The 285,889-nt window shown below is 43.0% G+C and overlaps 12 protein-coding genes and 3 long non-coding RNA genes across 34 annotated transcripts; 9 read left to right on the plus strand and 6 right to left on the minus strand.

Moving 5' to 3' along the window:
- Nucleotides 1–22,318: 22,318 nt before the first annotated feature.
- On the minus strand, nt 22,319–102,019 carry LOC125965703 (protocadherin-1). Of its 3 annotated transcripts, none has more exons than XM_049733955.2 (5): nt 101,460–102,019; nt 96,676–97,489; nt 90,328–92,511; nt 59,394–59,613; nt 22,319–27,196 (listed from the first exon to the last, which is right to left on the minus strand). In XM_049733955.2, exons 2-5 carry the CDS (start codon nt 97,483–97,485, stop codon nt 26,763–26,765), a joined length of 3,648 nt encoding a protein of 1,215 aa, XP_049589912.1. In that variant the 5' UTR covers nt 97,486–97,489; nt 101,460–102,019; the 3' UTR covers nt 22,319–26,762. The 3 variants fall into 3 exon arrangements, with proteins under 3 accessions (XP_049589912.1, XP_049597536.1, XP_049613073.1); XM_049741579.2 differs by lacking the exon at nt 22,319–27,196 and adding an exon at nt 43,130–45,497 and having other exon boundaries at nt 101,460–102,018; XM_049757116.2 differs by lacking the exons at nt 22,319–27,196; nt 59,394–59,613 and adding an exon at nt 70,709–70,920 and having other exon boundaries at nt 101,460–102,016.
- A 1,994-nt stretch (nt 102,020–104,013) lies between these two features.
- Nucleotides 104,014–162,888, minus strand: LOC125986893 (uncharacterized). The gene is made up of 3 exons (XR_007487802.2): nt 162,725–162,888; nt 135,124–135,178; nt 104,014–104,899 (listed from the first exon to the last, which is right to left on the minus strand). It is a non-coding gene; the product is annotated as an uncharacterized lncRNA (long non-coding RNA).
- Nucleotides 162,889–187,987: 25,099 nt separating this feature from the next.
- pcdh12 (protocadherin 12) lies at nt 187,988–200,640 on the minus strand. Of its 3 annotated transcripts, XM_049739311.2 has the most exons (7): nt 200,537–200,556; nt 196,432–199,970; nt 194,484–194,578; nt 193,940–194,091; nt 192,553–192,708; nt 191,837–192,090; nt 187,988–189,124 (listed from the first exon to the last, which is right to left on the minus strand). In XM_049739311.2, exons 2-6 carry the CDS (start codon nt 199,258–199,260, stop codon nt 191,864–191,866), a joined length of 3,459 nt encoding a protein of 1,152 aa, XP_049595268.1. In that variant the 5' UTR covers nt 199,261–199,970; nt 200,537–200,556; the 3' UTR covers nt 187,988–189,124; nt 191,837–191,863. The 3 variants fall into 3 exon arrangements, with proteins under 3 accessions (XP_049595268.1, XP_068507352.1, XP_068507351.1); XM_068651251.1 differs by lacking the exon at nt 187,988–189,124 and having other exon boundaries at nt 190,775–192,090; nt 192,553–192,705; nt 200,537–200,640; XM_068651250.1 differs by lacking the exon at nt 187,988–189,124 and having other exon boundaries at nt 190,775–192,090; nt 194,484–194,575; nt 200,537–200,557.
- Nucleotides 188,228–190,497, plus strand: LOC137840423 (uncharacterized). The gene is made up of 2 exons (XR_011087064.1): nt 188,228–188,649; nt 189,016–190,497. It is a non-coding gene; the product is annotated as an uncharacterized lncRNA (long non-coding RNA).
- A 1,060-nt stretch (nt 200,641–201,700) lies between the features above and the next one.
- On the minus strand, nt 201,701–203,907 carry gm2a (ganglioside GM2 activator). Its single transcript, XM_049739353.1, has 4 exons — nt 203,686–203,907; nt 203,245–203,397; nt 202,536–202,718; nt 201,701–202,086 (listed from the first exon to the last, which is right to left on the minus strand). The coding sequence occupies exons 1-4, from the start codon at nt 203,890–203,892 to the stop codon at nt 201,931–201,933; spliced, it is 699 nt and encodes a 232-aa protein (XP_049595310.1). The 5' UTR covers nt 203,893–203,907; the 3' UTR covers nt 201,701–201,930.
- A 1,373-nt stretch (nt 203,908–205,280) lies between these two features.
- On the minus strand, nt 205,281–214,623 carry shtn3 (shootin 3). 5 transcript variants are annotated; one of them, XM_049751986.2, is made up of 18 exons: nt 214,112–214,623; nt 213,931–213,995; nt 212,253–212,313; nt 210,828–210,922; nt 210,501–210,681; nt 210,271–210,368; nt 210,100–210,181; nt 209,835–209,929; nt 209,114–209,260; nt 208,629–208,782; nt 208,308–208,494; nt 207,951–208,021; nt 207,653–207,750; nt 207,506–207,520; nt 207,374–207,436; nt 207,176–207,302; nt 206,278–206,560; nt 205,281–205,625 (listed from the first exon to the last, which is right to left on the minus strand). In XM_049751986.2, exons 1-18 carry the CDS (start codon nt 214,224–214,226, stop codon nt 205,496–205,498), a joined length of 2,067 nt encoding a protein of 688 aa, XP_049607943.1. In that variant the 5' UTR covers nt 214,227–214,623; the 3' UTR covers nt 205,281–205,495. The 5 variants fall into 5 exon arrangements, with proteins under 5 accessions (XP_049607943.1, XP_049607942.1, XP_049607944.1 ...); XM_049751985.2 differs by having other exon boundaries at nt 207,506–207,523; XM_049751987.2 differs by lacking the exon at nt 207,506–207,520.
- A 134-nt stretch (nt 214,624–214,757) lies between these two features.
- thoc3 (THO complex 3) lies at nt 214,758–218,981 on the plus strand. Its single transcript, XM_049752155.2, has 6 exons — nt 214,758–214,977; nt 215,969–216,125; nt 216,507–216,711; nt 216,785–216,946; nt 217,362–217,462; nt 217,810–218,981. The coding sequence occupies exons 1-6, from the start codon at nt 214,798–214,800 to the stop codon at nt 217,968–217,970; spliced, it is 966 nt and encodes a 321-aa protein (XP_049608112.1). The 5' UTR covers nt 214,758–214,797; the 3' UTR covers nt 217,971–218,981.
- On the minus strand, nt 218,028–219,573 carry LOC125987761 (uncharacterized). Of its 2 annotated transcripts, XR_007488153.1 has the most exons (3): nt 219,431–219,573; nt 219,254–219,307; nt 218,028–219,136 (listed from the first exon to the last, which is right to left on the minus strand). It is a non-coding gene; the product is annotated as an uncharacterized lncRNA (long non-coding RNA). The 2 variants fall into 2 exon arrangements; XR_007488152.1 differs by lacking the exon at nt 218,028–219,136 and having other exon boundaries at nt 219,156–219,307.
- Nucleotides 219,306–228,867, plus strand: LOC125987576 (diacylglycerol kinase theta). 6 transcript variants are annotated; one of them, XM_049751978.1, is made up of 23 exons: nt 219,306–220,043; nt 221,510–221,589; nt 221,670–221,769; nt 222,373–222,458; nt 222,564–222,692; nt 222,798–222,957; nt 223,138–223,200; nt 223,286–223,386; nt 223,503–223,702; nt 223,788–223,878; nt 223,962–224,016; nt 224,090–224,151; nt 224,689–224,839; nt 224,909–224,947; nt 225,036–225,151; nt 225,840–225,991; nt 226,076–226,224; nt 226,371–226,546; nt 226,620–226,720; nt 226,846–226,992; nt 227,054–227,175; nt 227,250–227,402; nt 227,609–228,867. In XM_049751978.1, exons 1-23 carry the CDS (start codon nt 219,845–219,847, stop codon nt 227,860–227,862), a joined length of 2,886 nt encoding a protein of 961 aa, XP_049607935.1. In that variant the 5' UTR covers nt 219,306–219,844; the 3' UTR covers nt 227,863–228,867. The 6 variants fall into 6 exon arrangements, with proteins under 6 accessions (XP_049607935.1, XP_049607937.1, XP_049607936.1 ...); XM_049751980.1 differs by having other exon boundaries at nt 227,054–227,165; XM_049751979.1 differs by having other exon boundaries at nt 222,567–222,692.
- Nucleotides 228,868–230,871: 2,004 nt separating this feature from the next.
- On the plus strand, nt 230,872–243,930 carry mgat4b (alpha-1,3-mannosyl-glycoprotein 4-beta-N-acetylglucosaminyltransferase B). 2 transcript variants are annotated; one of them, XM_049752013.2, is made up of 15 exons: nt 230,872–231,157; nt 236,618–236,797; nt 236,910–237,053; nt 237,263–237,396; nt 238,400–238,446; nt 238,746–238,859; nt 239,544–239,619; nt 239,693–239,807; nt 239,890–240,020; nt 240,126–240,233; nt 240,297–240,490; nt 241,328–241,406; nt 241,473–241,560; nt 242,848–242,960; nt 243,211–243,930. In XM_049752013.2, exons 1-15 carry the CDS (start codon nt 231,061–231,063, stop codon nt 243,232–243,234), a joined length of 1,644 nt encoding a protein of 547 aa, XP_049607970.1. In that variant the 5' UTR covers nt 230,872–231,060; the 3' UTR covers nt 243,235–243,930. The 2 variants fall into 2 exon arrangements, with proteins under 2 accessions (XP_049607970.1, XP_049607979.1); XM_049752022.1 differs by lacking the exon at nt 230,872–231,157 and adding an exon at nt 233,026–236,066.
- Nucleotides 243,931–244,306: 376 nt separating this feature from the next.
- canx (calnexin) lies at nt 244,307–252,929 on the plus strand. Of its 2 annotated transcripts, none has more exons than XM_049751976.1 (15): nt 244,307–244,473; nt 246,772–247,004; nt 247,086–247,159; nt 247,423–247,481; nt 247,539–247,680; nt 247,764–247,845; nt 248,340–248,532; nt 248,601–248,790; nt 248,874–248,987; nt 249,072–249,228; nt 249,746–249,961; nt 250,367–250,486; nt 250,581–250,692; nt 250,773–250,894; nt 251,388–252,929. In XM_049751976.1, the coding sequence occupies exons 2-15, from the start codon at nt 246,789–246,791 to the stop codon at nt 251,445–251,447; spliced, it is 1,857 nt and encodes a 618-aa protein (XP_049607933.1). In that variant the 5' UTR covers nt 244,307–244,473; nt 246,772–246,788; the 3' UTR covers nt 251,448–252,929. The 2 variants fall into 2 exon arrangements, with proteins under 2 accessions (XP_049607933.1, XP_049607934.1); XM_049751977.1 differs by having other exon boundaries at nt 251,391–252,929.
- A 545-nt stretch (nt 252,930–253,474) lies between these two features.
- On the plus strand, nt 253,475–262,676 carry maml1 (mastermind-like transcriptional coactivator 1). Of its 2 annotated transcripts, XM_068651281.1 has the most exons (6): nt 253,475–253,873; nt 254,555–254,876; nt 256,713–258,041; nt 258,985–259,224; nt 259,541–259,670; nt 260,927–262,676. In XM_068651281.1, exons 2-6 carry the CDS (start codon nt 254,562–254,564, stop codon nt 261,817–261,819), a joined length of 2,907 nt encoding a protein of 968 aa, XP_068507382.1. In that variant the 5' UTR covers nt 253,475–253,873; nt 254,555–254,561; the 3' UTR covers nt 261,820–262,676. The 2 variants fall into 2 exon arrangements, with proteins under 2 accessions (XP_068507382.1, XP_068507373.1); XM_068651272.1 differs by having other exon boundaries at nt 253,475–254,876.
- A 126-nt stretch (nt 262,677–262,802) lies between these two features.
- Nucleotides 262,803–263,863, plus strand: ltc4s (leukotriene C4 synthase). 2 transcript variants are annotated; one of them, XM_049752189.2, is made up of 5 exons: nt 262,803–262,929; nt 263,027–263,126; nt 263,187–263,257; nt 263,327–263,408; nt 263,489–263,863. In XM_049752189.2, exons 1-5 carry the CDS (start codon nt 262,860–262,862, stop codon nt 263,607–263,609), a joined length of 444 nt encoding a protein of 147 aa, XP_049608146.1. In that variant the 5' UTR covers nt 262,803–262,859; the 3' UTR covers nt 263,610–263,863. The 2 variants fall into 2 exon arrangements, with proteins under 2 accessions (XP_049608146.1, XP_049608136.1); XM_049752179.2 differs by having other exon boundaries at nt 263,187–263,408.
- Nucleotides 263,864–265,106: 1,243 nt separating this feature from the next.
- Nucleotides 265,107–270,021, plus strand: ccdc69 (coiled-coil domain containing 69). Of its 2 annotated transcripts, XM_049752143.2 has the most exons (9): nt 265,108–265,329; nt 266,998–267,043; nt 267,196–267,404; nt 267,483–267,570; nt 267,856–267,929; nt 268,007–268,108; nt 268,175–268,294; nt 268,449–268,546; nt 268,756–270,021. In XM_049752143.2, the coding sequence occupies exons 1-9, from the start codon at nt 265,309–265,311 to the stop codon at nt 268,916–268,918; spliced, it is 921 nt and encodes a 306-aa protein (XP_049608100.1). In that variant the 5' UTR covers nt 265,108–265,308; the 3' UTR covers nt 268,919–270,021. The 2 variants fall into 2 exon arrangements, with proteins under 2 accessions (XP_049608090.1, XP_049608100.1); XM_049752133.2 differs by having other exon boundaries at nt 265,107–265,329; nt 268,007–268,294.
- A 1,393-nt stretch (nt 270,022–271,414) lies between these two features.
- Nucleotides 271,415–276,919, plus strand: emx3 (empty spiracles homeobox 3). Its single transcript, XM_068652336.1, has 4 exons — nt 271,415–271,572; nt 271,652–272,128; nt 275,079–275,263; nt 275,722–276,919. Exons 2-4 carry the CDS (start codon nt 271,777–271,779, stop codon nt 275,890–275,892), a joined length of 708 nt encoding a protein of 235 aa, XP_068508437.1. The 5' UTR covers nt 271,415–271,572; nt 271,652–271,776; the 3' UTR covers nt 275,893–276,919.
- The last annotated feature ends 8,970 nt before the right edge of the window (nt 276,920–285,889 follow it).

Genomic DNA, 285,889 nt, shown 5'->3' on the forward strand with positions numbered 1-285,889 from the left:
GATAAGCAAGCGGGAATTCCACGGTTGAAGCGATAGTGGCGAGGGAAGTGATGGTGTGTTAACCCTTGCGTCCTCTTTAGAATTAATTTGACCTGTTTTGACATTTGAGAGGAGGTTCATTGTTTCATTGATACTTCTGGCTGTTAAATTTGGGTCAATTTTTGCTTTCACGCCTCCATCACAAAAACCTTCAACCCTGACACATTATTCAAACTACAGATTTGTTTTCCTTATATTAAAGAACAATATCGAAAGCAGAAATAAGAAATTGGATGAACACTTAGGCCTACTATGCTACTGTGTTTTTATATTGATCATAATGGCTGTGGTTGGGAGAACTAAGTATTATTTTGGAGTGGTGCCTAGTGTAAAAAATTACGAGCGCCACTGATGTAATAAATAAAATAAAATAAACACACTGCAATTTATCAGACTGCTATGAATACAAAGTGAAAGGATCCCATAATTTGGATATTGACAATCCTGAGGATGTTCTTGGCTGGGAAAATGAGCAGTGTGTAAAGGTTAAGGTACATTGTGCTGTGCGTAGTATCAGGAGGTCAATCAAATGAAGTTGGCTCTCATGAAGAAGGAGGCGTGTCAGGTTTCGGAAGAGTGTCGCCCGCTAATTAGCCTTAGCAAAAGTGTTTAGCGGGAACGAAACCTGATCAAAAAGCCAGCGTTGGTATCATGTTGTTGACTTCCTGTTTGATAAGAGGAGCGGGGCGGCGTCCTTATCGAGCGCCGGCAGACTTGATTTGGACGAGAGAAGAGAGGCTGCAGAGAAGAAAAAAAAAAAAGACAGATTTGTTTTATCGGCAGTTTTGCACGCGCCTGCAGAACGAAGCGGTTACACTTCAGCCTTTAGTGGCCGAAGCAAGTCAAATAATAATAAAAAAAAAATATATTTCAAATATATCATAGCTCACACTGATATCTTTCGAAAACGACAACCTTGGAACATCAATGAAACGTTTTCAAGAGATGTCAGGCAATAAATGTAGACATGTACATTATATGGACTACAGTGGACAGTTAATCCAAATATGCCATTTTTTTTTTGCTTCCATATTCCAAATTCGCGACGTACGTCAGTCACTAAAATGGACTCGTTAGTGCGGCGTGTTCAAAATGACTCCCGGCCAATCTTGCAGGAATCGGCACGCTGGGCTAGTTGAGCAATGAGCTTGTCTGGGCTGTTATTGATTACCCGGTGTCCTTTCGCATAACACCACTTCATTAGTGGGGGGGGGGGGGGGGGTAGCTAATTACACCTCACTTGAAGCGCCAGCTTTATTGCCATCGTCTTATAGTGAGATCGATGCTAAGCGGCGGTTGGAGCGGGACGGCCGTTTCGTTCAACCCGCACATCCTAAAGACGCTATTGTTTACACACTTGTATGGATAGGTAACCCATTTGAAGCGAGCAACTAGTCAATGCCAGGGTCCATGCAGGATATACAAACAAGTATGAACATTTGGGAGTATACAATGACACAAACATGCTAGCATTGGTTGAAAAATTGCAAACCTTGGAAAATACTCGAACCAAGAACTTAGACTGTGAGGCATTTCCGTTGGTCACTAATCCAAGCATGCAGCTAAATGAACAGATCTATTGGCTTTAAAAGCAGAGTGTTCAGCTGGACGAGAAAATAAGTTGTTTTTCTCGTGTGTGTGTGTGTGTCTGTGTGTGTGTGAGAAAGAGAGAGCGAGAGAGAGAGAGAGGTCAAAGCAACCTACAGGAACATCCTCTGCCTGATCGCCATCTTCTCAACTTCTCACGCCAGCAGCAAACATTCCCGGAAGGATGGACGAATGATTTCTTTTTTTCCTAATTCTTTTTCTTCCTCCTCCACAATATCCATCAAGAGGAAAATGGAGCTGCTGTCCGAGGCTGAGGCAGAGGGGATATTTCACCAGAGAGCAAAAAAAGAAGAAGAAGAAAGAAAATTGATGCGAGGGAGGCAGCGAGATCGCCGAGACTGTTTCTGCTTCGTCACAAATGAAAATCCAATTTAACCAAAAAAAAAGTCTATGGGGAAGGAAGGAAGGGATCAAGGAAGGAAGGAAGGAAGTCAAGAAAGAGAAAACCAAGCAGCTGTGTGCGTGTGTTTGTGTGTGTATGTGTGTGTGTGAGAGAAAGAGAGATGAGACTTTCTCAATCCTGCAGGCCCTCGCAGAGACAATGATCTTCAATTACCAAATGTTCTTTGCCGCACTCCAGACGGCGTCTGGAGAAGCGAAGGGGACGGCGAGCAGATATTAGCAGCAAAATGGAGAAATAGATGAAAGATGAACATTTTATTCATCAGTTTCCATTAGGTCCTGCGCCGCCTCGGCTTCCTGGCCGCGTCTCGACAATTTTGCAGATGGTACGCTTTGTAAACTTGCCTTCTACCATCACTCCACTTTCACACTGCTTCTTCCGCCCCCCTTCCTCTTGATTCCCTGGGAAGAAAGGAGCGCGGAGCCACGGGAAACTTGGAAGCTTCTGACAATCTACTCTAAAATAGTGTCAGAAGTAGTATCCTGTCCAATTCACCAAATTTGATGAATACAAGAACAAACAAAATATAGTTTGTAGTTCCGTAGAGAGTCCTGCAAAACTGTATTGGTTTGGAGAAAATCAGCCCTGACAGCCATAGCACCAAAAAAATAAGGCATGGTAGGCGAAAAAAAAGACTCAAGTAGTTACCATATTTTTCATACTATAAGTCACATTTTTTTTCATAGTTTGGCAGGGGGTGCGACTTCTACTCAGAGCGATTTATGTGTGAAATTATTAACACGTTATATAATTTCACGTTATTTTCACACTAAACCACAAGAGGGCGCTCTAGGTCTGTGGAATAATTGGAACTGCAACTGCCGATGAGTCTGACATAAGCCACGTAGAAGAGAAAGTGCCGCATTTTCTACTTCCGGGGTGAGCCGAGTTGTTTATACTGTGAGACAGAAGATGAAAATTTCATTGGATTAAATGAGTTTGTTAAACTTGTTATTTATGTTGTAGTTATTTGAATAACTCTTATTATGTTACGTCAGGTACGTTCTCAGTTTATGTGTTCATGTAACGTTAGCATACCGTACCGTTCAGAATGTTGTTGGCTATTCATGTCTGTTCTTGGTGTTGGATTTTGTCAAATAAATTTCCCCCCAAAATGCGACTTATACTCCACTGCGACTTATATATGTCTTTTTCTTCTTTACTATGCATTTTATGACTGATGCGACTTATACTCCAGAGCGACTTATACTCCAGAAAATACGGTAGTTTGTTTTGACGTGGGTGTTTCAGGCTAAGCTATATAAATAAAAAGAATCAAGCGCCAAAAACCGATTCGACTTACAAACTTTACCAACTTTGCCAATAACGTCACATCAATACAGCCACAAAGAAAGCCAACTACCGTTATGTTTTGATTGTGTCTTTCAGTGTGTTTGTGTGTGTGTGCGCAACAAAAGGCAGGCGGCATGAAAGTATGTTTACCCCCCTGAAAGGCGGGTGGGGTCATCACCGCCATAATTAATCCGCTGAGTATTTTTAGCTTTCCGATCTGCTGTCAGCCGCTCGGCGTGTTTATCCGAGTGGCGGAACAAACGCATTCATCGCCAACTGTCATGTCAGCGCCCCTCCCGTGAACGGCGGTCCTGCCGGGAAGTGTTACATCAAACGCACCCCCTCCACGGCTACTCTCCCATTAGGAGCACCTTTAATTACTCGCTGCTTCGCCGCCTCTCAAGTCCTGTCGGCCATTCTCGCTTTTTTGGCCGTGATTCAAACGGCTTCCTGCCGCAAGTCGTCAGTTTCCTCTCTTACGTGAGCCAAAGTGAGTTCATGCCTCACCTTGATTTCGATTAAGTCTTCTGATTACTAACCATCTTTCAACGCCACTGGTGGGCTGAGTATTATTATTTGTATGCATCGCTGTTACTAAGCATTGCCAAATAATGACAATAAGTAGCGAACAGCGGTAGAACTTCGTTAATAGTATCTGCCCTTTCTCTTTGTAATAAACTTGCAGACCAAATGCGAGATTGCCATGTCAAACTGGCTGCTGGGATGAATTTTTAACAAAAGTTGGCAAAATTGAGTAGATTTAATTTACAATGGCAACTTCATAAGAAAATGACATCCATCTTGAGTCCTTTGAGGTATGGCTACGTCCATGTTGCCAGGTCAAATTAGCTTCAGGAGGACATATTTTAAATAATCATTACTTAAGAAATTATTCACATCTTACGTAAATTCATTTTTTATCATATTAGCAAACTGCAAGTTGCCCAAAAAAAAAATCCAAGTTGAGAATGTATCTTTCAATAATTTGATTCCGATTCTTCATTTCCCAAAATTCAACAGAACATATTTTGCTTTGACTGCTTTTGTTGCAACAGTCATGGTCAGTATTCTTGAGGAAGCAACTCGTTTCGTTTGATGGATGAGAGTCTTTCTGCGATATATTTCCAACTTCAAACTAATTTGTTTGAATTGGTGTTGTATATTTTTTGCTATTATTTTTCATCTTCAAATGTCTGCTGCGTGCCGGCATCTTTCCGCCGCTTCTTTTCCATTAGAGAAGATTTCCCGAGCGGTTGCGTTTTTCAAGCCACGTTTGCCATCATTGACTTTTTATGGACTCAAACCCGCTGGCATCTTTTTTTTTTCACACCGAGCGGCTCCCCGAGCAGTTTTTAGCCGGCCGACTTTTGATTTGCGTGTATTTAAAGCACACCGGCACAATGTTTCCCCCCAGAAGCTCCGTGGCCATTTTTACCAGATGTTTTCACGCCATTTGCCTTTTATTGTTATCATCATTCCCTTTCTGGGAATATTTTCCATTTTTCAACTCTCGCCTGAAATAGTTTTTCTTCCTCATTAAAGTTTCTTTCCCCCTCCTCTTATTAAGCTTTTATTTCTCCCGTTTGGAGATAAATGTTACAGATCACTTGTGCAAAGCAGACACTGCTAATTAAGATTATATTACAAGCATATCAAAGGAAAAAACTTCATAAAAAATGTCAGGAATTATTTCCTAGCAAATGTTTTTTTTTTCTTCTTTTCATTCTTGATACCTTCTCGCTGCAATTCCATGCTGCTCAGTAGACCAGGTGACCCCAGAGACACGGCTGGATTTAATGGATTCTTTTTTATAAGGCTTGAGCATGTAGTGAAATAGTTATCTTTCTTTCTTTTTTGTTACTCTGAAGCCAAATTAATCACCGTTTTTAAAGCTTTCACCGGAATTAAAGACTTTTACAGTTGTGTTTAGCCTGATGAAACCTACAAATCTGCATTTTCGATGTAACCCCAAAAAAGCTAGCTTGGAATATCCTTTTTGTCTATTATGAGCAAACGTGCAAAAAAAAAAGTCTTCAAATATATTAGCCAAAAAGACGCAGGAAGTGTGTCATTTTAATTTGAAGGAACCATTATAGAGTCGATTGAGAAAATTCTGTCAATTTTAAAATTCAAGCCCTGACGTGAAATTTGCGTGTCTAGCAAAAGTAGACCCACTAAAAAACCTCAAGAAGCCACACCTGGAAGTCAGCCATTTTGGTTTGAAGCAGCCTTTTTAGGTTCATTTTGTCCATTTCTAGGCATCTTTCAAAGTCAAGACAGATGTCTGTCGGCTGTGAAATTTGAGCCTTTTCTAGTAAACATATGGCGAGGGCCCATCCAGCATTACTTTCGCTTCACTCTTTCACCTTTTTTCCTCCCATTTCCACATCAAATTGAAACAAATCCCAAAACGCTTAAAAGCTTAAACTGCCACCTGACTACCCAGAGAGGAGCAGAGGAATGACTGGCAGAGTTGAGTTGGTGGTGGGGGAGGGGGGTGCAACAGGAGGAAGGAGCGCAGGGAGGGGCGTCCTCTCACACAATGAAGCGACAGAGTTGGTTTCGTCTCGGGAGGATTTGGTAAATCCGTAACTGTGTCGAGCAGCTTTGGACAGAAAGGAAAGGTCTGTCTGAGCGTGACAACCGGCTTTATTTTATGTTATTGTATTCAAATTTAACACATCCCCAGCACTTATCGCCCCCCAGCACCCCCCCACACACACTTTGAAGACGGCTCACCATGGAGAAGGACACATTTTACCCTTTTTCCAAAGTCGCCTTGTCGTGAATCCAAGCAGAGAAAGTTACTTTTTTTACGCTCGACACGCTGTAAGAAATGCTCACTTAACCCAAAAAGTCAAGAAATCTCGTAGCGCTCGTCCCGTCTTGCCTTTTATACGGAAAAGGTCCGAAAAGGTCTTTCAGGCAACTGAAAGGAACGCTGTTTCATGTCGTGATTCTCACGCACACCTGGAGGACATTTTTATTCCGACAACATGTCAAAGACACTTCCTGTAAAAGCAGACTTGGACGGTAAAAATATAGACGGACTGAGTGTGTGCGTGCGTGTGCGTGTGTGAGTGTGTCAAGGCCCATTTTTACACTTCCTTTTTGGGCTACAAATATTCTACTTTTTCCTGGTTAAAAAAATACGCTGATATGCAATGCTTGTTCATCGATCTGTGTAAAGAGACAGGCATGCAGAACAATTAAATTCTTTGCTTTGACTTGGACATCCACTTTTTCATTGGTTTTCATATTACGTATTATTTGTGCCCTCTCTGCATCCATTGCAGCCTGGTGATCCTGAAAGGGGGATCCTTCCATCTGTGGTCCCTTCTCAAGGTTTCTCATTTTCCCCTGGTAGGGTTTTTTTGAGTTTTTCCTTGCCCTTTTCGGAGCTTAAGATCTTTGAGAATAATTGTCAATTTTTGTCCATGTGAAGCCTTTTGAGACTGCTTGTGATTTAGGGCTATACAAATAAACTTGACTTGATTAAATATTCTGCCACTAGATGGCAGAAAGTATAGTATTTACCCTTTGAAGTCATCTTCCTTGCCGCCATTTTTAAAAATTACCTTTAAGCTAAGCAGGCTAGCATTCCAACAAAAAACAAAATGTATTTGAGCTCTTCTTTGACTTTGTCTCATGTTGAGGAGTTGAAGAATTTCTCAAAATGAGGCTAAAATGTCTGTTTGATTTCGTGTATCCTTTTGAGCAAAGAACATTTTTTGTGCACGTCTGTTCATGAGAGGCATGCCAAGTAAATTTCATGTGGCTAAATCAAACTGCCTTTACTGAATTGCCTTATTTGCATGCATGGCACCTGTTCTTGGAAAGCCAGACTATGAGGGGAACCCGAGCCGCATGCTGCTTCACCGCAGCTTTATCCTGTGATGACACGTAGGGGTAATTCTCGCCGGAGGTGTGAAATTCCTCCTCCCGCTCTCGTTCTTCTTCATTACTCACGAGTCAGCGACTCCGTCAAACTCTCGGCCGTCACGGGATGGGCCAGAGTCTCCGCGGACGCCATTTAAGCACTAAGCGCAGCTTTAATGAAGCCCGTCGGGACCCCCGAGCGAGTGAGCGGGCGGGATGATCCTGCGGCGGGAGGTCGGGGGAATCTAACGTGTGACTGTGCGGCTGCACGCGTGCCGCACGAGTGTGGAGGCGGACGTCCCAGGACGGAGGGCTAGAAACACTGTCGCAGGAACACCTTTACTGTATTAGCAGTGTGTGTGCGTGTGTGTGTGCATGCCAGCAGACGTGAGATGATGCGGAAAAACGATGCCGGAGTGTCAAGGCCCAGACAAACCAATCCATCGAATCCCGACATTCAATTCGTCTTTTCTCGGCCTAGCGTGTGTGTGTGTGCTCATCCTTGTGTGTGTGTTTGTGATATGCTGGGACAACTGTCATATGAACTGTGCAAACAGCATTTTTTTTAATAGTGCGTGTGTGTGCGTGTGCGAAGAGGAAGTGCAGCTGTCTTGTCTTGTGGTCCAAATAAAGCCACCTTAATCTTGCACTGCTGCGTGTTGACTGATGTCTGAATCATGATGAAGCTTCCTAAGCCGCCCTGACAGCACATGAAGGGCGGCTTTTATTCTCCGTTACGTGTGTGTGTGTGTGCCCGAGTGTGTGTGCCCGAGTGTGTGTGTGCGTGTGACATAAAGCCTTGGGTGCGAAGATAGAGTCTACTAATCTCTAGCAGCTTGTTTTCAACCAGTTCAGCAAATAGCAACTGAATGTGACACGCACGCACATTGTGTGCGTATGCCGCCAGACACACACACACACACACAATGCAGCGGAAATCATTTGGTACCTGGACTGCAAACGCGGTGCACTATAGTATAGCATGCCTGCCTCGCAGTTTAGAGGTTCTGGGATCGAGTCGCGGTTGTTAGCTTCAAGTTGAAGTTCGACCTATCTACAAGTGTGATTGTCAGTGGGGCTCCGTGTTTGTCTCTTTATGCCATTCCCTGGCGACCAGTCCCTTGTCCTGCTCAACATGCAACCAATCCAAAGTGACAATTGGACATCTAATCCATTCTGAGATCTTGACGCAAACTGCTTTTGGATTAGCCATCAGTGTGATCAACAAGTGTGACATCACGGCCACTGTAGTAACTGATGCATCATTTGGACACTGAAACAGATGTACCGTAATTTCCCGAATATAAGATGACCCTGAATATAACAAGCCATAGAAGTCATTTAATTTTTTGATACTTGTGTATGCCAACATCAATATTCAGCTGGTTTGCTGTGACCTGTCTGAAAACAGGGAACGTAACATTGTGTGACAACAACTTCTTAAACCCTTGTACAATACTCCCCTTGTATTTTAGATCTGTTTTTTAGAATCGCCTATTATTCATTGGAAATTATGGTATAAAGAAGAATCAAGAAAGCAGCTTTGATTAGCTGCCTGCTGTGGAGGCAGATGACTAAAATGAATTTGAAATAAAAGAAATCTTAGTGTCACACAGGTGTGCTGCCTGCAACACAATGAAAAGTAATACATTGAATAACACAGTGCTCCATCTAAAATGTCTCGGGACAACATCAAGACAATCTTTTTTTTTTTTCAAAGTGTCTGATTGCCAAATGCCCAAAAGCGAACGATGCGGTGGTAAATTGGAAGAAGTGATGAAACAGTGATTAGAGATAACGTTTGTTGTGCCACGTTCCAAACACACACTTGTTTTCCTCCACTTGTCAAATGTGTCAATCATGCAAACGACGTCTTGCCAGCACAAAATGGATGCACAGGGATTTGGATTGATTTTTGTGTGTGTCTGTGGTTTGTTACCAACCAAGAAACAAACACAAATCAGTGAGGGAGATGAGGTAAACATTTCTTGGACTAAAAAGAAGTGACAAGACATTTTGGCTCCTTCTGTGTGGCTCCTCCCAGGTCAGATGGCAGAAAAAAAAAAGGTATTCTTGCTAATGTGATAGAAAAAATTATCTGCAAAGGGGACCTGCAAAAAGTGACACTTATTGAATTCATTTAGTCTGTTTACTTAGTTTTTAATTTGATTTAATTTTTAAAAATTGATTTCATGTATTGTTTTCAGTTTTATCATTTTGTTTTCATCTTTTATCTTATCTTTTAATTGGCTTTAATTTAATTATTTTTCTAAATGATTTAAAGTGATTTGCTTTTTAAATAATTTAATTTATTTTAATTCAACTTATATTTTCCGTTACTTTCATTTTTCATCATCTTGTTTAATTGACTTTAATTAACTAAAATTATTTTATATACAATTATGTTATATTTCGTTTTTTTAATTCCATGTATATTTTTATTTTATTTTACAAATTTTTAATTTGTATATTGTTGGCTTTAATTAAATGTTATCATGTTTACTTTCATTTTAACATCTGATAATGTAATAGAGCAAAGACACCATGGAGAAATGTGTTTTTTTTGCAGTGAGCACACGCACGTTCTAGAGTTTTGCACAAGCGCCCCGACATTGACATTTCGTTAAAACGGCGCTCGCGGTGTAACAAAGCGACACAGGTACTTCAAAGTGCCACCTCGTCGTGGCGGCGGTGGTAAGTTCATGAAGAAAGAACGCGTTCACTTTGGCTGCAGATTAAAACGGCTCGATTAGAAGTACCGCTGGGGACGGGGGGAGGGAGCAGTTCTGCGCTTCTATTAGTTTTTAAATGAAGTGCCGGCTTGATTTATGGAAGCGTCTCGTTTTGTGGGGGCGGCACACAAGTGAAAGGAAGTGCTGGGAGCGGCGCCATGGTTGTAAAATGTGCTAAATCCTCATCAGCGATGATTGATTGTTCCTTATTGGTATCATATTGTTTGTATTGCCTTCATATCCGCCTAACATGGTCAAGCATATTTGGAAAAATATTACTTTTAAAATTGTCTTATATCAATTGCCACAGAATGAACTCTGTCTTGCTCCTGTCATATTTCTCAGATTTGTCAGATTTTCATTCCCTCTTGTTTCACAGTCTGCATGTTGCCATCAGAAGCACTGTCTCTGGCATTGGTGTTAAAGTCCATTTAAATTATTGGAGAGAAACATCTCAAACATTAAACATGAACAAATCTCGTTTTCTCTGCTTTTGGGTCACTAACCACATGTTTTGGTGAAACGAATGCGCTTTCTACTGCTGAATATTAAAGCTCAGTCTAAATGCTTGAAATCAGAGTTTGTTCTTACACAATGTTGAACTCCCTGCCCATCACTGAGTTGATGGCAAAAACTGCCTCGGCTCAGGAACAACCGAGGAACAAATGAAGTTTATTAATTGAGGTTCCACTGTCCGTGTTCAAAACGTAACACCAAGAAACAGAAACATCATCAAAACACTAAGCTCTCACCAACAAACTCAAATCACAAAACGTGCAGCAATGAAAGAATTCCAAAAGGAAGGAGGATTCCAAATGTAACCTCAATGAACCGGTTTGGGATTTACGGTTTTCAAACTTGAGCGTCTGAACGGTGACACCCGTTTAGCCGTGAAAGCTTTACGGCGGCGATGCTCGCTTCGCACTCGATTGTGCCAGCTCGATCTGCTTTCCTACTCAAACAGCAGCCATGGAATTTACTGTTTAATTTGCTTAATATGGAGGGGGGGGGGGGGGGGGGGGGCTCACTAGAAATTTACGGCGGCCCTCAATTAAATGAGACTGCGGGGACCGGTTAGAGCGAGGAGATAGCGGCTAATGCAAATGCGCTAGCGCCCGCTCGATATTGCTGCGTTTGCCTTTCCGCGCAAGGCCTTGTTTACTCTCGTGTGTGTGTGTGTTCAGTCGCTATCTGTGTGTGCGTGCTAATGGCTCGCAGTCGAATTCAAAAGCAAATGTAGAAACACACTGAGTACATTCCAGGCCGGATTGCCGAGGCAATTGAATACAGGAGGCGCGGGTTGTTAGCGAGGCTAAATGAATACAAGAGTGGCCCGGAGTGTTCAGTCAATAGCGGCAACTTTTCCATCTTCCCCTCCTGGTTGGAAATTCACAGAGGAAGGTCAGCTTTTTGTGTATGCGTGCGACGAGATAAAAAGCACTGACTGCGGCGCTTTTGCGCAGCTTAACCCTGAGACGTTCCTCCACTGTGAATATAAATATGATTAAATGAACTGTCAGGGTCGAAGCGGCAGCCTTAAATAAGAAGAGCGAGACCGGGCCGGGCCTTTTAGTGCATCCTCTTGTGGCCCCAAAGGCCCTGCAGTCACTTTGCACGCTCTGATCTTCCCTGGGAAATACTGGATCGGAACCGCGTCGCTGTCGGAAAAGAACGCGGGAGGAATACTGATTGGGAGGATGTCTGCATGAGCGTTTTGTCTACATCCACCCAGTTTAAGCAGACAAAAAAAAAATAAAGATACTGTACAACACTGTCGATAACACCAAGAAAACAGAAAAGCAACACGAAGTTAGCAATATTACCGATTATGAGAGCCAGTCGAAAATGTCTATTTGGAATTCTAAAAAGTAATATGTACTGGAGAAATGTCCCGTCTGGTCCAAAAACGCCTTCAAATTAGAATAAATCTTGATTAGTTTCGAGAATATCTTTCTCAACCGTTTTGTTTCTTTTGCTACTTGGGGTGCTTTTCTCTGATTGGCTGACAAATTACAGTTATGAATATATAATATAATAAATAAAATAATACCCATAAGAAATAAATACAATAATAAATAAGTAAATACAATTAAATATATATGAAGGAATATATAAAAAAATGAAAATAAATGTAAAAAACATAACTAGTTCAGGGTTTTTTTTTTTATTATTTTTTACATTTGTTTTCATTTTTTATATATTCCTTTTGGATTTGAGGATCTTTGGACCTCCTTAAGTAACAACACGTGAGTAAGCAAAGTTAAAAACTTTTGACGGCATGTGAGTGAGCCAGTGACATTCTGATTGATGTTGGAAGTTCAAAATCAAAACGGGAAAAGCTGAGTGAGCGTTTGCAAGCTCCACTTGCACCTTAAATCATCCTGGAGAAGGTTCTCCTTGGAATTTATTCATCCGCATACATGTCGTAAAACTTGGTAGGGGGGAGAAATAAAGTATCGGCAGAGCCGGATTAACATACGCTAATCAAACATGCAATCTGGATGGCAGGAAAAGGAAAAAAACATCCTCAAATCATCAGGAAAAAAAAATCCCTAATCTCTCGTCACCAGAACCCGAAAAGCGCCGAAGCACAGCGCTGACGAATGGCCTCTCTGGCTGAACCCAGACATCATCAATCACACGCCGAACCGCCCGTGCACCACCCGACTGTCCCAACGACTTTATTGGAGACATCCGAGGGGACCGTCGCCTGTCACTTTACATCGGGATTGTCCAGCAATATTAAATATTTATTAAATATTAAATACACTTTTGATTCTTAAGCCGCTTGAACCCCACACAGAACCCCAAACGTAAGGCCTTGATTTAAAAGACACTTTTTCCACAATAAAAAGAAAAAGATGAAGACTCTCTTCTTTGTATTTTGCTCAGCAGTCTGGCTGCACCACACTGCTACTCACAGGTCATTCCAGGGACTACAAAAGACCTCTGCTTCACAATAATCATCCTAATAATATTCATTTATCTTCCAAACCGCTTGTCTTAACGAGGAATTCATATCAAACATGAAGTGAGGCAATTTTTGTGTCGGGTAGAAAGTTGTCTAAAGTTCTTCCGTGACTCACAGTGTATATTTTTGGCTTGAGGGGATTTTCTGTTTCCAGTAGCGAGGTCCAACCGAAGGCGCCCTCCCTTGCTTCCCCCCCCCCCCCCCCCCCCTACTGCAGTAATATCCACAATAATGACTCTGCCAAGCAAACACAATATTGAGAGCTTCTTTTCTCGTCCGCAGAAGTTATTTCCCGGTGGAGGACGGTTGGAATTAAAAATGAAATGTACAGTAATCTTTTTTTTCCTCCTTTCCGTGCAACAACACTTTTATGTATTAAGGTCTTTATTTGGGCATCGAGATCAACTTGGGAGTGATGGTCAAACTCTGGTTAGACAGAGTGATGCTTTCAACATGTACTTTAGTTGATAGTCAGGGTTTCAAATTCAGACTTCGAGTTTGCGTTCAAGTTTCAAAAAAAAATGCCAGAGTTTCAAATTAGGGCTTCAAGACAGAATGAGAGTTCAAAAGTAAGGTTTCAAGACTGAGGGACTTCTCCCTAAATTGTCCACCTCCAACGAAATTCCTGTGTCTGGATTCTTCAGATGTTTTTTGTGGGTTTACTCATGAAGAGTGTCACGTCTCGTCCCCAACTGCTCCACTATGTGTCTGTTGTCTGTGTGCTCGCCCCTCCCCTCCTGTGTGCCCATGATCAGTGTGATTATTCCAACATGCGTCTCGTTACCTGTCGTGTACATAAGTCCTGTCTGCCCCTCACTCCCTGTCGGATCATTGGTTGCGGTTGTTCGGTGTTGGAGTCACGTTGTGTGTTCCTGTCATGAGGTCTTTTTTGGTTCCTGTTGTCGTCCGGTCTTGCTGTCGTCATGTCCTGATGTCGTCTGGTTTCACGTCCCGGTCAGTCATTCATGTTATTGTGGTTACGTCGTGTCAGTTTGCCTTTTTGAGTTCACCAATAAACCCTGGTCCAAGCTGCACTTGGTTGTCCTGCTCCATGATCCACTCGACCGTGACAGAAGAGCATGTCTACCAAATTCTATTGCTGAGTAAAACTGGCTTCCGATCTATTAGTGGTGAATAGAAACGGTTTTCAAAGCTTTTGGCTTTTTTTGGGTGTTCCCTGGATTTGAGTCTCTTGAGGAGTATCCGTCACTCAATCACAGCCAAGCATTTCTCTCCATCACACTCAGCTGATCAATTTTCTGAAGAGTACTTGACACGTGAACATTGCTTCGATCCGAAGAAAAAAAAAAAATCCACGTAGGGGTCTGGCGAACGTTCAAAGGCGGTCCGGGGCCAAACGGTGGGAAGAGGAAGACGTGTATTGTTTACTAAGTGTGTTGATTAAAGGCCGCCTGAGCCGTGGCTGAGCCTGGAAAAGCCTGGCCCGCAACAAGAAATATGGCGAGCACGCAAAACTGCTGAGTCAGCCTCTGCCTCCGACCTGCATTGAGTTGAAGAATGCGTGAATTGTGATTATGAAAGCCGTCCCATCTGCGTGCAGAGGGCTGATACGATGAGCTACCGAGCTAAGGAGCTCTGAAATGTGAAGTTATCAAGTCGGATATGATGACGAGCGCATCCGGCCGCTGATAACGAGCGGGCAGATAAGGCCGCTTTGGCCCAGATACTGCGCCGCCAGCCACCGCCACTTCCAATGTAAATATAAATTATGGCATATTCAGCATTCTTTTCATTAGCCCTGCAGATATTCCATCAGGGTTCTTTTTGGGGTTTTTTAATACGCACAAGTGACCAGTATTTATTCACAGCGACAAGGAAAATGTGCCTTCCACATTTTTAAACATGACGACAATGTATGTATGTACCCGGTTTGAAACTAAAACTGGCTTGAAACCCCAATCCGAGCTTGGAAAGCCTTGACGTTATTTTGAAACCTTATTGCTAACTACAAACTGTAACATGCCTTGAAACCCTACCTTAACCCTTGTTGGAAAGCCTTACACTTATCTTAAATTCCTATCTTGAAACCTTAACCAGGATTTGACACCTTCAGCCTGTTTTGAAAATCCAATTTAAACCCCCAAACTTGCCACGGAAATCTACTTTAAAGCCTTGTCATTGTTTTGAAACCCTTCTCCTACTTTCGGGCTTGCTAATGCTGACATGAAGCCCAAATTTTAATGATGGCGTAAATGTGTCTTGAATCCGATATTTGAAATACCCGAACTTCGGTTCCTAAACTTGCTGAAGACGTGTGTGATAACGATGTACGAAGTGATGTTGGGAGGTCCATTGCACAGTTGGTGTTTTAAAAGAAAAGTATTTGCTCATATTTGTTAAGTTCCTAATGGGGTGAAAAGCTGTTTTGGACTCGCATGCTTCCTCCAACACACAAAAGTGAAATACTTTGAGAAACAAGTCAACAAAACAACAAACTTTTTGCTAACAAATAATTACATTGTCACTCTTTTATCAAGTTCCCTACACTCTATATTTGACAAACTCCTCCTCCGTCCAAAACTTTTGCGTCGGGCAGCCGTGTCGTTTGAGGCCGTGCCCTCCTCGTTTGCGGGGTCGCCGGCGGCCAATCAGTGGGCTTTGAAAAGCGCCATTACGCCGCAGTCGGCTCTGTTTACCATCATAAACCGAGCCGGCGCCTTTGTGTTGACCGAGCGCCACATGCGCCGGCGACTCGCCTGCCGACTTGTAATTACCCCATTAACTGTTTATTTTCTCTCGCTAACCATAACAACATTTGGACTCCAATCATCTGTCCGCCTCGCTGGCGTAATTGCTCGCCGCCATTGTTGGGGTACAAACTGGGATCCACGTTCCTCGCCGGCAATTAGATTGTGATCAAGACCAGCGGCTAACAAGACGGGACTGGACGACGGGCGGTCGGGTGACACTGAGGGTGCCGTGGTAACGAGGCCGTGGTGTGACTCCGAAGCCAGCCGATGATGTGCAAATTTAGCACAGAAAATGGGAATGTGATTCTATTGTTTGTCTGATACGCCCTTTTTACACAGAACTGATGCCAGCAATGTTTGGAAACTAGAGATAATGAACTCTGCTCATTCAGAACCAAGTCAAGAACCAAGTCAAAAATCACATTGTAAAACCAAAACAAACACCACCGAAGGACTCTGTCGAGAACCACATCCAAAACAAAGCCAGAATCCAGTCATGATTGAACCAAATCTAATAGTTAGAATCTATGGTCTAGTTAAAAAAAAAAACTGTGCAGTAACCCCCCCTCCCTTTTCAGTTTATTTTGGGGGGTAATTCCACTTTCAACCACTAGATGATGACACTATTGTTTGACACAAAATTTTGAAAGAAGAAAAACGGAAAATAGTTTTTGCTAAATATTATTGAATGTCCAACTATTTCTATTAACTATTCCTTTTACAGAAAAGCCATGGCTGTAGGTTTATTTATTAATGTAGATTTTGGGTGTGATTATTGATTTTTGTTGTCAGATGGTAAATTTGGATCAATATATTCTATACTTGTATGTGTTTGGATTCTCTTTTTTTTAGTTAATTGTTATAAATGCCAGAAAAACTTGCCATATATCTACGACATACTGTATTACAGATTTCACTTATTTTAGGTGTGGCCTGGTATGTGGAGGTTGGGGTTACTGTACAATGCGTTCCATTTCTGGTCTGTCCAATGTTGCGGACAGCTCATTGTCTTCATGTGAGAGTTTGTGATCTCTTTACACAAGTCGAGCTAAAGTTGTGCCGGAGGGAGCCTCGCGCAGGGTGGATGACAGCGAGAAGGGGGTGTCTTAGTGCAGCAGTGCAGCCATGCGCTAAATGATGTTGCTTTAAGGCTCCGTGCTAGACTGTCTCGTCCTCCGCCTCTTCTTCGTGCGACCAAGCACATCTGCGAATGAATAAATCAAGACAAAATCAAATATGGTCAAAAATGATTTGAAAAAAGCACCAGAGAATCACATCCAGAACCAATTCAAGAATGAAATAATGAAAATCGTCTGTTAAAGCAATAGTAAAGTTGAAGCCCGAAACGTAATCTAGCCTGGCTCAATACTCACGCTGCATCCAGGTGGCGCCGCAGGGCCGGTCAACGCCAAATATTAAAGAATGAAGTCATGAATATAAAATCACAAAACGATTAATATTAAAGCCGAAGTGATGAATATTAAAGGCTGCAAGTTCATTAATGTAATTATCCAATGAGGCTCTGATTACACTTGTGCATTCAGCATGCGCATAAACACAAAATAAAAAGTTGTAATTGTGTGAAATATGACATTAAAAATACATGAAAGCAGCAAAATTAACACATGGAAGGAGCTAGTGTGAAAAAAATAACGTGTGTGCGGTGTCCCAGAATTCCTTTGGTTGATGCTGATATTGAGGGAGGGGGGAGAGCACTGGGGGGACTTCACATTTCCTCTAATAGAATGTAACTAGCATCATTACTTTTTCATCACAGCCCTCCCACTGCTGTCGTGCACATCGAGGAACATCACTTTCAGGCGCACGCCGCCCACCCTCTCGCCCCCACGCTGCCCCTCCCCCTCACTTCATCGGGCCTGCCGCCGCTCAATTACAGTGCCCCACATCAGGATGGGAAAAGAACACAAAAAAAGAAAGAAAAAAGAATTGGGAGAGTGAACGTGGGCCCCAAAGACGAACGGCGGTGGCGGCGGCGGCTTCTTCTGAGGCTGCGAGACACTCGGCTTCCCCGCAGGCTGACATCTTGGATTTGGCTTAGATAAAAGCACCAAAGAAGAAGAAGAAAGGAGGGGAAGAGAAAAAAGGCTCCGCAGGGTTGAAGACTTGAAGACACTCAGGGACACATTAAGAGCTGGACGACTTTAAAAGGCAGCAGAAGCCGAGGGGACGCCACAATGCCGGGAAGTGACACATATCGCTATGGCAACAAACACACACTAAATTATAAACACATACACAGAAGTCAATTGAGGCAAACAAAAAAATCACCAACTGCAGCAATAGAACCATTCCCAGAGATTTATTGAAAAAGGAGGACATGGAAATGTTGGGTCCAGAACCCGAATTGAACCAGCTTGTGTCCTTATGATTAAAGCCTATACAAAATTTGAAACGGACAACACAGAGCCCTTACGGAACAAAGACTCGAGCGACAGAAATACCAGAATTGTTCACATCCAAGGTCCCTTGTGAACATGATAAGACAGGCTGAAAAAATCTAAGTAAAACCAGAGTATGGCCACAGCAGGGGTAAGAAATACCCAGAAGAGCAGAACCACAGCAGTTCCAAAAAAAAAGTTTAGGGTGAGGGGGCGACGCAGTCAGGGGTAGTGTTAGTGGTTGGGGTCAAGGTAAGGGTTAAGGAAAGGCTTAGGGTTAGTGTTAGGGGTTAAAGAGTAGGGGTAGTGTTAGTGGTTGGGGTCAAGGTAAGGTTTAAGGAAAGGCTTAGGGTTAAGGGTTAGGGTCAGGAGTAGTGTTAGTGGTTGGAGTCAAGGTAAGGGTTAAGGAAAGGTTTAGGGTTAGTATCAGGGGTTGGGGTTAAGGGTTAGGGTTAGGATTTTGGTAAGGGTTAATGCTTAGGGTTAGTGTTAGTGGTTGGTGTTAGGGTAAGCCTTAGGGGTTCAGAGTTGTAGAGTTAAGAGTTAGGGGTTAGGGTTACAGATTTGTTGGTAGGGTTAGGGGCTGGGGATAGGTTGGGTTAGGCGGGTTAGGTTTGGGGGTAGGGTTTTGGGATAGGGTTAGAAGGGTTCAGGTTGTAGGGCTATGAGTTAGGGGTTATGGTTACAAGTTTGCTGGTAGGCTTAGGGGATGGGGTTAGGTTTGGCGTTAGGGTACGGGGATAGGGTTATGGGAGTCAGGTCAGTTCCTGTATGTTTCAGTTGGGTTTGGGTACACCCGTTAGTTAGCGGACTGATTTCTATTTTAGTCATAACAGAAGCACATATGATGAAAAGCCAATACAGAAGCTTCGAGTTAGGGTTAGGGTTTAGGAGGTTAGGGTTAATGTTAGGTGGGGTTCAGGTTTATTCCAGTATGTTTCAGTTAGGATTGGATCAGTGCAGCTGTTAGTTAGCAGCCTGAACTCAATTTCGCTCACGTGAACGTGATAGTGTTACTTGCGCGTGCGAAAGCTCTTGTATCAAATAAAAGCGTTTATGTAAGATGTCTTATTTTATTCATGCACATATTTACTTATTCTGGCCCCACATCAGGCCTTAAGTTACATAACGGGAGAAAAGTATAGTTTAACTGTGTTTTCAGCTCGGCATTCATAAATTATTGTCCACCATTTTTTGTGCATGCGCATGTGTATCTGTGTTTAGATGCATAAACGAGGCGCTAATAATGCGACGCTCGGTTGGCCAGCGCTAACTGAAGCTGTTGTTTCGTCAATGTGCTCGTTGCGCTAACGAGACGTGATTAGCGAGCCTAGCAGAGTGCGCGCGTATTAGCGCGCGCATGTGAGCAAGCGAGCTAATAAAGTTAGTGTGCCTCGTCGTCTTCATCTCCTCTTTAACCTACATAAGGAAATTAAAATCCTATAATTATCTTCAATTAACAAAAAGAGGGACATGCAGTGATTAAGGAAATCAAGTTCAGGGACTATTTTCATTATCTTCTTTGCCCTCCCCATCCTTACTCTCCCCCCCCCTCCCCACACACACGCACACACACACACGTACGCTCCCGTACAGCCCGCCCCCGCCACTTCCTTTAACGTTCACCTTTAAGATCACTGCTTTGCTTTTAATTAACTTTTTTCATGACTTGTGACTTTCAGACATTCTGACCCCTTGTTTCAGATTTTAGCAAAAATATACCTTCTTGTAAACTGGATGAAAAATAGCATTTGTCAGCATATGTGAGGATCACACTGGGTTTTGGTTATTGCGTGGTTTGGATGAACTGTTTTATTATTCTTATGGAAAGCATCTGACCGCCTTGTTTCACTCTAACATAAGATTGCAAATGCTCATCAAGCGGACAAAACAAGCAATTGTTACATTTATTTTAGGGGAAGCGTTTGGTTTGAGTTTGAGGTTAGTTTAGGACTTTATGCATTTTTCCCCAATCAAACAATCAATAATTTTGTGTGTGTGTGTGTGTTTGCTTGTTTGTGTGTTGTTGGATGGGCTGGATCGCCCGCAGCAACACCAGGAGGACTTTGCTCGACGAAAGCCAGAATCTCTCACACACATTCACGTACACTGTGAATGGTCCGTGTGTGAAATAGTGGCAGGGATGCAGAGACGGGTCCAATGGGCGCTGGCACTGGAGTCCACGTGTGTGTGTGTGTGGGGGTGGGGGGGAGATTCACAGCACATCTCTCACTTTTTGGGGGGGTTGAGTTTAGGATAGGGGTTTGAGAGCCTCCCCTTTAGTGTGTGAATATTCATGATGTGGTCCGGGCATCTCAGTAGCATATTGATGAGTGTTGAAGTGATTCCTAATGTGTTGAGAAGACATCCCTGCAGGATCTCAACTCTCTTTTTCTATTCAAGCGACGGGACCATTCCTCCGGCTTGAAAAACAGAACACTTCATTATTTCCATGACGACGTCAACACTTAAAAACGCCACGCTCGACCTTCGTCGCGCTCTCAGGGCCATGTAGGCTTTTCTTGGTTTTTTATTTTTTTTTCAGTCAGGCACTTCAAAGTCATTGCATAATATTTCCACAGTCAACTTTGTGAACAATTTTGTTTCGATTTCCTGCGGGTCACGCACGCACATGGATATTAATGTTGACTTGAAATATGATGTTTGCTGGCTTTTTATTGCACCTCACACATTCCTTTGAGGAAATCGGGAGGCGAGGCACCAAGCTCACGCTGTCAATAGACAAATGGTCAAAAGCTGCCAATAATTGACAGCCATTATAACTGCATTAAAAAATATTCTTAATTTTACATTTTGGTATTTTTAGTCTGTTTTCTATTGGTTAAGTGTTCTCAATTTATTTAATTATTTACTTTTTTTAGTTAGTTTATTTGTATTTTAGTTGCATATTATATTATATTATATTATATTATGTTATGTTATGTTATGTTATGTTATGTTATGTTATGGTTTGTTATGTTATGTTATGTTATGTTATGTTATGTTATGTTATGGTTTGTTATGTTATGTTATGTTATGTTATGTTATGTTATGTTATGTTATGTTATGTTATGTTATGTTATGTTATGTTATGTTATGTTATGTTATATTATTAAGGTGTGACTAGTCACTTGGTGTTCAACCAAAGACTCAAGTTGCTCTGCTAAGTGGCAAAAAGAAGACAGAAGATGAGTTTTTGGAGTTTCTGCGCGGTAGTGAGTGCAAACAGGACAAAGGCGGTCTCGCTGATCCACATCTTGTCGCTCACTCGCTGCAACTATTTTTAACGGCAGTCGCTAATTAGCAACACGCTAATTGGCATGGGTGCACGCCGCAGGAGCTTGGACGATGACGTACGAATTCACGCCTTGACGACCGCTTTGTTTCATCAAGTGGCATAATTGTTATCAGCAATCAAATATTTTGTGTGTGTGTGTGTGTGTGTACGTGTGTGTGTGTGTGCGTGCGTGTGTGTGTGTGCGAGTGTTGAGACAATCAATAATTGTATTGATCTTGGCTGAGACGATGTGATGTGTTTCAAGTACATTTTCTTCTTCACTCCATCAAAGAACGAATGTGTGTGTGTTTGTGTGTGTGTTTGTGCGTGCTCACTTGTTAAATGTTCCTCAAAGTAGTCCACAAGAAGAGGATAAAAGTCTGGATTTTTTTATTTTTTGCCAGCAGAAAGTACGATGATTGAATGATAAACATGAAAAGATTCATAAGATGAAAGAATTACAAAAAATGGACACCCAAAAAAGATGATGTGGACAGATGGATTGATTCAAAGATGGACAAAATGGACAGATGAATGAAATGTTTGATTAAAAAAGATGGGCAGATGAAAAAATGCATGATGGAGAAACGAAAAATAGACAGAAAACATGAAGATAAATGTGAAAAAATCAATGGATCGAAGATCAAAAAATACGAACGGGTGAAAAGATGAAACAATAAACAGACTCTAAAGACGAGCAGATGCTAAGGAAAAGATGATCGAGAGACACAAGATGGATGAATGAAGAGAAAGATGTGGAAAGACGGATGACAGAAAGATGAGGGATGGACGGAAGTAAAGATGGAGTGATGGACAGATGAGGATGGAGGTGAAGAAGGAGGGTTGTGATGATACCCGCTTCGTCATTGATTCCCTGTTGTTTCCTCTCTTTGCTTTTGTCATCCATCCATACTTCACCCCTCCAAAAAAAAAGAACATATACTGTACTTCTGTTTAAAAAATACATCGAAACAGTTTCGAAATCAGACACAAGGAGACACCGCAGTTGAACTTAGTGTATTTTATTGTAAAGCTATGAGGAAGAAGTAATTACATGTCATCATTTCTTTGATTTGCTCAGCAAAACCACCCCCCCCAAAAAAAACACTGACATTGATTCCAAAGTCAAACATGCGAATGGACAAAGAAGGAAGAAGGAAACAAAGCAACAACAAATAAAAAAAAAAAACACGTCATCACTCGACATTCCTTTGCTATAACATCATTTTTAAAAAAATCAACAAAAACATCTAAATCAAAAGTGGACGAGCGGCGCGACGAGCCTACGCGAGCCTACGAACAAGGACAAGCTTACGCGCCACGTTTCCTTCACACGCTTCGAGTATAGATACAAGATAATATATATATATATATATATATTTATATATATTCATATTTGTCATCTCATCAGAAAACAAAAAGAAAAGTACAATTGCATGTACATAAAACTGTACAAAAACAAGGCATCACTAGCATTGTTTCTATAGAAATATAACCAACCCACAGCAAGTCTACAAACATGGACAGGCTTCTTCTCAGTAATTCTTAAAAAAAAAAAAAAAAAGTGTCCTGCTTCAAAATTGGTAAAAGTTTCCGCAGGCAATACTTTCCTTTATTTTTTTGTTACCTTTGTTGTGTGCGTCAGAAGGTTACAAAAGTTGTGTTTACAAACTTCTAACGCTAACTTGTTAGCCTAAAAACCTCTGCCACATACGTAACAATTATGGTAAGAAAAAAAATGTCGGCTAGTGTGTTCCATTTGAAAAATATTACCTTTTTTAATTCACAAAATTAGAACTCTACTGAAACAATTAACTGGAGGGATTGTAGCAAATTGATTTGTAACGTTTATTGGCACTTGTCATAGGTTTGACTAAATTTGTTTTTTTACATTACAAGAAGGTTGATTTAGTTTTAGCAGCCTGAATCATTCATAATTAACTGGGCAAGTTAAGAGCTTGTAAGAAAATGACAAGAAACCACGTTTGGGAGTTAGTCGTAAAAAATTGTTGTTTTTTTTAGCATTGATCAGTTTGTCACATTAGAAAAATACTGCAGTTCCTTCACATAAAAAAAAGACATTTTTGTAAATAATAAAAGGTCAACATGAATAACCATTAGATTTCATTTTTTCAATCATTTGCACTACTCTTATGTCTCACTTTATTTATTTATTTTACGTAATGCAAACATGATTTTTCTAGCTTGAATGATTCCCACATCAATAACTTGTGATTTAAGACTTAGAAACAAACATCTCGATGTAACTTGTGATTTGTTAACACCTTTGAAGGTATTGAGATTCCTATTTGTGGCTAAAATGGAGAGCTGGTTACAAATTGGCATTTCATGTCATTGTTTGCACGTCTCATATGTTGGATCAAATCGGCATTCATTTTTCTGGTTTCGATTCATTTAGGTGTCAGAAAGTTGCGATTCTTGTCATTTTTGAAGGACTGACTTTGTTCGTGGCGAGTTGTTGTGATGATGTGCCGATCAGGTGGCAATGGAGTTGGGAGGTATAAAAACACAGTGTGCCCGCTCATTTAAGTTTTGTTAAAAAGGAGAAAAAATTAAATATTATGTAGAGCACATATTGATACAGGAAACCAGTAATTGACTGATCAAATGGGAAAGCTGACAGCCTCAAAACTTTTTTATATTTATAAAGTCTGCTTATTTCATGCTCAGAATTATAATACACAATACAAAAACAAAAAAATGTGAGTTGTGGTAAATGTCCTTTCCAACGCTTATCACTCCATTGGATAAAAACGTTGAAAATTTGAGTCTCAAATTGTACATGATTTGTTTTGAATACAAAATACTTCAAAGAACTTTAACTATGTGTTCTTCTCTTTTTTCTATGTAATGTTTTTAACAACCTGCCTTTCTTCGTCAAACCCGACTTTTCCGTTTTTAAAAACAAAATAATCCGGACACTCGCCACTCGTGCGGTACACGCTACACAAGGCACCCTGTGGCGTTAATGTAAGACGCGCTCAGTGTTAGCGTTAGCATGTAGCGTGTGCGGGAGGGAGGATTTGTCAACAACTTTACTTTTCACTTTGGGTGACAGTTGAAGAAATCAGCTTTGTCTATACGTTGAACAAGACAGTTTGATTTTTGATACAAGAAATGATTCATTGTCAGAGGAATTTTCCAGTCTAAAGATTTGCAAGCAATACAAGGATAGAAAACAAAACACTTTTGAGTTGTAGTAACTTATTAAATGTAGCTGCTGAAAAGTTCTTCAAAAACAAGATCAATTTTGCAAGCATGTTGGCATTTTTTAAATATTTTTGTTTGCCCAATAAATCGTATCACAATTCTTTTTTAAAACCAAAAACATTCAACTCGATAACATGGGCAACTGTGCTATTAGGCTAATGAACTGCTTCGTCCTTAGGAGAGCCAGAAATGTTGCAAATGTTGTTCTGAGACTTTTTTGTGGGTCTACTCATAATAGACATGTCTACCAAATTTCACGTTGCGAAATCAAACACAAATCAGGAATTCGGGGTAATTTTATTGACCAACGATGATTGTGAAATTTTGAAGTGCTGTTTTCTGGCAGGCTAATAAATTAAAGTGGGTTAAAAAAAAAAAAAAATTTCTTTGCAGGGTCAAAAAGTCTCAAATTAAGACGAATAATTTGTGACACTGCCTTTAAACTTTAAAAAATGAACTGCACTCTTTCTCACACGTGCACGCACGCACACACACACACACACTAAAAATCAACAGAGGCAGCAAAAGGCCACAGAGGGTCAGCTGAGGTTAATTGGTGGCAAAGAGTAAATGTAACCTCCGTCCTCCATCTTTACCTCACGCAGCAAAACACACCGGCCGCTTGGGAGGCGCAAAGTGGAAAAAAATGACCTGATTCCTGACGGCCAGGGCGAGGGGAAAGATGAAGAGGAGGAGGAAGGTTGAGGCGTGTGTTGGGCCTTGAAATGGAAATACTTCTTCATAAACTACTTTTTAGATTAACAGATTTGGAAGCAGATCCCTCCAACAAAGTAGGCACCAAAACCAAACTGAAATGTGGCCCTCAATAGGGGAAATCATAATAAATGTTTTGATGTCAACATTCTGGCTCCTCCCAGGATGAACAACAGTTGTTAATTATGATGATTATGTTGGGAACAATTTACATCAACTTGATTATTTGTGCTGATTTTTATTACGTTGATTGACTTCCTCTGTTGATCAATTCTGTGTCAATCAAAATTGAATTGACAACAACAATCACAGAAACATTTTGGATTTACTTGAATATTACTAATTACAACCTTGATGATGACGACGACGATGAAAGTTTCAGTTTTGATCTGGCAGTAAACTTGTGGATAACTTCCCAACGATTTTGTCCCGTCACGAGCGCCCCCCCCCCCAAAAAAAAATTCTGCAGCGTCTGTACATGCAAAACTCATCAGTCCAGCGTGACGTCACATGAGCTTTACAATATTGTATTTACATGTGGAATTAGGGAAAAAAAAAAAAGATTCCCTCCATATGTTAACGAGGCAAATATCCTCGTAAAACAAAGGATAAAAAACAAACATGCCAGATTGTTTGACGTCCAGAAATTCTTCCCCTAAATCCAAAGAAAGAAGTTCAAAGTCAGGCTAGATAGTTTCACACAGAATAGTGAGAAAAGATTTACAACAAAGCCCACTCGAGGGGGAGGCGTTGGGTGGTGGGGTGAGATGGTGGGGGTGAAAAAAGAAGACACAAAGCAGTTTGTTGTTTACATTCCTTCCATTTCCTCATTTACAGCTGATTGGCTGGCACAAAGCCAGGTGGGCGGGGCCTAGAGCAGTGGGCGTAAGGGAATGTGGGGTGTGCTAAAACACAACCAGGCACAGGTGAGGTGTTTAAGGGCAGGAGAGGTGCTCGGTGAAAGGTTTGCTGGAGGTGGTGAGGTATTCAGGAGAACCCATGAGGTGTTTCGGGCATCGGGCGTTTATTTGGGTATGGAAAGGCTTTGGGGTTATGGTGAGGTCATGGAGGGATGGGAAATGTGTTTCATGTGTTAACGATGTGTTGAGGCGCTCACAAGCAATTAGGGAGGTGTTTGGGCTTGTAACAAAGGTGTTTGAGAGCTCAATGAAATGTTTAAAGGGGTGGTGAGTTGGTTGGAGAATATGGTTTCCGTTGGGACAGTAAGGTGGTTTAATAGAGCAGGGATGTCATTTGGGGTGGTGAGGTGTTCAGGGGCTGTAAAGGAGGTGATTGAGGGGTGAGGTGGTTAGGGGTGGGGGTAGTGTTTTTGAGTGGGCATGAAGGTGAATAGTAGGGCGGAATGGTATTCAGGGGACAGTGAAGGTAAGGTTTCAGATCCTGGTACGGTGTTGAGGGGGATAGTGAGGTGGGCTGGGGTGGTGTTTTTGTCAAGGTGTTCAAGTGAGCAGCGTCAAAGGAGAGTGACGCGGCACGGTCCTCCCTCACAGGTAGATCTCCCTCTTGGCGGCGTGGCCTGTGGGGGTGGTGGCTGAGTGGAACTCCACTGCCTGGCTGAGGGGGATCTCCTCCAGGCCGCAGTCTTTGGCAGGGGTCTGGCCGGCGGCCCCCAGGGGGTAGGCACTGCTGTAGGGTGTCATGAAGCGCATGTTAGCAACCCTGCCACCGCCCACACCACGCTCTTCCACGGGGACGGGCTTAGGACTGCCGTTAGCCACGGGTGGAGGCGGGTCGTGGGTGGCGTCCATCTCCTGGTAAGGCACGAAGGTGGACAGCTTCGGAGGAACGGCGGCCCCTTTGGGCACCTTGCGGTTCGGCGATGGCTGGCCGGGCATCCAGCATGAGTCCGAGTGGCCGAACTCGGTGCATTCACGCGTGCAGTTGCCCGTCATGGCCACGTCCGGTAGGGGCCTCAGATCTGCAAAACACAACACACGCTTAATAAGTTGTGTTGCCGTGACAACAATGAAAATAAACTTTAATTAACTTCATACAGTATATAATGACAGCTTCCCCAAGGGATGGGGGACCTCCACGGGCTGTGTTTGATTAAAACTGTTATGAAAAAAGTGGAATTCATGCAACTCTGGTGGGCAATCTCCAGGGCGTGACGAAAATGAAAAAGATGCACCGCTGTAAACATTGATTTCATTCCAGTAAAAACGTTTTTGTTCCAGTGACTAAATGCTGCCAAATCATCCAAAATCAATCAATAGATGCTCCATAGAAGTTATTTTTGAAGGGGGTTGGGGTGCCCTGGAAAGGGGTGTGCTAACTTTGACAGAATTTTAAAAGGGGTGAGTGGTATAATAAGTTTTGTGATGGTGCTTCTGTGATGCAAAATCACTCTGTAGATGTTTAATAAGATTTGTTAGATGCTTTTGAGGAGAATGCGGCGCTGAGATTAGCGGCGCGCCAGCGCTGTCGGCTGTGTTAAATGATGTGCGTGAACAAAGCCAATTAGTAGCCCAACAGGAAGAAGAAGAAAAAAGAGAACGAATGATATTGAAGAAAAGTGGGAGAAGAAAGAATGCTGAAAAGGTCAGCGAGGCAAAAGGCAAATGTGAAGCGCGTGTGCAGAAAGTAACCTTTCTCTCCCCACGCGTGACATTAGATCATTCTCTAATACCCCGGGCTCTGAGGAATAGAGGGTGCAAGGCGAGGAGGGGTGCGCGAGGGTTCTGTCCTGGCCGGTAAAAGCAGCCCCCCTCCTACTTGCCCCCCCAAATGGCGTCCGTCCGCTTGTTGTCAATTGAAATTCATGGCCTCCATTTTGCAGGCAGCGAGCGAGCGAGCGAGCGCCGCTGCTGACTCGCCAACATGCTCACTCACACATTTCTTATTCCTGCTTTCTCTCTCGCCTTTTATTATTCCCGCTGGCTGATGTACGGTTGGTTGGCGCTTGAAGGACTTCCTGAGTAAAAAATGCAGCTAATGCTGCGTCATGAACTTTGCATTTGGTCCTTAAAACGTGATTTCTATTCGATTGTCATACCATTGCGGCCGACTATTTCAAACTTTCTCCCCTAAAGGTGAAACAATTAATCGATGGTGGGGCGAGAGGCTCCGCTGACAACTGGGCGAATGGGGAGCTGTCCAGAGTGCTGAAAACGTTCTGTCTGGCTCCTCGTGTATTTTTGTGGAGAACAAACGTCAACTGAAGACTTGCAAGTCAAGTATGAGCCATTCTTTTATGTGGGTGTCTTAAATTGACAATAATTTGATTAATTTGAATCCTTGGATTGAGGATTTAAGCGTCATTTATTTAAAGAGATTTAAGTGTTGCTTTTGAAAAATTGCTGAATTTAGAATTAATTTCAATAGTAACATTTGTATTGTTAAAAAATTATAGCAACTACCCCCCAACCAATCACTTTTGGGGGTCACATTCAAACTTTGTCTAGTCACTGTTTATTCTCACTTCAACGACTTTTGCAGAAATTCAATTAAACGGCAATTACTTAAAGGACGCAGGGACGATGACGACGAAGGTGAGATGAAGATGGAGGGAAATAAGAGAGGGAGTGAAGGGAATGAGCTCTTTCATGTGTTTGGCAGTAAAGGAAGGAGACGGGAAATTATCAGCAAAAGAAAAATACTTGCGGAATAAGAAATATAACAATAAAAAAAATGGAAAAGTTGCCCACTCTTTCAAAAACACCCTTGTCCCCATTTATGACGTCTGAAGGACAAAAAAAAAACGACAAAAGGCCATTTTTTTTCGCCAATGAGCAATTTTCAAACCTTTTTACACAGTGATTGTGCAAAAAGTCCACGTTGTTATTGGTGCCTTTCACACAGAACATTTTTTTTCTCCTCCTTTTTCACACAACTGCTGGAAAATTTCTCACTTCCGCTTTTCTGCAAATGGTCTGTTATGCAGCCACAACAATCCTCAGAAGTCAGAAATTTGTCTTGGTCCCTCCCATCTACTTTGGTACCTTTCACACACGACAACAACACGTGGAAGAAGAAAAATGAGAAAACGTTGTTGGTTGTAAGCTGTGTGAAAGGAAATTTTGATGGTTAAAAACACAAAAAAAAAAATCCGTTTTTAATGGCAGTGCAATTCATTCCACTTGTACTCCATTCTAAGGTGGAAAATGTTGGTGTCCTTTTCCACAAGGGTTTGAAACTTTTACACAGTCCAGTCTTACATAAGGAAAGAGAAATAATCACTTTTTGATGGTAGAGTGAAAGGTGGCCAGTGTGAAAGTAAGTGTGAAAAATGGATGGTGGTTGTTAAACTTCCCAGCCCCCGTTCCTTCTTTTGGCTAATCCCCTTTCACACACTGACCTGCCTCTGTTATGCCTTTGATACGACCTGAAAAGACAGGAAATTGTCATGGTCTCTCTTTTTGTGCCTTCTACCTTTCGTAGAAAACAGCCACATGGGAGGAATCTGGTTGTAAAGGGCGGCGTGAAATTCAGATTGTCCTGAATGAGGAGATGCATTCCGTGCTTGTGTGTGCCTGCGCATGTTTGATGCTCGAGTTTTGTAGCGTTTTGTATTTTAACATTTGTGAAAGAATCGGACAGAAGGCGCCTGAAGCGACTTCAAGTGCAATAACGCTGCAGCAGCTTCTCCAGCACATAAATATTTGACCACTGCGAGTTGTGCGTATGTGTGCGTGTCAGAGTGTGTGCGTGCGTGTGCGAGGTCTTTAAAGCTGCAAGGTTTACTTTACTTTAAATTCACAAGCTGACCTGAATACAAAAATGGTGCCTTTTGTAGCATCCTTCTATTTTCTTTGTTGCTCGTCCTCATTAGGTTGCGGGTGAGTTGGAGTTGATCACATGGATAAACCTTGGATTGTTAACCAGCCAATTGACAGAAATAGACTACCAATCACTTACGCTTACATTTAGACAATTTCGTTAATAAATGAAAAATATATGCTTCAAATTGGAAAAACTAGCTTTGCAAGACACAAGACAGTATTGTTGAGTTAAAAGAGAAATATAAGTACAGATCAAATATAGACTAGGTGCCACATTTCACAGGTCAAAATAGCAGAATGGTCGTTTCGGATGCAATGGCAATTAATTGGTGGCGAGTAATGGAAACAAGCACGAGTAGTTTTTTGTCGTATCAGATGAGAGCGGAAGCGTTTCAGTTTTCTCTCGTTGTAAATGCAAATGGTGTGGTTATCTTTCGCAAGGCGATTGATGGCGAGGGGTGGCGATTGATGGCGTTTAGTTGAGACATTATTTTTTCTCCTGTTGGGTCGTTCGACAGTAGGAGTTTTTCTGTTGCCGTGAATCCGTGTTGCCTGGTTCAAACATTTTGAGACACAAATGTGTCATGGGAATTTCTTGAATGTCATAACCAGTATGTGACAATTGATGGCACGCATATAGTTTATTTGATTTATTGGTGTGAGAGTGAAATGATTAGGGTTTTTAGAGCAGAAAAAAAAAACACTTCAGAAGATGAAAAAGTGGAATAGTCAACTGATGGTGCATGTGTGGAGACAGCTTTCTGTCAGTGAAATACTTCAGAAGATACACGATTGATGGACATGTGCTCATAGTGTTTTCTGTTGCATCAAAAGAAAACAAACTGGAGAAATTTTAGTTTTCCATTTTTAAATCAACCATTACACATCTGAATAGCGTGCGGCCGATTGATAGCGCATGATTGACGCATGCACACGTTGTTGTTTTCCATCATGTCATATGAGCGCATTGGAGCTGTCATCGCGTTGTAGATTAAAAGCGTTGTTGGCGTTAACCCGCACATCAAAACAGGAAGTGGCCTTCTCGCTGGAAATAAGTGACCCCGCCCCCCTCTCGGCACCCCGTCGCCGTCTGGATGCGTCACGCTCGCACCCGCCAGAACGTAAATAACATCAACAGCAAAGTAAATCAACGCACATCTGAGGCAGTACAGAATTAGCGGCGGTTTGACAACAACGCCGATGATTATTAATAGAAGAAGAAGAAAGAGAAGGAGAAGGAAGAGTGGTTGTCATCCCTGCGGTCTGGCCCTACCATGACAGGAAAATTCAATTATCCAACAAAAGTGAATAAATTTGCAGAGTCGGCGCCCGCGGCGGTAAAATCTCCCAGGATGCACTAAGGAGCAAGTGAAGGTGGGAGGGGCCACGGGGACCAGGGGACTCATTAATGGGACGCCGCCATCTTAGAATTATGCAGAAAGCAAAAAAGACCCCATGCGAGAGTAAGAACTTCCTCACACACGAGTGAAGTCATTGAAAACTTCCCAAGTGACAGTGAATGATATGGTCTCAAGTAATGAAAACATCTACGTAGAAAAGTGAAAAGTTCCATAAGGAAACAGGAAGTGTAAGGAAATAGGAAGTGAAAGTATCCACCATGCAGCAGCAACAACACCAACTAGTGTTGGCTCGTGAGTGAACGATTTGTTCAAAAGAAAGATTTTCTTTTTCAGTGAACGGTTCATATGACTTCAACCAGTAGGTGTCGGTAATGCGCATTGAAGCTGGTGCCACCTCGCCGTAAAGTAAAACGAAGAAGAAAATGACGTCACTTTCCGTTCACGAGCGAGTTGAAATGGCCTGTGATTAGGTACAACTCATGGACACTTCAATAGGTACACTACACAAGGTGAAAAATAAATGAATAAATAAATAAGAAAGTATAGCGAACGATTTGTTGAATGATTCTTTTGAACAAATCTTTTGAGTGAACCGATTCTAAAGATTCAGTTCACTTGAGAACTGGAATGCACATCACTAGTACAAAAGAGTTCAGACGGCCATGGACTTCCAGGTCGAAATAGCCGACTGGTTAGTGATACGCTCCCTTGCTCTGTAAGACCTGGGTTCGATCCCAGGTGGGACCATATACCTTAGTGTGCTTTTAGTGAAAAGTGCCACACCCGCCCTCACCCCCACTTTCTGATTGACACTTCAATAGGTACACTACACGAGGTAACAAATAAATAAGTAAATAAGAAAGTATAGCGAGCTATTCGATGAATGATCCTTTTGAACAAATCTTTTGGGTGAACCGATTCTAAAGATTCACTTCACTAGAACTGGAATGCACATCACTAGTACAAAAGAGTGCAGACGGCCAAGGGCTGCCGGGTCTAAATAGCCAACTGGTTAGTGATATGCTCTCTTGTTCGGTAAGAACTGGGTTCGATCCCAGGTGGGAGCAAATACCTTAATGTGCTTTTATTGAAAAGTGCCACACCCGTCGTCACCCCCACTTTCTGATTGGCTGTTTGATCTGTGACGTTATTCGGACACTCTATTATGTACACCATCATTTTCAGGTTTCAGGTAATGAAGTGGCCTGTTATTAGGTACACTTGAAAATGGCAGTGTACCTATTGGAATGTCCAAGTGACGTTACAGATCAAACAGCAAACCAGGGGTGTCGACCTCCAGTCCTCGAGGGGCCGCGTTCCAATATGTTTTCCAAGTTACAATCGTTAAACACACCTGCGGGAAAAGTTTTAGCTTCTTTCATGGTCAAAAGGAGCTAAAACTTTTCACGCACCTGCACTTAACGAGGGAATCTCACGGACACTCCATTAGGTACACCGCCATTTTCAAGTGTACCTAATAACAGGCCACTTTATTAGGGAAATATCATGGTCAAAGGTCACAGGTGTCAAGCTCTAGTCCTTGGGGCCGCATTCCAACATGTTTTCCAAGATTCCCTCGTTAAGTGCACCTGCGTGAAAAGTTTTAGCTCCTGCAGAACGTGAAAATGACCAAAATCTTTTCACGCAGGTGTGTTTAACGAAGGTAACTTGGAAAACATATTGGAACGCGGCCCCGAGACTAGAGCTTGACACCTGTGACCTTTGACCATGATATTTCCCTAATAAAGTGGCCTGTTATTAGGTACACTTGAAAATGGCGGTGTACCTAATGGAGTGTCCGTGAGATTCCCTCGTTAAGTGCAGGTGCGTGAAAAGTTTTAGCTCCTTTTGACCATGAAAGTAGCTAAAACTTTTCCCGCAGGTGTGTTTAACGAGGGTAACTTGGAAAACATATTGGAACGCGGCCCCGAGACTAGAGCTTGACACCTGTGACCTTTGACCATGATATTTCCCTAATAAAGTGGCCTGTTATTAGGTACACTTGAAAATGGCGGTGTACCTAATGGAGTGTCCGTGAGATTCCCTCGTTAAGTGCAGGTGCGTGAAAAGTTTTAGCTCCTTTTGACCATGAAAGAAGCTAAAACTTTTCCCGCAGGTGTGTTTAACGAGGGTAACTTGGAAAACATATTGGAACGCGGCCCCGAGGACTAGAGCTTGACACCTGTGACCTTTGACCATGATATTTCCCTAATAAAGTGGCTTGTTATTAGGTACACTTGAAAATGGCGGTGTACCTAATGGAGTGCCCGTGTGATTCCCTCGTTAAGTGCACCTGCGTGAAAAGTTTTAGCTCCTGCAGAATGTGAAAATGACCAAAATCTTTTCACGCAGCTGTGTTTAACGAGGGTAACTTGGAAAACATATTGGAACGCGGCCCCTCGACGACTGGAGGTCGACACCCCTGGTTCGCTGTTTGATCTGTGATGTCACTTGGACACTCCATTAGGTACACCGCCATTTTCAAGTGTACCTAATAACAGGCCACTTCATTACCTGAAACCTGAAAATGATGGTGTACCTGATAGAGCGTCCGAATGACGTCACAGATCAAACAGCCAATCAGAAAGTGGGGGTGAAGGCGGTTGTGGCACTTTTCACTAAAAGCATGCTAAGGTATATGGTCCCACCTGGGATCGAACCCAGGTCTTACAGAGCAAGAGAGCGCATCACTAACCAGTCGGCTATTTCGACCTGTAAGTCCATGGCCGTCTGCACTCTTTTGTACTAGTGATGTGAATTCCAGTTCTCAAGTGAACTGAATCTTTATAATCGTTTCACTCAAAAGATTTGTTCATTTGTTTACGAGTCCGAGACGTAATTTCCCGTTCTCAAACGAGACGAGTCAGTGACGCGACCTCCCGTTCAGTGAGAGACTTGCCAACCGATTAGTGTCTAGGTGTTGTATTATAGAAAGAAATGCGTGAATTACCCGAGCCAATTATTATTATTATATATAATAAAAATTCCTTGAATGATTCGTTTGAACGAATCTTTTGAGTGAACTGATTCTAAAGATCCAGTTCACTTAAAAGAACTGGAATGCACATCACTAACACCAACAGAAAAACAACACATTCCCTCCGATACGACATTTGGGTAAAGTGGAACACGGCGAGAAAGAGATTTTGTCATCCTCTTCGGGAGAAAATGAGAAAAGCGTTAAATTATGAGTGAGGTTCTTTCCCACAACTTCGCAGACATCGACATTACACAAAAAAATCATTAACACACACACGCACACACAGGCGGACACACGACAACAATGCGGCAATGCGAAAAGATTAAGAACATAAAAGTTTTTTTTCTTGGAAGCGTTCCAGTAAAATTCAGTCAAAAAAAAAGTTTTCCCGGGAGCAAGTTGACTTGGAGGAAGCTTTAAACTTCCTGGAGATGGAGAAACTTGAGTCTTCATCCACAACAATGAGGCTTTGTTTTTTGTGCGTGGGTGTACGCACTTGTAATATTTTTTTCCCAAATGAAGTAAAGAAACTTCTTGATTTACCACACGGTGTTCACATGAGGACATGCTGGTCATACATGCATGCGCAGGAACAATACGTACACGCGCGCGCCCGCACATACACAATCCAAGGTTGGTTGTTGTATCGCGGCTTTGTGCGGGAGATAAAAGAAGAAGTTGTTATCAGGCGGTGTTCGGCGTGAAATGAACAAATAAAGCGTAGCCGTGCTAAATGTGACGGTTCCCCGGGGCCCACTTTGCCCACAACGCTATGTGGCGCCATATTCCTGCCGCGGGGCGCTCTCAAGCAAAAATGCAGCCAAAAGTTTAGAATCGCGCACACCGTCAGGGTGCGTGGAAGTGTGTTTGTGAGAGCGAATGTGAGTCTTTGTGAGTCAAGTTGTGTGTACTCCTTCTACGTACACTTTTGTGTAAGGAGCGAGCATTATACACCGTTCAAAATGTTTATGCTGGTGCGCCATCATCATCATCATCATCATCATCATCTTCTGGCGCCTGATCTCCCTCGCTCCCTTGCACCCCCGCGCTCATAGTCTCTCCTTTGTAACTGATCCCAGCTCGCCGCGTAACGAGGCGCTGGGCCGCGAGGCGGGGCACCGTCTCATTTGCATACGTAACGAAGCAAACCAGCGGGAGAAAGAAGCAAAATGAAAGGATTTGTTAACGTTGGGATTGGGTTTTTTTTTTTTTTATGTTTTTTCCCCCCCCGCAGCGTTTTTGACGGCCGTCTAGGAAGCCGCTGGGAAATTTCTTTGCCGTATATTTGCATGACGGCGGCGGGGGAAGTGGAAGAGGATGGTTACGGTCCTCCCGTCGCCTTCTTCATCGTTAGATGTTGAAATTAAAAACAACAGAAACGAGTTTTTGACTGTTTTCCGTGTTTTCCCTCAGCAAAATTCCATGGCATAGTTTTTTTCAGTTTTTTTCCTTTGCCTAATCTGTGATGCAAAAGAATTACGGCGTGAAGCCGAGCCGTTATCTCGCTCATGCAGCACGAGAGCGAGCGGGAGAAAAAGCGCGAGGAGGTTGAATAATGAATCAAACACGCTCCCCACTCGTGCCGCGCACATTTCCCGCAGCGTGCGTTAAATATTGAGTGGCCCCCTTTCACGCAAACGGGGAACGGCAGTGATGTGTCAAAACCCACAACAATGACCCCGCGACCCGCCGTCGACTTTTTATCCTGAATTTTTCTTGATATGCTTTTGTGCGGTTTCAACTTTTCCTTTCGCATGTTCGGTGTCGGTACTTTTTAGAACAATGGTGTTAAACACGGTCGTCCCGGTTTTGCATTTTTTATGCATGGCGTAACACAAAACAGTGAAAACAGAGGGCAGATATCAGGAGAAGGGAAAATTTCACCCTGACACTCACTTCGTCGCATTTTGATTGATTGATTGATTGATTGATTGATTGATTGATTGATTGATTGATTGATTGATTGATTGATTGATTGATTGATTGATTGATTGATTGATTGATTGATTGATTGAATTTGACACAGCTCTCATACCGCTCCAAAAGTTGACAAATCGATAGGTTAACTTCAAAACCCTAATTTAGTGATGTGTGTTTCAGACTTAAAAAATCCTGCATCCGATATTTCCTCAGAAGTTGGGATATTTTTTCACACAGCTCAATAAATCTGAGAAATAGGAACGTATGCATTTTTAATAAACAGACAGTCCTGCCTCTGACAGTATTCCAAAATTGAAAAAAAAAACAATTCTCAATCTACCTTTCACGGAAAGCAGCAAATCAGAGGGACAAAAGTTCAACATTGAGGGTCAGTGAGACAGAAGCCCCCTTTTTATGCAGACAGTTCTGCCTCAGATACTTTCTTAGAAGGGCAAAAATGAGATTTTGGATATCAGCCTCCCATTTAGATTTTCATTTTCCAACAGAACAATAATAATAATGACGTCACCAAATTGACAATACTGTCTTCAGCCGCATTTAACGGAGATCTAATACTCAACGGAAGAAGCCCGGTGAAACTCTTACTTTAAGGGGCATTAGGGCGTTGCCCCTGACAGCAAAGTCAACCCTTGTTAGGGTAGAGATGCTAACTAACTGCCAAATAACGCCTGACGATGTGTATTAGTGTATTCACGTCTTGTGCGTAATAGCGCCTCCTGTAACTGAGCAGTGATTAGGGTGAAGTTCAGTAGAAAGACGAGGGAAAATCATCCGAGTGCCACTTTACGCTTCATTACACACGCACACACAGACACGCACACACTCAGACCCCCGGGAAGTCTCAAGTCAACCAGCAGGGGTCAAGGGGCACCAGGAAATGGACAGGAAGTGGACCGTGGAGGACAGGGCTGGTGTCTGAGAGAGCGACACAACTGGAGCAGAACAACATGGAGCCTCTAGACAAGCGCACACACACACACACAAACGCACACACACACACACACACACACACACACCTCGTAATGTCCCCTAAGCCAACAAATGTGAAGGATGTGATGCGACGTCTGACGCGTCCATTTGCAGTCAACGAGCCTGGGAGGCTTTGGCCCCGCCCCCCAGCAGCAGCTCGGCCAATGGGACGCCGGCGGCTATGAGAAGAGTTTACTGTAGTGACTGGAAAGTCAGACGGCAAATCGGAAGGTCGAAGAGAGCTCATTTCTCTTGTTCCCGAAGGAAGTGTGTGTATGTGTGTGTGCGTTTCCGCATATCATGTAAATGTTTTCTCAAGTGTGTGTATTTATGTATGTCTATGTGTGATTGCATGCATTTCAGTTGTTTATGTGTTTGTGTGTGTGTTGGAGTGCATTGTACCTACATTGAACAGTGTTTTTCACTAGTTTATATGTGTGTGTGTGTGTGCATGCGTGCGTGCGTGTGTGTGCGTGCGTGCGCACAAGTGTGAATTATGTGCGTGTATATTTCGATTGTGTGCATGTCTTACTTGCATTTCATCTGTTTCCATGCGTGCGAATGTAAGTGTGTGCGTGGTCACACAAGTGTCTGTTACAGTAAGACTGTGTGTGTGTGTTGTGTATGCATGGCGTGCGTGCACGTGTGCGTGCATTGGTTTACTATAGTCAATGGCACCAGTGACCCATGTTGGCCTTGGTGTGTTTTTATCTGTGCTTATGTGACCCGAATTGTAAATACAGAATCCTGCACCAAGCTGTGTGTGCTAATGCTTCCTTGAGTGAGCGTGTGTGTGTGTGTTTGTGATTGTGTATGTGACTGCATGTGATATGAATTATGAGCATCAGCCTCCCTGTGACCCTGATGCGTGTCCGCGCTGTATGACTTTGTATAGTGCATATCAATGCGCATGTTATCTGTTCAGTGTGCGTGTATTTGTGTGTGTGTGCGTGTGTGAGGTTAATTGGGGGGAGGCGTTTTAAGTGTTGCCCGGGGAGATGCGCACTCGCCATTGCTGCCGTCCCCTTCATTGGCTATTCAGCACCACACTCTGGACCAAACAATCCACCGATGCATAGCTGGAGGAGGTGGAAGGCGGTGGTAGAGGTGATGGAGGGGGATCGCTGCCGCAAGCATAGTCGCCAAGGAGGGCTCGTGGCTGGACTGAGCGGAGCAGGAGCGAGCCCCTATGCTGGAGCTCAGAGGGGAGGCTAATCCTTACACGCAGAGGAGGCGATAATATCCCAGGATTAAGCGGGGGAAGACAGCACTAACTCATCGTGGCGCTACCCCCTCTGTCGAAACACTTTCACAGCACTTGACTTTGCTCCGCCGTGTCGTGCGCCACGTCAAAGGCAGCGTCATAGAACGAGGGCAAGGGCAATTCGCCCTGCTTCTCATGCAGTCTGAGTTTCATGACATACATTATGGTGGAGTCTGCCTTTTTCTCAACTTGGGCTTTTCACACAGAACCCAGCATCATATTGCCACACAAATACAATCTGATTACGTGAAAGGGGCTCCAGAGGCCCACAGACTGAATTGAAGATGTAAATGCAGATATGGCTTTTTTTTTCTTTGCTTCCGAGACAAAAGCTAGCAAAGGAGGGATCCCGTTATGACTGTGTGCATTTAAATCTCTATATTTTCACCATTTCAGTTTTGTTGCTTTTCTATATGATGTTTTTTCTCATATTCTATAATTCCCCTCTCGCCACTAGATTTCTTTCACCCTGGAGATCATCGCTCTCATTGATCTTCCTTCTTCTCAGGATCTCCCATCTTCACCACATCTCCATCTCATCTCTTCAACTCTACTTCTCCCCTCTCATGTCGACTGCTTTCTCACCTCTAGTTCTCACATCTTAACTTTTTCAGATATTTTCTGTTCCCTCCTTAATCTTCTTACCCACTCGAGTTCTCATCTCTTTGCTTCTGTGTCCTCCTCTAGATCTCTACCCCTTTTTTTGTCTTAATGATCAAGTCTTCTACTCTGTAACTCCTCTCTTCGACTCTCCAACTCATATCGCTCCTCCGTTCTTCTACACTAGATTTTCTTCTTCCCTTCTAGATCTGGATCTACTGAAAAACTCATTCCTGTCGTCCACTGCTTTATCTTCTGCAGCGCTACTCTAGATCTCTTCCAACATAAAAAAAATCCTCTACCTCTCCTTTAGTTCTCTTCTCTTCTCCCCTCGAGCATAGCTTTCCTTTTTCCTCTTCGGTCGCACCCCTCCTTTCTCCTTCTCATCTACACAAAACAAGTCAAACATCATATTTACTCTTGTCTCATTCCTCCACCTCCATCACTCTCATCCCTCTCCTCTCTCATCTTCGCCACAGGTGACCGCCAAGGCACTGCGAGTGTGTGTGTCTGTGTGAGTGTGCGTGTGTGTGTGCCTGCGTGCGAGTTTGTGTCCTGGGAAGTGGATTATCACGGTGGTCTGCAGGAGTCAGCCGGCAGCCGAGCAGAAAGCTTTAATGAGAAGTCGCTGTTTACTGGGGACAGACTGGGACACGCACACACGTTACACACACGCACACTTGAAGCACACACTGTAACTATTGCAGTAATAGAGGTTGGAAGGTTCCTTCTACAAACTAGTCGGCTCTGTGTTTCCTCATTAAGGAGGACAGTTGGGACACTCACAAAGGCACACACACATGCACGCACAAAGACATTTCACAGGGTGGTTGCAGGTTTAAAAATATGTTTAAAAGACATTTTTAAGGCCACTTTGGTCAAATTTAACATGTCGCCTTCATTAAATATAACAACAAGGTGTGGGTGATAATGAGATCAAATGATACCAACAATTCTTTCTGCTTGTCTTTGTGGTCATAGACCTTGAGTGTATTTGATGTTCCGGTATCTATCTATGTCAGGTGTTGCCTTCAGGGACATTCTGAAATCACAGCTTTCCTCTCGCATGACAACTGAGTGATGGCTCCAAATACCTCCAACTATCTATCTGCTGTACTTGTATGATGTCTATCCGTTCATCGAGCAAGCTTGTGTTTAGCCTTCAGGGACGCTCTGAAACGTCCTCTCACGTGGCACCTGAAGTATATTCATCCATCTATCAAATCTAGTCCAGTGCCTTGAGGGAAGTTCTGAAATCATGGCTTCAGTCTGAATTTGAAGTGAGATGAAAAATGTATCTGACTCGTTATTTAATTTATCCACCAACACCAAAGTGTATCTATCTCGTCATTTCATTTATCCACTAAAATCTTTTATGAAATAGTTGTCAGACAGTGACAATTGTTTTTAACACAACATCTGTGTTGGGATCACATATAATTGAAGAGCAACATTTTTTTTCGACAAAACAGGGCAGAAGAGGTGTCATCTGTTAAACTTTACACCCCCGTCCCTGCTTTCACACAGCCACCATCCCAACCAGCAAGCCTCGAACACCGCGGCTACTATATTATGCTAATTGCCAGTAGACTAGTCCAACAACTGATCTCCCACTGATAAAGCCACAAATGCCGGATAAACCTCAAACCGCCCGGTCCCTGCTGTACCTTTTCACACAGCCATCATTTCCCCCTATTAAACATTTAATACAACCTCAGAATCCAGAAAATGAATAGCTCTCCTTTGGCTTGAGTTTCTCGTGTTAGCTCATTTCACACAAATGGGTTTTGATGGTGACGTGTGAAAAGGGCTAATGAAATTCTCGGTGGGAGGTTCAATATGATTTATTGTCACCTTTTCTTCCCGTACGGGTATCCGATGTGCGAATACGACCCTTTAGCGCTTGCAGATGCAGACAGTGTGCGGCTCGTAAAAAAAGAAAATTAAATTAGCGCTGAGCTTTTTTAACGTCCATTTCGCGTTGCCACTTTGAGCGGGGCAAGCGCTTAATAAACTCTCATTATTCTCTGATTCACGGCGCCAAAACACGGCTCCACTCCCGACGCTGTTAATTTGTGACGCGCGGCCGCTAAACACTTGGTTAGCTTTATCTGCCATCGTAACGCTTGCGCCGCGGCGCTTTATTAGCACTTACGCCGGCCTTCATTTGGCTGCGGTTAAATCCAACTCTTCTTTTCAAAGGGTTTTTGGCCTCTCAAGGGAATCTGACGCTCTTTAGCCGCTACACTATGTTTAACAGCACAGAAAAATAGCAAGTAGCTGCTAAGTATTTCCTTCTAAAAAAAAAAAAAATCTTTGCCCCCAAAGCAACCTAAAATATTATATTGTGTAATATTTTGAATTGATTTTGAAAATGACTCTATTTCCAGGTATGGTTTTCAGACTTATTTTGTGTTAACTTATGACATGTATAGAATGTAGCTACGTGTAGCTACGTGAAGCTGGCATATGGGATTAAAAACTATGTAAAAAGCACAGTGGACAGGATAGCAACCACCTTGGGGTGTACCCCGCCCAGAGACAGCTGGCTTTAAATAAAAATAAAAAAATGCCCTTGAGTTGGATAACCCTAAGATGGGTATTTCAAACCAAAATGGCCGACTTCCTGTTTCTTTTCAGGCATGGCTTCTTGAAATATTTTTGTGGGTCAACTCATGATGGACATTCCTACCATATGTATGTTGATAAGTCAAACTGGCTATGGGGGCTGATATTTTTTGTGAGACTTAAAAGGAAAAATTCAGTCTGTGTTGCACGCTTGACTTGTGGCACCCCCATACAGTCTTCTAGTGTGGAGTGTGGCAAAATGGATGACTGCATATGCACACACACGCACAGTATCAGTGTTGGTTTGTGTGTGTGGTGTCCAGAGAGTGGGATGGTGATTAGTGTTGGGATTCTGGGACTGTGGCCTCAGTTTTCATTAAGAGCCATAAACTCACATGTGTTACATCACCGCACAGACATCGTGTGTGTGTGTGTGTGTGTTTGTGTGTGTGCACACGCGTGCATTTGACCGAGCTTTGAAGACAGGCAAGTGCGAACGAGAAAGATGTTGTTTATCATGGCAGTAATTAAGCCCGCTGTTCAACTTTAATTAAAATATAACAGCAGCACTAAATATGAACACACACACACACAAAATACATTTTTAGCTGGCTATTTGCCACCAAAGATAACGCAACATAAATTGCGATAAGAAGCGGCATGATCCGATGTTCATGATCCAAAAAAGGCCTGAAACCAAATGAGATTAAAATGTGAGCTGGGGAATGTTAATTATTAGGGAAACCTCAATTAAAATCAAAATGGCTTCCTACATATATAAATGCTTGGCCGTGGGCAAAAGTCTTGGGATGCCACAAGCTTAATACGACACAGTTAGCAGGATTATAACAATGTTGCTGTTTAATGAATTAAATCAATAAACTAAACAAAACACACAAAAACATAAAATAGATTTTGTATTGAGCCAATTTATATTCATATAAGTGCTACTGATAATAGATGGATGAATGAATCACAAGAGTCCGTTCAAATGCCAAATTTTTGTTACATACAAAATGGGACCAATCTAAATGTTTTTCAAACAACAAACATGCGGAATTAGATTTTGAAAAAGCGTCGAGTAGATCACCACCAAAGCCACATTGCTAACAAAAGAATAAAGATCTGTATATGTTCAGAGTCGTTTTGGTGTTTTGTTAAATAACTGACTTTGGTCGTCAAAACAAAGAATGTCACACAACCTGTGTTTTTTCAGGAAGGGCTTATTGAGACTTTTTTGTGGGTCTGCTTATAATAGACATTTCGCATCTGGTGCAAAAAATTTTAAGTTGCGTAATTTGCCAAAATGAGCCTAAAATATCTGTTTCAAACCATAATGGCAGACTTCCAGTGACATTTTGGGCACTGCTTCTTTCTTTCTTTTTGTGGGTCTAGTCATGATTGATAAGCCTACCAAATTTTATGGTGAATTAATCAACACACTACATAAGCTCAGCACGACTTTATTGTCATAAAAACGTGTGAATACAAATCATCATCATAAATACATTCACAGGCACAACCTCCTGCTATAGCCCCCCAAGTAATGACTACATCCCATAATACACACACACACACACGCACACATACACACTCACAAACTACTATTACCGACACGCAATAAATAGTCCATTCAACTATTAGGTATTGATAAGAAGAAAGGCTTGATTGACAGCTTGCGTGGAGGGCGGGACTTAAGAATGTTTTGGTAGGTTACATAGTAACACTTTTCGGTTTGTTAACAAAAGTTAAAGTCGTATGAGCTGTTGTCATGCCAAGTCATGACTTCTTTGCAAACAAGTGCATTTAATTACTCCGATGTGGCATAACAGATTTGAGAAGTTGATGTTAATGGTTTTAGTGATTTTTTTTGTCAGACAATCAATTACTTGGTAGCGCTTTAACCCTAACCTTGACTTACGAATTTAATTTGTGCCTTCCCCAAACTCATAACTTAATTTACACGTATATGAAATTATATTTTCTTATTGAAATGGATTTAAATTCCATTAATCCATCTCCAGTCTTCTGAAAGAACGCTACAATTTTGTTGTTGTTTTTAATAGAGAAAAATTGCGCTTATCTGAAAGAACACTCATCGTCTCCATGCCGTTTGACACTTTGTCATTCACAATAGCCATCTATCCTAGCCTAGCACTCTACCCTAGCCACATTGCCCAGCAAGCTAGCCTGCCCACTTAGCCTAGCAACTAGTACAGAACCCGTTGAAATATCAGAGACTTTAACAAGCAAATAAAGGAAAACTGCTTTTTAGGGAGAAGTTTTTTTTTTTTTTTTACTTCAGCAAAAGCAAATTGCTAATAATGCAATAGAGCTAAACGATAATGTGGTTGTTGTCATTATTTGAACATGTAGTAGTATTATTGTCAATTCTTTGAACTGCTTTCAGGAAGTCACGATGAAGACCTATCATTTGTGAAATATGATTATTGGGAGTAGTTCCTATCTGTAATATAAAATTTGCATTAGATTTTTTTTTACACATTTTCAGTTATTACCAAGCACAAAGAAAATATATCAAAAGTTGTTGTGCCATTGGAATTCTTTTGTTATTTTTTGGATTTGATTTTAGGTATTCGTTTGGAGGTTAGCATTTGAAGAATTTGAGTGTGTAGTTAGGGTTGGTTTAGGACTAGGGTTTGAAGGGACAGTTTTTTTTTTTAATTCAAGATCAGGTTTGTGTTAGTCGGCTAAGGTTAGTCAGGGTGAAAATGTATTAAGTGGACTGGTAATTTGGCAAGTTTATTCACCTCATAATTTTAAATGTATCAGTCTTGCACTTGCATTAATTGATAACCTGGGTAGCTCAGTTTCGAAAAGGTTGGTGACCCCTAGACTCAGTGTTCAAGTTTAGTTAGAGTTAGTTACAATAATTTAGTGGCTATTGCTAGAGTACATTATGGATAGGTTTCAATTAGGATTTGGCTTTAAATGGTTAGGGTTAGTTGGGTTCAAGTTAGTCAATTCATAGTTAGAAGGTTTCATTGGGGTAAATGTTAAAGTTAGGGGACTGTTTTCGATCTTAAGTTGACTAGATTTGCTGGGTGTAGTTTTAGGGTTAGTTTGGTTGATGTTAATTGGTTAAGGGTGTGTTTGGTCAATTTAGGGTAGGTGGTATGGTTTGGAGCTAAGGTTAAAGTTGAGGTTTGAAGTTGGGTAAATTGAGCTTACTGTTAGTAAATTTAAGGTTGGTTCATTTGGGTTAGATTCAAGATGCTTGTTATGGATCTATGGAAACCCTGTTTAAACTGTGATCGTACTTCCTGTTACATCATGTTTAACATACTCAATGAAAAGAAGCTTTATAGGTTTTTTTGGCCAGTGGTTTTAAAGTATTTTAACAATGAAATTTATTCAGACCAATTCAAAAAATAAATAAATAATTCTCACTTTTCTGGCAGGAATTCTGTCCAGTGAGAGCCATTGTAATTTTCACCCTGTCCTCCGAAACAAACACAAATTAAGTTTAAAAAAAAAAAAAAGTAACCCTAATGCTGTGAAAAAATCAAAAAGAGGTTAAAAAGAAAAAGAAAAACTTGATAATCCAGTCAGTCCATGGGCGTCCCAAAAACGTTTTCCTCATTCCAAGAAAGCACAAAAACTCATTCAGGAGCGTGGAAAAAAAAATCAATACAAATGCAACAAAGACTGGGAAAAAAAGCGCAATAGTGTTAAAAATGGACCAGGAAGAATAAAAAGAGAAGACAAAAAAAGTGTCTTTGGGACTTTTTTGTCTTAAGGAAGTCTTTTTAGTCCGGCCGCCCTCTCCGGCTGGCTGCTGGACGACGCTGCACCTACGAGAGGATAGACACGCAACGTCTTACACCTCAGTTCACCTCAGGTCACGCCAGGCACAAGAGCACAGTCCATGCAAAAAAAGAAAACAAAAAGAAAAATTCAAAAAATGGAGGGAGAGATGGGATTTCAAAATAGTAGTGGCTTGAAAAAAATTTACCAGTAAAGCAAAATGGATTCTTGGAAAAAAAAATAGTATGTACATTTCTCATCATTTGACATCAAACACAAGACTAAAAATATAAAACCTTTGAAAAAATGCAAATATGCAAATTGAATGCGTATTTAGGTTCAGTAAACATAAGCAAAGACCATAAACGTCACCTACAAAACACTAAGACGTTTTTTTATATGAAATCAAACAGACATAGTAGCATCATGAGCCACGGTTAGCATCACAACGGCAGTCTACTTACTAATTAAGTTAAGCAAGTTAGCACTTTGTTTTCCTTTCGTGAGAACACATTCTGAAGCGACCATTTTAGTCTTATGTGGCTCAATTGCAGAAAACTGGTTTATAAAAAAAACTAAGCCGTTTTGACTAAGTAGCATGAAATGCGGTAGACATGTCTATCATGATTCATAAAAAAAGTCAATGAAGGCATGCCAAAAAAAAAGAAATCTACCATTTTGACTCAAAGCAGCCATTTTTGGCTCAACTAGATAAAAAAATAAAAGTCAACACTTGAAAGCCAGTTCAGTTAGCAACACGATACTTGCTAAACATGAGTAGACCCACAACAAAATCTCAGAATCCTTGCCTGGAAATACAGAGTAAATCTGCCTGAAGCAGCCATTTTAGGCCCTGGAGAGATTTATGAATACATATACTTAACCGCGCTAATAAAGTGTGATTGAAGTATGAAATAAAAATGATGCGGCTTGGCGTGTTCCTCATTACAAACGGTCTCTTCTGACTGCAGTCATTTACACTCCGCTGAGGAAATACAGCAAATATTTGTTTTATGCTAATGAGAGGCGCGTGTCGCAAGCAGATTGCCTCAAAGCAAACAAACACATCAGCAAAGAAGTCCTGCGTGCCGCCGGACGTTTTCACAAGATGGTCGCAGCTCCTTCAAGACGCTAAAATGCACTAATGGCCGCCACTCACGTTTAATGTGCATGGAAATGAATCTTTAATGGGGGTCTTCACCCGACGCCATGTTGTTAAACATAGGCACGGTTAGCGTACATCGCTGGTAATTACATCATGCTGAAAGACAAACATACATTTTAAGCCAGAAAATAACGGCATCACTAGTCGCTCTTTGAGTTGTTGCCAACAAGAGGTCCCATTTTGCTGTTTGTCGAGTCTATGAGCAATTTTGCTAAAAAGTCAATTAATGGTGCCAAGTTGGTCATTGTTAGTTTGTTTTATTAAGTATTAAATGATCCTAATACATTGTGTAGTAATAAATGTATGCCAAGGTTACTCTGTCCCACAATAGAGAAGACAAGTCGCAGTCAGAGTGAAGGTGAAGATGGCAAGCACGTGTCGCACGGACGTAGCGTGTTGTGTCGCACATGAAAAGGACGCCAGTGACGCACTTCCGACTTGACCGGCTGCAGTCAAGGTATTTTTTTTTTCCAGTCCGTCAAAGGCGAGTGGAAAAAGAAAGTCAGAAAAAGGATTTAAAAAAGAATCACAAAGGAGAGGAAAAAAAGACCACAGAAGAGGAGACGAGATGAGATGAGATGAGATGAGATGAGATGAGATGAGATGAGATGAGATGAGATGAGATGAGATGAGATGAGATGAGATGAGGAGGCATTGAGAGGACATGCGTGGGAGAGAAAAAAAACACTCCAGAGAAAGAATGACACGTGGGTCACACCTTCAACAATAAACCAAAAAAAGTGATGAGTGTGTGCGTGTGCATGCGTGCGTGTCATTTAAATCTTTTAAGAACACTAAATAGAGTCTCGCTGTCGGTCGGCGATGATTGTTGCTCTCCAGCTTCTGTTTTCTCCTCTTCTTCCTCCTTTCTCTTCGTCCTCCTTTCTCTCCCGATACTCATTTTCTCCTCATCTCTCTTTATCAATTTCTTCCTCATCTTCATCTTCCTCCTCATTTATCTCCTCCGCCTCATCATTATTTTAACATTTCCTCCTCTCCTCCCCTTTTGCATTTGTCTCCTTTTCCTCTCTCGTCTTTGTCCTCCATCTCACTATCTCCTTCTTCCTCATTTTCTTCTTCTGTTCTCTCCTCTCTCCACGTCCCTACTTCCTCCTCCCGCTGCTGCTCATTGTTCTTCCTCCTCCTCTTCTTCCTCCCAGTCATCCTCATTCTACTTCTCTTCCCTCTCTTGCCACTCTTGCCTTTCATCCTCCTGTTTGTCCCCTTTTCTTTTCTCTCCTCCTACTCACTTTACTTCATCCTCCTTCAACTACTTTTTTTTTCACCTCTTCCTCTTGTCTTCTTGTTTTCCAACCTATTGGCATTTCTCTCGCTCAGGAATGATGTGATAAGCAGAAATTTGTCGCCTGTTCTTGATCTTCTACTCAAAAAAATGTGCTGATCGTATCCACCGGTGTCTGTCGTTGCGGTGGTTGTGTGGAATTCCAAATATTGGAATGAAAACTGAATTCAACAGGTCAATCGAGGCAGCAGTTTGACTGAATGGACTGGCGTGACAACGCAAACACGTACTAGGTGTGAAGCTTTTCAGACGTTTAAATGAAAGGAAAATGAATCAAATAAGACGTTTTTAATGTTAGCATGTTAGCATGAGCGAGGTCCACTCGAGTCCTTGGCCTCGAACGTTCGTGTAGCTTTAGTAGATAATCCGCCGGGCCTTTTGAATTTCTGCCTTTTCAAGCTGCATTCACACACCCGGCCGCCTTTTCATTTGCTCTTTTGTGCGCCGCACAATGAAGGTGCAAGCAGAAGCGTCGCCGACGCCGACACTCCTCAAGCAGTATGCCTCTCCCGCCCGCTTTAAAAGAAGGTTTTGTTTTTTCATGTCGGCGCTGTCTCCATCTTGACTTCCCAAAAAAAAAAAAAGCCTCGGGCACCCGCATCTCGCTACCGTTAACAAGCGTTCATTTTGTTCCTGACCCTTGAAGTACATGCACCTTGAAAAAAGTGGATTGAAAAGTGATTTGATCAGCAAAAAAAACTAAACTGAAGTTACACGATGTCAGGTATTGAGACGAAATATGAAATGAATGCGGCAACATTAGAAGTGTGTTTAAATCAACAGAATATGACATAGCTATGATAAGTTAGACATAGATGATATAAATATGCGACTTTAAAGGTTTATGGAACACAAAACAGGATCTGAATATCATCATGTCAAGCTATATACACCACAATAAACATGGCACACACGACAGCCAGATCAATAAAAAAATAAAATGCAGCTTCTCCCCAGACTCCATCAGACTCCAGAGCTACTGACATCACAATCTGTCAACCACTGTGCAATATTTGATTTTTTTTTCCCCATCCTGCTCACTTAAAACGTTTACACTCTGCAATACCTCTGCAAACTGAAACACTTGAATACCCCACTGCCTGTATCTTCATCTAAAAACAGATTTTTTTTCTTTTGGCACGAATTAGACTACAGCAAACCCAAATACACTCACCCCATTTTTTGTGTGCTGTGATTTACTTTTTTATATAAGGGGGATCCGATTGGTCGTCAGCAAGACAAATCAACTCCGACTGGACCAATCGTCACCACAACAAACTGCAAATAGGAAATTGACTTCCTGTCACAAGTGTGAGATATGCGCCAGAAAACAACGCACACACGCGTGTACAAGCACACGCACGACAGGTACACACAAGTGGAGGCGGAGATGAAACTCAACGCTTACGTGCTGCCGCACACTGATGGCTATATATTTTTGCACACACGCACAGACGCGGTTGTATTTCTGAGAAGTGACTCATGACTTCCTCTCAGTATACAAACGTGTGAAAATACACACACAAGGGTTACACACCAATTTGGAAGGGTTGTTATGGCAAAAATGTCTTTCTTCAGTTGTTGTATGAGATTTACAATATGAAAAGTCTTTGGGGTTTTTTAATTTAGAAAGTAGTCTGATTACTTTCTTGGAATAATAGAGTGAAGTGATATTTTGGGAAAATACGCATAGTATAACAGGAATTTTAGAATATATATTTTGTAAGTTTTAAGGATATTATTATTTTTTTGTCGTGTTGTCCTGAAGTGATGTTGAGGTGAGTGAGGCGGAACAAGACACCTGCCACCCGGTCGGGAACTTGTCGGATGTTCCCGAAGCATGTGAATCGGCCGGCCAGCCGGCAGACATCTGCCGAGACATCTGGGCTGTGAGCCGGTGTGACGAGGACGAAAATGAAGACGCTGCTGCTCTGTACACTGACGGCCTTGGCTTGCTAGCGAACAGAGCGCCCCGTTAATGGAACAAGAGGACGAGGAGGAAGAAGGTTGTTACGTTCTGACTTTGTCATCCTACGGGAGAAGAAAAATGTTTCTGGGCTGCGGGGGAGGTGACCCCGTCATCCGGGACGCCCTGTATGTGTGTCACCATACATTGTGTGTGTTTTGTGTGTGTGTATGTGTGTGTGCGTGGCCCCCCAGGCTCCGTCCTTGGACCCCCCCCCTCTCCCCCACCGGTGTGAACTCTGATCTGTGGCCCTCAGTGATGCTGCATGACGGATGTTCCTGCTGCTGAACAACATTGACACGCTGTGTTTGTGTGTGTGTGTGTGTGCGTGTGTGTGTGTTTTTGCATGTGTGTGTTGTTTGCATTTTTGTGGAGTTTTAAATATAAAGTTTAAGGTAAGATCTGTCATGACTATCATGAATCATCGTAGAAATCAATTCATTGAATGTATTATCATTGTGAATATATATTGATAGCACACCCCTGACTATTTGTGGGGCTGTGGAGATCTTCCTACGGTTACTTTTAATTGAGCTTGGCTTGCCCGAATCTTACGAATGGACTCCAGCAACTCATTGCGCCAAGTAGACCGTGTGACTCTCATGCACTGAATGTAAAGGCAATGAGGGTAGCAGCTACCATCGGTTGGTTGTGTTCACTCCCACAACGGCGCAAACGCCTCTTTCTACCTGCGCCAAAATACCAAAAGAAAGAAAACTCAAAAGCGCTTGGACTACGCTTTGCGCTAGATTTGTAGGTAGGCAGGAAAAGTGTGATTTTTTTTTTTTTTTTAATGGATGGCATTGTTTCAGTAACCTTACACAATAGTGAATTTTAGTATATGTCACAGGGCACAAATGGCTCCCTGGTTGGAGTTTGGACAGTCCTAAATGTACATTGGGGCTCCATCAGAAGAATTCAGTTGGACAAAGAGGCTTTATCCCACTGGTACCTGCCACACGTCCGCCCCCTCCCTGGCGTCCTGCCGCCCAGTGTTAATGTAAGCCATGTGGCGCGGGCGTAATGACATATAATGCTATTGTCTATCAAATCTGCTTAGGATCAGCCAGGCCGGGATGCGGCCGGGCGAGCCGAGGCAGGATGGGCAGATCGCGCGCCGCGGGTGACGGGATAATCCAATCACGGCTAGCGGATCACTGTTCAGCCCGCTCGGCGTATAGCGGAAGCACCTGGATCTCGTTGGCTTCTGATTGGTTGCGGGTCGGGAACTCGATTGAGACTGGCCAAATGATTTGAAGAATCGGTTTGTGGGGTCTTTTCCTGCCACACGACATCTATCACATTCAAGATGGAGTTTCGGTGCGATGAGTTCACACCCCAAAAAAACTGCGATCGGAACATTAAAGATTTGGCTGAAGGAGTGAAGAGAAGGAATCGCGGCGCTAATGAGGTGGATGACTTCAGGCGATTTTCCTGTGAATGGCAATCATTTACTTTGAAGTAAAAAAACGAAATGGCTTCAGTACGTGATACTTTTTTATGAAAACACTCCAAGGCCGTAAGTAAGTTAAGCGTGACAATCGATAGTCAAAAGCCAATACCCAAACGCATGAAAAACAAGGAGGAGGAGGAGAAGGAAATGGCACAGGAAGAAAGTGAGGAAGAGGCAACTTTTTTTTTGGAATTGGACATTCGAGGCATGTTGCAGTTGTCATTTTTGTGTCAGCTTTCATTCGACTAACCACAAGCGAGGGATTTCCGCTTTGGGTTCAATCATTTTTACTCGGCTTGTTGAGAATCACAATTGTTCAGGGTCTTACTAAATTAATGATTTAATCAGATGAGTCAAAACAACAGCAATATTAAAGAAAGTGCAGGAATTTCTAGCACGTAGAGGCCAAATCCTAAACATGACAACAATCTCCAAGATGTAAAATAGACAAACTTTTTTTACCAAGTAAAACGTCCAAGCTCACCAAAATTTTGCAGAAATAGTAAAAATGACAAAGGACGTGGACTGGACGTGTGTCTAATGCTAAGCTAACAAGCTAGGTAGCAAGTTTGCTCTAGCAATGAAAGTCTCCCAAAAAATGTTGGTTTTGTTCTAAAGACCACAAAATCAATAATAATTTCAAGAAATATCAATCCATCAAACTGTTAACTTGATCTTGTCCCCGAGTAAGCGGCCTGCAGTACAAATCTCATCGTAATTAGTCGCATGTAGGCTAACGAGCTCCCGAACCAGGATTACCTGCCCGTCTATGTCTAATCCTGAGATCATCTGCCTACCATTCTTCGCACTTCTTTCTCATCGCTCGTCCTTCCTCACAAAGTTACACGACCTCAAGAGTTGAAACGTTTTCCTGTCTACATGTTTACAAAATATTTTGACAACTGGATGTGGTTCAAAAGATATTTTTCCTCTATTTGAATCTCTGTGAAATTTAAATCTCTGCGGTATTTCATTTTTCAAGGACTGGCCACAAGCCCGAAAATGTATCCTAACAAACTATCCTTTATATAAATCTTTGTTATCCTCAAATCACATTTAAACCTAAAAAAAAAAGAGAAAAATATATAGCCTGGACTTCTATCACAACCCAAAAACTCGTAACCCAAGAGAAAGATTGGCTTTAGGGTTAGTCCAACTTTCATCCAATACTAACCCAACTCATTCATACAATTCTCTAATCAACGTAACTCGCCCATTAACCCAATAACCCTTTTTACTCGAAGGCCATTCAAGACATCCTGACAATCCAAACCTGGAAATGTTTCCAGAAAGTTATTGTTATGAGCATGCAAGCATACGTAGCTGAGACCATAATAAACTCGGCCCAAATTTGAGCGCAGACATGTTTGTTTGGACGAACACTTACCCCCGCTGTGTCGGAAACCCTTTGGGCGGAAAACCTGATTAACTCGGGAGGGATCGTTGCGCTAATACGTGACAAATAAGTGGATTAGTGGAGGGTCACTGTGGATTAGCTGCCGTCTTTTTTGTTCCATCCCGACGTCTCTCCTCCCCAAAAACCTCCCCTCGTAATCTGCTAAAAATCCTGTGAAGCAGAAGGCTGGTGGCCAAACAGCTATCCCCCATTGCTTCAGACCGGTTCTTTTCATGGCTGGCGCATTTTTCAGGTATAATATCACATGGAACAGTAAAGTTTCAAAAGGTATGATCAAAGACACACACAGTGGGGCAAAAAAAAGTATTTAGTCAGCCACCAATTGTGCAAATTCTCTGTAATTCTCTTCATAGGTACACTATAAGAGACCAAATTTAAAAAACATCCTGAAAATCATATTGTCTGATTTTTAAAGAATTTATTTGCAAATTATGATGAAAAAGAAGTTTTTGGTCAATCATGGCCTCGATCTGGGTCTCCATGCAAGATCTCACCCCGTGGGGTCAAAATGATCACAAGGACGGTGAACAAAAATCCCAGAACCACACTGGGTCCCCCTAGTGAATGACCTGCAGAGAGCTGGGACCAAAGTAACAAAGACTACCATCAGTAACCAGGGACTCAAATCCTGGAGTGCCTGACGTGTCCCCCTGCTTAAGCCAGTACAGTCTGTTGTTTGACATTCCATATGACATTTTCACAATCCTCTTCTGGATCATCCAAGTGCTCTCTAGCAAACTTCAGACGGGCCTATCTATCCACTGTATTTTTTAATTTTGTAATTTAGTGTATGGAACAGTGTTTGTCAACTCAATTCAAGACTTAACATACGATTACCTCCTGGCTTTGGACCGCCGCCCTCTTCCACGCTCTGTCTGTTAGCCCACATAAAATAGCAAGCATCAAAAGCACGTGTTGCCGTGACAACCGCCCTGCATGAACACCCCATCCGCCCCCATCTTTCCATTCACGCCTCAGTCCTAATTGGCCGGCCTGTGCCGACGGGTCAGAGAGGTCGCCCGGCGGATGAATGCCGAGGCGTCCGCTCAAACGTGGCCACTTTCATCGCCGCTTGCTTCGGCTGAAGGGACGCCAGCAGGGCGGATAATTGGCGGGCGGGTGGCTGCTCGGAAGGACCTGGCAAAGCCTTCGCAGCGTGGCCACAAGAAGGCAGCGCAACGAGCTATCATTTGCTCTACTTCACACACAGAAAAGAAAAAAAAACACAAATAAACGCCTGCTGGTTTGAGATGGCGCCAAAGGTGGCAGCTGTTGGTTAGCAACAGGTGCAATGTGGGTGAATATGGTCACTCAATTTTAAGCTGGTCCTGCAAGAGTAACACAATTGGTTTTGAATGATGACTCTTAAAGCGGTTTGAAGTCCATTTTCAGGTACCTATGGCTGTTTGTCTCCTATCATAGGTTAGAATTTGATTCTTGGCCTTGGTAATGAACATTTCTGTGTCATATTTTCAACACTAATGGGTGCATTATGATGATACAAATATTTCTGAAACTTCAAACCAAAAGGACACGAGCCCAAAATGGAGTTTTATTTTGATTCCATACGTCATGATGAACATGCGTGTCGGATTTTGTGCCAATCAGACACATTTCAGAATGGATTACTGAGTTACAGCATTAAAGTCTAATATTTCTTTCCTCTAGCCATATTAGCACTAATGTTTTTTAATCCTGTCATCAGCATCAGAGTGAGTGACAGGAAACGCTCGAGTAGGTTTTTTTTCCCAATATTGGTTTAAGAGTGCACGTTTACCGTGAGCTGCTCATTAATTAGCGAGCGCGACATTTAATTGGCGCTATGAGGCCAGCGTGCACCTTTAAGCCACGGCTAATCCATCAGCCGCCACCCATTTTAATTGCCTCCGACAACATTTTAATTGAAGTGAAGGAGAGGCAGCTAGGGAAAGCTTTTATTTTGACACAGGAAGTGACTGGCAGGAGGTCTACGTGTCCCAGAATGTTCTTAACTAAACTGCCTTGCAACTTGTGTTCACTTGATACCTTTTACTGTCTCACTTAAAGATATTTGGAGACATTAAAATTATTTTTGTTTCTTTTTTCACGAACCAATTGCTAAGCCAGACACTGGATGCAAATTCTTACACATAAGCCTAATGCTAAGCAAAATTGCTAAATTAGCATAACCCTGTAGCCAATGCTAACATGCATTTGATCTCATTTTTTTTCTTAGTTTTGCTGATTTCTCTTGTATAGAGGAAAGTGTTTAACATTCTATGTGTGTGCCACTAAGCGTACTCATTTTCTTTCCGAAATGTAATATGCGTGCGTGCATGTGTTTGTGTGTGCGTGTGTCAGGTAACTTTCCATAGACAATTAACCCCATCATCCACGACAACAACACCAGCAGTGGGTGTCTCCTTGTTTCCATGGCGACTTATCTCTGAGGACAGGGACAGGTCAGCACGAAAACAAAGTTAGACACACCAGGGACACACTCGCACTCATACACACATGCACACACACACACACACACACACCTGTTTACATCCCCCGCCGAGATCACGCACACTGTGCCTTGCGTTCATTAGATCCCATAATGCAGCGCTAACCTAGCGACCAGACCTGTGGCAAACTCCCCCGCTGAGTTTGTGCTCTCATTGGACGGCTTACTGACCCCAGACCTCCCGTCGGTCGCTGGGCCATCTGCATCGTCAGAACTCACCGGGAACAGCTGGCAGGACAGGAGCTGAGCCAAGAGCCAGCGGGTGGCGGCTTTGGGCAACCCGCCTTTAGATCACAACGACACGTGCCGCTAACCTCCATCATGTCACATATGTGGATTGTTTTAGGTTATGCTTATTACTATCTACATTTTCAGTGCCTCTAAATGACGTGTGTTTTACGCAGAAACCAACAAAGGGGGATCATGTGATGGGGTCACAGTATTAAAATCAGTCTTGAAATCTTATTTTTTAATCCTAACCCGGGTTTGACACCTTAATTTCAAACCCTAACGCAACACCCTAAATTGAGACCTCATCCCTGTCTTTTTGAACCCTAACTCTGGCTTGAAACGTTCATTTGAAATCCTAAATTGAGTCCGTTCTTTAAAACCCAAAGCCTGGCTTGTAACCCAAACCCTTTCACCTGGCTCAGACACTTTTGTATTTTGAAAACACTTGCATCCTGACTTGGAAACTGGTATAAGGCCCATCCTTGTTTAAAAGGCTAATTGGAAATTCTGTCTTGTTTAAACCTTGTTCCTGGGTTGATTACTAACAGACAGAACAGCATCGCTGCTGTGTTGCTGTGTGAACACCGACAATGGTGTCAATCTTCTCTTTTGCTGTGTTCCGTATAAAAGGCAAGACGCTTTACTCCCTGTGTGTGTACAAAACGTCCAACACAGATAAGCTGAAATAAACAACAGACCTGGAAATAAATCCACCTCGTATTCTCTCTACATCCATCGGGTGGGGAGACGCAGAGGAGGGGGGGGGGGGGTGCACGGGAAGAGCTCCCCGCAAAGCTCCTCCACATCACAGCAAGCGATCACTCTGCCACACAAATAGCAAAACACAAAAACGGAGAGGAGGAAGATGCGCGTGTGCTTCCATGGGGAGGAATCACCTCTCCTATCAGTGGCGCTTTTATCTGCCGGCTAATGAGCATCACACACACTCACACGCACTCTTCCTCAGGACGGCAGTTTCGTCAGCCCATCTCTCAGTGAGTGTCCCACTTCCAAAAGCGTGGACGTCCGCTTTCATGGTTACGCAACGGTGCTGCCAGCGTGTGCGTTGTTCAGCCTGGAAAGCCTTTGAACACACTCGAACACTGCCGGCTCTAATGACTGCGCGTGTGTGTGTGAGAGCCATTATTAGTTTTTTGCAAAGTAAGCAAGCTGCCAAGAGAGGAAATATATGTTGGCCTGATGCACGTCCTCGTCGTGTAACTCCTCCAGCATTTGTGTGCTTCGTGGAAAACCTTGAACTTACTACACGAGCCAAGACACAAAGATTTACCGTACGCGTAAACAGAAAAACACATCTGCAACATGCTATGACGTCATGGCGTCGCCATCAACCTGCCATATCCTCAATCTTCGATGTCACTCGTGACATCATCAACTTGACACATGGGCACCGACGTGTCGAATAATGTCATTATGTCATCCATTATGTGACATATTCAACCTGCATCAACCAGTAGCCTCAACATGGTATGATGTCATCAACTAGCAACTAAATACAAAAAAATCATGCACAAGTTAGTTGGAAATGACTTTTCGGAATGCCCTGCTGTCAAAATTGTTAGCCGAACACAGAGACCGAACAACCTCATCATGATGAGAGTTGGCGGCGCCGTCCGCAACATTGGCTTGCGTTCCTGCTTCATGAAGATCTGCTCGCTTGCATCTCGCTGCACTCTAAAAGCTCTCGTAATGGACACTAATGCCGGCGGCTCTAGCCTGCTTTGCGCCGCTAATGTGTCCACTTCCTGTCGGTGGCGAGTGTGCGTGGCAGGAGAGAGCATTACGATGATGGCGATGATGAAGATGATGGGGGATTTCAATGAGGTCTGCTGAGAGTTGAGCCAGCGACAGGAGGCACAAAATGGAGTCTGCGTGTGCGTGTGTGTGTGTATGTGAGTGAGTGTGTGTGTTTGCAAATTTATATCTGCCGCCCGCATCAGTCGGTGTGAGATTTTCTATCTGCGCTCTTCATCTTCATCATCCTCACTTTGTTCCTATCCTCCACACTTCAAAGCGCACACGCACACACATAAATTCTCTTTCACATACACACATGGATACAATTGCGCACATGCAGATACACAGTCTCATACATTTTGTCACAAACACACTCGTGCCCACTCTCACGGTCATACACTCTCACACATGGTTTGTCTCACACACGTGCACTCTCGCGAAAACCCCGAAGCATGCAACAAGTGGATGCTTGTAGGTTACTTCTTCAATTTTCTGGCTTTTGACATGAAGGTTCGTGAGTTTTCATGTAAGACACCTGGGATCTCTTCGAAGTGGTCAATAAAGTTTTAATTTTAAGGATGTTATTGCCGCGTAGTTGTTCACATAGCACGTAACACACGAGCAACAACACACCGGCGGGTGCAGCATCTTGGCAGATGGACCAGCTTTTGCCCGTGACACGCGACCCCAGTTGAGCGGCCGTTTGGTACACTTAATGCCCCTTGGTGGATTACGGTGATATGGAGTTGCTAATCTGGATTTCATTCAGAATATAATCTGCAGGCCTCACATGTGAGCAGGCTTCTCAATGCTATCCCACAAAAAAAAAAAACATTATGTGATGCGGTTATCTGTCAATTGCATGTTTTTTTTACTGCATGTAGCTGTTGCTATAGCGACTAATAACGCCAGCATTCAATTAATACGTGCGACACACAAAATGGTGTCACAAATGTTATTTTTGAACACAACTCATTTTAGTTCTCATTCTCTTCAACATACTATACCTGACACAAATGGATGTAAAAAAATTCTACAATTGTTCCATTTAATTGTTAAGCAAAACAGTAGCGCCTATTCTGTCTGAAAGGTGTGAATGTGCGTGTGCGTGCGTGCGTGCATGTGTGTGTGTGTGTGTGTGTGTGTGTGTGTGCGTGTGTGTGTGTGTGTGTGTGTGTGCGCGCATTTGTGAAGGTAGTCAATCAAAGCAAAGCGCATACATCAGCAGCTCATTTGCATACGGGATCCGCACTTAAAATAACATTTAATTGTCCACTGAGGCGATTTATTATTGAGTCCATTTGCATTGATTATTTTGGCTTTAACACACACACACACACACACGCACACACACGTACAATGCTAAACAGTACGATTCAATTATTGAATGTGTCTTACAAGCAATATCTCAACCTAAGTCCATTAGTTAGCTTCATCAACTCTGACCTGTACGAGATGACGACCTTTGAAAGTAGGATGTCCTCTCAAGAGGTATTTCATAATATAACATAATGAAATATGAATATATGATAACATCTTTCATAATTAAGACTGATTGAGTTAACCCTACAGAACTTGTTAACATCACAAAGCTAATCCTAATTAGCTGTTCTTCATTCCACAATTAGAAGCCCTCAAAAATTTGAATTGTATTATATTTTCACTTAAAACATTGGCCATCATACAACAAAAAGATTAAGCAACAAGGGCCACCAAATAAACACAACAATTAACAAAGGAACATGTTTTGGGTTTAAGACACCTTGCCAATTAAACAAGGTAGATTCAAGAACGAGGTAAGAAACGCAACGCTAAAAAAAAGTGTGGCTTTAGCCTGTTCGGGTTCCAAGCCGCCATATTACACAGGGTGCATACACAAAGTGAGCCGACAAAAACGGGCTGACAAAAATGTTACGGAGGGCCAACCCAATTCCACTTTCCCCGACGAGCCTCCCCCTGTGGATTCTTAAGTGGAGCTGATGGAAGGTTGGACTGGCCGTCATTTGCATAATTGTGATGTTAATGCGCTGAGCCGTGGGACTTGATTATGTTGCATATTGATTGCGTTGCGCGGGGAATGGCGGGAATCCGATTAGACGACGGGAATCCCGCCATCTACCATCGTAAACTCGGTCAAACCAGACGGCGAAGAGTAAACTCACCATTCTCGGGGTGTTCCATTTCACCGATGCTGCCGTCGGGGGTGGTGCGCTCGTAGTGGTCCTCGGGCAACGCCAGTGGGCCGATCCGAGGCCCGGATGACGACTTGGAGCTGGGAGTCTCCGACTCATCCAGCCCGCTGTCGTAGTAACTGTGCTGCGACGCATCCTGCAGGTCTTGCGCCTGATTGGCCGTAGAGAAAGTCACCCGACGGTGTGGCAGCTGGGTAAAGACGCAAAATTGTAACGTTATTAACGACATTATTCGCGATGGCCAAGAAAAGGACCAATGACAAAACCCCATCGAGTCACATATCATATCGAAGGCTGCATCGAAGGCTTTCAGGATCTGTGGATATTCTAACTGTATGCCCTTGTAGAGTGATCAAATGGCCTATAAACCTCAAACTACAAAGTGTCCATATTTAATCGCAAGGTACAAATCAACAACGAGTTGTATATCAAATAAAATTTTGATATGAAGGCTTTTGGCTTCTTATCCATGACAAATTTGGCAAAAGATTTCCAATTATTTTAGCAACTATTATAAAGCAATGATCCAATCACATATCGAGGTCAGAAATTAACCAACAAGAAATCAAATTGAGTCATATTTTGGAAATATGTCATATGTAAGCACAATAGCAAAAAACATGCCTTAAACTTAAAACTAACCATAGAGAAAACACAAAGTCACATTTGCAAAAGCAACCTTTGACTCATTATGTATAAAAAAATGTAACTTGAAATGAGAGTCACTAAAATTATTTGGTGACACATCCAGACAACAGTTGTCCATGCAGATGCCTGACGGAAACTAACATGTCCGCTCGGCTATTAATTGCATGCGTGAGAGTCGACTTAAAGTTGCTAAAAATGCAACACAGTCACATGAAGTCTTCCCCGCCACGTTCTAGTTTGCACGGCCGAGTTAATTTGGAGTTGAAATGTCATGTGAAGGCGACGAGTTAGTTTGCATAAAAGCAGCAGGCTGAAAACAGACTTTGACGCTTCATTGACTTTGTGGAGGAGGAGGAGGAGGAAGCCGTCTGACTTGATGCTTTTATAATTAAAATACAATTAGCTGTCCATGTAGCGCTGCAGGACACACACGCACACTGAGCCAAACACACACGCTCACACACACGCACCTGAACGGGGCCAGACAGATGAACAGCACATCCCTGGCTGGCCTGATACTCAGTCACCATGGAAACTGGTGTCACCCTAGTCAGGACCCTGAACCGCTTCAAACGGCATCAAAAAGACTTTTTGTATTTTTTTCATTCAAAATGGCGACCGTCCACAGTCCAGTGTCCCTTTGGGAAGCGTGGTGCGAGGGATCAAACAGACGCGGCATCATCAGCGGTCGCCAATTGCGACAACCCTGAGGATTGGACTGAGAAAGGATTTTTTTTCAAATGGAAAAAAAAAATAGCAGCGAGGTCACAAAATGCCGAGATATAAATTTTGTCGTTTTGATTGTTTTGTTTAAGCTGACAAACAAATGATCACAAACATCCAGTAACAAACCACCACACACACTAATACACACACACACACGGCATGAGCGGTAAATTAGAATGTTGTTATTAATAAACACTTTCTGCTATCTGCCAAAGATAGAAATCGACGCTTGGTTATAAACGGAGGAGGAAAGAAAAGACAAATGATTAAGATTCCTCGCCCACCTATGTAAAAGGTGAATGCCGAAGGGTGAATATGCAGAGCTTCCCCGTAAAGTACAGAGTGAGGGGACTTTTGCAACACGAACACAAACAATGTGACAAATCTTTGTTTTTGTCTACTTGTGCGCTGGCGTGTGTTAGTTTGCCGTAAATAGAAGTCGTCGTCTATCTCAGCGCTGAGCACATCACAGTTGAGAAATAATGGTTAAAAAAAGAAAATCCTCACAGTCACCCCAGGAAATCTTCGGATCCCGCAACAGTACTGTTTGCGGGCCACCCACGACTGTCACGTCGCACGTGTTAGCCACTACAAGCTAACATACAATTGGTAAACTTACGAAGACTGTTGCACTGATTAGCATGTCTGGCTTTAAAGTTCTGTGGTGCAGGATTTAATTTAAAATTGAACACATGGGCCTACTTTGCTACTGTATTTGAAAATGATCAGTATTTTGGTCAAATGAAGGGCCAAGTACTTTTTTAATTGGTGTGAAAATCTTGAAAATCACACCATGCTAAGTGATTAGGAATGATAATATTTATTGCATTAATTTTCACATTTGTATGACTAGAACTTAAAAGGGAAAATAAAATTGAAGCAAATGGTGGTAACGTCCATTTTTGGGAGGAATATGCCAGATTTTAAAAACGCCCACAGGAGAAGCTGAAATGTCCGCTTGAAGACGAGGAGGAAACTGAGGACGGTGAGGAGCATGAGGAGGCCTGCTGATGATTAAAAAGCAACCAGGAGAGGAGAAATGAACAACGCCTCGCCGGCTGTTTGTCAGCTGAGACACAAAGCGGGAGATAACGCACCTTGTGTGTGTGCGTGTGTGTATGTGTGCGAGTGCGTGTTGTGTGTGAGCTCCTCATTACCTCCCTGTGAGAGATAAGAGTATGTGAGGCTGCATTGTGCATGTTTATAAAAGTGTGTGCTTATCAAGTATGCACGTGCACACATCTGCACACACACACACACACACACATAGACGGCCGACGTGGAGAGCTGCGACATCTCATAATTCCACACAGCAGCGCCACATCACTTTGAGTATTTGATGAATGAGGAAACACAAATGAAGAATGTGTGAGTGAGTGAGTGAGTGAGTGAGTGAGTGAGTGAGTGAGTGAGTGAGTGAGTGAGTGAGTGAGTGAGTGAGTGAGTGAGTGAGTGAGTGAGTGAGTGAGTGAGTGAGTGAGTGAGTGAGTGAGTGAGTGAGTGAGTGAGTGAGTTGTGAAAGTGACTGTGTGTGTTTGTGTTTGTGTGTCCGCGGGTGTGTCAAGTCGGCCGTACGAAATCAAACCCAATAGGGAGGCTACAATGTAGGGCAAAGCAGATGCGTCCATGCCACTCGTCCACATTGTTCCAGCAAGTTCTCTGGCTCATGGAAGCACTCGTAGGCTGGCAAACCAAAATGGCCGACTTCGCGGCATGGCTTTTGAAGACCTTTTTGATGAGTCTACTCGTGTCAGATATTTCTACGTAATTGGATTGAATTTTCAGACTTGATTTCAAAAGTAGCTTGTTGGGTCTGAAGAGGTTGCGCCCTCTGCTGGTTGCTGATATGATAGAGAAGTCATGATTATGGGCGCCTTATGCTAACGATGGAAAAGCTCAAGAAAGATGCCGACTTACTAACACCAAACAAGTTGGGCTAGAAGTGCCGGTTTCTGCTAATGATGGAAAAAGTGAGGAATTGACTAATCAATACCTTGCCGACGAACTCCCACACTACCCGTTAAGTCACATGAGCTCATGTGACGGCAGAGAGCGGGCAGAGGTTTAAGCATCAAAGGCAGCTCGTCCGACGGGCACTCGTCATGCGTGAACGTCTTAGAAACGACTCGCGAGAGGTCAAGAGGCCACGAGCGGAGAGGAGAGCGCTTGTCGTCGAGGAATTTCCCGAGGCGGTAGCGTTACTGTTAGCCACTTTCATGTTGGCCCTCCCTCGTGTTCGCCTTCAGTTTCTGCGGACACTACTTTATCGCAAGTCGGGGGAAACCTGAAAACGGGTAGGCTACAAGAAAATCCTGCGAGGTAATCAGGCCAAGACGGAAAAAGATTAAAACCATCCAAGTGGAAGTTTAGCAATTATTTGGATTAGCTGATGAACCGTAATATGTGTCTGGGTTATGAGTGTTGCGCGTGTTAGGAATGTATGTGTGTGTGTGTCTGTATGTGTACGCGTTTGTGTGATTGCGCTTATTGACAGTGACATTACACACAAGCACACACTCGCTCACACAAAACAGGTCAGCTGAGTCCATCATCTGCTTCTAGAGTTCAGTAGAACGCCAACATTTGTCTGCCCTGCAGGTGTGTGCGCCATGCGTGTGCGTGTTGACACTGACACTTGACGTGGCAATCCGATGAGCTCACAAGTGACGCACACACACACACGCACACACAGCACACAAGTGTGAGGAAGGAAAAAAGCTGTAAATCTCTTTTCTCCGCTGCTATTTTTCAATTTGCTGCCTGGCTGCTCTCCGGGCCGACGCTCAAACATCCGGACAGAACCCAAACGCAGCACCGAAGGATGACAGCAGAGCAGAAAAAAAAAAAAAGCTCTGTAAAAGGGACGTACGGCGACTCAACGCTTTTTTTGTCTGAATGTGCGTATTTGAGAGTTGCTGACGCTTCTCCGCTGTCACTCAAACATCACAGGCCTCCTTTTGTGCATCTTCTACACACACACGCACACAAACGCGAAAGCCGCTTAAAGCAACGCTATCAGTGCAAAGCAGCACTGCAGGTACGGCGTTTAATTTAATATATGCAACAGTCATGTTTCTTTGTGGTACTGTTTAATCCACAAGTGAAAGAGAACAGGGTGGTGTGTGTGTGGGGGGGGGGGGGGGCATAGGTCCATGGGATGACGTGCTCTGAGGCTTAGCAAAACACGGTAAAAATGTTTTTCAAATGACACAAACCATCAACATGCTAATACAGTAATCAGTTAGCATCCCAAAACTAAAGTAGCTAGTCCTTAGCAAGATAAACACAGCAGAGCTGTCAAAATTAATCGATTAATCGACAAATAATCAATTGTCTACTTATTCGACAACTATATTAATATTCCAGTAATCGTTCAGCAATTTCTAACCCAATTCAGTCTCAACAGAAACAATTCATTTTCATCCTTGATGAAAACAAACAGATTATCTTGTGTGTTTAGAGTTTTTAAGGTACATTTATTTATATTGCAGCTCAGACAATTTTATGACAGATTTGGGGCCATGTATTGTATCTATCTCTGTTGCATATGAAACCAGTTGCTTTGTGTTGGAGTGGAATATTTCTCAAGGGGAATAAAAGCCACAAATGTGAAAGTCCACTTGAGGAGTTAGCAATTTGGCAGCTCAGCAAGTAAAGCATGCAATTAAGTACTTATTTTGTTTTTGTTTAAAGACATAAAAGTAAAACCAATGCAGCACACATATCATGAATGGCTATACTCTCTGTTTTGATGTATTTAATCCAACCTTAGAAGCAGCAGTATGCTTATTGCACTTGAAATTCTGCAAGTGACTTGTGAATGGTTGTTTTTATGCTAGTTCTAAGATGTTGTCGTTAGTGTTGTTGTGTTTGTGTTGTTAAATGGTGCTTACTGCATCTTACTTTCACATACAACAATAATTCCTTATTTAACAAAACCTAAAAACGAATACAAACACTCATTAAAGATAATAAATGACATTAAAACATTTACAAAAATCCTACCGAAATGACTTTCAAAACTAATTAAAACTAACAGAATTTTAAAATTTTCAAAACAATAGAAAAACAAACTAAAATAAAACAATTTAAAATTATTATAACCCTGGCCCTACAGCACTAAATATCACCCTGATGCTATAGCTAGTTGCTAACAATACGTAAGCAATCACAAGCTAATGTGGCTAGCCCACAGTAACCGGATAGCACCAAAAAAAAAAAAAAAAACAAATAGCTCCAACATGCAAATACAGCTAATCACTCGCAAGACAAAAAGCATTCACAGGTTAATGTAGGTAGCCCCTCAGCTCCCAGTTAGCATCTACGCGTTAATACATGTTGCTAGATGATAGCAATCAGATAGCGTCTACATGCTAATGTACCCAGCTCACAGTAACCACATCATTTTTACATGGTAATGGAGCTCGCTGCTTATAACCAGATAACATTTATATGCTGATGTACTGTACCAGAATGATAGCAAGCAGGCAGCGGGCGAGGTCATGTGACATACTAAGAGGAAATGAAGCTGAGCAGAAAGTGACGTGACGCTTTAGTTTAAGCCACGTCGGGTCAAAGGTGATGGTAACAATGAGAACAAACCCACATGTGTGCGACAGGAGAGAATAACAATGTTGATCTTATTTTAGAGCCTCACAGGCCAAAGGTAAAATTCCCGACGTTGGGGTGGTGGTGTTCTATGTTGCAGACGCTTGTGCGGTGAAAAGTCAAAGTTTAAGCTGCCTTGTGACATAAATTTATTGCCTCACCATGAAGACAAACAAAAGAATGACTTTCAAATGTGCGATATTACGTCACACAAAAAGCAGGTGTTTTGCAACGGGTGCGTGGAGTTATCCGGAACAGATTAATGCCATTTTAATTCATTCTAATGTGGAGAATTTATTTGGCGTCAAGTTCAACTCCCAAGTCAAGGAACGTACGTGTTTTTTCTTAACAGTTATCAGTCTGAGGATAATATTTGCCCTCTGGCCACCAAAAATAATGTTTGTTTTTGTTTTGAATGTGCGTGAGCGGGCGTGTTTATTTGCACCCGGATGATTGGAATGAATCACGTTTGTTGTTTGCAGAGGAGCTTTACCAGGTCGGCACTAATCAAGCGGCCGCTTAATCACCTTGAACGAACACTGGCATTGATCGTTGCCTATTCAAGCCTGCAAATGGGATATATTTATTTTGAGTTGGGAAGAAGAGCGGGTGCACCACCTCAGTGGGCATATGAAAAAAAAAGGTAGTGGGAGAAGCCACTATATGCTCGGTCAATAAATCACGCAGGATGGCTGCACGTGAGCATGCAGGTGTGCGTTAAAACGTTTCCATACGTGCGGATAAAAATAGCAGCGAGGGGGGTTGTGGGCTGCGAGAGGAAAGGGGGGTTGGCGGGATTGCGCTCACAGGAGCTCGGGTCGATTGTGTAGAAACAATAGAGGATGGAAAAGCATGACAGTTTGCGAGTGGTTGCAAATTCAAAGACGGGAAATATGATGAAAACGTGGCCAGAGGACTCCAAATTGGACAGAGGTCCAATCCGTCTTTGTCTAGTTGTGTCTTGTCATTGACTGGTGATTCCTTTTCTTCTTTCTTAAATTCATTTCAGACATGTCAACAACCACAGGAACAAAATAAATGAACACTATTGACACTTCCTTCGTGTCCTTTCTCAACATAGCTGACCTAAAATCAGTCAAATGAACAGTTTTTAATATAATATGGCCACTTTTTGCCTACATTTCATGAGATGTTCCAGGTAGAAGCACCTAAATGCCAGCTTAGCCAGCGGGGTTCATAAAGATGGCGCACGGCGGATGCCAGCCAGCGTTCATTAGCGTCTAGGCAGGATTAGCCGCCTCTTGCCTGCCAAGAATGGCCGCGGCCGGCCAACAAGAGGCTCCGCGGGGAGGCTAATGCTAATACTAAGCCTGATTGTAACATGGCTGCCCGCTACCGAAGGTCCAAAATTTCCTCGTGTGGCTCACAACACACAAACACTAAGGGTGTTTCGATCAGGGTTTTACGCTGGCAATTCTCATGTCAATCGTCCATGAGATTCCGATGTCGATCACTTGGATTAAGTTCACGTCTTTTGTTCACTAACAATTGTTGAAATAATCGATTAATCTGCCAATCATTTTTCACTCGAATCAGACCCGCCCAAAAATTGTTTCATTTCAGTTGCAACAATTACTGATTCAAAAATCAACTAATATTTTGCTAAACGATTAAGTTAAAGTTTTACTCAATTAGAGAACTTTTTATTAGCTTAAAATCGTCCAATTCCTCTCATTTCAACTTCTCACCAGTATGTATATATTTATACAATAAATAAATAATGAATTGATAATAATAAGCAAAAAAATAAACAAGAGATTTAATCGTTTTTTGAAAAACCATGGTGACATTTTTTGACAATTTCCTGACATGCTGCCCAAATTGAAATTGAATGAAAACCAGAATTGATTTGCATTTTTTTCCAGTCAATTTAAAATAAAATGACTCATAGTAGATGAAAGGGATATAGATATAAAAAACATGTTATAAAATCACTTTATTTGAGCAAATTTCAAAAATATTGCACAGAATAATGGATTGCTAAAATAATTGTGACCTCTCACCCTAAAACGTAGTCTTGCTGTCTAGGAAAGATGCTAATGCTGAGACACTAAAGAACATACTGTACACAACAGTGGCATTACAGAATACAATTCGGCGTATGCTATCAAGACTAAGCTATAATTTACAAGTACAGCTAAGAATACTAGCAAACGTTCACTTTTTGTTACCTTGTGGCTTTGCCCTCCAGACAGCCAGCTAATTGTGCACCATTGTGTGGCGCCCCTGTGTACATGTGGCTGTGAGGTAAAGGTGAAGGAGCACTTGAGAAGCTGCTTAAAGGGATGTAACCACGGCAACCTACCTGCATGCGTGTACTTTTTAAAAACGCCATTCAGGAGGCCAGAGTGTTACGGTCGTGACAATTAAAAAAAAAAAAGCATTTGCTCAATTTACGACAAAACAAAGGAAACACTTTTTTTTGTCTGATTCAAGGCTCCATTGTGGAAGTGCTTGTTTTGCCCACATGAGTAACTCATTGAGGAAGGAGCGTTTTTTTTTTTTTTTTTACTTTTCCTATCGGGCTCTTTACTGAACGATATTGTGCCCTCATCAATGCGAGCGCGAGCACTTATTTTAAAAAATAGATAAAAAAGTTATACATATACATATATATATATACGTATATATATACTATATATATATATAATTTATTGATTTATTTTTTTATTTATTTTGCCAATACTGGTTTATGCAACCTCTGGACGAACATATAACAGAGTAAATTCAAGCATGATTTTTTTTTTTAGATCAATTAAAAATAATTAAAATAATTGAAACATTTATTTATTTATTTTGAATCCACTTCAAAGAATTCGTGCCAATACTGGTTTTATGTTATGCACAAACTCTGGACGAACTATAACAGAGTAAATTCAAGCATGATTATTTTCAGATCAATTAAAAATAATTTAAAATATGTATTTATTTATTTATTTATTTTGAATCCACTTGAAAGAATGCTTGCCAATACCGATTTTATGTTATTCAACCGATGGACGAACTATAAGAAACGAAACTCAAGCATGATTTTTTTCAGATCGATGGGAAGACAGGTACTTTATTGTGATCATTTTAAGCCGGCTCCAAAACAACGCGGTTGTTGTTTTATCTACATTGTGTCCTGTTGGGAGGCTGCCGTTTCCGAAGTTCCATGTGACGGTCTCAATGGTGCTGATTGTTATTTTGACGTCGTCGCCTTTGGGGCAGAACTTCACCTCATCCTTCTTGTCTTCGCATTCTGCCGGATCTGGAAAAGCAGAGGTGGCCAGCCAGCAGAGCACACTGGCTTGTACAAGGCCACCGACAGTGGAACCAAAATCGAGAAGTTCACCATCATTGTTGATGCCGGTAAGTTACACGACCATTTGATTTTGTGAGCAAATTGAGATGGAAAAAAGCAAGTCACATCCATCTGCGTGTGTACTTTGTGATTTGGCCGCCTGCGCTTGGAGGTGAATAACTCAACTCTTTTGGGCTTTTTCAGCCCCCTCCACCGGAGGCACCGATGACTGCATCGTCAAGCCAGGTGGCTCCATCAAAATGGACTCCGGAGAGGCAACAGGTGTCACCTGGTTCTTTATGGCACCTTCTGGCACTGAAACCGAAATCACGGACCCTGGCACTGATGATCCACCCAGGTTCACCACCAAGAAGAAAGAGTTGGGCCTCTTCAACATGAAAAAAGCTCAAGGTCGTCAAAGAGTTTCCAGTCGCAGTCCGAGGTAAGTTTGGCGTCGCGGCTCTGGAGCTCCTTTGGCTCCTTTCGCTTGGTGCAAAGGATACCACCACGTGGCCATAAATCTCACAAACTCAAAAGACGGCTATACTACAGTGGTACATCTATAAACGTACTTGGGAATTTTTCGTGATATGAACCAGAGTCCCGGGCTTTTTTGCATCTACTTATAAACAAATTTTTGATTTCTGAACTGACGCACCGGCGCACCCATCGGCTTGTCTCCTTTGCTGGTTCATCTCGGCGCATTAGCGGTGTAAAAACATAGTGTCGTCGAGACTATCAATATAAAACTCAAAATCATATGTGGTTATCATTATTCTTTGATTTTTGATTAACGCATTTGTTTTTTAATCTTTTACAACTTGTTGATAGCTCCGCCCACAAGGAAGCGGACATGGGAAAATGACTTAGAAAACCTCAGCCTCAATTTCCTGTAAGATATGGGAGTGTGATCTCTTATGACGACACGACAACCATCAATAATTCAGATTATGAGTCGAGTGCGAGCATGTGGGAGGAAAGACTGAAGGCAGGAAGGAAAGGAGGCAAGGCAAGGGCACTTGAGTGGGAAGGAACGGCAGCAGCCTTATTGAGTGAAGAATTAGGATTCTACTGCTGACCTCAGCGCAGGCACATAAATCAAATGCGCCTGCTCCGCACAAACACGCTGCTGATGGATAAACACGCGTGTACACATGTTACAACATGCATGACATGGCACATTTACACGTCAATGCACCCCATCTCCTCATGGATGCGCATGCAAGCTTTGTTGAGGCTGCGCATGTTCGGAGGTGCAACAGTTCAGCCATTAATCGATAACTATAGTTTGATGATCACTCAATAATTTAAAAACTTTAGTTGAAATGATCCAAATTGTGACGGCTGCAAAAAAAAAAAAAAGAAAACTCATCTAATTGTGGCTGTTTTTCGTTTTGAGAGAATGCAGACGGTGCAATAGAACATTACACTAATCAAAGTTAAACGCTCCATCAAATGACTCGCCGAAACGTTGTGCGGGGGTTCTCTGTGCCTCTAGGTGGTGCTTTTTTCACGTATTCATTATTTTATTTTATGACACCGCACGCTACCTGCGGCTGCCAGCTGGCGGTGGTCCCGGTGGCTCATCAATAAGACGGATGGACTGGGAGGCAACCAAGGCAGAAGATGTCTGATTTCCTCGGATAGCGACGCACCGGCGCAGCGCAACGCACCGTCAACCAACTCAACAATAAGCAGAATAACTAAAGACATTAAAAAGTTGGCGCGGGAAAGTCTGCCGCAAGCCAAATGTCCCATCAGACTGATTCCGGCCCACGCCAGACCATTCATCTGTGCAGTCGAGAAGCTGAGGTTAGAAGGCTGCGGATGTGCATGGTGCAAAAGGACACGGAGGCCATTGAGCGGATTCAACTCAAGGCCTGCTATAAGGATGACAGGAAGAACTTATTGACTGATGTTTGGATGTGTGCGTGTTTATGTAAAGTCATTGTGACTTCCAGGGATTCCCCCTACAGCGGGAAAGGAGGGTGCACTTGTTTTTTCCTCCTGTCTCGCTTTTGTTGTTCATCTATTGTTGACAAGTTCCTTCCTGCTTTACAATGTGTGTGTGTGTGTGTATGTGTGTGTGTGTGTGTTCCCTGGGGGAGGCCTTTAGCAGTTGCACTGTCCTCCCACTTCACAGCACAGGAAGTGATGACATCACATCCTGCATGTCCTTAGAGGAACAAGACGGGCGCTCCAAGACACTTCCTGCCATTGAAAAAAAACAATCCTCAGGAACAATTGCTAGCTGTCATCTATTTTTTAATTGTGTTTGTCGTCATTCAGGTCAAGGGCAAGATGGAGTCTGTCCCCGGTGACTTGAGATGAGACTACTTGTCCGGTCACCATGTTGACAAACTAGCGTCCTAGCTAGCGACAGCAGCCAGACACTGTTTTGACAACCTCCATTTTTCTACTAACATTGTTTCTTGCAGTTGCTTCATATCTAATGGCAAGCGGTGTGTGTGACATCACGAGACCATCACACCATCAGATCAATGCTCACGTCAAATGATAGAATTATCGGTAAAATTGTGCTCTCATTCCAGATTGTACAATTTCAGGACCTGTTGTTTTGAAGATGTTTTCTATTTTGGATGAATAAAAGTTTGGAAAACATTCATTTGGATGATATCCTCTAAAAGTCTTGGAACAAAAATAACCCAATTTGGGTCAAAAAGACACCGATTCTTTACTTGGGTCAATTTGACCCAACTGTCTTATTTTGTACAAAAATGATGCTAAAAGTTGGGTCATATTGACCCAAATTGGGTAATATTTTTTTTTGTAATAACTGGCCAGTCCTCGCTCACATCCTCTGGGATGAACGCGCAGCGAGGCTTTCGATTGGTCGACACAATCCTGTGTGTGTCTGTGTGTGTGCCTAGCATTCTCTCTCGCCTCGTGTCAATATTAGCCTGTTTGCGCACACTGACCTTTGACTCTACGCATTTACCTGCTGGGAAACAAACATGGCTGCATCACAGAGAAGAGAGAGGATAGTGTGTGCGTGCATGTGTGCATGTGTGCATGTGTGTGTGTGCGTGCGCGCGTGCGTGAGGCAATGTGGATGAAGGTGTCATTCACAGCTCGCTGACAGTCAATTTGTGTGCGTCCTCTTTGAAATTCAGCTCGTCGCTTAGCTGCCTGCCCGACACGCCGCGAAGGACGGCGGGACGGCGTGCAGACACCACGTTAAACGCTTCATGTTCTCACCGCAGCCCGCACATGCCGTCCCCCTCCACTTTTGTGCTCACAACCGCGACCAGTACACATGAAACACACCACTGAAGAAAAAGGCGAGAATATTAGTTGTTTGTAGCCTCTACAATACAAAAAAGTTGCGTTTACACAAGATTATTTCATTTTATTTTATGTGAACACCCAGAAAATTAACTAATTGACTGGCTTCTTTTTTTTTAATACTTTAACCCATTGAATGCAACAATTCATGAATAAAATCTAATATATACGTATGCGCCACTGAGCCGTCTCACTTATAAATATATATTTATATATGTAATAAAAATCGATTAGAAAACGATTCAACTGTTTTGATAATTGACCTGAAATTGTCAAAGTACTCCGAATTTCAGCCATACACTCAGATTTCATTCTTGCTGAAAGCAGTCTTATTGTCTCCACGGTTTTCAAAATAAGACCTTGGCAAACATCTGCTTTGACTTTGGCACAATATAATCCACCATTTTCTTTACACATTGAATATCGCATATAAAACACCTTTTACGTTTCATCATTGCGATCCGATATGTCGTCCACATTTGAACGAGGCCCGCTTCCCATCGGAGCACATGCGATTCCTCACGCCTTTTCTGCTTTTCACAATTGTGCCACTCGAAAACAAAATGATCTGTCATATGGAGCGCGACGTGGAAATCCAGCCGAACTTTGTGAAATCCTGATATAATCCAATCACATCGCAGCTTTCGACTGGGCAACATTCAGTCGCAGTTGAGTCGTACAATTTTTTTTTTTAGCTCTGAGTGAATACACATGCACGCACGTACTTGTGCATGCACACCCGGGAGACATGGCTCACGCTGATTCGCTGACTCGTCACTGCTGTCAAGAATTGTTTCAAGAAGTGTCACGACGCAAAGTGCTAAAATGGCATTTTTATTATGTTCAAGGACACTTTTTGATTCTTTAAACGAATAGTTTTCCATACGCCTACATGCCGAGTTGTCACCTGTGTGTGTGTGTGTGTGTATGTGTGTGTGTGTGCGTGCGTGTGACATGACTGTAACACAAGAGGTGGAAAAGAAAAGCAAGTTGCAAGTGGACGATGCGGTCAATGTGTTCCTCCAGAGGTTACGTTACACGCTGTGATAAATACTCGGGAATGTGTTGGATACTCTTGGGTACTCTTGCAAAAAAAATATATATATGTTTAGTTATTTCTATAAAAGTTATGTTTCTATGAATGAATGAATGAATGAATCTTTATTTCGAGCATGATTTAAAGAATAAAAACAATAAAACAGTGATATATATTGTTTGTTGTTTGTTGTTTGTTTTTTAATGTTTTTATTCTTTAAATCGTGTTCGAAATAAAGATTCATTCATTCATTCATGTTTCTAAAAGTTATGTTTAGAGATTTATGGGTCAGGATGTAGGGTTAGGTATTAGGATCAAAGTAAGGATTAATGTTCAAGAGTTGGGATTAATTCAAATTTTGCATTCTGAATCAGGATTAGGAATTTGGAAATAGTGTTGAAGGCAGGTGTCACCAAAGTTTTTAAAAGTGAGAACTACAGTAGTCTTTGAGATTCAATAAAGAGAAAATGATTGAAAGTGGAATCTCTCATATTAACAGTTTAGCATTTGCAAATGTACAAATTGTTATTATTATTTTTGGAAACTATCACCAATTACTTTTCATTCTTATTTTTGTCTTCATGGCAGTTATAAGAGAGCGCCAACTCAGATGTTTGCCAAGTACTACCATGCAGTTTGACACAAATTTCATAAATAGAAAATTGGTTCAAATTATCTTGAATTATTAATCATTTCTGAAATTCAGCTATGTGAAGACCTACAATATCTAGCAGGAATGACTTTGCTCGAATTTGAGGAATTCACTTTGTTGGTGAGCTATTTTTCAAACAAGTTACCATGTTGCATTCCAATTGAAAAAACATTATATTCCATTATATATATTATATGTGACAGTTCTGGGCTGGGGTAAGGATTTCGATTAGGGCTTGAGCTAAATTCAAGGTTTGGGTTTTGGACCAAGCATCTTTAGCTGCATACATGTGAGATTTAGAAAGGAGACAAGCTAATCAAAACAACACCCCTTCCCTCGTTGACATGACAAAGGCTAAAAACATGAGACAGAAGAATCAATCGCTCAATCAATAAAGCAATGTATGTATGGACGAATGAGTGCAGAGAGGAAGAGAGCTTTCAGAGTAAAAATGTGATCAAGTATCAAGACGCGCTGTGAAACCTGAGAGCGGCGATGAGATTTCAACTGAAACGCCTTTAGCACAGGAAATGCACGCAATACAATCGCATCACCTGGCTGAGCGGGAATCAGATGACCACGTGCACACACAGACTGATGACCGGCGTGAATCAGGGCGAAACTACGAGGTGTCATTCCGGTCCGCTCGCATTCCTCTCGCTCCCTAAAGTGATGAATCAACAGCCCATGCTAAGCTATGTTTTAAGCTAACTACCCGGAATTGATCGGGAACTCTCAAGGCGGTTACAATGTGGACAAACCTGTCAGTCACTTAGCATTTGAGTCTTTCCCATGGCCCATCGAAGCTAAAAGGTTCTCTGCGTGAAAGGTGCTGGTGGTTGTGTTAAAGTCAACGTATTTCTGAGGCACAAAAGAAGCTTTGGCCAAAATTAAAAGTGGATGCATGGTTTTTCTTCCTGCCTATTCCCTTGTTGGTGGACAGAAGTGAGAAAATGCCTGATTGGCAGGATGAAAGGGGATTTTTTTTAGTCCCCCCCTTAAGACAAGTGTGCCATCTTTCTAGCGTCTCCATTAGCACTTTACTGCTTCCGACAAAGCAGTAAATGCTGTTCAGTAGTGTCGAGATTTTCTCCTCCTTCAGCTGAATTTGCTCTCTCAAAAACAACTTTGTCAAAGATGACAAATTTTGACGTTACAAGCGTCTTTTTTTTAAGTCATCACTTCATGGCAAAGAATGGTGTCAATGAAATAGAATTTGCTTTACTCATTAGGTAGTTTATTTAACTCATTAGGTTGTTTAACGAATATAAAACGAATGTTAAATAATCAAATGGTCTGCTTCTTTTTCAAATATTTGTTGTTGTAGGCGTTGAGATCGCAAAATTAGCTATTTTATTCAGAGTTTTAAAAATAGATTATTAGTGTATCAATTACTTATTGGACTTTTTGGCCGCCTATCAAAATCTGCCTCAATAAATGGACATGGGCGTTTTCAAGCGGTAAGCATGGTGAGAAAGCCCTGCTCTCCCACGGCACCTGAACGCAGCAAGGTCAGGAAACAAACTGTCATGTCATACTGGATAAACTGGTTTGGCCATGTGTGTGAAGTCAAATAACACTTTCTACATTTCTTTCAGTTCATTGTTTAGCTCTCTATTGTTTAATTGAATACTTGAGTGCTCCTTTATTCTGACAACTTATACTTCCAAAACAAATGGGGACTCTCTATGATTTAGTTTATCAAATAAACAGTTCCTTGCTTTGTGTTAAAGTTATCGTGTATATGTGTCCATGTTAAGGAAACATCCTTTCTCATGATAACCGTGTTTTCTTTGCGCCGAGGCCATCATTGCATTAATATTCCCTTTGCAGCGTGAATGGCTATAATTCCCCCGCGGGGAGGGCAAAAGAGGTTGGGGGGGTCGGGGGAGGGGGGGGGGGGGGAGTCGAGGGGTAACAGGACAAGACAAGCAGGGATTAAATACATTTGTTTTCTCCCGCGCCAAATTAGTATTGACGGCAGCTCACACGGACATGAGGCAGAAAAAAGCAGCCATGTTGAAAATTAATTTTGTGTGAGAGAGAAGTGATACGGCACGCACACACACACACACACACACAGGCGCGCGCAAATTTAAGCAAGCTGTTCCGCTTCACTACTCACTGACAGATAAAAGGATGTACGTAGCTATATGTCAGTGCGTGGATGTGTGTGTGCGCGCACAAAGTGCAAGAAGACAACGTGCTGTTCCAAGTTTGTGGCAGCAAGACTAGTTGTCTATTTACAGACATTTTTATTGACAAACACACACAAAATGGCTCCCGACTCACAAACTGGAAGAAAATGTTCTATAAAAATATAGTCGTAGGTCACAAAAGAAGAAGCAGACCTATAAGTTGTTCAAAATAGTGATAACTCAAATTCTTGTGGGACAGAGCAGGTATGATGCCCACAATACCGGCCTTTGTTTGGGGAATTGGGTACTCGCGAAGACAGCTGATATCTGCAGCGATACTCGAATAGTACAGTGAATCAGACATGGAGTAAGTCCTCCTTGCCAGTAGAAGGTGCTACACTGTGACAGTTTGACACGTCAGGGAATCATAGGTGTCAGACCAAAAGAAAGGTCTTCAACCAGGTGTCAATTTTGATGCTTGGTAGGAAGAAAAAATTCAGATAACTGTTAATTTATTAACAGAATAATTAACAGAATAATTCCCAAAATTTGGCAAAGTAAACAGTACCAGGCTGCAGTACAAATGATTGACACCATGTCAGTCATGCATTCTGTCTCTGATAGGTTGTTTTTCCACAGACTTGGTGGTTTCAAAAAGAAACCTTTTGATATCCATCCATCTTCTATACCGCTTGTCCCCAAGGGGGTGCTGCATCGGGCAGTTGGTGGAGGACACCCTGAACTGGTTGCCAGCCAATCACAGGGTACACAGACATGAACAACCATTCGTACTCGCATTTAGGGACAAGTTGGAGTGGTCAGTTGGCCTACCAACCATGTTTTGGGGATGTGGGAGGTAACCGGAGTGTCCGAAGAAAACCCACGCGGGCTCGGGGAGAACATGCAAACTCCACACGGGGAGGACCGGAGGTGGAAACGAACCCTCTGAACCGTGAGGCGGACGTGCTAACCAGTGCGCCTTTTGATATCGGAAATTCAATTTTGGTGAAAAAGGTCAAGAAAATGTAAAGTGTGTGTCTTTGAATTCTTAGTCAATAAAATTCGGTTCAATCGACTCGCCCAAGAGAGTGTATCAACAATGAAACAAAACAAAAGTGAAAGCAAACAAAGCGTGAACACAAAAGCAAAAAAATATACTATATCGACCATATAGTAGCAAAGGACCTCGGGCTATTTCTGGGCTATTCCCGTGTAACCTTGCTAAAAGAAACTGGCTGGTATTGAACCTGAGAGCCTTTCTCATCTCCGACACACCCCAGGAACAGGAAGAAGAAGATGCTGATGAAGAGGAAGATGAGGAAGTGGTGTTGTGGCCTGGCGAAGGATGTGGGAATCAAATTCAGACAAGATGTCCAAAGGCTAACGGAGAATTCTATTGACTGCCTCACAAGCTGTGGGGATCGAACGCCAGCTAAAATTAGACGCGGGTGGATGATCTGGCGGGTTTTGTACGTATGTATGGAGTTTTTATACGTGAGTGTGTGTGTTTGTTTGTGTGTGTGTGTGCGCTCAAACATCACACAACATTGTGCACAAATGCTTGACATCAACCACTATCATACTATTCTACTTTACTTACACACAATTCGCTTTTCTGTCGTGTGTTATTCAATACACGTTGATCCAAAGTATTTTATGCACATATTGAAAGTAGAGATATTTGATATCATTTTTTTTCAGACCGATACCAGTGAGTGCCAATGCCAATACAACCTCGAATTATGATGCATAAACTTTTTCCCTATTACATTGGCAGGAATTTTTAAAGAAACACCTAATGTAGTGGAGTTCAGGAAAAATAATAATAATAATAAAAAATGTAAAAAACTAGTCATCAACATGCTTCACTTTGGAAGCTTTCTGTATAAATTGGGAATTGTTTGAAATGTCGACTAACATGGCTAAACTTTCCGTTTGTTGACAAGCATCCATCTGCATTTGTTTATGTTCAAACAAGGAATGTCACACACACATACACACACACACACACATAAACACACGAATGAGCAAGTCCTAAACAACACCAGAAGCATTATCATACATTTACATGCTCAATTTGAACATTTCCACTGTGAAATTGCATCAGTGGCCGCACTGCTTCCATTTCATGCGGACTGTAAATAATTTTATCCAATCAAATTTTAGCTTCTTAATGTTGCCATGTAAAATCTGCCGTTGTGCCTTCAAAATCAAGATTACTGGCCTGTATGTTAACTACTGTTTTTTCCGCGTGTGTGCTTTCAAGTTTAGCTCGATTGTTCACAGTTGGCCTCTTCCTCCCACTGAAAAAAACCCTCATAAAGCTTCTCTGGTTTGCTTGGTCATTTTTTTTGTACCCTGCGTCCCCCCTACTGAGAAGGAAGAGGAGGGTGAAGAGGATGATGAAGATGGGGTCATCAAGTGCTCCCCTGCTGCTTCACCTGTTCACCCTTTCAATAGAAAGCAATACGTATTCAATACATGCATGTACACATTGTTATGTATACATTCTAAATGACTGCTGTTACTATTGAGATGTGGTATTCACAAAGCTTGGGGTGTAAAAGCTGCTATTAGTTTTAAAATGGACAATTGTGGGAGGAGGTAGAGGAACAAAACCTTCTGTTGAAAAACAAATGCCTGAGCACAAAAAGGAGCCATTTGGGTGACTTGGGTGGGGGATGAGAGCAGACATTTCCATGTCTATGGTGGGAAAGTGGACATTTTTTCCCCCTACCATTCATTTTCTGACCTCCCATGGTTGTCCACTTATGTGTTTGGCACCAACATTGTTCATACTGATATTTAGACTTACTTTCAAACTGCAACTGGTTGTCCGGGAATTTAATCCTTCCAGGCAATTTGTAATCCACAATGGGGTTTGGTGTTATTTACGGATATTCGAGTAAGGAAAAAATGGCAAGATTTCATGGCCATGTCATTTAAAAATCAACTTTTGCTGCATTTCACAAGAGCTGCCAAGTTGGTTCTCTCTCTCCGCCAATCATAAGTGTTCTTGGTGGAAGGTGCCAAAAGGGTTAAGCCAATGGAAGCACAGAATGAATTCAGTGGCCTTGACTGCTGGAATTATGAAGTTTGTTTTTAAAGGAAATAAAAGTTTTTGTCAGATATTCCTGAAAAGTATGAAATTGTGTTTCAACTGAATCCGTTTCACCACCTGCCAAAGTGGCAGCTACGTATCTTGACACAAACCTAGTTTGATGAAAAGAAAGTCCGTGAGGAAGTCACTCATGATAATGTAAGCAGCTGATAGGTAAATGAGTGCGGTCATCATTTCCATGAGATTTCCTGTTTGTCTGACCTTGTCGGTCTTGTCGGCGAGCGTTTAAGGGTGGAAGCTGAACGTCATCCTGTCACTTTGTGCTCAAACATCCCTGAAACTCAGAGTTGACGCACCCCAACTTCCCAGCGCATCCACTAAAATGTGTCATGGAAACAATATTTCCAATTATCTGTCTTTAATTTTGACTGGGATGGATCCAGGGGAAGAAGCAAAAAGGCCACTAAAAGAGTCCCGCTCACACAAGTCTGACAAATCTGTCTGTGTCGTCCCAGCTGTGCGCCGCCTGATGACCTTTCACCCCTCGGCTGCAGACAGGAATTCAATGTGAGTGTGACCTTTGCCCCTGCATCCTTCCTGCTGCCTCATTAGAGCCAGCGCCTGTCTGTAGATTGCTGCCACCACTATGTTTAAAGGACAATTTGCAGCAATAATAATGATACTGGTAATAATAATAACAATATTGCCTTATCCAACTTATCCAGAGTCCTGTTTCGGTAATCATTCACACTTAACATTCATAGTGTCTTTAATTTGATCCAATTGTGCTTTTGGCTAATTAGATAATCAGTCAAATGTGACACACACGCACACACTGATGCTAGCAACAATTACGCTGATTTATTTGCACACTTTTAGTTTAGAGTTGAAAGGAGCTAATTAGCCAGCAGTTGAGTTTGCCAATTACCTGAGCTTCATTATTGACAATTGCTCACATTTTCCATTTTATTTATGGTTTCAATTCCACTCTATTGCCTCGTTGGGCGTCATTGCCCAAACTGACAGTTCATCAAGAGACACGTTTCATCGCATTCATAGCGCAAGGTTATTATAGTCCATTCAAACTAAGAAAATATCTCAAACTAAAAAAAAGTACAAAAAGTATTTTAGTTGACAAAATAAAATAAAAATACTTAAAAAAATAGGATGATCTCAACACCCAGAATTTTCCCACTGTTGTTGCATATTGGCACGGTCCTCCGTGGCTACAAATGGAAAATCCATTGAATCGATTAAACCGAATTCTAATTTGGATTCGGCCTATAGAAATGAGGCCAAGTCATCCAATCACGTCGGCTCCCGTCGTATTCAGAAGTTCCCGCCGCTGCCAATCGGAGTCTTTTGTCCTGCGAGATCTCTGCGGTAAGAGCCACAAAAGTGCCGGCAAAAATAATTCCCATCCTGCCTAGTGGGCGAGGGGAAGATGAAAGTGCGAGTGTGTGTGTGCTATTATTCAGCATGGTGCTAGAGTGTGTGTGTGTGTGATTGAGTTCAGAGGTTATGGGTGGTCACTTCCTGTCCATTAGCAGGATAAAAAGCACCTCATCAATCAGCCCCCACTGGTCGTCGCACTAACCAGGGGATAACCAGCACCACGTGCGAGCGGCTCACCTTTGACCCCTAACAGGAAGACTTTGATTCAATTTGCTGCAAGTCTCTAAACTTGCTTTGGACGCACAAGCTGGAAGGCCTTTGAACTTACAAGCATCTCAAATTGCACTTTTAAAGTAAAAGCATCACCTCGAAAACAAATGAAAAATGTCAACATGTACTTTCAAAATTGCAAAGATATTTTTTTAGTGGCTAACCTTTGGACCTCAAACTTGGAGATGAAAAGACAAAGAAAGTTGTGGGAAGAGACCCAAAAAAATGTTAACAGATTTTTTTTCTATTTTTAAATATTACAACATTGTGTGGGCGGCTTGGTGGAGCACTGGTTAGCACGTCCGTCTCATGGACGTGAGGATGGAGATGGGAAAATAAAGATGAAAAAGGACATAATAACATAAAAATAAAATACATTTTACTTATTTATACATAAAAAATATCTATCCATCCATTATCTGTACTTTTATATAAGTGACTCCAGGAAGAGTAGCGCTGGCATTGCCAAAGCTAATGTGCATCCTAAATAAAACAAACAAACTTTGCGTACCTAGAAAAGCACTATATAAATAGAATAGATTATTTTCATTAAAAATTCAACAAATAAAATCAGGGACAACAAATTGATATACTTCAAAGGAACTAAAGTTTTGTGGACTGCGTGGCATGCCAACGGGAACGTAACGATCCTTCGTGGAAAATAGAACAGAATTTTCTGCCAACAAGCTGCGGCCGATCAGTTATCTGTGACAGCATGATTGGTGTGTGTGTCTGGACACGTGTGTGCGTCAGTCCACCCCACAGCCGCTGGCGCCATCGACACTGGCTCAAATACACACACACACTGACCTACACTCTAGGTGTGTACGTGTGTGTTAAACAGAAAAGTGTGTTGTTGGTAGTGTGTGTGCGTGTTAAACAGAAAAGTGTGTTGTTGGTAGCTGATTACACACACACGCACACACGCGCACACACACACATAGCGATCAATACCCCGATTGCCCCCAGAGGCTCCAAACACTCTTCCAGCGAGTGTTCAGACACGTGTGAGCGATGCGTCCAAAGTAACCCAGAAAGCCGAGTCGGCCATGTTTGTCCTTTCAACCCGCTTGTCAACACTGTTGGCCAAGTTACTCCCCGAACTGTAATCGATTAGATTGTACTTGTTCGGCAGAGGTCTCTCCTGCTTGCAAATCTGCATCAAAACACTTAATATTGGTCACGTTGCTTCTTTGCAGTCTGAGCTTTGGACACAGCAAAGAAAAAAGGTATTAGCATAAAGTCAAGTTCGCAGCAACGTCAAACATCTCATCTCGTCCAAAAAAAGCATAATTGGCTTTTTTTTTTTTTTTCCTTAAAGTGCATTTGAGTCTGTATCACCAGCCTGAATCAACACATAAACAATTACACACTTCAACGCATATGCACACACGTGCGGTTCTACATCCTGTCAATTGTCAGTCGTCTGCCTGTCAGTCACTAAGTGATGACACAGTGCATACCACCAAGAGACGACACGCATGAAGGGACACACGCACACGCATGCCAGCAAAAGAGGGTCAAAGCAGGATTTTGAGGTTAGAACCAAGTCAAGCCCTGTAAATGTTTTCTACTTGTTGTTGTTGCCGTGCAGCGTTTGAACCAGCAAATACGAACGGCTCACTGCCTGCACGGAGCAGAATGCAAATAAAAAGTGCTTGTTAGTGACTTTACGTCCAAGTGAAGAAGATGTAGATGAACGTGGGTGGGTGGCCTTGACGCTTCAATATCTCTCTGTAAGCGCAGAGAAGAAGAGGGGGGAAAAAAAGCAATTAAAGCTGCGATCTACAATGAACGGATTCTGCTGTTTCTATTTCGTGGCGAGTCACCAAAGTTGCCACGCGCTTCGCCCACGTGCAATGAAACTCAAACTATTTGCAATTTAGCATCGCCCATCTGTCTCGTAGTATTTGTGGAGCGGCAATCAGACAAAAGCTTCCGGGACTGAATAATACTTAACATATGGTAGGGGACAACTGAGCCAACTGAGAATACTTTGTCAAATTGAAAGCAAAATGGTAAAATTCCAGGACTCTTATTTAGGTCTAATATTTTTGTTTACCAAATTTCATGTTGCCTAGTCAAATTGATTTCACAGGCTGACCCAGCCCCCTGACCCCCAAATATTTTTGGGACTAAATAATATTTTCCAGTGATGATTTGTTCTTGTGGAAAAAAATGTGTACTGAGGTCAAAGTTAGCTTCATGGTGTTAGCGTGACTGACACTGAATGAGCTACAATGAGTTCTTTAAATCACCTGACAGTTAGCTTGGTTGCCGTAGTTAGATCATTAAAGGCAGTCACAAGTCACATAGAATTGTTTCCAGGTGGGACTTTTCTGTGAATTCTCAAAAGACTTTTCAGTCTTGTGCGTTTAACTTTCCAAATACGGAATTGGACGGTGTGTCTCAGCAACATGAAAGACGCTTCGTTAGCATTTAGCTGAGACAAGGACGACGCTTTTGAATAAGTTAGCATTGAGGCAGCTCAAAATGAGGACTAGCGAGCACACGTAAATACGCACAATTGGGTCAGTCAATCAGTCAGTCAAGTGTGAGCTCAGCAAACATGCTCATTGATTGATATGCGTGTGTGTGTGTGTGTGTGCGTGTGTGTGTGTGTGTGTGGTGTGTGTGTATGTGTGTGTGTTTGGGGGGGGCAAGCGGGTGGCAAAGCTCTTCAGTTTTTTTTTTTTGCAAAATATATTACCCTCATTAGTTTTCTAGATAATAATTTAGACTAAATAACCATCCTTAACGCTAGCTGACATGTTTGGTAGTTTAATTGATTAACTTTGCTAGCCAATTAGCTTGTTAATTCTGATAAGGCTTTTACAGTTTTTAGAATTTGAGTTTAAGAATAATTATTTTATTTTTACTACTCTTCTCCTTTCTGTTTGTTTTAATTAGATCATAGAGCAGGTTGGTTAGTTTTCATGAGTTTTTAAATATTTGGAATTTTAGATTAAAGATACATTTAGGCAAATATTCATATTCTTAGGTCTCATCAACCTATTCGAAGTAAGAATGTCAAGACAATCTGTCTTTTATTGCCCTGAAAAGCGTGGAGTAGTTTAGTAATCGCTAATTTTGATAGCCACGGTAGCTAACTTAGATTGTGTCTGTCGATTAGATAGCATTAAGTAATCATCTGACGCTAACTGCCAAGCTACGTAAACATCCACATTCCTCAAACAAAAACATCCCAACAAGTTTACCTTTCCACAACTACCCAGAATGCCTTCCAGCAATCACATTGTCTATCGGAGCAGGGAGGCGTGAAGAAAGCTTTTAAAATGTTGCCATTGCGACATATACCGCCTCAAGCAGTATGCTAACATGGTAACGGCTAGGTCAATACATTTCAGTCGTCACTCTGTCAAAGGCCCATCATCACCTTTTGTACATCGCTAACACTTCAGGTGCAACAGAAAGAAAAATTGTACAAAAGGTGGCAAAAGTGAAAAAGGGAAGTGATAAACTTTCACATGGGAAAAAGGTAACTTGAGTTAAGTATTAAGAATGATCTAATTTTATGTTTCTTTTTTAAATAAACTACACAACATCAGATTATTTTTACTGCCTTGTAAAACGAACGTCCTATATAAAAAACTTCTTTTTGTGCTCACATTTTTTATTTATTTATACAAAACTATATATTTACCATACATGTACATATATACTATATATTTATAGTGTTTTCGTGTTAGATGTAAGTCTAAATCATGTAGTCAAAAAGAGATTTTTTTTTGTTTGAAATGACAATGTATTGAGGAGAGAGAGACACACACTCATGCACATACACACAGACAACACAAGACTTTTGTTGATTCGTGTTTGGCAGCTTGCATGGAGGATTTGGTGTGCCTTTGAACACAAAACCTTCGGGAAATTTACAACAATTAACAAAAGAGGAAGAAACCAAGAAGAAGAACAAGTGACAGGAAGTGATGACCTCAATCCGTCGCTAATTTTTGGGGCAGATTATGCTCAGACACTAATCCCAGACTTCTTTAACGTCTTCTTTTCTTATTTTGATGTGTGGATGCCAGACTCCAAGTCAACATTATGCGACTTTTTTGTTTTTGAAAAATATGACTTGTTTTTCCATGATTATAGGTTGCTTTCTTGATGATACATTTCCTATAGTTTTTTTTTTCATTTCTATTACAAATACAATTTTATTACTGGTAGTTTGCATTTTTATTTCTATTCAAATGAAAAAAAATGCATAACTTTAAGCACAATATAAGATCTTTCTTTCTTGAAAGAATAAAAAAAGAGAAGAAAGGTTAAAAAACAGGAAGAAGGAAGAAACCAAAAAGAAGAACAAATGAAAGGAAGGGATGAACTCAACCTGTCGCTAAATATTTCTCCTTGTGCTAAAACTATAAAAAAAATTGGAGTATGATACTTTAGCAAAAGATTGTGACTTTTCAAAATAGCAGTGACTAACTCTAAATAAAATAAAACAAATAATTGTGAAACATTATTTATTTATGTATTTATTTAATTTATTAATGAAACGTGTTAATTTAAATAAATACTGTTATAATTTCTAGTAAAAATAAAAAATAGTAATAATAGTAGATAATAGAACATATAGTAAAAAAAATCTAACAAAAATACCCCTTTTCCAGGAAATAAGATCTACCATTTCTCTATCAAAATTGACTGTATTTTACCACAAACAGCTCTCTTCCCTAGAAAATAACCGCATAAGATTAAAATTTTGTTTGAAAAATTCAAATCTGTCTTAACTGTGCAAGACATTTGAATGTTAAAGTTATGTAAACGATGGGAATGTGTGAGTTAACAGGCGACCTCAATCCTTCGCTAACATCCTGAAAGATTACGGCCAGATGCTAATCCTGACATTTCCATATATTTTGTTCTCGTCTTTCATTCTCTTGGTAATGTATTTTCCAGATTTCGGATTTTAACAGCTCGGCTTCACTCGACCACGGAAGATTCTCGAAACATTTCTAAATTCAAATCAGGAAAAGAAAAAAAAAAAAGGAAATGAAGATGTGAGGTCAAATGCTGGATTAGCAAAGAGCAGATGTTGGCGCACGCACACGCAAATGTTAAGAGCCAGCTAAAGTGCTCCTTAAATGCTGCTGCTAACTAATCCTGCAAGTTACATGATGGCTTGCTAATGCTTGCCAGTTTTGCGTAATGTCAGCCTGCAAACAGAAAAAAAAAAGTAACCCATTAAAAAAAATGTCTATAATATGCAGAAAAATGCAGGTATTGGAATGTTCATGTATTTCATGTTGCAGAGGTGTTGCACAGCGTAAACATTCTGGTGAATAACATAGCAAAATAAAAGATATGTAAGAGTGGTTTACAGATAATGACATTATTTGTTCAGGAGACACTAGCAAGCAGGTCAATCTGTTTTTTTTAGCCTTAAAATTTGACGAGTGTCCTTGTGTAAGGCACCAGTGCCATTGTGCCATAATGTCAAACAGAGCAAAGCCACCGAAAGATGTCTGCTTTGTACTAACAAACTCATTAAATTGACAAAAACTTTATTGTTTTGTCCACTCAAAAGTCACAGTACAACCACTCATTAAAAACATGAAAATATGAAAATTGAGAATTACCATTATATTGTCTTTTTCATTTAAAAAAAAAAAAAAGAAATATTGTTGTAAGATTTGACTTTTCCTTTACATTTATGACCCTTTTTCTCCTTACTCAGAAATAAGATTAGTTTAGATAAGCTTAGTTTAGCGTGTTATTAGTCTGTTAGCATGTTAGCGTGACTGGAGCTGTTTTGTTTTGTTGTTGGTAGTCACTCGCTTGGGTCAGTCTATTTTTTGTCACCATTAGCTTGCAGCTAAATATCTTTAATCACGGTGGCGTGTCAGGAAAACAAAATGTGACTGTGTTGATGGAAAAAGCGACAAGTTTGTGGATTGCCATGTGAGAGCATCAAAGAGGTCCTTCACTGGTAACCAACAGGAAAACTTGTTTCTAAAAATAGACCGGTCTTCAACAAGATTACTGTTTTTTTTTTATCTGCGTTCTCAGAGAGTGCCTCATTTTTTCCTCCCAAAGGAATTACTAAACCTCATAAAATTACAGTTGTTTTCCCTGAAAAAAAAAAAAAGACAAAGCAAGATTAGAATCAAGATTAGCTCGCGTGACTAACAACTTGTCTCTGGTGCATGTTAGCATCTGACAAACAAAGCACAACTTAAATGCCAATCCTTCATGCGAGTTTTTTTTTCTTGCTGTTTTTCCTTTTGTGTTGTATATTGTTGCTGCTTGTGTGTTCTCCTGCACAAGCACATGGAGCAGCTGGACCGCTTCTGACCTTAAACCCTACCTACAGGTACATCGGTGCACTGACCTCCACCTCCGCAGAAGGCTAACACCTGCTAACACTGATACCGGCGCACGCTAACGTGTTTAGTGCCCTCAAGGGGTCCAGTACTTTTCCTTACTTCTGACATAGACTAACATGCAAGCTTTTTTTTAAGGGGGGGTGCTTCTAGTTTGCACACACACATGGTTCTTTTCAACATTAGTTTGTGACATGTACTGTTTTTGCGTCCAAAGCTAACATTAAGTGGCCGATTGTGTTCTCAGATTGGAAAAACACGCTAGCATGCTGCTGAACAAATTGAATAAAAAACATTGTTTCATTTCGCCTGTGTTGTTTGGAGCAGGTGGCAACACACATGCAAGCACACACACAGGCACGTGTTAATATAACAATGTTTCTTATATTATGGATTTGTCTTAGAATGTGAAGAGATGTTGGTCCTGGGGTGTAAAGAGTTGTAAATTACTATAAGCTCTAGTATGTAAGGGTTAGGGTTAAGTTGTAAGGTTAATTCTAAGGCGTAAGGCATTCTTCGTCATTGTCATGGTCAACATGTTGTTGTCTCTAGGCTCGATAAGAAAACGTATGTTCTTCAGGTAAAAGTTGTTTGTTTGTTAGGTCATTGAGTGTAAGATAAAAGTGAGCCGCATAAAGAAACCATTGTGGATGACAATACACACCATCTGTCAATCAAACATGTTAGGACGTGCAGTCAAACAACAATTGACTAGCGACATGCTAAAAACTTCTCGCTCGTGCTTCTTGACTCCACAATGGCCTGACCGCATGAAACTGGTGATTAAAAAAACACACCACACTGAACGCATCTGTTGCATGGAGACATGTTAAAAAAACACAACTGAAGTACATTGTTTACATTTTATCAAAGAGGAAGCTGTGAGCATAGCACCAAGCTAAGCTAATGTTAGCATGTGTGTTGGTTCTATTGTGTCGTAGGTTCTAAGTTCCAAGGTTGAACTTTTTCCAGAAAGTAAATTTGGTCCAAGTTTCAAGGCAATGGTAAATCTGATTCATTACAATGCCGAACCACGCAGTGGTAAACGTGGGATGATTACACAACGTTTTCGTTTAAAAAGACAGCAAGTTGTAAAAGTGTACAAGACAAAGTAAGGGTTCTTGAGCACATTTTTTCAACCTTGTCTTGAAGTCTTGAAGTGACCTCACGCACCCAAAAAGACACATCACCATGCTAACTATGTCACATGTGTATGTGTGACTGAGTTAATACACACACACACATGCCCGCACATACACACAAGTCATCATGTTGCTGTGGCGACGGTTCAATGTTCAGGCAGGAAGCACCGCGTCCGACTGCTAATGTGACATCCCTGTGTGTGAAATGCAACATGAAAGCGTGACACTTACGGAGATAAAATGTTTTGGGTTTGTAGCTTTAAGTATTTATTACCCCCCTTATTAATATGAATAGAACAAAAAAAAATGCATCTTAGTTTTTGTTGTGCCCACACAAATTCTCTTTTTAATAGTCTACAACCCCCTATTCAAATATTATTTTTTTAAGATTAAGCTTTTCAAAATCTTTTTCACCATTCTGACCTCTATCATGCATATCTTAATTTCAAAAATTCTTTTGAGGGGATGAATAAAAAGAAACACGTAGGGCATGAAACTGTATATTCTAATATATTTCAAATATATTCTATTTATTTTATTGCGAGCAGCCAATTGAATGATTACGTAGATGTCTTACTCAAATAAACATTAATGAGAGCCTTAACTTAAGATGAAAAAAAATCACTAAATCACTACCATGTTTAATGTGACCCCCATATGCAAAACATTTGATCTCCATTTGTGAAAGATGGAAATGTGCACCATTATCATCCTCTTCGTCATCATCCCCACCATCATCGTCCTCGTCATAATCAAGCAATGAGTGAAAGCAAGCACGGAGCGCCACAATCACATTGAAGCATGTTTATTGAAATGAAATATGCTTTTTAACTTGATTTTTAAAAAAAACAACAACAAATAAAGAATGATACAAACATTGTATGTACATGAAGTTTAAGCAGAGAACAAGAAGAGGAAGAACACTGGTGTAAATCATTTAAACTGAGTGCAAAGTGTGTGTATGTTTATGTGTGTTGCGCGTCTTTGGTTTGCCTGTGCATGTGTCGTCAACACCAACAGCAGATGAGGATCATACAGTGAAACACACACGTAATATAGCGTTCTGCATTTACAGGGTGTGTCAGTAAAGAAACGAGACTACGATTTAATGCGAACGGGCTAACTCCGATTTCACAGCCTTGTGGCACATCTGGCAACTAATATACAAAGTTTTGCCAAATTTTGTCACTCTAGATTATTTTTCAGGCTTTCACTTGAAATGCAAATGACCTTGAAAGGTCAGTTTGATTTGATCTTGTGGAAACCAGCCACTGAGCTTTTGGTGTAATTGGCAGCTTTTATCCATGAGACTGGAAGACTCACAGAAAGGCATACAAGTAAAATTAAATAAGGTCAAATAAAGTTCACCTGTAAACGTACTAGTGCATTTTAGGCTCAATCAGAAATCTCACCTGAAAGGGCGCAAATCTTGACCTTTGAAAGAAGATTTTTTTTTTAGTATCTCGACCTGGGATTGTCCGTTACTGTTCTTGTAACACTACTTTTGACAGCCAGTCGTGGACATGAAGCCAAGAACAACGTCTCACTCACACACAGACACACCGAGGACATTAAATAGAACAAGGCACCGTGGGTAATAAAAAAAAAGGCCAACATTACCCACCGAGAGTCTGTGCAAACTTTTTATCTTTTCGGGAGCTTGACTGATTGTGACAACCATCAACTGAAGGACCTTCCTAACTTTTTAAAAATGTCTTCTACCAAAACATGCTGGACGGGTCCAATACCAATAGAAATCTCTCCACGATACAAAAACAAATAAACTGAAAACTCAAAAACAAAAAAAAATTAAAGTGAGGGTTTCACAGTGGTGCTTTGTCAAATAGACGCTGAACCGGGATGTCGTCTGCGTGAGAAGTCGACACTCGTAAGGATATGCTGGCAAAAGCTCCTTCAATGAACGCAAAAGTGAAAATAAACAAGACAGCATAGTAAGGCTAGACCCACGGCAAGTTTCAAATGCCCCTTTTTGTAGTTTAAGCAACAAAATGTCTCAGTAGGGTTCACTTATATGGTCTATTCCGCATCCTTCATGATGTCCATGTGGAGGGTGAAAGAAAAAAATGAAGGGAAACCAAAGCAAACGGAAAAAAAGAAAAAATGAAGATGAACGTGGTGGCAAGGGGACCCTAGGTTCGGTGAGTGCAACTTTGGTCTACGTACTTTCCCGGGGCCAAACTACCACACCCCATCGGTCCAATAGATGTCCCGCTGGTACATGGGCGCATTTGCGTAGTGGCCTACCTGTTTGCTGCTGTATTTGGGCGGGTTGGCCTTGTAGCTGTAATCCGAATATTGGTCGGAGCCTGTGGAGTTGTTGTCACCCGTGCCCACGAAGGTGTTAGTAGCAGGGAGGTCCTGCACCGCCTGGTGCTTCTTGGAGGCAGAGGGCGACTGGGGCTGAAGTTGGATAGATGGCAGCGGCGAGTTAGAGCGATAGTGGCGCCCCAGATCGGGGCTACCCGGCGGGTAGTTGAGGGGCAGATGTATTCGGGGGCTGTCGCTTACGGCTTCGTTGATGAGGTTGAACTTGAGGCCCTTCTGGAGGCTGGCCTCCTCATCATCTTCCAGAGGTTTGGCCGGTTTGGGAGCTTTGCCTTTCTTGCTCTTTTTGCCCTTGGAGTTTTTGGGTCCCTGCTTGGGGGCATACAGGTCTTTGCTCTCTTTCTTTCCCGCTTGGTATCCGCTCTTTGCGTCCTTCTGGAGCCTGTGCCGGATGACCACCACGGCCACAATGACCAGGATAACACCGGCGATTCCGGCCAGGCTTCCATACAGGATGTTACTACGCTGCGCCAGGGCATAGTTGGGGTCCCCTGCGATGTCCCGGTCCAGGGGGGTGTACAAACTGTGCCCCACCAGAGCCTCAATCACTGACACATTCCCCTTGGTGTCATTGACAAAGACATGTACCAGCGCGGTTGTGTGACGGCGTGGCTTGCCTTTGTCCCGAACCTGAACCACCAGCCGATGCAGCCCGTTGTGCTTGCCGGTGAATTTCTGCGCCAGTGTGATCTCCCCCGTGGTAGGCGAAATATGGAAGAGTCCAAAGGGGTTACCCCCAGTGATGGTGTAGTCCAGCTCAGCATTAGGTCCGGAATCAAAGTCCTCAGCATCCACTACCGCCACGAGGGTCTCCAATGGGGTGACAGGGCTCAGGTATGTGTAGGATGAGTTGGCAGGTGTGGTGACATAAGGGGCATTGTCGTTGTCATCCAGTACATTGATGGTGACGCCCACATAGGAGGAGCGAGGGGGGTCACCGGCGTCCACCGCCTTTAATTGGAAGGTGTAGGTGCTTTCCTTCTCTCGATCGAAGGAGATGCTGGACAAAATGTTTCCAGTGCCATTCTGGATGACAAACTTGCCATTGTCGGGCTCAACAAACAGCTTTACTCTGGCATTGTCGCCCTTGTCAATGTCCGTAACGGTGACCACCCCCACGGGGTTGAGTGGTGGCATGTTCTCGATGACGGAGAAGCTATAACCGCTCAGCATGAATTTAGGGTCATTGTCGTTCCGGTCCAGGACGTTAATTACCACTGTTGCTGTGCCAGTTTTGCTCGGGACGCCTTTGTCGGCTGCCGCCACACGAAACTCGTAGCGCTCTTTCTCCTCACGATCCAACAGGTTCTTTACTCGAATCTGGCCGCTACTGCCGTCAATTTCAAAGAGAGCGGTGGATGAGCGCTCCACAATGCTGTAGACCAGCTCAGCATTACTGCCACTGTCAGCATCAGCGGCCAGCACCTGTAGCACCTTGTCACCAGGCTGGTTCCCTTCAGCAAAGTCAACTTCCACAATGGCTGGGGAGAAAATGGGTGTGTTGTCATTCATGTCAGTGACCTGCACTTTTAGGGAGTTGGTGCTAGACAGAGCGGGGTTGCCGGAATCCACTGCCACGATCTCAATCCTATAATCCTTCACTCGCTCGTAATCCAGCAGCGTGGTGGTTTGCAGGAAGTATTTCCTTTTACGGTCATTGCTGGACTCACCCAAAGGCTGTAACTGGAATGGGACATCACCGGCTACCACACACGTCACCACCGCATTCTCCCCCTCGTCACGGTCCGACACTTGGACCAACGCCACAGCAGTGCCCACCGGCATGTCCTCTGAGATGTTAGCGATTCCATCCTGGTGAGTTACTAGGCCAATGCCGCGGATCTCGATAGTGGGAGCATTGTCATTCTGGTCCCGGACCTTGACGGTCACCAGGACTTTGGAGCTCTTAGAGTTTGGCCCGCGGTCTTTGGCCACAACGAAGAACTTGAGAATGCTCTCCTCCTCACGGTCCACCATGCCTTTGACATAGATGATTCCCGTGGAACGGTCGATGCGCAGAAGTCTCTGGACTGCCTCGGACATCTGGTGCAGGCTGTAGTCGATCTCGCCATTGGTGCCCGTGTCAGCATCGTTGGCGCGGACCTGAAAAGACAGACAACATGCGTTTACCCTTTCAAGGCTCACCACTTGAGTCCCAAATGACAGAACCATGAAAACATTTGAAGACATTACCAAATAAGTAGTATAATAACCCCTAACCAATGACTCAACCCATAAACCATGACAGCTAATTAACCTTCGCCATATCCATAACTCCACTCCTAACCCTGCTAATTAGCCTAGCCCACCAACCTTTACTTGAAATTCTAACCCACTAAATTTTACCGTTGACCCTAATCCTAGACTTGACCTCTAACCTAATTTATTAAACCTAACTATACACCTACACAAATATCATCCCTACACCATTAACTCTAAACATAAACCCAAACCCTTTCCTTACTCGTTCTCGCTAATCTCCAGATGTAGCCAATCCCATAATCACTCAGATTTTACCTTAACCTAAACCCTTAACACCTAAACCTCGGTTGAAGCCCTAGCCCACTGACTAACCCAAAGAGTAACCTATTAACTTTAACCCCAATTCTAAATCTGACCCCCAACCTAACCTACTAACCTTACATATAAGCCAATTTTATCCTAATCCACCAAACTCGCACGAATAAATAACCTTAACAAACTCTGACCATAACGATCAAGCAATTTCCAACATAACATTTTACTGGACATGTTAGTTCAACTAAAGAGTCCAACAGACTTTCATGACACCAGACGTATTAGTCAGATTATTTTCCGTCTTACTCCCTCGCAAAAAGTTATAAAGAGAGACAGCGACTAGCTAAGTTACCGCTAAAAATATTTCCCCTCGGTCCAGCTGGAAGCTAGAATCATTGAGACAGGCGGCGGCTCATTGCCCTTTAACGGACACAAATGAATGTTAATGCTCTTCTTCTTAATAGGACGAAAGCACAGCCTCCACTTGGGAACATTAGCAGCGGGAAGGGAGGACCCATCATAGCCGCTTGTGATACGCATTCACTCAGCCAAATAAAGCAAGTTTGATTAGGAAAACAAGAGCTGCTCTGAATGTCCAATTGTCCTGGCACATAACGTTCATTCATCTTTGGAGATCATTAGAAGAATTGTGTTTGTCTTTTTAATACTTCCTTTTCATGGAAAATAATAAGATGGCTACATGAGTGCACGTTAATGTTATTATTTTTAGAACAATACCCTACACCTGTCAGGATAAATAAAAGTCTTAATCAGACTTTTGACATGGGGGAACAAACGCTATTTTTTTTCAACTAAGAGAATTTTTAAACACGGTCAGTATACAAACTCAAGGAAGTGCACTTTGATTCTTGGCATAAGTGAGCGTTATGATGGGAGTTATTCCCTAAAAAGGTTCTTCATCTTCTAAACATATTTTCGTTCTACCCTAAGTGACAAATCCACCTAAAGCCTAACCCCGAACTATAATACACACAAATGCACGCACACACACAAGCCTCAATAAATATTTACTGGAAAGCGGTACTTGATACAGACATGCTCAGAAATTCACCTTGGCAAGTGAGACACTCTTACATCATTGTAGCAACACGGTACGTCTCTTTTCTTCATTCTGGGGTCTGCCATCCTCAAAAAGGATTGAAACATTATACAAATGTTATGCAGCTGAGAAAGGCCCAAGTTCGTAGCACAAATCATATGAGTGGGGTGAACGGTTGAGACACGCACTGTCTTGACCTATACTAAAACCCTCAGGCGGACTCACGGAACCTAAGCCCAATCCTAAACCCAAGTAGCCATAAACCTTGCTGCTAACCTTGACCCCTTAATGTCTACCACTACCAAACCTCCTGATCTTGAGCAACCATTAAGCCTCCCCCACTAATCTTATCCCTAACCACAAACACTGTTGCTTAAAAGTATGATTGAATGTCCAAGGGTTGTATTGGCACGTCCAGTTAAGTTCAACTCATCTTTAACTTTGGAGCTCAAACTGGAAGACGTTAGTGTGTCTTTTCTTTCTATTTCATGTTAATAAAAAAAAGATGAATTCAGCAGCCGTGTTCTCTTTTTAAAGCAACGTCAGGGCGTGAAAGGTTGCTTCGCTCCGCAGAATCCTCGAGGCATTTGTAAGAGCAAGACGGGAGGTTCATCCGACCTCCTAATCAAAATCTTCTTTGCCCCTTGCCGAGTGAAAGCCGACAGTCGGAAGCTGCTGATTCCAGTCGCCAGCGGTTAGCGCTGAAGAAAAGATCATTTCTCCTGCCCATTGATTTGCTTTCCAGGCGGGAAGGCTTTAAGGAGCGCCGCGTTTCACCGAGCGGCCTGTAAATTATTGACAGCTCGGGGCAGGATTGCCTATCGAGCCGACGAGCAAACGGCCGACAGAAGCGCCGTTTGTCTTCCACGCTAACAATTAACCAACGTGACCCGCTCTGACGCTTTAGCTCACATTTCTTTTTGTAGTCGATTGTCTTCGCTTGACCACTAATAAGGCAACTTGACTTTTTACGTACGCGATTCAACGTCCTGTTACCGGGATTTAGAGATTGCGAGTCGTCCGTCTTGTATTGATTGTCAGAGAAAAGATGCAGCGGACCTTATCTAAAAACCTCCCATGTCAAATGACTACTACAAGATTAGTTTTGAAAAGGACAACAGCAACTAAGGATCAGAAAATGTCAATGCCTGGAAACAATCAATTACAGCCCATCATTTGAAGGTGCTAAAAAATTTTCTGGATTCAAAAGCACACAAGTAACAAAGAATGAGGTCAATTGCGACTTGTCCTGTTGATCAAGAAAGAGAGAATGCCAAGGGGTTGTTTAAGCGACGTAAACTCTAAGAAAATATCTGGATTGCATATACAGAGTAGGCAAAAAGTGTGTCGCTAATTCATAGTCTTGTTTTTCTGTCAAACTGTATTCCTTTACATTTCTTTTCAAATAAAGCTTGCTACCTCCACATTAAAATCTGTCTAAGGATAGGTGGATTCATTAAACCATTAATTGAATCATATCAGGAAATCTACAATCAGATGCATACTTCCATATCTGAAATTAAGATTCAAAATGGTTTGTCATGGAAATGAAACTTTGGGGGGTGTTATTAATTAAGGTTGGGTTGTAATTTTTTTTTTTTAATCAACATGTTTCACATTTAGCCGCATTTATTTGAAAAGGTGTTACGTGACAAGCATCGCTTTCAATAATAGCAATAGATAATCCCTGATTGGCTGTGACCGCTCACAGTGATGGGGAGGTTTGTTACAGAATCAGCTAGACAGAAGTAAAAAAAAAAAAAAAAAAAAGCTCTTCCCAGAAGCCGCAGTTAATGTTTGACTGAAGTCGACATGCCAACAATTGCCTCCTTCACTAGCGCTACGTCACATGCTAACAAGGCTATCTTATGGGTGACTCACATGGAATTTATCACCTTGGCAAATCCTGACTGTCGCAAGTCTGTGACAGTGTGGAAGATAAAACGGGTATGTTCAGCGGCAGAAGTCCAACTTGGGAAGCAGGGACCACTTCCGACCAAAATTGACAGTTCAAATTACAGTCCGACCATTCTGCGGTGTAAAAAATGCTCTCGTACACCAAATTTGCAGAATCTATAGCCCAAGATGGCTGTGTGAAATCACGATCACTTCTTTGGCTCTTCTGTGTTGCAAGGAGTTTTACTACAATAATTCACGACAGACCTTGTCACACATCTAAAACCCCTTTCACGCTGCCCATAAAAAGGAAGCTTTTCCCCATGTTTCTGCGTGAAACATACCGGCACGGAATGGGAAACAAAGATGTCTGACGCCATTTTTATGTCACACTTGCTACCACACGGGAATATGTGTCACTGTGCAAAAGAACGAACATGAACAAAGTCAGCGGCTGGAGGCGGATGCGACAGGGACCTTGATTAGACTCTTCCAGGGCCACAATCATCCTCCACAGCTACCCGACGTCTACATTTCACCCGTGGTAAGTCTTGAAAGATCGTGAGAAACATGAGGGACTACATCAGAATGTGCGAGGCCTGGAAGGAATGCACAGCATTCGTGGTAAACCGCAAGCTGAACCGTTGTGCACCTTTGAGTCTTTGGGACTCAGCAAACCTATCTTCCCACAGTACCGTGGGAGACCGTGACAAAACTTAGCAGGACTTCAACAATGGTGAAAAGAAATGACAAAAATCTCACTTTTTGTACTCTACTTTTTCCATTCTACTGACCTGCAGCACCGAGTGTCCCAGCGGGCTGTTCTCCGCCAGCTCAGCATCGTAGTGACTTCTCTCAAACGTTGGGGCATTGTCGTTCTGGTCGGTGACGACCACCCTCAGCAGGGCGCTGCTGGCCCTGGGCGGCCGCCCACCGTCCACCACGCGAATGTTTAGGTCGTACGAGTCCTTCTTCTCACGGTCCAGGTTCCCCATGACAACCAGCTGGGGCACCTTCTCGTCCGTGTCCACCGCCACCTGCAGTCCAAAGAGGTGTTCGGCGTCGGGTCCTGTGCTCAGGGAGTATTCGGCCACGCCGTTACTAGCGGCATCACGATCGGTCGCCATGGGGATGGAGAACAGAGCCCCCACGTGGGTGTTCTCAGGGATAGACAGGGTGAGAATGGGTGAGGAGAACTGGGGCGTGTTGTCGTTGGAGTCCAGAACCTCGATGCGGCCCTCGATGAGGCGAGGCCCTGATCCGATGCCTTTCACCATGTCCGTGATGGACACCTCGAACTCCAGGTAACACTTGTCATCATCAAAGAGGTTGCGGCAGTCCTTGAGGGTCTCGCGGTCAATGGAGATCTCGGTGGTGTAGATGTCGCCCGTCTTCCCGTCTACGCGGAGGTAGGGAGAGCCAACCTCCAGCTTGTACAGGTGCCCGCTGTCAGGGAGCCCCTGGTCCGACGCCAGGCTGCCCACCAGGGTGTTGGGCGGCTGCTCCTCCAGGACCCGGTAAAGGATGTCAGTGGGGATGGCGTTGCACCACGACAGGAGTGCCGCCGCCAGGCAGAGTAGGAAGTGCCGCCTTGGGGCCGCCATTAATCTGGAAGACAAAAAAGTGGAAAAGCGTTTAGACCAGAGGGTGGAAGACAACTTTAACTCTGCGCCGCGGTAACGTTGTTTGAGCTGTGTACACGTTACATACAAAGAACAAGTGAGGTTATTGGAGAGCCAAGTGTTCTAATTCTTCTATTTCAAGTCAGCAAAAGAGCAGCAAATGCTCAGCCTGTTGCTGCTGGCCACTCATGTTGCCTCCCTGCTGTGTCACAAACACACACACACACACACACTTCCATTTGGCTGTGAATGAGTGTGTGTGTTTTCTTTGAGAACCGGTAAATAGTCCACTGATCGCCAAGGCATTTCACACTCACTCGTTACCGTGGAAACGCCGCAATCACTCAAATTGTGTCACCTTGTCATCCGATGCGTTACGATGATTATGTGTCTGACGTCACAACTGTGAAATGCATGTTTTGTTCATGTATGGCCGCCGCTGCTTTTTGTCTACATAAACAGTACATACATGGTGTAACATGATATTCATGTATACGTAGTTGTCACTCTGGTTCTATTGTGTACTGTGATCGAGTTTGTCTTCTTACTTTATAACTTGTACTTCTCGAATGTGTGACGAGAAAAGGATTTGATCATCTCTTTGAAGTACGTAATGCTACAATAAGCAACGAGCTAGCTCTTAATTTAAAACAATCTTTCCCAAGATTTCTGTTGTTATTGTATTTATTTATTTATTTATTTATTTTGCTTTGATCCATTCTGAGGAAACATCAATGTGGGAAAGTATGAAAAGCAAATAGACACACATATTCAGAGTGCGTGTGAATACACACACACACACACACGCGCATGTCAGCAAAGAGCATGTGAATGCCGCGGCTGGAATTTAGTGAGACATAAAACAAACTTCTCATGACCTCAAAACACAAAAGTCACAAATGTCACAGCATGCTTATGTCAAAAAGTTATGCAATCCATGAGAGACTAAAAGCTATTTTTGAAACTTGTTATCCTTGAGGGATTCATCACAATTGCAAAAGTGATGGAAATGGTGGTCTGGTAAAGAAAACAAACAAGAAGGCTTGTTTGGATTTTAAGATGTTTGCTTGTTCTTGTCCTAAAAAGTTGGATGAAATTGACTTCAAATGTTTTTACGAACATTTACTTTTTCAAAAGTTTGTCGTCTGCAACTTTTAATGAGGTTTTTGTGTTTTGCCATGCGACGTTCAGCATCGGCATCACGGTACTTTACACAGGTCTAGTATTCAAGTCGATTTAGTTTTGTTTGACAAAGCTACTACAAGACAAAAGACACACAGCGGAAATGTGAGAGTGCGTGTCTGCAAGCGTGCGTGCATGTGTGTGTGTGTGGGGGGGTCCAGCTAGGGCGCATGACAAAAGGGATTACACTAATGACTCCATTCACATTCTATTGTTTGATGCAGATTAACACACACGCACGCACATCTATTGACATACAGTAATCTACAGTAGCCAGTTTACGTTGTGCTTTACGTGATACGTGTTAAAAATGCCAACTTTTCATGAAATAAAATGAAAGTAAATCCAAAGTCATATGACTTTTTCATGTTCAAACCAAACCAACAAGATGGAGAATCAGATTCAAGGTTGAGGACGAGGAAAATAAAACAGAATAAAAATATTGCCACTTTTGGCAAGTCACCTGAATGCATCATGCAAAAAAAAATAAAATAAAACCTTGGTGGCAGGTGTTAACTTGTTGAAAGAATAAAAGTAAATCACACGTATATATAAACACACACGTGCTAGGGCAAAGGTTACACACTGAATCATCTTTCATGAGGGATGTAGATGTTTATGAGAGATGGCGTGGACATGTCTACTTCCTGGACATGTTTGAGTCACACTCTGGGAGATACCCGACACGTTGCGTTGACAGGTGTCAGGAGGAAAACAATAACCAGACGCACACACGCATTTGTGTGAGTGTGTGTCATGAGGTTGGCGGCCTACTTGACAGGATGTAGGGAAGGAGGTCAAAGTTGAGTAGGCCGCAAACTGTGCGCTGTGCATGTAAATAGTCTCAAGCCAAACCCTCCTTCATTCACGCGCTTTCTTGCTCCTCCAGCAGAACCGGAGAGACCGGATTCGCCGCCTCTGACTTACACACGGGCGCACACACGCACACACACACGCACGGATAAACACACTGAAACTCTAAATCCACTTACAAGAGTCTGTGTGTTTCAAAGACAGATAATAAAGGATAACACAAGTTCTTCAAGGCCTGGGGATAGCAGTATAAGGACCCAATTATAACTTTCTCATTCTTATCATTTTTAAAAGGACTCCCCCTCCTTGAATAATTCTTATCATTTTTAAAATGACCCCTCCCACCCGGAAAAAAAATTTGCTATTGAGAGGCTGGAAGTGAATTTGGTGCTTGTGTATCCCGATGAGAATGCACAGTAATGAAAAGCCTGCTCAGCAGTAAATTGAAACTGCTTTAATTCTTATCATTTATAAATATTTTACCCACACAATGAAATCTAGTTTAAGGGTGCATTTATATACTCCCAAAAAATGCCCAGGCTTTTCAACATGTGGATCCTTCTGGAAATGTTCACATTTATGGGTTCCGCACGACCATCCTTAATATCCCCAACATTCACTCATTAGTACACTTAGTAAACTTTAATATTTAGCATTTTATTCCTATTCCTATTATACCTCCTTATCACTTTATTCCTGTGACAAAATCATCTTCAAAACATGCAAAATTTTCAGAACATTTATTTTCGGAACGCTGGACACGTACCACCTCAAAATCAGCTTAATTTGTATAATTCAAACATTTTCTTTGGTAAATACTTCTAAACATGGATACTCAAGGCTTGAGTCTTCAAGTTTTAGGCATCTCATGTGAACCATTTTTGCATTATTTCTATAACAAATTCAAAGGCTTCAACACACGCCGGAATATCTTTATAGGTCCTAGATACAACCCCGCCCAGGAGACAGGCCCCCCACATACACAGAGCTTTGAGAACATGTTTCGAGCATGGGTATCCAAAACCACTCAATTTTCATTAAATATATTTTTTATCATTAATCCCACAACGAAATTTGAATAGGCTTGCTCTCAAAAACATAATTTAACAACACATGCAGACAAGGTCCTAGATACCCCCCCCCCCTTGGCTTTTAAACTACTTCCGAGCAACCACCCCCCCCCAAAAAAAAAAATAGAAAGCATCTGCGCTTGCCACCAGCCAAGCTTCAAATTGCAAAGAAGTCCATCGTGTGAGGAACTCGCATTTACGGAAAACCGCTGATGACGCAAAGAAATGCGCTTTTCAGGTCCCGAGAAAGATGATGAGGATGTGATTGCGTTAATTTTCATTTTTAATTATTCCAAACATCAGCACCTGCCAAAAGTGGATCTGATGGATATCAAATGCAGCATGCATGTTCATTTTTCTTGGACGCACAGAAATCACACTTAGTCATTTGATTCTGGGGTCATTTCTAGGCAGAGGTCCAACTAGGACACTCTCCATTGGGATTCATTTGTCTCAGCTCGCAAAAACAAAAACGAGGAGGTGTGGTGACCCTTTGAGTAAAGCTCGTCAAAAATGAGCTCCGGAGACACAGTCTGTCAAGGAGTTCACAAACTTGAGATCAGACAGACTTTCTTTGTACTAAGATCGTATATGGAGCGCACCAGAACGCAAACCAGCACGACTGCTAGTGCCAGGCAGGTTCTATTGGATTCAGCTGGACGGGGATCGATACGGATCAATGCTGCTTTAAGTGCAATGAAGGCGGAAATGAACACGCTATTGGTTTTAATCTCGAATTCATTTGGACAACAAGTGTTTCAAATCGCAACATTCTTCAACAACGCACATTCGTTCTTTAAACTATTTTAAAATGTCTTTGAAAGCGAGTCATTGTAGTTCAAAAGAATCATGGAGAATGTGATGCATGTGAGCAGGTGGCTGTTTTCCTACCTGGAGCGGGTGAGCGCTGCGCGGTAGCCTAGTTTGGAGCACTCCAGGCTCCGCTTGTCGTCGGTGTCCACTCCGGAACTCGGAGAGTGCGAAAAAGCAGGAAAAATGGGATAAAAATCCACACGATTGAAGAGTGAATAGCAGTTGAAATCCAATTAAGCCAAGAGAATATTCCTCTCTCAATTAAGTCCACTTTTTGCGAGTGAGATACGGATCAGCCGTCTACGCGGCGGAGGTCCGCATCACGTCCGAGGTTCTGCGAGGCGGTGGTGGAGGAGGTTCCGGTTCTTTGGAGCAAGAAGTGAGCGGGGGATGTAAACAAATTTAAGTTAAAAGGAAATGGAGGGAAAAAAGAGGATAAAAGGAAAAAAGATTATCAAAGAAAAAAAAACTGTCAATTCGCAGTGCCGTCTGATACTGTCCGGTTCCGGTGCGCCTCGGCTCGGTTGCTCGCTGCTTACTCGCGTGCTGCTAGGCTGCCGCCCGGGTGATGACAAACTGAAGCACAGTCTTGCAAGCTTGCAACTACTCTTTCGCTCGCGCTCTCTCTCTCGTCCATTGAGCGAATGTCTCTCTATCACAGGGACGGGAGGAGGGAGGAGTGGTGTGTGCGTGCGTGTTGGGGGGGTCGGCAAACGGTCTGGAAGTTCTTCTATTTTACACCATTTATATTCAAATTTAAAAAAAAAAACATGTTGGCATGGCTGTTCTCCTCAAATCAAGAAGCGCTTTAAAAGCTTTTGTAATTATTTGCTTGTCAAGCCACACAACCACGTATGCGCATTCTGACCTCAACAGCAAACGCCCCACACTGCTTCCCTAACCTCCACCTCTGTATTTATCAATATTTTCCGACTACAATAAATAAAAATCATTTATCTTTTGCACTTTACCATTCTCGAGCGGCAGTGTGCGAGTGGCTGTGCCTGTGCGTGAGTCGCGGAGATCCGTGAGGTTGCCATCTGCCGGGCTTTGACCGCCCTCTACAGGCTACTTTTGGAAGGACAAGGCGGGGGACTTGGTGAAGTTCTGCATAGCCAACCGTAGATTGTATTTGCTCATGTTTGAACAGTTCCATGCTCGTTTGAAAGAGGCGGACGCAATTGAAATTTCGATTGGGTCGCAAGCTTGTGACAAGAGGTCATTAAGGAGAGTCAACACGGTGGTCAGGAATAGTGAAGAATGGGAGAACAGTAAAAGGAATTATATATATGGACACATAGATAAGCTGCTTGAAGCTGAGGCATTTAGTTTTTTGTCTGTGTTTATGTGTTAAGGACTTATGTAGTCTTAGTTTTTTTTTAGAGTGAGTGCGCTTTATATTTAAGAGATTACTTATTATACTGTACTTTAACAGTGTTGATGTATCCGTTTTTATAAAGTCGCTGATTCTTTATAATGTGTCCTTTTGTTTTAGTTTCTTTATGTCATAAGCTTGATTCCAAAATGTATTAATTGCCATGCAGTTGCTGTTTCCCTTATACAATTTGTCCTGTTGTTATGTCAACCTTTATTCTGATGCCTTACAGTATGTAAACTCGGTTTACCCTGCGAGAAATTGTCAGTGCGTCGAGCTTTCTTTCAGGTAGCATGTCTAGTTTTTTTAAATGCCCAGGCCTGCTCCTTTCTGTTGACACTCGACACTCTTCAACTTTTGTATCATGACTGCTTCTGGGTCTCCTCTCATGACAAGTTTTGATTTCAGTAGCAGCATTCGATACGTTAGTAGCCGTAAACACCCAAGCAAAGGTTAATAAAATTATGTACACATTCCTATATTTCATACTCTTAAGTTGTTTAATATTTAGAGATACAGTAGTTCTTTGTTTTCACTTGATCAGTGAAAAACAACATCACTCTAATGTACAGTATGTAGAGTTGTGTAAGATTTTATGACTTCATTCTTCCCTTGCTTGAACAAAGACTTCCTTTTTAGCGACGTGACTTGACTTGTTTGATTTATTTTTCCTAATTGGAGCTTGAAACTTAAAGGCTACAATTTGAGACTTGCCCTTATGTGATTTACGACCACCTCTGGTGGCAACACAGACTGTATATTTGTTGCTGTATTAGTACAGAGTTCAGAGTTCAGAGAGCGGGTCATAGCCATTCCAGTTTAATATTCATCTATGTGATGTAATTGACGGTATGCTACAAATTCATCCAATGAGCACTCAGTCTTATTGTATCACTTCAAGACTACTAAAAAGTCAAATCATAAAAATAAAGTCCTCATTGTCAACTGGCAGGAAGAACATAATGGTTTTCATCCTGTTGGTGTCGAATTATAAGAATATATGCATTGATTGACATGCACGTAAACTCAACTTTGTTGTATGTACACAATCCATCCGCCTGTCGGTCGATCCACCCACCCAAAACCAACCAACCAACCAACCAACCAACCAACCAACCAACCAACCAACCAACCAACCAACCAACCAACCAACCAACCAACCAACCAACCAGAAGAATAAACTGTGGCTAAATAATGATCATTTGCTTTATCTGGGCTAGTGTAGATTGTGTGTGTGTGTGCGTGTGTGCGTGTGTGTGTGTATGTGTGTGTGTGTGTGCGTGTCTGTGTGTATGAGCATACGTGTGAGCGTGTGTGCACGTGCGAATGTGTGTAAAAACTAAAAGCAGCTTACAAAGTGTATGTGGATTATCTTGTTCAGCATCTGTTCAATACAAGCCAAAAACATCATTAGAAGCATTATTAAAAATAAGAGATTAAAAAGACATTATTAAAAAAATCATAAAAACCTCATTGAGAACATTAAAATACATGAGGAAAAATATTACAAACACAAAATAAAACTAAAAGCATTATTCAAATTACCATGATCAAAATGCAATATTTAAAAAATTAACGTACTAAATTATATAAAAACAGCCAAAAGCATTAAAAACATCATGTTAAAGAATTGGTTTTTTTTGCAAATCAATGCATGAAAGTAAAACACCAGTATTTATTTTTATTAAAGACCTAAAATGAAAAAAATAATGCGTTAAACACAAAGATAATAACAAATACTTAAAAAACAAATTAATAAAAAAGTAATGCTGTTTGATGTCATAACATGAAGCAAAATGACAATAAAAGCACAAATAAGAAATATTCAAAATAACATCTCCAGAAGATTAGTTTATGAACTCCAATGATGTAATGGCTCCAAGCCCCGCCCACCTGGTGTGCAGCATGACAATAAAACAAGACGAGGACACGTCTACTGGTTGCCGTTTTCCCTTTTGTTTGTTCTGTTCTGTTTTTTTTTTTTTTTCATCCCGAGGGCGGACAAGAAGTTTTTCTCCGTGGTCTCCGAGCCCCCCAGCATCACCGCTCGCTTCCCGGCATTCGTTGCAGTCATTAACCTTGTTGACCATGCGTACCGAGTGGTCGCCTTTAATATCCTCATCAATATTCTCCGGACGTTCACCTTGGTACAGTTCACAAATGCACAAACAAGTTTAGAAAACACGCTTATTGATTCGCCAAATTCACTATCGTTGCATTTTTATTTGACATAAAAACATCATAAACATTCAAGACAATTTATTTGTATTGAAATAATGGATAGCTCATTAATCAAAAATGCTAAGCTACTAATACAAGGCCTTTGGTGGTGAGGTTAACTACTAGGCTTGCACCATTAGAATGTTCAACAACTCTAACGAAGTTTTTCATTAACAATTTTATCGTACTACTTGTAAATCAAAGGCTTATAAAAAATGCTCAAGTACTGAGTAATGAGGCTCGCTTCAGTCCAAACTTTGGAAAACCTGTCTGCAATTGAAAATAAAATACGTGTAAAATTAAAAGTTCCTACTTTCTTCATCAAGCCGGGAGCACCAAAGTCACAAAACAACAAAAGCAAAACATTCAATCACAAAGAATAAAAAAGACCATAAGAAACTTCATTATCCAAGGCCATTCAATTAGCGATGCAAGATGCTATGCTAATAAGCTAATCGTTCAGTCCTCAGACTCACACTATTTTTAAAAAACGTCCCCCAAAATGGAGACGTGGTGGAAAAGTATTTTCAAATGCTGACGATAACTCATTTGCCTCAGGAGTTTAACAACCTTATACAACTTCAATCATCATTTTATGCAAAGTTTTGACCCTTGTTGACCCATGTTATCGTTGTTACCACCGCTGTTGTTCTTTGTATATTTTGCACGGATCCAACCACTGTAAAATCATAAATAAGTCCAGACATTGTTTTACATTGTTGTATTTTTCATCACTTTTGTTGTACTTAATGATTTAATTTTTTGAAAAAAACCACTGGTATTGAATTACAATGCGTTAGGTCACGAACGGTACCTGTCACTAAATATGCAAATTAATTAGAGGCACACAGTAAACATCTTTCAATAAGATTGCAAGGATCTTTCCCTGAGGGCATGCACGCACGTGCGCACACACACACACACACACACACAAACCAAAAAGAGATGAGTAAATAGGAATCAAAGCTTTGAGACAGAAAACAAAAGCAACGACAAGCCCAAAACTTGTCACAATTAGGGAAACATTTGTTACATCAAACAAATCACTGTTAATTATACATGCACACACACACACTGTTGAGAATTGAGGAGAAATGATTTTATCACGCAGTTTCTACGTTGAGAATTTCTCAAATGTATGTTTACAGTGTCACTTGATGTTAGGCAGACTTGATCGAAAGGCCAATGGCAATTTTTTTTTAATAATGCCAATTCCAACTTAAGACGAATCAGGTTTTCATTTGAGCTGTTATTGGTCGCTTGGCAGAATTCTCCCACAATCCGACGAACCAATGCTGTAAATTTAATCACACCGGTTCATTTGTAGGCATTTAAAGTAAATAAATAAATAAACAAATAAATAAGAATATCTGGACTCTGTTGTTAACCAAAACATTACATTAGCCTTGTCAAACTAGAGTTAATCACCATCTTTCCCAGCTGCCTCGAATGTAGCACGGCCGAGAGGCAGCGGCGTGAGCGGCAGCCGTGACGGGTGATGGAGGCGGCCCACCCGAGGCCCTGACCTGGGTGCGCGGTTCGATACCCGTTGGCGCTCATTACGGGGGTGGGGCACCGTTCAGGAAGCGCACCTGCCGGCAGCCAATAAGACGCTGCCCCCACAGGTCCCGCCTACACATGAGCGTGTCTCAAACGCACTGTATGCTGCCAGGGAGGTCAGGGAGAAATCAAATTATTATTATTTGTTTTTATCCTGCAGGAAAGTCTTCATCATGCATTTAAATAAACTTCAACATTTCATGCAATATCAAAAAGTTGTTTTTGTAATTCACTACTGGTCCAAATTGGGAAGCAAAATCTCGATGAGGGTTTGATTTTAAAGGATCACTGGAAAAGGACAAAACCGTAGTCGTAGTTTTTCTGTGGCTACCAAATTTCATGTTGCAAAGGCAAACTGGCTTTGAGGGCTGAATCTTGTAATTTGCACCCAGCTTTTTCAAAATGATGGCTGTGTGAGGTTCACCATAGTTAGCACCATGGCTAACCTTTAGCCCTCCGGCGGTGTGTTTGTTGCGCTGATGTAATGAGCGCAGGCGGGCGGCGGTCATATTAACGGTGCCCCTGAACACCTCGCTACCATTTGCAGCATTTCACCTTTAACTCCTCACCAGCACATCGGGAGACTTTTTTATTTTTTTATGAAGATGTTCATGATGTATCATTACCTACAACATGAGGAGGTTGAGGGGGCAGAGAGAAGGAAGTACAGGGGTGGAGGTGTGATGATGATGATGATGGCAGGGAGGTTAGCTGGCTTGGAGAAATAGTAAATGAAAAATAACGATCGTTTTCCGCTTTCTCCTTTCTACCTCCTTCCTTCTCCTCGTCTGGCTGCTCCTCACTTGAACATTAGCACATATGAACAACATGAGGTTCACTTAAAGACGCTTCAGAAATTCTCGCCTGGACTCCTGCACATCCTGTGCCATTTCTCCCCCGTCGTCTCTTTTCATTCGTTTCGTTTTCACTCGTCAAGTCGTGCTCTCTCCCCCCACTCTCCTTCTCATTCTCCAAGTTTTCTTTCTCCTCGTCTATTTCTTCCTCATCCTTCCATTCATCCTTATGCTCCTCTTCCACCATCCTGTCCCCGGTGTCCTCCTCATTCCACTCAATCCCTTCTCTGCTTTTCTTGGCTCTATGTTCACCCTACGTGGGCGTCCTTCCCTAGTCCAACCAGCAAAGCGTCCTCGGCCTGAGTGAATCATCTCACCTGAGGTGTGCCAAACCGAGCCCGGCTCTCCGCTGCCACCACACACTCCCGCTTGCCAGAAAGCCAGATTTCCCTCGATAAAAATCTTCACAAATTACACATTTATATTTTTCCATTCACAATCTAAAAGTCTTGCCCAGTGTATACTATCAGTTAAACATCATTTGCCGCAGTAAATTCTTTTTTCAAATTAACCAAGCCAAAAGCAACTTCACCACTTTCTCACGAGAGGAAACTCTTTTGTGTTCCCCCAGATCTCAAAGATCTCCTGCGGTAGTGAGATAGAGCTGAAGCAGGTTATTTCTGGACTTGAATGTGTGAAGAAGGTGTCAACGGTGCGCAGATGAGAAATAATAAAAACATCTGCTAACAAGTGCGTTAATTGGCATCGCTGCGTGCATGGAGTAAACATCAGACAGGGGAATTGTCACCCTCCCCCCACCCAAAAGAGGCGATTTCCAGACTTTCTGATTGAGATTCTCTGGCCGATCACGGCTTCCCGTAAGAGCTCCGCTAAGGTCTTAATGGCGGCCGGCATATGTCTGCTAATCTGATTTGTGTGATTGAGTGGAAGGGGGGAGATGGACTGGAGCCGGAAGAGGGACATTTAGGGATGAATGAACACCACAGATTGTGTTGTTGTGCATTTTGTCGAGCGCTTAAGTGGGTCATATGCGCCAAGTGAGTTGTGTAGTATCCAATTCCAAACGTTCTCCTGGAAGTAGCAGACTGACGTTTACTCATGGCACAATTCGCCATCCAAATATTTCCGATTCACTGAGTTGATTCTTTGATTTTAGAGCTTTTAAGGAACCAAATCAACAAATTAATTGCAAGGTCATATTAAAGTTGAAAATTTCCTGCTACATTTATCCAACAGTCTCCAAACTTGGTGAAGCCAAAGAATGTAGCTCACCTTTTGTTTATTTACTTTTAGTGATTTACTGATCTTTACCTTAAGGAGAAAGTCTCGAGTCAAATTCACTGGATGACGGGGTCAAAAATTTGCAATAAACCCTATCACGTTATCAAAACAACTGTTGTTATATGCAAAATTACACAATATAAAGACGCAAACAGAAAACAAATGTAGCCTCTGTGGCTTGAGCTAAAGATAAATAATAAATAAGTAAAGGCCATTCATAATAACCGTAAAAAGGGGGGATTACCCAATGCGTACGTATTTGCATGTTGTGTATTTATTCCCTATTCAAACATTACCCTCTTACATGTGGGTCACCCCCGGACCCACGCTGGTTAACCTTTCACCCCCGGACACAATAAACCGGTGGATTAATCAGGAAGGCGCAATGCCGACCAGTCGCTAATCCGCCATAATCCATGTTCGTTCGATCGCCTTTTTGGCTGCAGATTAAGAAGCGAGAGTGCTAAAACACTTTCTCGCCACGGTAAAACACAAGAAGAAGAAAAGAAAAAGTGTTTACATATGAGGGAGGGGAGGAGGCGAGGCATAATCCAAGCCAGGACAAAGCGGCGAACACAATTAAAGCAAGGTGGACGTGTAGGCAGATAGCGGCCGGCGCAGCACGTTTAATCCCTGATAAACTCAACACTTAATCCATCGTTTAGGCCCAAGAAACAACGCGTTTACAACCACACAATTTTTTTAATTGTCCACTTGGGATGACTAAAGCTCCTTAACTGGGCTACAAATGCCAACAAGAAAACAAAACAACAATAGAAACCAAAATGACTATGACTGAATGCGGCTAGAATCGAGACGAGCTGAAACATTGTAGCATAGCAACGTAGCACAGTGTCGCAGCATAGTAGGGCCAACACGGCGTAATATTGCGGTATAAAATCAAACCAGATTATTGTATACGTATTATTATCACAGTGTGACATCACCATATGTTAACACCATGGTTTAACATTGTAGAAAATATCGTAGTTTATCATTGTGCTGTTAGCATAATATTGTAGGATAGTATCATTTCTTAAAATTGTGGCTAGGGGTGGAACATTTTTTCAAAACTGTCCAAACTACTCAATTTAACAGTTTCGACTGATGTGATTTGATTATCACAGAAAGAGAACTGCAGTGTAATGAGACTCTATACAGACGCAAGATATAAACTAAAAAGTAAAATTTTTCCAACGTCTTCTAAATGTGTGCGTCTCATGGCATACAATCTGAGAATATTATTGGAAAATAATACTGTACGTTTAAATTATAGTGTGAGATCATTTTTGGTCTTTACCATTGCGCTTGATGTCAGAAAATTTGTGTACCGTAATCAAGCAAGGATGTCAAGAATCATCAAAGGTATTGCGACAAATGTGAACGCTGATAAGAGGGAAGACGCGTCACATTTCCACATTAGAGCTTGTAGAAATGTTTCGACGAGACGGGACAATTTCACACATACACGCACTCTGTGTGTGTGTGTGTATATGTGTGTATGTGTGTGTTAATCTGACATGCACTTTGAAGCGAGGCTGCAGATTGAATTAAGGTTTTGAAAGGCTTTGGGATGGTGTCTCACGGTCTCATGGCGGCGTGCGAAGATTAAGGGCGACGATGAAAAGGGATTCCAGTTAACAGCTTACATTACCACGGAGCGGCGCTTGATTTCGGAGCCTGAAATGAAGGAGCCGCGCCCTCATCACCACTGCAAAATGGACCACGGCCGGGCCACGGACAGCTCTGGGGAGGGGGGGGGTTTGGTGGCCCGAAGGAAAATGTCAAGTGATTGGTTAGGCAATTTGGGCCAATCAGAGGCGTCGTCTGATGGATGAAGCCAACAAAGTTGGATTTCAGTTACCACTAAATGGACCTGTCTCAGTTTTTTGGTGGTCCTTGAGATTTGATAGCCATGTCTATCTTGAGCAGACCCACAAAAAAAAGTCGCAAACAATATCAGATGAAACACAGAGTCTACCATTTTGGTTTGAAGTAGATATTTTATGGCCTTATCCAGGGCAGAAAGGAGTTTCAAATTACTCCTACACAAAAAGTCTAAAGACACCAGGCCCAAAAAGTCAAAGGAAGTCTTTTTTGGGGAGCATTTTTGCCCTCTTCTGAGGTCCTTCAAAGACAAAATCCTTCTACGGACAGAATTTGTGTCTTTTGGAAATTTCTGTTTGACATAGTTGCATATAATTTGCAAATTATGTCTATAATGAGCAGAACTCCCAAAAAAAAACAAAAAAAAAACCTCAAGAATCCATGCTCGAAACATGAAGTCAACCATCTTCATTTTTGGTGTCCCTTTTACTAGGTTGCGATTGAAATCTTTTTTTTTTATGCTCCCTGCTTTATCATTTCCAGTATCAGCGACATCCTGAAATGCTACGGTGGACATATCAAACAAGCACACTCAGGTGTGTGCGTCACCACATATAGATAATCAATAAGCTTTGATTAACCACGTGCAGGCTGATTGATGGCGCTGTCTATTTGCTGGAAAACAGGCCACACGCGTACACAGGTGACACGCATTGATCAGCAACAATCCATAAAAGGCACAAACAGCACAACATTTAATCGTCACCTCCCTGACATTAACGTGCATGAAAGCGGGTGTAATTTTTATGAATGGATATCACATGTGTGACCAAATAAAAAGTCAACTTAGACAAATAAGTCAAAGTTGCTTGGTTTGTTGGCGTGCAAAAGCATTCACGTGTTGATGGCTAATTAGTACGCAGGTGTGACAGCAGGCCGCCGCCATTGCCGAGACAACGGCAGACATCATTTTTCAAATGTGTCAAGCATGACACATGTTGACTTCTGCCACGTGACTTTTAAAACTTTGATTTAAATAGAAATGGTGCACAGATGGTGGGAAATAATTGAAGCTTTTAAACAGTGAACAATGGAAGCAGTTACAATAAGCCTGAAAACTCAGACGCAGACATTGTTTTTCTTTGCCTGCATTTCCATTTGAGCTTTTTTTAGGATCTACTTATGGTCGACGTGTATACCCAATTACTCCTTGCTCTGGAAAATTTTTCTGCAAATGGCTTTTTGAGACCTTAATTGTGTCTATTCATGTTAATAGTCTATCAAGATTCTTGTTGCTAAATGAAATTGGCCTTGAAAGCGGTATGTCATTTTTTTTAAGTGCAGTTAGCCACAACCTATTGAGATAAAAATGAATTATTCAAACTAAAATTAAAGAGTGAGTGTTTTGGGGCTTGGCTTTCCATGACTTTTTTGTGGGTCTCCTCATGATTGACATACCTACAAAATTTCTCGTTGCTAAGTCAAACAGGCTTCCTAGGGTGAATGTTTAATGGCTTATCTTTTGCTAATACTTGTACTATTCAAGGCAGTGCAGTAGATTATAATGAAATGTTTTCGATAGCTGTTTATAAAAACAATATTAATGTTGAAAATGAGATGTAATTCTAATTGCTGACAGTGAAAATTTAAATTTGTACCGTATTTTCCGCACTACAGTGCGCCTTATAATCCGGTGCGCCTTACATATGGACCAATATGGATTCGTGGATGAGGACTAATTTATTAAAGTAAGCTTTACATGTTTATTTTTTGTGTTGTGTGATATTAACGTTTGAGCAACGTTGAGTTATTGATATATTGTTGTTGTTTTCACTATTTCGAGTGTTACTATATTGTGATTGTATTAACGTTTGAGCAACGTTGAGTAATTTATTATAGTTTTAAAATGTGCCATTCATTGAAGGTGCGCCTTATAGTACGGAAAATACGGTAACTTGTTTTGTTGTCATTTTATAAAATCAGTTGATAGACGAGAAATATTCTTAATCCAAACTGCGAGACAACTTTTATACAACTTTTTTGAAAAATACATTTTGTACAACTTTTATTCCAGTGAGGTGAAGAGCACCGACAACTTCTGAGATGCGCCAGTGTCTCAGTTGAAGATTTTTTGTTGGGGTGGATGATCATGGCCGGCGGGCGACTGACCTTGTGCGCCGCACCAAGCGATAGCGGCCGGCCCTGAGGAGGATTGTGGGTAAAAACCCCCAAGGCCACTGCACGGCCGCTACAAAGAATATGCCGCGGGGAGGGGGAGCAAAGGAGGGGGGTCGGGTACGAGCCGGCGGACCGCCAAGGACACGATGCCCGCGGCCATGCGCAAGCTAGCGCTCAAGCTCTGCTCACTTCAGCTCACTTGAGACAACAACTTGTGTGCTATTTATATTTCATACGGCAACAAGCACATCTTATTTCCGCTTTACAGCCAAGGACATAGTTGTTTTGTTTCTCGCTACTATTCTTCCTTTTGTAGCGTTTTAATTTGTTAAAAAAAAAATGCATAGGCCAGCTCAGTTGGGAAAGACTAGAACGTTAGAAGTTACATGAAGTCCAACATGCATGTACAATAGAATTCCCGCCAAATTCCACCTCGTAATATAAGCCTCATCAATCAACCTTGTATCTGGTAACGCATTTTGGTTTGAAGGTACTATCATTCTGAGATTTGGGTGGTGGTGGTGGTGTGTAATGTAATTATTTTGTGTGATTTTGCCATAATGACAGGACCTACAAAAATGTTTGAAAATGAACAGGAAATCTGCCATTTTGGTTTTAAGGTGGTTTGTCTGTTTAGGTCATTTTTTTTTTTCAGATTTTTGAGGAATTATACCCCTCCACACCACAATAATCCATCAAATGGAATATAATGGGGTTGTCCAACATGACAGAACTCACGAGAGAGGAACCATGACTAAAAAAGAATGGAAAATATGCCAATTGAGGGTGGTCATCAATTTTGGTTTGAAGGTACAGTATTGTTTTTTGTAGGGATTTAAAAAATATGAACACAAATAAGTGCCCCTGCCACAAACGTCATCGACCAATGTAAAGTTTGGTGGGATTGGCTATCATGACAGGACCCACAAAAAAAAAACTCAAGGACCAATTGCCTTCAAATGAATGGAAAGTCTGGCATTTTGGTTTGAAAAAAGCTTGTCATTTTGTTTAAAAGTTGTCCCTTTCCAGAGATTTCAGAGAAAACACTTAGATCAATAAAATATGGGATCAATATTTTGTAATTGTCTTTGCTGTTGTGGAAGCCACTGATGTGTAGAAACATGAGAAAATGTCAATTTGACATTTGGTAAATGGAGTTCTGAATGTTTTTTTAAATGTGAATGCTAATGCTAGCAATAATGAAACAAAGACTGTTTCCTTAGCACATGATTGGAAGTGTACGCAAGAACGCGAGTCCAACCTTTTATCAATATACTCGAGACCAAAGCAAGACAATTTATCAATAAGTTGACACTCAAGTGAGTTGCATTTGAAAATAGTGCATGTAATAGAGCACAGGGTTAGAATTAATTTAACACAACAATAGATTATTCACCCCTAACCCTAACGGTTAAAAGAAAAAAAAATGCTGTTAAAGGCAACCAGGTGCCCACAAAGATGCCTGACTAGAATTAGCCAAACGATGAGGCCTTACATTTACTTGGGTTGAAAATAAAAATTGATGTAAGAAACTTTCAGATCTCAAAACTGATTTCTTATACACCCTGAAACTTATTGCATGTTTATTTATTCATTAACTCCCTGCATTGACATTCCGAGCATAATGGGCAATAAGGCCTTCAAGCGAGCTTTTGTGCACACGGAACCAAAGCTTTGTGTAAACGTTCCAACCATCTCATCATTCCTCTGCCACAGCCAGATGAAGAATGCGGAATATGTAATCACACCGAGAAGCGTCGAGAAGCTGTGCGGGAATCCCAGCGTAATGAGAAAAGATAAGCCACTTACCCACAAAAGGCGCCACCATTTTCCTTACCTCGCTTCAGCTGCTAATGACCGAGGCTAACTTGGTGACACCTTTACTGTGGACATTAAAAAAAAAAAAAACACCTTAAACCTGAGATGAAACGAAATCATTTTCTGTCTATTTCTCGAGAAAGCCTCCTGCTGTCCAAAGATTGGCGTTTAATCAGTTTAACATAATTGACTGCTAAAAGTTTGAAATAATTTGTTCAGAGCAAAAAAAATCAAGAACTTAAAATGACTATTAAAGTACATGTTGAACTGACTTTGTTAACTTTAAATACTTGTTGCAATTCAAATTTCAAAATATAGGTGCCTGAATAAATTAACAAAATACAATTTAACCAAAATGGCATTTTATTAATATCCCTAATCATACGTAAAAGATTTGTCTCCATTTGCCCGTCCTATTGCTCATGTTGTGTATTTATTTCCACTTATGTACATTTGTGTGTGTATTGTAGGTTGGTGAATCATGCGTCGTAAAAGCGTTTTTTCTTAATTCTTCTTTCAAATTCAGGCCGATCGCCATCAAGTGCAGCTTCATTATTCTTGTCCAAAGGGCCAAATGTTCATTATGCCACAACTAATTACAACCACATCGCTATAATCCTTCACAGCCAAGTGCAGTGTGTGTGCGTCCGTGTGTGTGTGTGTGTGTGTGTGTGTGTGTGCTGATTTTAATTGTAAGCTGGCAGCTATAAGTGCAGGTCAAGATGCAGTTTAATTGACTCAATTTTGACTGTAAAAGCTTTGATTAGCACATGATTGCACTCCAAAAGTTACACGCCATGCGACCGCCGAGCAAAGTCCTTATTCTCATAACATCACACATGAGAACGCCGTCATAAAAACGCCTTTATTTTACTGATATCACACGAAAGCCATTTTGCTTTTATTCATCCATTTTCTGTATGTACATATGCAGTGCTGTCCCTTTAGAGCACCAGAAGAGGCATCATGAAGTGCTTTGAGTGTGCAGACTTTTGGAGAGCTCCTGATATTGACCTTTATTGTACTTATCTGTGAACAACTTTAACTGCTTATAAACTAAACCAAATAGCGGCAAACTTGCGGCACAACGAGGCACACAAGACAACATACGAGTGGATGAGAAAAAATTCCAACTCGTAGACGTGACATAAAAAAAGGGATTTATGACAAAACGTGAAACAACACTTTATCGGTTAGCCATCCATTCGTTTCAAGGGTGAGAAATTAAATCGGCGTGAGTGCCGAACTCCACTTACCGAACATTTGTCGTTATTTCAGGTGATTGCTCCTTGATCCGAATCGACTCTTCAAAGTCCCTTGCGGGCTCATTCGTGTCAAAAGTTGTCAGCGATAGGCAGGGCGGGAATACGGCAAGTGTGAGAAGTTCAGCCTTTGAGGGAGTCGCCACGGTCATTAGCCAGATAACGAGACAAGTCTTCCCGCCTTTTTCTTTTTCATATTCTCAGACATGCGTCGACGTATCTGTAATGAGCATGTTGGCTTGTCGTGTCCACTAATGAGCGAGGAAGAGGACTGCCATACGGGAAAAGGTGTAAATAATTGCATCGACACTCCCCGCAAATGACAACTTTTCACCCATACGTTGTGGTGGACGCTTAAGTTCTCACGCACACGTGCACACACATCACTCCCAAATATACATATTATATATATATATATATATATATATATATATATATATATATATATATATATATATATATATATATACTTCGCGTTTTGTTTATCGCGGCTTCACTACATCGTGGATTTCTTTTTCCAAATTAAAAAAACATTTAAAAGTCAAAATAAAACTTCTAAATTGAGGAAACGTGTCTAACCTTTAGGACAATGTAGTATTGCTCCGAATGTTCGTTTACATTTCTTTAGAATTCCGTTTTCGCGTGTTAGGACGATTGCAAATTAGCATCTTTCCGCTAACTCGTTAGCCTGCCCAGTACTTCTTGTTGGTGATCGTACTTTGCGGATTTCACTTATCGCGGGTGGTTTTTGGAACTATATATATATATATATATATATATATATATATATATATATAAAATATGTGTGTGTGTGTTAAGAAGTCAGTGATCTGGTTTAAATGAGCGGCACACAGCAGACGTGTTTGCTAGTATACGTCGACTTTTCTCCTGCAGTCACACTTTAGCCAGCTTGACACTACAGCACGTCAGCAGTCACATTGACTGCGGCGTCTTGTCAAGAAGAAAAAAGGAATGAAAGGCATGTTTGAGAGCGGCGCGAAAGGAAATCACGTCTTTCACATCAAATGGCGTCAAACAATAATGCCGCGTAGCGTGTGATCACCGACAAGGTTCTGACAGCTCCTAAGAGAATCCAATCATCAGAATGAAAAAGCACCCCTACGATGCAAACGCGAGCAAACTGCTGTTGCATCCTGGGAAAAAGATTTGAAAGCACATTGCAATGACTATACTTTCCAGATGAAGACGAGCGCGGGCTTTAATCATGCTTGTGAATGTAGAAGACCTGAAAGGCAACAGTGCACCCAAAAGTAATTAAACACCTAACACTTGCCTCCTTGTTGTGTGGAAAATAATGTGTAAACTGACGTCATTACTATTCATACAGGACAGTGACCAGACAAGCCAGCAAATCTCAAAAGGCCGCACATGATTTAAGTGCAAATAATGTTTTTGTGAACCGCCAAAATAAACTTCATAAACACTAATAAATCTCCAGTATATGTTTTGTTGGTGCCTTCCACCGTAACAATAAAAAAAAAAACATATATGATTTCATTCCTGCTGCTTTTGCTCAAAATAACGACAAAGGAGCGCATTTGCAGGTGTCATGCCAATTTTTTTTAGCAATAGCTTTCAGGGTACTATACAAAAGTCGCAAAATGTGGCCACGAAAGTGCTAATGGAGCAATTCTTTAAATGGCAGTTAAATAAATGGCAGTCATGCCTCTGAAAGGCAACGCAAATGGGGCCATTGTCAAACGCAAACAACTTTTCAGAGAGGAACATCAATATGATGTGAGACAATTCCAAGAATAAAGACGAAGCTACAAGGCGTGTTCTTCTCATTGTTATGATCATCATGATTATCACACCTTTAAAGCAGCAGCGCTTTGCTGGAATCCCGCCGGGAGTAAGTATGGAAAGGGCAGGATCTTTAGTGACAGCAGACGAGGGACGTGAAGAGCGACACATTTTTTCAAGCCAATTAGCGCACCGACAGCTAAGCTACGTCTGAGCTGCGACATGCTGGCTGCCGAAGAATGTAACGCATGCTCGTACGCTATAACCTTCGCTGTCTTCTTTGCTAAATTAGCATTACCTCTTAACATGCAATTGGACACAAAGGAGGAGCGGAAGACTCTTGTTTAGGGGGACCAGATTCTTCAGACAATCCTTGACTGATCATCAATTAGCTTGCCTGGTGTCAAGAGTGGCATCGTACAAATGCTACGGCCTATGTTGTTGTCAGTTAGCATCTTCTGAAGTGACTAAACCCTATGTAGTTGATAAATGTAGTGCTAAGACGTGTGCCTTGCACTTGAAAATACGAAAGAAAAACATGTTGATGACGATCTGAAGAATACTTGCAGGTTTCATTTTCCCTAGCAATCAATACAGTAAACAACTTTAACACAGCTGTGTGCACATGAGTCCCTCTAGTGGTGTGGGGGGTAAATTACAGCAATCCAAAAATAACACCAAAGGACAGAAATGTCTCATATTGGTATTGGTAAGATGTTTATACTGCATGTAAGCACGTACGTAGCCGTGTGATGCTCAGTGTTACCCATTAAATGCGAGGAAGTGCTCCATGAGTGGCGCAGTCACACAACTATACATTTTTGTATGAATTTATATTTGAATGATTTAAAATTGCGATGTCTGATCCACAACACTTTTTGTAAAGTGTTTTTTTTTTGTTTGAAAGTATGCAAGGTAATGAATAAGAGGTAAACGGGAAAGTAGTCGGGTGATTCCCGTTGAGCCTAAAAGCTGAGCACTAACGACACAAGATGGAGGGTCTTGCTCATTTCCCCTGACAGACAATCGATGAGCTGGCCCCGCCTCCTCCACACCTGAACTCCACTGGATGACAGCTCCATCAATCAAATTGAGTGACAGATACAGACGGACGCTCTCTCGCACTTGATCGATGTCATGGATTTTTGTTTCTCTCGACTGCCAGGTTATTATGGCATCGTCATATTTACTCTGTCTTACGCACACCTGCACAAACTCTCAATCACACCCGACGCAAGCACAAATCGTATACAAACACGCATGTATAACACACCTTCAGAAACCCACGCACAAAGACTCACAAAACACACATACACGTATACACACACACACATGCGCACACAACCAAAAAGTTGGACGTGACCGGATGAAGTTGAAGCGAAAAAACGGACGACATGAAGAAATCCAAATGTTTGTGACGGTTGTTGACCATCTGAGGATGTTTATTAATGATCCCGATGCATTGCCACGGATCGCCACGCCACAAAGAGACGCCTGGTGGTCCTGCATATTCATGAGCGGGCTGGCCTGTGTTCTCGTGCCACGTCCAGACAGGCCCACGGACGCGGCGGCGGCTTTCTCGCTCTGTCAATAACGCGACTGTCAATAAGACCCACAGATGCTCCCGTTCAAAAGTCGGAAACGGATGCCCAGGTGAAGTTTGATCTCCATACACACATGTCCAACAGATGCATGATCTGGATTCAATCCAGATCCAACTTGTATTGACTGCCAAATGAGGTGTTCACCAGCGAAACCAACAGCAAAAATACATTGTTTTGCATGAACATCAAGACCATTTCATATTTTTTCATTTTAAAGCATGGGTGGACATTAAATCGGTTAAAGTTTTTGTTTTTGTCATGTTTAGCAATACTTCCGACGACCGAGTGTCAATCAAATGGCCGGTAGGCGTTACCTCATGCTCACCAGGAAGTAGTTGTCTATGCTATGCTAACATGCTAACGACAGACATAATGAGGACACAAAAATATATAAGTCAATAATATAACGACGTTCAAATGCGCCAGCTTCCATTATGCTTCATTATATCCTCTCCTTCCTTTTTTCCACATTTCCTCTTCTTTTATTGCTATAACACACATTTGCCAATAAATCAGCCCAAGCCAACTTAATCAATATTTAGCGTCGGCATTCTCGTGATCAAAACGCCATCAGCCTGAGGAAATATTGATAAAAACGTTACACCCGTTAAACGTGCAGACGACAACAACAACAAGTCATATTTTATGTTCGTGGTGTGGGATGATGTCACATTTGTTAAATATTTGCATTTTTTCACATGACGTTTTAATGTCTCACACAAAATGGAGCGAGATACCGTCCGCTAAAAGCGTGACGCCGACAGCTCGGGTTTTAAAGTAGGTTTTCAAAACATGTTCAGAGTTTCAAATTAAAAAAATTAATTAAAGAGTTTCAAGAAAGGGTAAGGGTTATATACGAGGTCGGGGTTTCAAGCAATGTTTTGTGTTTCAAATAAGGATTTAGAAATAGGCAGACGTCACAAATATACACAACTGTACACTATCGCAACCGTTATTTTCTTATATTTTACCCAGTTTGTTTGAATTCTAAGTTGGTCCACTTATAGAGCGTTTGACTTTGGAGGTTTATATGACTCGATGCATTTGCCAGCTAAGTACTAACAGCAAGTATGTGCGTGTGTGCGTGCGTGCGTGTTGGAGTTGAACTTATCTTGCTAATTGTGTTTCCCTGACATTTATTGTCACAGTGGGATCATTAAAGTCAGCCGCTGTAATCAAAAGAAACAACACTCTGCTTTGTTTTACACTCACTCCAATTCACACTTCCACCAATTGAAATTTTGAGTCCACCCAAAGTGAGGCAAATCCTTTGGACTCTAATTTCAGTGCACAAAAATGCGTGTCAAATTAGGTCATTTAATTGACTTTAATTTAAATAATGGATGATGACAAATTGAGCCCAAAATAATTAACTTTAACTCACGTTATTTGCATTAAACTATTTTTATGATTGGAATAATTCCGTTTTTTGTCTGCTTTATTGAACAAGCTCTGTTGTTTATTTATATTATTATAATAAATAACAAAAACATTCATAGACTCTATGTAGGAATATTAAAGAGATAATCTGTGGGGAAAAAAGGCATTGGAAGGATTAAACTAAGTTGTTTTTGTTAACTTCTATTAATGTAATACTGTAAACAATTCATAAAAGGAGTTCAGATTTTGCCAATTTTCTATTCTTATGTATGGCCAAAATATTCAATTGATCTAGTGAGCCATCAGTAAACAAAAAATATGAAAAATATGATAATTATTTTGTGGAGCCCATGGAAGTATTTTTTTTTTTTTTAAAAGCAAATTATCAAGTCAAACCACAACAAAAGCCCTGAAGTCTCATATTTGATTATGTTGAATTATGCAAACCAAGCAGCAACGTCAAGTCAGTAAACTTCACCCTGATTGGTCAGGAAAACTTTTCCTTAAAGTAGTTTTGGTGTCAGGCGGGACTGTCGCGTTGCCTTCAGGCGCTTCCCATCAGACTCGGACGCAGTCAAGCGGACAAACTAAATAAAATAAAGCAATAGGAGACGACGGCATCCCATAATGCCGCAGCGTCACGACAGCAGTCCCGGCCGGGAAGATTGCCTTCATGGACGCTTTTAGCGGATCCGCCAAAACGAGCTTGGTCACGAAACAGCTTTCTCCGAGCGCCCCGTTGTTCCAACAAGGAGCCAAAACAATTTGTCGACTTCCCGTCTGCTGTGAACGGGATTAACGTCGGAAAAGCAAGTCCTTCCCTCAGGCTTTTTGGGACTCGGACTAGGAGACACAGAGAGATTCCAAAAAAAGAACAAACACTCGTCTGTCTGAAGCTGACAACCAATCAGTCACGCTCGCCGACATGGCGACCCGGCCGACTAAATGAATTCTCCTCGCTCGAATTGACCTGGTCACACGGACAACACGAACCCGTGCTGATAACAACCTTTTCCACCTATATCATGCTCCATCTATGTCACTTTTTTTTTTCATTCCAAACGTCATATTGCACCTTAATCACATTCCAGCAGGATTTGTATCATGACCCCAAATGTCTTATGTTTTGTGTTCAATGTGTCAAATTTCATCATGTATCGATATTTGGTCCCATCAGTATCAAGATCTTCCTCCGTCAAAGGTCACCATCTTTTGTTCTGCCTCTATCATCTTATCTGTTTTGTGCCTCTTGTGTCACATGATCACATGGTTGAGTCATACTCCGCTACTCGGTTTTTCTAACCCTCAAGCATCCTATCTTGTCAGTTTTGCCTTCCACCTGCATCATATAAGATCTGATTCCACCGGTTTTATAAATGTTCTGCCTCAATCACGTTTCACCCGATCAAATTTGTATTCTGCCAGAGTTTTGACTCGTATCTTTGACATCATGCCATCTTTCACCAGATTTGCGTTCCACCTGTTGATGATTCAATCGGTCTCACTCGTCAACCCAGCGACACGACTGGCAAGGTTGCAGCTTCTTCTTCGTCTTCTTCTTCTTTTTCATCGTATCCGCATCAATAAGGTATACAGTACGACGTGAATGATTCAGGGGCTCCCCGCAGCGCAACGATGCCGCTAGCGGCAGAGGATAACCTGCTCTGACACAAACCTCTCACTGCTTGCGTTAATGCTGGCTGAGAAAAGCTCAACGGGGACGCCAGCGCTTTCCTTTAGTGGCCGGCACTCCTTTAATGTCAAACTGCGTTAATGCGGTCTGTCTAGTAATTGATTAAACTTTCCAGCTGCCGTGTGCTTTAATGCAGTTTAGTTATATATTGACTTGATTTTTTTTTAATTATTTGAAATATGCATACTAGAAGATGCTAAATGATTTAGTGCTGTGTGGTAAAGGTTACATCCACCAGTGCTCTAGGATCGTCTTGTCACAACTTGTCTTTGTCTTAACACACACACACACACACACGCAAAAAGGCAACCATAATAAGAATTAACATCAGTGAGCGTCAATGTTTTCCGCATAATATTCAACATTTGATTCATAATGACACTTTTTTTTCCGACTTGGTTTTGTATGTACCGTACTTTCCGGACTATAAGCCGCAACGTTTTTCCACAATTTTGAACCCTGCGGCTTATAGTCAGGTGCGGCTTATATAAGATTTTTTTCGGGATTTTTGTGATGACTTGATCACTTTTATACACTCGTAAAAAGTCTGTGGACCACTGTTGTGCGGTATCTTGAAGAAAAAAAACAACAACAAAAATACTATTTTGAAACACTACTATGGCTGCTGCTTATTCTGGCTTTGTTGCTTGTGACTATTATGAGCTTTAGTAGGAATGCACGCTAGGTGACCTGCGTCAAAGGGCTCTAAACCCTTTCTCTTACTCTGCCATGTGACTCCGAGATTACACAAAGCAGTGGCGCTGTTTGGACCATCTGCATTGTATTAAAACCCAATCAATCAGCATTTAAATTCAATTCTTCTGACAAAAAAGTTGTAATGAATGTGAACTTTTAATGCATTTTATTCAGAAGGTTACTTTGAACCCTGAGGCTTAAATGGCGGCGCGGCGTATTTATGGATTTTTATGGCTTTCTGTGTACTGTCTTTCTTTGTAAAAAACTCACGTGCACGTGCGGCTTATAGTCCGGTGCGGCTTATGTAAGAAAAAAACTAAAATATCCCTGAATTTTAGCTGGTGCGGTTTATAGTCCGGTGCGGCTTATAGTCCGGAAATTACGGTAAATGTGTCCCAAACAGAAATGCTTCAAGTTTTTATTTTTTTAGTTAAAAATATGTATGATTTAGATTGTTAGGCCAAGAACCAAATGAATGAAAAGAAAGAGTAAAAAATATTTCTCAACTTAAAAACGATTATTACCAACATACTCATATCAGTAAAATGAATTGATTTACAAAATAAAATTGAATGGGGCATGTTTTTCCCCTACTGTTTTTGATCCAATCATCAAAACTTTCAACGTCTTTCTTCGCCAATCAAAGCCAGTGTATATTTATTTCAGATGGAGAGGTCGATGTTGTGCCTGCGCTAGCTTCCACTTGATGACAAAGAATGCACGCTGATGTTTTGTATCCGTTCATGAATGTCAGCGATTGTATGGCCTCCGCCTTTCTGCTTTCTTTCAGCTTTGTGCAAGACATCTGCTGCTTTGTCTTGGCGGCATCGCCTCGGGCCAGGAGGACGTCTGCGTACTTGGACAAGGAGCAAAGTGTTCGGTCGTGTGGGTCCCAGACCACCGCTTCTTGGCGAATGATGATGACGAGAATGATGAAAAATGAGAGCGTAACTTTAAAACATTCCATTTAGTAGATGAACTATTTCAGTATCTTTTTTTCACGCCAATTGAACAGCGAAACATGTTTACAATAAAAACCCACACAAATCCATTAAACAAAAAAAACGTCATGCACGTATCAACGTGTGAAAAAAATTGTGTATTATTTCATGTACTTCGATCTTAAATGTGTATTACTGTGTATGTCTAAAATATATTTGTCTAGATATCGTGTATGTACTATTATTTCGTATAATGTAGGCATGTGTGTGTGTGTGTTTGTGTGTGCATGTGTATGTGTGTGTGTGTGTGTGATGGCCTCGCAGTATCAACAAGGCAATCCAATTAGAAAGATAATTTGTCCGGATGTATCACACCGGTGAGAAGCACTTTTTAATATTTCCTCCAATTCCATGCGGTCTGATCATATATTCTTTATGGGGGCATCATCATCATCATAATAATCATAATCAGTGCCTGCTTCTTCTTCCTCCTATCAAAAGTAACTTCACTGGAGAGAACTAAAATGAAAGTCTGGCTGAGCGGGCCGGGACGCCGATTGACTTCCTGCCGGCTGTGGATGGAGGCGGGAAGTGGCGGGAGGCGGCAGGAAGTGGCGGTGTGCCTGCTGGAGTTTATGATGCATGCAAATGGAGGAATCTGCATATGCTGGCAAACGCGAGTTCGCCTGATGGCTGCCGGCAAGCCGAGGTGGTCATCATCACGATCGTCATAACGTTTCTCACAAAAATGGTGCCGCATGAAAGAAGACAAGAAGTCGCGAGATGGAAGAAAAGATGGCAAATGGGAAGGATGATCCTCAGTGGACTCTACATTAGGTACACCAATCAAAATCACAGAAAAGTTTCCCAATTGATTTAACTTGAGTAGGTTGCGCAATTATGTTGTTCAAATAAGCAAGTTTCGAAAACAATTTTTTTTCTTTCTAAGCAAATTTCCGATTCAAAATGGTTGCTTCAAACAAAGATGTCTGACTTCCTGGTCAATTGAAGTAATGATTCCTTGAGATTCATTTTGTTATGCCAATTTAATGTTGATTGGTGAAAATGGTGACACGAACATTTTTTTTTATTCACATGAAAAGTAAAATTGACCCAAATTGGTAAACTTCCAGTTCAAATTTGCGTATGGTTTAGACTTTTTCTTGCATGTTTTCGATGATAAACTTGCCAACCCAATTATTTGCTCATCAGTGAAACAATAGTTGGAAATCAATTGAATATCCGAATTGATCCAATGTGACGATTTCCAACAAAAATGTGCCACATCCTGTGAAAATTTAGTTGAGATTGAAAATACGTATGTGAACCACTATATTACCAACCAGTCACATGAAAACCTTTTTCAAAGTACATATGGATGATGTCTTGCTTGTAGTGTTAGCGTGCGATCAGAGCCGGCCGCCTTGTAAAGTTGTGTAAGTTGTGCGTTTGTTGTAATTTGACGTAGAGCGCCTTTGACTGCGGGGAAGCACGACAGCTGAAAGATGACGACGCCACGAGCGAAACACGCCACGCCGAGCTAAAACCCTCGGGGACGATGGCTAAAAATAGCAGCGAGTAATTAAAATCATACGACAGCCAAGTGCGCATGTGTGTTAATGTTAGATTTAACACTTCTCCCCATAGACTTGTAGAAGATGAGGAAAGCTCGGCTAAACGCGTACAAATCCGAACAATCATCAAGGCCTTCGTCTTCGTTTTGTGTCTCCATTGTTTCCAGCTGCTTTGACCGTTTAAGGACGCAAATAAGCAGCAGATTGTTTCATTTGGATTAAAGCGCCGCTAAATCTCCAAATGTCACCGCTTATGTAGTAAACCTTTAAATATCTACCCATACATTAGTGTATTAACCACCCAAAATAATCTGCAAAAAAATAGTGTCGACATTTATTTTGCACTTTGGAACGGATTACAGTGGGCAGCTTGATTCAAGAGTTCAATTCATTCCATGAACTGATTAATTTAATTGTATGTCAAAGTTTTATTTGATTACATTTTGGTTTATTTTGTATTACTCTTAATTTCATTTATGTTATAATTATTATTTTTAATAGTTTTTCGTCGTCATTTGGTGACCACCGAGGGTGATGCTGTGAGACCTAAAATGGCTGATTTTCAAATCATTTGTGGGGATGAGTCCTTGAGACTTTTTGATAAACCTGTCCGATTTTACATCGATCTAATAAACAGCTATTTTTTTTTTAGCAAATAGAAAAATTGCCCCTCACCTGGCTTTTTCAAATTAAAATGGCCGACTCCCTGTTCAATTCTGGGCATGGTTCATGGAGATTTTTGTGTGTCCCGTTCAGACAACCAACGTATTTTATGCATCTCAATCATACTGGAGTTTTGCCACAATTTTTTATTTTTTTTCATTCATTTGAATGGCAAAAACAGACTACAAACTGTCTACTTCCTGTTCAGTTTTCTGCTTGGGTCATTGAGACTATTTTGTGCGTCCCATTCAGTCCACCCAATTTCAAGTCAATCCATGGAACTGGTGTCAAGGAGATTTTTTTTTTCCCCCTGGTATTTAATCGTGTAAATTACACAGCATACTCACTAAATTTAAGGCCAGCAAAAGAGGATTAATTGGTCATAATAATAATAATAATAATGAGTATTCCAAAATATTCTGCACACCCACCCCCTGGTGTTCCTAATATACTAAAGTATAAATCTAGTTTTCATTTAAAGTCTTTAAGTGCAAATATGGAAAATAATGCAACCAATCTGCTTAAATGCCTTTTTGGGGAGTGTAATACTAATAATAATTTGAAACTAATCCGGATGTAAATGCACTTTTGTTGAGAATTAACATCAGTATTATGTTTACTTGACATATGATTGAATGGTAATAACGACATAAATGCTAAGGCTGTCGAGTGAGGTGTTTGTGTTAGCCTTGGTTAGCAAATCAGAGCAGAGCGGCCTGCCTAATGAAATGGGCGGCAACTCGGGAAAGACTTACTGCGCCGAGTTGGAGAAATCAACAGCATCAACGACTCGCGGTTTTTAATGAACAGACATTTCGGCATTTCGGACGACAATGGCTGCTATTCCTTCGAACCTGTTGATATCAACTGATAATTCTTTTTAGCATTTTATTTCACACCTTTAAAAATTAGTAATTGGGGACACTATGGAACGAGATGGACACTTTGGGCTTTTTTAAGATGCAATGGTAGGTTCTAATCGATATTATGTGGTGCTATGGGACAAAACAGGACACAATTGGATATTATAGAGGACAAAATGGGACATAATTTGCTAAACCAGATGATTATGAAATAGGGGAAATAATGGGACAAAACTATATTGGGTTGTGGTGAGCTATAACAGGCATATCACAACACAATGGTCCATGATAGAAGACAAAAAGAGAAATAAAGTTACATGCTTATCTATGGGCCAAAATAGGATATTACGTCAAAGTGAGACATAACGAGGATGTCATGGAAAACTATGGGATGAAATTGGAATTGATGGGACGTAATGGGAGACGGTGAGACACAATAGACATTATGGATGTCCATGGCAGCCAGTTCACTTTTACAGGCAGACTGTAGCTTTGACTCTGTGTATGTGTGATGTGTGTGTGTGTGAGTGCTCGCTGGCCGTCTAATTGGCAGGAGGTCCTGTCAATCACAGAGCCACAAGGCTGGTCACACCTGACTTCCCCGCTGTGATTGACAGGCCCCGGGGACCAATCACAGAAGGCAGGCGGGCTTTCAAGCAGGCCTTCCTCGCCTCTACGCGGCACAACTTTTTGTCTTTTTCCACAAGCACGCACTTCAACTTTGGTTTCCTTCCAGCTTTTTGCGAGACGCGACCGCGTCGGCCAGTGTCAGATCAAAAAGTTAATTGGAAGAATTAAAGTGACGAGAAAAACACCTTTGAACCCTCCAAACCTGACAAGTTTCACCATCAAAACAAGATGCACAAAGGAAATTCTCAAGGACCATGTACAAAACTGAAAAAAAATTGCACCTGACACCAGTTGCGACACAAAATTGAGTGGGAATGTCTATCATAACAAGACCCGTGAAAAAGTGACCCATCGCTAATACTGAACGGGAAGTCAGCCATTTTGATTTGAATTCGCCATTTGAGGTGGAATTTAGTCATCCACTTAGATTTAGATAAATACATTAACAATGATTAAAATATATAGTATATATATATATATATATGAATAATAATACAAATAATAATAATTCCCCATTCAGAAGCAGTCGTTATTTTCTTACACCCGAGGGGACGATCCAAAAGTCCCCAAAATACAACTGGTCGACACTTTATGATGGAGCGGAACGACTTGCAACTGCTCAAGTCGAAAGTTTTGTTTAAGTGTGAAATGTTGAAGATAGAGTCAAGTCTGACGGCAGTGATGTCAGCTGTCAACGTGAACACGACAGCTGACATCGTGCAAGAGGTGACCCGCCATTTACCTCGTCGTCATCTCGCAGTCAAATTGCCCGACGGGCTTTTGTCTTTTTGCCTCAGAGTGACGGCGAGTAATCACAGGCTCTGGCTGGCAGTGTCTCGAAAAGAAAAAAAAAAAAAAGCACTGAACTCGTGCCGACTTGACAGGATGAATGCAACGCGGCCGCCTTGATAAATTAAGCATCTCTCGCGCTCTCTTTTTATAATATCTTTTCTTTTCATGTCCGCTTGCGTTCTCGTCCTCCTCCAGCTTCTGTTTTTAAACCGTCAAGTCCGCAGATAAAACGTGTTTGTCGACGCTCCTTTTTCTCCCCCCCTAGCGTTAAGACACTAAAATTATAAAGCTAATCATGAGAGCGCCTCGAAAATGTCAACGTTCTGGTGCGTCCGTCGTGGCTAATTGGGGCTGAATGTGTTTAGCGTCAGTTTTTTTGCTTTTAATGAAGCTTTTCCTTTGCTTTGTCACCGCGTTAACGACCAAACAACGTCATAGCGAGCATTTTGAGCGACACTGCTGCAATAAACAAGTCAACAAAAGAATATTCGAACATGCCGAAACAACATGCTAATAGCATCGCGACGGTTAGCAAGCAAGCAAGCAAGCAGCATATTAGCCCAAGATGATATCAAGATATATAAATGGAAATGGAAAGCGAATGACAAACATTAGAATAGCCAAATCAAGAAGAAGTCAGCATTCACAAGTCAAAGTAATAAATGAGTTGTGTCCCCGAAAACTTGTAAGTCAAGTCACTCGCATCTCATGGCACCATTGTATTTTCTTCTTTTGTATTTTGTATTTTTTTTTATTCACTTCAACCTAGAGAGTGATAGGTAATGGCCAGCAGTGCATTTAAAGCCATTGAAAAAAATAACGACAACACGCTGTTAGTGGCTAGGCTGATTAGTCTGCTAGCAGCTAGCATAGCAAATAAATCAAAAAGGGAATCAAGAAAGAAAAGAAGACAGGGATTCAACTGTAACACGAGTATATTGATGTGACAGTTGAGGACATGTAATGGGAGAAAAAAGTCCAGTCATTAATTTTGTTGTTGCGTCAAAGCAGTCAATTGACTCTGCAAAAATGCAAATTAGTTCTCCTCATTGGAACACGCACACGCGCGCACAGGCACGCACACACAGCATGAGTGAAAATCATGTTCACATCATTAAAAGTCTCCTGCTCGCATCTGACACATGCTAATTGAAACTGGCCAATTACGTGCGGACAATTTGTACAACAGACAGTCTGAGGCGGAAGGCCACACACGCACGCACGCACGCACGCACGCACGCACGCAGGCACGCACATGCACTCGCACGCACACCGGCTTGTTAATGAAGTGGCTGCAGAATCTTATCAGCGCTGGCCAACAATAAAAGTTGCTATATGGAGTCAGTAAAACGACGGCCAACGTGGTTTGTTTTCAAAGTTTTAAACCAAACTCCTGTAGGAAGGATCGATGGGGAAACGTCGATAGTCCAACAATATGACGCTGGCGTGCATTCTCAAGACAAAATAGAAATTCAACGGTGCATTGAGATATGAGTAACCCGACTCGTGAGTTTGTCGAGATACAAGCTGTTGTGGTGCGGAGTTATTGCTTCGACAAGTAAGCAAACTGCTGCGACTATAACTCGGTAAAAAGTTGTATATTGGATAAAGAAGATGGGGCCGAACTCCATTTTTGGTCTACGTGTTTTGCTCCACCACCTGTGTTCAAAAATCCAAATGTTGAAAACTAAAATTGCAATTATCTACGCTATCTGTCAGCATGTCATCGACGTTTTCAATTGTATGTTGGCATCACGCTCAATTCTCAAGTCAACAACAAGTTTCATGCACAAACAATTATTTACACCGTATGACGTTTATTTGGATGGACCGACGGACGGATGAAAGATTTCCATTTATTTTTACACGTGACAATCATTTGACATACAAGTGTGGTCACGGAACCAAGTCAGTAGGGTGCAACTGTACGGTATTTCAAACATTTCCACTTCCTTTCTCAAACTCGTTATAGCGGGCCTCTCCTTCAGCCTGAAGCCCAAAGGACGCGGCGACCATTCGTCTTCCGGAGCGCCCGCCTCAATTGCGTCTTTGTTCCTCTAAATCTAATAAAGAAGCCGATGGCTTTTGCTAATCACCCGGCGTCTCCCGGCCGTCGCTTATTGCCGCCATTAATTTCACAGATAACGAGCCCTCTGCGTCGGTGAGTGTGTGCGTGCTTGCGCGTGCGAGTGTGTGTGCGTGTGTGTTCTTGAGTTAGTCGCATTCATGTTAGTTTAAAGTCACTTTTAATGTTAGACGTGATACATCACAAACGCTACAAATCAAAGTATAATGTCATTGGCTAGCTTTGAAGTGACTGCTGACATGTCACAATATCACCATCACTTGTGATGTTACACCTAACGACGGGTTTAGGACTTATATTCTTGCTAATATCTCGTCTTTTTTAATGTATTCAAGGTTTTTTAATAAAAGGAATAAATAGAGTATGTGATAAAGACCACTTGAAATCAGATGTTGTGCGTTGGCGTGACCATTTTAGGGTCGGTTTTGGTATGTAAGAGGATAAAAACACCCACTAGCACCTCAATTTTGAAAAGTCAACCCCTGAAGCCAATTCAACATAAACATTGGTACATATGTCTGTAATGTGTAGACCCACTAAAAAGTCCACTTAATGTCCGCCATTTTGGTTTGAAGAAGCCCTAGATTTATGAAAAAAAAAATGGCTGTTCTGGATTTGCGAAAATTCAGACCTTGAATACAACTGTCCTAAGTGCCATAAAAAAAATTTGGCTTAGACTTTCTATTAAGAAGCCTTGTGAGAAAAGAAACAGGAAGTCACCATTAAACAGTAAACAAACAAATATTATTATGCAGTACTTTGAATGTTGAGCAGGAGGCGTTGGATCTATTAGGTCGCCATTAATCTCCCATCTATCGATTTTCTCGTGCGCACTAATGGACGTATCTTCTTGACGCTCTCCACAAATACAGGAAGTGGCGCTCGGATGCTAATTGGTCGCAAAGAGGGTTACTTTGACATCGACGTCAATCATGACAGGAACTCAGGTGTGACCTGCCGCGCTAAGTTCCTCACTCTTGTCATGATAATGAAGTGCATTAAACCTCGATTACAAAGTCGCAAGACGATCGACATGATGTTTGCGATTGTCAGGTTGCCAACTCCTCAAGTGTGCCACCAATCTTGCTGCCGTCTTCTCTTGTCAACCCTTGGCCAGGTCGCTCTCATCTTGTCTGGGTATAATTACTTCACAAAAGCACCATCAGAAATGACAAATGTTCTCACACAAGTAGAACTACAGATACTTTGACTCTCGTACTGGTAGAAGTATTGATTCAACAATGAAATGTGGCTCTTTTTCAAGAATGTACCTAATGTACTTTGCAACTTCCAACCACTTTTGCTAAGACAGAGTTAACTTGCCAGGACACTACCGGTTTATTTACCGTATTTTCCGCACTATAAGGCGCACCTAAAAACCTCCAATTTTTTCAAAAGCCGACAGTGCGCCTTATAATCAGGTGCACCTTATATATGGACCAATATTGAGCCACTACAGCAGGCGTGTCCAAAGTCCGGCCAAATGTATATATCTTATATGTGGACAAAGTTTTAAAATGGGCCATTCGTTGAAGGTGCGCCTTATGATCTGGTGCGCCTTATAGTGTGGAAAATGCGGTATATGTAATCCCTTCGCCAAAATCCCGTCACATAAGTAGCTATTTCACAAGGACGTTGCCATCTTATTAGTAAATCATCATTGGCCAGAAATATTTAAAGTATTTCATTAGAACGACGTCAGTTCCTTCATACATCAGTGCTTTTCCAGAATCGTACTTTATAACTTCATCATAGCGCCACCGTCTGGTTCACTTCTTTATCATCCCGTTTATATGTAAATGTGTATGACCTCATCATCCTGTTCAGAGGACTTGATCACTTCTCCAGGACGGCATTAGCTTGTACGGTCATTATCACTCGGCCATCAACGTCTCGCGGGTGTATCTCATCTCCCAGCAGGACGCATCATCCGGCAGCAAACGATATCATCATGCACGACTTTGGCCTTCCGCTCTTATCAAACACGCCACAAGTCCCCAAACGGCAACCCGCCTACATTCGGATTAGCGGCACGCGCCGACTGGTCGCTGGAGCGGTGATAACTAATCTGGATTTAATGCGTATGACCCCGCCAGTGAACACTAGGGCCTCAAATGCTAGAAGTTTGGCAAAAGTGACGCTAATTGAGCACTCAAAGGATGTTTGCATACTCCCGAGGATGCAGCCTAATCCCAATCCAACAGAACCAACACGGAACCGCTCCACATGCCTGGGGGCTAACCGATGACTGAGAGCTGATCACATTTGTTTACATTATTAGAGTACACTGAAATATGATAAATCAGATTAGTTTAGGCAATGTCGGGTCACGTTAGTCTAGATTATTGGTTAAATTGGCAAAAAGACAGCTCGCGTGGCGTTTATTTTCAAAGCTAATAAATTGGAAATTCTGGATGACTGAACAAAGTCCCAGAAAAGCAAGTGATGAAACACTAAGGAGCAAAACCTCGAGTGGAAACAAGACACAACACATGACAGATGGAGAAACAGATTGAAAGGAAGCCGAGAACTAAATACAAGACAACTGACGAGACAACGAAGCACACGTTTTTGGCCCGGGTGTGCCTCGTTGTCTCGTGTGCTGATGGGTTGGCGTAGGGACGGGTGGAAACAAAAACCTTGATGAGCACTCGCTAAAAATATCAAATCTAAACAAAAACAATTCATGACAAACTTATTTATTGTTACTTAGGATACTCAAGATTAAATTTTCTCCACGTTGTGTTATGTTGGGCTCAGTTGGGTTCACAGAAGATGAGGTTTGGTTTATTTAGCTTCCCTTGGCGACAAGAGAACTAGGGAAACATCACATAATCATACCATCATTGTGAGATCATTTCTTATCTGGATGTGAGTCATACTTTTTATTATGAACCAAATTATTTACTGTCCTTGCTGGCCCACTTTTTGTTTTCAGCCTCCACGGCGACACGCGGCCATAAAACAGCCACGATGATAGAGGTTGAGGAAGGAAAGCGGAGGATTGTTCTCAAAAGGTCCTTTTTCGTCCAAGTGGTCTTTTATCGCTGAAAGCGAGAACGCCGTCTGGACCATCCTGGGCTCGGACACAATTGACTCCCAATTTAGCCCCAATCAAGTCGCCAGTGCTTGACATTTAATTTCCTCGCCGAGCGAAGAAGAAGAAGTGTCACTGTCAACCCTGCTCGCCGTCGCCAAGATGTCAGTGGCACGGAGCAATCTTCGGACGCCGTCCCGCTGTCGCTTCTCTTCTTTTTGTCACCCCCCCACCCCCACATAATTAGTGCACTTATTAACGCCTGGCCCGATGAAGAAAGACTCTCCAGCAAGTTTTGAGAACGGAAGACTCAAAGACAAGTTTCTAAAGGACTCCGGGTGAACCCCAAAGATTGGTTTGATCCTACAGAGTTTTTAACTGAGAACTTCTAGACAATTTGGAACACAGTCTGAAAACAACATCAACAGTATATGCTCGAATGGATGTTGAATCAAACATAAATATAAATCTATGACACAAATAATAATTATAAGGACATTTTCAGTCGACAGCAAGCGGGCAACCTCTGCCCTCTGAGATGAATCAAAACAAGTCACTTTAGCTCCTCATTTCACATTCCACAAATACAAGATTGAATTCTCTGAATTCAATAAAAAAAAAATCTACTATATGTTGAAGATACTTTTTAGTCTATGACTTGGGTAACTGAGACTTTAGTGAACGTAGCCATTCCGATTTTGTAACCAGGAAAATTAATTTAGTCCTAAAGTGAAAGTGACACGTTTAGAAACTACCGAAGTGAATTCATATATATATATATATATATATATATATATATATATATATATATGGAGAGAGAGAGAGAGAGAGAGAGAGAGAGAGAGAGAGAGAGAGAGAGAGAGAGAATCTATAGATATATTTTTTTTATTTTTTCCCATCGATATGACGGCGGAGAAAGAATCTGAAGCTAAAAAGAAGACTTGGACCCCCAGAGACCACCGACCCCACCCCAAGAGACCAGCATCCCCAGACTCTCCAGGTGAAAGCCGGTAATGCTCGGCTGAGCTGTCAGGAGGCTCGTCTTCCAAGTCAAGCATGCGCGCGTCTCCGGGAAGAGGAGGCCCGCAAAAAGCAAACAGCTCCACTCAAATATCATTAAAAGTGATTTTATGTCTACTTATTAAAAGTGACTTTATCTGGAATGGGGACTCAGCTTTGTGGCAAGCACATGACAGCAGCATATAACAGTCTGCAAACATCTTCATAAAACCTATCACACATATTGAGAGTGAAACAAGAATACATTGTCTTAATCAACATAGTCGTGATGGATTATCATAAGTCCATGGGCTGCACGGAGAATATGAATTACTGTTCCGATTTACACCAAAATTCGGTTTACGTAGGAACGCCGTAAAACGAGAACCCCCTGTACATATTTATATAAACAGTGCTCCTGCATCGTTGGGGGAATGACTCTAATGGAAGGTAGCAGGAAAATTAATGCCATGTGACTGATACCGGGCATGCTCTGTCAGCCCGATTCTAGCGGGAGAGATGGGATGATGACAGATGAATTAGCGTACCGGCAGGCGGCATCGACGTACGCCTAATTGTTGCCCGATTCATGCCACGTTACGCCGGGACAATCAATCTCATGGCCGTGTGGTAATAGACGGCATGTGTATGAAGTCTTTTGTGTTGTTTTTTTTTTGTACTTACTTGCTCATTGTTGTCACGGCAACACTGGACAATGCTGATGGGGCGTTTTGCTCACCTGTTGGAAAAAGATCAACAAGTTGCTTTGAGGGAGTCGAATAGACTGTTTGACTTTCACAGAGAGAAAAGAAAAAAAATGTAGAAAAATGTACTTTTCATATTGAAAAGAAAAAGAATATATATAATAATTAATGTGCCTTGACAGGTTACAATTTGTGCTTAAAAGTGGGCTTTGCTGTCACCTCTTTACTCTTAATATTGCCCAGTAATTTGACTTTTTGCTTGAATTTACATGAAACATGATTTGTATGTACAAGACTCTCTGTGATAATGATTGCCGTCTTCACGATTTTGCATCAAAAATGAAAGAGAACTGTATGGACATGCTTGAAAAGACAGATACGTACAGACTCATCAAGGTTGGAGCATACAGAGAATACCAATGTTATTCTTAGAACTTTCCTTCACCTAAAATGTGGACTATCTCAAAAACCAAAGCCAATCCGGCGGGGGAGTGGGATTTTTTTGATTCAGCTACTTTTCAAATCATTTGAATAAAGATGACAGCAGATCTACCAAATGGTTTTTCTTGCTAACATCAACGACAACATTTTCCGAAGTCACATCTTTGGCGTACTGGAATGGAAACTCTTTCACCGACGTGGGAATCAGAGTTGGAACTTGTTTGGTTAAAAGATAAATGACTTCGTAATTTCTGCTCAAATTTCCATCCAAATGTCAAAACAAAACAAAAACAGTAAAAAACATGAGCGTGGTTTGTCCACATTTGTCCGGATAATCCATGCAAGGCTCTCGTTGGTTCTCGCGCTCATGAAAATTTGATCATCCTTGGCAAATTGTACAGATTAGAGGATAGGGGGGTTGGATTGGGAGAAGGATTGGTGATAAGGGGAGGGGGGGGGGGGGGGGCGGTGTTCACTGATCTATTTATTGTTGCGGATCATCCGGGCTTATCTGCTCCCAAAAGCAAAGAAGCATTCCCGCCGGATGGCAAAGGTGCTGAAATGTGATCTTGCCGTGCGTTCGAAGAGGAGGAGGAGGAGGAAGAGAAAGAGGAGGAAGAAGAAGCAGCGGCAAGCAGCATTGAAAGCGTTCTCGCCCACGCGCTAATATTGTTATGTTTTAATATCATCAAGTTTCGCCGTGGCCTATTGATTTGCGCGAGACGAAAACATGAATATGAATGCGCCTCGGAAACTCCGAGTCAGCTAACGAGTTGCACTTTGGACTCTCAGCTTCCATCTTGCCGCCTCGAGAAGAGCAACCCAGGGGGGCCGGCAGGTCAAATGTGTTTTAGATTAACCAACGAGACCAAAACGCACAATGAAATATGAAAACATGCATATCTTATCATTTCCTGAGAGTGCTCGGGAAAATCTTACGCAATAAGATTCAAATATACTCGCAATGGATAGTGGTGCACCATCTAATGAGACCTTGGGGTTCTATTTTCCAACACAGCGCACGTGCACTCGGCACAAACTGACACATCTTGATTTTTCTCCTGGGACATGTCTCGTTTAGCGTGATTTAGAATTTGGAAGGCCGTGCCATGGTGGGGCCACACCTGACCCTTTGGTGACTGAAAGTAGACGACACCTAAGACCAGCTGGGAGGAGGTCTAAGTTGTGGTGCTGGTGACGCAATACTATTTTGGTACATTTTGAATGCGGTGCACGTGTGGGTGTGGGTGTGTGTGTGTGTGTGTGTGTGTGTGTGTGTGTGTGTGTGTGTGTTTGTGTGTGTGTGTGTGTTGGGGGGTCATTATTCGCAAGTGGAGGTTGCTGGTGACGCTATAGCTAAAAAAATACAGGAAGACTGCCATCTTGGTTCAGAACCAAAGTTTCCAGCCCATTATATTCCTTCACCTGATTTTAAAAATTCAAATTGACTTAGCCTCAAAAAAGTTGGTAGACACGTTTAAAATGAGTTGAGCCATGAGCAAAAAAAAATAAAATAAAATAAAAAAAAGCTATGGCTGAAAAATACAGGAAGACTGCCAATTTGGTTCAGAACCAAAGTTTTTAGGCCATTATATTCATTCACCTGATTTTAAAACTTCAACTTGACTTAACCTCAGAAAATGTGTAAACGTGTAAACTTAGTTGACCCATGAGCAAAAATAAAATCTTAAAACCGTTCTTTGTAAAACACAGTCTGCCATTCTGGTTTGAAAGGAAGAAAAAAAATCCTCCCCCTGGAGCTCCATCAAAACAAACCTTGAAGCTAGTTTGACTCAGCAAGATGAAATTTGATATACATGTCTTGCATAATAAGACCCACAAAAAGGCTCAATAAGCAATCACAAAAACAGACAGAGAACGGCCATAATGTTTTGAAGCAGACAATTTAGAGTAAATTGTCTCTAAATTGTATAGCTGGCAATTTCAAGAGGTACTTTAAAGACTTATTGCATTTGTGCAAGAAATGTTGTGTGGTTGCTACTAAATTTGAATGCTAGACAGATGGATGAAATGCCAAGAATATACAATTTGATTGACATTTATTGTGTGGGTGGGTGGAGCATGATGATGAAATTAGCTTATGGCCAATTAATACTTCTTCTTGCCATACTAAATGAACTTTGTGAGTGTGTGCGTGTGTGTACCCAGCATGTCCTTACGGATGGCTCCACATAGACAAGCGATCAATACCTCCCCCTGTATCAATACTCCCCCCTGGTAGATTATACAACCCTCACTCCCGCCCCCTCCAGTCAAGCTCATGCCCCAGACCACCAGTCCAATTAAAGTGAAGGAAGAATACTTTGAGGGGACCAAGGGGGGTCCGGGTGAGGGGGCGGCGGTGGTGCATAATTGATGTTTGGCCTGTTTGTATGTTGAGTGTGTGCAAGCGTGTGCGTACATGTGCATCTTTGAACAGCTCCAATAAAGCAGGAGCTTTCAATAATTCATGAGTAGGCTTTGTTGTTATTAGTCTTTGTTACCGCGGCAACGGCCTTCCTGCTGGCTCATGCCTCGTCCCGACCACCACCGCCAACATCCGCCTTGACCATCGCACTAACCACCTCAATTCTTTTGAAAAAAAACCTCTTAAAATGTCGTTTTATAATTTAGGTCGAAATTAAACAGAAATTATTTTCATGACTTTTTCATGCCGTATATTTTAATAATTTTTTACTTTCTTTTGTAATCTGATTTGAATCAGACTATTACCAGACTAGAAATTGACTGAAACCAGACTTCAACCAGTGAAACTAAAATTGTAACAGTGCTAGTATCAGAATAGTGCCAGATTAGATTAGGACAAAAATCAAATGTGGATTAAACTCGTCGCACTACAAAAAGGCTAGAATCAGATGAGGATAAAGACTAGACCCAGACTGAACCCAACGTAAATGAGCCTCGTACCAATATTACACCCAGAACTAGTTCATGGCTAAAACTAGCTCACTTTTTGAATCAGTCTAGTACCAGAGTAAAACCACAGCGCAGTCATGTGTAAATTCGTAAAACCTGATTAGTACCAGCATCAAAGTTAGCTAATTATGCTAATTTCAGTTTCTAGATTTTGGTCTAGAGCTAGACTAGGTCGAAAGACCCAAATTAACCTACAGCTAGGCCAAGGCGTTTACTACACATGAAACAAAGTAGTACAGACACGTATGTGGGCAAGAAAGTCCAATCAGAGTTGATTAAATAGAAGAGTAAAAAGTTATACGAGTGTGTGAAGAGTTCAGTTTGTTAACTGTGTGAGTTTCACGCAAAAGCACTGAGTGGGTTCTCTGGTGACTTGTGACTGCGCTGGGCTGATTGGCGTCGGGCACACAAAGACTCCTTGTCACCTGTGCGCCGCCCAAGGTGGAGGCGGCGTGATTTCCCTCAGGGGCAAGGGGGGGGGGACATGTGCCTGACGGAGATAAGGCGCAGAGCCCGGGATGCTCTCCAGGGCGGCGCTACGTCCGTCTCAAACTCCGCAGGGAAGAAAAGGTTCTGTGGCGTGGAACGCAGAAACTTAAATACACTTGAACTTCCTGCTCACTGCCGTGCCACACTTGCACAAACACGCCAAAAGTTTGCTCAACTTCCTCTCACCAAGTTTGAAAAAACACCGCAACGGGAGTTAGCATCTTCAGGAAGCACAAGGTAGCAATATATACGCTATTATTATTATACGCCAGCTTTGAAACTCGTACAAAGTACATGTTTAGAAGTTGTACCACATGAAAATGAATGCAAGAACCAAACTCGAAATACATTTCTATCAAATTACGGTAGAATCAGTCAAGACCAACTTGAGCAGGGAAGAACCGGGCAAAAAAGTAAACCAGTGTTGACCCAGACTTGTATCAAACTGGTACAAGTCCAAAACTATACTTTACCAAACTGCTGCTAAACAACAAAAAACAAATCTTAGAGTGACACTAGAATCAGATGAGAAGCAGTTAGTACTAAAATAGGACCAAACAAGATTCAAGATTCAAGAAGATTCAAGAATCTTTATTGGCCATGTTTGAGCATGCCAAACAAGGAATTTGACTTCGGTACATCTCAGCCTCTGTTCAACATTTAGGTGACTAACAAGTGAAAATTGACAAATATTCTCAAACAGCCCCTGATCTTAAACTCCCAGGAGGGCAAGGAAAAACTCCTACTAGGGGAAATGAGAAACCTTGAGAAGAGACCACAGATGTGAGGACTGCACTGGAGTAGACCTGATTTAAATGAAATATGAACAATGTAAACAAACTATTAAGACTCACAGAACTCATCCGAATCATCTTGTGCTGAAATGTGTTTTAAATTTTGTGAGGTCCAGATGAGGAAAAAAAGCCTCCAGTTCAGGCGGTCAGCAAAACAGACGCTTAACATGAAGCTCCTCATCAAACGTTCTGTAATACGTGCGCTGGAAATCATCCAGTATAGCGTTCTGTATCTTATGTGCTATTAGCATTGGTGTGAGGTGTGGGCGTGATGGTGGGCGTACTGTGCAGGGACATAGGCGGCGTGAAGCCATCTGTCAGCAGTGCCCCCGACATCTCTTTTAATAGCGCCGCCAGCAGCTCTAATTGGCGCCAGGTGGGAGTTGATGTTCGCAAAATGGCTGCCACGCTGCTCACCCCGTGACTGCGGCCTGACACTTACACGCACAAGCCGACCGGCGCCAGCCCATCGGAAGTATGAGAGAGAGAGAGAGAGAGAGAGAGAGAGAGAGAGAGAGAGAGAGAGAGAGAGAGAGAGAGAGAGAGAGAGAGAGAGAGAGAATGAGCGGAGGATAACAGCACCACACTTGACGTGCCTCATCCACAGGAAACCACACTTAAACCAATTACCAATTAGGTAGACCAAACAATATTGCTTGACTAGTACCAGATTAGTATCAGACTATAACCAAACAAGTAATACCAAACTAAAACCAAACAACGATTTGACTAAAATGAGTCTCCAAGACTCGTATAAAATACCAAACTAAAACCAAACAATTACTTAACTAAAATGAGTCTACAAAACTCATATAAAACCAGATTAGACTAGCACACGTTATCAAACATCAGACCCAGTATGAAATTAGACTAAAATCAAATTATATACCAGTCTCAGTTTTGGAGCAGACGAGAACCAAATCAGTGCAAGCCTAATACCAGAGTAGAGAAAAAGTAATTTAGTAACTTTTACAATGACGTTCAATAGTAAGCAGGTCACAGGATTTTACTTTTCAAGGAGAAGCAATATCTGAAATACTGCTAGTGTTGTAACTTAAGGAACTGTAAAAAAAAAAAAAAAAAATCAGACACGCCACAATTTTTATGGTACTTCTATAGTATAAAGTGCGAGTGTTTTTGCCACGATCTGCTGAGCTGTCAGTCATGTGTAATTTTGCTTCTCACCAGCGCCCCCTGCCAACTACAATGAGATGAAAATCATTTTTGATTCTCATCTGTGGACGTATCCTTTAATCATCAGCATCCGCCGCAGAGACAACACGTGTCGTCCAATTTTTAGCACATCTCATCTCCTGCCTTTGAAATGCGAAAGCGCTGATGGTGGCGGCGGCGGCAGCTTGTCACATGATCAATACATCAAGTGGCGTTCCCGTGGGAAAAAAGCGTGACAACAACAACGGCGCGTGCAGCCCCGAAGATGGAGCGACTCGTGGTTTAGGCAAAGATTGAACCCAAAACAACCATGGGAATAAAAGTGTCTGGCTTTATACTTAACTAGTTATACTACTGTGATGTTAGATTGGTTATAATGTATCACCAGTCTGGTACTAGGTTGGTTGTGAGATTCTACTGGACTGGTACAAGTCCGGTTATAGGCTACTCTAATTGTAGCCTATTTACAGTACCGTTTGACACTAGCCTGGTTAGTTCATTTGAGTCAGGTGGTACTAGTCTGGTACAAGATGGTTTTAAGATGGTTATAGCCTACTCACATTGTGCTTCGAGACTACTTAGAATCTGCTATTAAACTGGTTATAGTCTGGTTGGAGCATGATACTAATATGGTTATTGTTAACAGTGTTTTTGTTTACTCTGGTACTGGTTTTGTATGAGTCTTATTCTCAGCTCCTACTATACTAGTTGGGTAATACTTTGTACAAAACTTAAGTCTGGCAATAGTCAGATTAGGTATGTTGTTAAACTACTTAAGTATTTTTTTAGGAACCGCCATATTATTTGGTTACTAGTTGTTTACGTAGTGTACCACATCGCTATGTGCAGCGAGCCGCACCTTGTCTGCTGGGTTGTTGGCAGTGGGCGTATGGTTAAAAAGTTAAAGTTGAAGAGCGGTTTGACTGTTTACGCGGCGTATCAGTGGGTGGATGGAAGGTTGACATTTGTTTATGTTTCTCACGAACGCGAAAGTTGGCTGTCAGAAAAGCAATAAGCAAACAATGTAGGTGAACGTTTGAGTGAACGGTGACGATAATGTGGAGTTTTACTTATTATTGGAAAAAATGCAGCGCGTGAAAAGACTTCCAAATGCAAGTCATTTGCTCACGCTGCGTTTTTATGTGAAAATTATTATTATCGTCTAGGATGCAATCATTTGTAGGTTGAATCGTAAAGTCTTGTTCTTTAGCTGTGAAAGGTTTTTCCGTTGTTCCATTTGAAAAAGCCAAATTTACTTAAGGTGCTTTCCCATTACAGGTTTCAAAACGGATTAGCTTCGCTTAGTCCAATCCTCGCTTAGCCTGGCCTGCCCCCCTCTGCAATTCTATAACAAGAGGCACCAATCGATTGGGGCAGGAGCACGGCAGGATCAACTGAAGTGCGAACCCCGAAAAATCCATTTCCAGTTTTAAGCGAGTGAGACACAGCAAGACGCCAAGACATAAAAATAAAGTACGTACACACATTTTACAACAAGGCTCAACCCTATTTACAATTTCATATGTACCTGTGGATAAAATAAAGACGCCTGCGGTAAAAAGTGTGCATCTCATTCATATGGACAAAGCCAACCTTCCCTACCCGAGCCTGCTCGAATGTGTACAAAACTCACCTAACCTTAACACAACATAAAGAAAAACACACAATTGGATCAATAGCAAACGGAGCTGTTTTGAATCAAAAGTGACAAGTGTGAACACATCCTTGATGACTTCGGCTCGTCTTCCGGTTCTTCCTCTTCACTTCATGAAGTCTTCGATTAGTGGTCAGTCACAGCAACGGCTTGCAGAAATACAGACGATCGCAATCAATCAACATTTAAATGGATCGCCATCGGCTGCTCGAGAATGGATCCATTTGAAATTGTTGCTCGTGTTTGAAGCGATCTGGCGTGGCTGGTGAAAACAACTGATGCCGACGACAACACTATTAATGATTGTAAAGCCAAGAGATATTACCGTTTCCGACAGAAAATGACATTTCTGTGGAAAATTGTGTGTTAATGCCGATGCTCAATTTAACCGCTGTGTAATTAGTTCAAATTGTAGATTTTGAATGTGAGAATGGATACAGATGAACTTCAATTAAATATCAGTTCATTTTAAAATACCGTGTTTTCTGCACTATAAGGCGCACCTAAAAACCTCAAATTTTCTCAAAAGCTGACAGTGCGCCTTATAATCCGGTGCGCCTTATATATGGACCAATATTGAGCCACTACGGCAGGCGTGTCCAAATATATGGACAAAGTTTTAGAATTGGACATTCACTGAAGGTGCGCCTTATAATCCGGTGCGCCTTATAGTGCGGAAAATACGGTAATTATATTTTATAAATTCTGTCATCGAAAATGCGGAACAACTAAAAAGGGAAATTTCGGGAAAACACTTGCAAAAATGTGATAAATTGTTGTCGTCAGATGAGGAAAATATGTAAAACTGCATTCATTTTGGAATTTTGTCTTTTTTTTAATCGTCTATTTTTTCCCTTAGCTCTCTTTGGTTTATGAAAAACCAACAAAGAGCCAAGCAAGTCTCGACATGTGGATGACGTGTATTCACAGTCGTTCCAACTGTCAACATGGCACAGCGGCTAAACTAAGCTAACCAGGCATATCTGCACAATCCATGCATCTTCATCTACCATCTCCTGCTGTGATGAACGTTTTTGTGGAAAGACCGACCCACATATTCGAATGGCTTCTTCTTACACATCCAGTGATGAAAAGCACTTGTTTGTGTGGGCAAGTGCGCGTGTGGTAATGACAAAGCTCTTTTTAGGCTCAGTTGGGTGTTCTAATAAGCATCCTGGTGCTTCAGTGGAAAGACTGAGCTCAGCAACACATCCATCCTCAGAGTTCTTCTTGTGTTCCTTCAGTGACGGAAAGTCAAAGCTAACGATTTAAACACGTGCGCTATACATGGAAGTGGTACTGTACGAATCAAAACCTTCAAGCCTTTATTGGACTTAATGCTGAAGCTAAAACAATGCTCAATAACCCATTTTAGGAACAAGTGTGATTTATGACCACACCCCAAATCATGACCATCCAAAACACACCAATGGCCACACTAAATTTATGACCTCTTCCGATGGAAAATCACGCCATATAATTTATGACTTTTCTTTATGGCCACCCATATTTTATGACCATCTAAAGTCATAATCCTAACATGTACAAATTTTACAACCACACTAGCTAATTTCTGAAAGCATCGCATTGGTCACTTCAATTTTATCACTACTATTTGTTAAAGCCTCTAATCTATGATTATGCTTCATTAATACCAACTCATTTCATAACCACAGCCCAGTTATAAGTGTAAACAATGTTTGTCAATGCTTAATTTATGAACACCCCCTGTTTTTCTTTGCTCTTGTTTTATGTCCATCAATGATTTATGACCACCATCAGTGCATATCATTTTCTGCTTATTAACACACATTTTATGAAGAAAAAAAAATATGACCATACTTAATTGATGACCAACCTAATTTTATATGACCACCACTATTTCTCAAACTTCCAATTTTGGAGCAAACCTAATTTATTAAAGTGTTTAATTTCTACTAACCCAATGAATGGCCACACCCCATTAATGAAAACTCTTAACTTGAAGCAATGCACAATTTATTGTCACAGAAGTTAAGGTCATGCTAAATTCATGACCAGGTTGAATTAAAAATCACCCCTAATTTACGACCGCAATTAATGATCACTATTAATAACAATAACAAAATACATACACACATAGTTGGAGCCACTCTACATTTATGAACATCAACAAGATAACAATTTTCACCAATTTCTTACAATGCTAAAATCGTGACCACAAAAATCACATTTGACTACATTATAATTTATGATCCCCATCCATGACCATTAGCAATTCATGACCATTGTATATTTATGACCAGCCCCAATTTATAACCACACTTAAATTTATGAGCGCAATTTATGACCAAACTTGATTTATGAGGAAATATTTGGGCTCATTTTTGTTGTTGTTTTGAAATAAACCATTGAAAATCACAGACTAAAGTAAAACATAGTGGTGATGAAACGGGTCAGCATCATTCGAAGCCGTCCAGCTCCAGGGACATTCGTGATGAGAGCCAGGCTGCCGGTTGGTCCATCATCTTGATGGTTGATCATTGCTTTGTAAGGAGTGTATAAAATTTTTTGGCAGCAGCAAAGGCGAGAAGCGAGGAAGCGCTGCCAAGACGCTGGGCCGCCGGAGGCGAGAGAACAACAGCTTCGGATGGAAATAAATGATCCATCTGCCGAGCCAAAGCATGTAACATCTAGCGAACCGAAAGACCAGCGCAAGCGCAAACATACTCTGGCGCCGTCGGCGCATCACTGAGGGTTAGCTTTCAAATCACTGTTTCAAGCTCCACTTCCGATTTTGAGTTAGAATCGAGGTTTCAAAGTGGAGCAGGTTTAGACATTTGAATCAGAATGAAATTATAGTAATAGACTAGGTTCGGTTTCCACATTAAGGTTTCTAATCAGTGGAAGGTCGCGGTAAAAATTGTCAAGGTTACTGATTCAAAGCAGTGTTTCAAGATAGTTGGTCTTTAAAATTAATCTGATAATCATGACTGGGGCTTCAAATTAAGGTTCTTAACTCATTTTCAAGATAGATTTAGAATAACAATAGAGGTTTTAAAATAGGTTTCAATCTGGGGTTGGGGCTCAAATCAGGGTTAGCGTTTCAAATGAAATGTTAGAAGTTCTTAATGTGAGGTTCAAACCAGGTTGACGGTTACAAATTAAATGTTCTAGCCTTGTTGTCAGGAACAAATCTTTCCTTGCAGTTTGTTCTATAAAAAGATTTGCAGGCGTTTGCATATTTGGACGTATTTACATTCAGTGCGCATTTTTTCAAAGCCTAGTCATCGCCTTGCCAACCAGCGTCTCATCAAACACTTTATAGATTTCCAACCCGCCGGGTCAGTCGGGTTAATCTTTCTCTCTGTCTTCCACACGTGAATTTGCATTTGAGCTGAGGTAGAATGGATGCAGTGATATCAACAACAGAAGATTCTGGAGCACCCAGGAACGTAAAGTTGGGTTGCGCCATGAGAGTCCTCGAGCCTCGAGTGGCCGATGGCAGCCATCTTGAGAAGGACACCGAGATATGAACTTAAAAAGACTGCTTCGAATCAAAATGACTGTGTCTTTTTGGAAATGGCAGCTTGAGTCTTTTTGTTGGGCCTCCTCATCATAGATATGTCAACTCTAACCATGTCTTGAAACCCTACTTTCAAAGACCGTGGTTTGGCCTAACAACAACAAAGAAACAAAATTGATTTGAGAACACCCCGAGCACCTTAGTATGAAATCTTAAATATTGCCTTGAGGCCCTACTTTGAAACCCACCCTTAACTCGAAAGCCTAAGATTGTTTTTAAAGTCCAACTCTGGCTTGAAGCCATACCCGTGCCTTCAAAACCATTCTTGAAACCCTCAGAGTGTTTTTCAACTCTACTTTGTAACTTGGCTCAACATCTGCGAACGTAAACACGCGCGGTCGTGACTGATCGACCCCTCAGACAGCATGTCAGCGTCACCTGACCACTCCCGGCCAATGAGACGGCCTCTCTCGAGGGTCTTTGTGGCTTTTAAGTGCGAGCGCACCGAAGCCCGGCGGTGATTCGTGCCAATTGTTCCTCTTGCAGAATTAGAGAGAGACGAAAGGATGCTGTTGCCACGGGAACCCCGCCGGCGCGGTGAGGCACGGTGCAGCGGGCGGGTTCAGCGGTCGGCGAGTTTCCACATGATCCGACTGCGCCATCCAAAGCTAAACTATGCTCTCCCTTTTGTCCTTTTGCACCCGGTGGGGTTGCCATGGCAACGCAGCCAGCCTGATACGCACAAGGTTTGATGGACTTGAAGTGTGCTTTCCATCACTTCATTAGACAACGCAGCATTATTGCAGCTTTTGTGACTTTCTCAAGTCATATTTTGACAAATATATAGAGATTTTGATATTGTGTCAATCCAATGAGAATGGGATCTTCTGTTCTGCTGAAATGGAGACGATGAAGCCAAACAGGTCAAAGCAATCGATAAAAACTGTAAAGTAACAACAGCCAACACCTCTTTCTTTTGCAGCTATTTTAAAGTGATAGGTAATTTTTTTTTTCAACAAACTTTTCCCGCTGATACTTTGGGTTTTTGCCGGTTCTTAGCAATGCTGAAGATGATTTGATGTGTATTTTTAGTTGTCATGTGACAGTGCAAGCAGAGTGTAAAGCGGCACCTGATTATTTTCCTGTGCTTCTGTTTTATCAACTTTCCCAAAATTCCAAAAAAACAAATAAAATAAAAAAAACAACAAAATAACTGACGCTTTCTCATCCATGACCAGTGTGTGTGTGTGTGTGTGTGTGTGTCCTCAAAATGCAGCAGCGACACAAAAGAGCACCTTCAATTTTTGATGCAGTGTGAAGCACGTCGAGTGTGTTGAGTATGTGTTGAGTGGGCCCGCAAACATTGAAAAAAAAAGAAGGGGGCGGGGCACGTGGGGGAGATGAGAGGAGGCCTCCAGCTACAGCTCCCAAAAAAACAATCTCCTTTCTTCTTCTCATCTGACAGCAATGCTTTGCTCCATTGTTTTGTTTTCATCTCGTACATGCGCGAACGTTGTCTTCCGTCTCTTTGACGTGTTCACAGTCAAAAAATTAACCAGGTAGACCAATTTGGACCTTATTCATTTTCCTTGATTCCCCTCGTAAATTGGCATAGGCCATCATCTGACTTGCACTTAGTAGTTAAGTCATCAGTTACCGAGTTGGGAACTGGGTTAAAAAAAATATGTAGTAAGTATGTAATTTAAGTTAGCTATTTTCCTCATTAATTTGTAATAATATTTATTTGTGTGATAAGATTGAACTAATGAAAATGTATACACTTAATCTCAGAAAGAATTATTTCACAAGTTATCTTGATAATTTGATAACTAATTCTTTACTTTGGGAAATAATTCATTAGAAAATTTGATTATTATCATGGTTGGTTGGTTGGTTGGTTGGTTGGTTGGTTGGTTGGTTGGTTGGTTGGTTGGTTGGTTGGTTGGTTGGTTGGTTGGTTGGTTGGTTGGTTGGTTGGTTGGTTGGTTGGTTGGTTGGTTGGTTGGTTGGTTGGTTGGTTGATAATGCCACCATACATTAGCATGTGTTATGTGATGTGTAAGGTGAAGGTCAACGTGAAACTGTCAATCTAGGTCTAATCATTGTTGTGGTTTTAATCCACCCGTACACGTTATCACAATGCTTCAGGCATGCTGCACAAGCCGGGTGACATTTTTAGACGATTTGTTTCATCTAGCCCCGCCCCTTTTCCCACCACCCGCACGGAGAGCGCTCGTTCATCAGATAAAACGGCGGCCAGTCGCTGATGTTCATGTTGTGCATGTGTGTCCTTTTGTCAGCGTATCAGCGCATGTGGCAGCTAACAGCAGCCAATCACGACTTCCTGTCACTCGCCACGGTGGGACAAAAGGCCGCCACTGACGCCGCCATCAGTGGCGTCGCCATCACTAGACAAGCGGACAGGAACGAGTCGCTGTATTAACCTTCAGACCCTGAGTAGGACGACAAGAGTCGGCACTGCCAGCCAGGCTGCTGACTGACGAATAAATTGAGGAAAATACATCATGTACAAAACACAGGCGTTGTGTATGAATTCTTATTTTTTTCTTCTCTCTTTCTCTCTCACTCTCTTTTATAATGCATCCATCTATCCATCCATTATCTGAACTGCTTTTTCCTCACGAGGGTCACGAGGCAATAAGCGGGGGGACATTCTGAACTGTTTACCAGCCAACTGCAGGGCACACAGAGACGAACAACCAATCGCCCTTACACTCACACCTATTGGTAATTTCGGAGAGGTCAGAGGTCAATCGGCCTACCATGCAGGTTTTTTTGGAATGTGGGAGAAAAACCGTGTAAGCAAGAGGAGAACACGCAAACGCCACACAGGAAGACAGAGGTGGATGCGAACACACAACCTCTGTGAGGTGGACTTGCTAACCTGACCACTAAAAATATAAAATATATTACATAATATACAATATACAATCGGGTACGCTGCATTATGATACAGTACATAATATGATATGACATATGATATGATATCAAAACTATTATATCATATCAGATGGTCAAGTGACAACAGTATATCTTATACTGTAGTGACTTGACCTTATATATTGTATACAAAGATCAATACGGCCGATAGTGTTATGCTTGAGATGAGGTGAAGCAGCATGCGGCTCATTATCTACGTGTAGGTGTTTTCTGTAACAAGACAGCTGCTCTCTCTGCCTCAATTGATTCCAAGCGCTTTAGAGATGACACAGGTAAAAAGGGGGTCATCTATTAAAGGGGGTCACGTTTTATAAAGGGGTCGCGCATTATCCTCTCCTCTACGTGTCGGCGGCGGGGGACGTCACGACCGGATCTGCCCGCCTCGCTCCACTTCTCCGAGGGCCAGGGGGGTCCAGGGCTAATTGGCTGATTCGCTGGGGAGTCCTCGGAGATGGCCTGGTGGGGGACGCGGGAGGAGGAGGAGGCCTGGAGGACCCCGGGGACGAGTGGGCGGCAGGAAGAAGAGTACAAAACTTGTGAGCTGTGAAATAATAGTGGCCAATGCGAGCCCTTTGTACCACACAAAGACTTTTTTTTATTATTATTATTAAAAAATCAGCAAAGCGCTCATTTGAAAATGGGATTTCAAGACAGCACTGTTTTATTAACTTAGTGTGGTTCTTGATTGACCTAGTACTGCCTGTACCGGGCAAACTACGCACGTCGTGAGAGACTGCGCACCAAACTGTCTTTATGAAATTGTAAATAAAGTTGCATTTTGTTGAAAACACAATATATGTATACTCTTAGAAGTGAATTTGTACAGCTTGGTGGCAGCAGGCTGGATCACGCTTGTTTCTTGTGTTTCTTTGTTGGATGCACCCTTACAGAAATGTGACATCAATAAAAGGCAGAGTTGGTGCGCTCACATTAAAAAACGGTGAAAACGCCCCCATATAGACACGTGCGATGATGAATGTCTAGGACCAAGCCCGTCATCTCTTCGCCGCTCGCCGCCCCTGATTTACAGGGGCCGCGTTGTACTCGCCTGTCGAGTCGCAACGACACGCTGACAAAGACCCACGCGCGCGTTTTCACCAATAATGGCCGCGCATCCGGCCATAAATCAACACGGAACTGCGGTGGGTTTGTTTACCCGCCGGGGTTGCGCTGAGGTCTGAGGCAGCATATCTGTCGCCGCCAGATGTTCGCTCGCCGCCGCCGCTAATCTCGCTTCTCCGACTTTGCTCCGTTCGCCTCCCGCATTGTCTCGGACACAAAAGACCCACGGATGAAAGTTTACCTCTGCGCTGCCACTTATCCCGTCTGCCTGTCCGTTATCTGTTCTCCAAGCACATCACGGAACGGGAAAAAATATTCCCATTTACCGTCTCGTGTTTTTTTGCCCAGCTGGGAACAACCAGTGAAATAAGACATATTATAGTCTACATACAATATGAATAAATATTTACTATTGTTTGCTAAGTCAGACTGTGGCTCGTTATCCAACTAATGTGAAGGCTAAAGAAAGCAACACAACCAGTTCCGCTTTAAAATTGCTAGCACAGCAAAACCATCCATTTGAAATGTTAAACTAGATCATATATGAATGAATGTTCACATTCCCATCTGTCTTTCAAAACTACTGTTTTTTGTTTTTTTTTATCTAGTCAATTTCTAAGTCAAGTACTAAGTCAAGAACCATTTTAAAAAATGTCAAGAAACAAAGTACTAAGCGTTAAACAAAATCAAAAACAGAATGAAGAATGCTAAGCTATCTTTAAAAGTAATAATCAAGAGCTACATCCGATAATATCTAAGACGAGAATCGTATCAAAAACGAAGAAACACATTGTCAAATACCGAAACATAAATTGAAGAACCGTGTCAAGAGTCCTGTGACAAATCATGTCAAGAACTATTCAAAGAAACATTAAGTTACAAATCAGACACAAAAAAAAAAAAAAAATCAAGAACTAAGAAAGAAAAACAGCTTAAAAAAAACAATGTCAAGAACCACCTTCTGGTTTGCAACTTGTTTTTGGACAGTTCTCGATGCTAGTTCTTGACATCATTTAAGTTTTTGTGCTTATATTATACGTGCGACTTGATTTTTATACATGGTAATTGAAAGGGTTCCTGAACTGGTTTTACTTCCTGTGAAATAATAGTTTTGTGCTGCAAGTTTTTCCAGCTTCAAGTTTGGGCTTTTGTTCTTAAAAAAAGATCAAAGACCAGATGCTAATGTTGATTCTCGCTCTGAATAAGCTCGCTACAAAAGAGGAAATAATGAAGTTATTCTTTTCATACAGTCAGTCTTAAGCAATACCAGTGTGCAAAATTAGCAGTAAGACAACTCAGCAATATGCAGCCATATTTATACACTTCCAGATATCAACTTGCGCACTCTATAAAAACGCAGCGTCAAGTGGAACGAAGAAAAAATATCTATATTTACTTAACGTGCTCATTTTAACAGGCGGACAAATCAATGTCACACCCAAGTTAGCGGCACATTACTTCTCTCCCGTTCCCCAATAACGTCCGCCCACCTCGTCCACGATGACGGGACGAGTCGACTCGAACGCAGCCAGGCGGCAAAGAAGCGAGCTTAGCTGAGTTGTCGAGGATGGAGCAGCCCGAGGTGAGTCGACGGCGAACAAAGAGCAGTGTGACGGCGGGAAAATGCCAGCGGGAGTCAGCAGCCCTCGCAGACAGGAAGTGGGAGTACAGACATCGTTTTTGTACGCATATCAGCACTATTTTAAAGGGACTAAAGATAGTCACAGTGGAGCCTGCATGCTGGTGACAGCAAAAACAACCTTTGACTCGAGCATTTCATATACGATAGTCATAAAGTCCATATTTTTCTTGATGGGGGGTATTAATCTGTAGCCGCAGACCAAAAAAAAAAAAAATCAAAATAAAGTTAAGAAGGTCATTTAACAGTGCGCAACGTCTCTATACATGAACTTGTTTTTTTAGTGGCTGTTGACTTGAGTTGCTATTTGACAGTCCTGACTTTTTAGTTTTATGTAGCTCTTGACTGTTTATGGCACAGGTGTCAAACTCAAGGCCCGGGGGCCAGATACGGCCCGTCACGCCCGTCAGACTTTCTCCAGGCTGTTAGGACCCTGAACTCGCTACCCCCTTCTGCGTAGCGTGCGGCACTGTCGCGCTATTTTCTGGAATGTCTGCTGTACGCGCACTTGCTCCCTTTTTTTGCTCCTCTTATTTATTTATTTGTTGTGTTATTTATTCATTATTTATTCAGCACGCTGTGGTTATACTTGTTTACTTGTTTGTCTGTTGTGGGCCATGTTTTGTCACCGTGGGATAGGGGGGAACGAAATTTCGGTTTCTTTGTGTGTCTTTGGCATGTGGAGGAATTGACAATAAAGCTGACTTTGACTTTGACATCATTTTATGTGTCCCGCGAAGACAAATTGTGCATCAAATTCATGTGTCATTACTAGAATTGCAAATTGTCTTCACTTTTAAAAGTTTTTTTTTTAGAATATTTGACCAGTTTTTACTCATCTGATTTGAAAACGAGTTATTTGTCAGTTTGTTTCGTAGCTTTTACTGTATATAATATGAGGTGCTCATACATTTATTTGGGTTGACAGTCATAATGGCCCTCCGAAAGAAACTATGACTACAATGCGGCCCGTGAAAAAAATGAGTTGGACACCCCTGGTTTATGGCCTATTACTGGCTGGTTTCTTGACTTTCCTTGACTTGACTAAAATACCACCACGTACCAACGACGCCTTAAAACTAACCTCACACCGAGACATTGGATACTTCGCACCCGAGAACTTACTGTCCCTTGCAACAAAGAGAACCTTCGAAAATTCACAACACCTGAGGACTGACATTGCACCAAAGAGTCATTTTATACTCTAGAACCCACGATGTCATACAACCTAGAAACAAGGACACCTTTCACCAAGGACCAGACATCAGTTTTATATGTCTTCTCACCGTGACCGCTCCTGTAAGTGTCACATGACTTTGACGCGGAGGACGCGATTAAGAAAGCCGTGCTTTATCGTGGCGACCTATCGCTGGCTGGCTGATAAGCCTCTCAAGATGGAGTGAATTGGGCTCTCATTCATCACTCGCAGATCGCCATTGATCGGCCAGCGAGGAGCCCGGCAGATTTACACCGCGCGTCGGCGACGACCGGTGCTCCGCTCGACCTGACCGCTCGCTAAAAGCCTCGCCTCTTCTCGACCAGACGCCAGACGGTGAGGTGGTGATGAGATATGCAGATGAGGCCATTGCTGTTTTTTTTTTTTTTTTCTTCCTTTTGGCCCTGTCACATCGGGTTGGTGGCAGTGCTTTGTTGTCATCCCTCTGCTAAAGTCAACCTAGAGATATTGGATGTATGTCATGACGACACCCAAACCCATAAAATGGTTCAAAGTCAAAGCCCGGGGGCGTCATTACACTACGTGTGGCCGAGCAGAGCAAATAAAGCGTGTTGACTTCATGCCCTTTACTAAATGGATTTGTTCGTTTTATTTTGGCAGGAAATCTGTCCCATAATTGCCATTCCTTTGACCTTTTTGACAGGTATTACCTGCAAACAAATCCCTCCTTAATATAAGTTGAACCAGAGTAGACGTTATTCTTTTATATGATTTATGTCAACAGAAAAAAAAGGATTCAAGTTGTCAGTGACGGCAAATGAGTTGGGTAAATGAAAATTTAAAAAAACAGGGTGTGGGAAGTTGGACAAAAAACCTGAAACAATATCTTGCAATATGGCAAATAACGTGTCGGATAAAAGAAAGTGAGGGCCGACCGACTGTACATGCAGAACAGAAGTTCCCGAGGCTGCCTGATACCACAAACTTTGCGTGTGCACATGTGTGGGTGCGTTCCCGTGATCTTCCCAGCAGGTCTTGTGCCGGCTAATCAGGTAGAGGAGCTTCCCGCCAGGAAAATAAGCGCCGACTCTGCCGCGGGAAAACAATTGATTCCGCCATCATTCCGCCATTATGGCGATGGCCACATTCCTAATCTACCTCCTGGTGCCTCACTTGTTTGGTTTCTCTTTTTTTCCCTCTGTTGTGGTGTCACGGCAAACAAATACGAGGAGGGAATGTGGGAACGTTCCAAGTAGATTTACTTTTATCTGCCGGCTCCCCGGCCACTCATAAGATTACAGCGCCCGGCCTCCATATTGCTTCTTTTTTTTCCCTGCCATAAATCCGAAAGGTTTTCTCCCAAACTTTAATCCCGAGCCCTCCTGAGCCGTGCGAGTAATAAAGAGCAAACAACGGAGAAATAAAGGATAATGGTTTTTCATTTGTGGAGCTCATCAGGTTTTCTATCTTTTTTCCCCACTCAGCTTGTGAGCAGCATGTCGGACCGCCTGAGAGTTGAAAACATTGCAGTTCACATCATCTAATAAGATTATGGTCATCATCTGATACAATCCCAATCCATTTCTATGGTACATTTAACTCATTGACCGCCAGCCATATCCGAGGTCTTCATATTGCAAGCCGTTAGAGAGCGTTTGGATTGGTCTTTCTAGACTCACGCAATATTGCAGATACGAAATATAACCACAAAACCTATCAAATGAAAAAGTGGACATGAGAAATCAAAAGTTTGTGTTTATCTTTAGCTGTTCTTTCGTAATCAACAATAGAACATGGTTCAAGCGACAAGTTAAATAACAACAAATTAAAAACCAAATTCAGAAAAACATATCTGGAACCGATCAAATGAGCAAAGTTCAAACCCGATCGTTCGGAGGCCATGAAGGTGAATCGCCTGTTACACGACGTGGTATCCTCACATGAACCTTCTAGTATTTTAAGGTTGGTGCCTGCTACCCAATGGCATCCCATAGCACCAGCGCTAACACCGCTAATCAATAAAACTGCGCAGCAGATGGTACCAAGGAAGCCATCGCATTGGGGATGCTTTCAGATCGGCACTACGGAGTGGGCCTTCTTTCAACTCGGGAGGATGGCGGGAGGTCTCGTCGGACACCGGGGCAAGGAGACAAAGAATGGGTGATGATCATGACGCTCTGGTCTTTGGAAGAATGGAGCTGGAGCGCTCCATGATGCGGCATAAGGACGTTTGAAGAGGAGTTTTGGATTGACCCAATCTACCGACTGGATTATGAAGCCAAGAATAAAATATGAACTCAGACAACAGTCAGAAACTGTAAACCAGTAAAGAATAAATCTAAAACAACTCAACTTAAATAAATCGATAAATACAACTAAAACATTTAGGAACAACCAGCCAAGAACTGTTTGAAATCCTTCTGATCCCCAAAAACAAGAAACCCAATAAAAGTCCTTTCAAGTGTTTGTTTGGTGTTTTCTTTATGAAGGGGTGATAAGGAAATAAAAACAGGTGAGAAGAAAATCGCTTGCGTCAGCCCGTCGGGAACTCAGCAAAGCGTCTAAATGACAGACGGCGGCGAATAAAACGGCAACGTGGCGATGCCAAGCGCGCAGCCGCTAACACAAACGAGCCGACGTGCTGATTCAAAGTGAAGTGGGGAGGCCTCCACCTGTCGCCATCGCTTAAACCTTTCCGCTCAACCTTATCAGCCGGGGCGGTAGGACGCACACGTCCCCACATTCAGACTCTCGCTTCGTCCTTGTCAACGCCCGAGACGGCGTCAAGGCGACGGCTTCAAGGCGACAGTGAGCCGAGCAGCCATGAATAAAACATCATGGCTGGAAATGAGCCGTCCAGCCATCTTATTTTCCAGAATCAAGCCGAGATTTGTTTGGACCAAACAAATATGTCGCGTCACTTTGCGGTTGACGTCTTATTTGCAGGGGGGGGAGGGGGCTCTGACACCTCACAAACTGGGAAAGGATTTCAAGCGCATTTCTTGGATCTCCTTCACGCATCAATGATGACGGTCATCACTAGAATTATGCTTTCGAATCACAATGATCAAATCCCTAAAACAGCTTGCTCGAAACATTTCTGGAATGGGCTCGGAAAATGACTTTGCTTTAAGAACTTCTGTGGGATCCATTTAGGAATATAAAGCGATACTTGAAAACTCCTAAGAATGTTCTTGATGTAGGCACTCAGTCCACTTTGGAAATTTACTTGGAAAATACAACAAACCTGAAGCCTGCCTGGAATTTTCTCAGAACAAATTTGGAAAAAGCTCGGGGCATTCTAGATATCCCGCTTTGTTTGGAAGTCTTCGTGCTGAGGAGTCTCAAGCTCAGCGTGGACCTTTTGCAAATTGCAACCGCGAAGCGTCCGTCAATCATTCACCATTCGAAGCGAGTGTAAGTCATCATGGGAAAACAAGGTGTGTGTTTTCATGATCCAATGACGGCTCATCCCGATGACACGGCGACTAAAAGGAAGCAATCCTCCTGGCGCTTATACCGGGAATCAACAAAAATGGATCTGTCAATCAAAGCCATGAAAAAATGTTGATTGCTTTTCGATATATAAAAGTTTTCACGTGTTAAGTTTCTATTTCTGCTTGGGGCGGAATGTTTTCTGCTGACGATGCAACTCTGGAGGGGAGGAAAAGACAAGCGTGTGTACGCGTGTGTGTGTGTGTGTGTGTTTTCCCCCCTTTTGTGTTCTTTTAACTGAAGCCGTTCGTTTTCTTCCTGGAAATTTCTTCTTATCTTTCCTGTGAGGCCTTTTCCTCGGCTAATTAGAGTGCCACCTTTCATGTTCTAATTAGACTTCTTTACATGGCAGACACTTTTAACTCGACTCTCTAAACACGACACACTGTCCGCTCAGAGTACACACAGGCACACAAACACGTGGCAGTTTTGTGGTAAATTTGCCTGTCAGGCTTAGTGAAATCGTTCATGTCTTCTGCTCCGGTACTAGTGAAACAAAGAATTAAAGCTTGTGTTGGTCACAAGGACGTGTCAGTGAAGATTTTTTTGTTAAATTAGCTTAACGCTAATTGCTTCTTTTCGTGAAAAACAAAAGGTTCCAGGTCCAAACTACACTTGATTCCTTATCATGTGGTATTGGGTCACAATTTTAGGGTGCTCCAGTGAATGTAGTTCCGAGTCTGAATCCAATGTTGTTTCCGGTTCTAATGGCAAGTTATTCGGTCCAAATCCTGTGTGATTGCAGGTCCAAGTCGTAAGCGTATCTATGTCTAGGTCTTCATGATTTATTGTTCCAGATCTAAATTCTGGGTGGTTTTAAGTGGAATTGTTCTGGGTGCATGTGTGGTTTCAGGTCCAAAATGTATCAGGTTCGGTCGCAAAATTGAACATGATTCGAAATTCGAAATGTATGCAGTTCAAAGTCCAGATGCTACATACTTCCAGGTCCAAATTCTATGATGTTTGTGGTCCAAAACTCCTTGTACTTTTCAAATGCAAATTCTATTTGACTTCAGGTCCCAGTGGTGTCAGGTCCAAAATTTCTGCAATTCCAACTTTGTTATATGTGGTGCCAGTCCATGTCTGGTGCTTGCTGTACGTATGTGGTTCCAGATGAAAACTGTATTATTTACAGGTCCAAATCCTGTGCAGTCTTTGGCCCAAAGACTCCATAGTATCAAAGTATAATCCAAAACCTATGTGGTTCCGATAGAATTATGAAATGGATACAAGTCCCGATCCTATGTAGTTCCATCAGTACCAGTTAATATGTGATTAAAATAAAAGCATCCCCTGCTTGAAAACTTTTCCATAAAAGTTAGTCAGTGTGTTCCTTAAATTCTGTCCTTGTTCTGGCCTGTTACCTTCCCGTGCTGTGGAAAATCAACAAAATGAACAAATCCAATGCTTCTCTGTTTGTCCCATTAGTAATAAAGAAAGAAATATCTGGGTTTGTCTGCAGAGGCTTCCGGGCTGAGCCGCGGAGGATGTCAGTGGTCCTGGAAGCCGACATGTTGCTGGGATTGGAGTGGGCTGATTGGCTCTGGCTGGTTGGCGACGCAGCGGGAGAAAAGAGGCGGAAATGATAAGTGATTAAATCCATTGGCAGCCTGAACACACACATGCACACAAACACACATTCTGGAGTGTGTTTCTACCGCTGGACAGTAATCCTGTTAATGAAAAATGTATTTGGCACACAAGGCTGTCATCCATCCTGCTCCAGGGAGGCAGGAAGGTTTATTGATCCTCCACCAAAATAAAAGTGTCACTAACAATACAGAAATGTTTCAGGTAACGTTCGGGTCCACACTTTGGACACAGGAGGTCAAGTGGCGGTGGCACTGGTTTTGATAATGGTCTGGACTTCTGTTCCCAAACAGCTTTTCGGGCTCTTAAATGTTGTTGCCACAGTAACGCTGGATGAAAAGCAATGATGATGACATGATGGAGCAAATGTTTATTGGGCCCTCAGGTCCAGTAAGATCTCATGTTCTCTTTGTGTTCTGGTTGGATATTTTAGGGCCAATCTGGACACGTTTATGATGTACAAAATACTTTGAGAGACTGTAAACCGTGCTACTGGTTTTCAAGCCCAATAATTGATTGAATTTGGACACACTGATTTAGTGGATGGATGGATGGATGGATGGATGGATGGATGGATGGATGGATGGATGGATGGATGGATGGATGGATGGATGGATGGATGGATGGATGGATGGATGGATGGATGGATGGATGGATGGATGGATGGATGGATGGATGGATGGATGGATGGATGGATGGATGGATGGATGGATGGATGGATGGATGGATGGATGGATGGATGGATGGATAGATGGATGGATGGATGGATGGATGGATGGGATGGATGGAGGGTTATTTTGTCAGCTGGTTATTTTGACCAGCAGTGTAAATTGAGCGCAATCATCACCATTGATCGGTTAAAAAAATAATAATTTTGCCCAAAGCACATTGAAGTTCTTCTTTTTGAGTGTCTCCCCATGTCAGTGTCGCAGTCACCTGAGCGACTGTCAGCGGAATCCAATGCTTATTGTTGACTCTAATAAGGCTCCTGCAGCTCCTGCCATCTCGCCACCGTTCATTCTCCTCCAGCGCTCAGCCGCCACAATTCCCCAAACGTGCCTCCCCTTTAGTTCCTGCCATGTTTTCTTCTCTTACTTTTTGTGGAGCAAAATTCTCTGATTGAACTGTTCTCGGCAAAGTACTGGAGGCAAAAGGAGTTTGTATTCACCTCGCTACACGCGGGTGTACAAAAGCCGCCATTGTTAGAGGTCTAATGGGAATATTAAGTACAAGCAGGCGGTGGCTGCTTTTATCTCGGCTATTTACAAGCACACAAAATTTGGAAGCTGAGGGGAATTACCTTTTTTCGTTTTTCTCGGATCTCTGCTCGAAGGCTTTCATCTCGGCGGGTGTTGTTAACACGACGACCCGCCGTTGTTTGTGGAACGAGAAGACGAATCAAAGACGGCGATTAGACGACGTGAACGGCAAAAACTAAGCGAGCAAGAAAAAGTTATATTTAAGTTCGATGTTTGGAGCTGCAGCCTCGTGGTCACCTGGCAGATCACTCCAGAAATACTGATAGGACAACAAAGCTATTTAGACTAAAATTTGCACATAATGGCTTTTTCAAACTCTTCAGTTTTGGACATACTAGGTTCCTATGGCTGCTTTTTGAGAATTCTGTCATGACAAACATATCCACTCGTTTAATTTCATGCCAATCAGTGACCGGGTATTTTTTTTTTAGATATACGTTTACTAGGATAAAGACACTGGCAACAATGTGTGTGTTTTCAAAGGACATTATTGTTTTTGATAATTCAGAAAAATTGTCTCGTTTTGGAGGAGGGAAATGCAACCTACAAAACGATTTATTGTGGCCAGCAGCAAGGCATAACACCCATAACTCATATTCTCAACACAAATATATGTCGAGTAGAATATTAAAAATGTGCTTTGGGATAAACGAGCACTTGGTATGCAAATAGGAGTGTCTTGAGGCATTTTTGCAAGAAACTAAACGTTTTTACCATGTCGTTGCAGAAATGTACCCGCAGACACAAGAAAAGAACAAAAGAAGAAACCTGAGAAAGGATTTAAATTGAAATCATTGTTTAAAAATATTTCGGAAGGTCCTTTTGAGTTGGGCAAGCTTAAATAAGCATCTTAGTAAACCTGTCAACTGAAGGGTCATCTGGGGAAACAGCCAGTCAAGCTTTAAAACGCAATTGTGATACGCTAGACTAGGTCTCAAGCCCAAATACCACAGACACAAAAACTAAGGTCAGATTTAAACACTGGAATTTGCAAATACGCTTGAATAAAAAAAATATATGAGAGGATAGTCAGAGGATAGTCAGTCTCATGTAAAAAAGAAAAAATACTCGAGATATGATTTGAAGACTGTAATGGACTCAAACTCATAGACTGAAGACTAGACTAGAACAGCTCCAACTTCAAGCACGAAGATTTGAGACTTGATTTCGGGACTGAGATGACATTTACATTCAAATACTTGATTTGCACACACTCTAAGACGTGAAACTTCAGACTTTAAGAAGACCTCAGTCTTAAGCAAAACTAATTCTTATTTTCATTCAGACTTGTGACATTGCAGATTAGATTTCCCAGTCTTCAGAAGACCTGGACTTAAGTTAAAGAACTTGAGATCAGACTCGAGCAAAAATCCTGGCAACCGCACTTGGAACAAAGATTGATTCTGTTGCATTTTAGTCTCAACTTAACTCAAGCTTATCACATGATTAAAATACAAGAACAAAGACACTTGAGCTGGAACCGATAACAGAGACTTCAAATTCAGGAACAAATACTTTGACTTATGTTTGCTTTTAACCTTCAGTTCTCAGTCGATAATGTGATTACAGCATGAAGAAGGACGTTTAGTATGGAGGAGGACATTGAGCCTGACATCAGCAGGGAGAGCCATAATCATAGACACCACCAGGGGATGTTATAAAGGAGGCCAATAGGGGTTATAGGAGGGGGTCCTTGAGAGCACAAGACTGAGGGTCAAAGTCAAACCCAAACATCCTGGAGAGGAAGTAGAAGAGAAGATCCCCAAGTCAACTGCTTTAACTCCCCCACATCTACTCGTGCAACCCCCCCCACCACCGCACCCCCAGACACACAAAACACACATTCACACACTCGTGGATGCTAATCCTGTGAAAGCTGTTTCCTAGCAAGGATTAGCAGCAGAGCAAACAAGGTTTACTGCTCTCCGCTGGGTCCGCTTGAAAAATGGAGTGCAGGTGCACTTTGTGGTAGGTTGAGCCTGATGACTTGTCTCTGATGTGCATTATCATACACTGAAGGGTCTTGAGGTTTGTAGTGCAGTGGGGTGTGTGTGTGTGTGTGGGGGGGGGGGGGGGGGGGGGGGGGTCTTGCTCCACCAGCTGCTGTGTTTCATCCTTCAGGAGGATATTGTTGGAATTCAGGCCAATGCTGACTACAGCAGAACATCCTCTAACCCACATATCAACCCCCCCCCCAACCTCCACCCCTTTTGCATCCTCCCCGGGGGAACTTGTGTTTTCACTTTTTTGATGCAATAGCAAGATTAAGGACAAGTAATTTCACAAAGCTTCAGGAAAGTTGAGGAATTACACACAGCGTCTGGATGCAAAGGCTTATCCCAGCAAAACAAGAGACTAGTGCGTCGGAAAAAAACAGTGAAGCTAATACGAAACGAAATTAAAGCTGCAAGCGGCGATGATTGGGGCTCTCCGGAGGATTCGATGCAAGAAAAACAGTTTGAAGGAACTGAAAGCATCAGTATGGGAGCCGTTGCATCTCTGCCAGTTTGAGGGCGCCTGAATTTCGTAAGGCTTGGTGATTTGTGGGGACTCATCCATGCATTCATTGAATAATTTTCAATTCCATCTGTCTTGTCGTAGTGTAAGTTGCTCAAATTTGGTAGAAATGTGAGAAAATCTCTTTCAAGGTATGCTCAAGAAATGGCCAACATGACGCCAAAAAAAGAACCTTTAAACCACAGGTGTCAAACTCAAGGCCCGGGGGCCAGATACGGCCCGCCACATCATTTTATGTGTCCCGCGAAGACAAATTGTACATCAAATTTGTGTGTCATTACTAGAATTGCAAATTGTCTTCACTTTTAATATCTTTTTTTTTTAAGTATTTGACCAGTTTTTACTCATCTGATTTGAAAACGAGTCATTTGTCAGTTTGTTTTGTAGCTTTTACTGTATATAATATGAGGGGCTCATACATTTATTTGGGTTGACTGTCATAATGGAAGCTATGACTACCAATGCGGCCCGCGAAAAAAATTTGTTTCACACCCCTGCTAAACCAACAAGCCAGCATTCCTATCAATATTTAGGCACGACTTTTGGGGAACGTTTTTCAGTTTCAGTTTATTTACGTATGTTCTACTGTCGCACGGATGGACGTGAAACACTCCGCGCATACGGGGTTTGTTGTCAAAATAATAAATTTACGGAAACACACAGCACAACAGCAGCAGTTACAGTCACACCCGGCGGAACTCCCGCTCACCGTCTCCTACTTCCGGGTACAGAGAATCCGTTTTAAACATCACACACTATCAAGGTTACACGCAAAATTATACATTGTACAACAATAACCGTATGTATCATATTTTCAAACAATAATTAGCTCCGACTACCAGCAGTATTGAGAGTTCTGCTCATCATCATTTCAACAGCGTTACTCACCTGAAACACGCAGCACAACAGAGGCAGTTACAATCAAGACCCGGCGAAACTCCCGCTCACCTTCTCCTAACTTCCGGGTACAGAGGACCCCCGTAGTTGTCCCAGGTGCCTTACTGAAATTCCCAAATATTAGCCACTGATACAATACAGTACTATTTGCATGTAACAGGTTCAGAAACATATTCACAAAGAAATTAAAAATATAATTAACATGGCGGGTGAGTATGAATATCCATTCAAATGTCCCAAAAAACACCATGGGCCCCACACTACTCATGAAAGGCAAACGAAAATTGACTTATGAGTCAGATTTTTATTTTTTATTTTTTTTTAATTTGGGGGAAAATGGCCAAAATGAGCCTAATCAAAATGACTACCAGTGTCTTTTTGGGGGGGTGGCTTTCTGAAACTTCTTCTTCTACTCATAATATCCCTGCCAAATTTCATGTTTCAAAGTAATCCTAACTTCAGGGGCTGATTTTCTTAATTTTGCTGAGAAAAAAACCAAACTAGCCTTGCGTCAAACCAAAATGACAACTATCCTGTATCTTTTTAGACATGGCTTATTGAGATATTTTTTTATGAATCTACTCATGATAGACATGCCTCCAAATGTCATACTGTTGGGAATTTTGGGGTGAATTTTCAAATTTTGGAGAAGAAATGCTGAAGAAATGACCAACTTGGTCTTAAAATAGTTGTGTCAGACTGCTTGTTGTTTTTGGGTATGACTTCTTATGCTTATATTTGTGGATCTACTCGTGATAGACAAACCTACCAAATTTCCTGAGGCTAAGCAAAACTGAGATGTTGTGTTTTGAAATGGCACAGAATTTTTTTTAAATGGACCGAACATTCAGTTCTAAATACACCCTAAGACTTTTTTGTGGGTCTATTCCTGCTAGACATGCCTCCTAAATTTCATATGGTCATTCAAAGGGGCTATTAGAGCTGAATTTTCAAACACTTAAAACGGGTGCTTGCCTTGAAGTTTCCATTATGCTACTGACAGTCACACAAGCGTGCGAATGATGCAGGTGAGGCGACCTCGGTGGAAGTAATTATTACTGCACTCGCTTTGTCTCCTGGAAAGACAGCAGCGATGTTTCCCCACTTTTAACAAGTTGCTGCTAACTTCAAAACAATGTTTTGGTATGTACGGTGGTATATGGACTTGGTATATGGAGAGACACCGTCGCCATTTATTCAACAGGACAAACGGACAAAAATGAAATGACCTTCACATTTTTTGTTGTTTGATATTTGTGGACTCACCAATTTGCTGATTTTTGGGGTTGAATATGAATCAGGTATGTTGGAACAGAATAAAATTAAAACAGACAGGATAGGGGCTCAAGCGTACCGAACTTGAGGACCTGTTATTAACCAAAGAGCTAAAAAAAAAAAAAGCTTTTTAAATTGCTTTTTAGAGCATGTTGGTTAGTTGTTTTATTTAGACATGAGTGGTGCTTTGCTGCTATCCTTTGACACCTATAGACACACATTTTGTCAATTACTAACATCAGGGATCGGTCCTGATCCCAAAATTACTGAAAGACATAGCATAAGATTTTAGGTGTTTTGATGGCACTGAAATGGATTAATGGCCGTATATCATTCATTTCAATGATTTGATATACGAATAAAAACGGTCACAGAAGGAAGTGAACTTGTAAGTCAAGGTACTACGAAGGTGGTTGGAAAGTTGCTCGAAGGCAACAACATAATCATCACTTAATTACCGGGTAGAAGTGGAGTAGCACTCGGTGCTTCGTCCTTGCTTTGGCGCTATTTTTAATTAATGAGATACGGAACATACGTGCTGCGTATGTAAAAATAAACATGTTCGTCCTTGTCAGGGTTTTGCCTTTTATTTGTGACCAGGCGCAAAGCTGCCGATGGGGGTGGTAGCGGGAGGCGGCCATGATGCCTCGCCACTTATAATGCGTGAGCGTGCTCAGCCGACGGACACGTGAGGCGCACGGCCTCCGTCGGGCGCGGTGACAAGACGGATGAGTGGGAGCAAAGCGCAGCATCGACACTCTTGGAGGTGACTCGACTGCCGTGCGATACCGCTAACGGCCGCTAAGGCAGCGGGCGGCGGAAAATTCATAGGTCAACAAAGGGTCAACTCGCTAACTACAAGTTGATAAAGGATAGATGGTTGGTGGGAAGTTAGATAGGATAGTTGATTGGGTCACAATGTAGCTCAGTAGGTAGTAGTCTGTGGCTAAACTAAAAACCAGACTTCTCTTGTTTAGCTAGCTGTCAATTAGCTCGTTGTCAGTGGGCCCGCCTCCTGCTGTCACATCCTCCCTGGGTGGCTACGGCCAAACCAGCTTTTCATTAGCAAGCGGCAGGCGGCGATCTCGTTAGCGTTCCCATTAACAAGCAGCAAGGCTTCAAATTTGTTTCCTGGGTGGGACTCATTCCATTCGGGTTCCATGGTGATGCAGTCACAAAGCTACAACAATCCCAAGAGTTCATTTAGCTTTGTCTTTGGCTTTTGCTCCTTCAGATAATTAGAAATTATACAATATAAAGAATTTAACTGCATTTATGTGATAATAAATACCCATGATGTGCTACACAGTGTTTCAGTATTTACGTTCCCTTTGACAGTAAAACCGATGAAGGTTCATTGAGGCCGACAGTGCATTTATTCTTTTCCTACTCGTGTAAAGAGTTTCCCTGGAATGTTGATAAATGTTTCAAATGTAAATTTACAGTATTTTAGTCCTATTAGGTTTTTTTTACATTCAAGGTGAAACTAACCAACCTGTATACTCGCAAATATTTTTACATTTTGATGCCCAAATGGAGAGAAAATATTTCACTTACAGCAATGCAATACTTTGTCATTGAAAAAAATAATGTGTGTGTTTTAATAAACATTACCAGGAACACCTAAAAATAAATCACATTAGATTAGATCATCAAGGTCCCGCAAGGTACCTAAAGTGAGGGGGGGAAAACTGCCTGTGGCTATTGAGTGCGTAAGAAGCAATGAGAAGATTTTCTTTTGCTTCTTTCAAGGAAATTAATAAATCTGTCCAGTAATGACAGGAAAAAAATGACTAAGAATCTTTTAAGTAGCACGAAAAGACGGGACAGCTTTACAATCACAAAAAAAAACTCTCAAACACAGACACACACGCTCACGCTTTATCCTTAATGGCTGCGCTTTTGTCCTTTATTGCACTATAAAACACTTTGTGACACACTTATTTAATTAAAAGCACTAAAGCGCTAAATCATTCAGACTTTTGATGAATCAGGTGGAATAAAAAGAGGCCGGCGAGGGCAGCGGCAGCGGCGGCCCAGCATCCAAGACAGATGACATCACGCCAGGGCAACACCCGGCAATAGCCAATCAATGACTTAATGTTATCCTGAAATGATGACATATTTTATGATGTATTGTTTCATCTGCTATATTTCACTTCACTGGAAAATTGTACCCAAGTCGTGGCAATATGGCCTTAATATAAAAATATGATTCCAAACAAATAGTTCTCCCTTTTTGGGGTTTGCTTTAGTTTTCTTCGTAACAGTTTTTTTTCGCTAATTTTTTTCTTCTTTCAATCACTGCCGTGTACTTTTCTATTTGTCAACCGGAATCCAAACGTCACAGCCACCGATGACTATATTTGTCAGTTTTTTTCAACGGCTCAGCAATGATGGCTCTCTTGATCCATGTCTGTGAAATTCATTTCTTTTGGGTCAAACCAAGACAGATTACTAAAAAAAAAAAAAACATAAGGAAAAAAAAAATCATTTTGAAGCAATTTAGCATGACATATTCATGTGAATTTCAACAACCAGCACCTCGTAATCACACAAAAAATTGCTTTGGTTTACTAAAAATAAATATCAACATTTTCCATTTTACTGCAAATAAATATCGACTCCAAATATTGGTTATCAGCCTCCTTGACTGCATATGATCAGTGTCGGGCTCTGAAAAAATATATTTGTAATAACACAGCGAAACAGGGACATCTTGTGAAATCCAAACACGACCGTAACGTTGTTGCAGCATCAATACGGCTTTGCTGGTGTTGTATTCTTCTCCTCGCCTGATCTGTGGTGGTGTGGGCGGCTAGTAATGGTAGGGTTTTGTGGGGGTGGGGTCGGCGGGGGGGCTTATACTTGTTGTCGTGACTCGGGTATAGGCAATCTTTGTATCGGCTGGAGCAGCTCCAGGCCCCAATGGTGAATGACTCACATCATTTCACATTCATTCACTACCCAACACAAAAAAAACATTATTTTTTCTTTTAAAAGCGTCTCGTCGTCTTCCACTCTGGAACGCTCGTTGACCTCGACATTGCTCAACTCATTGTTCTTATCCACAAATGCTTTTTTTATTCATATCGTGTGTGGTGTGCGTCTGTGTGTGTGTATTTCTACTTTGCATGTTCATGTGTGCTGTTGCGTTATGACTAAAGTGTGTAGTAAGTTCAACTCAAAGGAGTACAACACACAGTTGCGCTGCTTCAGCAGATTGACGTCTTGACATCCTCAAGAGAGATGCATCCTAGGAAATGCTCTCGCCGAGACCGCATCCATCTAATGCACCCCCTCCACTTCCCCGCTCCCCCCTTCCTTCCCTCCTCTGCCGTTTTTGATTGATTGATCAGACCTGTGTCTTCTTAAATGAGACAGTAATAGCCCACGGTCAGCTCCGGCTCCCCAGGCCTCCTCAAATGCACACGGAATATTTTTAACATGCACAGTAATCGATTGTCCAGAAGAAAAAGGTGTTGTTTTTATGGCGGTCGTCAAAGATCACATGACCTGGAGGCAGTCTTCTACGAGCCCCATAATGCACTGCAACTGACAACTCAGCCCGCTCATCACCCTGGCGACCAGCTCAAATCAGCTCAGCAAAGAGCCAAAAGACAAGGAGCAGATCAGCACACGCCTTTGGGGAGTAAGCAAGAGAGGAGGAAAGATGGAGTGAAGATGGAGGTAGGCAGGGGGGGGGCGGAAATAGGGAGGGACGACCACTCGAACCGTATTTCAATTCAAATGAATGGAAATCATTTCCTAATTGAACTCATCCATCCATGTTTCTCTACACGGCCATTTATCATTTTAAACCATTTCACCCTCAAAATGTTCAGTTCTTTACTGACATATTGGGAAAAAAGATAATACAATAAATCTCCCCCTCCATCACGGGGGTCATGTTAATAACTAAATTAAATGAACTGTGCAGTTGTCACTTTCTGTCGGGATAAAAAGCAGAATGGAAAAGGATTGGACACTAAATGATCAACAAAAACAAAGATGAAACGTGTCCTTTCATTCTACTTCTTTCAAATTCAGTGTCAATCAAAACAGTGCGGCGCCATCTAGCAGTTGACAGTGGAATTACACAAATAAAAAAAACAAAGGCAGGACAAAACAGCATGACAAACTAGGAAAAAAATCGTACAATAGCAATGGCGGGGAGATTGCTACACATTTTGTTTGTATCGCAAATCCTAAACAATAAGAAGGATAGTAATATTAATAATCGAGGTTCATCTCTGCCTCCCCCGCGCGTAGTCACGTGTTGCGATGACATCAAGGCAAGCGCATAATTTGCAACGTCCTCCCATCAGCAGGAAGCAAGAAAGCCGCTGACATTTGTGTGGACGCCCCCCCCCCAATTGCCCCCACTGCCCACATCACCGCCTACCGACTTCTTCTGCGGAAAGGTGAATTGTATCGGAAGAGGCGGGAAAAGGGGCCTGCAGGGTTAAACGTGTAAAAGATCGCAAGCGGCCAGGGGAGTCTGCAGTGTGCCGGAAGCTTCTCTCCGTGGAAAAGGTCAACGTGTTTAACATGAGGAGAGGCAGGAATAAAGCGCAATGAGCCCGAATAGCAGCTCACCCGTGCCGTCGTTCAACATGGATGGGAAGCGCTTCTCACAAACGAAGCCCGAGTTGCTAGATAGACCAACGATGATCTAAATTGAATCTCACTCAACAGTGGGACAACATAAGAGTTTGGCCACAATGGACAAACAGGAGGTCCGGTTTTCCCAGCAATCTTCAGGAAAACAAAATCACTGAGGTTGTTTGTCAAGACAAATGCTGACACTGCTTTTCCCACTCCTTGCCCACTTTGTCTTCCAAGATTCAGACCCTTCCAAGAATGGTCAAAAATATGCCAGCAGCGAACATCCGTCTGTCCGGGGACCTCATTAGCTACTTGCCCCCTCGTCTCTAGTGGGTCGATTGGTGCCTGTGTCTTCTGAGGGCAACAAAGAGACGAGAGACGAGTGGTCGCCAGTGAAAGGCCGAAGCGGTGACCGGAACCGACAGAAAGTTGGATCCCAATTAGATAATCAAGTCAAATATCACACAACTCCAATTCTGCCTCACTGTACATTGTCAATTTCATTTTAAGATTCTCTTTAATTCTTAAACTGGTCTTGCCCTACCCTATCCCCAATGTGTGTGTGTGTGGGTTCGCAATGTTTTGTGCGCCTAATTGAATGAATGAATGAGTGTCAGATTGAAAGGTGCCACAGATCTTCTAATTAAAAAGCAGCCCAAGATGCTTGCAGGCCATTTTTCTCCATAAACAGATTATGAAAATTATTTCTGTGTATCTGATTAGAGACATTTGTTTTCCTTAATCGGCTTTGGGCTCAATTTAATCTGCACTTGCGACTGCAAATGAAAATAAAAATCACATGACTTCACTCACTGAGACAATATGGTGCAAATGTTTATGTAATATTAATTATGGCATAAATATTCAACAACTAATATGCATTCATTGAATGTGATGAAGCTTTGCTACAACACTTTGTGGACATTAAATACAGTGCTGCCTTGAGATACGAGCGAGTTTTTCGAGATACAAGCTGTCGTCCTTATAATGACCAAAAAATGGAGGTCTGAGCACTGCATTGTGGCAGTGACTCAATAAACCAGAAGCCAAAATTAAATTTTATGAGTATCACATTGCCTCCGCTAGCCTAATGAGTACTTTGAGGAACAAATATTTGAACACAAACACTGAAGCAACACGTGGACGGACAATAACCAACTCTCACAGGCGTGTATTCTTTATCCTCTGCCAAGACAGACTCATTTCTATTTAGTGTTATTATTCATGCATGTTTTCTTAAAGTATAATGCCTCTTTTAAAAAAAATTTTGAATTTTTGGGAGGGGATGCTAAAACAGGTTGATTGATGATTTGAGATACAAGCATGGTCACGGAATGAATAGAACTAGTATCTCAAGGAATCATCATATGATGTAAATATGCATGATATACTAATTCATATATATTATAATTTTTTTTTTCAAGTGTCCATCCAATTAATATAATGTAAATACGGACCAGACCAGCATGCAGGTAGGCGAATGACAAAGATGATCTTAAAAAAGATTCCAAGAGGAAGTGGAGGTGTGGATGACAGCAGGTGATTCACGTGGAAGACTGACACCAGAAATTTGCTATTCCGCCAGATTCATTTCTTATTTTAATTCCTGGCGGCGGGCGGCGGCGGTAGGAGGGATGGAGGCCAATTAGCGTTAAGTGTCTTCGCTGTCAGTACTGACAGACGAGCTCCTGTGAGAAACAGGTGAACGCCGCCGCCATTAGTATTAACTACCCACCCGCTGCACACCCGCTGGGAATCCTTCAACACTGACTTGGACTATTGACGGAGTGTTCGCCTGTCAGTCCACATGAATGTTTAGCTGCCACATGACTGGCTAGCGGTTTTAGCCCGACTAACTCAAAACAACTCAAATCAATTTTATTTATAATGCACTTTGAAAACACCAATGATTTTCTATAAAATATGTATGAAAAGTAATATAAACAAATAAAAGAATAGGATATGTGATGTAGAAAATGGACAGATGGATAAGAGTCCAACATTGTGTTCCTGAAATCTGATTTTGCATCCAATTAGCATGCGAGCTAACAGAGAGCCGTGCCGTCCGCCGTTAAGTCGGGGGGGTTTTGGTTCGATCGAGTTCTTTCCACTCATCTTTGCAAACTCCAATTCATCATATTGTTTCCCGCTCAAATATATAAATTGGCTAAAATAAAATTCTGGACGACAGGAGCAGGGTTTGTTTTCACACCTCAGTTTTCATCTGAACTCGACCAAGTAGCGAGGGAAGTGCTTACCCACAAGCCACGGAGGCGGACGCAGCTTGTCGTTAATCCTTCGGATGAGCTTGACTCAAATTAACTGACTCGCTTGATGCAACACAACTTGTGTTGCTGTTTTTTTTGTTTTATCCTACTGTAGTGTAGTCAAACATGAATAAAACATTTAAAGCAATATTATGCGACTTCTTCATGGTTAAAACAAAGCCAATTACACAATTCAAATTTAAAACAACAACATTGCCTCCGCTATCTTGGCTCTAACACATACATACCATAGACGTGCTAATGATTAGCTTGTTGTTGTAGAATGCATTTTTTCTCTCGTTGAAAGAACATGTTGTTTTCCTGGTGTGCTCTAACAATGCCTGTGAGTATTGTGATATTATCTGTCTACATGTGTTGCTTCACTGTTTGTTTTGTAGCCATCACATACATTGCTGTAACGCTATCACTACCTTGATGCTAGCCCATCTATAGTAGTGTTTCCCATGATGAGTTAGCATCGAGCTAGCAAGTCGTTCCATTGTCAATAAAACAAATAAGATTAAGCATTTGTTTATTTCTCGTGAATCTATGTGTGACCTCACATCCTGCTCTGGGCAGGAAGTGGCCTGGTAGCGCTTGTCGCCGCCGCAGCCGCTTCACTCCCTTCCGGCTGCTAATGGCCTGCCCCAAAAAGTTCCCCATTATAATTGGCGGTAAGATTGACAAACGGGTGTCAGCCGTCAGGCCTGCCCGGACGGCGAGGCGGGCGCCGCTGACAATAATTCAAATAAATCAGCTGCCAGGCCTTGGCGGCCCTCCCTCCAACATGGCAGCCGCCAGCGACGAGAGAGATGAGGGCGACGAAGCCCTTCGCGACACGTTAGCATCGCGAATGTTATTAGCGACAAAAAGCTGCCAGCTTGCCTCCACGGGGAACAACAGTCGTTGTTAGACGCCTGGCGTCCAGGAAGCGACTGGGACACGGGTGCCGTGACCACATTGAGCATATGCAAATTAGGCAAGTGGGATGATGATGAAGATCAGCTTCCTCATGTGATGTGTATTGCTTTATTTTATTATTGAGTGACATCACTTTCCCTTCTCCTGACACTTTCACCTTGAGTTAGCATGATATTCCAATTTCAAACGTTTCTAATTATAAGAACTTGCAAATAATTAAGAATTAACAATTACATTAACATACAAATAGCTCATTATTAATCGTCATAAATATTGTTTTTAATTGTTTTTTATTTTTATCAACACATACGCTATTAGCATGCCGTCACATGACTCCCGAGGCCAGTAAATGTTAGCTGTTACTATCAATGGTTGTTTTTTCTTTTGAAAAGAGAATAAATATGAGAAAGCAACATTGATTCTTTGTGTGTGAGAGAGAGCAAGATTTTTTTTTATTGTCTTCGATATGAAGGTCAGACACTAACCTTTGCACAAGCACACACTGCTTGTGTGGGGCGTGTGTGTGTGTTGTGACATTTCTTCATCATCTCATTGGAAAGCAATCCACTTTAAGGACATTTCAGGTGGAGTGTTTTACAAGAGTTGATCGCCAGTCGACCTTCTCGTCCATGCAGACGGAAAACAAAGAGATAAAAGAAAACGTTTCTGTTGCGCATTTCTGATTTTCGTAGGTCATCAAATTTATTTTAGGTCTTCATTGTCGTTACGCTGAGACCAAATGAATCATCTCATTGACTCGAGTTGTTCCCCAATGAATGTTGCACAAATTAATCCTCAAAAGTCAACTTGACACACCAAAAGAATATTCAGAAGACCCCAAAAAAATCAAGGAAGTTTGCCATTTTGGTTTGAAGTGGTCATTTTAGGCTCAGTCCATTGAGTTGTATCCCCGGGAGCCAGTCTGACTTGGTAACAAGAAATTTGGTGGTCATGAGTAGATGTTCAAAAAACTCAAGAACCCAAGTAGCTACTTTAGGTCCAATCTGGCTATCCTCAGGCTTCCTCCAAAGACAAACTCGTCCACCAGAGTTTGATTGCCACCACTTTTGAACCCTGTCTAGTGGACAGATGGCCATGACCACATTATGAAACATTTGCGTTTTGGCCGTAATGTGTGGGCGGCAGTTTCCCAACAAAATCTGCTCACTCGTATCGAGTCGTCCGTCTGCCGCACCTCCCAGTTTCTACTTGAACTTGAATTGATTTATTCTAGTACTTTAAACTATTTTTTTATGTTTAATTAGCACTGTGCAAAATGAAGCCCTGATGTGTTTGCTTCTCTGCTATCTGCTTCTGACAGCCGCTCTCGTCCTCCTCGTCCTGTTCCCCTTGCAGCTGGATGGTGGCGCTGCCGAGCTGACGAACAAACAAACAAAACAGAAACATCTGCTTGGGACGCTCACCCACAGGTTTTATTTTGGTTGGTTTTCCGGAGGGGAGGGGAGGGCCCGTACATGGGCGGCCATGTTGTTGAGGCCTGGTGGGGCCACAGAGACCCTCCACCAGGACATGTTATCACACTTACACACACATCAATATAAAAATACAGTATAGACTCACTGCAAAGGGATGCAGCGTGACAGTCACTGTGAGCACACACACACGGACACACACACCATAGGGAGTAAATGGGCTGTCGTTGCCATGGAAACAGTAGAGTCCCTCAACATCCAGAGAGCCTTCAGAGGAAAAAAGAAGTGTTTGTCTCATTTTTCATTTGTGTGTGTGTGAGACTCTCTCTCGGTCACACACACATACATTGTATGTGTGAGTGTGCGTGTGTGTGCGTGCGTGTGTGCACGAGTGCAGCGAAGGCCCCTCTACGATCACAAAGAGCAGCTCTCATCCACGAGAATCTCATTTCACGCCCTGGCTTGGCATCACCGCTTCTGTGTGTTATTGTAGTGTGTGTGTGTGTGTGTGTGTGTGTGTGTGTGTGTGTGTGTGTGTGTGTGTGTGTGTGTGTGTGTGTGTGTGTGCGTGTGTGTGCGCGCGTGGTGAGATTATTCCCAATAAAATGAAAGATGCCGTCAATGCAACACAAGTGGAAGATGTCCAAGTGAAGCCTCTTCATCTGGATTGAAGAGCTTTGGTGTTGTTGTTGTTGTAGGGAGGTCAATTAAGTTTGAAGAAATATATTGGGACACACGAGGAGTGAAAATGGAAGGGAAAATGTGTGTGTGTGTGTGTGTGTGTGGAGTCGTGAGATACATACAGCAAGTGAAATTAAAATTTCGGGACACTGGAGAAGTGAAGAAGATGCTGACAAAAGTATTGAGAGACAAAGATGGTCAAATGTGAAGGAAACTGTGGAAAGAAGTAATTTCATGCATACAGGAAGTGAAAACAATGTCAAAAGTATTGGGACATATTGGAAGTGCAAAGAAAATGTACATATTAGGACATAAAAACAATATTGGGATGCACAGGATGTGAAACAAAAGTCAATCAAACCTATTGGGACAGGTGGTCATTAAAATGACCACATAGACTGTGAATAAATATATTTGCCTAATGAAGCTTCTCCTGAAGGGAAAAAAAAGTGTGTTTATTGCATCCAAAAAGTTCATTTCTTTATTTAATGAACAGCTGGTGTGAGTGCAGCCTCCTCACTTTGTCAGGAAAAATCCGACAAAGTCTGCTTTTATTGTGCTGATCATGGATCACATGACGTGTGCGTACGTGCGTGCGTGCGTGCGTGCATGTGCCTGCGTGCGCAGCAGATGGACGCTGACAGCACAAGTGTGATCCGCAGCAGATTAAACAGCTTCCAGCATCATTGCCCGTTTCTGCTCATTTTGTACATTTTTATGGATTATTTTATTTTTTTATTTCATCACCGCCCGCCGGCGGCTCTTTGCATGCAAACTATTTTGCATAAAGTATGTTCATAATTGCACTTGAATGACATTATTTGAATAAAAACACATTCCAAATGCACATCAGTCAAGCCCACAAGCATTTCGGATTAGAATATTTGGAATAATTCCAATATTTGTGGTGGTAGAATGCAAGATTGTCGTGGGTTTTAAAAATAGTTAATGTTGGAAGAGGGACATGTCACGAGAGTTGAGACCTTTCCCGAGGCCAAATTAGTTTTTGATAGCTATACAAATGAATGGGTGGATGGATGGATGGATGGATGGATGGATGGATGGATGGATGGATGGATGGATGGATGGATGGATGGATGGATGGATGGATGGATGGATGGATGGATGGATGGATGGATGGATGGATGGATGGATGGATGGATGGATGGATGGATGGATGGATGGATGGATGGATGGCAAATCGATAAATTCATGAATGATGATGATGATGATGATGATAAGATGAATGCATTCAGAAATTTATCACAGATGGAGGAATGAAAGGGAGATAATGGGATGAATGGGCAAATTAATGAATGAGGGAAAGAAGACGATGCCCTAACATGGCCAATAAACTTCTTGAATCTTGAATCATAAAATGATAGATGATGTTAGACGATTCACAGGCAGTCTGAAACCGTGTGTGTGCGACAAACCGCATGGCCCGATTCTCTATAAATGTTTTGTGTTTTTGCTTTCATCGGCAGGACGCAGATACACTCGTTAATGAGCCTGGCTTGTTAGCATCATTAGCACAAATGCTAATTACATTGTTGTTGCCGTGCGCGGGAAGCAAGTGTTGTCGTGTTGCCGGGTTGTTGTGTTGTTTAAACGGGATGAAAGGATCTTGCTGCTGCTGCTGCTGACTCAGATTTAGTGTAATCACAGCACTTGAGCGCAAAGCTTCACGACAATTTCAATAACGCGACATTTGAGTAGTGATGGAGTCATATTAGTGAGGCAGTCATAGTGACATGAGCCTTGCAATATGCTAGCACCGGAGCCATATTGTGTAGTAGCGAGGAAGACTGCATCTTTGGCATGGAGTTACAATGTGTATTATCAAGGGAACCATATGTTAGGAAGGTAGGTGGTGTACTAGAAAGGGAATCACATAGTTTATGATCAAGGTAGTCAAACTTTGTATTAATGAGTGAGTCATACAGTGCGTTAGCAAGAATCATAATGTGGACTAGTGAGGGAGTTAAACTGTATGGAGTTATACGTTGTAATTCCTAGGAAGTCATATAGAAGATTCATTAAGAGTATTGGTGAGGTAGCCCTGCTTTGGATAGGTAAGGGAGTCATTGGCAAAAGAGTTGTGCAAAGGAATCATAGAGTGTGCCGTGAAGTCTTGATAATGAGCAGTTTTGCAGTCATTTTGTGTCAATGGAATCATATAGTGCTGTCGTTGTTGCGTTTGTGAGCGGAGTCATACACACTGAGTGTGTAGGGTGTATTAGTGAGGGAGTCATATGGTGAGAGTTGGTGTATTCATACAGCGTGTTAGTTGTGGACCCTGCGAGACCAGCTCTCCTATCTCCATTGGTCGCAAAGACCCACAGTGCCCCCCACAGGGTGAAGGAGGAACAGCGGGAAGACAAGCAGAACGCACCCGTCTGTGAGGAAGATTCATTTTGATAATAAACGCTTTGCTTCTTTCTGGAGACCTCAATAACCAAGTGCAGATGGTTTATTCCTTAATCTGTTTTACATTACAGTGCCGTTTGTCTTTATTCAGTTTTGAGCTTATTCAGATGGTCCTGAACACGCCCGACGTCAGAATAGCACTTTGGTAAAGTTAGGCATCGCTACTTCAAAAACGAAGGGGGTGCATTCCCCTTGTTTTCCTTAAAGCTGTGTAAAATGGTTTAGTGACTTTTTTAACATCAAAATGTACAAATGCAAATTTGATTTTTTAATCTTAAAGAACAAGTAAAGTCAAATTTGTTCCATCCTTTTCTGACTTTAGTCATGTGATTTGCAAGCGGAGCCATGATTGGTCAGTACTTGAACACGGGCTGTCCTTTTCAGTCGACAGGAAGTAGCAAAATGGCCGCCCCATAGATTGATAAAAAAAAGGTGGATTTTTCTGCTTAATTCATATTCCACAAACCAAATATTCATCATATTTAGCCTAGTGAGACTAGCCACACAGGACGTATATATTTTTGGAAAAACAAACTTTGACTTGACTTCCTCTTTAATGAGAAATACAATGAACTTGAACATATTGGAATGCGTATAGTCAAAATTTTCAACCACACAAATAATTTAACATATTGAAACTATTTTTAAACATTCTAAATGTAGTGTAGTAGTGTATTTCATAGAAGTTAAGAGTGTTTAAAAATGGGCTTGAATGTCTTTTACTACATTTCAGTGTCTACATATATGTTTGAAAAAAATGTTTCAATACATTTTAGTGTGGTTAAATGTGTCTAAAAAGGTCTGCATACGCAGCAGAAATTGTTTATTTCTAAGGGAGTCATACTGTAGTGCGTATTAAGACTAGTGGCCATGGGATTAGCCAAAGCTAGCAATGTAAGGCTAACTGTAAGTGCCAGTTTGAGCAAGCACGTAATTTAGTGCATTCTGCTTTCAGGGATTTTAATAAATAAGGATCACCGTGAGTTAGTTGAGAAATCGTACAGTCAGTGTGTGTCAGAGTGAATACTATGCAATTAAATTCCGGATGAAATGGTCTGGCAACTGCGTTATCTTCAGCTCAGTTGGTTGAGGCCTTTTGTGTGGGGACGCTTCGTGAAGAAGTGCAAACCCAAATGACGGTGCGTCACCATGGCAACATATGGGCCCAAAGGCTGGCCCATCCTCCCGGAATGCTCGCCTCCTCTCATCTGCTGTAAATTAGCGTCACACGATGATGATGAAACGGCGAGAAAGTGGAGTTCACAACAATGACAGACGGCCAGCGCCAACAAAACAATGGAGAGCATAAGCTCAATTCCAACATTTTTTCCCATTTATTTCCTGCACTCGATTCTCCTCATTTGCTACCTTTTTTTTTTTTTGTCCAATAATATTCCAACATGTACATGTTGCTATGTCAATCTAATCTGCCCTTCATAGTCAGTCGTGCATATCATTGAAAATGAATGGGGCGCCCTCAAAATTAGTCCCTTTTCCCACAACCATACTCTTTTGGGATATGCATAAATTTTCCCCTGGTGTCCCGAGACATCCCTTACAAAGGAAGTCTGTGGAGCAAAAGGTTTGTTGAAGTCTGAATTAAGAAGAAAACTCCAGCGATGAATAACAGCATCAGATTCTTTTCAATACAAATGAAATAAACATCCTGCAATAGGACCCGCATTCCTGGCAAGGCCTTCAATGTCAGCGGCTTTTCTTGAAAAGCTTGATAAAAAGAATACCAAACCAAACATCACACTTTAGATGCCCACCCGCAACCACTTGGAACGCTTTAAAACATGAAAACCAGGCGCTGAGTGTCCTTGTCAATGTGTTTTTAATTAACTTCCAGCATTTTAATTGACTTGATTTAAGGGCCTCTGAGTATTTGAGGCCACATTTAAGTGTTAATTAATTAAATTCCCACGTGAATCTGCAACTTGATCATCAGCGCGCTTGTTAGCCGAAGACGGTAAAACTTCCCCGATAACGACCCACTGGTGTATCCATTACGTGTAAACATTAAATTATGAGCAATAGTAGAAAAAGTAAATTGCAATTAGAGCAGTTTTATTGATCAATGTCTGACCTAGACTAAATCAAACAGAATCCAAAACAAAATTTCCTATAGAAAATACTGTAAATCCAAAGAATCCGTTCAAGGAACCTCTTAAACGGAATAAAAACAAAAACATGTTTGCTTTGTTTTTAGGATTTTTGTAAATATTCACATTATTCATCTGCAAATTTTATAACTACCTCTTCTTCAGCTCCATTTATTTTGACAATTGATTTGACAGCCTACTACTGACACCTACAGGTCGGTGGTGTGAAATGAGGAGTTGAGCGGTATCTTTCTGAAAGAGTTGGGAAAATTTCTGGTTCAAAAAAAAAAAAAAAAAAGGCACCGAGAAACCAGTGACTTTGGCGTTATTAAATCACACTAAAATGTTTATTTGACTGTTATTGCCTTGATTGCAGCATTTTTTGCTGGCACTTTATACAAAATTGTGGCTCTGCTAACTCCCAGCCAAGGATGTTTGAAGTTTTACTCTGTTCTGGAATGTACTTGAAAGTACAATAAATATATTGAAAAGACACTGTAAGTGCTTTGCAGCAGAATCAAGGCCTTATGTATGAGTCGGACGGGGGCATAGCGGAAGAGATAAGCGATGACGGGTAAATTGCAGACAAATCATACGTCTTTGCTTGCTCTCTGACAGGCCAGTGGTAGACGAGTTACAATTCAATAGCAGGTCTGTGACTGTTCAGGGGCATGTTAGCTACAGGTAGGTGGCAGGGCAAAGAGAGGTCAGCTCCCTTAAATCTTAAGTCTTTCAAAAACTGCAACTGATGACTGTATGGGTTGGCGAAAATGAGAAGAAAAAAAAAATTTGTGTCAAATATGGATGAATGATGACAATGGGATGAATTGATTACAAAACCTTTTTTTTTATTGCCTTCCTACATCTCATATTTTTAAATGTGATGTGTCTGCTCAGCGCGTTCTAGCTGAAGGATTGGACAAAAGAACGGCTTTGAAAGGGGATGAATCGGGATACTTTCAGTCTTATCTTCTCGCACACCAACAACTCGCTCTTCTCTTTTTTTCACTTCTGGGAAGCGACGACAAAAGGCCCGTGCCTTGTAAAAGCAGGAGAAGAAGAAGGAGAGGAGAAATGACATCATGGTGATGAGCGATAGAGTGGCTAATTGTGTGGTAGGAGATAAAGACGGAGCCACCAATTCCCTCTCGGTTATCTGCTCCCCTCGGAGCCACTTTTTAGTTCGGAGAGGGGAGAAAAAAAGCTTGTTATAAGGTGCGAGCGAGGAGGCACAAAAGACGTTTATCCTGGCGAAGTAAAGCCGACAAAGGGAAGAAATCTCGGCTCGAGCTAATTACAAGCCAGGTGATGAAACAGAAGAGCCGAGAGAGAAAATCCCGTCTTTTTCTCGCCGTGGAGAAGTTGGAGTGGTTTCCGCTTTTTCTCTGACTTGGTCTCGTTCGGATGAACAAGACGAGGGGTGCCAAAGAGGGGCGTCTTGAGGAAGGTCGTTAGCGGACGCTCGTCTTCATCGTACAACTCAAGTGTCGCCATCAAAGGAAAGCCTGGGTTTCTTCTCCGGCTGTCAGTCTGCCGCCAAAGTGGCTTCCAAAGTCTTAACCTTGTCTACGCTTCTTTTTTTATCGACTTTTGCAATGGAATAAAGGCCATACTTGTGGGAGAGGAGAGCTTCCTGGGTGGGGAAGTGCTCTGGTTGGTCAGTTAGCAACACTGCAGTCTATTTCAAAGATCGTTTTCTTTAATAATTTATAGTTGTCTTTGTTTCAAAATGTCTAGTTGATTTTTTGTTGCTGACAAGCCAGTTGTACGTCAATCGCTGACCAGTGGCAGCTAAGTATTGGTCTTTGGCGGGTTAGTGGTTAGTGACAGGTAAGTAGCAAGTCAGTAGCATGTTAGCGACAGATTAGTGACAAGCGAATGGCATGTCAAGGGCATACGCTTTGTTTTACATTGCGGCAGAACGAAAAGCTGATTTGAAAACGAGGCGTCGCAGTTAGATGTTTGTCGTGCACGTTGCAACAGCCGGGACGACGTCCAAGGAGAAGATGTCTTTGGCATGATGCGCCCTTCGTAAAGAATGGACTTTTGCTCCTGATTTATGTGCTACTTCATCCTTTTACGCTCGGCTCCGCCTCTCCAAATAGCAATTTGAGCAGGATTATTTTGGAAATGTCTGCAAGCGCCAGCCAAGAGCGAATCTAAAGTACTCCTTTATTTTTTTATGATTCGGCTACAGTGGACACATCAGCGGCGTCATAATCAATCATTCAGATGGATTTAGCGGAGAGTTCTCCTCTAAGGACATTTATTTATTTTTCCGTCTTCCCTCGAGTCATGGAAATGTAGACACAGACATGAAATATAAATGTATACAAGCTGCAATATGCTTAATGTAACAGTCATTAGCACAGCGTTTGAATTGCGCAATTCAATGTCGGTGACAGCTAGCTAGCTCAGTGGTGTGACAGGTCAGGTGCAGGCCACTGGCATGTTAATGGCAGGGGCGGTGACTACAAATTGGCAGCAGACATTTCATATTAATGGCTAAGTTCATGTGACCACCTTAGGATACTCTGATCGCCCATTCCGATCAAGATTTTATCCCCAACGATACGGGTGCTTTATGTCAATTGTTAATCCGATCATTGAGCGTGAAAAAACTCATTCCGACATTTCGGAACAAACCGCCTTCACGTTGCATGTCTGTGAAGTCAGTATACAGGTTTTTGTTATTTATTCCCGGAAACTGCCGGATTCTTCAGTTTATCATCGCATATGGAGGAATTTACAGCTCGCATCGCGTGTTAAAAATTAACACTAGCAAATACAAAAATGGATAGGTTGTAGCTTCATTTGGAAAAATTAACTTAACTGCGCAAACGAGGAAAATATATGAAATGTAACGTTTGAAGTATAATTGGATTGAAGACATTTTGTCCAGGTAAACGTAGCCAATGACAGGTCAGTGGAACGTTTCCTGGCAGGAATACAACAGGGTACTGCTCAGTGACATACTACTTTTTTAGGGAAACACTGTTGGCATACCATAAAAGTGAAACTTGAGTCAAACAGACTCGAACTTATTTGACTTCAACAGGACCATCGACTCTACCTGCTGCTGCTGCCAGGCAGCGCCGACAAGACTACGAGTGGGAGCGAAAAGTGGCATGACGCCAGGTGGCGTGCGCCGAGCCACTTTGTCATCTGTGACACAGGGGAGGAGAGTCTCGACATGTTGCCAGAACCACTGGCGCGGCACCTCAGAAAACACTCTGCCCCGCTAAATAAATGCCAACCTTCACGCTCTTCATGCGCTTGGGAAGAGCTGGAGAACAATGTCAGAAGATCACTAGCAAATCTCAGGTCAGAATGACAAGGCCATGCCACCGACTGGTAAGTGGAATGTCCAGTGGCATATCACTGACCCGTCATTGTCAAATTAGTGTGGAGTCAATGACAGTTCGGTTGCTTGTCGGGGACAGATAAGGTTAGTTATCGGTTAGTCATCGGTAGATTGGAGGTATGTCTCCAACACAGGTGTCAAAGTGCTGTTAGCGATCCGGATCATTTTAATCTGGTGTGTTGATGGAGGTAGACATCTGAAACAAGACGTATAAAGGCCCCTGAGGACCAGACTGACTTCCGTGGTCCAGTAGCTTGTCTCTTGCAGGTCATGTCGGACTGAGGAATAAAATTTACAACTCGGGCGATTGCGTCAGATCAACTCAGATGATCTGTCAAAGGGACATCAGTGAAAAGTCCGTATGGAGTCGACGGTACGTCGGTGGCACGTTACCGGGACTCTTCTTTCCGTCAAGTGGCGGTAACGGTAAATGTTGGGTGAGCCCGTTGTCAGAAGTCTTGATAGATTCTTAAAAAGGCATCAACCTCGACCATGTTGGAGAAAGCGACTTGAATGCAAGCTGCTGAGGCAGCAGGAAATAAAAAAAGGAGGCCATCTGAGAAGGAATGTCAGAGGAACACGCCGACTGAGCAGCTTTAAAATTAAGCTTGATGAAGTACGTTGTGCATATGCAACCCCCCCACACAGTCGCTACACTCAAGCATACGTGCTAAATCACCAGCGCGTCATGTGACTGAATTGGCGCAGCGGCCTACATGTTAAAAATACAAAGCGCAACACAGCTGCTGACGACGCCTTCATTCTACAAAAAAATAATGACCGTACGACGCCCCCTTGCTAGTATTTGTGATGATGTCTTTAAAAATGTAATCAGAATAAAGAAAGTTAACCAACTTAAGTTAACTAACTGACTAGAGTGAAGCTTCTCAGTTTATAATGCAGAAATTGTTTAGTGGATTATCATTGAGAAGATATGAAATGGCGGGTCAGTGCCATGTAGCTAGCGATGATGTCACTGGGAGGTCATCGGACTCTCAGCGGTATGCGTGGTGGACAGGTCATTGACAAGTCAGCAGTAGGTTTGCTAGATCATGGCATGACATTAAGTACGAGTCATTGGTGAGTCAAAGGCAGGTTACCTACCATTTCCAGTGGCGTGTCACTTGCGGGTCACTGTGTCACATGTCACTGGTAGTAATGCCAGTAATACCGATTCCAATACAGCTTGGAAGTTGAAGCGAGTCAACATTGCAACTTCTCATAGAAGATGTTAAATATGCTAACTTGAATGCCCTGCGGGGTTCGTCAGTAGGGGGGGGGGGGGGGGGGGGGGGAGGTACCCAGCGGAGGTAAACACGCCTGAGTCTGCGGGCACACGTGCGCGGACATGACGTGACCTTTGCAGCCCTCTGTGATGAACGTCACCGGTTGAGCGTTTGACCTTTTCCCACCTTGCTGAAAATAATCATTTACTTGGCTCGCTGGCTGAGCGCCGCCACAGCCGCTGCTTTTAATGCGACAAAAGTTAGAAACGAACTTTTTTTTTTTTTTTTTATGTCAAGTAATAATAGCATTTTGTTGTCGTCATGAAACTTCTCGCGGCATGTCATTGTCGTGATAAGTGGCAGGCTTTGGATAAGTCAGCAACAAGTCAGTGGCAAACTGACAAATGGTAAGTCCAAAAAAGAGACCATTTGACATTTAGCGGCTATTTTAGGTCCACTGATCTCAAAATGTATTTTGAAGTCCTTAAAAACAGTTTGACTTAGCAACATTAAATGTGGTATACATATTTATTATTAGCAGACCCACAAAAAATTCTCAAGGACCCACTGTAGAAAATACACACAAAGTATGCCAAGGCACAACATAACGCACAATGTCGGGGAGATTCATCGGAATCCCCAACTGGCAGAAGTGTAGACATGCAAGAAGTCCGCATATTTGATTCAAATCCCCCATCTGGCGCGCCACTCAAATTTCTTTCGCTAAAACCACGGTTGAATTTATTGTTTGTTGTGTTAGCATAAGATGGACTTTCCCTGCCGCTGTCATCAAGCATAAGGAAAGACTAATATGTAAAAGAATATTCCTGCTGTGATCTGCGTTGGCTGGAAGAAATAATTCTCGTTATTTTCAAACAACGGGAGAGCGCAAGAGGACTCATTACGGCGGCGAGGAAGAGGCGAGCCGGGCGGCGGAATCAGCATAATGGCGGGGTGTGTTTGGGAAGATTGCGTGGCCGCGTGTAAAATAAAAGTGCTATTTGCCGCCTGTCTTCAAAAACAAAAGGATAAATATGTTCCATTTTCCTCAACTTAGCTCTCATTTCACGCTGTTTCTCTCGCGTTTCATTTCACGCTCGGCTTCAGCCTATTTATAGATGACGTGGAGGAGGGAGGCCATTACTGCACGTGTGTGTGTGGGGGGGGCAGTGTCACATAAAAATCACATTCCAACACAAATTGAGTGAAAGCTACATTCAGATTTGAGAATAATGTGCTGCCTAGGATCGTCATCTTTGGTGGAAGAATAAAAAAAAAGGAAGAAAAAGTCAAAATGTGTCAGGTGTGCTGAAATGTTTCACCTCAGTGGAGGCAATTCATTAAGCAACTTTCACTTCATTTTCTCCTCAATGTTTTCCCTAGATGGAAAACAACAGAATGCAATTAAAATAAATACAATTTGTTAATGAATCTGCATTTTAAAACTACAGTAGCGTACTATGGTCCATTATTATTTCATAAAGCAAGGCTATTTAATTAGGAATTCAGTTCGGTCAGATTTTCAAATCGAGTAATGTCGACGGGCAATACACATTAGTGAATCAACGCTTGCCATTGTCAAGGTTTTTTTTTTACTAAAAAGAAACCAATCCTGCATATGTGCAATTTACACACACATACACACAAACACACACAGATTGGTCAGCATCTAATAAGATAGCCTAGCTAGCATCACGCGTGAGCGGTCGCCATTCGGGGGCATGTCAGGAAGGGATGAGCGGCACAGGATCGATACTGGATTAAGCCGTTCCGTCCACTTAGTCTGACATAATAGCACTAATGGATTCCTTCGGGAACACGCCGGGATTGGCCACCGTTCCGCGGCCGTTGATTTATGGCGGTCGCCGCTTTTAAAAGGGCTGTTTAAAAAATGAGAGCTTTCATAATAAATACTTTCCCCCAGTGCCATCAATCCTACACGGGGAAGCATGAAGACGGATGATGACAACGGGCGTTTGGCGTCGCCCAACTTTTGGGACGCTCAAGCCGGCCGGGATGGCGTGGCCTGTAGACCGGAATCTATTCGTTTACCTTTGGTGTCTGCAAAACTTTCCTGTCTGGGTGATAGTAACGAGCCGTTGTATTATGTCGAGATGACTTTAAACTCATCATGAGGCATTTATATCTCGTCATGACGGATCGACTCGTAATGATGACTTTTATTGCGGTATGATGACGTCAAATCTCGTCTTGTTTTTTTGTCTTGATGATTGGCACCAAAATGATCTAGTGAGATGAAAACGACGTGGTTTGTCTTTTCAAGAACAACATTTTATTTTACTTTAATCTGAGAATGACTTACAAAATGTTGTTTCATTTTACTTCAAATTCTTAGTTTCCCAACCTTTTACTGACTTGCAATGCAAATATACAGTAAGAAGAATCCAAAATAAAAAAGTATCCTGTTGTCTGTCGCACCTGTCCATTGTGTTTTGCCTCTTTCGCTCTGTGACCTTTCACTTTGTATGAGGATGGCAGCACAAATCTGTTATTTAAACGATAACAGGCGGGGGAAAAAATGAGCCTTCCTTCCTTGTTGACACCCGTGAACAACGACGACTGCAGGAAAATGACCCCTGGCTAAAATAAATTCTCCAGTGGATATGGATTTAAAGCAGTACCAAAAATGGCCTGAAATGGCAGCATTGCAACATCGTTTACAAGACGACGCAGAGATACTTGAACCCGAACTGACCCCAAAAAATAAAGATTGACATTACATTTCTATTTCTGTATTTGACAGGCAAAGTTCAAATCAAATATCCAATCATGCCATCAAAGTCATAACAGACCCAAAACCATTCTACTAGTACTTTTGTTTCATATAAATTGCATTATAATGTATACATAACAGTCCACAAAGTCAAACGACTCGAGGATTGTCAACGTTGCCCTGAAGATTCCTAAATAGAAATAGAAATATAGAAATTATTGGACCTGACAATTCTTAAGAAATTCTTAACACACCTCAAACCATTCTTAACACACGTCATCATTTTAGAACAGTCTTAAAAGACATAAATAAAAATAAAAAAGTCGGACCTTTGAATGAGACAAAATTGGGACTCAAACGTTGTTATGTGTGGACCTGGCCTAACTCGCAGATGAGTAAACTAAAAAAAAATACCTATCAATGCTAAAAGTAGTACTAATATTTACAGAAAACTATTCTGTTGATTTCTTTCTTCCTTTTGTGCCACTAACTAATCAAAATGAAAAATAAAGTGTCAGAATGTTTATTTGTGGAAAAAGTCAAACACGCGGCATAGTCATCTAGTAATAGTTTATTTTGTTCCTTTTTGCAAGGCGATGGTGTAAAAAGGCCACGCGACCGGGCAGACGCGGCAGAGGCTTTTTAAAATGTCATTTTCTGCTCGGCTGCCTGGCCGACTTTCAAGCAAAACAAACACCGCCATTTAAATCACCGCCGGCTCAAATCAGCACAGACGCACGGCGGCAAATGTCAACGCTACGCGGCACAGCCACGGGGTGTTTGCACCGGAGAACACCTTCGACAACATACCGACACTCCGATCGTTTCAAAGGAACGTCGCTTTGACACTCACCACTTCATTTTCATTCTTCCAGACTCGAACGCCATCACAAACATTGGGTTGGAATCCACAAAATAAAACACAACATTCCGGATGAACTTCAATATTTTGGAGTGATGCTTTCGAGTGATGTCCAAAGACACACCCCAAAAATTGGAATGTCCCAACTCAGTGCACCATCATGTTTTGTGGTTTGTTGGAAGCGAATTCAAATAAATTAAAAGTTTATTTAGTTTTGACGAGGAAGAATTTCTTTCATTGACATTCGTCTGAAATGCGCAACATATTTTTAGTCTTTCCCAGAACATGTCGAGGCTCCGCTGAAAAAACGAACAAAAAAAATCCAGATACTTTGTTTGAGCTTCTTTTGTTATGACAGAATTCTATCTTTTTTATATATCTCTATATATCCACACTGTTGTTCAGCAGCATAGCAACAAGATAGCTTCTTCATGAGGACCTCAAGACTACAAAATTTCTAAAGAGTAGTCACAATCTTTACAAGTTCTTTTGAGTCCTCCAAATAAATGTTTACAAGTCCTCCTGAGATGTTATGAGTCTCCAAAACTTGTAACAAGTCTTCACTAGTCTTTAGGATTCCTCACAGGTCCTCCAAATTTGTAGTCATGCTCAAGTCAATTCAAGTATTTAAATCATATAAACAATCAAGAAAGAAAGGTCTTCCATCAGCACTGTTCATGTTCTGCATATATGCTCACACTAATATCGATATTCATGAATATTGATTTTGATATTAATAATGATATTTATGTTGCTATCGTACGTTAGCCTGAGGGCTGTGAAGTTTCTCTCGTGGTTAATGACGTTGGCCGAGCGCTGGTGTGATTGATGGGTGGCATTTCGGCATCACGAGGTGTTACGCTTCGCTACAAGGCAACGGGGGAAGCGGCCCAACCTTTTAACAATCCGCAGCCTGCCGTCCGTCTTTTGTTCTCATTAACCCACCAAATGAGGTCAGCGAATGGCGGGGGTGGCAAATATGACAACACAAAGACGGTGGCACGAGGAGGGCAAGGCAGGTACGCCAACACAAATGATGGCAACACAAAAGCGCAAAAATGGCAAGGCAAAGACGGGAACCTCAAGGTGATGCCTCAAAGATGGCAAAAGAAAAAGTAAAATGAAGACAGCAAGACAATGACAATAACACAGAAATGGCGATGCAAAAAACAACAACACAAAGAACACAACGCATATCAAATAATATCAACTTGACCATTGGTATGCTTGGAATCACATTTGCTTGTGATTTAGGGCTATAGAAATAAACTTACCTTGACCTGACTTGACTTGCCTTGACTTGACATTACTTGCTTGCAAAGATCCAAGTCAGATATGGTCCAACAAGTGAAACGAGATTTTTAAAACTCCATTCTGGATTTGAAACAATACATCTTCATTTTGTTATTGTCTTAAAAGAAAATGTCTGAATATACATATGTTTATATTTTTTGAGTGACTAGTTGTCCCGATGTGTTGCTCATCAAGCTGACGGGTAACAAATTGCCGACTTCTCCTCAGCTGTTGCCTCTTACTAATCTGGACAGGCAGAGCACATGGCAACACTTTAAAAAAACAAAATGGCGGCAATGTCACCAACCTTGGCCCCAAATTGTTTTGATCCCCCAAACTGCCTTCATTAAAAATAAGAATATGTTTAATGACTTCTCAAGACGTTTTTTTTTTTGTGTGTGTGTGTCTAATCATGATAGACATGCCTGCCAAATTTCATCTCATCCTGTCAAACTGGCTGTGGAATCTGAATTTGCATGAATAACCAAAATGAGCCTAAAATATTCGCTTCAAGCTCTCAGCATCAGTGGCTGAATTTTTCGATGAACCTTTTGGATTTCACACCTGCAAATGGAAGCGTCTCCCTCCATGAACACAGCTGCAACAATTTTGCGAATGTGAAAACCTCCAAATGTTGATTTATTTGGCCTGAGATTGGTCAACTTTCCAATTTGAAGAGAGTCTGGGCTTCGGCAACGGCCGGCGCTCTTCATACATGTGAGCATCCCTTCATTTGTCTCTGTCGCCTACTTTTGTTTTTCCGCATCGCCTCGGCCATCTCTCATCATTTAGAATCGGACCCCCTCCCACGTAGGCCTCCCAGCTAGAATGGAGGCAGGTCGGAACCCCATCAGCAGTTGACGCTAACGCAAATCACAACGTCTTATTAAAGTTAACATTCTGATGGACTTTGCTAGCTAGTGCAAAACATTCTGATTTTCATCTTTATTTTTTTCTCATTTATCGTCATTCTGATTATTGCGGTGCCAAAAATTAGACTGCCGGCCTCCTGTATGCACCTCCTGGACTTCATCAAAATCAATAATTCGCATTTTGCTTTGACTTATATTTTTGCTTTTTAAGGAGTTTGACCCTGTGAGGGAAAAAAAAACACTGACTGTGATGTTCTACTGTCACCGGCCCCGAGTCAGACGTTTATCTGCAGGAGGCTGCTACCCTCTGGTGGTTTGATCTGCAACAACATGAGAAGAAAAAATCTTCCAATAAATGTGAATAGTCTCCAACTTAATGTGTTGCAATTGTTGTTTTATGAAGTCAGCTCTTGCAGTGTTCATCTAGAATGTTGAGTACATTTAAAATCAAGTGATGACCTTTTCATTGTGTTGCTGCAACTTTGCTGTAGTTTTGTTACTTTTTTTTTTATGCAAACATTCCTTGTCGAATTCTGGGCTTTAAGATGATGGCAAGAAAATTAAACACTTGTTGTATTACTTTTATTGTTTGGCTAATATTTCTGTTACTTTTACTTATGTGCCACTCTGTCGGACTCTGAACTTTAATAGCGGACTGCTTTTTATTAAATTTCTGCTCATATTCCGAGTCGCTGTGGCACATTTAATACCAAAGCGCATTAGCTGCGAGCGCATGTGTACGCTGCCAGAGAAGCAAAGTGTTTGTTTAGCTATTTTTCGCTCGCTCCTTCGCCTGCACTCTAAATCTTTCTTTGGATTTCAAACTAACATCTAAGTGGAAGATGAAGCAAGCCGAGTCAGCGTTTGTTGAATATCGAGCTGATGTATGGAGGCCTAGTCGAGCTTAGCGCGGGAACCTTTTCACCTCATCATCAAGACAAATGTGCGACGGCTGCTAAATATGCGACACACCCTATTCAACATGGCAAATGGGAGCGTGGGAGAGAGGATTTGTCCACTTTAACAGCCTTTCCATTTTTTATTATATTTCACTTAGGTTGCCATGACAGCAAAGCTCAGGCAGTATACGAACACCATCTCACATCAAAGCCTTCTTCAAATTTCCATCCGATTTTGTAATTCTTTCTTCCTTTTTGACATTGTTGACCATTTTGTTTGTCGTTTTCGTTTGCTGTGACGGTGGTTGTCTTTGTGCTTATTTTGTTGTTGTTGAGGTTGTTTTGTCATTGTTGCCCATTTTGTTATCTTTAAATTTCTTTTCAAGGGCAAGTTTTTGTTAAGTTGTCCTTTTTTTTGTGAACATGGTTTTGGTTGTTTTGCCACTGTTGGACTATATTGTATTGCTGTGAGTGTTGTTAATGTTGTTGTTGTCATTGTTTTTTTTTTTCTCTATTATTGCATTTATTGTTATATATATTATTTGTGTGGTTTCATTTCAGTTCTTATAGCTATTGTTGTGATTTTTATGTTGTCTTTAAGGTGGGTTTTCTGGTTATTTATTTTGCTGTCGTCACCTGTTTTAAACTTTTTTGTTCATATTGTCATGATGGTTATACCTGTTTTTGTCATTGTTGCCCATTTTTGTTTTTGTCAATGTCACGCTCACGATTGACCTTTTTGTTTTTATTTCTGTGTCTTCATTTTCTTTGATGTTATTTTCTTTATTGTCATTTTCAATATTTATCTTAACTGGTTGTTGGCATCATCTGTCAAGATCTTTTGTTCATAATTAAACGCAAATGACAAAAATTAAAAAGAAATAATAATAATAATAATAATTAATCGATAGTCCAACGTTGCAGAGTTAAAATAAATAAATAAATAAACAATCTGGAATCCAGAGGTTTATCCACGGGTGTGATCCATTTAATGACCAATAGAGGGAACCAGTGCACCAACCAAACGCTCACATACACAAACACACGCACACACACGCACACACACACACGTTTCAACATCATTTTCAGTTTATTGGAAAGAAACGTACAAACATGTGATAAGGAACCAGAATTATGTACAGAGTGCTTTTCTTCCCATGAACAATAGTTTGTAGCATTTCAAGTCTGCTCATCAGTCAACATGTGTTCTCAGCAGGTGAACATTTACCATGCTGCCCCCTCCCCATAGCCATACATAAGGTTTACCTCACTTAATAAGCCATTTTCAAACAAAAACATCAGTCTGGTAGCCATTGACCTCCTTTCATTTAGCTACTTCCTTTCTCACACTTCCTGTTTCCCCCCTTTCATTGTATCCACCCGGCAACTTTGTCGTGCCAATTTGTCATTTGGTCCTCAAAGACAAAGTCTTCTTCCTTTCTAAAATCAAATTTGATTCAGTGTTGACGCAAAATAAACTTGGTTCCGTAAAAACCTCTGCTCATTTGTCAGTGCAATTAGCATTTGACGTTAAAACACTCAAACATGTCATAATTGCCTTTTTTTTTCTAAGCTGTCATAGAATCACCAAAATTAATATTCAAATACGAAATATGAAACTTCCAAAACAAAATGACATCATAGCCTTGCTTTGGAAATTTGTACATGCAAATACAATGCAAATGCATGATTGGGATTTTTGGTTGGGTCTATCGTTTTCGATACTCACAATTTGCCATTTAACAGAGGAACTATTCTACACGATTTTTTTTTTTCAAGTCGGGCTCACATAGCCAACAAAATTTGATAAACATCAGGCTGTCATGAGATGATCTCCAAAAAGGTCTCTAGAAGACACAACTGAAAAAATAGAGCAAGGCAGCCATTTTGGTTTTGAAATGGCTACCTTGGTTTTTTGTTCCCCAGACTACAAAGGATTTGATGGCTAACCCAAATCTTTGTTTTGGTCATATTTGGGCGACGGTCAAGGCAAATTTGGGTCATTTAAGCACCATCTGAACACACCGTGCATCTTTTTACCTTTTGGTTCGGAAATGTTGCAGTCAAGCATATACAAATCACTTAGTGGTTTAAATTAAAGAACAAAATGAGATGATCAGACATAAGACTCACTTCATGTGATTTCTTTGGGTCCCAGTGTTAAAAGCGTCCAGGATGCGAAGCCAGACCTCTCATTGGGCTGCTCGTAGCGGGTAGAGCTGGGTCCGCCTCCAACGAACGACGATACGCCGAGGACAGCCGGTAGAGGACGTCAGCTCGGGGGCCAGGGTGGGCGTCGGCTTTCTGCGTCATCAGCATTTCAAAGAGTGTGCTGACCTCCGAGAGCAAAGCCCCGCCCAGTGGGCCGTCCTTGTCTGGGGTTTTCCCTGAGAGAGGTAACAAGAGGAGTCCCATTTGAATTGTGTTCATGGATGTGTACAATTATCATTTATGATCATGATTATTGCTGCTTTAATCCAAAATGACTTCTTGCGTCTTTTCAGAGAGTGCTGCTTGAGGCATTTTTTGTGGGTCTAGTCTCAATAGATATCCATCAGATGCCATCTTTAAGTGAAAAGAGGTGCTGGCACTAAGTTTTATCATAAATGTCAAAAAGCTTCATAAAATGGCTCCATCTAACCAAAATGGCTGACCTTTTGTGTTTTTGGTGGGGTTGTTTTTGGTTGGTCTACTCATGGCAGACATAACAAAGGCGACATTGGCATTGGTTGTTGTTGTTTTTTTTAGTTAATTCCTAATGTGACTACAGTTTTAGAGCCAGAAAATTCAAAATATTATCAAATAGCATTACGCGACACAATGATCGGCACAAATTTCTCTTGTGGTACCAAAAGTGGAGAAGGAAGATGAGGAGTCTAAGGCGTGACGAGGCATCAGCTCGCTGTCATCGGATGGCGGTTCGTTGGGGACGAAGACATTGTCATGGTAATCTCCCGAAAGGGTCACAGACAGACGCGCCATCCACGACGGGTCGCTGATGTCTTCTGTAAGAACACGAATGTCACGTTATTGCTATTTTTGTGATTGGTGTCTTCTGTGCTTCCTGTTTGTTTAGTTGCCGTAACGACAGCCTTGATATCTTTTACTGACTCAATGCTTATATTTCTTTTTCTGTTCTATTTTCATATATTCTCTGTTTTAACAACAACTCTCAAATGGCAAACAGGAATCGTTCCAGATGATGTTTTCAAAAGTTCAGTTGCCTCCTTTGTTCGAACACAACCACGTGCAAGCCATTAATGTGTCCGTGCGCGCACACACACAAGCAGTAGTTAGGGATCTGGCGCCCCTTTTTTCCTGTCTTTGTTTAAGAAGTTTAGATCCTTTTGAAAACCTTTTAAAGTTTTAGCTGGGGGGGAAAAAAACTGAGAAAAACATGGTGGACCATCCGGTTAGCATGACTATCTGACAGCCCACAAGTTCCAGTTTGAACCTGTGTTTTTGGTCGGTTTAATATCTTCTGCAGTTTTCTTTGTGATTTTTAGTTGTTAAAATATCGATTTGGCGCTGAATGTTTTCTTGCTTCACATTTACTTCCATGTTGATGTTTAATTTTCATTCTCTATATTTAACTTTTCAATGTTTTTGAGGGCAATGGGTGTTGTTTTTTGTTTTTTTTTTGATCGACTTGATTTTTTTACTCCATCTCACCCGCCACCCTCCCCCACCAGACTTCGGGCCGTACAGAAGATGGATATTGCATTAATTCACTTCTTCTCCTCCTCTTGAAGTGTAACTAAATCCCCACCTCGCAGGAAGGAAAAGAAAAAAGTCAACGGGGCCAAAAGGAAAAAAAGGCAATTGGAATGTTGGCGGCGGATTCAAAGAGCCCACACCAGCGCGCACACACCTGCACACACGCACACTATATAGGTACACGCACACACACACAGACACACACACACACACACACACACAATGTTTGTCCAAGGTAATTCCCTCCTTAAGGAGCCTCAGGGCTCAGACCACCACAATAGCAGGAAGACACAAAAGCACACACACATTCACATGACTCACAAACATGCTTATTAACACAGATAATTTGAAGGTTGAATATTAACGTAAAATGCAGATCACAACACAGGTCACATTCTGCAAATAATGAATTAAGTTTACTAGTTAGCATGCTAACTAATTAATGCTAAATAATACTCATTCGAGTCATGTGTGTGCGTGTGTGCGTGCGTGCGTGTGTGTGCCTAAGTGCGTACGTACCAGAGTGATTGAGCAAGTTATGCAGTCCCTCCTCAAGTTGGGGGTCGATGGGCGAGTCCCTGCCCGCGTCCCAGTCCATGTCCCCTGCCTCGCTCTCGCCATGCCCGCTATCCTTGGTGCTTTGCCAATCAGGACAGTCCTGACCTGCATATCTATGAGCGTGCACACACAACGAAAATACCTCACTTAAAATTCTGTTGTGTACAGTTTTTGCTCAAAATCAAGTGTCAGGCGATGTCTCACTTCTTGTGATTGTTTGACTTCCTGTTTGTCTGTTGTGTTTATTTTAAGCATGGAAAATGTCTCGCACGCACAATCACACTCATGAGTCTTCACAAAACTTCCAGTGTTTATCTTTGCAGTACTGCATCATACTGACGGCTGTTCCTAATTTTTCCACCACCTTATTCCGTGTCAGAATGTTGGGAACATACCCCGAAAGTCGAATACTCCCAAAAATTGGTCTAGGATTTGCAAACTCGTCAAAATGCTGTGCTTTTTTTGTGGGCAGAGAGGAAGAAGATGAGAGAGGATACACACTGACCTCCCAGCGGCTCGGTGAGAGTATTTGTTTCCGCGGAAGTTGGTCCGAGGCTGCAGCTGACCTTGACGGAGGAGCGACAGCAGCTGCGAAATCTGCTGCAAGACGACACAAACGTCAAAATTCTATCAACAGCAAAATAATAAAAGAGAGGAGAGTGTGTTTGGGGGCTGGGATGTATGCACGCAAGTTGAGACTCCTGACCTCTACTGGCTCTTTCGTGACATGCGTAAGTCATGTGACATTATGACTTTCATATAATTAAGTTTTGTAGAAATCCTGTAAGCTGTGTGTGTGTGTGTGTGTGTGTGCGTGTGTGTGTGCGTGTTTTTATTACGGGAGAAGCAGCTGCTGATGTCCATCATAGAGAAGGTTAATCTCTCAACGTGTGTGTGCGTGTAGACAAATATATGACTTTGTGTGTTTTTGCACGTGTGCTCTGCAGGAAGTGACCTGAGCATAAAAAAGTCTATTCTTTTTTTTTTTTTTTGGCTGCCTTCCTTCCAGGATGGACGCTGAAATGTGTGCATGGTCTGTGAGCGCGTAACATGCAAAACTTCCTCTCCGAGTCAGAGGGAGGAGGCCGACGTCCGAAGCAGGTCTCCTGCCAAATAGGCCACCAGGGCGCGTGAGGAGTGATGCATGCTGGGTAAAAATACTAACTGCTTCCTTTTCCTCAAGGTGATGAATAGTTCTATAAATGATGACTCTACAGATAAAGCTCTAATGTGGCAGCAAGAGGCCCGCCCCTGCTACTAACGAGTGCTACCTACTTAGCACTACTAATGACGACTAGTACTAACCACTACTAACACTCTCAGACTGTGGCTGCTGACTACTACTGACAACCTCTGACTACTCGGCTGTTGACACTACTACTGACTTTAATGATGTGATGATGCGATCAGGCTTTTTTTTTTTTTTTTCAAAATATGTTTCATGATCTAAATAGTTCTCCCTACATTTGCTCAAGTGGCCCAAAGTAAATTTAGTGTTTAAAAATAATAGCTTGCTTATGAATGTGACTGGCTTAAAATCTTTTCACTTGTTTGCCTTTGTAGCAAAAGTGACATTTTGCCTCGTTTTGTCAAAGCGGAGCGATGGTGTTAACTTACACACATTCATTGTGTATTGATATGTGATCTTGAGTTGAAAGCAGTCTCTGGAGGCAGATGACATTGACGAATGATACACAAAAGCATGAATACACTTTCTGCTTTTTGCCCATCACACTCATCACTCACCTAACAGACACACACAGCCTCACAGATTTTTTCCAGGCCCCTGTTTGATGACTTACTCAGACACGAGTGTGTGTGTATGCGTGCATGTGTGTGTTCCTTCCAATTCTCTAATGGACTTCAGATTAATTTCAAAGCCTGCGGGGGACGGCGAGAGAGGGAGCCAATGGGGAAAGGGTGTAAGTTAATTAGCGACGCGCTAACTGTAAGCACATGTTGAATCCATATTGGCAATGGCGGGCCAACACAATTAATGCACAGACTAAGCCAGAGAGTAAATAAGACTGGCATTAAAAGGACATTGAGAAGATTTAGGGAAATCATTAACACAAAGTCAGGTCAGGTCAGGTCAAGTCGTAAAAGTCAAAGTATCCGGAGCCTTGCCCACGGCCGATTGGAATGAAGATTGAAGGCATGTGATAGATGGACATCACGTAGTACTGCCATACAATGTTCCTCAGAAGCACAGCATAACAGTACTCATATTCACAAGGCAGTTTGTACGATTTGCGAGACAACAACCTACGGGGAACGTATCATTAGCATTAGCATGTTAGCACTTGAGGCTCAACTGACTTTGGGCAGTAGGTGGGGTACACCCTGAACAGGTTGCCAGCCATGACACACATATGGTCACCTCTTGCCATAAGTAACTAAAATCATGCATGTCAATTAGGTTAGGTCCCCAAAACAGAGACTTGCAGACTCACTTGCACTTCCGGAGAAGCAGACGAGAGCTCAATGGAGTCTGCGAAGGCCGCCATGGATAGTCGCACTAGATTCCGGAGGATCTGTCGCTGTTCCGCATCGCTGGACCCCCGACTCTCCGACATTTTGGGTCTCCTGAGGGTTGCCTGAGGCGTGGAAGCCGTCGCCTCAGCCGTCTTCCGCTTCAGCGTGCTTGAACGGGATCCTGAAGAAGACGCTGACGACTGGTTTCTTGCCTTGCGAAGTGTATGATAGGAACTCGCCGGTGTCAAAGGCAAAGCAGCGTCCAGTTGGATGTTTCCGGGCTTTCGCAGTGTTCTGCCATGAGGGACATCGCCATCCAGGTGCGTTTGGGAATGGAAGCTCGAGTTCATCGTCATCGGTGTCAACTCAAAGTGTTTCGCTGTACGCTGGTCGTGTGATAAAGTGAGCGGTGTCTTCTCGCTCTCATCCAGTGGGATTTCCTCTTTGCGCTCTCTCATTACAGGAATCAGCTGAATGTCAGACTTCCGGATGTTTTTCTGTGGACGACGCGGGTGGCGGGTATACGTAGACTCGGCCTGCCTGCAGTTGTAGGCCCGGTAGTCTCTTTTGTCGGGTCTGCAGAAGGTTGTAACCGAGGCAATGGCGAGAAGCAGCAGAAGGCACGTCACCCCCAAGCAGATGGCCAGCATCATGGTAAAGCTGAGCCGCCCCCGGCTCCCAGCGGCTGAGTTCTTCAAGTGGTCCTTGAGGTTGATGAAAGTTACCTCCAGTGTGGCCTTGGTGGACAGGCTGGGGGTCCCCATGTCAGAAACAGAAATGTTCACCTTCACAGTTTTTCCAACTAGCTGGGTGGCGTTAGTGGTATTGACAAACAGTTGGCCCGTGGATTGGTCTAACCAGAAGAGGCCATGGGGATTACCGTCGGTGATAAAATATTGGAGTTGTCCGTTCAGTCCCGAGTCGAAATCTTCAGCCTTTATGGTAGAGGCAAAAAATCCATCGAATCCTTCTCGGACTGAGTGCTTGATGGGCAAAGGGGTTGTTCCGTCCTCGCCGATGCTACCCAGCTCCGCCACAACCTCCCCATGGTCCACGTTGATGGGAACAATGAGCTGAGCCACGCCATGATTGGGTCGAGGTTCCCTAATGACCGGGTAGTTGTCATTCACATCCTGGATGTCAATTTGAACCGTGGCTGTGGTCCTGAGGGGCGGGTGGCCCTGGTCCACAGCCTCCACCAGAAATAAATACGAGTGGTACTTCTCGTAGTCCAGAGGTTGAAGGACGCTGACAATGCCGCTGGTCGGGTGAATGGAGAAGGGCTGGGTGGAAGTCTTTGCCTCGCTGGCGTTGTGAAGGTGGTACAAAACTCTGCCACTAAGCTCCAAGTCAGCATCGTGCGCGTGGACCTTGAGTGCACGGTAGCCTGCGACGTTGTTTTCCTTTAATGAGGCTTTGTAGACGGCCAAGGAAAACAGCGGCGCATTGTCGTTTTCATCCAGAACTCGGACGGGAAGATGTTTCACGCAGGACAACGGTGGATCTCCATAATCCTGCGCCACCAGCGTGATGTTATATTCCATCACCTCCTCTCGATCCAAGACACCTGCAGTTTCGATCATGTAATTTTCACCATGGATCTTCTTAATATGGAAGGGACCTGAACCGTGTTGCATCATGGCTGTCACTTTTCCGTTTTCTCCTGAGTCAGCATCCGAAACCATCACCAAGGCGAGGAAGGTGCCCGCTGGCGCACCTTCCAGCACCATTGCAGCAGGGGAACTGGGATGAGTCCAGGTCATGTGGATCCTTGGTGCGTTGTCGTTGACATCCACCAGCTTGACATGGAGCTTACAATGTGAAGGAATGGAGTTGGGTCCAAGATCACGAGCCTGGACTACCACTTCATGGGACGTCTGGGCCTCGTAGTCCAAAGGAGCTCTGATGCTCACAGCACCGCTATGTGGATCCACAAAGAAAAGCCTCTGAACATCTGGATGCGAGTGCTTACTCAGCGAATACTCCACCACCCCGTTGGTGCCCTGATCGGGGTCTGTGGCTTTGAGGTGGATGATTGTTGTCCCACGTTCTGTGTCCTCAGGTATCTCCACTATGGGGGCACTTTCTTCAAATGTAGGACTGTTATCATTTGAGTCCAAAATATTTACTCGGATTAAAGTACTCCCAGACCTTGGTGGGTTCCCTTTGTCCCACGCCACCAGGGTGAGCTCAAAGGTTCCTTGAACTTCCCGATCCAATTCTTTGATTACCACTAGCTCTGCCTGTTTGGTCCCACCTAGCGCAGAAGTTACATCCAAGGCAAAATGCTGGTTGGTGGACAACGAGTAGGTTTGAAGTCCGTTGGCTCCCGCATCTGGATCCACCGCAGACTCCAGAGGAATCCGCATCCGTAAGACGGCCGTCTCGGAGATCTCCAGCTCCTGGACGGGGCTGGCAAAGCTAGGGTTGTGGTCATTAAGGTCCATCACCTCCACGTGAACCCGCAAGCAGTGCACCGCCCCGCTCTTCCTGTACAGGACGCTAAAGGCCACTTCGCACTCGTCAGCACTGCGACACAACTGCTCCCGGTCCAACTGGCCTTGGGTGGAGACCTCGCCATCTCCGGCGTTGATGGCAAAGGGAAGGGCCCACCCATGTTCCACAATCTGGAAGTTCTCAAAAGGACCCACCTGATCCAATTGCAAGAGGTCGTCCACCAGCCGGCCCACCTGGGTTCCTGCAGGTTGCTCTTCCCAGACGCGGTACTGGATGGTGATGGACGACGGCTCAGAGCAGCTAACCCTCCAGCCAAAGTTCAGAACCAGAAGGATACGAAAAAGAAGCATGATGAAAATGTCTACTGAATCATCCACATCCCAAAAAAAAAAAAAAAAAATGAAATAAAAATGATCAAATCATTTTTCCGAGAACAACAATCTGAGTTATGGTCAATTTTGGATTCAGGTATACGTCCACCGTGCTCGAAGTAGATCTGCAAAAATCATCAAATAAGATGGAAGGAGAAGTGATGATCAGATCGTTTTTTCCAGTTGTAAAACAAAAAGAGTTTTGTCTGGTTTAGTTTTGGTCCAGGAGCAAATCATCATTCCCGTTTTGATCACCGCTGGCATTGCTCACTCCAACAGCTGCTTCCACCATCTTGCCGTACACTTCATCATCATCCTCACCGCTGGAAAGTTTTTCTCTTACTGAGGAAGTTTGGAAGTGAGTACCCACATGCCGACAGGCTCGACCAATGGGAGAGGAGGTGGGGTGGGCAGTATGTAAATGAATCCCAGGACAATCCACCCCCGTCTCCAAGAAACCTGACACCCTTGTACAGTCTCTTCCCAACCTGAGCGTGATTCCCAAAACTTTCGGTCTGGAGTGTATGCGACTTGAGGACACTTCCGGTGGTTATGGATGGACCTTCCTGTCGTGACGGTTTTAAATTTGTCCATTGTGAGTGGCATATTTCTACCACCCCTGTGGTACAATTACAGCTTTCAGATTCTCTTGACATATTTTGTGTTGCTTGTGGTCTCAGACAGCAGCACTGAAACACATAGAAAAACTTTAAAATATGCATTCCTGCTTTAGCCACAGTTGTATTTAGCAAAGATGTTAACATTGTGTGGCCACTGCGAGGAAGGACAGCACAATACCATGCGTCGCTGCACCTTTTTTGTTTAAATGCCTGTTGTGGTGGCAATTATTGAAAACTGTTGGCATGTCATGTCCATTTTGCTATCAATCTGTTTCTTTGGTAGTTTTCTTTTTATACCTATGTTTAGTTCCAAAACATAATCAACACTTAAATATAATTAGTCGCATGGATTTATCACAATTTATCTTCACACGATTTTATTTTACATTCACATTAGATTCCTGCCACACTTGTGTTTATGATTTTTTTTAAAAATATTTTCCCGTGTACGTTTAGGCATTGTTGATGGTAAAATGTGAACAGCCTCTGAACTCGTTCACCTTTTTTTTCCCTGCAATTGTTCTGTGCCGCTGATTGCGCGCTGACCCCTGACCCGTTTGCTTCCCTCCACATCATCGCCTCATCACCCCCCTCGCCACGCCGGCCGACTCCTTCGGCCACTTTGACTCCCTCACCCATCTTGGCCTCCCTCAGCTCCTCTGCCGTCTTTCTTTTCCCTTCCTGTGAAGGAAGCGGTCGGGTGGCGGTGAAGGCCGTAGAATTGGGAGGATGGGGGTGGGCGGGCACTAGACAAAACAAAATGCATTCTTTCTCATTGTACACATTCTTTGCAGAAATGTACAGTTCTTTCGTGTGTGTGTGTGTGTGTGCGTGTGTGTGTGTGTTGTGGAGACAGGAGTTTATATGTGTATGCTTGCTTTTCGCTGGTGATCTAATCTGATTGGCTGACTCATGACCAGCCAGAATGTACACCAGCTAAATCAACGGATGACATCAGATGTAAATAAAATAAAATACATCTCGACATAACGTGTCTCCGTCGTATGCATCACAAGTATGCACCCTATAGTATTTCCTTATCACAAACTGATGTATTTTGTTAGCCCCTCCCGCTCAAGTGTTGACAGACAACGCCAACACTCCATCCTCCACAGACTGGTCTACTCTCCTCAAACAAACAAACATTAAGCCAGGGGTCAAAGGTGAAGCCTTCGCTCGGTGCTACGTTACAAGTAGGCACCGAGAGCGTGCTAGCAATGCGCTAACATGAGAACATGCTCGAGTGGGAAACAAAATGAAATGTTACATGGATTATTTGATTGGAATTTTACATGATTATGTCAAATGACGATGTGATCATTTCAGGATTGAATGAAAGTACTATTAACAAGATTATGATCTTGTTCTCACATTTTCTGGCACAATTTTTTCACTGCTGTATCATTACGTTCATTGTCTGGACAATGTTTACAAGAAAACATTCGTAGATTACATGGACGGCTGGATATTTCAAAAAAAAATTTTGTGTATTTTGGGAGATTTACACGTTATTGTCATGAGACAGGAAAAACATTTGTGTGTTGTGTGTGGCCTTCATTGTTTCTTCCTGTCATTGTGAATCTTCCTGCGCAGACCAACACACGTCAGCACTCACTTTTCAGTGTGTGTGTGTGTGCGTGTGTGTGTGCGCGTGCGTGCCGGCGTGCATTTGTGTGTGTTGGTAGAAATGTCAAGTGTATACGTTATACAAACACTCATTTTTCTGCCCTCTAGCGGACAAGAAGTGTTAAGATTAATTAACATGAATCTTTTTTTGTGGAATAAATTATCAACAAATGTTTTAACGTGATCATATTTATTTTAAAAAAAACATCCATCTTTGAGTCACCAAATCCCAAAAAAAAATATCATAAATGAAGAAAAAAAGATTTGTCCAGAGCGGTTTTAAAACACATCTAATAATCTAATAAAACCACAAGTGAGTGGTCTTTATCGTTAATAGACATAAACGTAATCTCTGAAGCACAGAAACATGCATTATTATTTATTGTAAAAGATGCTTGTACATTTATTCTGAGTGAAGAGACAGTGCTACCTTGAGGCAGCCCAGTTCCTCGCCACCGCCACCCAGCACCCCCTGAAGACGATAATCTCCGTTCGTGAGCCACGATGGAACGTCCATGAACGGCAGGAAGAAGTCCGACTGAGGCAGAGCGTACGAGCCCTGACAACAATAAAAACAACATTTATATTCAATACAGAGTTGCCGTTTAAATGTCTATAAGGTAATCTACTCAGAGCCTACTGACTTCCTGTTTCAGTCTTCATTCACACTGATCAATTGTTGCGAATTAGACATGTGATTTGTTGGAATACTGTTATTTGATATTTTACATTTTGCTTAGAGTGGCACATGTAGAACAAAAATATGCGGAATTCTTATTGGTGCATTTTCTGAGTCATTTTAAGAATAAATCACTCATTGATTTTATCAATGAGCCTGTGAGCTGCTGTTTTGGTTAGCAACTGAGTTGACAAAAGAAAATTTCCATTGGCTTTAAATCTGCTCTCAAATCACTAAACGGGGAAATTATAAGCACTTTGATATGACGATCGAATCCAGTTGAAGTGTAGGTGAGTATTCAGATTATGTACTGCTGTGGAGCCACTTACAGGTTTAAAGGGGCAGCGGCAGGGCAGTCCGTAGGTGTGCAGCGGTTCCGGGCAGTCTACTCCAGGTGGTATCAGCTGGTTCAAAATGTCACAAACGTCGGCATAGTGACAACTTCCCAGCTCATCCAAGCACGGAATTTTCACCCAAAAACCTGCCACCTCTTTCTCCAAAGTTACGTTCACCTGGCCGGGCCACAGAAACATGCGCATGAGATTCCAGAAACTGCTGTCAGGATGTTATTGTTCAAAGTCACATTTCAAAACATTCAATTTTGTATTGCAGCCATAGTGGTGCTCACTGACTGACTGTTACCTTGACAACCTGCCACTTGATTGGTTCAATAATTTTACAGCGCCATCATACAAGTGTCACATGAACTCTTGAGTAGATAACAACATGGCAGGTTTCAAACAAGGGCTTAGGTGTCACATTAGAAGTTGAAGACTAAGTTAAGGTTAAGGGAGCATCAAGCCTGGGTTAGGAGGTGAAAGTAGGGCTTCAAGAATGGGCTCAACTCTTGCAATTGATGTAAAACCCAGGTCGTGGTAAAAGTTCCCCCAAAGATGGATTTAGCTTGTAAGGCAACCACGGGCATTTGAGCCTCATTAAAAACATTACAAACAAACTTTGTTATTTCAAACCAAATGACTGAATACGCATTTGAGGAGGTCCGCTCGGTGTGTGTGTCTATGCGTGTCCAGTACAGACGTTCAGAGGGGCACGGAGCTCCACGGACGTGGATCCGGATGCAGATGCCGTCAGGTCTCCGGGAATGCTGATGGGGTCCGGAGACACGCTCAGGGTCCTCAACACTGCCGCTGCGTCTGGTTTACCACAGTTCTTCCAAGCAAACCCTGAAACCTACACACGGAAAGGCTACGGTTGAAATCAATACAATGAACACTCAGTTCGGTACATCGTCCAATGAGAGCTTTAAAAAAAAAACGTGCTAAAAGACAATGGACACTTTTGATTAAGCCATCAATCTGCTTACTATTAGGAGAGCTAAATAAATAAATGAATGACTGAATAATTTAATGATTAGATGGATGGATAGATAAAAAGATTCATAGATTGATTGATTGATTGATTGATTGATAAATAAATAAATAAATAAATAAATAAATAAATAAATAGAGCTGTTCTCACTTCGACTTTGTTGATTCGCTTCCAGCCGTGCTGCCCTTCGGTAAAAACTCCAACCCCCAGCAAGCTCAGTATGACGAGAACCGTCAAAATGTTCTTCATGTTTGGGTTGTTACGGTGAAAAAGAAAACAGAAGCCAGCAAACAAAAAGAAAATGGACAGCAAACGCTCGACAACCCGGCAGCTGTTTACTTCCGTGTTTGACATCATCACGCAGCCGACAGTCATATGATCAGTCACGTGACGCTTGTCATCGAACTTTTCACGTGCACGCTATTACATATTTTACATTATTATTAGGACATACATGCACACCCAAAAATCTTCTTTATTCTCAGTCAGTGACTTTTTTCCTTGTTGATTATTATTTTTCTTTTCAGTGAGCCGCAAATGAGCACTAAAATGGACCACTGGAGAGCAGCACTGTTCCGAGCTCAAAGTTTTAAGTGTGTTATTTGCGCAGCCTATTCGAATGTCCTTATTTGGGATTAAAGCAAACTGCAAATACTGGGGACATCTAAGTTTGTCTCCAAATATTTGCTTTCTTCTGTCAAACAGATGACACAAATTGTAGCTTGCATTGCAATTTATTTCAAGTGATGGTTTACATGAAAATGCATATTTTAAAAAGAAAAATTCAACACTTCATATATTTATATATTATCCCAAACACGCACGCACACACACACAAACATGACATCAAGAGCAACCCAAAATAAAGTGTAATTATTAAAAAATTGCAATGGCAGGAGAAGCCACGTGTGGGAGGCCTGCAGGAGGCCCCGATATGCATAGGAGGCTCTCGGCACGTCCAACCAGACAAATCAATTTATAATCACTAAAATAATTTGCTGAGTGATTTAAGTTACTCCAAATATGACAAAATCAAAGGGAGGGAATGCAGACACTGTGGCAAGACTTAAGACATCACTTTTTTACAATTACGGTTTAACATTAGGGTTCCAAACAAAGGTAAGAGTTTTAAAACAAGGAGTAGCAATTCAACCCTTGCTTTAAACAAGGATAAGATATCTAAGCGCTTCTAGTCTGGATTTAGGATTGTGAAGAAGGGTTAGGATTTTAGACTTGTTTTTCAAATAACTGTTAGCGTTTCAAAATGGGCTTACTTAGCACAATCTAACACTAAGTGCACAGTTGTGCAACAAAAAAAGGTCAGCCTGCATCACACTCAAACCAAACACACCCTCACGATTTTTTTTTTTTATCTAAGACATGAAAAGATCAACTATTATTAAGGCCTTTTTTTTTCAAGCCAGCATTCTTTTCATTGGCCAGCGAGGGGAGGTGGGGGTGACATCAAGTTGTGATGTGATGTCTGATTATCGTGCTGACAAGAGTCACGAGTAATAGCAGCTTATCCCCCGTGCTTTTGTTTTGAGCTGTGTGTCCGAATGTCAGTTGTGATCTACCAGGAAGTAGTTAGCATAGTAAATAAATCGAAGGAAACAAAGTATATGTGCATTATGTGACAGTGAGTGCATCTCCATGTAAGGAATGTGACTAATCAGGCTATCATTGTTAGCATGTTAAAAAAAAACATGTTTTTCTTGAATAAATGCACAGTAGTGTTTGGATTATGTTTGTTTGTTTGTTTGTTTGTTTGTTTGTTTGTTTGTTTGTTTGTTTGTTTGTTTGTTTGTTTGTTTGTCTGGTCGCTAGCATATGAGCCTGCTAGCCTGAGCTAGAGCTAACCTAACCTTATGTATTTGTTGTAAAACTGGTACAGCATCAGCGTCTGTGCATTGTTTGTCATTTAAACGTGCATATTAGGCAAACATCCTGAGAGCGCCCCCTAGTTGTTGCCTTCAGCGTGTTCACCATTTATGTTACCCACAACAAAGATGGTGGCCTGCGCATTCTCACTGAGATCAACACCGTTGGACCGGATTGGCGTTTTTCCTGTGTTGGCATCCATTGTGACACTGCGGGGCAAAACCAAGTCACAAGTTAATCATGGATTCTACAATTAAATTGCGAAAGTGAAACACTCATGACTTAATAAAAAGAGGCTTTACGTCCGCATACAACAATGGCTTCCATTGTTTTGCACGAAGATTGTTTTATTTCAGAGGAAATGTAGCCACTGAAAATCAGGTGAACGGCATCTCCGTATATAATTGGGAGCCATTGTTTTATTTTACGGAGAACTTTGGTACACTTAAAAATCCTTGTGGATTAAATGTGAAAAGTCTTCAACAACCATAAAGAGTGCAGTTGCCTCTAATCTCCTTTATTATATTACCCTGACCTAGATGACTGACAATCTGGAGCATTGATGTCAAACTTGAGGCCCGGGGGCTAGCTACGGACCCCCACACCAATTTCAGATTTCATGTGTCAATGCAAAAATTAGAAATATTGCTAGCAATTTATTAGGTGTCTGAATGGTTTTTACCAGTCTTAAAACTAGTTATTCATTAGTTTGTTGCGCAGCCTATACTGTATAAGGCGTTGAAAGTCATAATGGCCCTTGGAAGGAATCTACGACAATGATGCTACCCGTGACAAAAATAAGTTTGACACCCCTTGGTCTAGAAAATCAATATTTGTTAACGACACGCTTTGGTCATCCACCTGTGCTTGCAGCCGTTTTCGACAAGAGGGTCGGCCGTTTCATTTTCCCACACGGAGGAGCCAGATCGTCTTTCCCGCCAGTTTTCCGGTTTTTCCGGGCTGCTCTTTCTCGCCACCACAGGTCCAGGAGCGGAGCCTCGCCTCTCCCCAACCGCCCGTGGGTCCACCGTGGAGTTGGATGTTGTGACAGAACCGTCCGGGTCTTTTCCCGACTCGCTGCTGGTGCGTCTCCCGTTCAGACTCTCGCAGGACGACACGTGACTCATGTGACCATCACGCTCATCTGACCAGGAGAAAGGTTTACAAAACATGAACGTTTGCAGTCAATTATTACGTGGCAACATGAGAGCCAGTGAATTAACAATAACATTCTAGACACTCATTTTATTATTAACATTGTTAAATTGCCAATAAAGAAGTATTTGTATTTTCAATCGTTTGAATGTACTGCTCGAATAATTTATAGAGTGAATGAGCAAGCAGGGGTCGGTTCAAACATGAAAACATCGATGAAACAATGACATGACTTGACTTTGGTCGCCCTCTACTGAGAACATGCTGAGACCGCAGGTCACATGACCTAGCCTGAAGCGTGAAACTAGTGTGAAGCTAGCGTGCTTAATTGTCAATGTGACGCCGGCGGGACCTTGTTTGAACCCGCCAGCCGGGCTCAATGAGCTCCATGAAAAAAACTGATTAAAGCTCGCTCAATACATTGAACATCACTGTTCACGTGTAATGAGAGACTCAACAATGACACGGAGCAAATTTCAATTAACTACAACATGAGAGCCAAGGGAGTCAAGCACAATCTAAGAGCCTACCGAGTCAACTACGAAACGAGAGCCTGGCCCTCGAGAGTTAAACAGTAAATTCCAGTAATTTAAAGCGGCTGTACCTCCAGATCCAGCCTCTCCTGCCTTATTACGCCTTCTTCTCAGGATAACTTCCAGCTCGCTGTCTTTCCTCCCTGTTGGCGATGGCGCCTCCTGAGAGCCTCTGCTAGGACTGCGTTTCACCGTCTCCTGGAGACGGAGACAAAGCGGCTAGTTTGTGGGCGTTTATATGTGAGCTTGTATGCGTGAATGCGTTCTACCAGAATGCCTTTGAGTTCATCCATGGCGCTCTCCTGAGATTTCTCCTCGCTGGCTGGAGGAATCTGATCAACAGAATGAACAATTTGCAACTTGACCTACTTACCGTCTGCATTCGTCAATGTACTACTCACTTTGACAGCAACTCTCTGCTGCGTCGTTAAAGTTTGAATTTGAGGGAAGACAAAACAACATGAATGTTGGACAGAAAACGTCAGCATCTTACTGGAACTCTAATATAAAAATTTTAAAAAAGTCTCCGATATGACAGAACTACAAACCTTGCTGTCCTGACTTTTAACGGGCCGCAGCACCACGCCATGTTTGATTCGCTCCATCATCTCATTGACAGCCTTCACCTTCACGGCGTCATCAGATGCTACAAAGACATTCAGACGTTTGTTACCATGTTCGATTGAGCTCGTCAGCATTGTCAGCAGAAGCTAGAAAGACCTTAAAATTCGTCAACATGCTAAAATTGCTAGTGTCATCATCAGCCAGAAAAAAAAAAAAAAAGGACACTAGCACATCCTAGCTAGTAGTTAGCTTGTTAACTATAGATAGAAAGATGGCCTCTACCTGCTGGTTGCTCCATCTTCAGAGACGTTTTGGAGCCTTTGGACGTCTTCCTCATGATGGCGATTAGAGAACTGGAAAAGTATATTCTAATGACACTTGATTGTCACTTTGGAAACACGTTATGTCCAGCTTCTGTTTCAAATGATCAGCTCATCAGCATGTTCAGTACGGGCCTGGTAATGAGTTGGATCTGGTGTGTGGTGGTGGAGAGAAAGATCTAAAACATGCAGGACTGGAGTTTGTTTTCTGTTGCATAGAAATTAAATTAAAACATGAGTTTTGATCAAATCAAATGCAACATGAGAGTCTGAGTGTCAACTATTCCTAAACATTTGGCTCATCGCGGGTGCTCCTCACCTGAGAGGGTTGCATCTGGATGGAGGAGGTGGAGGTGGAGGAGGAGGCGGCGGGGGTGGCGGGGGCGGCGGTTGAGGAAGGGGTGCGGGGGGCGGAGCCACCTCAGATGCCATGGGACCAGGAGGGAGAGGAGGCGGGGGAGGGGGTGCTGTGTCGGTAGTCATGGTGACCTTCTGAAGCAGCTGGACTGCGGACGAGAACAAGAAGATGACATCTGCTATTGGAAATAATTGACATAGTCATTTAGAAGATGGAACACAGGACATAACAATATAGAAGATGATAAAGGAGGGATGGGTTGGGATGACTGTGTTAGTATACTTTGCATTTGCAGCTGTTGGTTATCCTTCTCCGCCTGTTCAAGTCGTCCCTCCACATCTTTCTTCTCCTCCTCCAGCAGATCCACTTGTCTATGCAGACTTTCCAGGTTCTTCTTTGCGATGCTGTCGTCCAGCTCGGCCTGCAGCTCACTCACCTAAATACACAGATAGGTGGTCAGGACGGGTTGCTCGTAAATTGGCACCAATTGACCGATAATGTACATCTAAGGATGATTTCGTTTTCAACGTTGTTAAGAAGCGTGTTTTGGGAATGCGGGAGAACCCGGAGAGAACCTCCAAGTCTGCACACCCATGTTCACGAGAACGTCTGAATTTCACGTGTGTTCTGCCTCCCATTTAACATCATTGATCAATTCAAGCCGATCTCTCATTGACGAGACGGTGTGCAAACATACGCAACCACATTATCTCACTTGTTTATGCTGCTCATAAAGACTTGGACACGAAAGTACTGTTGATCAATACCTGTCGCTGATGCTGCAGCCGCTCCTCCTCCAGCTTCTTGGTGAGGGCGGCGACCTCTTCCAAGGCGCTGAGCAGCTGCAGGGTCGGCTCAGCGCTCTGCATTAGCAGGGCGCTCTGACGATTGGCCTCCTTCTGCTTCACCAGCATCTGCGGCAAACACATACACGAAGCAGCAGTAGCAAGATGTGAGCATAATTTTGCTCCTTGCGGCTAGCCTGCAGACGAACTGGACCGGCACATTCGTGCCAGCATTTAGCACAAAACAATGGCATCATATTTTTACACAATTGCTACATTACTGTATTATTGTCTATGTGTTGCTCCACTTATTGTATTTAAACACCTCAAATGATTATAGGACTGAAAAATGGTTTTGTTAGCCCATCTATGGAATTTCACATTATGTGTTAGCATTAAGCTAGCAGAGGTTTTTTCGGGTCGTTTTAAAGACACAACATGTACTAATTCTTCAAAAAGCATAGCGCTCATATCTTTAAAGGAAAGCAAAAAAATCTGGCAAACAATAGCTTGTTTCTCAGAAACCTCACAACGCGGCTGATTTGTATTGAAAAGTGCCACTGCACACTTTAAGTTGAGGGAAAATTATGAAAATTTGCCATATTGTGATGTCACAAATAGTCAGCGAATTAGAGATTAGCTTGGTTGTTTAATTTCACACGTCTGTGGCATTTTGTTTTTGTGCTTTTGGTGTTTTTCTGACCTGGTGCGCGTACGTTTCGGCTTTGACGCGAAGGCTCTGCTCCAAGTCCAGTTGCTCCTTCATGTCCTCGTACTCCTGCGTCGCCATTGCTGACACTGCCCACGCACACAAAATTCGCCATTGAGTAGAGCCATTTGGTGGGTCTCCTCAAGACTGAGCATGCCTACCAAGTATTCTGTTGCGAACCCATAAAATACTTTTGCCGCCTGATTTCCACAACAAGCGTATTAAATGATTAAAAACACTCGGCCGCCAGGTTACTCACCTCTATTGAAGCTCTCGATGGTTTTGCTGTGCCTCTCGACGGCGTGGCGGAGGTCCTTCGCATCTTTTTCATCTCGCGCTGACTGTTATTTCAACATCAAAAAACAAACTATTCTATTATGTTGGAGGAGGGGAAAAAAAAAGGCAGTGAGAAGCCGGAAAAGAGGACCACCTTGTCGATGAGCTCCTCGATCCTTCGCCGTTGGTCGTCAATTTGGCACAAGAATTTCTTTTTCTCCTCCAACAAGCTGCTCACCGCCTCGCGTAGCTCTGAACACACACACACACACACATCTTTTGTCATCTTGTTCCACTTTTTGTGTCCCGCAATACTTTTGTTCACATTTGATGACTTCTTCATATAATTTTGTCTAATCTGCTTTTGATGATCCTGCATTTCACCTTTGACCTGCTGCCGGTATTGCTCAAAGGTGTCGGGCGCTGGGTCATTCATGTCGTAAGCTGTCTCGCCATCGCTGGTCTCCATAGCGACACCGTCGGAGATACTGGGAAGTGGCTCATCAACACATGGCGCCCGTGACGTCAGGCTTAGGTACTTCAATTTCCTGTTCTCGCTGTTCAGCTGTTGGAGGGGTGAATCAATGTGACATGAAACATTTTTTTCTTTTTTTTTTTGCTGACACAGCAGAAGATGTCATGCTCATTGTGCCGACTCATGCAAAGCGCAGATAATCCTGTTGAGGATTATTGCCGGCAGGGTGGGCAAACCTTGGTGGCGAGGGCCTCTGCATTCTCCCGACACGACTTTTCGATCTCCAGCTGAGTCTGCAGAATGCTCACCTCCTCGATCACCATCTGAGACACTACCACACACGTACACGCACACGTCATCTGACACGTTGTTGACATTGTTTCATATTCAGCTGTGATCATGCAAGGTTCTCTTCTGTTTGATCAAATTTTATCGTTTTGGATTTATACGGAATTTGGAATGCATGGAATATGCAACTTTAGAATTTGCATGTGTGGCAGCTTTACTCGGGTGTTTTCCTGTTACCTTCTTTGCATTGCTGTTGTGCCATGAAGGAAATTGGTTTTAAGCTTTCAGTGTTGACCAATCGGAGCACAGACGATTTACAGTAGGGCAGGGCCTTAAAGATCCATTCATCCGAGTTTTGAGAAAATTATATTTTGTTTACAATTTCTTTCACATGAAAGATAAAGGATGAAAATCAGTCGAGAAACTTTATTTGTTCCATGACCAAAAAAAAAGTCAATGTGACTTTCATTTGGACGTCATTTATTCATGCGTACCGCCATGCTACTGTTAGTACCGTTAATTATTCAACTCTTCTAACCTAAATAATTCAGCACACAAGAAGAGGAGCGGGATGAGCATCCACTTGAGGTATTTTCACGAAAGAGACCTTATCACTTTTTTAGAAAAAAAGAAAAGAAAATAATAACATTGACACTGACAGAGGATTGACTGGAATGTTTACAAAAAAATAAAATAACTGTTGTTCTTAATTTTGTCCGGTAGCGAGTGGACTCACTTAGAAGACCTTGTGAAATACATCCACTTGTATAGTAAATTAAGATTATACTTCCATTTAAAATCCAATATTAGCCCTAGCTTATGTCAAGAAATGTAATAGAACTGTCTTGATGTGATTTGCACAACTTGTAATGTCCAATACACACATAAGAATCATACTTTATCCACACAAAAATGCACCACAAAGTCATAAATACATTTTGGTAGCAGCAAATTACTAATGCGTTCTACGTAGAGATATAAATGATACATACGTGAAGAAATTGCATCTTCATAGCAATATAAGAGGAGTGACACGAGTATCGAGTGTTTGAGAATACGGCTGATATCGGTCCGATACTGATACACGGCACTCGCCCATCCCTAATTATGATGAAGTATTGACGCGTAGATACTGACCTGTGTGGATTGTCATGACAAGAACGGCAACGAGTGAATGCCTGCGACTGACACGCTAAACTAGTGGTTGTCGTGATAACCACACTCCAGAGTCCCGCCCACTCTTTAGGTGTATGTGTTATGGTGTCAACTATTCCAGGCAGAATGTGTGTGTGTTTGCGAGGCTGCTTTTAGCCTAGCATGTTAGGCTTGAAGGTAAGATGAGTTGGGGGTGGAGGAGGGGGAGTGAAACTCACCCCTCTTGATGTGCTGGAGTTGTCTCTCAGCCTCATCCCTCTGCTCTGTCAGTCTGTTGCGCTGAGGGATGCAAGCGTTACACAATGTTACGCGTCATTACACAAGGATACATGTTACAAAATGCCAGACAACAATGTGCTAACTCCTGAACAGCTTTGTTACAACTTCTTGTTCACAACTTTGTGTTGTTGTTGCATTGGGGTATGTAATATGATGGTACACAACATTCATTACAGAAGGTATCTCCTGCTTTAGCCTAGCAGCTAAATGTGAGTGTATGCTAACTTGTAGGTGTGACGCTATGCCAAGCTGACAGCATCACAGGGGAGGTGAAATATCTTCGCTTAAATTCACTTGCTGCCCTATCCCCCTCCACATACACGTCAGCAACTGCAGGAAGCACTTGGCCCACTTTGTAGGACTCATCTACCCTTTCACATTAATGGATAGCATTAGCAGCCCTCAAAAAAGGTGATAAAAACATGTTACCTATGCTACCCACACTCGAGGTTACATTCACTATTCCAAGCATGCAGGATACCAAAAACATGGAGGGTAATGAATTTGAAAGACTGCATTATTTTTTAGCAAACGTTTAAATTTTGGTACAAACATTCAACATTAACATTTATCGTTTCAAACTTTGAATGTCAGAACTGTTACAAACGAGAATTTCCGCAAACACCAGCGTTAAAGTTTACGAACAACAAACCAACATTTGATGTTGAGAACATTCAATGGACTTTGTAACATTTGATGTTCCGAACATGAAACACCTTTACAAACATCAAACTTTAAATACTAAAGACATTCAAGGTAAAAAAACATACATCCAAAACGTGTACCATTGGCAACATAAAACATTACAATAGGGCAGCTCGGTGGAACACTGGTTAGCACGTCCACTTCACAGTTAGGCGGGTGTGGGTTTGATTCCACCGCCGGCCATCCCCGTGTGGAGTTTGCATGCACTTCTGATACTACTTTTCAGTCTCAAAACGACATGACGCAACCAGGAGACCACTCTCTGAACATGCTCCATTAGATTGTTCTTCAAAAAGTCTCAGAAGTAAGGCTAAAGCATCCATAGCTCTCATTTTTCCATCACTAAACATAAAAAAAAAAAACCATCAATAGAGCAGGAGAAAGAACCTGCAATTGTAGCCAATTAAAGTAAAAGTGAAATATGACACCCCATGATATGGTTAGTGGTCACTTGAGGTAGTACTAGTAACGCTTAGATCTCCTTTGTATTCTGAAAATTTAATGATGGAATAAGCTTAGAATAAAATGTACCGATTTAGGAAAGGTCAGGGACCTATTGTTGCATAGATTTATTTTTAAGCAACTTATAATGTTGCAAAATTTGAAAAGAGTTAAAATTACAACCTTGGTAGTTTTAGTTTTGATACACTGAATTTAGTCCATCTGTGACACAAAAGGTTTGCAAACCATTTATCTGTGTGTAAATGTACTGAGTGGACACATTCATTTAGGGAGGGGTCCTGAAAGCCAGAAAAAAAGCCGGCCGGTGAAATTCTAAATCACATAACATAAAATCATCCTCCAACGCTAAACATATTTACTTCACACACGCGAGATGGCTTTCGTTTGAAGCCATTACCAGATTTTCGTCTGATGAACGAATGACTCAAATGAATGATTTGTTGCTTTTACCTCCGTCTGCATGTGCGCGTCCTTCTCCTGCTGCTTCTCTTTCTCCTCCTCCTCCTCTTCGCATCCTTCCACCGGCGACGACGACGAGCAGGAAAGCATTGATTGATTGCCTTGTTTTTAGGTACAGCAAAATAAAATCCAAGACTTGGATGATGTGTAGTACGAAAGTGTTAAAACAAACTCGGTTCCGCCGCTCCAGATGTCATTATTTGTTCTCGTGGAGAAGGGATGAGGAGACTCCCAGGACCGCTGCAGCTGGCAAACAGGACCCCCCCGTGACCCTCCTTCACGCACATGCGCAGGCACGCACACGTACACGCGCACACACACGGACACACGCATGCGCACACATACTCTGCTCCCTTGCTCTTCTGACATCATCGCTAACCTCCCCCTTTTTTCCTCATCCTCGAATGCTGAAGTATCCAGCTATTGTTTATTTTTAGTCTTTTACGTTGTCACTATAAATCTACAGTAGAGTAATATCAGTTTATTTCAACTTTTCAATCATGAGAATGATAATAAAAAACAACTGATAGATGATAGCGGTAGTAGTAGTCGTAAAAAAATTCAAGTCAGATAAGTACAAATCGATTGATTAAACAATCGTTCTGTTAAAAAATATTACTTTTAAGTGGGTGGATAAACATATCGACTAAAAATAAAACTATATGAAACAGATTAAGATGTTGCTAATACTCTTTTGTACAACAAACAGAAGGATACATGTTAATGAAGTCATAATGAGAATTTGTTGCCAGTGCTGAGGATGTATGCGTTGACTCTCCGCTGCGGCAGGGGGTGCTCAAACTTAAAATGCCACTCGAACGCTGTCACCACTTCCTGTTTCCTCTTCCGTGAACGAAAATGGCGTCGCGCTACTTTCAAACGATGCAGGAGACTTTCAAAACGAACAACAAAAGTCGCGAGTTCCCAGCGCATTCAGTCAAAATCCACTCGGTGGCGTGGAGCTGCGATGGCAGGAGACTGGCGTCGGGATCTGTCGACAAGACCGCCAGCGTTTTTGTCCTGGAAAAAGACAGACTGGTGAGTTTGGCCTCGGCCACCGTGGCGGGCTCAATGAAAGCAACCAAATCCAGACCAAACACGACTTATTGAAACGTTTATATTTATGGCCGTCATATTTATCATTGGCCATAATGAATTTACTTGCCTAACATGCTCGACATATTTTAAAGCTAGTGACAAGTGGAATACATTTCTTTAACTAGTCGTAGTGCTTACGTTAATTCTTCCGGTGTTACGGTTCGACTCGCTTCCATAGTAACTGGCTAAAGCCAGTTCAGTAATCTTGTGTTTCGTGACAGCAGATTCGTTCGTCACAAGCAACATGGAAATGATCGGACTGCAAAACTGTTCAGATCCTCAATAAGCACGTGGAACAAAACGTCTCGTTTTCATTTTCGATAGGCTGTACGAAATTGGGAAGCGGAACACCGGCATGACGTCGTCATAAATACAGGCATCAATTTATATTCTGTGCAGACAAATTATTTCACCTTACATTTTAAACTTCAACCTAACCTTTAGTTAGCTTTGCTTTAAACCTATCGCTGCACCCTGCTTTATAACCACAACATTGTTATAAAGCCAAATTTGAAACCCTGAATCACATTTGAAGCCCTGGTTTGATGGCCTGGCCTTGGTTTTTAACTCAAATCCTAGACCTAAACCCACATGTTGACTTGAAACTCTAATTTATGACTGAAATGTGGCCATGCAGGACTCATCTGGAATCCAACTCCATTTTTCTTTGCAGTGCTAATGACAAACAGTTCTCGATTGCCATATAGATACTGTGAAAGCAATAAAAATCCCATCAACCGATCAAGCAATCGCATCAGAAATCATACCGTCGAGTGCCATGTGTGTCGACAGACAAAAGTCTTGTTGTTAGCTGACTAGAATGGAGTTTTTTGATGCATGTTTTCCACCACTGTAGGAATTGTAGCTCACTGAGTCGATGACGCCGATAAGCACGCAAAGGCTCCGTCATGTTGCGCGTTTGTTTGTACAGGTGAAGGAAAACAACTACCGCGGGCACAGCGACAGCGTGGATCAGCTGTGCTGGCACCCCAGCAACCCGGACCTCTTTGTGACTGCGTCGGGCGACAAGAGTGTCCGAATCTGGGACGTGCGCACCACTAAGTGCACGGCAGTCGTCAACACCAAAGGTTGGCAAAAGCGACAGCAATACAAAAGCACAATATGAAGTTTCTGTTGAAGCCTAACTTGAACTTTACCAATGATCTGATTCGTCAACTTAGAGCAAAAATAATCATGTGTGTGGGAAGTCGTTGAGCAAAATAATTGTTTGTGGCAGCACTATTGTGATTCTAACTTTCAGTTGAAGCCACGGAAAAAACAAAAAACAAAAAAACACACGCAGAGGCCGTGGGCCCACTTGGTCGGCTGGACTTGGTTCTTGACCATAAGTCAGCCTTAAAACCTTCATTTATTGCCGTTGGGCCCCTGACAGACCCCCCCCCCAACTCCTTACCAGCACATGTTGTCCATGAAAGGAAAAAAAATAACGAATTCTCCCCCCACCACAGGTGAGAACCTCAACATCTGTTGGAGTCCGGACGGTCAGACAATCGCCGTGGGCAACAAGGAAGACGTGGTCACCTTCATAGACGCCAAGACACACAAGACCAAAGCTGAGGAAAAGTTCAAGTTCGAGGTGAACGAGATCTCCTGGAACAACGACAACGACATGTTCTTCCTCACCAACGGCAACGGCTGCATCAACATCCTCAGGTGAGCGGCACAAACGAGACTCGGTCGGCCGGTCCGTCGGTCAGACTTGGCTCTTGACGCTCTGTCGTTGCAGCTACCCTGAGTTGAAGACCATTCAGTCCATCAACGCGCACCCATCCAACTGCATCTGCATCAAATTCGACCCGACGGGCAAATACTTTGCCACGGGCAGCAATGACGCGCTCGTCAGCCTCTGGGATTTGAGCGAGTTGGTCTGCGTGCGCTGCTTTTCCAGGTGGGTTGGAACGCTCCATTATGACTCATGGAACAGAGGACGGCAGAGTGACGGATTCCGAACAAATGCATCCATGAATGTTGAATTCATTTCTAATATCTTTATTCCATTTTAAATCCACATTTTTGTCTCAATCGTGTATGACAAAGAAGAAATCCAGAAAACCAAATGTAAATTTATTGAACTAATGTAAGCTGACTGACGTATTCTCGGACCGTTAGGTAATCTCACGAGTTGAAATATATTCAGATGTAATTGATCAAGTGTCATCCAGAATTGCTGACATAATCCGGAGCAATCTTGCGTCATTTAACCCACAGCGATGCGGTGGAACGTGATCTTTCTTTTGTCCTGTAACCTGAAGTAATAGTGAGTGAGATTTGTAATGTAGTTACGCTTCCAAATGTGATGGCAGGTTAGACTGGCCCGTGAGGACACTGAGCTTCAGTCACGACGGCAAGATGCTGGCGTCAGCGTCCGAGGACCACTTCATCGACATCGCCGAGGTGGAAACAGGTTGGTATATCACCCCAAGTAGACATGCTAACGCTAACGTCTTCTTTTGTGACACAAGAAGTCCTCTTTTGCTCATCAATTTTTATTGGTTCTTTGTTGAAGCCTAATCTAAAACTTATAAAATAGAAATGTCCTGTTTTTTTTTGACTGGATGTTTGCTAGCCTAGCGTTTTTTTGTAGCCGACTGGCGTGTTACGCCCGTAATCGGTCCAGCCCTGCCCTCGACCGTCAATTATCGTCATGGGCTCTGGATAAAAGTCTTAGACCTTGCTTTGCAACGTGTGGAAAATGTGATGTTTAAATTGAGTGTGTGTGTGTGTGTGTGTGCGCGTGCGCGCGTTGGACAGGCGCGAAGCTGTGGGAGGTGCAGTGCTCGCCTACATTCACAGTGGCCTGGCACCCCAAGCGCCACCTGCTGGCCTACTCCTGCGACGACAAGGACGACAAATACGACAACAGCCGCGAGGCGGGAACCGTCAAACTCTTTGGCCTCCCCAACGACTCCTGACGTGACCGTGACCGTCAAACGGCCCATAGAAAGCCCTTCATCGCAACGTTTTTTCCCCCCCCCACTACCTTTGCCCTCCTTTTACCTTTTAGTTCCAGCCGGCACACAAAGTCCACACTCACTCGTACAACGGTTGCGTCGTCACACTGGTCAGGTGGATTTTTTAACTGCTGCCACAAGGGCCTACGAGGACAACTGCAGCTCCCGTCTTGTGGGGGCATGGGTTGGACTGTGTGCTGCTGTTTTGCTAGTAACATTTTCAAATGTCAACCAATTGCAGTCAAGGCCATTGGTCTACTACTGCAGCCGTACCTGACACCCGCTATGCGTGCTACTGCTGCGTGATAGAAGCATACTGGTTGGCTCTGGGAGTGTGTTTGAATCTATAGATGGCAGCAGAGTACTTCACCAGTATGGTCGAGTTGCACGTTAGCAGGTCGGAAGTGGCACAGGTCGTCGAAGAAACGCTCACAACTGAGGCCTAAGCTGTAACGTTCAGGCAATTGGTAAATATCCGGACAGGAGACAATCTGTCGTTCTACAGTAACTCGATTGGCACCCATCTCGCGCATCTTTGGCACTGGCGCAAAAAGGCAAATTTCCAGAAAACTGGTTCAATCTAAGAATGTGGCTTTCAGCACACTGTGGTAGCACACTACACACCAATGATCTCTTCTGTGACAATTCTGATGAGCTGTCCCATACTAGGGAAGTTAAGCCTGCCACTCAAGTCCATCAACAGCCATTTGCGCGAGAGGATTTTTCAGCATGAACCGTGCAAGCTGAAAGATCGAATGACTGTGCACATCTCCATCAATGGGGTATCTGTCGTATCCTTTTGTCCTGAGACTGCAATTAATTTCTGGATGTTGAGCACAGAGGCTGTGGTGTGCACCACGGAGACTCGCGGAGGGTTTGACTATGTGGCATAATGTCTCGTAGACATTTTCACAAACATTATACATTTGATTCAAATTAAAATGTACTGTTGCCGTCTCCTTGACATAATAATGCAAAGGCGTGTTGTCCACAGCTTGCAAGCCCCCTTTGCCCTAAACAGCGCTGACAGCAGCTACAACGTGCCAGACTCTTCTGCTGGGCTAAACCGAAAGACAGTCAGCTGGAAGGTGTTTGTTGTGATGCCCCAAACATAGAGTTGTCAAAGCCTAGAAAATAGAGGACGCCTTTTAGATTATATCAAAATATGCATTTATATGAGTTACAGCAACTTGGAAAGAAGTCCGGCCCGCGGGCCAAATCGGGCGCACGGTCAATTTTCATACTTGCGGACGAACACTGACATCTGGTGGCAATGTCTCCTAACTTCATTTCAGCGCCTGAGACAAAATCAAAACATGCAAATTATCTTAAACAAGTGACGTCATTTTACCGCGTCTGGTGCCACAAGACGTGTACTAGTACGTAATGTGCTAAAGACAGCGAAAAAGGTGGTAAAATACCTCAAGTTGGAAATAATGAGGAAAAGGAGGAAGAACGTAACGTATTTTAACGTCTCTTAACACTGCAAAGAAGGCGAAAGTAGCAGCTCGTTTTCCACTTGTTAACTTCCGCGTGCGCCGTAGTGAACGCCGGCCGCGTGCACGCGCATTACATTACGTGCCCACGGCCACGACTGATTTCTTGAAGTGACACCATACGCCGCGCGTGCCGGAGACCCAGTAGCGCGCGTGAGTGTGAAGCAAACAGGGCGGGACTCACGCCGGCGGCACGCGACGTCACAGGTCGATCCAAAAGAATCCCCTCGTGGACCCAAAATCGCTCGTGTTGGACTGTTGGCTTCGAACGTGATGGCCGCGGACATTTCTTTTGTTTTTTAATAGCGTCGTGCATGACGTGACGTGGTTAGTCGAGCCATGGCGGACGGCAGCCCGGCTCGAGTGGAAGCTGCGGACGGCAGCTGGAGCGCGACGGCGAGTCCACTGCGGCCCAAGAAACGCCAACAGGAGGCTCGGGCTTTGGGTCACAGCTTCAAGAGGGTAACGCTCACCAAGCCCACCTTCTGCCACCACTGCAGCGACTTCCTGTGGGGGCTGCTGGGCTTCCTGTGTGAAGGTACAGCACAACATGCCGAAGACAGACCGCCACAATCAGTTTACACTTTTCTCAAATGCCTTGACTGTCTTCACGTTTTTTTTTTTTTAAAGGTCCCTCCTAAAGTCTTCTAATTGCTCCCCGTTGTCCTAAAATGGGTGTTATGTTGGCTGTCGAGGAAGATGCCCCCTCTAAATGTCTTATTATAGTGTGTTTCGATGTCCTCTTTGGTAATGTGTAAAATGTCAAAAATTGTGTGACATGAGGCCAACATTGTCATGCAGATTTTTGAAACTTGATCTCAATGACCTGAAAGATTTTCTTTTAATGAATATTGAGAATGATACGACTATTTCAAAGCAGTGAAAATGTGCATAATTCTTCCCAACGTCCCCACGGCTTTAATAAATATTGAGATTGTTATGACTTCATCTTAATCCAATTTATCATTGTAAAGATTGCTAAAAACACAGATTAACAATATTTAACAATGAGCAACAGTCAAGCCAAGGGGACAATTGATTATATGTTCAAACAGCAACCTTTCAAAACAGTTATTCACCATAAGAAAGACATTTACAAACCTTTACATTTAAAAGCCAATCTTTTTTTTTTTTATCCATATTTTCTCGCTTGTGGGGTGGCCGCTTGCTACGAATGGCCGTCCGGTCATACGGACAAAGCTTCCTACGGTGTCTATCAACGCCTTCAAATGTCTCTCCTATAATTACGTCTTCAGCATCTGCATTCATTCATCCAACTGCCCCTTTAAATATTGTCAGTTGGCCTTTAGTTGTTTTGACCACAATTTTTTCACATTGTAATTGGTAACTCACACGTTCTCCATGCGTTTTCCATCATAAGCCTGTCTTCATAGGAGGAGCAGGTGAAAGTGTGTTTCTCTATGTGAGAAGCAGTTCTCATGCACTTCTTCTGGTCGTCATGGAAACAGAAGTCTTTGAGTGTGGAATTGTGTGTGTGTGTGTGTATCTTTTTTTCACACAATCCATATTGATTGTTGAAGCTGTCACTTGCATAATGACCCTCGACTCTGTCGGCATAATGACAGCAATACGTATGTTGGGCCTCAAATATACGTTGCCATGGGAACAGGGGTGGTTTCAAAATGTGCATTACTTGTTGCAGTTAATGTGTCCTTAATGTTTCCTGTGTTGCCGTGTCAAAATGTGTTAATCTTGTCATGGTGGTTTGTGTTGTTTTAAATGGGGTGTTGCCATGGCAATCTGTGTAATTTTGAATGTCTTCGGTTGCCATGGCAATATGCCTGTTGCATTTGAAATGCACCTTGTGTTGCCATGGCAATTTGTGTTTTGATTAGAATATGGTGACATTGTGACACAGCTTTAAAACAGTCCACACCTACCAGCCTACCAGAACCTGTTCTGGTAGGTGTGGACTGTTTTAAAGGTGTCATCGACTTCTATGAGGATACAAACTGTATGTTCTCTTTTTTTTTTTGTCATCAGCGTGTAACTTGATGTGTCACGAGAAATGTCTGAAGAGACTTTGCTCGCTATGCTCCAGCATGACGCCCTCTGCAGTACGGGTCAGTAGCAAATTATTGTCATTGTAGTGACATCACATGATGATGCCACCTTCGTCCGTGTCCACGCGACCCCGTTACAGGTTCCCGTGGCTCACTGCTTTGGTCCGGACACTCACAAGAGGCGCATATGCTGCGTGTGCAGGAAGCAGACGGAGGGAAATAATGCTCTTCGTTGTGAAGGTCAGCCTGATGCGAGTGGCTCTGCAGTCAGGGGGGGTGCACAGGGGGTTGTGAGAGAAAAAAAGAGTTGCAACTATTCATCAATTAATGACTTGATGAATCCAGTACTTCTTTCCATGAGTCGTGGTGGAGTGATCCTACGAGCTAAGTTCATGGTCACCCATGGCAAACATAGGCTGGATGAAGCCCAACTTAAAAGACCCCTTACGGTGGTTACAACGAATAGATTGTATTGTCCCACCAGAAGAAGGACCCGGGGGACGACCCAGGACACGCTGGAGAGATGAGATCTCTCGGTTGTCCTGGGAAGGCCTTGCGATCCTCCAGGGATGAATTGGACAAAGTGGCTCGAGAAAGGGAAGTTTGAACTTCCGAGCTGAAGCTGCTGACCTCGTGACCCGACTCGGGATAAGCGGTGGAAAATGAATGGAATTTAGTATGTTTGTGAGGGCGTGGGTGGCTGAACCTCCTGCCAACCTAGGTAAAACTCTTGATCCGTCACTAATTGTCAATAATTTGATGAATTGTTGCACCTCAACATATTTGTTTGTCCTGGATGCTAAGGGCACTTGCTAACAAGAGATGCTATCCTTCGGCTTTCAGTGTGCGAGCTGCATGTGCACGCCGACTGCGCCGCCTTTACGTGTGCCGACTGTCGCTTTTGTCACGTAGATGGCACTCGGCAGCAGGTCAGTGACCGCCGCTCACCGGGGCAACTTCCAGCACTGGCGACAAAAGCCCCACGTCCGTGTTTCACTTGAGAGCTCTCCACCCACTTATTTGGTGTATTCCAGCAGGGCGTGTTTCAGCACCACTGGCGGGAGGGCAACCTGGCGTCGAGCTCACGCTGCCATCTGTGCCGACGCTCCTGCAGTTCGTCAGACGTGCTGGCGGGGATGAGGTGCGAGTGGTGCGGTGTTACGGTATGAAACGCCTTTCCAAAGTTGTGCCTAAGTCATCAAGTACTTAAGTCCAGAGTATCTTTGCTCTTTGTCTGTAGACACTGTTTTGTTTTTTTACACTCACAGTGTCACGCAGCCTGCCACCTCAGGGTGGCGCCGGTGTGCACCCTGGGCCGTCTGCGCCGCATGATGCTTCATCCCGCCTGTGTGCGCCTCCAATCCAGAAACTTCAGCAAGCACCACTGCTTTCGCATCGTGGAGGGCGGCAGATGGAGAAATGATGAAGGCATGAAGCGTGGCTCTTTAAATGCCACTTGATGTTGCGTTGCACACAAGATTTGTCACGATCCGAACTAGCCATGAAGTCTCCGACTCAGAAGCAGGGAAAACAGAATTACGGCCAAAATTTGACACCTTTGTCTTCATTGTAATATTGTTCAGTCAAGCTTCATGACATCTCACACAGATGACAGCGATGACGTGACCAACGTAGCCTCTAAAGATGGTCAGCCAGCAGCGGCCGAGCACGGTCAGTAGATGCTCGGCTGCACTTGCGGCTTAATGTCGGCATGGAATATGCAACAATGTTAATTGATGTGGGATTTGCGGTACAGGCAAACAGTCTCTTAAGGTCTATGATGGCGACGACGGCCTCAGGCGTGGTCACTTTCGCCTCGTCTCCATCGTCAGAGCCACCAAGAACCAGGAAGTTCTGGTAGGAGGCGCCGCAGTCAAGTGTTGTGAAATGTGTGTCAGTTAGATGTCATGTTAACATACCAGTCACGCGTCAGTGAACATTTCAGTCACATATATATGGGCTTCACGGCGCAGGAGGCGGCGTTGCGGGCCTTCTACCTGCCAGATGACCCTCAAGATGTCCAGCTGCAGGAGGCGGGCGGACTTGAGCGCGTCCATAGCGACGACATCTTGAATCGGAACAGCGGCTCACTGAAGGGCGGTGGCGACTCCTGGATGCTAAGGGCCAAAGGTGGCCGTGCCGAGGTCATCAGAGTGTATGACGGAAGCGGCAGGTCAGGCTGCTTCTTTTTCAAGGCGACAGGCGCGCTCGCCGCCCTCTGACAACAGGAAGTCAATGACTGCCTGTGTGCGTTCCAGTTCTGGACCGGATCACGTCAGTGTGTCCGTGTCCGAGGACAGCACGGCTGCGTCCGTCCTCGCCGAGGCCCTGGAGCAGCTGAAGCTTCAAGTAGGCGTTTTCAGCGTAGAAACCTTTTGCGACAAGAAGGCCGCTGTCACGTGATAACGTCAAGGTTCTGCTGTGTTTTACAGAAAGATGACACAACACAATTTGACCTTCTTGAAGTGGTCATGAGCAGCAAACAAGGTCAGTGACGCCTAACCGCTGGCTCACCTCCAGGTACAAAGCACACTAAAGGTCATGGCCTCTGCGTCCTCAGTGCAGAAGCAAACGCTGATGCCGCACCAGAACATTCTGGCTAAGCTGCACAACATCAGGAAGGTCAGTCGTGGAGTGATTCTTTTTTTTGCTATTATCAACAGATAGCATTAGCGTGGATCGTCTTTTTTTTTTCATTGATTTTCATATTATGTATTACTTGTGTACTCTCTGCATCCATTATAACCTGGTGATCCTGAAAGGGGGATCCTTCCATCTGTGGTCCCTTCTCAAGGTTTCTCATTTTCCCCTGGTAGGGGTTTTTTGAGTTTTTCCTTGCCCTTTTGGGAGCTTATGATCAGGGGATGCTTTGAGAATAATTGTCAATTTTGGCTATGTGAAGCCCTTTGAGACTGTTTGTGATTTAGGGCTATACAAATAAACTTGACTTGACTTGACTTGACTTGACTCTATTCACTTGTGAAGGTAAAAGTAACGATGTGAGTGAAAAAAGGTCAATGAGATGTCAGCCATGGGAGGTTTGGTCAATTATATGACATGATTGAAATTGGGTGTCAACACCAGTTTGTATTAGCATAGCTCTGCTAACTCTAGGCTGTTATGTGATATGTTCTGCATGTCTGCCCGTTTGTTTCCCAGACGTCTCTGCGGCAGATGAACCAGACTCGTTTCTATGTAGTGGAGCGGCAGAAGCAAGCGGTGCATGTGAGGCTGCTGATCGGAGGGCTGCCCCCCCAGCTGTCCAAAGAGCAGTACTGGCAGCTCTTGCAGGAGCAGCTAGCCGTCAAGAGTGAGCACGCGCGCACGCACATACACGCCACGACGTCTACATGACAACGTCACTTTGTCTTGTCTGCAGCTCACCTGGCGGACATCAGCCATGTGTACCCCAGCCAAGGTGAGATTGTCGCCATAGTAAATGTTAGCACCCTTACATGTACTGTGTGTGCGCGCGTGTGGTTCTGTGCGGCGCGCGCGTGTGTCAGGCGCGGTGGCATTGCAGTTGTCGTGCTTCTCCGAAGCTGAGCGCGTGTTCATGTTGGCCAAAGACGTGACCGTCAAAGAGAAATCGCTCACATCGCTCGTCATCCCGGAGATCCAGGTATAGTCATGTGGCCCACTTTATTCAACATTTTCATTTAGGTGTATTGTGCATATTGGGATTTGTTTTTCCACACGAATCTTTTATGTCCTGAGAGTAAGAGGGAGCGCGAAGAGACGCGCATGTGTTGAATAAAGCGGCGGGCCTCTAGTGGCAAAAATGGGAAATACAATGACACAACACCTGAGCCATGTTGGTCTGTTGAGAACATTGCCGTCAGGCATGGAGACCAACATTATTTTGATAATCGATTAATCTCCCGATTTGCGAGCGTAGAAGTCAGGGATGTATGTAGCCAACGTTTATTTTGATAATGGATCAATCTGTCGAGTTGTTTGCTATTGATTGATTGAGTGGATTGCTGAAAAAAAGGGTTTTTAAAGTTACATCCACTGTGTTTGGAATGCCCCAAAAAAATGTGAACGATTCAGTTACTGCGTTGGTCCATGACGTTCGTCAGCCGCTTGCCTCCAAAAGTACACTGAAAACCCGGAGAAATAATTGAAATAGCCAATCGTTTGGTGGTGTGGGCGGGGCAGTGCTTTGGTCAGAGCAGTGACAGTCTCATCAGCTGTCAGTTTTGATTGAAGAAGAAGAAGAAAAAAAAAAATCAAATAAAAGGCCAATGCCAGTATTCATCCAAACGACACTTATGGGTCCAGCTGTCGCTCTTGATGTGCCACTGCAGCTCAGCCAGCTGGGTGAGGATGTGCGGCCCCTGCTGGTGTTTGTCAACACAAAGAGCGGCGGCCTGAAGGGCAAAGAGCTTCTGTACGCCTTCCGCAAGATTCTCAACCCGCACCAAGTCTTTGACCTCTCCAACGGTGGACCGCTGCCGGGGTGACTCATTGGTGGCATTGTGATCAACCTAACGTTTGAGACGGGAAGCAAGTTGCAAAGACGGTTTTGTGTGCACGTGCGCAGCCTCCACACCTTCCGGGATATTCCCAGCTTCCGGGTGTTGGCTTGCGGGGGCGACGGCACAGTCGGCTGGGTGCTGAGTGTGCTGGAGGAGCTGCGACACCAGCTGGCCTGTCGGGAGCCGCCCGTTGGCATCGTGCCTCTCGGAACAGGTAGTGCGTCTCCGCGTCTGTGGGTGTATGCGAGTGCACGTGTGTGTGTGTGTGTGTGTGTGTGTGTGTGAGCGAGACTCGAAATGAGCTCTTGAGTGTGGTCCGCATGAACCCTGGGCGTTCAAATACGACCCTTCCTCCTAAAGGTAACGACCTGTCCCGTGTTCTGCGCTGGGGCGCTGGCTACAGTGGCGAAGACCCGTCTCACATGCTGGCCTGTGTGGACGAAGCGGACGAAGTTCTGATGGACCGCTGGACCATCCTGCTGGATGCGCAGGACCTAGCCGAGAACAACGCTGACGGCTTCCTGGAAGCGCCCAAGGTGTGCCCGCCTGCTTGTGTCGAAGCAGAGCATTCCCTGCAAAAGTATTGCTGCGTCAACCTTATCGTTGCAGATCGTTCATATGAACAATTACTTTGGAGTGGGCATCGATGCCGAGCTCAGCCTGGACTTCCACCAAGCCCGTGAAGACGACCCTGAGAAGTTCAGCAGCAGGTACGACGTAATCATCATGTCACCAAAAAAGTGTTTTCCAAACGGTGACCACCGCCCGCCCCCAAGCGATCAGTTCCCATCAGCCTTTTTTTTTGGGGGGGGGGTTTGGGCCCATCGGCTGCCAGGTTCCACAACAAGGGCGTGTATGTCAAGGTGGGCCTCCAGAAGATCAGCGCCACCCGCAGTCTGCACAGGGAACTCCAGCTGCATGTGGACGGACACAATGTTGCGCTGCCCAACATCGAGGGCCTCATCTTCCTCAATATTCCCAGGTGAGGATGAGCACGTACCCCGCAACCCCATGACCTCACCCTGTGCCTCGCACGTCCTCAGCTGGGGCTCCGGTGCCGACCTGTGGGGTTCAGAGGCAGACTGCCGCTACAGCAAGCCGAGCGTGAACGACGGCCTGCTGGAAGCGGTTGGCGTCACTGGAGTGGTTCACATGGTGAGCGGATGTGCGTGTGGGCCACCGCCGGGTCGCTGCGCGGCAACCGTCGCAGCTTAACGGACATCTTCGTTCTTTCCGCAGGGCCAGGTGCAGAGCGGCCTGCGTTCTGGCATTCGCATCGCCCAGGGAACTTACATGCGCGTGGCGCTCAAGAAGGCTTTCCCCGTGCAGGTGGACGGGGAGCCGTGGCTGCAACCTCCAGGGCACATCATCATCTCCGCCGCTGGACCCAAGGTTTACTCACCCACATGCCTCCAACGTCTCACCCAGCGCAAAATCTTTCGAGGAGCATTATTTTGGAATGCATGACCTGCCTGAGTTTTGATTTGGGCTCAACTTTATTCCATTATTTAATACAATGTTTCTCAATAGTAGCAAAAAGGAACGGTCACGTTCAGCAAAATAGGGCGGTTTGGTGATCTCTGGTGTCCTACCTCCAGGTCCGCATGCTGAGAAAGTCCAAAGACAAGCACGGGAAGTCACCGCCGGGTGGCAGCAAGGACGGGTGCTCGGGAAACTCCGCCTTCTCGGAGGGGTACTCAGAAAGTTCGGCCTCCTGGGACGGGCGCTCGGAAATCTCCGCCTCTTGGGACACCCGCTCGGAAAACTCTGCCTCCTCGGGTGGCCTTCGGCTGTGATGTTGTCAAATCTCGATGCCAGTGCGCTGGAGGTGCAAAAAGAAATTGTTCAATGACAATTCTCGTAGTAACAACAGCTGAAAAAGAAGTGTCTCTCACACACACACACACACACACACACACACCATCGTGTGACATTCCCTGAAGAAGGCGGAAGTTGTTGCCGAAACTGTCCGAAAAGTTTGTGACGGTAAGACCCGCTCAATTTGTCTGAACAAAGGAATACAATGGCTAAAAAGAAATGATGTCGCCCTGGAAAGGCTTGATGTGAAGGAGTGGTTGCCATGGTGACCGACCACTAGACATCTGGATGTTGTCTCGCCGATGTGTTTGGTTCATCCCGATGTAGCTTTGCTAAAGCCGTGCTAGATATTTAAAGAAGTTGATCCCGTGCAAAGTCGTAAACAAAGACATACGTGTTTTTATTTTGTAAATGTTTACTTGAGAATGTCGACGAGGGGCCGCTCTCGTATGGGGGTCCCCAGACAGAATCGTCTTAAATAAACGATTTGCCGTCATTTTAAACATGTGCATCTTGTGCACCGTATATACTATTTGTCACGCGGCACACGCTCGTTCACTGTATGCAGATTTTTTTTTTTACATTTTCTGTCGAAGGCAACCCCTTTTTTTTGGGGGGGGTCGCCTTTCCTTTTCATACGTTCCCTCGATACCGCTGAAGACATTTATCAAAAGATACATAACGAAGGCCGATGACGTGCGCCTGAGGTCTTCCATCGGCAGCCCGCTTAAAATACGAAGAAGCGGACGTTGTAGCAATAACCAAACAAATTTTGGGCTTCGATTAAAAAAACACCTTACCTACTACTTTTTTGACACGCGACAGTAGTCGACCAAAGTGACACCCAAACTGAAAATGGCTGTCTGGATTCCATACCGACCGACCGACCGGCTGCGACGAGATCTGCTACTGTGTAAATGAGAGGGATCCAAGTAGAATGGTGAGGCTTAAAGGGAAATGTGCTTTCGGCAGTTTGCATACATATTTTTTAAGGCTGTGTTCGACTTATAATCATATCAATAAAATATCTAGTATTGGAGTGCTCGTGTGGTTGGTGGGTGGCGAAGAATGTGCAGGCAAACTGCATGAACTTGTTTTCTTCAAAGTGTTGTGGAACAGGATGTGCCATCGGCCCAGACAGGGAGTACCGGACGAGAACACCTCAAGGTCGGTGAGAAACGAGAACAACATCACGTCCAGGTGGTCGGGCTTCGCGGGGAAAACCCAACCGCCTGACCTCAGCGATAACACCTAGACAGGGAGGAGATGGCCATCGACCAATCATCACACAATGTTTTGCATGTTTTAATATTCATATTGTGATTCTTTAAAACTGGGCAACCCGGAGGAAGGAATGTGTCGTCTTTTGGTGGTCACAAAAACGCACGAGTTTTAGTGTGAAGGACCCGGGACCCAGGCCTGTATTAGTTCGCTTTGTCAGGAATAAACAATTGGTCAATTTGGTCTGATTGATCTACTGGTCTTCTCTTTGACAGAACGAACTCGCAAAATTGTTAGGTGCGCCAGTGTGTGGATTGGGACATAGCAACTGATGTGTTAAGTGTTGATCGCAATAAAGTCTTCATCCCACTTGGTGGTGGTGTCTGTCAGTCAATCGATCTGGCGCCATCTTGTGGGCCAATTGCGGGACATCAAAGATGGCAGAGATGGAATGGCCCGCCGCGATGGATGTAACGTTCTTGTGTGCAGTTTTTCATTTTTTTTTCCAAATGACTTTTTAAAGACAGGTGGGATTTTTGTATCACACGTTCCTGCATGCACTTCTCCCCAAAATTGACTTTTTGACTTTCTTGCATGCTCTTTAAGTCGGGCCTTTTTTTTTGTTGTTGTTGCCAAAAGACAGGTGGAAATTTTTGTATCAAACTTTCTTGCATGCATTTTTCAGGCAAATTGAGACTTATTTTCTTTTTGATTAAAGATAGGTGGGATTTCTGTATCAAACTTTCTTGTATGCACTTTTCAATCAAATTGAAGGGACTTTTTTTTCAAAAAGACAGGTGGGAATTTGTATTAATCTTTCCTGCGCGCACTTTTCAATCAACTTGAAGAGACTTTAATTTTTCTTTATTGCCAAAAGACAGGTGGGATTTCTGTATCAAACTTTCTTGTATGCATTTTTCAATCAAATTGAGACTATTTGTTTTCCGCCTGCTCCACATATCATATTTATATATATTTGTTTCAGCCACTGACTGACTGACTGACTGACTGACTGACTGACTGACTGACTGACTCACTGACTGACTGACTGACTGACTGACTCACTCACTCACTCACTCACTCACTCACTCACTCACTCACTCACTCACTCACTCACTCACTCACTCACTCACTCACTCACTCACTCATTTCCATCACTTTGTCGCTTATTTACGCTCAGAGATAATTGAACATATTTGTAAAAATAAATACATAGCATCACATGATGATCAACAAGGACCGACTAATGAGTACCATATTAAAAGCTAAGAAACAGTTATGATCTTCTTTTAAGACGAACTTTTCGGAATGCTGTATTAATGACTACAATTGTCAGTTTTAAAGAAAAAAGACACACACACACGTGCACACCCACACGCGCACGCACACACACACACACACACACACACACACACACACACACACACACACACACACACACACACACACACACACACACACAAACTACAACGATGAAGAAATACACGTGCAAGTGGTTTCATTTTGTGACGTTCCCAAAGTGACGCACTGAAAAGTCTCAAAAAACTGAAAAAAATCGGTCTCAGTTTGGAAAATTACGTTCGCGGCTATATATATATATATATATATATATATATATATATATATATATATATATATATATATATATATATATATATATATATATATATATTTTTTTTTTTTTTTAGTGGACATGCAAATGCGGAGTTCACCGAAGACAGACCTCTCAAACATAATAAAAAATAAAGACTACCTGTTTTGTCCCTCTCAGGCTCCTCCCTCGCTTTTTTTCCTCCCCTCCTCTCTCGCTCTTTTTCACTCCCTCCCTCCTCTCGTCATTCTCGCAGCTACTGCTCTCATATCAACATCGCTCTCTCTCCTCTCGCTCGATCTACCTGTCTCTTTATCCTCCTTTTCTTCTCTCCTTCCCTCGCTCAATAGCTGCCCCTCACCCCCTTTTGCAGCCAGCCCCCCTCCCTCTCGGTGCGGACATGCTGAGGTCGGTGTGGAGATGAGGTTCCGCAATGTGTCCTTCTTGACGCTCTTGTTGTTCGGACTATGCGGGCTGGTTTCGCTGTCCTGGTACACCGCCTTCAGCTCCTCCAGAGGTAAGAACCGCATACGTCACGCGCGCACGCACGCACCATCCGTGGTTGGGGAAGAAAAGAGAGCAGAAGATGATGTTGATGGTGATGATAAAGAAGTCAGACTGCAGGCGAGGGAGACTCGATTCACGAGCGTGGAGGACGGGGGAGCACTCGGTTTGTCGGTGTCAGGTGAGGTGGGGGGACCTTTGAGGGTGAAAAGGGGTGCGCTTGGTTGCAGAATGGACACGTGACACTGCATGCTGGGCTATGTGGGGGTTAATGTAACAAGCCCCCCCCCCCCCCCCCCCAGAAATTGAAAGCAACATCCTTGATAGACAACTTAAGGTCTCCTTTCAATTCTTGTCTTCACTTGTGAGGTAACACAGCGCAACAGAAGTACAACTGCGTCTTAAGGTCAAATGGTTGGCATGTGTTATGTGCTAAAATACTTCTGGACCTTAGCAACACCCAAACACAGTTGTGTGTCCTACAAGGATGCCAAAGGTGTCTCAATAGTAAGTCTTTTCTCACTACAAGTCACGCTTTTGGCTTATAGAATCAAGAGCAACCTTCCTAATGTCAACCTTCCTAGGTGCCTGCATTGCTAGCTGTCAAACGTGAGTGGACTAAAAGCATACTAGTACAAAGAAATCAAATAAATGCACAAATGGCTCAGCATAAATCCAACTCGGTGGAAAGACTAGGGAGCACTCGTCGATCAGCTGTCACTTGTTTGTGATGTTTACACGCCTGACTGGAGTAGAAATGACCTTGGAGGTCATTAAAGAAGCACTTGATTTGCCCCACAGCACGTGCCGATCTGCTGCGGCATCTATCTCTGCTTCAGAGGAGCGCTTGGTTTTCCTTCAGTGAAGAAATGAAAAATCCGAGCCGTGGAGGTGGTGGGGTGGGGGGGGTCCTGGTCGAGATCAGGGGCTTTGCTTGTTTTGCTCGACTGAATAAAATGCGTCAAGCTGACGAGAGAGGAACAAGTGCTTACTACTCAAGAAAGATGCACTTGATTTGTGGTGATGCACATGCAAGTTGCTACATTTGATTGAGATGCAACCAATAGTTCCGTCTCCGGGGAGCGCATGGTTATGCATGTAGCACATACTAGGGGGCAATTGGGGGGGGGGGGCTATGCACACAATAGCTGTGGCATCCAATGGAATGGTGAGTTAGCCGTGTTGTGGATGACACGTGTGTGTGCGCGTGTGCGCTTTTGTGTTTGTTTGCATGCGTGTATTCCTGTCTCTGTGCGTATATCCGTGAGAAGGAGTTTAAATGTACGTGTGTGTGTGCGTGTGTGTGTGTGCGTGTGTGTGTGTGTGTGTGTGTGCGCTGCACGCAGATGTTTCCTGCTTGGACAACCCCAGCGTGTGTAACGTTGGGACATGTTTTTTTTCAGACGGGGGGCTTGTTTTTTTGGATGCGGTATATATCATCCGGGTGGAGACAGATGTTGGACGTGAGCGGCAATGTGAACATCCGAAGAGCACGTGACGCTTTCACACCTGGGTGTCACATGACACCACAACGCTAATGATGTGGCCCATCAAAATGGCTGAGGTGGTTGGCGGTGTTGAGAAAGTTCATCCTGCTAACCTTTACGCCGCCTGTCCAACTTTTGGTCGTGAGGTCAAGGCAAGACAAAAAAAAAAATGATTTCAACTCTGCTCTCCCTATCGTAAATGACTATTGGACATTTTTCTATTTTTAGCATTGAAGAAGCCAAACGTGTTGTTGTGGAAATGTGTTTGTCACCAGTGATCATACTTTTGACGGTTAATGATTCCATTAACAACACACAATTTGATTAGTTTGTTTGACGGATGGGGTGGGGGGTTGGGGGGGGGCGATTGTGGAGGGTAGAGGCGGGGGTTGGGGTGAGATGTGGCAGGTTGAGACAAGCCTGCTCGCTGACTTTGGTCTCGGCCGCTTTGTTGCTTGTGCTACACTGCAAATAAACTTCAGCGCCTAGACAACCATGGACGAAACGCACTTTTCCTTTTATCGCACCGTGGTCAGGTCCAGCAGCAGATGTCAAAAACCTGACCTAACACTCTCATCCAAAGTTCCCAAGAATCAGTTCTGATGAGTCAAGTGGACTTCTTTCATGACTTTTGCAGTGTGCAAGAGTCCTTCGCAGTTGGTTGACATTCAACACGTGAGCTGTATATGGAAGAGTCTAGAGGGTGTTTTGCGTGTGTGTGTGTGTGTGTGTGTGTGTGTGTGTGTGTGTGTGTGTGTGTGTGTGTGTGCGCGTGTTGAAGTATATTTAAAGACTCATCACATGATCTAAATATAATCAGTGTTGTGATTGCCTGCCCTGAGGCAGTTGGAGATCTGACGCTCCAGTTTATAAGCCCACTAAAAATGTAGCTCAACATTGCTCGTTTCCACAACAGTAGCCGTTGTGTGTCTGTGTGTGTGTGTGTGTGTGTGTGTGTGTGTTGCGCGTGTGTGTGTTTGTAAGCATCATGGAAACAGTTATGAGCAGTTGATAGTTTCATATGGATGTTTTGCTACATTAAATGACTCACTTTGTTGAGCTTTTGTGCGTGTGTGTGCGCACATGTGTGCGACTGTAGTATTAAATGGAAAGTTGTAATTGTCCTCTGGAGGCTCATCAGTTTCTATGACAACTTGTTGCTTCCTGCAATCCTTTCTTGTTTTCGTTCCTCATGAATGCTGCATGACAACAAACACACAAACGCGCACACACACGCTCACAAATTAAACAACACCGGCTGTGTGCGTGCGTGTGTAAAAAGTGCGTTTGTGAAAAGTGATGAATATTTCACGAGAGCTCAGCTTTCACCGTGAAGGTTTTTCCTCTTGTGTTTGAGCAACAAATCAACCTTTTAAGCGTAATTGGCAAAAACACACTTGAATGCACACAGAGAGAGAGAGAGAGAGAGAGAGAGAGAGAGAGAGAGAGAGAGAGAGAGAGAGAGAGAGAGAGACACAGAGAGACAGAGAGAGACAGAGAGAGAGATTATGACAGCACAAATGGAGTAAAATTTGGTCGGCTTGTAGAGAGCAACTCAAGATGAAAAATCAGCTCCTCTCCCTCCCACTGACAAACCATCTGTGTGTGTGTGTGTGTGTGTGCGCGTGTGTGTTCCGTGCGTGGCAGATGGTGAGACGCACACTTGTGTTTGAGTGTCGGTAAGGAGCCAAACGAGACGGAGTGAACGGTTCGTCTTACTTGAGAACGTGACACCCACTTGAATCGATATCCATGTCTAAGCACGCACACACAAATGAGTGTCCACTAATAAACATCCACATTTATTGAGGAAGTACGTTCGCGCCTGGGTGTCCAAATGTTTTTTCGAGGGCCGCGTGCAGAAAAAGAAAAAAAATCTGAAGATACGAGTGCTACTTTGACATTGCCCGATATTTCCTCCCGGTCCACTCTTGTTGGGTCTCGTCTTCTATGAGAGACGTCGTTGTGAAATGGTCGCTGTCAGTTTATAAAAGGCGTGGCGCTTGAAGCGGCCTTCTGGCGTCTCCATGCACTCGAAACATTTCAAACAGTGACGCTCTGTTGCTCTCCCTGGCTCGCTTCCTGTTCAACGGCCGCGGCGCACGCGGCAGGCACACAAGACCGGCAATGTGCCGCTCGCCGGCTGTGAACAGTCTGTGTGGACTTGTCGCCAGACAATTTCAGCGAAGAAACGGAAAGAGCGGAGGCCGAACGATATCAGGGCACATACTCTAAAACGGACTGATGCGCGTGTGAGCGAGCTGTGCGGTGACCATGGCAACCGCATCCCCATCATACAGGTGACGGCTGGTTAAGCGCTGTCAAGCTTCAGCAGGGGTCAAACATCTGAACTTTGAGCCCCTACGTCTTGCTTTGCTGCCATTTTGGATGAGGTCATCCCAATGGTGACTTGATCGTTGCCCCCCTGCTGGTCACAGATGTTGACGTGACCGCTGAGTTGAGGCATACAGGAAAGCATTAGCGTGATCTTATAGACAGGAAGTGCAGCTATTCCGCTATGCCGACAGGAAATGGATGCTTGCTGCATAGAGGAAATGAGCTGTTACGCCCAGCTACAGAATACATCTGAACTACTACCATATAGCTCTGAGTTACTTTAGAAATGTGCTAAAATTCACACGAGTAAAAATTCGGTTGGTTCGCTCGGCTGTAAATATTGAATACCTTCAACATGGCCACCGTCCGCACACTGGCACTGTATTAGAATCTTTGGCATGTCCGTCGTTCCTTTGGAAACAATGACCTCATTGTGCGAGTGCGTGTGTGTGCCTGTGTGTGTGTGCACATGTGTGTGTATTTGCCTATGTGTGTGCATGCGTCCACACAGAAGCTCTTCTTTCAGTTTATACGCTTGTGAGCCTCAAGTCAATAGTAGTCAAATTTGTATATCTGAGACTATGGGATGATGTCATGGTGTGTGTGTGTGTGTGTGTGTGTGTGTGTGTTTGCGTGCGTGCGTGTGTGTGTTTGAGCTATGATTGAGCTACAATGTGTAGCTAGGTGTATGGAAACTGAAATGCTACTGAAATGTTACTGCTTTGGCCAACGCTGTTTACAAGACTTTCACATCATGTCACAATCATGTCCATATATGGACTGGCAATTGTTTTTACGTTGATCCACATGGAAAATAGATATTAGTTCATGTTATGTTCTTGTTTTATGTGTTCATAATGACAACTGTAAATCTTGTGCTCCGTGGTCCGGTTTGTGTTCTGTTCCATGATTCAAGGTAGATGGTGTTTGATGAGCTAGCATGTACTAATATTGTTTGGTCTTACTGTTCAAGGTCTGGCCTATGTTCCGCTTTGTGTCCTGTCCTAATGTATGTTTTCATCCGTATCTAGCTTTAGGTCTTGGCTATGTTCAGGTCTACGTGCCAATGACCTGGGCTATATTCCGATCCATAGGCTGGTAAGTCTTATGGTGTACCGCCTTGTTTTGATTTCATCCACCTGATGTTTTTTTTTTTTTTTTTTTTTTAATGGTGTAACAAAATTCTGGTTGATATTCCTGCTCCTTCTAGTCTACAACCTGCTCTGTGGTCTTGGCTGTTGGGGCACACTTGGACTACTTTAGCCTTGCCTATAGTTTGATACATACGTAGTCTGGTTTGTGATGTCGCTGATAGTCAGGTTTATATTTTGGTCCATCGTGGTTGATGTTCTTGTCCATGATTTGTGGTCTGGTCATTTTAATGATATCGAGGAGGGTCGTGGTTTTATCTACATTCTGGTCTATGTTGGGTCTATGTTTCTAACACCTTTTCTATACTTTTTCTGGTCCATCGTTTGGTTGTTGCTCTGGTCTTTCTTCTACGGTCTGCCACGTGATCTGGTCCATGGTCTGTGCTATAATCGGTTGATGCGCTCACGTCATGTTTGCAGCCAGGGCTTGAACCTGGCACCCATTTAGGACTCGGGACTTGACCCGGATGTGTTGTTGATGTTGCGTGGCTCGTTTAGGAGATGTGGTGGACATCTACCAGCGGGAGTTCCTGGCCTTAAGAGAGCGCCTGCATTCAGCCGAGCAGGAAAACCTACGCCGCTCCAAAGAGCTCAACCTGGTCCTGGATGAGATCAAGCGGGCCATCGCTGAGAAACAAGCGCTCAGGGACATCAACAGAACCTGGAGCAGCCTCTCAGGTATTGAAATCTGCAACTTACACACAATCACACTCATCATGACCATTTGTCTGAGAAGGCAGGAATTCGAAAGAATAACACTTAACTGGTTGCTGGTTAATGTCATTCCCAGAGGAGACCAGGATGAAGTTGTGGAATGTGAGCGTCAGCAAGAATTTCCTGCAGCTTCCCTCCGTCCTCCATCATCTTCCTCACCTGATCAACAGAGAAGACAGCCTTCAGCCAGCCGTCCATGTGGGACAAGGACGCACTGGAGGTACGTCTTTCTCGTCATGCATGTGCGTGCGTATGTGTATGTGTGTGTGTGTGTGTGTGTGTGTGTGTGTGTGTGTGCGTGTGGAGTGCTTGCGTGGAACTCCCACTGTCTGTTCAGATGTATGGAGTCACATTAGTGTGTGTGTGTATGTGTGTGTGTGTGTGTGTGTGTGTGTGTGCGTGCCTGCGTGCGTGTGCGCGCATGTACAGTTTCCATAGTGATGGGCGTTCCCAGTGTTAAGCGGGAGGTCCACTCGTACTTAACGGACACACTCAACTCTCTGATGTCACAACTCAGCGCCGCGGAGAAGGACGACTGCGTCATTGTCGTCCTCATCGCTGAGGTCAGCCACCGCAGCCCCATATGTGTCTGCGTGTGTGTGAGAATGTGTGTGCGCATGAGTTTGCGAGTAATACTTTGTAAAGGTCAATGATTTGGCCAATGAACCATCTCGTTCTCACACACACACACACACACACACACACGCACACACACACACTCTAAACATCATTGTCTGTGTTCAGTGGATGTGTTAATGTTAAGATTAAGAGAAAGGAACAAGGAAAACACTGAAGAAAGGTAAGACGTAATGAAGCAAAGAAAGGGGATGAAACAAGAAAGTAGAAAAAGCTGAGAAAACGAGGAGGAAAGAAAAGAGAAGTGAGCAGAAGGAAGGAAGGAAGGAAGGAAGGAAGGAAGGAAGGAAGGAAGCAAGGAAGGAAGGAAGGAAGGAAGGAAGGAAGGAAGGAAGGAAGGAAGGAAGGAAGGAAGGTAAAGTAATGATGCCAAAGAAGTTCTTGCCATGACAGCCCTTTGGTATATTTTGTCGTATATCATCACGTGTTACGGTCACATGACCTTTTTCGACTTTTTTTTTCCTCCTTGAGCTTATATTTCCTTGCGAAAGGCACGCACGCACGCACACACACACACACACACACACACACACACACACACACACACACACACACACACACTCAAATACCTAGAGGCACAGTCACACATGTAGGCACCCACATGCACTCTCAGTCTTCAAAAACAAGTTGATGACATAATAATTTCCACGTCCTGCTCAGCCAATCAGGAAGCGAGTTCTCCCGTGACCTGGGTGGTATCCAGATTTGAGGTCAAGCTAAGGTCACACAGCTGAGTCACCGCCGCTTGTTTTGGTGTCCTAGACGGACGGCCCAGCGAGGTGGAGCTTGGGGGTTACATACGCTCGCTCACTCACTGTGGAATCTTTTACTGACCAGTGTGGGTGACGGCTTGAGAGTTTGTTCCTATGTCAATTACCGATGCATATCTTGTAGGTTGGGCTTGATGTGTGTTTGTGTACATGTTTGAAGGCAGACCATCAGTACGCCGTGAGCGTGGCAGACAACCTGAAGCTCCTGTGAGTAGCCTGCGCTATGGGATGTTGTTTCCGTGGCAACATGCATCAACACTTCCTGTTTGAGCTTTCATCTACATGTGTGCATGTCTTTGAGCGTGAGTACAAGTCTGTGCGTGTCTGTGCCAGTGGTGTGTGTGTGTCTACTGTAAATACGCGGTGTGTTTATTTGTGCATCAAGCGTCTTCCTTCTCGCCGTCGTCTTGCTTGTCCTCTTCGTTTATAAAGTTGAACGCAAAATCCGCCTTGAATGACAATTTAAGGACGGGTTATGCTAACGGTTTCTCGTCTGTGCTTGTCAGTTTCCCGTCAGAGATCCAGTCGGGCCTCTTAGAGGTGGTCTCGCCGTCGGTCCATTTCTATCCAGACTTCTCCAACCTGCGTGAATCTTTTGGAGACCCTAAGGAGAGAGTCAGGTGGGTTCCAGCAAAAGGATCCAACTCTGTTAAGCTTGACCCTTGATGTTACATGGCTGTCACGGGGGTACAGTAATCCCCCGCTACATTGCAGTTTGTTTATTGCGAGTCCAGTACATTGTGGATCAACCCAACCCAAAAAAAATCAAAAATTCAAATTAAAAATTCTAAATTGAGGAATTATGGCAATGAAAGTTGCCTGCACGCCAGCAGAAGTGCTCGTGCCCACACGATTGCAGTACGTACACTTGTACCTTGTTATAAAAAATTTTGATCATAATAAGACTTCTAAAAACACATTTACAGTATGTACACTTATAAAAAAGTTGTTATAAGAAAAGTTCTAAAAACATATTTACAAATAGAATACTTGTACACACACACACACATCATATTTATATTTATATTATTTATACATTATTTTCTGTATGGGATTTTTACTATTAATATAATATTTACACGTTTGAAACGATCGTTTAATTTTCTAATGCTTACATATGCACTTTTACGGTTTAATATACATTTATTGATACACAAAAATGTATGTATGTTAAAAATGAGAGGAGGACACTACTTAATGGATTTTTACCTATCGCGGGTGGTCTTGGAACCAATCATCCGCGATAAACGAGGGATTACTGTACTGCTTCCTGATGGGGCTGATTGATGTTGTTTTTGGATCAGGTGGCGCACCAAGCAGAATCTCGACTACTGCTTCCTCATGATGTACGCACGCTCCAAAGGGACGTACTACGTGCAGGTACATACACACACACACAAACACACGTACACACACACGCACACGCACTCACTCGCATGTGTCCGGGTATCAGCTGGAGGACGACATTGTGGCGCGACCCACCTACTTGAGCACCATGAAGAACTTTGCGCTGCAGCAGCCTTCAGAGGAATGGATGATCCTGGAATTCTCGCAGCTCGGATTCATCGGTGAGTTTGGGGGAACAAATTGTCCATTAATGCAGTGAAAATACTAATAGGACCCTGACTTAGTACGTGTGCATGCACGCAGGAAAGATGTTCAAGTCTTCTGACTTATCTCTGATTGTGGAGTTCATGTTGATGTTCTACAAAGACAAACCCATCGACTGGCTACTGGATCACATCATGTGGGTGAAAGTCTGCAACCCGGAGAAGGACGCGGTCAGTCACCGATTGCTCGAAAGCTCCTCTTCTGTTCTAACACAAGGACCCAAACAAGGATTGACCTCATTGGACATTGTCTTCTTCTCCTCTTGCGTTCCTCAGAAACACTGCGACCGTCAAAAAGCCAATCTAAGGATTCGCTTCAAGCCGTCGCTCTTCCAGCACGTGGGAACGCACTCCTCGCTGGCCGGCAAGATACAGAAACTGAAGGTGACGAATGTCGCCGTCAACGCAACGTGGACGTCAATGCCAACGTGAGTTTTTTGCCTTCAGGACAAGGACTTTGGGAAGCAGAGCCTCCACAAGGGTCACGCCAACCCACTGGCTGAGGTCACGACCAGCCTCAAGACGTACCAGCACTTCACCCTGGAGAAGGCCTACCTCGGCGAGGACTTCTTTTGGGCCTTCACCCCTGTGGCCGGCGACTTCATTCGGATACGCTTCTTCACGCCCGTACGCATTGAGAGGTCAGTTGTTTCAAACCGTTGATTCATTACTTCCGGTAGAAGTTGACGCAAGACAAAAGACAATTATAAAGAAATGATATTTAATCAAACACTAAAATGTCCTTTCAGTTGATCAATTTGAACATATACAGTACCATATATTGGTTGCACATGATTAAAATGCACAAAGAATTTATTTTAAATAAGTATATAATGTTATTATTATGGCCATTTTTATTGGACATTTACTATATTTTTTTATGTATCGATTTAATGGCATCTCATGTGAATTCATAAACAATTTTATGAAGCTATGTAGCTGTGGAATGATGTTGATTCTCTGCCTATACGACGTACCAATAAAAATATTGAAAAAAAACGTTTGTTTTTCACATTATAGTCATGTGCAACCAATGTCTGCTAGCTTAATGCTAACATACATTGTGAAATTGTACCAGAGACGGGCTAATTAGCATGGATGCTACACTTATTGTCAGGTGGACGTAAGTCACTAATATCATAACTTTTCAGTAAATTAAAAAAACATCCCTCCATTTGTAATAAAAAAAAAGGGTCTTGGTCAAATGTATCTCACTTGTTTTCACTGGTTGTTTACAGCAAAACGGAAAAATGGTTTTACCACAATTCCCAGGAGTTCATAGATTTGTTCTCAAGCTATTTTCAACACTTTTCATTGGTTGACAATGTGTCAACAAAACAGCCTGTGTGGCAACAAACCATTTCAATTAGTAAAATAAATCATACTAATTTTGACTGTATTTGTGCCCAATGGTAACAATATTTTCTCTGTGCCATGTGGGAGCAAGACGTTTTGCTACAATGTCGTAAATATTTCAGGTATTTCTTCCGAAGCGGAAACATTGAGCATCCAGGAGACAAACTTGTCAACACGTCTGTGGAGGTTCTTCCATTCGATGTGAGACCTTCTACTTGTCTCGCGACATTCACGAGAAGAAATTGACGTACGATGGCTGTTTTCTAGAACATTCAGGCAGACAAAGAAGCTCTGATGGATGGGAAGGACAAAAGTCAGAAATACCATCGCACAGAGGATGGATTCATCCGAATTGGTCAGTCAACATCTCAGTCTGCACTTCTGTAATCATTCACTCATTTCCCACTCATGAATCAGCCTAAAAGCATTTTACGTAGGCACTTTATGGAACGATCCAGGTCCCCACAATTGAAAAAGTAGCCTAAAAAAGTTTTCCAATCAAATATTTATTAGCTTATGAGGATGTGGTTTTGATTGACTAACATATGTATGACATCACAAACAACAACTTGATCCCAATGTTTCATGGATTGCAAAATGATCCTCGTGAGACTCGTCCACTCACAAGCAGCATCACACCAAACCCACTATTGACCCCTTAAACCACCAAAAAGCATCAAAACCCACCAAAAAGCATCAATGGTCTCTTATTGGATCAGATGATGGCATGCGTGTGTGTCAAAAGCAATAAAACACAATAATCCCACGAGGCCTCACATGCTTCCTGAGCGGGAAGACGACCCCACACAGGGAAGGAAGCACGTGGATTATGATGAATGCTGACCCTAACCTCAACCGCCTGCCACCACGATCAGCATCAGCCCCTTCCCAGAATGGCTGTGCACTAATCACACATAAGCGTCAGATTTACTTTAATGGACTGGAATGGAATACAACATGGATGGTCTCCTAATGACACATGCATATACTAATACCACATTAGGTCAGTGGTGGGCGGAGTCTACAGTCCAGTCAAAAATCAGCCTGTGTGTGTTGCCATAGCATTGGAATCTACAGAGGGCCTGCACAATCAGTAGTGCTGCATGGCTAAACCGACTAGTCAACGTGTCCAGGTTACCACTCAGGATGGTTGTAGTTTGAGTTTGATTGATAAAAATAAAAAAAAAACTCATCATGAGAGAAATGTCACCCATTGCCATTTTTTTGTTAATCTGCTCATCCTTCCGTCCCTCCCCAAAAATGAGGTTTATGTCTTCTTAACCGTTTAAGGTTTTCATTTTAGTCAACCGTCGTCCTCTGAGACTTTTGTGATTAAAGGCCAAGTAAACAAACTTGCAAATGCATTTCATATGCAATGTAAGTATTGATTGTAAAGTGCTTCCTGATGATGTGCTGTTTATTGCTATTAATGGTTTGCCTTGATAGCTGGGCAAATAAGAGGTGGATTATGTCGGGTTAAGTCCTCACTTAGGAACCAGGCAGCAAATGTAGCAAATGTAGCACACTTGCCCCTACAGTAATCAATACAGGTAGTAAAAAAAATCCCCCAAAAGCCTTTTAGTCTGCTCATATTGCTTATCGATCCCTTTGATCCTTTACCCGCCGTCTCTTCTTCTCTCAGGAATGTTCCAGAAAGGAATCGCAGAGGGGGAAGTGGATCCCTCATTCGGACCCTTGGAGGCTATCCGGCTCAGCATCATCAGCGACTCTCCCGTTTGGATCATCCTCAGTGAGGTCGGGCCTCTTTAAACGCAAATGACAGGAATGGAGTGGGTTAATTCCTACAATAGCTCAAATTGAATGCCATAATTCCAGAGATTTTCCTAGAAGCGAACGTGTCCATTCCTGGAAACAAGAAGATGGGAAATGACATTTGTTTCCCCCACATTTATTCATATGCAACTTAGGGTGCATAATCAAATTGTAATGATGATGAGCATGAAAGTCATGATTTGTCTTGCGTGTTGTCTATCGTCTTCATCAGATTTTCATCAAGAAGGTGGAGTGACAGCAAAGGAGCGGGCAAGGGACTCCGAGTCAGGGTTCCCCAACGCCATGGCGCCACATCGCCTCCCTCTGGTCGCATTTGTCCATTGTAGGTGGAAAAAAAGCTCAGTCACATGTTTACGTGACAGAAAGCTGAGGTCATGTTGAACGTTGAGACGCTTAAGTGACGACGGGGGGCAGGGAGAAGACCGACATCGGATGATGACGATGAAGATGACGAAGGTGCCGCTTCGAGGAGGTCTTCTTCTCAGGCCCGTAGCCGCGATCTCTTCGCTAGGGCCAAATCCTAGCCGTTTCTGAGCGTCCTCGTCCAAATGTTGGAACATATGACTTCCTGTTGGCCTTCACAAGGTTGCGCACTGGACAGACAAACACACGGACTAACTGACACGCAGTTCCCAATGAGCGACTGACCACATGACATCAGATCACAACAACCCTTCCGCTCCAGTCATGTGACAGGGAGTGATGATCACATGACATGTATAGCTGCAAGGGAGCCGGTTAGAATGAATACTACTGTACTTTGTGATACACTACTTTGTACTTAAAAGTGTTACTTCAGAAGAATTACTTCACTGGAGAGGTACTTTTCCGTACTTGACACTTTTCTACTTTTATGTCATGTCTAATTTCTTGTCATATCAGTAGCTGATGAAAAGGATAAATTATTAAAAGAATCATCAATATGTTTGAATACCAGAAGTTTCATTTATCGTCTTCACTGTCGTCCAAATATCGATGCATTTTAATTCATTGTAAATTACTTTTGAAAATAAGCCGATGAACATAACGTTGTATAAAAATACGACCTCCCCAATAATGAAAAACAAATCCGCGAGACTCCCTGTGCTGTTCACTACACAAAGTGATCAGCTTCAATCGCAAACCCTCGTTTTAGTCGGATTTTGTTTGTATGGTATTTAATATCTTGCAGAAGCACAAGCACGAAAAAAAAAAAATCAAACTTAATAAGCATTTTTAAAAAACACACACACACACACACACACACACACACGTAACAAACACATCGGACCTGCTGCTTGTCATCATTGCCATCTCGGCCAATCAGGGCCGTCCACGAGTTGCAGCTACCCAGCGACCAATCGGCTGATGACAGTTGACAGGAAACGCCAGGATGTCCCTCTCTTGCCCAATCAGCAACAGGTGAGGGCGTTCCCCGCCGTTCTCCATTATTCCCACGTGATTGTAGACGCCAGTTCTCAAGCAGGCGGTTGAGGTGAGTTCATATGTCGAATAAATGTCAATTACTCGCTATATGCGCTCCGCATGAACAATTTTAAAGCGTTTCTCAATATATGCTTTACATATGTCCCCTAAATGCGTGTTTTGGAGTGGTGGAAGATGCTTGAGTTGTGGGCGTTCTGTCGGAAAGCCAAGTGAGGTTAACCAGGCTGGCCCGCTAATGCTAGCGTGCATGTTAGCCGGTCGTGTAGCTAGTTATCCAGCTACCTATTAATGGTTAGCTACTTTAACTTATTTACGTTCACTCGAGTTCGGATGAAGAATTCAACCTTGGCTACCACGAAAAGCTTTGTTAGCTGTGCCAGCAGTTCAACGGCAATGAGGTTAGGCTAGGCTAAAAGGGGAGGTGATCGCTTTAGTTCCGGCCGGTGCAGCAATCGTTCAATTTTAAACAATAATCTGTACCGCATAGATCTAAATGCTTTTGCGGGTAATATTTTAGTGGATATTCCGATTAAAGGTGGCCCCTAGAATTCCCGTATAAGAATACAATTTTAAAAATCCGTAATTAAACACAGTCAATATTATACATCCATCATGAAAGAGTTATGTACAAAAGTTAGTCACAGAATCATATGCATTATTACAAAATGTAAGATACATTTATATGGTTAAGATATTTTATAATTAAGATTTTATTCACTTAAATATATTTAGTTTTTTAGCTCCACAAATATTTCTACGATTGAAACGTTTTTTTTTTTTTAATGTCGTGGGTGTATTATTGATCATTTGAAAAATTGTAATTGTCCTTTCGTTGAACATGTTTGTGGACATGTGCACTTATTTTTTAAACGAATGCCTTGTCAAGAGATTCACGCACGTTTCAAAATGTTACATGAGTACATGAGTCCCTCCTCCGTCCGCTAGGAGGCGACGTTTTCGTGTCCACTGAACTGAAATTAGTCTTTTAAACAGTTAAATTGGAAAAGAGCTCTTCCTCTGTTATGTGTTTATTTAACACAAGGAAACAAACGCACACGGGGAAACAAAATACCACCTTCATTTGTTTTGGCTTGACACTAGAGACATTCTGCTGATGCGGTGCTGCAGAAGAACGGTAGCTGCAAAAAAAGTGATAAATTCAAATATGTTTTCCCTTTATAGACAAAATAATCTGGCCATTTGTGGAAATAAAATGGGCACCGTTTGTGATTATAATTTGTAAAGTGGTTGCTAGGAGATCAGGCTGGTCCACGTGTGTATCCAGCTTGTCTGGTGCATCTGGTTCAACCTGATCAGCATGCACGTTGATGCCAGGAAACTTGAATAATTGTGAAAATAAAAAAGTAATCTGGTTCTTTGATATCCTTTAAAGGATTTGGCTGATTTCAATTTTTGATTTTGGCTAAGTGGCACAGTTGCTATTATAATTAAGCTATTTGGTATGTAGCAGCTAGCACTGCAAGTGGTCTTGTAGACGCAAACGTTTACACTACGTTTAAGGCTATAGGTGAAAATTTCATTAGCCACATAACCACAGGAAACTATGATGGAATGTTCTAACCATTGATGTGAATATAAAATACAGTATGAAAGTACATTCTAGCTGAATTTAGCGACATGGTAGTGGCCATTTTGGTGCTTTGCACCCAAGGTTATGCATGCGCATTGAAAATCAATCAGAACCTGCTCTGATTACTTTTACTAGGCCTGCATTTCAATGAGGAGAGAGAAACACATCTTTAAACTAACCATATTATTATAAATTAATTGGGGGCCAACTAGAGAAGACCTCAAAAGCTTTGGATTGTGGACCACGCCCCCATTTTTATAACCCTAACACCCCCCCCCCCCCCCCCCCCCACACACACACACACACACACACACTAAAATGGGCGCTCTCATGTGTGCCAGATGGCTGGCATGCTAAGATAACGGCTACATTCCTTTTGCCAATCCACTAATCCATTAACCTGATTAGCGTCTGTGGGCTAATAAGCAAACTTTAGGTCACCGCCGCCGTCTTTTTACAAATTCTTTGATGGTCATGTGACCTGCGACCCACAAACGCCACCATCTTAGGGGTGTGTGTGTTTGTGCACGCACGCGCATCTTGTCTCTTGTGTGAATGTGTGTGTGAAGCTAAACGTGCATTTTTGTGTGTGCTTGCTAGTGTGTCCTACTGCGTGCGCTTATGTGTATCTCATCGTGTAGTGATGTCACAAGGGTAATTTGTGTGTCCTGTGGGTGCTTAGTTACCGTGACGTTCATCCAGCGCCATAGTAACATAAAACACGCGTCATAAACAATGCCTTTGATCTCATTGCAGTATCGCGTGTGCAGACGATGGATCGTACGGTGTGGTTGTTCGTTGTTTTGGCAATGGGTGTTCTCTGCCTGAGCCTGGCGCCGGCATGTGGGGCCCACGACCCTGACGAGGACCTCCTGGGTGAGGACATGGACGTTGAAGATGAAGACCTGGACATGGATTTGGGAGCAGACGACGAGCCGGAGGACGACCACGACACCCCGGCGCTTCCCAAAACCCCGCCCGTTCCCAAAGTAAGCCAATTGCCAATTGGCCGCTAGTCGTTTTTGACGTATGTTGCGTTGATGTCATGATGTTGTGACACGTCGGCGCAGGTGACCTACAAAGCGCCGGAGCCAATGGGAGAACACTACTTTGCCGAATCTTTTGATCGTGGAACGCTGGACAGGTAAGCGGCAAGTTAACCGGACTATTTTATTTTTATATAGTGGACCTAGATGGAATATGCCTCTGTTGCAATTTTGGAATCGCTCATCATTCCCGGAGCATCAGTGGGACTTGAGATGAGTCTGTTGCTGACATTGCTCTTAATGCAACAACAATCTCTATTAAGCGTGTTGTTCTCATGCTGGAACTCCAAATACGTTTTCATCAAAACGTGAAAATATGTTTTGGATCCCGACCCTGATGGGCTGTCAATCATCTTCTCAGCTGGGTGCTGTCCAGTGCCAAGAAGGAAGACACAGATGATGACATCGCCAAGTATGATGGTGGGTGTCCCGCTCCCACTTGATGTTGATGATGATGACAATGACCATTTTGTATAGGCAAGTGGGAGGTAGAGGAGATGAAGGACAGCAAGCTTCCCGGCGACAAAGGTTTGGTTCTCAAGTCTCGTGCCAAACATCACGCCATCTCTGCCCTGCTGCTGCGACCATTCACTTTTGACACCATGCCACTCATTGTTCAGTAAGAAAGCGCACGCACGCACACACACTTGGAACATGCTTGCTCATCATTCGGTATTGTGACTATGTTGTGTGTGTGTTTAGGTACGAGGTGAACTTCCAGGCCGGCATCGACTGCGGCGGTGCTTATGTGAAGTTGCTCACTCAGACGCCTGAACTGGAGCTGGTCAGTCTCTGCGCACTTGAACCTACCACGTTATGGCTCACATGTCACATATTAGGCCAGGGATCTTCGCTAAAAATTAGCTTGTAAGGAATTTCTCAGGGCAAACGTCCAAACCTCAAAATGTTTTGATTTGCGCAGTTGACCCAACAAACATTTTCCTTTTCACAACATTTGTGGTTTTTCAAATGTGATAACCGTAAATAAAAAGATTGTATTAATCCTACTAAAGGAAGACAACATATGTTTTCCCTAAGACAAAAATTCAAAGTTTGTGTTAGTCACACAGGTAGACCTTGAGAAAGAGAGAAAAATAGCAAAAGTACTCATCTTCCCTAAAAACAATTTTAAAGTCAATGTTATTAACTTTATTGATTTTACACTTTAATGTACAGAAAGTGGAAACTCGCATACATTCAAATCCCACTCTCTCTCTCTCTCTCTGTATGTACATCTATGTATTTTTGCCTGTGTCTGAAATTTGTGTGCGTACACAGGCCCAGTTTGTGGACAAGACGGGATATACCATCATGTTTGGACCGGACAAATGCGGAGAGGACTACAAGCTGCACTTCATTTTCAGACATAAGAATCCCAAGACAGGACAATACGAGGAGAAACACGCCAAGAAGCCCGACGCTGATCTGCGCACATACTACACTGACAAGAAGACGCACCTCTACACCCTCGGTTAGTTGTCGGCACGTGCACGCGGCGCAGGCACGCGACTGACTGACTGACTTGTGTGCATCTTGTAGTGCTAAACCCCGACAACACATTTGAGATGCTGGTGGACCAAACGGTGGTGAACAGCGGCAGTTTGCTGACGGACATGACCCCCCCAGTCAACCCCCCCGCCGAGATTGAGGACCCAGATGATCACAAGCCCGAAGACTGGGACGAGAGACCCAAGATCCAGGACCCGGATGCCAGCAAACCTGAAGACTGGTCAGTAAAAATTTACTGCACCTGAATCTTCTTGGTTGCAGACGAAACAATTTGTATTCATTTTTATGTTGGCATGCGCACAGGGACGAGGACGCTCCAGCTCAGATTCCCGACGAGAATGCGGTCAAACCTGACGGCTGGCTGGACGACGAGCCCGAGTACATTGGAGACCCCGACGCTGTCAAGCCCGAGGACTGGTACGTTGCAGCGGCGACCGATCAAGTTTAACAATAGCTGCCGTTTTTCCACATGCACCGTTTGAGCATGTGTTTCTCCATCAGGGACGAGGACATGGACGGCGAGTGGGAGGCGCCTCAGATCCCCAACCCGGCCTGCGAGGCGGCGCCAGGCTGTGGCCTCTGGAAGCGCCCCACTATTGACAACCCTGACTACAAGGGCAAGTGGAAGGCGCCCATGATCGACAACCCGAACTACCAGGTGACCTTTCAAACTGAAGCTGTAGCATCTCTTAGATTAGATGAAAATTGTACTTTGTCGCCATCATGTGGCATCTTGCCATCAAGGAACCGTTGGAGTTGAGGATTATAAACAAAAATGGTACTTTTGCTGCCATCACACTTCAAAGGAACAATGCAGGAATTTCAGTTAGACAAAGTAGTGCTTTGTCGCCGTTGGGATTCGGGGAACTTCAGTTCGACAAAACAAGTTATTATCCGTGACGTCTCACTTCTGAGTCTCTATGTCGGTGTTGGCTTCACGTAAACTAAATTTGTGCGTTTCCACCATTTTGGGGCATCTCTTTTCCGTGGGGCGCTATGTTAGATCTGAGGAATGTCAAGTAGACAATGTAGTCCTTTTTTGACATCTTGAGGAATCTCACGTCCACTAATGTCGCCCATTCCCGAGTCCTGAATTGCTACATTGGGAATTCTTTGAAGGAACTTAAATCCCCACGGAGTCATTATTGTGATGTGGCTGCCCATTCGTCCCACAGGGCATTTGGAAGCCTCGCAAGATTCCCAATCCGGACTTCTTTGAGGATCTGCACCCCTTCCGGATGAGCGCTTTCAGCGCTGTGGGCCTGGAACTGTGGTCCATGACGTCCGACATCTTCTTCGACAACTTCCTGGTCACCGACGACCGCAACGTGGCTGAACGCTGGGCCAACGACGGCTGGGGCCTCAAGAAGGCAGCCGAGGGTGCTGCTGAGGTACCCAATCCGCCGCTTTTATCCAAAATATAGATGACTTGTGAATTCTCTCAAAACCACAAGGTTTTTTTTGGGGGACATTTGTTTTCCAGAAAGTTCAAAATGTTGGCTTTCTATTTTACTTTACTCCATAAAAAAATATTAGCAAGCAGTATGTTGCTTTTTTATGTGGCTGGAATTTTTTTTTTTTTTTTTTAGAAATTTGATTTTTGCGAAAAGTCACACTGTGGAGAAAGTGTTTATTTTATTGTTGTTTTGTAAAATGCAAGTAGTTTATGAATTTCCAACTTTTTGTGGGGGGAAACATGAACTTTCCAGCATTTTTTTCAAAAATGTCGACTCATCAGCTGATTTTTTTTTCCAATGAGTTGAGCTTTAATGTGATTTTCAATGTTTTTGGGGCAGCCGGGCCTGGCGGCTCAGATGATGAACGCGGCAGAGGAGCGTCCTTGGCTTTGGGTCGTCTACGTGCTGACGGTGGCCTTGCCGCTTGTCCTCATCTTCGTCTTCTGCTGCACCGGCAAGGTAAGGAACACGCACACACACCCACGTTAAGGAAATGAAGTTTCCCCCCCCCCCCCCCCCCTGATGATTTCATGATGGCAATGTGCGAATGCAGAAAAAGAGCGAGGCCTCAGCGGCGGCAGCAGACTACAAGAAAACGGACGAGCCTCAGCCCGATGTGAAGGAGGCTGAAGAGGAGGCCCAAGAGGAGGACATGAGCAGTGCAGGTCTCTTGGAGCGCCAAGCAAATATTACCTATAACCTTTCTCCTTTGTGCTGACACGACTCGGGGTGTGGTTGTGTCCAGATGGCAAAGGTGACGGCGAGGAAGAGGCCAACGATGAAAGCCCCGCCGACAAAGAGGAGGTGGATGGCGACAAGGAGGAAGAGGACAAGGAGGAAGAGGACAAGGAGGCGTCAGTTGAAGAGGTGAACAACAACAAAAACACAATGGAATGAATCATTTGGACATACTGCTGGTCAGCAAAAAAAAAAATCTGTTTTAATTAGAATCTTAATTCACATTCTGTTGTTTTCCCCCTTGAGCTTAGCAATAATGCAACTGAGAAACTGATGAGGCAAAATTACTTTTGGTTTTACCAAGAAAGACTGAACCTGTAACATGGTCTTTTTTTGTATTTCTATTTAAAGCCAGTCATCAAAACTGACTGACGTAGCTTAGCAACCCAGTTGCACTTTGAACTACTAAAACCGCTAAGAAAATCTATTTCAGTGAATGTCATGGTGGTCCACGGTAGCGTGGTCTTAAAAAGTAAAACGTTTTAACAACCAGCTCACGTTGTTCCCGCCTGCGTCCCGATGACTGCTAGAATAGGCTCCAGCACACCTGGGAGACCCGTGGGGACAAGCGGAATGGATAATTTTGTTATGACTTTAACATCATGCATTTCCTCTGTGCCAGAAGTTGGAGGATGACGTTCTGCGGAGATCTCCCAGGAACAGGAAGGTCAGAAAGGACTGATCAGTCTCAAGCCGCAGCCTACCTCCCTCGCTGTATTCCCCATCCCCCCTCGCACCCATTCTCGGCCTCTCAGCCTCTACGCAGAAGCGGGTGGGAAAAGAATGAAAGCGCCGACAATTCCAGTGCTGGCAGGACTGACTTTGACGGAAGTTTTTTTTTTATTATTATTATTATTATTAATATTTTTATTTTGAAAGAGATTATCCAAGTCCATTTGCATTTTCCTGCATCATTCCGAAACAAAACGTCAGCGCAGACCCCACCCAACTCGCTACACCGTCAGATGGACAGTCGAACAACATTGGGATGCTGTCGTACACTTGTTATTGCTATCAAATGATTGAAATGATCAGAACCAGCCATAGTTGGAATCTAATTGGGTAGTTCATCATCTGGCAGCCATTAATTAGCTTTCTAATGTTTCACCACTTGGGGGGGGAAAAGTCACGAAAGGTGCTTCCACAGTTTGTTACTCCTGCCAACATAGTCGAAGAGCTTGTCATTGTCCTTCGTGAGATTATACATCACCGGCATAGATAGGTGAATGAAACATTAATTGGAGTAAATCTAATAATTGTTTTCTTGACTTTTGCCTCAAGTTTTGATTTTCATTTCAAAACATTTGAGGAAGCAATTTCCTTGTACTCCTTTTGGTGACATCTCACCTCGGGACGTCACGGTTCTGACAATTCATCATGAGATTGCAATCAAATATGAAGGTTGATGATCAAAGACTAGTTTTTTTTGTTAATATTATTTGATCAATCCTTTTAACGTAGATCTGCACTGAACAGGAAGAGGCTGAGTCACATCCTGTTTTGAAGCGTCGCTCTGTCAGTGCGTCTGTTTCCTTTGCTACTTAGCTTAGCCTTCGCTGTGGAACTTGAGTCAGTTTCTTTTGTTTTTGTCTTCACAATCGGCTTACTCATTGACTGTCGTAGAAATTTTAGGTCTGTTTAGGTCCCACTATATAAACGTCTCGATATAGTGAGAAGGGAGAGCGGAATGATATTGAACAGTAAAGAATCATTAACTCATTTCTGACTCCCTAATCAATATTTTGATTTTATTATATGGCATCTAATATTGTGATAAGGGAGTGGGGAATGATTTTGAACAGTTGCTGCGTTAAGAATCATTCACTCGTTCCTGACTCCCTAAGTAATATTTTGATTTTATTACATGGGATTGAGATTGATCCTAAAGTCTTTGGTCCACTAGCATTGTCATCAACATGACGCTGCCTGCTAACACAGTAAGGTCCACTTGCTAACTGCTTTTTTTATTTTTTTTTTATTAATATTATTGATTTTTCATTTTTAGCATTTTGTGTTGAAACTATAGCGTTGGCCCCGCCTCTTCCTGCTGTACATGGGGCGTGGCAAGCGAGCAAGACGCCCCCGGTAAGGTCCAACTTTGACTAGAAATACTGTGACAGATGCTGTGTGTTTTGATGAATAAAAAGGCCAAACGGAACATAAACTTCTGATTTTATTATGGCTGTTTCTCATTGATGTGGATATGTGCTTATCATAAGATGCCTAAAATGGATCTGTGTGTTGGGTGGGTATCTATCTACACATCAGGGCAATAGTTAAGTCATATTACAAAGTAGGTAAAACCCGGATAAATACAATTACTGTGTACAAAAAAAAAAAGGTGCAAAAAGTTCAAATTTCCATGTTTAAAAAAATATGCACGAAAAATAGTTTTTAAAGGAGTTTGTAAATAAGCAACGAAAACTTAACGTGTATTATACTACAAGTATTTCTGGGGGGGAAATGTATCTTATCAAAAAAACTAAACAAAAATCACTCCCAATTACTGTGTATGTGCAAATATAAAATTCCAAACAGATATTTGTTTCAATAAATATATAAAATGTCTTAAAATATATTAAAATTGCTTGAGAAATAAATCACAAAAATCTGTGATCCTAATATGAATATTAAAAAAAAAAAAATCAATTATGCATTCACACAGCGCACCATCCATCCGCGCTGTGTACGTATCACCAGCAAGGGGGCGGGGCATATACGTTACGCTCTCCTAGCTAGAAAAAAAAAAGAGAAAGTTACCAAAATGGCGGCGTCAGCCTACCCGTCCTTCGGAAAACAATAGACGAGCACTCGCGGGGCTACGCGCAACCCTAATCCGGGAGGAGCACCGTCAACCCGCAGCGACCACTTGATAACCAGGCCGCTCCGAACATGCTTTGTTATGGCGCTTACTAACTTGCCAGGCAGGCAGCCCCCCCGAGCAGAGCTAGCCGAGCATCTAGCCTAGCTACACTGAGAGAGGGAGGTAAGGAGGCGGGCGGGCGGCCGCGGGAGGAGGCGGTGAGCAAGCGGCCAGGCGGGTGGAGGATCAGCTGTTGCCTCAACAGATGCTGTAAAGAGAGCGCACGGCCCAGCCCCACGTTCACAGTAAGTCCTTTTGATAAATGCGGACAATGTCGTCGTAGCGCCCGAAGAAAAAAGACCACCATTTTGTGCGCCAGTGGAGCCGGAAAGGCCTCCGAAGTTGGCGAACAAGAAAGTCCGCTCAGAGTCGCGGAGTGGCTTCGCTCGCGTTAGCTTAGCAGCCAGCTAACATTCATCGAGCGACTTAAGTTGCCACCGAGTTGACATGAAATCTCCCCCCTAAAATCATGCCCTGTGCCTGGTGAGCCCATTTTGGCAGAACGGCCACTTCGTTTCCCACTTTTTTTCGGCCGTGCAACTTCTAGCGAGTGCAGGAATGTGCTAGCATGTAAACACAACAGAAATGTTGCTAATGCGCTAGTTATTTAGCTTTGTGGACAACTTGGACGCGGCTTCTCGGTGCTCCTTTCACCGCTACTCCACATAGCATCTCATTCTCCTCACTGGGCCAAGAGGTCGGACGGCTGACCGGCGGTGACCGAAGGCCGTAAACCTCCAATGGAGCCAGCATCACGGCTGGCTTTGTAAGGGTTCAGAGACGGGCGGAGGAGGGGTTACGGACGCCCGTAGTCACAAAAAACGAGAACCACAGACAGCGTTTTATGGACCTAACCTGAGCCCGCAAGCTTTTTTTTTTTTTTTTTTTTAATTGATGATGGCGGATTTTGTTACACCGCGACACAGCGCGGTGATGGAGCGGCTGCGGCGGAGGATTGAGCTCTTCCGGCAGCATCACAACAGCTGCGAGAGACGCTACGAGGCCGCCGCGCTGGAGAGCCTGGAGCTGGAGAGGCAGCAGACCCTCGCCTTGCACCAGCGCTGCCTTCAGGCCAAGGCCAAGAGGTCCAATAAGCACCGTCAGCCTCCGGCTAGTGCCGGGGATCAGGCCGGACAGAGGGCACCCGGAGCCGGCAATGGCGGAGGAGGTGCTGGAGCAGCCAGCGTGGAGCTCAGCGACGGCAGCGGAGTAGTCGCCGAACAGAGCCGGAACAGCACGCTCATTGCAGTGAGTCCAACACTACCGCGATCAGCATCCCTACTGCTACGACTACTAATTTTATTTACAACGACCTTTACTACCATAACGACGTCTACTTGTGCTACTACTAAAACTACAACTACTGCTTTTATACTTCCTACAACTACTACTTGTCATGTTGCTACTACCGATCCAACTAATACAAGTACTGCTACAACTATAACGACTACAACTGCTAGTACTAGAACTACGACTCATATTACGACTTCTAAAATGTAGTAAATTAAACCCACCATGACTAGAGAGTAAAATGCATGGATGCCAAATGTAGAAACTAACTCAATAAATTGGATGCCCTCAAAGTAGAGGCATTTATTCTTGTTCGTAACTATACAGAAGTTCAACCGCTTGACAAATAAATCATTTTCAAGCCTTGCACGCATATCCTGGGCCAGTCCTTGCTAGCGGCAGGGCTCCCTCAACATGGCTCACCCAAAAGTGTCTGTAAATGCAACATGGCAGTAGCGTCATCTCTTGTCAGAATATAGTAGAAACACATTATCAGATTTGATCTGATTCACCTTTGGCATTTTCCATGCCCACCGTAATCTTCATTTGAGTCGCCGCTAATTTTTGCGCAGATCTAAGATTCCATCATATAACACGTGTGTAACAATAGATGGAAATGGAGATGGAAGAGCAGTCAAAATAAAATGTGAGCAGTTCGACCTTAGCATTCCATCCAAGCGCCATCATGAATATTTGGCATTTTTGTGCCAGAAAATAGAGCAAGCATGAAGGAAAGGCTTCCTCTAGTTGTTGATTCATTTGCTCGTGTCATGTCCAATTATTATGATGATCGATCAATCTGTCGGTTTTTTTTTTCACCCGATGAATCGGATTTAAGAAAATAGGGTTGAATTTCTATCGTTTCTTCCAAAATCAGGATATGATATCAATTTGACAAATGCTAAATGATGATTTGGTTGGTTGTTGGGGTCATCGGAAAATTGTCCAAAATGCTGTTGCCCCTCCTCTGCAGGTTGCTTCTATGGCAACCGAGGGCCGGAGTAATACCAGAATTTCAAGTTCTGAAACTTCAATCGCTCGCTTGTTCAGCGCTGTTTGACTCACCGAAAGTGCACCGACACACATACACACACATTTGTTGCTTGCCCACTTGTCACATGACTTGATGTTGACAGCTGAAGGGGGAAGATTGTTCCTAGTTTGTCACATGTATAAAATCAATAGAGACAAGACCTCGGCATGTGAGTGAGTGAGTGAGTGAGTGAGTGAGTGAGTGAGTGAGTGAGTGAGTGAGTGAGTGAGTGAGTGAGTGAGTGAGTGAGTGAGTGAGTGAGTGAGTGAGTGAGTGAGTGATACCACTCGTAGAGGAAGCACTCTCCCTTGTTTGCGGTGCACAAGATGGTGCCCGTGCCTTCATGTAACTCAATTTGTACTTTTGAAGAGCTTGTTCATATTTAATTTCTTAATGCCTTGGATTTGGGTGAAATCAGCCAATCATGTTGTAATAAATGGAAGTCTTCATCATCGCAAGGACAAGCATGTACTATTAATAATGAAAGCTTGATGAAACTTAATACATGTCAATTTTTCAATGGAGGGACATTTTGACAATGTTTTTTTTTTTTCATTATATTCGTCGATTAATCAAAGGAAATTAATTGTTGCTGCGCAATTTATGTCTCAATGCGAACCTTGCTGTTTTTTTATTAACCCGTAACCTGCAAAAAAATAATATTTTAGCCAACTTATTTTGATTCAATTCAGTGGATTAAAATGATTTCATTCAAAGTCCTTTTGATGTATCATGTATGCCATTTTTGGTTTGCATTGCAGTTGCAGGAGACGGTGAAAAGGAAGCTGGAGAGTGCTAGTTCGCCTCTGAGCCGCGAGCAGGTCAACGGCTTCTCAGACGGCTTCCCGTCCAGTAAGAAGGCCTGTATGGACGCTGCCGCCAAGGCCAACGGCTCCCCCCTGGACTCCAAACTGGGCCTGGGCGACGCGCTGTCCTCCAACGGCATACACGGCCCCTCTGTTGAATTTACAGCAGATGGCACCAAGGAGGCGGCATCGGCTGACTTTCACCGTAAGGAGATGAAACAGGAGCCTGATGATATCCTGCCCATCATGCCACCATCAGCAGGAGGAAACAATAACAACAACCTTTTTCCGGACCTCAACTTGGATGAGCAGGTGTGGTCCGACCTGATGGATGAGCTCAACCGCACCGTGGACTACGAGGACATCCAGGACATCCTCAATGATGACTTTGAGGACCGCAAAGACCCTCTGGAGATGACTCCTAACTCGGGAAGCGCTAGCGTGGCAGCAGGCAGCAAGCCCTCCCAGAGTCTCCTTCCTATGGATTTGGGAAGTGTGAAAGCAGAGTTTTCCCCGTCCGCATTCGAGCAGGACTCGCGCACCGGATCCCCTCACGTCCGCTCGGCGTCTTCTGGGCCTCCGCCTCCTCCTCACCCCACTAGCTCTCCGGCGGCCATTTCATCCGCCTCTTCCCCAGCCGCACCACCGCCCAGGCAGCACCCCCCGCCCCCCAACCACCTTCTCGCCAAAGACCTGTCCCCCGCCCAGCAGCTTCAGCAGTTGGCCGCCCAGCAGCAGCGGGCACAACATCTCCACAGCCAGCTACAGCACAAACAAGCTGCGCCCCCCGGGACCAAGTTCCATGGACAGGGAGGCCCTCACGCACACCCTCCGCCCTGGACACAGATGGCCGCCCCCTCGCAGAGCACGATGGGTGCGGCGTTTGGCGTGGACAAGCCAACCACCCCCTCCTTGTACCCACAGGACTTCAATTCCGGTGCACAGAAGCAGCGCCTGATGCCCGGCCAGCCCACCAAGGCCTCACCCAAGGCGGGGGCCAACAGCTACATGGCGGGGGCCGCCAGCCACCCCAGTGTGCTAGGCCACCCACCTCAGGGGCCAACTCTCACCCACCCGCCCACACCGGGGGCCCAAGCAGCCATGTTGAACTACAACAACACCAAGCCCCTGTCCCACTTTGAGGCTGGGCCCGGGCCACCCAGGCCGACCAACGGCCAGAGCCAGAACAAGGCGGCTCTCCTCAGCCTGCTCAGACAGCAGCAGCAGCAAATTAAGCAGAAGAACAACATGAACTTTCGTCAACACACACTAACACACTCGCAGGTAACACACAACATTTGGGATTTCAAACTTCAGCTAACTATTGGCCAGATACTGTGAAGGTGTAACAACCAGTTCATTGAAAACTGATCGATAATGAAATTGATCAACAAATGTTTTCATAACTGATTAATTGTGTAGAGGCCCTGTTGATCTTACTTTTGTCCTTTAGGACACCCTTAATATGAAGCATTGAAATTACTCTCTGTTCACCATGTGGAACAGTTGTGTCTGTCCGCCATCCATCCATCCATCCATCCATCCATCCATCCATCCATCCATCCATCCATCCATCCATCCATCCATCCATCCATCCATCCATCCATCCATCCATCCATCCACCCACCCCAACCCAACCCAACCCAACCCAATCCATACTTTCAAAGGTGGTCTAAAATGTCCATAAACAAGCTGGGGGAAAACATCGCTCAAATTCCACAAGGCCTGAGGGTTAAAAAAGTCAAACAAATTTCTAATGTGTCACATAGATGCCTGCTAACATGAGCTCATGACTAACATTAGCTTGGCAGGTAAATGGGCAAGAGTGTCCGGCAGGTGACGCTAGACTCCACATCCCGCTAGCTGTTTGAATGGGACTCATTTGACTTGAGTCAAAGTCCATCTGGGATTCCTTCTGTTTTGCTTCTCGCCAGCTCCAACTGACACAAACGCACACACTCAGGAGCTCGTGCGTCCATGCAAATCTTGAATATCTTTAAAAATTGCAAGGTAATTACAATTGGACCTGAATTATTTATGATTTAATATCACTATATCAGTGACATTGAGCAAAACAAAATATCACTATTGTTTATTGTGATTGCTTCTGGGAAAGTGGTTTGTCACGTCACATGCGAGAGAAATCGCAGAAGGCTTTTTTTTTTCTGCGCCTGTACCGTTTGTCCTTGTGCGGACGTCATACCCCGTCTATTTCTTTCTATCGCAGGACCAGAACTCGTACCCGGCGCCTCCACACGGCCCCAATCCTGCCGGCGCCCTGACATCCACGCCGGGCGGCGGCACAATGGCGGCGGCGGCGCCCGGGCCCAACGCCATTGCGGGTAACCACGGCAACACGGCCTACCTCGGCAGCCAGGCGGCGGCACTCAAGCAGCAACAGCAACAACAGATTCTGGAGCAGCAAAAGCAGCAGTACCTGCAGAGACAGCAGATGATGGCAGAACAGGTCACTTTCCACTACATTTCCAACAAAGTGGCTCTCGGGCCTCCAAGTCGCTGGCACTCACAAACTTTGCATCATTTCCACTTAGGACCAATGTTAATATAGTTAACAAAAACCAATAGAGTAACTCCATGTACAATTGAAAAATATACAAAACCTGCGTGCTCTTTAAACAAAAACATAGCTGCAACTGCATTTTATCTCGGAAATTACGCTAATTGGTGACGTGAGACATCTTAATTATAACCTGTATGGGACTTTCTCACACCTCCGACCACATGCTTGGTGACCAATCCCGTTGTGGTGTTGCGCTGTGCAGGAGAAACAGCGTCAGCAGGACCAGCAGCTTCAGAGACACCTGACCAGACCCCCGCCTCAGTACCAGGACCAGCCCGGACAGACGGCAAATCAGAACGCTTTCCCACAGGCTCCCGTCAGCCAGTTTACAGGTCAGTGTTTAAGTTTCAGGGTTTGAGTCTGGGCTCCAGCTTTCCTGGCGTTCTTCATGCATCCCAACAATTCCATCCATGTGTTTTTTTTTTTGTTTTTTGTTTTTTATTATGGGAGCAGTACATAGCATACAAATGAGGGAGCGAGCTCATTTGCACACCACACGGCTGTTTCGTCATTGACGTCAACATCACTTCTCCTTTTTTTTAATGTTTTGTGAAGAGAACAAAGTCTCAATGTTAACTGCTTGGGTTACACCTCCACGTTGTGTCAATTATGAATGTCAATTATGAGCAACCATGGCCAAGACAAGTTTAATCTTGGTGTGGATACAAATTTCAACTCATGGACTTTTCAGCTGATTGCTATTTGGTGAAAAAAGATTCTGTCGCTGGAGTAGAACAGTTGGATGTGCTTTCAAGTGAAACAGTCACTAAACGACTAATCGGTGACCAAACTGGTGCCCGTAATTGGGGTGTAGATGAGTTGTTGACTAATTAATAATCGTTCCTCTAGTTTGTAAACGACCTGACAAGTTGCAAGGATACACAAAGTTACCCCAAAAGTTCTGAAAATGGCGATTCGCAAATATGCAGAACACTTTTGTGTTGTTTAACTTTTTTTGTTAACACTGCAATGTTCAGTACATGGCTAACGAAATGACTGAATTATTTTTCAACGTTTTGGGAAAATGGTTAAAAAAAAAAAATCAGCTTGGAGCGCAGCGATTAATCGCCAAGCAGTCAATTATTAAATTTGTTGCCAACTGTTAGAGATTCGCTCACTCCAACTTATTTTGCAAGAACCACACGGGAGACAAGTAAGTCCTTTTAGATACCTGCAGGTGGAGAGTTCACTCTAAACTCTCCCTCCTGCAAGGGCATATTTATTAAGAGAAACAGAGTGGGGGTAAGAGTAGGCTGAATAGGAAGCCCTTGTCCTCTAGTCAAAACATATCAGGGGGTGTTTTACGACCTTGTGTAGGATGGGACAAGCTAGTTTATTACCGGTTGCATTCCAACATAATCATACGATAAGGATAATCTGAAAAACCCTGACACCAACTGTTTTAATAGACTAATGGTTAGGAGACTTTATTTGCTTTACAGTCATCCAGATTTCCCTGAATTTCAGCCTCTGAGCAGTCAATATTGTCAGATTTGTTGCGTCCTGCATGAGAGCAGACTGATTGTCTAACGATATGCAGGGAACGCCTTGTTGTGAATAACGTGCATCATACTTTGTCCGCTTTCAGCTTCGTCACAGTCGCTGGCCAGCGTGTCTTCCATGGGAGGCCCCGCCCCGGCCGGCCAGCGCATGTTTCCTCAGCCACAAGGCATGATGGGACTCAACATGGCCTCCGGTGCCATGACGGCAAGCGGCGCTGCTCCGCCGGCGAGCCAAGCGGACCTCGGGCTGGCGTCGTGCGGCGGGACTGGTGTGGACGTGCAGCAGGTGCTGTATAACAACATGAGCCTTCACCCGGGCGGTGGGCACGGGGCCCAGCAGCGTCAGCCCCTGTACAGGCACAACCTGATGGCACAGCAGCACCTCAACAAACAGCCCAATGCTGCCGCCATGTTGAAGCAGCAGCAACAGATGGCTGCCGCCCGTATGCCCACCAACATGCAGGCCCCCCAGAATAGCGTGTGGCAGCAACAAACGTCGCCCGCTAATGCCGGTCTTCCCCCCAACACCTTCGTCAATGCCCCCAATGCCTTCCACATGCAGCAGCAGCAGCAGGCTCGCATCCCCAAAATGGCCGCCACCACATTTACCCCCAACCCCGCCGGGCGGCCCGTGGTGGGCATGATGCAGAGTGCCCAGCAGCGCGCACCGCCCAACCCTCAGAGCCTGGGCCCGCCCCAGACTCAACAGCAAGCAGCTCAGAACCACCCGAACAATCAGAACGTCCTCCCTGACCTGGCGGTGTTCGGGGCTGCTACAGGTGGCGGGCGGCAGGGCTTGCCATGCAACCAAGGTTACCAGGTCAGCAGGACGGCCAATCAGCAGCAGCTTTCCTTCGGATACAATGCCGCTGCTGGGAGCTTCGCCGCCGAAAGCGACCTGGTGGAGTCACTGCTGAAGGGTCAGAGCGCGCATGAGTGGATGGCAGACCTCGACGAGCTGCTCGCCTCACACCAGTAGACGTCGATACCGCTGCGCTTTCTCGCCGCCATCGACGGGCAGAAACCCGCATGCGTCTCGTGTCGCGCCGCCGGTTTCCCCTGAGTAGGGTCACGTGACCGATCACCTGATATGAGGTTTTGCCACGTCACCAACGTGTCATATGACATCACATATCAAATGTGTCGGGGTATGTCACTTGCGTGTCAGATGACACATGATGTCAGATATTATGATGCGTCATGTGACACCTGTAACTTGCATCAGGTGACATCTGACGTGATGCATTATCTGACACCATCTGGGCCATGTGTTGTGACATTCAGGTAATGCATAATGTGACACCACAAGTTCCATTATGTCGCATAACCCATCAGATGACGTGCAATGTTACGTTACGTGATGTCATGTCTGAGAATACCGCGTCGCATGATGTCAAAACGTTTTGATTTTGACTCCACCTGGACCCATATATTGTCTAATGCGCCGGACAACGTGACACCTGACACATTCTTTGATGCGATGTTACATGACACCACTTGTTACATGACATTTCGCATGATGCCTCGTAACGCGCGGCGTTACATGTCACATGACCCCAGGTGGACATGCCGGCTTCCTGGATGCGCTCTCACAGATGTCGGATGGACAGATCGCTCCGACCGGAATGCATTGCCATTGGCCGATGGGTGGAGCATATCCGTCACCTCGTTTGTGTGTAAATGTTTCTAAATCTATTTTTTGTATGTAACATTGCGCGCTGGACATAGATGTTATTTTTATATATTGCAGACCATTTTTGTAAGTATTTTCTACTTTTGATATGTTTGTGTTAAACAAGAGGTTTATGACTTGTAAATATACTTCTTCCCCACAAACCCTTCCCGCCTATCTGTTTGTGAGCTTGATAATATGCGCAGCGCATGTGTGCGTCTGCCCATGTCTGTGCGTGTAAATAAATTGCGTTGTAATCATTTACATACGTTGCCAGTCGTACCCACCCACTCAAAGGGCTCCCTAGTATCGGGACCGTTCGCCAGTCCGTTCACTTCATCAACGTCATGGATGCGCTGCATCATCATCACTATGTGGGACTAGCCGCCGTCACCGTGGCCGCCGTCCTGGAGCAAGGTGAGAAAGGGGGGCCATTTTATGTTGTTTGAGTGTAATTGTGTCATCTGAGTTGAAGTCTTCAAATGTTCGTGGCACTGCCACCTATGTATGGCAGCGTACTTCTCCCTGCAGGTGATAAGCGCCCGGAGGAAGTTTGGCGTTTCCCCCCCGTGTACGAGTGGACACCCCCAATTTGAGAGAGTCTTCAGGGCTCAGTAAGTGAAAGATGACGTCATGCGTCCAACGCTACCTCCTAATTTGTGACGAACTCGCAGAGTGAATTGCTCAGAATATTTCCCCATCTTCATCGCCATCTTGTGGACGTCCGGCGTCTTCTTCAGCTCAGGTGACGTGAGTAACGTTCTAGAGGCGCGCAGCTCGTGTGCTGAAGTGCCTGTCCGTCCGTGTTCTCCAGGAGCGTCTTGCGTGTGCGGCGTGGCGTATGTGTTGGCACGTCTGCTTTACTTTCAAGGTTATGCCGAGTCGCCGCAACAACGGTCAGTTGACAAGCTGCTCGTGTCGCCGTGACACCATGACGCGACAGTGGTGACGTCATGACCTTGTTTGTATTTGTCAGTTTGCGTGCGCTCTACGTGAGCGCGGGGCTCCTCTGGCTGCTCATCGGCTTCTCCTGCGTCGGTGTCTTGGCGTCCTTCTGGCGACTTGCCGTCCATCACTTCCTCAACTCGGCTGTCTAATCAGCCCTGTCTCAACCTCAACGACCAATAAAAAAAGCAATCTTCTCAACTTTCAGGAATTAATTTTTGTTCATTTGAATGTTTTAGTACGTGTAAGCCACTGGAACATGCAGTTTGATTCTTAACATTGCACTATAATATAAAATATTTTATATCCATCCATTTTCTCTTCCGGATGTCCCCACGGGGGTCCCGGGCGTGCTGGAGCCTATCCCAGTTGGTTTATGAGGCCTGCAGGAATATTCTAGTGCATGGGCGGGGTCCCACATAAGATGAATTTCGTGTGAATGTGACCCCTGTTACTCAAATGTGATTGGAACCCTTGTTTGAAATTAGCCTCATGTCACCAACAGGCGGCGCTGTGCACCTTACAACTGAAGAGCAACCAGGAGCCTAAACTCGCTCATGCAGCATCGATTTAAAAGTTTTTAACTTGGCACCCTGATGAACGTAAGAGATTTATTTGACCATATGCGTATTCTCCCTCAGAAATTTACTTCACCGGAGAATAACCCCGCAATTGGATAAATCTATTTGATGCAATATCATCTGTCCTGACGCCGAACAAACTTTATTGTGTTAGCATAAATGAGAACTTTTCTCTTTCTTACACCCTAAAAAAAGCTGTGTTAAAAACAACCAAATTTAGGTTAAAAATCGGACCAAACCTAGATGTTGGATTTGACCTAACTTTTTGGATCAGTCCAATTTCAACCTACCAGTTTGATGAGTGTAACAAGCATTTTCATGCATTTGGGACCATGGTTGGCTGAGTAGAAAAAAAAATCAACTCTTTTTTTTTTCTTTTGATCACGACATGTGCACTTTTGGTTGTGATCAATATCGACGAGCTGTCTCACATGGCAACTCCCGAGAGGAATTCATCACGCGTCTATTTTGAACAGCAGTTGTTGTTATTCTGGGAAGCGTGACAAACTTTCCATGCAGGGAACAACAGCTGCTTGCTTGCTTGCTTTCTCGGGCGACTACTCAAGTCATCATAATAATTCTTTTATTTTTTTATATTTGAAGAGCTGCGTCCTCAAAATATTTGTAGTAATGACCTAAAACCACTGGAGGCGCTCTTGACAGCTTGCCATCTTGTTTTTGATTGATTTATTTACTCTTTTTTTTCTGCTCATATAAATTAATAGGAATATTTACACGTTGATTAAAATGATAGAGTAACTTATGTATGAACTAATAAGAGTATGTTCACATTGCTGTTGTTCTCTTGTGCTCTTCACAATTTTAAAAAAGCATGGCCAATGTGGAATAAATATTTTTGGAGTGGCAAATACGTTCAAACGTATACGCAAACAAGCTTTTTAACTCACAAATATCTTCGAAGGTACTTTCGAGGACGTTTTTTTCAAAGAAATGTTAAATCCACATAGGTAGCTCCAGGCTTCAGTAGGTTTGCAATATTTGTAACGTTAGTTTTCTAAACAGTGTTTTCAACGCTGAGCGTCAACCCGCTGCGAGGCAGCCGAAGCTCATTGCCCGCGGTGCCCCTGAACGCATCATCACGTCAAGCCGGGCAGCGGTGCTTTCAGGAACTTTGCTGAGGCTCGTGCAAAGTTAACGGCGGTCACCCGGAGGAGGCGACGGAGTACGACGGGAGAGCAAAGCCCCAGAAAGACTCTGTTGAGGCCGAGCGACGAACGGGACGACACGAGGCCAGGCGGCTTCAGCAGGCATGGGCTGCGGCCACAGTAAGGTGAGCCCCGCCGTGACCGGGGACCGAGGCCCACGGGCAACGTGCTTCCGAGCCGTGCAGACTTCCACTACGTACAGCCAACCAAAAGTCGAACGTTTTCACGGCAATATGCACGAACCGAAGAGAGACTCACGCAAAAAAACAACAAATGACACAAACTAGGCCATAGTGCAACTTTTACGACCGCACATCTGTTTTCAATCTGGCTCATGTTCGAAAACTCTTCGACGTTTTGCACGCAAACTCGCACAGACTCAAAGACGTCATCACCTCCTATCCCTTTGATTTAAAGAGGGGTCCCACACGTTGAAGTGGTGATCACAAAATATTAGACTTTACTTTTTTTTTTTTAAATGGCACAAGCCTTCAAACGGGATTACGCCATAGCAGGCCTAAACAAGATATAAAAATTGTCCAAACGCGTTTTTGATTGATCTTTGAATTGTTACGTGACGTCATCGTCACGTATCCAATCAGTGACATTAAAAATTTAAACGTGGAAGTGAGACATTGTTGTCAAGGAGCGTGTGTCCGGTCAGTGAAGTGTGTATGTAATTTAAATCTTTGTTGGGACCATAACATGTTTTTTTTTTTTCATAATATTTCTCTTCATTTTCTTAAATGCTCAATTCTCACGAGGATCGAACCACTGAACCAATTGTAGGGAGTGCACACAGGGTCAAACAACCATCCACACTCCCAATCAGACCTACGGACAATTTGTAATGGTCAGTCAGTCTACCATGCATGTCGTTGGAATGTAGGAGGAAACCGGGATACATTCAGTTGATTAAATATGACAACTTTTTTCCTCAAATATTGCCATCTGTCACAAAAGAATCCATAGGGTTGACACCTGAGAACTCTTTAAAATGATGCGGAAAAAGTCTTCAGACAACATTATTCATGAAACTCCTAACATGTTCCCTGCAAACCACGTACCAAAACTGTTGATGACTTCCTGTCGCATGTGTCAGACTCCGAAGTATCTGCTCATTGTATCCACCTCTGTGCGGTGTGAGAGCCTCTTACATAAATGCCAAAGCCGTGCGTGTAAATCTTTTGGAGTTGCTCAGAATAGAAAGTAGTGCGTGGTCAACACTAAAATGTTTTCATCTCTTTAATTGGTTTAGTTGCTTGAATTGGTTTAGCGCCACAGACGTCTTTCGGTTGTCTAATGTGACTGGATTGACATGCTAGCAGTTAGCATCAGTAGCAATTAGCATTCTGTTGTGATGGTTGTTAAATTTCATTTCCAAGTTTTTCCACTATTGTCAACACTGCGAGTGTTGTTGCAAAAAAAAAAAAAAAAAGCTTTCTGCAGGCACCCAGCTGTTATTCTAAGTACTGCTTCTTGGCAAAGATGTACTTTAATGTATGCAAGAGGAATCGCAAAAATAAAATCCTTAAAAATAAATTGGAAAAGAGAGCAAAAGATGGAGGTCTCACAACCTCAGTCCTAAATATCGTAATTGTAACTTCACAATTGCAGCACGCATGACGTCGCCCATCTGATTTCAACTGCCCCATCTCCTCCTTCAAGCCACATTGACATCATCGGACCTCCTCACCAACGCGGCAACTGCTGGCTGCGTCAAATGTCTTATTTTGTTTGATATTTTGGTGACTCTGCTAATGTGTTCTTTGGTTTGTTTGTCGATGTTGCAGAAGAAAACTAAGAAAGACGACAAAGGCAACAGGCGACAATGTGGAGGTAAGTGTTTGCTTTTGTGGCAGTGTGTCTCTTTGTGTGTCGACGTGTGTCTGTGTGCGCATTTGGGTTTGCATCTGTGTGCATGTGCTGCTGCTGCTGTGCGTGGTGGTAAAGGAAGTGATGCAATTTTTGCGGTGTGACTTGTCCCTCAGCAAAGCGTGCGCGCTTCGAGCGATGCTGTGATAGTGTGGCTAACGCCAATGCTAAGGTGGCATTGGAGAAGCATCTGGAACACTCTGAGTGGCAACTGAGGATCCTGAAGGAAGTGCTCTCGGCCAATGGCGCCTCAGAGAGGGCGGAGCTTCTCAAGGAGCACGCCGACGAAGAAGTGTGCACGCTAGTGCTCTCCATACTCGAAAAGGTGGCTTAAGGTGCACGACCGGCTGGCATGCTACGTGCTAAGTGGCTAATGCGGTGTGTGACTTTACGTTATGTGAAGGTCAAGACGGAGACGTGTGCGCAGCTCAACGCCGTTCATCAACAACAGCGACAACAGATTGCACAGCAACACCAACAGCACATACACGGTAGCTGCTCCTTGTTTGTGTGTGTTTGTGTGCGACCGCAGTGTTCTCGGCTAAACTTATGCACTTACACTAATCTGCCAAATATTTTTTTCTACATTATCTGGGTCACGCTAGAGGACTTGGTCTCAAATCTTTGTTTAATGCCTCAATGTTGAAAATGTGGGGAAAAAAATAGACGAGAAATTACGGTAATCAGTTTTACTCTAATTTCACGGAGTAGAGGGGGCGGGCTTGGTGGCACTAACCTATGCCCGGACCCCCCCCTAAGCATTTTGTCTTCTACAGAGATTGAGCGAGCTCACGATGAGGTCAAAGTTCAACTGACGGAGACATTTCATGTCAGTGAGAACCTTTTGAAGGTAACCACAGCAACCATTTGACGCACGTTTGCATCATGCTGGATGTCATCAGCCTGCTTTTGTGTGTGTATGTGGAGCTGGAGGTGAGCGAGTTGAAGCAAGAGCTGGAGCGTTACAACGAGCTGAAGAGGCGTGTCCAAGAATCCACCTTCAATAAAGATCTACTCAGGAACATTCAGGTAAACGTGTGTGTCGTCATGGCAACCAGCCGCTTTCGCCTCACCAACGACCACGAATCATGTCAGGCGCACGGCAGCCCAGGTGCATTCTGGGAGTCGGAGCAGGAGTCTTTGTTGTTCGTTATCGAGATGAAGAGCGAACGCCTCAGGGAACAAAACAGCAAGTTGCAACACATGGAGCAACTGGTAAGGCCTCACGTCGGCGCGCGTGAACTAATTCGCCACACATGTCCGGCCTACACTTTAAACTCGTGTTTACAACAGCGATTGGGGAGGTGCACGTAATTCACGAGTGCGTGATATTGTGGCTTTGACGGTTGACGTAGTTGTTGCGCTTCAGGCGGAGAAGAAGTCTTGCGCTGAGGATCACTTGGTGCAAACGTTGCAGCAAAACGAAGACTTGCGAGTTCGTCTGGACAGAAGTCAAAGCGTCCTGCAGTAAGTATGCGTGACTGTACTAGATAGGGCACAAACGTCCCATGGAGGAATGTTGGCGTGTTAGCATGTTAGCTTGACATGCTAATAGAATCAAAATTAACATGCAACAAAAATATTTATGCCAGACAGACAAATGAGACGTGGTTTCTCTGGTGTTGGGTCTCTAGCTTGTGCTAAGTGTTTTTTTTGTTGTTGTTGTTGTTGTTCAGGCGCACGTGTCTTGAGCGTGAGGAGGCGCGTGCGTCGTTGGAGCGTCAGCGTTTGTTCAACGAGACGTTGACGCAGGAGAAAGAGCAGCTGCTCTTCAAACTCAATCATAGAGATGCCTGCCCCACCCTCAACATGGCTGCTACTGTTGTCGCACCATCCTAATGGGGCCCCAGCCGATTTTGGCACCACCGTAGGCACCACCCCTTAACTCCGTCACAAAGTTTGACTATGCAAGTGCAACAGATACTCTTTCTGCTTTGTTGTTTTTCAAACTACAGGAAGTCACAAACTGTTCAAAACTTCATGAGTGCCTAATGCTGAGTCATAGGACTGCAATCGCCCGCTCAGCTTGCGGGAATGCTAACATGTTAGCATGTAGTTTTGCTTTAAAGTAATTAAAAGACGTTTGAGTTTACTGACAGAATTCCATATGCTCAAATACAACATGTTGATGTGTCAGGTTAGCATGTAGCTTGTTCTAGTTTAGAACTAGCTTGTGTTTTTAGTGTGTTCTTGTGTGCAAATGCTACTTGTTGTCATGTCATGTTAGCAAGTTGCTTTTTTCTAGTTAAGAACAAGTTTTTAGTTTTTAGCATGTCCTCAGGTTCAGATGCTGCATGTTGACGTGAGTTAAAATATGTCATGTTGGTAAATTCACACATAAAAATTTGGACCTGTCAATGACACATTTTAGCAAATTAGCACAAAAAGGAGCAAATTTTTCAGTGTTATTATCTGTTATGCAAGACTTTAATTGATGTCATGTTAGCATGTTGCATGTTAGCTACCAAATTTTCAATGTAGCCACATAACGCTGAATGTCAACGTCACACATGAGCACGAAGCTTCTTGTAGAGTTTTTGTGTTAGCTTGTCATGTTCAAATGTTACATGCTGGATGTCACATCATCATGTAGCTTTTTCTTAAGAATCGGTTTTAGTGTGTGTTGGTGTTCAAATGCTACATGTTAATGTGTCACGTTAGCATATCAGCACTTCAGTAGAAGCTGCTTATTTTATTCTACTGTTTTTTTTTTTAAAGAATATGTTATTGTACTTTTTTTTTCAGGTGCTTTGTTTGCCAAAGATGCGATTTTTGTTGTGAAAATAAGAATTGTCGTCATGCACTCGCACTTTTATTTACATGTGTGTTCACTTTTTTTAAATTTTTTTTTAACCATGGACTGAACTGTGGACTGACTTTTATCTTTAGGTACTGTAAGATTGAACTAATCTTCAATAAAACAGAAAAACTCAAGCATATAATGACAATCATGCAAAATTATTGCGCAACAAATGAAAAGGGGGATATTTCCATATATAGTGGAGAAAACATTCCTCCCGAAAAAAAACATACTTTAGACTAAAGGAAATTATTGAAAGCTTTTAAAATATCTGTTTTAATGTGATTGACCATTGAGCCACTGGGGGGCGGCAGAGAAAGGCTAAAGTGTTCTCATCCGTAAACGCGTAATGACCCCCCCCCTCCAGGCACGCACACGCACAAACAGGAAGTCCACTTCCGGTTGCTGACTAATTAGGAGGGCGGGGCCTGGCCTAGGCACCTCCTTTGATTGACAGCCAAGACGAGAATCGACGCTAGGCCTGGGGCACAAATGCTAATTGCTAATATAGCTAAAGAAGTTGAAGCGGTTCACACGGAGCTCCATTTAGGGGCGCACTGAGGGAGGCAGCCCACTTACAGGTGGCAAAGGTTCTTGCACTCGGTACTCAGACACTTGCGTGATACTTTGTCTAAATGGAAAGACCGAGTGGCCAATGAATTTCACATGCTGTTACACTGAAAAAAAAAAAAAATAGGTTCAAGACATTCCACGAAATGATATCTGGATCCAGTCTACATTTTGCACGTACAGTCCCACTCCCAAAAAATATTATATCCAGATGCTTTTATTTCGTGCTGCCACTTTATGAAATAAAATTGGGTAAATTCAACATATCGTTATTTTTCAGTGGCGTGGTTTTTTTTTTTTTCAACGTGCACGTGACATCATGATTATTATTGTAAATGACTTCATGAGATTAAGAATCGACATTATTTTAACATTCATTTTGTTCTAATTTTCAATGAGGGTAAATTTTTTTTCAATGCAAATATGAAGAGCCTATGTGTGCGTGTACGCGTGCGTGTGTAACTTGCGTACAAACATGAAAAAATTAATAAAACGTATGATGTGACTGATGACTATAATACATAGTAAAATTTTACTCTTGACAATTAGCAACGTCATCAAAATAAAAATGATTTAAAAGTTTTTGTGAGATGCAACACAAAATTCATGTTTCAAAGTCAAGAACTACTGAGCCGATTTGAATTTGAATTGGATTTCTTGCGTTTTTACTGACCATCATGTCATTTAAGCTAAAAAAACAACTTTAATTCAATGCGACCATATTTTCATATCAAATGGGGATTGCGCGCGTGTGCAGGTAGTACTTTTATCCTTATGCTGTACCTGAAAGCTGAATATAGTAAATCTTGAAATAAATCAGTATGATAGGAAAAAATGGTTTGCTATTGAATTCTTATTTAAAATTAAAATTATTTGTTCGTATATAGTTTGTTTTCGAATGGATGAGTTTGATTATTGAGATTCTTATATTTGTAGTTTCGATTAATTTGGGGCATTTTGGGTGCTTGATTTGCGTTGATTTGGGAAAATCGACTTTGTTGCGCAAACGTGTGGTGGTGGTCGTCGTCTTGTGCGCATGCGTGCACGCGGCACAACTCCGCCAGGCAGGTCTAATCTGGCAGGTGTGTCACGCGTCTCACACGCACAAACTGGCTCCGCGGAGGTGAGAAGTTTCTTTACGGGGGTGTGGGGGATCCACTTTGCGCTTGGAGTTAATTCTTGCTACTCGCTCGTCACTTTAGCGCCTTGACGCACGCCAGGACCAAGACGGAGAATACGCACGCGCAGCCGCGCGCACAGGTGTGCAGAGGAGCCGGATGGTTCCGCTGTGAGGTTTGGGTCTCAGGGTCTACAGGGTCCGTCCGCCATGTTGCAGCTCGGAGGCGTCAAGAAGTGTTTCTCCATCGAGGCTCTTGTCGGGAAGCAGCAGCAGCAGCAGCAGCGGCCCGAATGCATCCAATTGGTACGGACCGCCTTCGAGGAGCCTATTCGGCCCACCGCGCTCCGCTTTCCGGAGGCCCTGCACCAGCTCCCGGGCGGAGGGCCCGGTGGTGGTGTCCGAAGCTCGTATTCGTCTGCCGGACCCAATTTGGGACTCCACGTGTTCGGCCGACATCCCGGACTCGGCGTGAGCCTGTTGTACCCCTCTGGCGCCGCCGCGGGGCCCCCCGCCTCCTGGATCCTCCACAACCACCACAGATACGTGCACACGCTGGCAGGTAAGGCAAGAATTTCAAGACCCAAAATGCGTCACACAATTAACAAAACGACATAATTAGAATTTTGGAAAAGTTGTGACGCGTGAGAACTTTTTATTGTAAACGTATTATGTTTTAATTTCAAACTATTCTCAGTTACTGATTTCAAAAGCGACGATTCGTCAATGAGATACGAACGATGAATAATTTGTTGTCGAACCCAATCATTGTTCTTTCATATTGCGCTTAAACAAGCACGAATACATTTCTAAAAGACAAAGTCTACGATTAAATAAAAAGAACATCGAAGCTAACTCCTGTCATAAAAATTATAAGACAATAGAATAAAATCGACTTCAATTGTTTTCCAACAGCTCACAATGGAATGCATTCAATTGTTATTGGTAAAAAAAAAAAAAAGCAAACAGTTAATTTGTGCATTATTCAAAATCTGATTTTTACATTTTTGAGAACAATAGTTTTACTCGTGCGTATAGTCTTGCTCAACATGTAAAAACTAATTTGAAAAATTGATTCTTGTACTAATGACAAAAATAATTTCCAATTATTAAAGTCACCTCAAAATGCAAGAAAAAAAAATCATATCTGTAATTGCATTTGAAAGTCTTAAAAATTGAGAGACGAAAGTTGAAATAATGAATACTTCCAATTGAATGAAATGTGAAAGTGGTTTCTGAGTATGTCAAAAATCAAAGGTAGATTTGTGTGTGCGTGTGCGTGAGTGTGTGTGTGCGTGTGTGTGTGTATATATATATATATATATATATATATATATATATATATATATATATATATATATATATATATATATATATATATAAATCCTTGTCATCATTGTTGATAGTAATATTAATATTCTAAACGTGATAGCAAAGTGATGACATTGTACAGCCTATATTTAAGACGGTGTTGGGCCTCAAGGCCTGCAGGAGAGCCTGGCTGCAACACCCTTATAAGAAAAAACGCCTCTTTTGTTTGGGTTTATGGGTGTGTGTGAGTTTTGGGGTGTTTTTCGCGTGGGCGTGTACTTGTAGGTGGGTTGTGTGTAGTTGTATGTGTGTGTGTGTTGAATGTGTACATGTATATTTTGTGATCATGTGTTTCCGTGTGTGATCAATTTTGTTTGTGTGTCTGTGTGTCGGCGTGATGTGCGTGTGTGTGTGTGTGTATGTGTGTGTGTTTGTGTGACTGATCCTGTGTTTGGGTTTGATTGTGTCTTGTGTGTCTTAGTGTGCATGTGTGAGATTAGAAGTCATGTTTCCATTTAGTACAACTCTTATCAATATTTCACATTTGCATCAAATTCGCGTCCTGTATTGGAGTATGTTTGATGTATCATTTTTTAACCACAAAAGTACACACATCTTTTATAGACCAAATCCTGTGTGTGTTGTGTGTGTGTGTGTCCATTTTAGTGTCATTCCAACAAGAAATAGGAAGTAGTTTAATCTGTCACCCATCTGGTTAGCATGGTTAGCATGTTGCATATAAAACCAGCATGTGCCACTTGGGCGTTAGCGGTTCATATGCAAATGAGCGTGTGGTGCAAATATGCTAATGAGCATCGTCAGGTGTGTTTTTAACGAGCGGACTAACAAGTCCCGACTTGTTTCCTGTGCCAGGGGGAGGCCATCTAAGCATCATCATGGACGCCATCTGCTCTCCCCCTCCCCACACACATATATACAAACATGCCCCACCCACCACTACCTTCGTCATTTCCTGTCTGTTTTCCAGACCTTTGTATGGAAGAAAACGTGTCATAAGATTAGGAATGACCGATTTTCAAAAATCCGTCATTCAATAGCCACAGGTCACAAGCAGCTGACGCTACGTGCCAACCGATCAGTTGGCTGAGGTTGATTGCTTTGACCCGGATTCTCCAAATGACGCAGAAGTGATATTTATGTAGCTGGATGTTCAATGTGCAACCAAATCGTGACTTTTTTTTAAAGGTTTACGCTGAATATTTTTTTATTTTAAATTTTGTGTTTGTAATTCAGATTCAGAATTTGATGGCATAGATACAAGATTTATTTGATGATTCAAACCTTCTCTATTGCTGACCTCGTGGCAGCGAATGCGTTCGGAGTCATTCACTTGTGTCCGATTCCCGGTTAAAGGTCATTGTACGGAACTATCTTGGTCCACAAATGAAACTCTCTGCATAGCGGGTCACGAATGAGTTAATGATTAGGTTTGCCGTTCATCCTCAGCGTGTGCTTTGCATGTCAATACGACATGGCCGCCGACGTCACCACTCGGCATTCGCCGCCATTGTTGTCATCTTTTTACTGGCGGCCGCCGAGTCAACCGACTTTTTTGCGTGTGCCGTGACGGCGGCGAGCAATCTTTTCAGGCTGACCATTTACACCTTTGTTTTTATGTAAACGATATCAAACGTTTCAATGAAGGACCACGCCGTATGCACGCCGTTGGCCGATGGTTTAACCGCCGCAGACACGCTCCAAACAAATCAGATCTACTGTTCTACTTTTGCAACGTTATCTCAAATGATTTTGCACCTTACAGACTCTAACCATAAAATTGAAAGAATGACAAGAAAGAAGAGATAATAGCTTTGAGTGGATTAGCATCACTAATGTGCAAAACAATGCTATGAGCTTCACTTACTGTAAGGTTGGGCTCGGTTCAAAGATGTTGATTCGAGACTGCAGGACAGGTACGAGTTTGTAATGTTGGTTCCATGGGTGGAGGGTGCAAGTTTGGTCTTCAAGTTTGCTTTTCCAGAGTAAGACCGATCTTAGGTTTGTTGCATTTAGTAGGTTAGATTTAGTAGATTGAAGCTTATAAGTGAACAAACAAAATTGGGTCTTGTTTATTAGTTGTCTTCTGATGAATGTGCTTGATCACATTAGCATGGCTAACGTGCTCCACTTTATGTTCGAGGCCTTCTTCCTGTTTGTGACTTTCCGTGTCTTGCATTAAGGTGATGACGGCGGTGCAGAGAACCTTCTGCTGCACGGCGCTTTCTCCCGGAAACCCAAACGGATCCGCACGGCGTTTTCTCCCTCACAGCTCCTGCGTTTAGAGCGAGCGTTTGACAAAAACCACTACGTCGTCGGAGCGGAGAGAAAACAACTGGCTTCAGCTCTCTGCCTCACTGAGACACAGGTAAGCAAGACAGCATTTGATACAAGGATCTGGGTCAGAGGTGCGGAATTCCAGTCCTTGAGAGCCCTAGTCCAACACACGAGATTTAGGGTGTATTCAGTTTTGTCCGCTTTAAACGGACCAGGGTTCGATTGGAACGCTGGCCCGGACCTTTTGTGCAGGTGTGAATAGTGGCAGGATGTAGGTTTTAGGTTTGAGAGGGTAACGTTAGTGCTAGTGTGCCTTTTGTTCCAGCCAGGTGTGGTTGGTCGTAGAGTGACAGTGAGTTCTTGGTTCAAAGTTGGAAGACAAGCTCTTCCTGTTGCATCATTCAAGTGGTGTCAGCATATCATGATTGATACACGACAGGGTCCAATGGAAGGAGATCTTTTTAAAGAGTTGACACCCAAGTGACCCTAGTATGTTAGCATGTAGCCATGTTAGCTTGTCCTGACACCTGTGTGCTTGTGCGTATGTAGGTAAAGGTGTGGTTCCAGAATCGCAGAACCAAACACAAGCGTCAGAAGTTGGAGGAAGAATCCCCTGAGGCGGAAAACAAGCGTTCTAAAGCCAGCCAACACGTTAACAGATGGCGAGCTGCCACGCAGCAGAACCCCGCCAAACGCATCGACGCCATCGGCGACCACTGAGCGGACGCTGGCCGGAAAGGCCACTCGGACTCCGTTCGTGTTTGGACTGAGATGAAGGAGAAAGAACATTGTTGATTGTCAAGTGTGCCAACAAACACAAAAACACTCTCCAACACGAGCTAACGTTAGCATGTTAACACCACACAAGAAGTCAACAATCACAGGCAAGTACGTGTACAAATTTGCATTCTTACTTGTGACGTGATCCATTTCAGCTGAGGGACATAGTGTGCGGGCATGGTTATGTAAATGAGCCACAATTTTGATCAAATTAAGGAGGGCTTACTTAACGCCATGTTTTAATGAAGTCACACAACTCCAAGTTGATTTGTTGGTTTCATTCCTGCCACTCCAGAAAGGCCACAAACTATTTTGATGCAAAATATTAATAAGTCACTTTTACATAATGTACCTCCTTTAAAAAAAGAAAGAACTGTATTAATAACGTGAGAAAAGCAAACGGCGTCTGTTGTGAACAGACGGATGCCAGTCTGGAGGACGTCTGGGACCAAGACCAACGCACGCACGCACGCACGCACACACACGCACACATACTCACTCACTGCAGGAGTTGCGTCAAACTTCCAGTTAACCGATAGCTTGAAACGTAAAGAGGCCTGACAATAAAGATGACAAAGATCTGAATATCCCAAAATACATACAAACTAGTTTGGTGTAAGCTGTCAAAAATTATTTCCATGCCGTTGACTTCCAGTGGGGCCTGCCATTGATGGCGACCGGTCTGTAATTTGTGACCAGTTTTGGGGTGTTTTTCCAAATGTCAGCTGACCCAAACGAGAGCAAACGTAGCCGGAAATGAAAGGAGGGATGTTCCATATCGCTCTTCGTCATTGTCCTCTTCCTCTTGCAGTCTCGTTCTTGGAGGTCATGTGACGATGTCATCGCAGTGCTTTTATGGATGAGAAGTATTTGAAGTGGTCTTCTAAAAAGAGTCAAAAACAAGAATAGAGTGTACTTCCTGTGTTCATGTTTCAAAAATAAAACTCATTGAATGAGGTTTTCTTAACGTCGTTGCTTTTCTCCTCAAGAATACGAAAAAAAATTAGAATCAAATATGACGTGTTGATTGTGTTGCCATGGAAACAAACAAGGACATTCGCAGATGGCAGAAAGCAGTTAATCAAATTTTCTTCCAAACAAAGAAGTCATCTTTTTTTTTCTGTTTGATAACTTAATGACTCGAACATTTTTCTTGTGTGATTGACAGCTTCTGTCCAACCAACTTTTGAGCCCATGAGTCGAGAACACAACTACAAGTACGTACATGTATAATAAGTAACGACTCACGGTACAGGAAATATAAATTGCACCTCAATAGAACCAAATCACTGAAGTACTTGAACTACATAGCCTACATGTACTTTAAGTATTTGAATATATTTAGGTACAGACCAGCCACTCAAATACTACCTGCAGTTAAAGTAATTAAATGTACGAGGGTACAAACACAATCAGAGTACATCCTGTCATCACGGCGACCAAAAACAGACGACTGCCCAAAAAAACGTTGACTTGGCCTTGGAAAGGTTTTAGTGCCACAGAAGATGCAAAGGTGTAAATGATTTAACAACTCATAATGACAATATAATTACATGCTAATTACACTCCAGTCACACGGAAGAAATGAGAGAGAATACAGCATCATTCTGTATATAATGTGTATATATTATACGGGGATTTAATATATGAGTGCATATATACGTGTATGTGTATATATATATGCATGTGTGTGTGCGTGTGTATGTAAGACAATGGGGTGCGAGAACATTTGAAGCTCGTTAGGTTAATTAACACTTTACCCACACTATTTGTATTCAAATGAGGTGGAAGTGGTTTTCACTTATTAGTGCTTGTGTGTGTGCGTGTGTGTGTGTCTTGCAGCTTCTGCTCTGAACTTTATGCGAACAGGGTTAATTATCATAGAACAGCCGATGTTAACGCCATTGATTCAGGAAGGTTATAGACGTTAATGTCTTATGATTTTCAGGGTGTTTATATGATTCATCTTGTTAAATTTGCAGATGTGGTTTAACAATGTTGGTTACATTGACGTCGGCGTCATTTATGTTATCCACTCTTTGTCGTTATTATTATTGTTAATCTTGTTTGTGGTTGATATCATTACCAATGGAATATCATTAGTCAGAGCATTTATGTCATTCACGCTAATGGGATTAATATAGTGATGTCGTAGTTGTCAACATTGTCAATGTTTTCTATGTTGTCATCACTGTTTTTTGTGTTGTTGATATCGTTGATCGTGTCGCTGAAGTTTTTGAGGGTTGTCATTAGTTTCTGTTCATGTCATGTCGTCACTGATAATCGAAGAAATCTTTGAATGACCACTCTCACTGTCCCCGTTAATGAGTGAACATCAACACACCTTAGGACATTACTCAACTTTCAACACCAATGAAAAACTAAACGAATTGTTTGTGCTTGGCCTCTTTAGCCCCGCCCCTGTATGCAAAAGGGCCGAGCAATTTGCCTCAGCGCCACGCTGCTGTGCAAAAGATGGCCGCCTCCCATTCAAAAAGGGCCCCTGATGTGATGACAACTCACATTACTCAAATGTACAGACTGGCTCCATTGCTGTAACTTTAAATAGAAAACCTATTTTGAAACCCTATAACCTGAAGATGAAAAGATGGCATTAGTTTAAAACCGTACTATGACACTCAACCAATAACCCTAACCCCTAAACCTATCGCCTGTCCCTAACCCCTATTCCTAAACCCTAACCCAACCCTAATTTGCAACCCTAGCTTCAATTTGAAACCCTATTTGAGCTAGCCTACCACTGCTAGTTAGAACCAAGTGTAATCTTAAACACTTCTTGTATAACCGGACCTTTAAATTGTGTGATACACACATCAAAATAAATGTTATTTCCTTGTATGATTTTCTAATTATCTGCCATAGATTGATAAAATCTAATGATCCAGTAACGATGCTAGTTGGTGTATTTGCCGTTTCTTTCTGCTTCCAAATTGGCTTCTTCACAGACACATTTTCTTTTTCTTTGCCGCCTCGTCGCTTGGCTGCTGGCTGGCGGAGTGCGAAAGGATAATGATACGAATTATGCTTTTAATGATGCGTTAATTAGAGTCATGCAGCGCTCAAAGATGACGCGTGAAACGGTCGCGCGCATTTGCAATAAATAACGCAACAGATTGGGCTGCATATGCTTCACATTACAACTTTACAACTCCGCTGGCAACAACACGTAACCGATCGCACAACTATTATTAGCAGACTCTTTGGAAATCTGAAGCAACACAACAACAACAACACAAAAGCCCAACATTAATTTGAGGCTGGAACGCTTGGTTGAGTCTTCCGCATAAGATGAGTATTTTTATTTAGACTGAACACATAAATCTCACATCATTAACCCCAATCAAAACTTGACATGAAGGTGATGATGCACAATAAAAAAAAAAATGAAAAAGTCACCATGATGAATACATTTCTAAACATTTGCCTGTTTAGACATCTAGCTATTAAGCCTTGGACCGTTTCTCCATTATGTTTGGCTATTTAGCCATTTATCTGTTTAACCTTTTAGCCAGTTAGCTTTTTAGCTCTTGGGAATTTAGTAGTTTAGGTGTTTAACCTTGTTGCCATTTAGCACTTTGACTGTTTAACCATTTACTTTTTTAACCTATTAGCCCTTTGGCTATGAAGCAATTTAGCCATTGAGCTATTCAGCCTTTAACCAGATGTGAGCTATTCAGCCTTTAACCAGATGTTCATTTAGCTGTTCGGTTGTTTGTCCAGTATGCTATTAAGCGGTTTATCTGTTTGGCATTTTAACTGGTTAGCCTTTTAGCTCTTTGCTATTTCGCCGTTTAGCTTTTTAACCATTTAGCCAATAAGTTGTCTCGCTCATTGGGAATTTGACAATTTAACCATTTAGCTATTTAGCCCTTTGGCTGTTTAATCGTTTAGCTGTTTTAACTGCTTGGCCATTAAGCAATTTAGCTGTGTTTGTGTGTATGAGATGCGTTTGTAGTCAGCTCTGTAAAAAGAAGCTTCATTTTTTCACCCACACAAATGATGCCGAGCTGCAGATGGCCACCTGGATTGCCTCCCGCTGGACTGTCTCCTGCCCGTCATTGTCGACAAGCGGCTCCGCACAGAACAAGCTTGACCTTTGAATCTCCAGCTGCTGTATCAGTATGGCAGCCATGGACAGATAGACAAATGAAAGGACAGACATACATACGGATGAATGTGCAAACTGCTCATGCCTCATCTGTGTAAGAAAAATTGTCGTTCCCTTTAAAAGAAGGTTCTGCTTCTTGTGAAGGAAAAATCTGGTTCTGGTTTATTCGTTTAGCTGTTGATCAATTTGGCCTTTTAACAATTTGCCTTATCAACTGTCCAACAATTTAGCCCTTTGGGCATTTAGTCGTTTATCCTTTTAGCCTATAGATTATTTGGCTTTTTGACAGTTGAACCGTTCATCTGTTTAGCCATATAGCTAGCATTATAGCTGTTTTGTCATTGAGCTCTGTAGCCATTTAGCCGTTTAATTCGTGGATATTACCGGCAAAGTCATCACCGCATTTGTGGGGTGAGCGATAACAGACAATCATTCCTGTTGTTAGCGAAAATCATGGCTTTTACAAAAAAGTGATTCTCACAAAACTCTGTTGAGAAAAAGGCAATTTAATTTCAATGTCAATGCCCCTGCCAACATGGCCGCCACATAGGTATGGCTGTTAGCATCCTGACTGCTACAGCATGCTGGCGTATTCCATTGTCATATCCATTAACCATTTAGCAGTTTAACTCTTTAGCATGCTGGCCATTTATCTGCTTAGCTGTTTAATAATTAAGACCTTTACCTTGAGCCACATATCTATTTAGCTCCTTGGCCCTTTAACCATGTAGTTGTTTAGCCATTTTACATTTTCAGCCATTTAGCTGTGAAGAAGTGACACTCCGATGGAGCCATCATGGCCAACGTCTAATGAGGCGCCATTAGCCACTGCGGTTCGCGCCAATGTCAGCGCCAGACGCAGATGGCCAATGCAACCATGCCAACGCAAAACCAACTCTCCCCACATACACACAAATTGCGCGCACAGCTACAAGACGTTGTACGTGTGTGTCTTTGTATGTTTGTCACTGTATGTGTGCATGTGTGTGCATTTGTTCGCAAGTGTGTATTTCTCTGTGTGTGCAACGGTCCCCCCACACACTCAGACACACACACACATTTTTGTGGAGCAAATCCCCCAATAAATAATAAGAAAAATAGCAATAATTGTCATCAATATCACAGTAATACTCATCATCCATAATGATAATGGATTTAACAATTTTAGGAGTGAGCTCACGTGTTGTTGGTATTCCTGGTTAGCTGTAACTACGCGTTATTGTTTTGGGCGCTCAATTTTGCTCACGTGACCAAGGAAGCTATACCAAGGCTGGGGTGTGTTAAACCTGTTGGCACGAGTGTCATGCTAATGAACCTTTATTACAATACACATGCATTTACAAACACACTCTCTATGTTGTTTATTAATCTTTGTGTGTGTTATCATGAAATGTTCCATTAAGAATGTGTCGTTGATCGTGTTACTTTTGTCATCATTACATTTATGTGAGTAATGTTAATTTACTAAAATATATGACAAAGACAATTAAAACTTACATAACAAAAACACTGAATCACAGAAGGCCCTTAAAAATCTATAAATAATTGATACTCATTATATTTGCCTTCTTATTTATCCATCCTTATTTGTCTTTTCCCAGAAAAAAAACCCCTCAAATAATTGATGCTCATTAGATTTGCCTTCTTACTTATCCTTCCTTATTTGTCTTTTCCCGAAAAAAAAACAACTTTGCAGGGACTTCAAAAAGTTGAAGAAGCAAGTATCAGTCAAAATGCTTCTACACTTGCCTTTCGTTGTGTGGACGCGTGTGTGACAAGGTGTTAGCTTCATTATCACCCCCATAAGCCCTCTTATGAACACCCCCCCCCTCCCACCCCCCAGCATCCTGAGAACATCTGAAGTGTTAACGCCAAACAAGAAGACTGGGCGCAACTGAGGGGGGGGGGGGCACTTTCCAGTTCCCAATAAAATCATGCAACATACACACAGGCGTGGGCGCACACAACAACACACAAGACACTCAACAATAACAACAAAAAACACGTTTTACCATGCACAAATACACATTAAGACACAAATTAGAACACACTGCGCGTGCACATGAACACAACACGTGCAAACATAATGACACACACACACGCATGTATGAAGTGTGTTTAAGTGAGTAACTTCCTGTAAAATCAATTGACGTGCATGCGTGTGGTGTCACCCCAGCCTGAGGCTATTCAGGTGTTTTTCAATGAGCAAATGAGTCTGCTCCTGCTGTTGCTGAAGGAGGCGCGGTTGAGGAAGGCAAACACAAAGATGCACAACTGCTGGCGTGAATGAAGATGTCACATAGAAAGTCCGAATGACATCCACATCAGCGCAGAAGTTTCCTGCATGCCGCCCAAATTGTCCAAACAAGTGGCCCTGTAACGGCCGGGTCGTCGCAGGGAAGAACATATGCGCCTGCGGCTGCTCACTGACTGGTCGCCGAGGCGGCGGCGCGAGCAATCGAGAGGCGGCCATCTGCTGGCCTTTCAATCTTTTTTGGCACAGGGGACAAGATGGCGACTGCTCATCTCTTTGACACCGTGTTTAACACCCACACAAGTGTTCAACGCATCACGTGACCAACAACGGTGCCCGCAATCAACATGGTCGCCCGCGCCAAGACGTCCGTGTTAATCACCAACCGCATCCGTCATGTCCCATGTCCAACATTTCCGATCAGGTCCGTCATGTGATATGCATGTGATCTGATGACATCACCTCACTGATTTCTGACGGCAGCTGACGTCACAAGGCAAGACGTTGTCCCGGTGATGGAGGGTTAAAAGACTTGTTCTTTCTTCAGTTGGGGGTGTTATAGACCCAGGGGGCCTAAGAGGCGCTTCGGTCCTTAGGGGCAGGGGTTATTGTGGATGCTTCTGAGCTGGTCCAAGGCGACAAAAGCGGGATAATCCGGTTCCCAGCGGCATGAGGCATCTCCTCCCTCTCACAGCATCATTAAACGCCATTAAGGCCTGACCTAACAAGGCCTCCTTTTCGGGCTCCGATGTCGCCCCCTGCTGACACTTTGAACTCTGGCACAAGAAGGAACAAAGCAAACTCAAACAATAGGCCTCATTCGTCGATAGGTTTTCCGGCTATCTGGAAGCACAGTTGCGAAATGACATTTGTGGTTCATTTTATTTACATCCCTGGAGGGGAAAAGGCAGAATATCTCCTAAATTTCAAGTTGTGGTTGTGAGTGGTGAGTTCCAGTGATGGTGTCACCCTCCTCTGATGAAATTTTACCTGCATCGGGCAGGAGTTCAAAGTCAAGCAAGCCCTGACTGGAAATAATCCTATAAGACCTGCTACGAAATGTATTTCTTGGATGACAACTAATGTGTTGTTAGTTTGCGAGATGGCCATGAGATGACGTAACATGATGCATAAGCGTGAGTCATTCGGACACTTAGGGTGTGATGATCTCTTATGATCATTAAAGCCAGTGAGCAAGCATGTGGCTAAATGTGAGTATTACCCACAAGTGAGGCGTAAACGTTAGTGCTAATGCTAATGAGCATCTTCGCAATGGTGTGTGTGAGTAAGTAGTGTAAACACCCCCTGCTCATGCCACACTTAATTGATTCCAGCTCAGCACAATTAAAGCACTCACACTTGCTGTGGGGTGCGGATGGTGGTATAAAGGGGTTGCTGAGGGGGATGAAGAGAGGGGTGGAGGGGTGCAAGGAAGACAGGAAATGAGAGGAGGAGAACAGAAGGTTGAAAAGAAGTGACGATTTGAGTTTTTTGTGTGAGCAAAGAAACAGCTTGGAAGGAGGCGACGCACACTCACACGAGTGTGTGTGACTGAATCAGGCGACAAGGAGACTAATTAAGGAGCAATTAAACTTTGGCATGATCACCACTATGTGACCACTATGTGTCGCTATGCCAGCTTCACGTTCTACAGCCTAACCAAGTTTTAGTGTGTGTTCTTACCTGATGCACTCCCCCACAACACTTCATGATGATCTGCAAGAAGTGGCAACAAGAAAGACAATTAGTAAGGCTCTCAATGAAAATGAAAGTGACATCCAAAAGACGCTGAGTCGAGTTGGTACCTGAGCAGGTGATGTCATCACACGGAAGATTCGGAGAGGTGTGGTCCGTCACTCGTCACACCTGTCCATCAAAAGCCTTTTTGATGTTCTGATCCAACTTGCCGGACCGCATCCCGCCAGAATCTCCTTGACAGATGGGTGTGGGCGCTCATGTGACACCCCCTTTGTCTGCAGGTGTACATGTGTGTGTGTGTGTGTGTGTGTCCGTCGCCCCAGGCTCTTCCTGTATGCACGTCCCCCACACCCCTCATGGCCCCCCAGGAGACATGTGCAGGTCCTAAAGTGTTCCCCAGTGAGAACAATTAGAGCCTAAACGCTCACGTTTGTTTACTTGGACCAAATTAGCGATGTGTCCTACGGTTTCCTCGGGGTACCAAATTAGCATTGGCATGCCGTTTTTGGGTCGTACCATGTTGAGATGCTGTCAGGTATTTCTTTGTTGCAGTGTGGGCTTATGTAAATGCTCATATTTTGAACTTTTTGTTTTTGTGGTCAATTGATGCCTTGAGACTGGTCCAGGAGACATCACGGTTGCCAGGTCTTAGGTCACAACCAATCACAGAACTGGTGAGCTGTGATTGGCTGAAACCTGGCAACAGTGATGTCATTTTCAGTCAACAGCGACAAAATGGCTGTCTCTTGATATGGACATCCGTCCGTCCGTCCGTCCATCCATCCATCCATCCATCCATCCATCCATCCATCCATCCATCCATCCATCCATCCATCCATCCATCCGTATTATTGTGAAGAAAATGTTGGGGTTGACTTCCTCTTTAACAATACAATAAAACTATGAACATTTTTATCAGAATGACTAACTTGATGGATAATTTAACTGTCACATTTATTAACATGAATAAAATTAGCAGTACTAACATTGTTGGATTCCGTATATTAATGTGTTTATACTAAATCAATCAAATGAAACATACATAAAGCGGCCGCTACTGTAAATCAGTGGGAGTTAGGAAAGTGGTGTTGATGTCCAACATTTGCAAAGAACAAAATTTAAAAATAAATGGAAAATATTGGCCAGATGGCGACTGAATCCAAAAGACAGATGACATTTCTATAGATACAGCGTATGGTATTTTTCACGGCAGTGGATGTCGTTGCTCGTTTGCCGCTCGTTTGTCTTTCACGGATCTCCTTTGAGAACTTCCTGTCAGCCGATGATGAACGTTCTCAACTTTATAGCTCGCCAAAGTGATGACAGACAGATGGACGCAAAGTATTCAGCTGGGGGGGAGAAACCAGGTGCCCAGGCGGTGCCTGTAAGTGCCCCTCGGACACGCCCCAAAAACTTCAGACAGCCAGTTGCAAAGCTCCTCTCACTTGTTTTACTTTTGTCATATAACAAAGGATTATACAATTGATATTTTGAAGCTATTGCTGATAAGATTCCACGTGATATGTATAGCAATGCACTGGTGATTACTGGAATTACTTGATAACTGAAAATTGGACAAATCTCAGATTTTCACAACACTGATTTGATGTTGAATTACCTTCATAGTTGACGCAAATTCAACTCCAACAAATAACAACAGTTAACACTTTTCGTTTGGATTTTTTTTCCCCCGAACTACTTCATCATGTGGAGGTTTTTCAAATTTGACTCTAACAGACTTGACTTGAAAATAATCCCATTTGCATGAACTGTTTAGGAAAATGAGATAAAATTTGATTTGCATAATGATTTGGAAGGCAACGTGATGGCTGTTGCCACAACTTTCTCGCATTTCC

This window comes from Syngnathus scovelli, chromosome 1 (assembly GCF_024217435.2).
Source record: "Syngnathus scovelli strain Florida chromosome 1, RoL_Ssco_1.2, whole genome shotgun sequence".
Lineage (NCBI taxonomy): Eukaryota > Metazoa > Chordata > Actinopteri > Syngnathiformes > Syngnathidae > Syngnathus > Syngnathus scovelli.

What these genes read in the sequence shown, in the direction of transcription:
- LOC125965703 (XM_049733955.2), bottom strand. Translation starts at nt 97,485, where the DNA reads ATGGCGGCCCCAAGGCGGCACTTCCTACTCTGCCTGGCGGCGGCACTC. An exon ending in CCAAATACAGCAGCAAACAG is followed by an intron (nt 59,614 to 90,327) that starts GTAGGCCACTAC and finishes GTCTTTACCCAG; the next exon opens with CTGCCACACCGTCGGGTGAC. An exon ending in AATGGAACACCCCGAGAATG is followed by an intron (nt 27,197 to 59,393) that starts GTGAGTTTACTC and finishes TGTGTTTTGCAG; the next exon opens with ATCTGAGGCCCCTACCGGAC.
- pcdh12 (XM_049739311.2), bottom strand. Translation starts at nt 199,260, where the DNA reads ATGCTTCTTTTTCGTATCCTTCTGGTTCTGAACTTTGGCTGGAGGGTT. An exon ending in TAACTTGCTCAATCACTCTG is followed by an intron (nt 192,709 to 193,939) that starts GTACGTACGCAC and finishes GTGTTCTTACAG; the next exon opens with AAGACATCAGCGACCCGTCG. An exon ending in ATCTTCCTTCTCCACTTTTG is followed by an intron (nt 192,091 to 192,552) that starts GTACCACAAGAG and finishes TACCTCTCTCAG; the next exon opens with GGAAAACCCCAGACAAGGAC.
- gm2a (XM_049739353.1), bottom strand. Translation starts at nt 203,892, where the DNA reads ATGATGTCAAACACGGAAGTAAACAGCTGCCGGGTTGTCGAGCGTTTG. An exon ending in AGCTCCGTGCCCCTCTGAAC is followed by an intron (nt 202,719 to 203,244) that starts GTCTGTACTGGA and finishes TGGCCCGGCCAG; the next exon opens with GTGAACGTAACTTTGGAGAA. An exon ending in GCCGCTGCCCCTTTAAACCT is followed by an intron (nt 202,087 to 202,535) that starts GTAAGTGGCTCC and finishes TATTGTTGTCAG; the next exon opens with GGCTCGTACGCTCTGCCTCA.
- shtn3 (XM_049751985.2), bottom strand. Translation starts at nt 214,226, where the DNA reads ATGTGCGTGAAGGAGGGTCACGGGGGGGTCCTGTTTGCCAGCTGCAGC. An exon ending in AGGAGAGGCTGGATCTGGAG is followed by an intron (nt 206,561 to 207,175) that starts GTACAGCCGCTT and finishes TCTCCTGGTCAG; the next exon opens with ATGAGCGTGATGGTCACATG. An exon ending in GAAAACGGCTGCAAGCACAG is followed by an intron (nt 205,626 to 206,277) that starts GTGGATGACCAA and finishes TTTGCCCCGCAG; the next exon opens with TGTCACAATGGATGCCAACA.
- thoc3 (XM_049752155.2), top strand. Translation starts at nt 214,798, where the DNA reads ATGGCGTCGCGCTACTTTCAAACGATGCAGGAGACTTTCAAAACGAAC. An exon ending in GGCAGTCGTCAACACCAAAG is followed by an intron (nt 216,126 to 216,506) that starts GTTGGCAAAAGC and finishes CCCCCACCACAG; the next exon opens with GTGAGAACCTCAACATCTGT. An exon ending in CATCGCCGAGGTGGAAACAG is followed by an intron (nt 217,463 to 217,809) that starts GTTGGTATATCA and finishes CGCGTTGGACAG; the next exon opens with GCGCGAAGCTGTGGGAGGTG.
- LOC125987576 (XM_049751978.1), top strand. Translation starts at nt 219,845, where the DNA reads ATGGCGGACGGCAGCCCGGCTCGAGTGGAAGCTGCGGACGGCAGCTGG. An exon ending in TGACGCCCTCTGCAGTACGG is followed by an intron (nt 221,590 to 221,669) that starts GTCAGTAGCAAA and finishes ACCCCGTTACAG; the next exon opens with GTTCCCGTGGCTCACTGCTT. An exon ending in TGGAGCAGCTGAAGCTTCAA is followed by an intron (nt 223,879 to 223,961) that starts GTAGGCGTTTTC and finishes TGTGTTTTACAG; the next exon opens with AAAGATGACACAACACAATT.
- mgat4b (XM_049752013.2), top strand. Translation starts at nt 231,061, where the DNA reads ATGAGGTTCCGCAATGTGTCCTTCTTGACGCTCTTGTTGTTCGGACTA. An exon ending in TTGTCGTCCTCATCGCTGAG is followed by an intron (nt 237,397 to 238,399) that starts GTCAGCCACCGC and finishes ACATGTTTGAAG; the next exon opens with GCAGACCATCAGTACGCCGT. An exon ending in ACGCCCGTACGCATTGAGAG is followed by an intron (nt 240,491 to 241,327) that starts GTCAGTTGTTTC and finishes TAAATATTTCAG; the next exon opens with GTATTTCTTCCGAAGCGGAA.
- canx (XM_049751976.1), top strand. Translation starts at nt 246,789, where the DNA reads ATGGATCGTACGGTGTGGTTGTTCGTTGTTTTGGCAATGGGTGTTCTC. An exon ending in CAGCCGAGGGTGCTGCTGAG is followed by an intron (nt 249,962 to 250,366) that starts GTACCCAATCCG and finishes TTTTTGGGGCAG; the next exon opens with CCGGGCCTGGCGGCTCAGAT. An exon ending in AGGAGGCGTCAGTTGAAGAG is followed by an intron (nt 250,895 to 251,387) that starts GTGAACAACAAC and finishes CCTCTGTGCCAG; the next exon opens with AAGTTGGAGGATGACGTTCT.
- maml1 (XM_068651272.1), top strand. Translation starts at nt 254,523, where the DNA reads ATGATGGCGGATTTTGTTACACCGCGACACAGCGCGGTGATGGAGCGG. An exon ending in GGAACAGCACGCTCATTGCA is followed by an intron (nt 254,877 to 256,712) that starts GTGAGTCCAACA and finishes TTTGCATTGCAG; the next exon opens with TTGCAGGAGACGGTGAAAAG. An exon ending in ACACACTAACACACTCGCAG is followed by an intron (nt 258,042 to 258,984) that starts GTAACACACAAC and finishes TTTCTATCGCAG; the next exon opens with GACCAGAACTCGTACCCGGC.
- ltc4s (XM_049752179.2), top strand. Translation starts at nt 262,860, where the DNA reads ATGGATGCGCTGCATCATCATCACTATGTGGGACTAGCCGCCGTCACC. An exon ending in GGCCGCCGTCCTGGAGCAAG is followed by an intron (nt 262,930 to 263,026) that starts GTGAGAAAGGGG and finishes TATGTATGGCAG; the next exon opens with CGTACTTCTCCCTGCAGGTG. An exon ending in GAGAGAGTCTTCAGGGCTCA is followed by an intron (nt 263,127 to 263,186) that starts GTAAGTGAAAGA and finishes ACGAACTCGCAG; the next exon opens with AGTGAATTGCTCAGAATATT.
- ccdc69 (XM_049752133.2), top strand. Translation starts at nt 265,309, where the DNA reads ATGGGCTGCGGCCACAGTAAG. An exon ending in TCAGTGAGAACCTTTTGAAG is followed by an intron (nt 267,930 to 268,006) that starts GTAACCACAGCA and finishes GTGTATGTGGAG; the next exon opens with CTGGAGGTGAGCGAGTTGAA. An exon ending in TGCAACACATGGAGCAACTG is followed by an intron (nt 268,295 to 268,448) that starts GTAAGGCCTCAC and finishes GTTGCGCTTCAG; the next exon opens with GCGGAGAAGAAGTCTTGCGC.
- emx3 (XM_068652336.1), top strand. Translation starts at nt 271,777, where the DNA reads ATGTTGCAGCTCGGAGGCGTCAAGAAGTGTTTCTCCATCGAGGCTCTT. An exon ending in ATACGTGCACACGCTGGCAG is followed by an intron (nt 272,129 to 275,078) that starts GTAAGGCAAGAA and finishes TCTTGCATTAAG; the next exon opens with GTGATGACGGCGGTGCAGAG. An exon ending in TCTGCCTCACTGAGACACAG is followed by an intron (nt 275,264 to 275,721) that starts GTAAGCAAGACA and finishes GTGCGTATGTAG; the next exon opens with GTAAAGGTGTGGTTCCAGAA.